Source organism: Aptenodytes patagonicus, chromosome 1, assembly GCF_965638725.1.
Source record: "Aptenodytes patagonicus chromosome 1, bAptPat1.pri.cur, whole genome shotgun sequence".
Taxonomy (NCBI): domain Eukaryota; kingdom Metazoa; phylum Chordata; class Aves; order Sphenisciformes; family Spheniscidae; genus Aptenodytes; species Aptenodytes patagonicus.
Genome location: NC_134949.1, coordinates 158,648,772 through 158,887,711, shown reverse-complemented (window position 1 = coordinate 158,887,711; position 238,940 = coordinate 158,648,772). Strand labels below are relative to the sequence as shown.

Sequence of the window (238,940 nt, the reverse complement as noted above, 5' to 3'; positions counted from 1 at the left end):
CACCTATGTTTGGGGGGGGAAAAAGTATCTATGGCAGACCGTGGTAGAGACCTCTGTATGGTTTCCATTATGTCTCTTACTTAATCGTTTCAAGGGCTAACTATTACAGCTGTGATGAGTAAACCTTTTGTCTGAATACATTGCTGTGGCTAGTTGTACCTCTCTGGAAAATTCCAGTTAGGAGAGTAGAAAATACTGATGGTTTGTGTCTGTTAAAAGAAAGAAAACATTTTCCTGATTTACCTTTTAAAGGAGTTGGGTGAAGAGTCCTTTCGGTACCATGTCCAAAAAGGAAAGCAAGTATCTAGATACCTTACTGGTTGCCTCATCTCTGTCACTTCTTTCCCAAATAATTTTTGATTAGTCATGAGTTGGCTAGGCTTTAGGGGAAAGAGAAATAGGAGCCTCATCTGAGTATCAATGTTCTGTGCCTCTTTGTTGACATAGACTTGGATTGCCTGATTGAATATTAGATGTAAGTTCAAATTACTAATCTTATTGGACATATGGTAAGTTTGTTTACAATCAGACGTTTGAGATTACCTCCAGATTTCTATGAGACATACTGACATACTGTAAAATGTTTCCTGAAATGCAAATAATGGCTCCATGCATAATTCCGTGTCAAAATGGGGTAGTCTCATGGTACAATCTTAGAATAGAAACAACAGACCTTATTCCTGAATGATCAGTGATGCCTGTATGGAAAATGTGGAGAATACTTCACAATTGGCCCACTTAGATATAATTGCAGCTTTTCAGGAACCTTATGCTTGTACTCTGGAATATTCTCTCTCTGTGTCAAGTAGATAAAATTAAAGCAGAGATCCGGAAGCCCTGAAAGGAAAATCGACTGGTTTGTTGAACAACAGGTGGTCTCTTCTGGAAATTTTTGTTTCAGCTTGTTGGACAGTGGTTCTATCTCATTCATTTATCTAATGATCAGCATCATTTGAATACAGAAAAGGTGATACAGGGCAGAAACTTCCTAAGTGACGAGAGGATATTTCTGTGGTGAAGCTGAGCTTAAGGGAGTGGAAAGGAAGGGTCTGCTCTGTGCTTGATTAGCAACTCATTCAGCATACCTGTTTTGGGGGGGGTGTTTGTTTTTTTGTTTGGGGTTTTTTTGGTTGGTTTGTTTCGGAGGTGGGTGTAACTGGCTGCTTGTTTTGTGTGGCTTTCTCTCTGAAAATTTGAGTTCCTGCACATTACCCCTTAATTGCTACCTTTGGTCATTGTTCCCTATGAGGGTGAAGGAACCAAAACAGTTTAAAAGCTGGTAGCGTGGGCTATGCTTATACTTCGTCAGTCATTTCCCCTGTCCCCAGGGTCAGATGGGTATATATGGACCCACAACCACCCTACTTATGGCTCATCCCATATAGAGCAGGCTGTTTCAGTTCCTTAGTAGGAACATACCTAGTGGGAGTGGTGAGGTAGCTTCTTGCAATTGTGACTGATGTGGGTCTAGGATGGCTCAAGGAATGCTGTCATGGTGGCCTACTCCATGGGGCTACATAGCTTTTTAAAAGCTGTAAGAATTCTTATTTCCTATAATCCTCAAAGACGAGGAGAAAGCAGCCTCACAATACCTTGTATTTTACTTGTTTAACAGTTGGATGTTCTCTGCTTTGCAGGCAGAGAGGCGTGTGGGGGTGCCTAGCATGACAGAATAGTGCTGTATGATGATGATGGAGGGTGTGGGAAACCTAGCGTGGTCTTGCTGCCTGCTGGAGCGAACCCAGGAACAATCTAACCACAAAAGCGCTCTTGGGGTTTGTCTAGGGAAGGAATCTGTAGTTCTGCTCTGTAAGCAATCCTGGCAGTGCTCCAGCACGTGGGCAGAGCCAAAGGTGGAGGAAACTGGACCCCTGAGTGACAGGAGGGAAGCCACGCTAACAGCGTTAACATCTTTGGGGACAGCAACAGCTTATAAGGAGCAGTAAGTACCAGACATCCACTATTAAGATGACCTGACAACGAGGGAGCTGACAAAACTAGTGAAGCGAGAAGGAAGAGCAGCAAGATGTCCTAAGGGCTGGGTGATGTGTGGCCCACCCCACCCTAAAGGAAACAAAAGGCAGAAGGGAAAGACATGCCTCTGCTTCGATTTAGTAGCCCAGGAGGTCTGCTGCTTTGGTTCTCCCACTGCCTCTTGTTGAGTAATTACCACTGCTGGGTGGAAAGAACTTACTGACAGTGAGGACAGTGGAGACTAGGAAAATCTCCTGATTGCTGGAGACAATGGTGTGACCGGAGTGGCTTAGGGACAACTGATCCTGCCTTGGGGGACAAAATCTAGATCAGGGAATGGCAACACTTTCAAGGTTACGGTACCAAGCTGTATTTTTTTTATTTCCTAAAATAGAGCAGAAATTTGAGAACTGGGAGATGCTACCTCCCAGCGAGGTAACAAGCTTGTCAGCTGGTATTAGGTCTTTATTTAAGCCAGGGGCTTGCACAGGTCATTCTCGTAAGACGGCACGGCTTCCAGTTCTGAAGCACGTAGGTCAAAATATGTCCACGTGCATGTCCTCTGGCATCCGTCGTAGGTTTCTGTCTATAGACTAGATGACCTCTTGAAACACAGTTTCCTTGTGTCTGTCACACAGTTCTGCCGCACTGATGCTGTTTCAAGTTGTGATCCGTTCTCCTTTTCAAGCACACTTAAAAGGGGGAGGCAGGCCACAGAAAACAGTTGTGAACTGGGATAGTCTTTCACCACCACAAACACAAACGAAGCCCCAAAGCTCCAAAATGCCTGAGAAAGGCGTGCTCAGGCATTAGAGAAATGCTGAAGGCTTTTCCACTGGTAGCAATACTTCAAATTAGTTGTGAACAACCCTCTGCTAAAGAAAAAAAGCCACCTGGGAGTGGGTATGCTTGGGCAGTTAGTGATGCGTCAAAATAAATGCTAGCAAACCAGGACACCCCTCTTGTTTGTGCTTGTTCAGTTGTCTCGCAAGCAGCTTGGGGCAAAGAGAGGCTTACCGGGAAGCATGAGCAGCACAGCAAGATTACATGACAACTGTAACTAGAAGAACTTGAGTAAGTAAAAAAGGTGGTCTTCAGTCACTGTTTCTTTACTGACTTAGGGTCAAGAAAGCGTCAATTCTGGTGTTTGCAGAGAAGCTGTGTGGTTTGCAAAAGCAGGTAGTGGCGTGAGGGTCATATTCTGTCCTTTGATTGCCACTGCTCCTCCGTTCTGAAAGCTAGTGTAATTATCTTAGTCCCTACAAATCACAGTTGCTAATGAATTATTTTCTACTTTTTTTATTCAGAAGTTTCTGTCAATTTTGCTTTGTACTAGAGAAGGTAGGTGGTTTCTCTTCAACCCGAGACTTTCAAAATGGCACTAGTCTCTTAGATAAGACTTAAAACAGCAGAGGGAATGCTTTGTAGCTTAGCGCAGTCATTTAATTCTACCTTTTTAAAAGCATGTTTGCTTTTTCTGTAGTCCCTTCTTCACCCTGGGACAGACATACCCTGTTGAGGGTGCGTCCTGGAGACTGCAGGAGCCCATGGTAGCTGGGATAGTGGAACAGGTTTTTTTCTACAAGAATTAATGTAAAAAGGGGTGTGGGGGGGTGTGGGCAGGGACTTGAGTTTAAATAGACAGTTTAAATCCACAGGCACAGTATATATGACCTGGGGGGTGGAGAGCAGCACCATCAACTGGAGGAGATGTCTTTTAGGAAGCATTTTTTCTGCAGCTGGCTTGGGGCGCTTCATGTTTTTTGTGTGTGAAAGTTCTTGCCCGTTTCTGAAAAGTTATAAACAGTTATATGTCCTGAATCATCATCTTCTTTCTTCAATGTCTGCTGCCATCAAGCTTAGCCAAGAAGAATGAAGAAATGGGGTAATAATGGTCGTTATCAGAGCAGGCTACTGCATGAGCAGCCAGGGAGCCCCAGAGCAGCAAGCGGGGGTTACTGTGAATGAAAAACTTCGCAGATTGCTATTTATCAAGAAAATGAAGGTAGCTAGTGTTTCCTCATTATCATAAAACACCACTCCCCAATGTCTTAAAAAAAAAAAAAAAAAATTGAATAAGGTATAAAAGTAACTAAACGTGAATCTAGTCAACTGATGAAATGCATCTTCTCCGGCTTCTGTGCTAGATTGTTCCGCTGTTTCTGTGTAGTGGCTTTGCTGGTCGGGTCTTCTATTCCCGACTACTCTTCTTTCCCAGGCATGATCAGGAAGCAGCATGGTTTTAGAGAAAGAACAAACCTTTTACTTCCAGCTCCCCTCTTGATGGTGTTATGAACAGCCTTGTACCACGCAGGCTTGGTATCACATGCAGGAGTGCGTGCAGCTTCCCCCCCTCTTCTCCCTCCCCCCCCCCCCCCCCCCCCATCGAATAGTCTTATCTCTACTCCTACAAGCAACGCGGCTTTCGAGCTTTTTGACTTTGCTCAGTTTCCACCTTTATAATTATGCCTTTATAGCCCCCACTACGCATGCTTCAAGTTTTTTGCCAAGAATTACATCATTCTCGTGTAATTACATCACACAGCCCTAGCTAACATGCACCGTTTCTATGGCTGTCGCTGCACACAGCTGGCATACGGGGCATGCAGAGGTTTGAGGGTCTGGAGGTGTCAGAAAGCACGAGTGCTGAATTTTTTGGCGTAGCTCTGGCCTAATTCAAGGTTGGGAGCAGCAGTCACCTAACGGAAAACTTTCACTTGGATCACTATAAAATCCTAATTTTAGCAATGATCGCTCTAAGCGAACTTGCTCAAGTAACGGCCGGGCAAAACGTGATGAGGAAGCACCGGCAGGATGTTGTGGCAACTAACCGCACCGCCCCACCGCGCCGGCTCCCGCTTCCCACTGCCAGCACCCGCGCCCCCAGAAACCCGCTCGGCAGCCAGGGCGGCCCGGGCTCGCTCCTCGGCCGTGACGCGGGCTGGCCGGCGGAGGCTGAGCGAGGCGGCCCGGCTCGGCCCTGCCCTCCCCGCGGCGGCGGGGCCAAGGCGCGGGCCGTGTCCCGCAGCGATAAGGACACGGAGGAGCCCGGCGCCTTCCCGCCCCCTCGCGGTGCGGCGCGGGAGGCGGCTCACGCGCGCGCGCGCCGGCGACCACGTGCTCGGCGGCGGCCGGGGCCGAAGAGCAGTCTCGCGCCGAAGCTTCCCGCGCGCTCGCTGCGAGCGCCGCAGGGCGGGGAGTCGGAAGGCGCGAAAATCCCGCGCATGCTCCCTCCGCCCATGGAGCGGCGGGCGGTTGGCTTAGCCGCTCCGCGTGTGCCCGTGCAAGGCACGCTACACCCCCGTGACGTCAGCGCGCAGCGTCACGCCGGTGGGACGCACAAAAGTGTAAGTTTCAATTTTTTTTTCCCTGCCAACGGGGGTGGGAAAAAAAAAAAAAAAAAAGAGAGGAAAGAGCGGCGGGGTCGCGCGCGCGGGGCCCGGGGAGGGGCCGCTGCGCTCGCGCCGGCCCCCCCCCCCCCCTCCCCCCGCGGGCAGCCCTTCGGCGGTCGGGGCGCGGGCCGGGGCAGCGCCGGCGGGCAGGTGTGCGGGGCCGCGGGCGAGGCGAGGCGAGGCGGGGCGGCCGGCGGGGGCGGCTGGCCGGGAACCCGGCGGGCTGGCGACCGGCGGGGGCAGAGGCGTGCTGGGAAGTGACAGCCCGCCGGGCGAGACCCCCCCCCCCCCCCGCCTCTTCCCCCCGCACCCCCCGCCCCGGAGCGCGGGGAGGGGGGCGGTCCCTTCCGGCCCCCTCCCCTCCCCGCCCGAGCTGCCGTTGGGGCCGTTGGTCTCCCGCCGCCTCCCCCCGCGCCGGCTCCCTCCTCCCCTGCCCCCTCCCGCCGGGCTCGCCAGGCCCGCGCGCGCCGCCGCACATGTGCAGTTGGGCGCCTCCGCAGCAGCGCGGCGGCGGGCGGGGGGTGCTCCCGCTCCGCGCTCCGGGTCCCTGTCTGGGGGCGGCGGCGGGGGATGGAGCCGGCTCTCTCTGCCTTCGGCCGCTCAGGTGCGGGCAGCCCGGGTCGGCCTGCGGCGGGAGGAGGATGGGGAGCGGCGGGGGAATGGGGGGGGGGGGCGCCGCGGGGTGCCGCCGCCGGCGGGGCGAGGAGGCTGTGGACAGGGTGCACCCACCCCCCCCGCCCGCCGCCCCCTCCCCCCGCCGCCGGCGGTGCCGCCTGGCGCGCGGGCGCGTCCCCCCTTCCTCGTGCCCCCGCCGCCTCTGAGGCGATTAGCGCGGCCCCTCGCTGCCGAGGGGAGGCGGCGCGGGGCTTAGGGCTTTGCCCGGGCGGTGAGGCCCTGGTCGGGGGGCGCGGTGGGGGAGGCGGGCGGGCGCTGGGTGCCCGGGGCGCGGTGGCGACTGCCAGCCTCTGCCTCTTGGTGCAGCCGCGGCCCGTCCGCCTGCGAGGAGGAGGAGGAGGAGGAGGAGAGGGGGGTTGCAAGGCCCCGGGGGGAGCTGGCCCCTGAGGCCTACTTGTGCCTGCTGCTGGAAATGGGGGTGGGGATGAGGAGGCCAAGGGAGTGATCTTTTCCCCCGCCGCTTCTGCCCGCGCCCTGCTCTGCGGTGTTGCAAGGGGCGCAGCTGGACAGGGGCCGGCCCGGCGTGGGCTGCCCGCTGCCCGGCTGGGATCGGGTACGTGCTGGGGGAAGGGCGCTCCTGCCAGGGGAGAGCTGTCGGAAAAGGAGTATTTCCCACACGTGAGCGTGGGGTGGGGGGGCCTTAGGGAATGAATTGGTGATGACAGAAAACTTTTTCGTCTTTAACAAATGGGTTTTTGAAAACTAAATTGTATTGGGTGGTAGTCAATAATTTCAATTGTGGAAACTTTCCCTCCTTTCATTTTTATAGCTGATGTTGTCTTTACTTGCTTTCTAGAAAATAGCATCATTGTCTCTGTGTCCTGCAGCCGTCAAGATTTTAAGAGGACTGATTTCTAGTCTTCGGTAACATGGCAAAAGATGTAAGTATATTTGTAGCACATCATATGTGGAAGCATAGCTCATAGAATATTTTTGGTTTTGTTAACAAAAGGAAACCAGGTCATGCTTTACAATAGCTGGCATTAATGAATATATAAAACTTACTTTATCTATGTTGTACATCAAGCCTAGGCTATGTTTTCCTGTAGATGGAACAGCATAAAACAGCTTCAGATCTGCAGCCATTTTTTCAGAGTAATTAATCTTAAGAATTCACTATGCTTATAAAAGCACTTGGGCTGTTGGCATGATGTGTATTCACACTGAACACTAAACAGCTTGGTTTTGAATTGGATTTAAAAAACCCAGCAAATACTGTTCAGATGAGGGGTTGTCGTTGACTACTGTTGTCAACTGGCATTGCCTGTCTTGTGTTCAAGGGGGCTTTGTGTATTCAAGGGAGTGAAGATGGTTCCGTCTCCATATGTGTTCATTGTTTTGTCTCTGGCTATCAAAAGATGCTAGTTGGTGTCCATAAAAACAGGCTTTGGGGACTTTCATCATAGGCTTCCATTACCATTGACGTTAAGGTTAGTGGCTTTCATTCTGTGGCCTACCTCTTTAACCATGTTTGCTCTTTACCTGTTCCGGTACTTTTAAAAAAAGAAAATTTAGACCAGTTCTGCATTTAAGATGTAATTCATTGTTAATACCTAATATAATTGGACTTTCATGTTCCTTTATTGAAAATAAGACAAGATACTACTCCGTATTCGAATTAGAATATATCTTCCCTTCAAAAAAAACCCCCAAAACCAGCAGCGTACAAGCTAAGGAAAAGCGATACAATTCAAATTCGTAAACAACAGGTTACAATCTAATGTGGACTGTTGTAGCTTTCAAATAGCGAGAATTTCCATGAAATAGTGATTGGTTTAACAAATTAATCTTGTAGAGAATTTTAGTAGTTCAGAAGCAACGGAAAAACATCTTGATGTGCAGAGAAGCAACCAGAAATACACAGCCACTCAAAGCTTGCCTGGAAGAGATAAGGGCGGCCAAGTACGTTACAGATAGCAGAGTTCAGGGAATGAAAGGCCGTATAAGCGGGAAGAAAATGTAAGAGGAATGTTAGACTAGGAGATTAAATTGAAACAGTTCAAAGTAATTGAGATACTAAAGTACATTTGTTTAATAGCTTTTGGGAGAGAGCTCAACTAAGTGAAGAAGTGCTAGCACCTGGAAATACAGCTGAATATCCTAGAAGGTCTAGGGGAGCAGAATGAGAATAAAACATTTAAGAAAGCACCTCATTTTTGAAAGATCTGGCTTACTCTAGAAAAGAGAGTAGTTAAGGGAGGAATAACATACATTATGATAAACTTCAGAAATGGAAGAAGGTGCTACAGACAGGAAAATAAATTGTTTTCAGTATCTTTATTACAAGAATTAGTAAGCTGAATTTGGAAAAATGAAAATCTAGGTCAGGTTTTAGGTAAAATTTTAAGTGTACTTGAGCACCGGAACAGGGTATGAAATCTTAATTGAAGGATTGTCTAACCTGTTCTTAAAAACCTCTACACATACTTAATCCTGCCTCAGGGAAGAAAGGTGAACTGCTTACCTTTTTGCAGACTATTACATACCCACCATTACATGATGTCTAAAATGTGTAGTGAATGCTGGGAAATTCTAAATTTCCAGGTTTGATTATGGGCCCTATTAGGTTTGATTTAATGCTAGAAAATAGAGATGCTAATTGGTATAACATTTTTTTGATTTTCAGAAGGGAAGAGAATGATTCCCTTATTTTTTGTCCAAAATCCAAGTTCTTTTCCTAGTGAAATAATGGAATTAATCATGATAGAGACAGTATCACTAAATTTCTGGGCACTGAATCTATGAAGACCTGCACCGCTGTAAACTTAAACGTTCTGACATGGAAATACTGCTGTGATTAATGGCCTGTGGTTCTGCCATGTCACCTATCAAGTGTGCTAACTGACTGTGAGATGTAGTGGTGAAGAAGATGGCATAGTTGATGAATGCTCCCACCCCTTCCTTCCCTTTTTCTCAGCAGAGCTGAGATGGCTAAACTGTGGTAAGGGCTGTGCTGCTACCGTGCCAAGCCTAGGCTTCAGGTGGCTTTTACGTGGCCAAGCATGCTTCAGTGTGCTGCAGCCTGGGAACGCAGGCTCGGTGTGCGTCCCACTCGTACTCTGTGCTGCTGGGGCCAGCGCTTGCTCTGGTGACGGTGAAGCAGGCAGCCCTGCAAGAAGAGGAAGGTGTGGAGCCAGGGCACCACAAGATAACATGCTCCTACTTAACCCCTCCTCCCACCTGCCACAGGGGAGCACTTTTTCTTTTGTTGCTCACTTTCAGGTCGTCTTCTGATACCTCTTTATAAAAAATATAATTTGAAAAGACCTGTTTGAGAAGTCAAATACTTGTAAAAGTTTGCAGACTGAGACTTTACTGGATAATTGAGCAAATGGGGAGCATGATGGAGAATACCGGCAAACCCAATTAAATGTTTTTATAGAGGATTAAATAACTACAAAAATACTGATCAGGTAAGCTGGCAAGATAATGCTTATGAACTATTTGACCCAAGCCTAAATTCTGTTAAATACTACTTTCAAATGTATCCCTCTAATGCTTTTCTGAGTGTACAATAAAGAGAAAATAAGCAACAAAGCATTAATTTTTTTTTTTTTTTTTTACAAAAGACTCATTTCCTCAGCAGTGGTCAAGAAGCTATGGGGGGAAGATACATTCATATGTAGCACCTTAATTAAGAGCCTGCAGGTGGAGTTCAAGAGCATAATCACAAGTAGTGTTAGAGCTGGCTAAGTTGAAAAATAATAATGGAAAAAGAGAAATAATAGCTTGTGCAGGTTGAAGTATCTGTGGGTATATCAATTTATTTTTTTGAAAATTTATATAAAGGGTATGTTGTCTGGAATGCAATAAATGTAACAGGGAAGAAAGGAACAAACTCATTTTCCAGTGTGATCTGGTAATAGTAATGAGCATAGCCATTTTTGGTTTTATGTAAGTGAGCATTGTGTGGAGCTGAGAAGCATTTCTAACAGAATCAGGCAGATTGACCATGGAATATCACATTCAATTCAGAAGATCTTAGTTACTAGAAAGACTTGACTTTTTGTGTAATTTAAAGAAACAATGAAAAAACCATGTGTGGACGAGAGAACACCAATTGCAGTATCTCAAGGACTTGGGTACCTTGGGAGTGGGATCATTCTGTTGCTTGTCTGAGGCCGAATGACAAAGTTGGGGTCAGTAGAGCTGGGTGCAGTTTGACATGTACGTTTGCACCATATGGGAAGTTTCTTGGTCTGAGACAGAGATAGTCATCGCATGCAGCGAATCTCCAGAAACTCCAGTTCAGACAGTATTCCTCTTTCTGGTTAATCAGTGTCATTCTCTAAGACTTTGCTGAGTCTGTTCTTCCACTCTTCCACTGCTTACAAATGTGGCACCTTCCAGGCAGGAGCTGGAGGAGCCAAACGTATGCACCAAGGTCCTCAGCTGACTTGTGCTGCTCACTGGATTCATGGGATTAATAGTTTGGTGGGGAGCACAGTCCCCTAAGTGAAATGGTGACCTGTCCATCCTTGGCATGCTTAATACTAGGTAGGATGCAGCATTGAAAGAGGAATTACTGTAGCAAGAAAGTAAATTTGGTAACTTAATTTTTGGTCTTCCAACTCCCAGTATAAGACTGAGCACTACTTGCTGTCCACTTTTATATTCAGTTATATATTAGAATAATCTGTAAATTAAGTCAATAAATATTTTTTAGTATCAATGGTTAACGTACCTTCCACCACTAACTTAACAGTTTCTGTAGTGTAGCTGAAGATCCAACTCGTGATATGACCCTAGGGGGTTCTCCTCTCAGTTACTTTTGTTGCAAATGAACTGCCGAGGCCTCTCAGGCAGCCATAAAGAAAGAGAAGCTTGTGGCTCTTTTCTTTAAGACCCACTGTTAAATAGAAGAGAAGAAGCAGGAGTCACTTGCAGGAACTGGGTCTATTAGAAGGGATAGTCCAATGCATGGTGTTACAGAGAGTACTGAGGAGAAGGGGGCTAGACAAAAGGAGTGAGTAAGATTCCTTCTGATCTCGAGAATTACATATATTGAAATATGTGAAATACTCTATATAGTAGCAGTTGCTTATGATTGTTTCAGTTGTTCACCATTATTGCATGGACTGTTTCCAGTCATTAAAAAAGTAATAATTGTTAATGAAGAACATGCAGTTGAAAACTAATTTGGTGTTTCACAAACTTTTTAAACTGACACACCACTGTTAGCCTTCAGAATTTCTCACAGACTAAAATACCTTTCTTGAGAGCTGTTTGTCTGGAAAGCTTACGCACTTTACTGTTTCATAGGTTGCTGACAGTGGCATTGGCTTTGGAACCACTGGTTTTAAAGTTAGATTTTTTTTTTTAATTATGTTTTATTCTCCTGTCATCTTTGCTTGAATTGCTTTGAGGGGTTTGTCTCTTGATCTGTAGTTTGCATAAAACTTACTGTATCTCTTAGAATTTCATGGTGCTTTTATAAATCTCATTGAGTAGTAGCTATGGCTCATGTATTTAACTTTGCAAAGGAAGCCTTGTGCACATGTGTAAGTCTGAGGACACCATGTAAGAAGTTCTGCCTACACAAAGTTCAATACCTGATCTAACATTACTGTTTAAGAGATCTGGAGATGTAGGGATTAAGGTTGATGGTTTATTTTAACTGAGTACTCAGAATACGTTCAGGTATGTAGTTTGATCCATTGAATTTATTTCACAGTATTACTTAATAAATACTTTGCTCAAAGGATATTTAAAAAAAAAAACACAGCAAACTAATTTCTTACAGCAGCTTTACTGGATAGGTCAATAGGTCTGCTAGACTTGGGGAAAGAAGTAGTAGATCTGTACTTCTGTATAGTAATTTTGCAGGAACACCACAAAAGTTGTACTTTTTGATAGCTTTCATGTGGTGCTTCTACATCAATCTTGAGCAAGTCTTTGTGGTCTGAAAAGGTTACGTTTGGGGTGGATTAAAAAGAAGAGCCTAATGGAAGTAGGAAAAAGGTATATTTTGGATCTTTTTTACATGATGCACTTCAATGTCTAGAACGCATTGACAATTCTTCAAAACAATTTTCAGATTTTTAAAAAAAAATCTGCATGTGTTTCTCCTTTTATGTTCATTTTTGGTTATGTACTGGGAATTTCAGTGAGGCAGACTAGAGCAGTTAAGTCTTTAGTGGATCTCAAGTGGTGCATGCACCTCTTCTGATATTTTAGTTCAGCGACTTCTCAGTAGCTTGATCTATTTCTGTTTGTGTTTAGTGAGTTCTAACATATTCAGAAGTTTGCAAACTGAAGATCAAATAATATTATGAAATTAAGTCTTCTAAAAAGACATCTCAGTTTGGGATTTCAAGTGTTAACATTTTTTTAAATATGCTTTTTAGAAGGCAGAAGGAAAATGATCTTTAAGCTCTCCTTTTTACATGGCAAATACACAATAAGAGTTTCCCTTCCCTCCCCCCCATGTTGGTTTGTATTTATAAGGCAGAAAATAGCAACTCAGAAATTGCCTGTCACCTTGCCAATTTATTTGTGTAAATAAAGCATTTTCCTGTAGCCTTCAAGTGTTTAACTTCTTTACTAATTGTATGTGTCTGTTAATGGTAATGGCTTTATATAGATATATCTTTGTAGTATTACTGAGTAAATACAGTGTGCTGACAACTTAACACGCTAAACAAAAATGCAGCTTTTAAAAGTTAAGTTACACTAGGGATCACTTATTTTAGTGTTTGTATTTGCTTGCCTGGATATCACTTAATGAAGATTTATTGTGGCTAATTAGAAGTGGGAGGAAAAATGGGCCAATCTTTGCTTAACATTCTCTGTGTTGAAATGGTTCTCAGGTAGTGGACAACTTATTTTAAAGGTTGACAGTGGTCCATATCCCCAAAAACGCTGCTGGCTACTTGTCTTGTGTTGTGTTACATGACATTGGCTAAGCATCCCACTATTGCATTAATGGTTACACAGACTTGCTTGAAAATTACATTGTGGGCTGCTGTAGCTTTACAGTACACTGATAAGGAGGTTGGTGAGGAAAATGGTTTTGGAATGAGTCCTGTTTAACATTACTTGTTGATTTCTGCTGTGGTTCAGATGCTGTTGAACAAGCTGCTCTAAAGATTTGGTTTGGCTGGAAAAACAAAAGTCTATTTAGGTCAAATCTAGAACGGCACTAGGAGCTAGTTGTAGAAGTGGCTGCTGCTGGTACCTCTCTGCATACGAGTATTTAGTCCAGGAGGACACAAATGATGATTTTATTTTCTGATTAGTTTATGTGGTAGAAGTGGCAAACCAGTGCTTCGGTCCTATTCACCCTAGGAATCTTGTATTCAATTTTGCTTCATTCTTACAGCTTTGCAGTTAGTTTTGGGGGTGTTAGCTTTAAATTTTGCAAGGATTGTATCACTTGGGCAATTGAATTATTGTAAGAAACAACCCGGTATAATGATTTTAAATCCTGTGGTATTGTTGATCTGTGTGGCTGCTTAGACAGGACCACTGTTTGACTCATCTTCAAAATTAATTCATCATCTCTGATTCTATGGTTTAATTTTTGCTGAATTCTAGATGTGTTGCTCTGTTTAGAAAAAACAGCCAAGAAAGCTAATGGTCTTGACATGTTCAGCAATAAGGAGACCTCAGGTGTCATTCTGTATATACTCAGTGTCCAATGTATGTGCAGTGGAGCCTATATTCAGACCAAAGACTGACAAAGCTTAACTGAGCTACTAACCTGTATGTAGTTTTTATCTTCACAATTCTTTGTGATCCAGATCTTTAATATCTAGTGCTTTGACTATGCCTTGCTAGTTAAGGTGCTAATAATTCAATTTACTTTTTGGAAAGCTCACTTCTATGGTATAGCTCATTGCTGAGTGGTTGACAAACACGTTAGTCTTGAAGATGCTGCCATGAACTGAGGATGTGGTATGATCACTGTTTCAGAAGGCGGCTACTGAGACGCGGTGAAATAACATCTGAGAATTTTGCAGGATCAGACTCCTATAGCCTGACTTTAAAAGATCTTTTATATTACTTTATACAGTAAGGAATAGTTCTCACTGACTTCATTTGCAAAATGAAATTCAAATGTTTTAAATTTAAGAACTTTCTCTCCTTTCCTGCAATCCTCTATTTCATATCTTAATTGCCTTTTAATTTTTGTGAAAAATGAATTGGCTGTCCCATAAAAATAGTCTCCTGCACTTACATGCTGATTCATTCCCAGAGCACGTTTGCTCTGGTCCCTGAATGAGATGAGGATCCAATGGGAAAAATAGTGTATTGTCATCGTTACGAATGACATTTGCATGGATAGGGTGAAAGAAGAATTAAGACTGTTTAAGCAGCATTATTTCTGATTACAGTCTTTTCTCCACTTTGTAGCTGTGCTAATTTTCTGTTGTATTTGTTTGTTGCTTTCTGATATTAAAATAAGGCAAACAAAAAAAGCCCTACATTTTCAGTGAAGTGGCACATAGTAAAATTGTATGGCCTACGGTCTTTACGTTTATTGCCTACTCTTAAGCATAAAATTACTAGGGATTGTCATTCGGTATGGATCAAGTTAGGTGCAGTTTGCACAAGATGCGTAGTTGTTTGCTAGTAGGCTTTGCTAATGCCTGTAGACAGCAGAGGCATCCTCCTGATGCTTTTGACAAGCTCTGGGAGGAAATGCACTCTAACAGGAATACTTTTCCTTCCCAATTTCTCCATTTTCTGGTTCTGTCTTTACTACTTCATTCCTGATTTATTTTGAACTTCTCAGTCTGAGTCCCAGCTTATTTACCCTTTCAGTCATAGTTTAGAATAGATTGTATTTGTCTTCTCAGTTCCCATGTTCTTCCCTTCTCCTCACAGGATCCGATCTCCTCCTTCTATTAAAGCTCTCTTTTAGGTTCTCATCAGTTCTGTTGCCTGTGCTTTTTCAGTGACTCCCAGTTTCTGTACCTCAGCTCTTAATCTGCCATCTTCCATCTGATTATCTAGCTCACTTTCTGTCTTTCCCAGCCAGTCTCAAAATTGCCTGGTTTTCTGTCTGTCTCATTCTGACTCCCATTCTTTAACCATTGTTACATATTTGGCACTCACATCTCTTGTTGTCAAACCCAGCCCTGTGCCTCAATCTAGTGGGCTTAATCTGCTGTTAGCAACTGAAAATTTCTGTTCTGAGAAACACCTTTCAGCAAATACCTCTTTCCATCTGTCTCTACCCTTTTTGCTCTTCTTTTAGCTCTTTTTCAGGGATTGTACTTAAAATGGGCTTGTTAGAAGCAAGATACAAGAGGTATTTCTGTGGCACAAAAGCACCCTTCTGTTCCCCATATTTACTTAATTCAGAGTAGTGAGGGGGACTTTCCTCTTCAGTTAAACCTGGTAGACATAGAACGTGTACTTGTTCAGTCTCATTTTAGTCAAACTTCTTGGTCATGCTTTTATAGGTTCCTTGTCCTTCAGTCCAAATTCAGCTTGACTCTTTTCTGTTTAAAGGTTTAGTGAATAATTTTATGCCAATTTTTATTAAGAAATTGAGTTGCAAGTCTGGAAAGCTGTGGAAGAAATGATACTTTTGTTGTAAGGGTGTTGAGTTTCTAGTGCATACCTTCAGAGACCACAAATATTAGCTTGTTAGTAAGATACTAAATTATTCTGTGATGGTCTGCACTAAGGGATTTTTTTAATAAGTGAAATTCTCTGCATTTTTAGCAAATTTTGTTTCAGATTAGCTTTAGCCCCAACAAAAAGATATTTCCCAATTTACTGACTTTCAGGCTGAGGGCGCTTCTAGTGCTTTTCAACTTTTACTTGTAAACAAAACAAAAATAGACTTCCCAGTCCTTATGACTGCTGATGATCTCATAGCAGGCCAAAGTTAACTTCAGTTGAATTTTTCATATGTTTAGCCCATCAGTTGATTTCTTTTCCTTAGGAGTTCTAAATGATGTGATGAGGCAAAGCCTAGGTGGTGGTTGGGGTCTCCACTCCAGCATAGCTTCCACAGTTAAAATTACCAGATTTATTAATTTGTCCAATGGTCTTTAACCCTCTTCCTCTGACCTGTGGAAAGGAGATTTTAAGTTATTACAGTTTAGATGCTATGTTGAGTGTCAAAAACTATTTTTTTAATCATTGTTGATGTTGTTGTAATGTGAAAACGATAAAGGGTGTGTCTGTATCTGTTGCCTGTTTAGGATGCTAGGAATTTCTTTATGTAGCCGGAGAAGTATACATAGCCAACATGTCTGTGAAGAGGAAAGCAATGCTAAATCGTGAAGTTGCACACGCTTACTAAGCTTTCAAGATCGAATATTAAGAGCATGATATTAATTTAAGCAGTCCTGGTGTTACCATCAAAGGAAGTAATGCATCCTGAAATTGAGAATCATGAAAAGAAGAAAATGTGGAATATGAAAAAAATTACATTATCAGGTGAAAAAAAATAAAAATACCTTGTTACAAGTAGCTTGATATGGCCTGAAAAAACTACGTGTATTTTTCCATCAGAAAATAGAATTTCATTGATGTGCAAACCCTCCTTGGCAGAAGGTTACTTTCTCATTGGGGAATATCAGATACTTCTCGCTGGTGTGGAGGGGGTTTTTTTGGTGTTATTTTTTTGGTTTTTTGGGGGTTTTTTTTGTTCGTTGTGAATCTGTGACTATGATACACCTAATGGGAGCTATGGTCACATTCTCCTCTATTTTCTTTGCTTTGGGCACTGCACTATGCTAGATAGGTTATGGAGGAGTGATCCTGGTCACTCCTCCAAAATAACCTGGCTTGAAAAATAGTGGGGATTTCTTCGAAATACACACTGAGAGATTTTTTTGCCTAGTATTTCCATTTTAGAACAAAGACAACAGAATTTTGTATGGGATGGAAGTTTTGCTTTTCAATTTTCTCTCGCCAGAAGCTTGTATTTGTGACTGAGGAGACTCAAAACTAGTGATAAATTTTGATAACCTTGGAATTAAATACTGTATCCAGAAGTGTGAAGAGCATACTGAGGCTGGAGTAACAGAATTTTCACTAGAAATCAGTTTTCATTCTGAATAATAGCAGCTGGGGGTGCTATTTGCTGTGGGATTTGGTAGTAGTCTTTCCAAATAGTTTTCTTGGAGTCTTTCCTAGGCATACTCTTACGAATGAGTTGAATATTTACCAGCCATTTTAACTGCTAGAGCTGAACCTTTAGTAAGACACTGGTGTGGAAAGGTGGTGGAACTGTAACTGCCGTACTCTTCATCAGTGTCGTGGTTCTTGAGGGGATTCTTCCAGTTGTTCAGTGATTGCTATTCTCTGATTTTTCTCAAATTGTATTCCCTTACTGATTAAATGCAGTGTTTTTCCCAAATGTTCTCCAGTTTTTCAGTGACTTGCGTAATTTCAGTCACACAAAAAAATGGTCCAGGGCATGTGGCACTAACCTGACCCTTTATAATGCTAGGTTAGATTGTGGTTTTTGGAGTTGCATATTGTTTTGGGTAATATTTTTCACTGTATATTTTAATTATGTAGAAGAAAACTTGAAGCTTATGAGATTATTTGATACTACGGTATGCTGGCTGGTTGAATACTTAAGGATAAAATGAATTAATAGAAATGGTTATATTGGAGTTTAAAAAAAGAAAAATAGGAAGGGACCAATAAGTAAGTGATTACTGAATTGCCTAATTTGCTAATTACTGAAATAATGATTTTCATTTAATACTTCAATTTGCTGAATATCACAGCTTAAATGTTTGGTTTTGGATTATCACTGTAACTGACATGAACTTGATGCAAGTTTGCTTTTGCATATTGAACTGATGAATGGATTTAATAATTCAGAATTATTAAATTTATGTGCTTCTAAAATGAAAGACATTACAGATTAAAACAGCCGTTTTCTTGGAGGTCCACTGATCATGAACTCAATGTATTAAATGTCTTTCCAGTCTCATTGATATCTTTGTGATTCTCATGGAAAAGAGAATTTGCAGGAATCCTTGAGTACAAGCCTCCTCTTTCTGCTGTTGAATAGAAACTGAAGTACTTCATTTAAAGAAATTACGACAATGAGACTGCACTTCCTGTGTGGTTTAACACTCTTGTGAAATTGAGGTAGAATGGGAGTATAATGTAACACCCAAAAATTCATCTTCATATGGCACATTGGGTTCCAGTGTTCTTGAATGTCATATTGCCATAGAGTGTAGCTCTAGTAACATCTTTGTAGCTCTGATAACATCTTTGTACTTGATACTTATTTCACGTTGATGAGTATACCTTCTTTCTTTGAAAGTGTCTGATAATAGCCTGTTGCCCTTCTGAATTATGTAGTAAGTGTGATGAAGAGTGAGGCTTATAAAAAGCTCTGGTGCCTCGGAATAGGGCAGTAGAACTGTCATTTGTTCAAGTGGACCTTTGAATCCCTACTGTGGGCAAGATGGAGAACAGGCAGTGGTTGTGTACTGGTAAATTGTTGCAGTCTCCTTAAAACAATGCTATTTCATTACTTTTGGGGGGGAAATTAGGAGAATGGAGGACAGAATCTTCATTCTACCCATCACTTCCACTGTTTCCTCGCTTACGTTTTCTTTGTGCCACCAGGTCCTCATCGCTGCCGTGCCATTACAGGCCACTGCTCTTTATGCTTCCCTTAGCAAAATTTCTCTTCGGCTCACTTCCCAGCCTGTCCCCAATGCTCGGTCATCTCCTTCCCCCCACCCCCCCCCCCTTTCACTGAGGAGAGAAAGTTTCCCGTTTTGTAAAGTTCCCTGTCTTAAGAAATCATTGCTGTTACACACCTGGATAACAGCAGCACCACAGCATCCTCTAGTGGCTCACTTGGTTTGCTGAACTTCTGGCAAATCGTAAGTAGGGCTCTTCAGGTAGACTTTTAAGGGAAAAGCTTTGCTGCTGACTGACAGCAAACCACTTAATTGTCTCTTGAAGATCGGCAGTAGCCTGCAAATACCAGCTATGCACAAAATGTGGCTAGGTTCTTTTCAGCCTCTGTAACACCACATGCTAAACTATGGTTAAGGACAAGTGTTGACTTTCTTGCTGTTCTTTCTAAATGGAAACAGTCTTTGTGTCCTGCCTTCATTATTTTTTCAGAACTGTTTTGTCTGGCGATACCAAGGAATTACTGCATCGAGTGTTTTCTATCAAAAAATTAATAAATTTTTTTAAAAATAACTTCTAATATGAGCTTTCTCAAAGGATGGTGATTACTTTATAAACTTGTATGTAATCCTATAGCTCTTCCACTTAAGAGCTTTATATTCTGATCTTTAAAAAAATAATAATTGAAAAGCTCAAGGTGTTTATTCTTAATGCCTTTTTTTTCTGATTAAAATGGCTTAAGGTGTTCTCTACCACCTCTACTGTTTTTGCTAGAATGTTGTTAACTTCTGTGGTAGGTAAATAGTATCTACACAGAGAAAGGTGTAGTCAAAGGTGTGAATGGTTCTAATTATAAGGGTGTTCAGCTGTCTGTTAAAACAGTGCATGTGCACTGTAAGAGCTTAGGACACAAAATAGCAAGGTAGGTGTAAACTGATTTTTCTGCTTGCATTTTAAGAAGATGTTATTTATAAAATCAAGATTTTAAAGTTTGGCAAATACTACGCCACAAACAGTGCCATTACATAGTGGCAGATTTGTGACAAAATGTGAGTGGTAGCAGCAGAGACTTGTGGTATGATTTCTTCCATCTTTAACAATAAAAGGCTGTCCGTGTTTGTAAATTTAATAAAAGGTACTTTCTTTAACAGGCTGGACTAATTGAAGCCAATGGAGAGCTTAAGGTGTTTATAGACCAAAACCTAAGTCCAGGAAAAGGTAAGAACACAATTTTTAGTAAGACTCTCCATTTCTTTGTTTTTAGTTGTTACGCTTATTACTGGCTTTAAACTGCTTTCTTAGCATATTTTTGTAAAGCTTTTCTTAAGTTGTATCTTACATAGTCAGCAAGCAAACTGTAGATTTTCTGTGGTTTATAATTGTCTCTAAACTGCATGTGAAGTTCAGTGGTGGTTTGTCATCCCATATGTGATCTTCTCGTTAGTGTAGCTAGTGTTTAAGTGTAAAGGCCAGGATGGTCTAAAACATCTTTTGGGGCACTGTGTTTTAGCAAATGGGGAAAAAAGCAGGAGTGTAGCAGTTTAAAATGGGTTATGACAGTTTTTATGATAGTGCATCCACACTAGTGCAAGCCTATCTGAAATAATATTTTGAACAGAACTGGTTTGGACTTGCAGATAATGGCTATGCATGTATGGTACTGTAATGTAATCAAGCAATTTAATAAAAATGCAGGCTATAAACTTGAATTCAATATGTAAGCTCAAAAACTAAGAGTATCTAAACATTTGGGGAGTTATGTGCTGCACTTCACAATTAGCATAGTTGGGGGGAAAAAACAGAAGCACAACTTACAGTTGCCATCACGGAAACATGGTGGGATGACTCATACAACTGGAGTGCTGCAGTGGATGGCTATAAACTCTTCAGAAGGGATAGGTAAGGAAGGAGAGGCGGTGGGGTAGCCCTGTATGTTAGGGAGTGTTTTGATTGTCTAGAGCTTAATGATGGTGACAATAGGGTTGAGTGTTTATGGGTAAGAATCAGGGGGAAGGCCAGCAAGGCAGATATCATAGTGGGAGTCTGTTATAGACCACCCAACCAGGATGAAGAGGCAGATGAAATATTCTATAAGCAGCTGGGAGAAGTCTCACAATCACTAGTCTTTGTTCTCATGGGGGACTTCAACTTACTAGATGTCTGCTGGAAGTACAATACAGCAGAGAGGAAACAGTCTAGGAGGTTCCTGGAGTGTGTGGAAGACAACTTCCTGACACAGCTGGTGAGTGAGCTGACTAGGGAAGGCACCCCGCTGGACCTGTTGTTTGCAAACAGAGAAGGACTTGTGGGTGATGTGACAGTTGGAGGCCGTCTTGGGCATAGCAATCATGAAATGATGCAGTTACTGATTCTTGGAGAAGGAGGGGCATCAGCAGAACTGCTACCTTGGGCTTCCGGAGGGCAGACTTTGGCCTGTTTAGGAGACAGGTTGACAGAGTCCCTTGGGAGGCAGTCCTGAAGGGCAAAGGAGTCCAGGAAGGCTGGATGTTCTTCAAGAAGGAGATCTTCAAGGTGCAGGAGCAGGCCATCCCCATGTGCTGAAAGACGAGCTGGCAGGGAAGAAGACCGGCCTGGCTGAACAGAGGGCTTTGACTGGAACTAAGGAAAAAAAGGAGAGTTTATGACCTTAGGAAGGAGGGGCAGGCAACTCAGGAAGACTACAAGGATGTTGTGAGGTTATGCAGGGAGAAAATTAAAAGGGCCAAAGCCCAACTAGAACTTAATTTGGCTACTGCTGTAAAAGACAATAAAAAATGTTTCTACAAATATATTAGCAACACCAGGAGGGCTAAGGAGAATCTCCATCCTTTATTGGATGCGAGGGGAAACATCGTGACAAAGGATGAGGAAAAGGCTGAGGTACTTAATGCCTTCTTTGCCTCAGTCTTTAATAGTAAGACCGGTTGTTCTCAGGGTACCCAGCCCCCTGAGCTGGAAAACAGGGACAGGGAGCAGAATGAAGCCCCCATAATCCAAGGGGAAATGGTTAGCGACCTGCTACACCACTTAGACGCACACAAGTCTATGGGGCCGGGTGGGATCTGCCCAAGGGTACTGAGGGAGCTGGCGGAAGTGCTCACCAAGCCACGTTCAATCAGTTCTCAGCAGTCCTGGCTAACCGGGGAAGTCCCAGTTGACTGGAGGTTAACAAATGTGACACCTATCTACAAGAAGGGCCAGAAGGAGGATCCAGGGAACTACAGGCCTGTCAGTCTGACCTCGGTGCCAGGGAAGGTTATGGAGCAGATCAGCTTGAGTGCTATCACGTGGCACGTACAGGACAACCAGGTGATCAGGCCCAGTCAGCATGGGTTTATGAAAGGCAGGTCCTGCTTGATTAACCTGATCTCCTCCTATGACAAGGTGACCCACTTAGTGGATGAGGGAAAGGCTGTGGATGTTGTCTACCTGGACTTTAGTAAAGCCTTTGACACCGTTTCCCACAGCATTTTCCTGGAGAAACTGGCTGCTCATGGCTTGGGCGGGCATGCTCTTTGCTGGGTAAAAAACTGGCTGGACAGCTGGGCCCAGAGAGTTGTGGTGAATGGAGTTCAATCCGGTTGGCGGCTGGTCACAAGTGGTGTTCCCCAGGGCCAGTTCTGTTTAATATCTTTATCAATGATCTGGATGAGGGATCAAGTGCACCCTCAGTAAGTTTGCCGATAGCACCAAGTTGGGCAGGAGTGTTGGTCTGCTTGAGGGTAGGAAGGCTCTACAGAGGAGTCTGGGCAGGCTGGATCGATGGGCCGAAGCCAGTTGTATGACATTCAACAAAGCTGTGTCAGGTCCTGCACTTGGGTCACAACAACCCCATGCAACACTACAGGCTTGGGGAAGAGTGGCTGGAAAGCTGCCCAGCAGAAAAGGACCTGGGGGTGTTGGTCGACAGCCGGCTGAATATGAGCCAGCAGTGTGCCCAGGCGGCCAAGAAGGCCAATGGCATCCTGGCCTGTATCAGAAATAGTGTGGCCAGCAGGACAAGGGAAGTGATTGTGCCCCTGTACTCGGCGCTGGTGAGGCCGCACCTCGAATACTGTGTTCAGTTTTGGGCCCCTCACTACAAGAAGGACATTGAGGTGCTGGAGTGTGTCCAAAGAAGGGCAATGAGGCTGGTGAGGGGTCTGGAGAACAAGCCTGATGAGGAGCGGCTGAGGGAACTGGGGTTGTTTAGCCTGGAGAAGAGGAGGCTGAGGGGAGACCTCATCGCTCTCTACAACTACCTGAAAGGAGGTTGTAGCGAGGTGGGTGTTGGTCTCTTCTCCCAAGTAACTAGTGATAGGACAAGAGGAGATGGCCTCAAGTTGTGCCAGGGGAGGTTTAGATTGGATATTAGGAAAGATTTCTTCAGCGAAAGGGTTGTCAGGCATTGGAAGAGGCTGCCCAGGGAAGTGGTTGAGTTGCCATCCCTGGAGGTATTTAAAAGATGTGTAGATGTGGTGCTTAGGGACATGGTTTAGTGGTGGACTTGGCAGTGCTAGGGTAACGGTTGGACTTGATGATCTTAAAGGTCTTTTCCAACCTAAACAATTCTAGGATTGTACGAGTTCCAGTCGCCTGCAGTTCTGGGCAGCTACGTCATGTAACCTCTTCTGTAAACCAATTATGCTATATGTGAAAATTGTATTTTTGTCCCCTGTATTCTTAGGGGAAGGCTGTTTCCATAGTGAGACTGTAGAACTGTTCTCTGACTTCCAGTTCAGTATATTCTTGCCAGTTTATGCATTTTGCTGGTGACTCTTATTTTTCAGCTTAAGTTTTCCCCAGTGTGTTTACCTACTCTTTATAGATAACAATTGTGTATCTTAACAGTCTTTATTTGACAGGCCAACTAGCCATTGTTTCCTAGATTCCTCATCAGATGAGCTCTTTGTCCTCTGGATTTTCCTTATTGTTATTCTTTGAGCCTGTTTCATTGCTTTCATCAACTTTCTTGAACGCAAGTGACCAAAATAGTATATACAACTCCAAGTGAAGCTTCAGTCATATTTGTATGGAGGTATCAGTAATTTTTCTGTGCAACATCATGTTTGGTTCACAGCCATCTCACAATAGATTTTGGTGAAATGGCCATTTTCCTTTGTTGTTGCTTCCAAATGATGATAGTCTGGTTTATTCTTGTGTGTGACAGGTGGTGTGCTTTGATAGGCTGTACTAAGTAGGGTGAAATTTATTAGGACAGAGTCGCCTACTTCTTGTCTGATGCTCTCATAAACTTCACTGTTGACAAATCTATTGACTTTATGCATTGTTGGATTGTGCTAGTACTCAGATTAACCTGTAGTCCAGTTCAGGTGAACTCCATTAGTGTTATTGCTCTAGTCTTTTATATACCATTTCAGGAAACCCCTTTAAGCATTTATTTTCACAACTTGCAGAACTTCTAATTTCTGTCACCACCAATTTAACTAACAGTTTTTCTAGGTACATCAAGTATTTTACTGAAATCTCAATAGGCTCTCACTTTGACATTCCCTTGTCTAAAATACACATTGCTTTACAAAAGGGGGCTGTCGGACTAATCTGCCATGATCTACTTTTGATGGAGAAGGCACTAAGGGTTGAATAACTGACACTTACTAACTGGTCCATGTGTATATTTGTAAACACAGTCACACACCCCTGAACAAAAAAAAGTGTGCAGGTAGATTACCTGATCCTTGACAGCTGTACCATTTCCCTACCTCCTATGGTCAGTAAAACTGATGTTTTTGTCAGGGCAGATACTTACAGGGACATTTTACACCAATGTAGGCATCTGTGTCTAGACCCTGTTACAGTCAGTGGAGAGCTAGTCAAAACAGACAGTGCAGCCTAGGCAGCAAAAATTGGAAATGTGAATCTTCCATTATTACGTAGCTCTTAAAGTAGAACCGGGTAAAATAGAGGCCATTTCGTTGCTTGTAGCATTTCCAAAATACATTCAAGAGATTAAATAGTTTATTATAGGCTTGCAGCTCTCCTGGTTTGAGAGTCGAGCTCTATTCTTAATGTATACCACCATCAATAATACAAGCAAACTAAGCTGTCCTAAGTTAATTTCTGCAGCTCATTGCTTTTAGGGGAGTTTTGTAAAGTTAATGGACAGCAACTAATTCTTAATATTGAGAAGAAACAACTGTTTCTTTTGGCTTGATTGTTTTATGTTTCTTGCCTCTAACTTGTCTGTGTTTTATATGCAGGCTCTGCAGTCTTAATCAGAGCTTAAAATAACAAATATTTTGTCACTAAAGTATTCAGATATGGATCAGAATTTATTAACTAAAGTACTACTTATTTTCTGTTGCTGCTTTTTTATAATTCTTAGGGGTTTTGTGTAGTCTTTAAATGTTGGAATTTTAAATGTAACTACTATACACAAAAGTACTATGTGCTTCTAAAAGTAGCTGTCTACATTACATGCCATTATATCAGGAAGTCCAGTCCTCTGCTGTCTTGCTAAGTTTGTTCAAAATTTCTCTTAATTTCACAGTGTAGAGGATTCAGTCCACAGCAATAGATAAAAAAAAACACAGAGTAAGCTTTCCACAGGGTAGGAGAAGTGTATCTGGTGTACTTCTTAAGATGAATTGAAGGAGGTCAGGAAAGAATCTTTCTATTCTTCTCTGGTGGTCATCATTAAGTGTGTGTGGTTTTTTCTTCCCCCCCCCCCCCCCCCCCCTTCCCTTTCGAATTTGTATTTCTTAAAAGGAAGGAGTCTTTTCTGGAAATTGCAAGTCAGTCACAAGGAGAGTTTGGGAATACGTTGCATTATTGATACAGGATCAGATCTCCCTACTGTGTCAGATGAGTGGTTTGCTTAGCCCAATCTGCTGCCCCCAACAACAGTAGTAGGGCAGGCTTTCAGGGAGAACACAAGAGCCTGGCTACTTTTTGAAGTTCATTCCCTTTACACTCTCACAGCACTCAGGGGCATTGTATTAGTAATATCAGAGGGTGCATTCCAGCATCTTTTTAGAAAAGTCCGACTTTGAGAGGCTAAGCAATTTAAAAATGCAACCTCAACAAGAAATTTATGATTTGCTTCAGTTTCCACATGTTGCCAGCTAGATGTGAAAGGAGGAGCTCAGCTGTCAGAGAAATAAAGGTTTTAGGGGGGTGATAGAGGACGAAAAATGACTGTCCACTGGGTCATAAGGACATGCTTGCAAAAACATGGTTTGGGAGAAAGAGAGCAGAATAGTTTTCTTGAAATGGTTCTGTAACACTTCATCAAAGGTCTAAAAGGTAAATACGGGGCTAAGTGGTAGGTATATGAATCAACTAGAAAGATAAGCAAAGGTTGACTTTTCTGGACAAAACATATTATTATGCAACAGTTCTTAACAGCCTGAACAGCTTCTGCTGCACAGAATAGCCTGTGAATGGACTTCTGTAAATTTTTAATCTGCACTGGCAGAAATTGGGGAACTGTGAATAGGTTATTTTTAGTCTGAGTTTTGTTAGGGTATGTAGCTGTTGTTTCTTAGATGAATGATAAAAAGGGGATATCACTCATCTTGCTATGCTGACCAGTTATGCTGCACAACCTCTTGCTCAAAAAGTCCTAAAGCTGTAGAATCTGGGAGAGAGAGAGAGGGCATGTTAGGGAATTCTCTCTGTAGGCAAGTCCTGTCCTTACATTCATTCCCTGATGATCCATTAATATCCACTGTCAGAAACAGGTTACCAACCTAGACAGACTTTTTACTTCAACTAGTGGGGACATGCTTCAGTCTAATTCGTTTTGGAGAGACTGATCTCAACCATGAACTTCAGAGTAGGATTTTTGTTTTTAAAGCAGAGACTGACTTTATTTAAGAGGAGAAAATAGTTTTTTAAAAAAAAAGTTTCATTTATAATGCATGTAATTTTGAGTAAATTGGCCATGGACATAAAATACTATTCTAGAAAATGCTCTAAAAAAGTCTTTTTTCAAAATCATCTTTAGTGTGGAATAAGAGGATATCAGTCTTTATATGTGGTAGAAATGAGCTGGAAGCTTGTGCTTCCTCCAGTGCTTGTGCAACTTCCAGAAAAGGTTGGGTGTAAATTCACCTGTGTTCTCTGATACTCCTGTGTATTTCCATTACTGGAGTGTAACACCCCATTTAGCCCTGAAAAGAACAGCGTTCCATCGAGCTGCTCAGGCAAGGTGCAAGTTTTCCCTTGTATTAAGATGACACCATTAGGTCTGCTCAGCAGCGGAAGATTTTCTCTGCCTACGCCTGTTCCTTCACCACTGAGGATTTAGTCTAGAAGGTTAATTCTTAAAGTTGAATCTTGGGAAAGTATCAGTGGAGCGATACACCAGTTATATCAATCCCTGTTTGACCTAAGGCCGTATTGATTCCCAGGTCTTGTAAATGTTTCAGAAAATGTACTATCTAATTAGTTTTTCTTCTTAATGGAAATACATATGTTTGGGATAAATTTTTTTACTATTTGAGTATTTGCCAGTCCTTGGATGAGGAAACTTGGGTAATCCAGGTTTTCGGTATGTTTGGCTCCAGGGTGGTGCTGTTGAAAAGCTCCATCTTCTCCTGGAAGGACATGAGGTATGACATTTACATCCTAGTGCAGCTTTCCTGTTAAGTGCAAGGTCTGCTGAGTTTGTAGTCTGGTAGGGTTTAAGTGGCACAAATCCCCAGATTTGGTCTAGAGTCTCTTGGTTTAGCACAAGTATGACTGTGAAAGGTTTGGTGTACTTGGTAACCAGGAAGATGGTTTTCTGGTATAACCCTGTTCAGGAGAGAAGCAGCAATGTAATAAGCAGAGAGGGTGCCTGAGAAGGGAGGTTTTTGTTTCAGGAAATCCTGAGCAATGCCAGGTGCTTTTAAAATGTAGCTTTGTTAGTGACTGCTAGTGAGTTAACATACACAGCAAAAGGTAGCTGTATATCCAGATGTCCTCTCACTGATGAACTCTAATAAAGCCACTTGGTTTTATATCTGTTTTATTTACTGTCAGCTTCAATTGTGACATTGTGGAGGAATGCTAAATCCCATTGCAAGCAGTTGCAAGTTTCCTTGGCTCATTACAAAATACCCAATTGCATTTTTTTCACTAAAGCCTCAATTGCTGAGAACATCATTACACAGGGCCCTTTCCTTTGCTTGTTACCCTATATTCAGGAATGGGTTTTGTAGAAATTGTGCCTAAATTAATGCCAGTAAACCCTCAAATTATAATCAGAAGCAATGTTTATAAAAATTTCAAAGGTCAAGTGATGAAAAGCTGTAAGGGCACCCAAAGTATGATTTATAGCTCTATCCCTTTTCTGGCAATAATAGAAAGGATCCTGGGGGCGCTGGTCGACAGCAGGCTCAATATGAGTCAGCAGTGTGCCCTGGCAGCCAAGAGGGCAAACTGCATCCTGGGGTGCATTAAACACAGCATAACCAGCCAGTCAAAAGAGGTGATTATCCCGCTGTATTCAGCATTGGTGTGGCCTCACCTGGAGTACTGTGTGCAGTTCTGGGCCCCACAATTTAAGAAGGATGTGAAGGTCCTTGAATGCATCCAGAGGAGGGCACCAAAGCTGTTGAAGGGGCTGGAAGGAATGTCCTCTGAGGAGCGGCTTAGGACTTTGGGCTTGTCTAGTTTGGAGAAAAGGAGGCTGAGGGGCGACCTCATTGCCCTCTACAGCTTCCTGAGGAGGGGAAGTGGAGAGGGAGGTGCTGATCTCTTCTCCCTGGTACCCAGTGATAGGACGCGTGGGAATGGCTCAAAGCTGCACCAGGGGAGGTTTAGACTGGACGTTAGGAAGCATTTCTTTACCGAGAGGGTGGTCAAACACTGGAACAGGCTTCCTAGAGAGGTGGTCGATGCCCCAAGCCTGTCAGTGTTTCAGAGGCATTTGGACGATGCCCTTAATAACATGCTTTAACTTTTGGTCAGCCCTGAAGTGGTGATGCAGTTGGACTAGATGATCGTTGTAGGTCCCTTCCAGCTGAAAATATTCTGTTCTATTCTATTCTAAATTGCTTTATCCAAGACAGAAAAAGAGAGCAGTTTAATTGTGGAGTAAAATTCCAAAGTAACTTGACTGTAATTGTTTGCTTCTTGCATACCTTAGTTACAAGGCAAGGATAATCTCACTTGGGTATTTTAATTGTTATTTTAGTTCGTTTCCATTCTGGGATTAAAAAAAAAAAAAATTTTTTGTTAATTCCTGGCTTTGTTTTGGAAATCCACCTGGCTAATTGCTTAAACATGAAATTGCTAAAATTCACCCTGTATATGGACTTTGAGTGATAATTATAATCAGAATTCATTTTGAGTGTTAGAAAATACATATGGGTTGGAAGGATGGAAAGAATTTTTAATAGGTGCTGAACCAGTAAAACTTCCTCACGAGTTTGTGTCTTCTAAAAGTTACTGGCAACAAATTTTAGAGACTTAGAAATTTTGCTGTTCCAGGAGGTTGCATTTTGAAGAAAACTGCTACATTCTGGTCCTTCCTATATTCAGATTAGTGTTGATATTTAAGTATTAAATAGAACAATTCTAGTCCTGCCCCTTGCTTGTGAAGAAATTTGGGTGAAGGAAATTACCTGCTTCAGATGAGTGCAGGGGAAAAGATAACCAATGGTATTTAAAGTTGTATTGAAATTAAAGCTCTTAAATTAATTTTAAAATTACTCTGAAAATTTGGATATTCTGTCATGCCAGTAGGTGGCATTATTGGTATGTAACCAGAAAATACTTACAAAAGATGGCTTTAGGTCCTTTCACCTCTTACACGTCAAAGTAAGGTTTCACATTTTATGAGCATAAAGAACTTTAGTTTTGTTTTCATTTCAGATTTGGTAATTGGAAAAAAAAATTGAAGTCAAATACGTAAATTTTTAAGGTGTATTTAGACTCTTGCATTTCAACGCTGTTTAACTGCCTATTTATATGACAAGAAAAAACTTTTGCAATGTAATGTTATTGTTAATTTTATTTGCAAGATCAAACCCTCCCTGATTTTTGGCAGTTGACTGGAATTCTTCCTCTGGAACAGAAGTAGAGATCTATTTCAGAGCCCGTGATTCATGCTTTAGCAAACAGATATATGCCTGAACATTGGTTATAAAATGCCTGTATATTATTGCAGCTGAGGTAAATCCAAACAATTATTATTACCTAAAGTCAAGCTCAGGAAATAAAACTGTTGCTGCAAATAGGAATGACATTTTGAAAAGTCTAGAAAGACTTTTTTAAAAAGTCTGAAGGTAGACCACACAGTTTATTTCAACACAGACTTGGAAAGACTGGTTTGTAATAGCTATGGTATTACTAGTCATATCTAAGGATGATGAGAATCACCTAAAAGTCTGAGTTGATGTAAGAAATTACTTAAGCACTTGGTAGTACTACACACCGGGGAAGCTGAAGTCTTTGTAAAAGTGCTCAGAATTGCTGTATAAGCACGTTGTCTTAACAGGATGGTGTGACTTGTTCAATAAGCAGAGGTATTTTTACTTGACTTGGCACACAGCTAGAGACAATCATCTGTGTGTTGTCAGAGCTTATGGTAGGTTGATACCCTCAAAGAGTTCAATGTTTTCTGAAAATCAGGCTATAACTAACTAATCATAAAATATCTATGGTGTTTGCAAGAGACACGTTAAAAACTGCAACTTCACAGGAGTGACATCTGAGGAGTTAGCTCCTAGGATATAATTGTCTTCTTTCTTTTTTCTTTTCTGTCTTCTTTCCCAGATCTTCTAAGTACACCTTTTATACATATTCTGTATGTATATGTAATCTAATAATCTAAAACTTGTCAAGTTGATGCTTCTGTGGTAAGGAATGATTTTCTTTGAAGGTGATGTGGACTGGATAAAAGGCACTTTAAATGGCACCTTTAAACTAATGTTTTTATCCTAGCTGTGTCTTCAAGACTCCTCTTGTACTTGGAAGAAAGCAACGGTTCAGGCTCAGTGATTTAGGGTAGATTTTGTAAAGCAAAATGCGTAGAAAATACTGTAAACAGTCCTTGAGGGAACTGCTTGGCATTTGATTTCCATTTCACCTGATCTAGTGTTGGGGTTGAATGAGATAGTTGTCAAGTATTGCATTGGTCACTGTATTGAGACAGGTTAATGGGTTTGTTTCCTGCTGTCATGATACTTTGAGGTGGAAGCCTGCCCCATTAATTCATATAGAAAACTTTTCTTGTTATGATGTTGATATGATACCTTGTTGTTCCAGGATGTTTCTTTTAGACACTTCTTTTGTTACCTCTTGTTCAGTGGTAGTTGTGTAGATAAGTTGAGGACTTCCCTCAACTTATTTGGTTGTGTCCTGACTACCTTACCAGTTTTCTGTAGCTTTGAAATTCTCACTTTCTGTGCATTGTTTCCCATCTTGGCTGTAGATGACATTGAGCTCTGCTTCACTGCCATCCAAAACAGGATTCATTCTCATCTCTATCTCGGCTTCAGAGATTGCGCACCTGTGTTTGAACTGTGTGAAGATTTGGAGCCTTCTAGAGACTCTTCCTCTCTCTAGTGAGCTTTTTCGATTTCATTACTTGGAGTCTTCAAAGGCACATCTTTACTCTTATTTCTATGTACTAGACTGTCATGTTGAGTAATGGACTTAAGTTTTTCCTGAGATCTGCCTTCCTTATCTTTCAGTCTCCATGATGAGCTTCCATAAGGTCTCCCATACCTTTAAAAAAAAAGGTTTGGTAAGTTTACCACTTGGTAAACTTGAGGCTTTTGTTAGATTTCTATTGTTTGGTAATGCCTTGAGGAAAAGAACCTGTAGCCTGGTCACTGGGCAATTTTCGTTGAAGCCCTGGAGTTGGAGTTAGCTGTGGAAGTTTCTGTGGTAGCAGAGCCAAGTGAAAGTGTGCAACTGAAACTTTCAAGTGCATGGGATAAATTACTCTAAGGCACGTTGCTGTCAGTTTTATTGACAGCAGCTCAAACAGCTGGATAGAATGGTACTTCTGATTAATGAAAGATATTTTAGAAGTAGCTCACCTTTTTGTAATTCTTGCATTTTTTTTCATATTGGAAATAAATGCATTGCCTTGAACAGAATCCAAAGAAAGCGTTAGAAAGCTGCTGTAAATCTGCAGTTCTGAATGATTTCACACTGTGGTTTTCCTTTCTGTTTGCAGGAGATGCAGATGCTTTGCTCTTAACTTTACTAGGGAGGAGGGTACTACTAAAATCATACTGAGCTGTCAACTGCATGGCTGAACTAGCCAAATGCAACTTTCTTGAGTAGGATAGCGGCAAATAAGAAATAGCTGAAGATGGTAGGAAGACAAGTAGAGGCCATGACTAAAGATCAGTGAGTCTAACGTAAGGTCTTCTAGAACACTATAGCAGTGTCTGTAATAAGGCCTGTGACTTGCAGAGACCCTGAGAGAAATCTGTAATCTGATAACCCAGAGCTTTTCAATTGAAAAAAGAACCTTTGCAAAAAATTAAGTGGACTTAAGCTGTAAGAGACCCTGCTCACTTTTCAATTCCAAACTTGGTAATTTTTCAGACAGTTTTTTACAGAGACCAATGTGGGGTTGGGTAGTGACACATTGGAAAGAGAGGGGCAGATTGTGCACTTAAGACTAGTTTGCTTTTTGTTATTTAGGGTTTTGTTTATTCTAAGCAAGGTTTGATGGATAGGTTTGGAGCTGGAATTAGCTTTGTATTTGCTTTACAAAATGGTTACAGTATGGAATTTCGTTAGTGATGTTGATATCAAATTCCCTCTCCTTCCCCTCCTATCTCTTTTGTTATCAAAAAGAAGAAAAAATCCACGTGCAGAAGGCTGCCAAAACTGAATCTACAACATTGTCCAGATAATTCTATAGTTTTCATGTAATCTTATATCAATCATTTGCATCTTAAGCAGTACAGGTACTCCAGCTTTATATAAAGTCTATTCCTATATTAACTTTTTAAAAAATTCCTGAAATAAGGAATGTAATGTTCCAGATGGCACTTGGCCTTCTCAGAAGTGACATTTGCAATGGAATCTAGTGTCCATGTCACTTCCTTAAATCTTCTTGTTCATGGAAAGTCTCACTGATCTTTTTTGGTCTCCCAAAAGAGACCCGTTGGGCTCTTCAACTGATATTCTCTCAGTTACGAGTTTTATCAGGTAATTGATAGTAATACTGTCTTTCTGAGAGCGTAAGTCATATTTGACTTGTATTGAGACTGGCTTAATAATACTGCTGTCTTCGAGTTGTGTAGCTGTTGTTAAGCTAGATTCCAACTGCTCTGTTAAAATCATCAATTTCAAAGCTTATGTAGTTAAGACAAAAGTTTGTAGAGTTCATAAGAGTGGTTATACTGTAAAATGCAATCTGCAGGTTAATTTTCTTTAGACTTTTCTTAAAATAACCCTTTAACCTTCAATCATGTGGAGTATTTACTTACAAAGTGGTCTGCTGGACAGAGTTTGGTTGAGACTGTTGCAGGAGGTGGTAGGAATTATGTTGCATTCTGACAAACTACTCTCTTCTCATTCTGCATGTTCTTTTTTTGGGATGTAGTAATTCCAAAATTGCTTGCACAATTACCTTCTTACCAAATCCATATCCACCATATACAATATTGCCTCTGTGCTAGAAAACAGACTGACAAGACTTAGTTTGTTAGAGACTGCATTATCAGGAAACTGATGTGTTTTTCTGTTGCCTTCTTTGTTGCATCACTCCCATTGCTCTCTTTCACAAGTAAAGAAAACATAAAGACAGATTACATCATAAAATGGTACAGCAGCTAGAATAAATGGGATTTTTGCTCCTGAGGCAAGGAGTACCTCAGCCCAACCTCTTTGATCTGAAACACCGAATTCAAAGGCACTACTGTTACATGAACTGGAGCAGTCAGCTTTTAGACAGATCTACTGCTTTGTCTGCAGAGAGCACTCCTTTCTCTAATTTTAGATGTACTGTGTCTTTTTCTGTGGCATGTCAAGTTACTTAAAATGTTCATAATTGCCTGTATCACCAGTCTGTTTCACTGCTAAAATTCTGCAAGGGATTCTTTGTTTTTGGTAAAATTCTTGGGTTTGTTTTCATATGCAAGCAAAGGTCCGGTTCAAGAGTTCTCCCCTAAATGCAGTCGGTAACCAAGAAGGCTATTTACCGCATACTGTGTAGGGAGAGAGCACTTACTTGGAACAGTTTGTAGACAAATAATAGATTTTGTTAAAGGGTGCTGCTGCTTTTGCTGTGCAAATTTTATGTAGCATTACTCCTTGATCCCATCAGTATCATTATCTTCTATTTGGAGGCATTCTGGAACTTCATATTGATGAAGTTTGCTTTCATTTAGGTTTAATGTTGCTTATAAGTTACTAAGAGTAGTCTTCCAAACTGGTGATGTTTGGGAGACTGAGAATTTAGGTAGTAGTTATGTCCTTCAGTATAATTTTTTTGTGTCCTTTACCTGGCCTTTTCCATGTATTTTGAAGTCTTCAGAAGGAGAAAAGAAAGAAAAAATGTCAGGAACTTGCAGTATTAATACGTGTTTGTTTTGAAAAGGAAGAGGAGTTGGTGCCAGGGAAGCTGTTTGCAAACTTGCGGTTTAATTTTTACATGCTGTTACGCACACCGTATGTTGGCCACAAAGTTCAGGATTATTTGGATTGCAGTGATTGCTGTAAGAGTAACAGTAATTAACAAATGATTAGTAAAATTCCTTTGAGAAACTGAGCTGTCAGTCACTTGCAAAGCTAAGTTAATGAAGTTACTTCTGCTTGTATACTTACAAAACAAACAAACCACACGCACAAAACCACTGTGAAACCAGAGCATTATGAGCCTTTGAAAATGCAGGTGGATGTGAGAAAAATGTTTGCGCATCAGGTAAATGAGAAAATAGGAGGATGCACTTGGGCAGAGACAAGTTGAAAATACCCTTAAAAAAACCCCCTCCTCTGTTTTTCCTTCCTCCCTCCCCGCCCCCGTTGTTGAACATTTACACTCTTTCCTATTTAGTGTATCTTTGACTTTGCTTCAAACTGAAGTGTGTGTTACTGTTCTTCCAGTTACACTTGCATTTCCTTGCCAATCAGTTCGTGCTGTATAGACAGACGTACCTTGCATTTTCTGTATACAGCCAGGTTGGTTCAGTTGCATGAATTAACTCTGGCACAGCACCACAGAAAATGTTAATGTAATTAAAAACTTTAAAGAAGCATAGTGTGTACTCTCCCCTTCATGCATATGTTTTAGTTGCAAGATAGCTATTTGTATTCATAGAATTAAACGACTAATATAAGGATGCTGGAGGCCATCTAATCTAACCTTACAATCAAACCAGGGCCAGCTTCAAAGCACAGAGCCTTCAGTAGTTGAATTTTTCTATGTATCTCCAGGGAACCTCCTAGGCAACCTGTTGCTGTGCTCTGCCTTTCTCACTGTGAATTTTTTTCCTCATGTCTGGTTGGAATTTGCTGTGCAGCAACTTGGGACTGTTGCCTCTTTTCCTTTTGTTGTGTCCTCTGTCATCTCTGTAACTCTTCATTTGATAATTGAAGGCAGTGATTAGATTCCCACAAACACACCCCTCGTCCCACCTTAATCTTGTCTTCCACAGGCTGAACGCGTCAAGCTCCCTCAGCTTCTCCTTGCACATCATATGGTCCAGTACCCTAGCCATATTAGTGTCTTTCTGCTGGACTCTCTCCTGTTTGTTAATGCCTCTCTTGCACTGTGGGCTCCAAAACTGAAGAGTAATGCAGGTACAGCTTAAAGAGTACTGGAGTAAAAGGGAATAATCACTTCTTTTGTACTTATTTCTGTACTCTTCCAAATGCAGGCCAGGATGTGGTTAAGTCTTCATTAGCATAGGGGTGTACTTCTGGGTCACATTCAGCTTGTTGTCCACCTGGACCCCCAGGTCCTTTTCTGCACATCTGCTTCCTAACCACTCGACCCCTGACCTCTGCTGTTGCGTGGAGTTACACTGTCACAAGTGCAAGATTTTTGCATTTGTCTTTTCTGACTGCATAAAAATTTTTAAGAAACCACATGATAGCATAAAGAATTACTTGATTTTTAAATGTAGCAGAACAACAGTGTCTCTTGAGTGCATCTGAAGAGTTGATAGATGATCAAGATGATTAGGGAGAGTCTCATGGCAATACTGTTCTTTATGAAGTTGTCCTACTAAAGTATTGCTAGAAGTTGTTGTCTTAGGAAAAAATGGATAACATGGATGGTTAGAAATCATCATGGCTAGAGAATATCTACCTGTGAATTCTTAAAGGACCTAGCAATGGTACTTCTCTCCTGCTAATTCAGTATATGTATAGTTCATATAGTACCAGAAGGATAGAAAGCGACATATCCTGCACTGATTTTTGAAGGGCTCAGATAACTGCAGATGAGTAAGTCAGACTTATGTTAGGCAAATCAGTTGAGCGCCTATCGGAGAAGTAGTAGACGTATGGATAAATGTGTGATAATGGGCAGGAGTTAACAGGGCTTTTCTAGAGGGAGAGGGAAGTTAGGAAGTTAGGTCTTTTCAAAGTCATGCTTTGAAAGAGTCAACAACCATGTAGATAAGGGTTATCTAATCAGTGCGATGTCCTTGGATTTCTTAAAAATAACAACAACAAAAAACCCTTGATTATCAAGGTCCTTAATCAGCCTGTTAAAGAAACTAAGGTGTCATAGAATGGGGCAGTACTCCCATGGGTTAATAATTGGTGAAAACCAAACTAGATACAATGAGGACCCCAAGTGAGCTATTAGCACTCAAGAAAGATCTTGAAGTCATTCTAGGTTATATTATGAAAATGTGGTATCAGTGTTTGGTGGGGAACAAGCAAATTGAATTTTGAGAATTATTTGGAAAGGAACAGGGAATAAAATAGAAAATGTGCTATGGAGTTATAACATATGGCATTCCTTTGTCAAAAATAATGTGTCCATCTCTGTCCTCTGCAAAAATAAATTTCATATGGTAAGAGAACTAGAAAGTGTATGGGCAACAAGAGCCATCAAAGGTAAGAAAAGACAATCAGATAGATGAGGCATCTTAACTTTGGAAAGCAGTTACAAATCTTATTTTATACTGGAAATATAATCTTCAGATTGCTTTGTTGTTTTTAAAGCAATGAGGAGAAGGTTAAAAAAAAGACATGTTGACCTCCAAGAAGCTGAGAAGAAGATACACAAGCACTAATAGCCAGGGTAGTTCATATCGCTTTACTGCATTCTGCAGAGAGGTAGAACACACACAAAAGAGGCGGTGAATAGTGATGGGTGTACTTGAAGGAACAGGAAGGCATAACAGACTTATGTTACAAACTAGATAGCTGCTGAGTTTCTGAAAGAGCACTGGAAAGTTGGTTAATAATGGAAGAATGACAGGCTACTGCATCCTATTCAAATTTGGGGGACTGAGAACAGGTTCTTGTGTGAAGCTATCAGGTTGACATGGTGTAGTAATAGCAGCTAGGAAACACAAGCCTTTTGGAAAGCAAGGGCTTAAACAAGATTTGAGTTGTCCCCAACTTTATGTAGACTACCTGAATGTGTAAGAGGGATGGTAGGCATCAAGGACTCATTAGGGCCCTTCCTGATACAGCCGTTGTAAAAATGCTTGCTTACTGCTTCTGTATTGGATAATGGAAAAAAGAAAGGAAGAGGAATGGGAATTGTCCTAAGTCTTTCTGGCACCATTAGCCCCTTTAAAAGTGATCTGAGGGAAAGAACTGCTAAACCTCTCACCTGACAACCAAATGACAGATGTTTCAGCAAAATAAATGTCTCCAGTATTTTAAGACATGTTTGTCCCATTATTCTTCTTCTGTACTCAGTCTTTGCTTCTTTTTTGTTCGGTTTGGTTTTTGTTTTGTGCTGGTTTTGTGGTGTTTTTTTTTTTAAACTGGCATGAAGCATCGAATTGCTAGAGGATACCTGGCTTGGTATTTTTGTAGCTGAATTTTTGTTTTACATGGCTTAAGACTCGCGTACCTATCAATGGTGATTATGGATGGCTTATGAACAGGAAGAGAGCAGGTTTCCCTGCAGGGTTGGTCTACTGTGTTGCACGTATTTTGCTCAAATACTGGATTCTTGAAGACTTTTGTTCTTTAATTCCCTGCCTTCAGCTGGCAGGGGGCACTTAGAGGAAAGTTGGGGATATTCTCTTCGAAAGGCCTGCGCTAACCAAATTTTATCTCCTGCAGACCAGCATGCCTCAGAAGGGTATGTCATATGCTGGGGCATTGGGCATGTTTTTCAGGTGGTGTGGGAAAAGATTTCAATAGCCACAAAGGATAGGGGTAGAAGAGGAGGAGATTATGCTTTCTGTTAGATGCCCATTACCTCTATTACTCTGCTTTGAGAGAAAAATTGGAATATTAGGAATTAAAACATGTTCATACTAGATCACTGACCTATAAGGTTACATAAGAGAGGGTTTGAGAGAACATATTGTGACTCAAAATTTCTTTTTTTGCTTCAAATGTGTAAATGCTACGTTTATATTGAGACTCAATGCAGTTCAGAGCTAGTTTCTATTAATACGCATTGGTAGTATAGATGAAACTGGAATTGCTAAAATAATACCATGTGGCTGACCTGAAGCTATCTACTTGTATTTGTTTTAGGGGTTGTTTCTCTATTGGCCGTTCATCCTTCTACAGTAAATACGCTTGGAAAACAGCTCCTGCCAAAAACATTTGGACAGTCTAATGTCAACATTGCACAACAAGTGGTAAGGAGACTGCGGGTTTTTTATTGCTTGTACTATTGCTTAAACATACTGTAAATCTGACTTGTAGCTTGATAGCCGGTATCACTTGTCATGGGCAGATAGTCTAAGCTTGTTTTTAATTTTAATAGACTTACGTTAAAACAAATGTTCTTTTGCATAAAGAAATGCAAAGATTACTCTCAAATCAACATGCAGATACCTGAATATTCGGGTGGCTTTATCTTTTGCTAGTTGTGCCACTTAAAATCAGTGGCTCTTTCAGATTCTGCTTTGAAATCTGGCATAGGGAAATGTAAATTAAGTTCATCAGCACATTTTTCTTGAGGTTGAAGTTAGGTGGAACAAAATTGAAAACAGAGCTACGTTTCTTAGTGCTTAATGTAGATATCCTTTTGCTTAAATACTTATTGTGAGCTTTATGTGAGGTACATGAAATTAGAGGTTTCAAAGAATCTGATAATGCAACAGATAACAGGTTATGAGAAGTCACTTTTATAGTGATCAAAATTAAAATTTGGTGATCTGAAGAGAGTTGGTCTCAGTTAATCTTCTGGAAAGCAACTGTAACGTGTAAACATCTGAAATGGAATGTCTTGTATTTGGGTTTCTTCTTGATAGGAAAGCAGTTTCCCATCTGCCTTTCCCAACTCTAAGCTCTAAGGAGTGTTCTGTAACTGAGGCTGCCTGAATCTCTAAACTGTACCACTTCAACTGTACAGATGTAGTGCAAATCATTCACTGTGCTGTATTTCTGGCAGTGGCGGTGAATTAACTACTTCAGCAGCCACTTGGAAGTTAAGAGTGTAGCGAAATGAATTTAACTGAATGAAATTGCTCCTTTAGTAGGAGGTGTTTTATCAGTAAATTTCCAAACAAGGAAATTCAGAGTAGTTAGGCATTCTTTTAATTTAAAATCAGTAACCAGCAGTAGGAGAATGTTTTAACTATAGAGTATAGGCCATAATGGCACAGAGGGGGTGTCCCTTTGGGCATTATTGTGAGACTGTGTACATACTTGAGTTTAATGTTGAAAAGGAAATCTTCTTTCAGGTAACTTACAAAATCTTTTCTTAAAGTACCAAAACCAGGGGATAATTATGAAATTACAAATAATCTGTTTTTTTAAAAACTTTCAACAATGAGTAAATTAGTGTTTACAACAATGTTTAATTACATACAAAATAAATTCTTGTGTCTTCCATTACAAGTTTAAATTGACAAATCCTCATCTGTATTAGCTATGATTAATTTTACACGGTAACATTATTAAAAAATACAATTCTGAAATAATAACAACTCTTAATGGTGGTTTTGTTAGTATGATTACTGTGGGAAATTTACATTTGCAGTCATAATTTTTTTCAGCACTTTAAGTCTTACTCTGAACATATTAGCACTAATTTTTTTGTGAAAGAAGGGGCCCATATCAGCATATTTGTATTGGCTGTTATCAGTACAAAATTAGATGCTTAGTTGTATGTCATTAAAGAAGAGATGGAGGTTTTGTTTTGTGTATATATAGAGAGAAATTTTAGGTAAATTTCTGTTGACTTTACAGTTCTGAAGGGAGGATAGCAAGAACTATAAAAAAAAATTACCTCTAGAACCCTGAAAATTAAGAGGAGATAAATTTTCTGTCAATGTGCAAAATGTTCTTGGGAAGCAGAGTTGAGGAGTTGGCTTGTGAGCCCGCTCAACTTTCTAACCTTTGTGTGGTAAAAACAGGGTTTTAATACTTAAGTACTTAATTTTCTGAGCTTGTGTTCTTTGTTCAGGTAGTCTGATTTCTTTTTCTTAATACTGTCCCCATATAAGTTTTTCTATTGAGTACAGTGAAGCAGAGTGTGTGGGCTGTCTTGCCGTTTTCCCCGTTGTCCTGAGCTAAACTATAATCTTGTTCTTTTGAAATCAGGAAGCTTAAAGCAGCAGGCACTTCTTTTTCTACCTTTGCTCCCCCTCCGCAGTCCCTCTATTTCCTCTAAAAACATCCTCTCTAATTCTATCTATAAGCTTTCATTTTAGGATGTTCCCGGTGACTTGATACTGCTTAACTCTTTTCAGTCATGCTCTTTTCATTCAAAGTCATGGTTGTTTATGAACTTGTGAGTAAAAGTTAGAGGCATTAACATTTCTATTAAGGAGCCAATAATACTAAGTAATTCCTTAGAAGATTCTGAAACTCTAGACTGTAGCATCTTCCTTAATAGTGATACATTAAAACATATAATTCTGGCTGGTTTGCAGACTTCTGTGAGTTAGAATGGGAATGCAGAGCAGGTTTTGAATGTACTAAGCAGACTTCACTTTTCCACTCTAGAAATGAGCCTGTGAATTTGTACACGCATTCCTTTATTCCTTTGTGCTGTTGAGTATTTCAAGACACTACTGAGTGCAGTAGATGTCCAGGGTTTGCTGCTGCCAAATGGTTTGTTTTTCTCCCAGCTATAATTCCACCCCTTCCCCTGTACTGGCTTGGCTCTCATCTTCCTGCACAGTCATACAAATTCTAGATGTGGCACCAGGGTGATGGTGGGGCTGCTTGTGGAATTAGGAAATTCGGGAATAGAGTGGGACCCTCTAATTCTAGCCTTTGCGAGCAAGATGTTGAATCATCTCTTCCAGTCTTCTGTAACTGCATCCTAGGGAATAAAAACTAGCTAACAGCTTTCCTCTGTTCTCTGTATTGTCTACATTACTGGAATAGCACGCGGGTGGTTTTCGCAGTCTTTTGAGACATTTGGTGAACCAGACCAGTCAATAGCAGAACTGATAGTGTGTTTTTTCATGAGGAGAAAGTGAGGTGGTTCACATGTCCTGTGCCTGTTTGGCATCCCCCGCCCTCGTTCTGTTTCCCACAATCAGAAGTTTTGGTTATGAAAAGTAGATTAGGACATTAGTTGACTTTCCATAAGAATTAGAAACATTTTAAGTATGGAACAAAGCTACTGGAAAGGGGAGGAGGACCTAAGATTTTCCAGCTGTCAGAAGTGGATGTAACAACCTTTGTATGTGAACTACTCAGAGAGGTGGCATAATATACAGTATTTGGGAAAAAATGCAGCTGTTTGTCCTTCCAGGCAGCTGAAATCACATCTAATAGTCACTAGACTACCTTTTGCATTCTGCATCTAAAGGTTATTCAAATTTTGGTTCATTTTAGCTTTCATGCATAAAATGTTTCATTTTGGGTTTTCAGTTTTTCTGTTTTACTCTTGTTGAGACTAAATTATTGAAGCTAGCCTGAGGAAGAAGCTTAAAATTTTGTTGGTGAGGCAGAATGTGGCTGCAGGAAAATACAGCAAGCTTGTGGGTGGTTATGAGTTTAGGTTCATTTGATGTTTGTTTCACTTACCTGATGTCAGGGATGCAACCTGCGGTTTCCACTGGGAAGTAAATGTACCCCCAAAAAGTAGGCGTGTCTTTCTACAAAATAGAAATATGTACAGTATCATTTTGTTTTCCTAAATACGTATGCTCTAGAAAGTTACACTTATAACATTTCAGAGTTAAAAAAACATCATCTGCAAAAGTGGGAGTTCTGCTTCAGGTAGTTTCACAGATAAGGAGAGCATGGCTCTGTGTGCGAATGTATGTATTACTCATGATCAAATTAGTACATCTTCAGGACTACTTACCTGTATGCTGGAAGACTGTGATCAGCTGAGTGTTCTCGTAACATGTTCGGAATGTAATGGTTCTGCCTAAATTGGTCTCGCTCACTGCAGTGATAAAGAAAGTTGGCCCTTACTCTTCCTTACCTCTAACAAACTTGCATTTTGGTTTTGACTCTGTAGTGTTAGAGACTGACTGCAGGAGAGAATTTGGCCTTTCTTGCAACAGCTTTGCATTTTCTCTCTGCTTTTACTGATTTTCAGATCTTGTTTCATATGTTCATATTTTAACTGTAACTGCAACTTCTTTATACATAGCCTGTAGGGTTGTGGTTTGGTGGGGTGTTTTTCCTCCTTTTTTCCCTTTTTCTTTTGGGGGAGAGAGAGCGTGTGTGTTTTGATTTTTGCCTTGGTGTTGAACAGTGTTGAGAAATCTAGGAAGCATGAAAAGCTCATTTAAGAAGGATGAAACATAAATGCTCATTACTTAGGGAGTGCTCTAACTATATAATCTGTAGCCTGAAGGTTTTTGTGCTAATGTGTATAAATTCAATGCATCTAATAGAAGAGGTAGAAAAAAGTATTAGTGTTGTTTGGATAATGGATCATTTGAATCGTGCAGCATATGAATACCTAGGAATACTTATGATCATTTTCCAAATTATTTTATCTTTACTGTAGGTTATTGGTACACCTCAGAGACCTTCAGCGCCAAATACTATCCTGGTAGGAAGTCCACATACACCTAACACACATTTTGTATCACAGAACCAGACTGCAGATTCTTCGCCGTGGTCTGCTGGGTGAGCAAAATAAAAGTTACAAAGGATTAATAAATTGTTTGGAACTTTTGTTCTAAATGTTCACTGTGATAGTGTATGTACTCTTCAGGCTAGCAGTGTGAGAGAGATGGTCTGTTTACCTTTCCATCAAGAGCACTTCAACATTAAAGTATATTGTATTAAAATCGGGAATAGCCACACAAAAATGAATACCCCCTCATTTGTCATAAAAGGAACTAGAATATTTTCTGTAAACTCTGACAGATATTCTCACATTACTTACATTTAGAGAATTTAGCTCCTAAAAAGACACAGGAATTCATCTGACTTGATTCAGTTTTTAATTTGGCATTTCTGTTTTGCTGGTGTACTTCCAAAAAAATACAGTACATTTCAGATTGAACAAGTGTGTCCCAAAGTATCATTTGAAATAAGAACGTAGTCCTTATTGGGAAAAAGTATGAGATACAATGAATGCATTCTTTTGGTGTCTTTTCTCATGCAAGCTTGTTTTTAAATGTCTCTTGTTAAATGTAGTTGCTTTAAGACTAAATTTGTCATCAGTGTCTTGTTACACATAAATAGTTTTCTACTTTGGAATTACACAGTGAAATGAGATGTGGAGAACTGAGAGGTTCCGTTGCTGATACTAATTTTATTTGTACTTATATTTTTCCTCAAGTTACAAGGAACTTTTTATTTAAAATATATGCAGAAAACTGTTATACTTCTTGTATCTTGTAACTTCAGAATTTTCATAGCAACTTCATGTACTGTATAACTTCAAATCTGTGGTTTAGTAATAGTGTAATGTTTAGAGAGTTCAACCAATATCAGACTTCATCTGTTCAGTATCGGACTTACGTCTGATATGCTCAAGCAATATAATTTTTTGTGGTCAAAGTAGATGGGCTATTTAAATTAAAAAAAAAAAAAAAAGACAAAAAAATAAGACCAAAAACAGTTACCTCCTGTAATTCACACTTCATATTTTAGCATTTATCCCCCTATCCCTTCTTTTCTTGAAGATTGGAAGGTTTTCTTTATTGACTTCTTCAAGGAATATCCCTATTTTTAACTTCTTATCTGCTACTGGAGCTAGCAGAGTTGCCAAAAGAATGAATTTGTACTGTGTTTCAGCATCAAGATATTAGAATTGTTAATTATTGTAAATCGTAGGGGAAAAAAATCACAGGAAAAGATGTTGGGAAGGGGTGAGAAGCAGAACAAAAGGGAAGGCTTGTTTTTTTACAGCAGTGTGCCTGTGTTTGAAAAAGAGACATTAAATATTCCAAAGTTCAAATCTTCTTAAAATATATATTATACGTATATTTAGGAAGCGGAACAAAAAAGGAGAGAAGAATGGCAAGGGTTTACGTCATTTCTCTATGAAGGTTTGTGAGAAGGTACAAAGAAAAGGAACCACCTCATACAATGAGGTGGCAGACGAGTTGGTTGCAGAATTCAGTACCACTGATAATCACATTTCACCAAATGAATCAGTAAGTATATGGGAGGTCAATTACACGTGAACTGAATGGGGGAAGAGAAATTTCTTTTGAGACTTTTGTATTTCTTTTCCTACTGCTAAATGAAACAGTTCAGACATTACCTGAGTTTACCCATTTACTGTAATATATTTATTTTCAAACATTTTTGTCACAGGTATGTTTTTGATTAATACACTATGTTTACAGCAGGCTTATGACCAGAAGAATATTAGACGACGTGTCTATGATGCCTTAAACGTCCTTATGGCCATGAACATTATCTCTAAGGAGAAGAAGGAAATCAAATGGATTGGTCTACCTACTAACTCGGCTCAGGAATGTCAGAATTTAGAGGTACATGTATTAGGAAGTTCACAATGGCTTTGTGTTTGAGTAAATGTTTACAGCTTTAATACGTTCTGATACAACATGTGCATGTGATCTTCTGAGATAGCAAGGTAGAATAGTATGGTCCCTTTTGACTCTCTTCTGAATTTTATTTTTATGTACAGAACACACATTTAAACTTCCAGATTGCTTTTTTTTTTTAATTCTTATGTGTCAGAAATACAGCTCTGTCACAGCTTTTACAGTATATATGAAATGCGTCTGAGTGGAAGTTAATCAAACTGAAAGATTAATGTGCATTTCCAACATTGCAATAGTGGTGCTCAAGAGTCAGGAAGATTGTTTTCTCCAGATGCCAGACAAATAATACATCTGTGATGATAGTTGTTGCATGTATATCAGCATTTATATGCATTGCTCTTTCTTTGTTGCTGCAGGTCTTAGGTATTTCTGACATTTGTCTTACATGAACATGTCAGACTTTTTTACTACATGTCTTGGGTAAGAAGTAAAATGTTTTATACTGAAAGGCATCATAAGTTCTGGAAGGACTTTTTTTTTTAATATCCTGACATTTGCAAGATAATAAAGTTACGGAGCTTTACTGAAGTCAATTCACTTTATCAGAATAGAATAAGACTTTGTATTTATTCTTAGTAAGTCTAAATTCCCTTCAGTAGGACTGAAAAATCAGTGTAGAAGCTGACAAATTGGAAAAAAAATTGGAATCTATCTACAAAGGGCTAATTCTGTGGAGATTTTTGTTTGATACTGAGAATTGATTTTTCAGTTAGTACTCTAATTGCTATCTAGATGAAGAAAATATAGGGTATTTCTCAAATACCCTATATAAAACTCAGATTGAGTTTTATTTAAGTATTTATCATCCCAAGTGAAAATTATTAGTTAAGGTAAGAGAGTGATAATTGGGGCATAAATAGTAGGATGAGTATGGAAGGTGAAGTGGTTTGAAGATGACAGTGCTGCGTGCTGAATAGGGAACCAGCTAGCTGGGGGGATTTTAAAAGTAGATCTCTTTGGATCTCACAAAGTATGGCATTGCCAGTAATGTTGGAGCAAAAGAAAAAGAAGTGTGGCTCATTCAGCTGGGTTTGATGTCATGATTGATAATGTCCTAAAGAAGAGTAGGATAATATTAGTATTGAAGTAAAAAAAGCAACTTAGAATGTAATAATGCACAGTGAAGGTTCATGTGTTTAAGATGGGAACAATGATAACTTCTGATACCAAAGTAAGAACTTGTTAATTGGATGTCACAAGAGGAGGAAGGAGTTAACCACTGAATAATTGAGCCACAAGTGTAATACAGTCTTGAAAATAGCAAAAATCCTAAGATGTGTTGAGCTTACTTGAGGAAATTGCAGGATTCCTCCCTTCCCCATTATTGCTTCATGAGTATTCTAGCTCCTATTTCTGCAAGCTCTGTTGACATTTAAATTATTAGTGACATTACCTGCGAAGTTTTGCAATAAGATTCTTTTTAATGAGTTTGTGGAGGCTAATGTTTAATTTGTGAAATTGTCAAGCCTGATAAACTTTTTTTACTAGTCCATCTGATATTGCTTAACTTCACCCTTAAACTGTTGAAAAATCAAGCCAAATAGTTTACAAGGGAACATAAGAGTTTGAGGGGTTCCCCATCAAGTATTTAGTCTTTTTAAAGCTGTATTTTGTGTGTAAATTAGAATATTAGATTTGGTAAAATACATCCTGATAATGCAAAAAGAGAGGGTGTGGGGCAATTAATAAGGTCTGCATCTTGAAGTAATATGGAAAGCAATGTAGTTTACATGTATGTCATAGGAAAATATCTCAGGTGAGTTGTGGTAAGTTTTTTGGGCGGAGGCGGTTATTTGACTTATTTTCTAATGCTGAATTATAAGACTTGGTCCTACCTTTTTTTTCCTTTTTTTTAAAATATAACATCATGCCTTTTTGCAGTTTTTTCAACTGTGTACACTTCTGGTTTTTATTCACCGAAAACAAACAGAAAACTGCATTCATGTGAATTTTTAACTCCAGTAATTTTCTTGTTAGTTGCATATTTTAAGGACCTAAGAATAACATTTGATGTCCAGGCCAGCGGTCTGTCTATCTAGTATCTTGCCTGACAGTAGCAGTTACCTAGGAAGGAGTATAAGATTACAGAAAGTATTTAGTGATGTTTTCTCCTGTAACTTGTGGTTCAGGCATAACCTGAGGCAGATGTAGTATCCTTCTATTTAATAGCCCTCAATTAATTTTTTTCTTCCACAGATTTTTACTTTGTACAAAGTTTACTTTTAATACTGAGTCATTTGTGGCAGTGAGTTTCAGGTGTGTTAGAAGCTTCTAATGAAATACCTTTTGTTTGGTTTTGAACATACTATATTTACTATGTTCCTTAGTGTATTTAGTTCAAATATCCTCTTTTTTTTTTTTCTCCTCATTGGAAGTGATGGTGACCTGGTCATTCCTTGTTCAGTTTCTCCATCCTATTCATGGTTTCATAGGTATTTCCCATGTTCTCCCCCATTATTTCATTCTCCTTTCTGTAGAGTCCTAGTTTATTCATTATTCCCTTGTATGAAATCTGTTCTGTACCATTGATTATCCTGATTGCTCTTTTGTATGGTCTTTTTGAAATAGAAACAACAGACCTACAGAATTGAAGATGTAAATGTTCTGGTTCATACACTGATGTAGTGATAATTTCTGTTTTGTTCTCTGTTCCTTGCCTAATTCAAATTTTTGGCTGCTGTGGTGTACTGAGCTGATGGTTTTTGTAGATACTGTAATTCAAGATCTCTACTGAATGTCATTTTATTTCTAAAATATGCATGGATAGGATTATGTTTTCTCACACATACCACATTACATTTACCAAATATAATTTTGATGATACAATCACTGAATGCTACAAGACACTTTGAGTGTGCTTTATGATGAGCTCTCTTTTTACTATGTCAGGTAACCCAGCATTGTCAGTAGATGCTGTCACCTTGCTCTTCATCCCCTTATTCTGATCCTCTATAATTTGAATAACGGTCTGTAAATTAAGTCCTTGTGGGAATCTGCTGGTGAGCTTCCTCCACTGAGAAAGCTGTTTGTTTCCTACCATTTTGTCTCCTATCTTTTATGTTATTATTTAGTATGTATTTAGTACTGTGAGGACTTAATCTTGAGCTCCATAGCAGCTTCATTTCTTTTAACCGTCTTTGATGGATCTTCTCCAGTACCTCCAATATCAGTAGACTACATCAAGTGGATCCTTCTGGTCCACATGCTCTTTGTCCCCTTGAGAGAATTTGGATAATTCTTTGAGGCATAACTTCTGTTTGCAAAGATGTTTTTACCCTCTCCCCGATATATTGTACTTTATTCCCTAGTGTTCTAATGCTGTTCTTTGTTACAGTTTCCATCAGTAGTACTGATGTGAGTCTTGATAGTTAGATCTCTAAATTATCTGCAGAACTTTAATGATTGACATCGTATGTCAACTACCTCCAGTTCTCTGGTATTGAAATGATTTTAAAGGGAGAAAATGTTGATATAAAATGCTACTTAAAACAAACTGATCAATCCTTTTTCTGTCTTAAGGTGGAGAAACAGAGAAGACTTGAAAGAATAAAGCAAAAACAGTCTCAACTACAAGAACTCATTCTACAGGTACAGTCAAGGTACTCTTGTCTATAGGGCAAGGTAACTTATATCTGTATTCCTGTTTTATCCCAGTAAGGGATGGGAAACTTCTAAGAAGACTAGAGGTGAATTTCAGGATAAGGCATATGCAGTTTTAATTTAGCACTGTAGTTTAGCTGGCACCATGCTGTTGGCCATTGCTATTGGGGAAGCCAGCAACCTTCCATGAGTCACGATGAATTCTTTTGCAGTTTCAAGTATGTTTAAACAAGATTTATGCTGACAGGAGCTGTAATTCATACTGTACCCTCTGAATTTTCCAATTCAGTTCTTGTATCTAGAATGTTTTTCTGTGTTAGAGTCCATAGGTAAAATTACGTGACTGTAGAGGTCGTCTCTCATAATGCTCTGTGTCTGGCCTTTCTGGGACGTTGCCGCCCCTGCTGTGTAAGTGGCTTAACTGCTGTGAAACAGTTGCTGAACTCCTTCCCAGATTTCCCCTAGTATCCTGGGGGAAGCAGTAGTCTATCCCCTAAGTCACTGTGCTGCTGGTTCACTGGAAGGTATCCCTTAGCAGTTGCATTACCTACGCAATAGGAATGAGAATCTCAGGGAGGGCACGCAGAAAGAAAGTACAGACAGCTGTGGGACAACAATCTCAACAGCTGTTTGATTTTTATCAGCCTCTGTGTTGGCTTTGGATTTTGTTGTTTAATTCCTGTTTATTTCATTTGATTCCGTGACCAGAAAAATACTTTTTCTTAGTTTGGTGGCTTACTGTAAGATTTATAACTTGAGTTTCAATAGTTAACTTGAGTTTTTAATTCTTACAATTGCTAATCTTGAAAATATGAACATTCCATTCTGAAAAGCAGTTTTGGTAAGGTGTGAGAGTAAAGTCACTAATCTTAGCTGAGTAATTCAGAAACCTAAAGTCAGACATTCAAATCCCAAACGTTAACTGTTTTTTAGCATATAATTTCAGCAACAATACAGTATTAATCATTCAACTGTTCTTGTGGAGTGCAGTAGCTAGCGGGCAATAGTAAACAGAGTGGAAGTAGGATGCTATATGAAAATTCCTTTTTCCACTCATTGTTATCTCTTCATTCTGTCAAGGATCTGTCCAGGGAACTGTCCTGACATAGTTATTAAAATGTGCTGCTTTTTTCTCAGTCAAGTTTTACTGTGTTGTATTTTTCAATACTATCATTTGTCTCTCTTGCATCTTAACATGCAGGAATATGGTGAACACTCTCTGTCCTTTTGTGCGTTTACTTGCTGCAACCATTGCTGGTATTCTCTGTCTGAGGGATTTTATTGTTAACAGGATCTTAAAGGTTTATCATATCACTATTGCTTTTTCTAGCAAATTGCCTTCAAGAACCTTGTTCAGCGAAACCGTCAAGCAGAACAACAGGCAAATCGACCGCCACCTTCCAATTCTGTCATCCATTTGCCATTTATCATTGTGAACACCAGCAAGAAGACAGTGATTGACTGCAGTATTTCAAATGACAAGTGAGTTAACAAGTTTTCTGTCTGGCTTTTGGTACAGCTGTGAGTTTTATGTGCATGCTAAAGTGTTCATCTAGATTTGTTAAAAATGAAATACAAATAAACTTACTTGGGCCTTTTGTAGATTGAGAACATGCATTTCAGACAGGTAACACTTAGTCATGTTGAATAGAAACGGTTTTGTAGATCTTTTTAATAAACAGAATAATTGCGTTCACAATAACTTATTTAAGACTTACTTTGCTTCTAACATCTCTAGATAGTAAGGCAGCTCTGCTGAAGTTTATTATACTTTACCAAGTAGTGTTTTCCTTTGGCTTTAACATGATGAAATGCAGCCAGCAGAATTGAAAATGGGTTTGCTTTCGGAACTGCTGTTCTCTGCTTTTGGTTCAAAAAGCTAGGTTTTTCATCTGCAGAATAAAAGCTGAATGTAGCAGTGGTTTCTACTTGCACTACTAGCTTACTAGAAAAGCTTAAAAACATGAAAAAAACCCCACAGTAGGCAGAGGAATGGGATTAAAGAAAGTTATCAAACATGAAAAATGTTTAATTAAAACTCTGTATCTGTTAAACCTGTTAATGATTTATATAGTGTGTATAATTACAGTTTTAGTTGCTTGCTGTCAAATACATAAATCTGGAAAATTTTGATTGCTTAATCCGATGTGTCACTGACACTGTGTGTTAAGCTTTTGAAATGCTGCAATTCCTGAAACTGGAAAGGTAGTTAAAGTAATTGAAGCTAATTGAGACATTTTTTCCTCTCCAGGTTTGAATATCTATTTAATTTTGACAATACTTTTGAAATTCATGATGATATAGAAGTACTAAAACGAATGGGAATGGCTTGTGGGCTAGAATCTGGAAGCTGTTCAGCAGAGGACCTAAAAATTGCGAGGAGTTTGGTTCCTAAAGCTCTGGAACCATATGTGACAGGTTAGTTATTCCAAGAAGAGTTGTTTTGTTTTCCTCCTTAATACGGGACTCAAGTAAAAAACATGAAAATACCTAAGATCAGTTAATTTCCACTGGTTTGTGGTGAAGGTTTCTAACAAGTTTTCAAATATATATGCTTTTTAGTGTACCTTAGGGAACAAGTAACATAGAGATTCATAGAGAATGGGCAGTTGCTCTTCGCAGAACCACATTTTGCATTATACCACACAAGTAGATCTTTGCAATGTGTAATTCTTTTAAGAGGACAGTATTTATAGTTGATTCGCCTGCAAAGGCAAAAGGTAATAAGTGCAAACATGGTCATGGCTTCATTTTATATTGCTTTATCATTTTCATTATATAAGAATACTGAAGACATCTGACTTTCTCATTTCAAAATAAAGCGTTTTTTTAATATATTTTGAAATTTTGCTGTTGCGCGAGCTTCTTTTTTTTTAATTATGCTGTTTTGTATATAGTACCTCAATATGTTTTGTTGTTTTGGTTGCAAGACTCCTTTTCTGGACTTGAAAAGGATTAAGTATTTCCACTGAATTAGATGAGTGTGTGTTATAGTATTCTTGAAATACATATTGTTCGTTTTACAGAAATGGCTCAGGGATCAATCAGCAGTGTATATGTCACATCTTCATCAGGTTCTGCATCAAATGGCACAAGATTTTCAGCCAGGTGAGATGAAATTATCAATTAGTTTTTAAAATCAGTGATCATCAAAGAAACTTAAAGAGATTAAATACTTCATGAAACAAGTTCTGTTTTGATTAAATGTGGTGTGGATATGTGTTTAAGTTTATTCTCAGACATCGCTTTTACTTGAGTAGTGGTGGTTCTTACCAGTGTCATTAAAGAAATCTTTTACTGTATAGTGGAAGAAAAATTGTTTAGACTGATGTTGATCTTGAATGTATTATTTTTTGTTTAGTTTGACGTTTGTGACAAGAAAACAGATGTTTCCCTAAAGATATAATATGGGCAAGATTATCCCTTGGTCATTAGTGCCTAACTTAAAAAAAGGTTTTGGTCTTTCGGTTTTAAACAGCATCAGAAGGTAGTAGAGTGATAAACTGTGACTTGTATTTAACTTTGTGTTGGACATACGTCATTTTTCAGCTTATATAGCAAGAGAAAAATAATAGTTATGTAGTCACTACTCGATAGTTTCTTGCTGTTGCATTAATCAAAAAGATGTCCTTCTGTGAGCTCTGCTAAGTTGTAAAATGAGTCAAATATTGAAATGTTTAACATTGTTAAAAAATATTTGAATTGAGCAAGCTGATTAGCTGAACAAATTATCTGCAACGGTGTTAATTTTCTACCAGTTGTTTCTGTTGTGTCCAGAAACTTAGCCTTATCTGAAAAGTTAGTTAAATTTCTGTTGTACGTGTAATGCCACTAATCCAATCTGGGCAATTTTAGAATTGCAGAATGATTTGGGTTGGAAGGAATCTTCAAAGATCATCTAGTCCACTCCCCCTGCCATGGGCAAGGACATCTTTCACTAGATCAGGTTGCTCAAAGCTTCGTCCAGCCTGGCCTTGAATCCTTCCAGGGATGGGGCATCCACAGCTTCTCTGGGCAACCTGTTCCGTTGTCTCACCACTCTCATCGTAAAAAATTTCTTCCTTATGTCCAGTCTAAACCTACCGTCTTTCTGTTTAAAACCGTTGCCCCTTGTCTGTCACTGCAGGCCCTGGTAAAACATCTTTCTCCGTATTTCTTACAAGTTCCCTTTAAGTACTGATAGGCTGCAATAAGGTCTCCCCGGAGCCTTCTCTTCACCAGGCTGAACCACCCCAACTCTTCTCAGCCTTTCTTCATGGGAGAGGTGTTCCAGCCCTCTGACCATTTTCATGGCCCTCTTCTGGACCTGCTCTACTAGGTCAACATCTGCCTTGTACTGGGGACCCTAGAGCTGGTCTCACAAGGGCGGAGTAGAGAGAGAATCACCTTCCTCAACCTGCTGGCCATGTTTCTTTTGATGCAACCCAGGATACAATTGGCTTTCTGGGCTGCAAGTGCACATTGCCAGCTCATGTCCAATTTTTCATCCACCAGTATTCCCAAGTCCTTCTCCACAGGGCTGCTCTCAATCCCTTCATCCCCCAGTCTGTACTGATACTAGGGATTGCCAGGACCCAGGTGCAGGACCTTGCACTTGGCCTTGTTGAACTTCATGCAGTTTGCATGGGCCCACTCCTCAAGCCTGTCATGGTCCCTCTGGATGGCATTCCTTCCCTCAAGACTGTCGGCCGCACCACTTGGCTTGGTGTCATCCACAAACTTGCTGAGGGTGCACTCAATCCCTGTTTGTTTGTCATTAATGAAGATACTAAATAGTACTGGTCCCAGTATGGACCCTTGAGGGACACCACTCGTTACTGGTTTCCATTTGGACATTGAGCTATTGACTGTAACTCTTTGGTCGTGGCCATCCAGCCAATTTCTTATCCATCAAATCTCTCTCCAATTTAGAGGTAAGAATATTGTGGGGGACTGTATCAAAGGCTTTCCAGAAGCCCAGGTAGGTTACTTCTGTAGCTCTTCCTTTGTTCATTGATGCATTAGAAGAATGCATCGTAGAATGCCACTAGGTTAGTCAGGCACAATTTGCCCTTGGTGAAGCCATGTTGGCTGTCCCTAATCGCCTCCCAGTCTTCCATATGCTTCAACATAACTTCCAGGAGGATCTGTTCCACGATTTTAGCAGACACTGAGGTGAGGCTGGAGAGGAGAGTGCAAGTTCTAGATGACTTTGGCTCTTTCCACAACAATGACTGTTCTATGTCAGAATCACTGGCAGGCTCTGCCTTGTAAGTTATTTGGGAAATTGCTATACTATTGAAATTCTTAAGGAAGTCCTAATTTTTAGGACATTTCTTAAGCCATTTGTGTTTAAAGGCAAAAATCCTGTATTGATGGGGTTTCTTTAGACAAGGAAATACAGCTTTATTCTTGTTCTCTGAAGACAGTCTTCTGGCAGCTTTTTCTCACCCATCTGCCTTCCCTCAGAGTTGGAAGGAGGTCCTTCTAAAGATAGTATCTAGCTTACTTTAGAAGGCTAATGCAATTACATATTTAAAGCATTTCTTTAAAACAAAAAACAAACAAAAAAAAAACCCCAAAACCACCAAACCTACCCACCCCACCCTCACCCCCCTTTTTGTAGATGGTAGGCTTACTTGAATGCAAAGCAAATAAATAAGGAAATAACTTGCAAGGGAAACAGTTAAGCTCAGGGATGTGCGGGACTAGCAGTGGTGAGGAGCGTGGTTTATGCTCCAGCCCGTTCCTGCTGCCCAAAAAAATGTAGGGAATTCTGCCTGTTTTGTGCTAGGGAACTGAAGCTTGAGTGAGAATACTGCTAAAATAGCTTTAGAGAAGCAGAACTTAAATGGTACATAAAATCTCCTGTTTTCACTAAGGTTCCTTCTGTGATAATGAGCACGGTGTTAGTGAAAAAGAGCCCATGTATTTTTAAGACACTGAAATTTGAATAGGCCACTACTAGCCAGAGGCCAACAGAAAACCAGAGGCTGACTGGTTCATTATCTTGGTGAGAAGCACAAGAACTCCTACCACTTCTGTTTCTTAGGAGGTTGGAAAAGGGGAGTGAGAAATTATGTTTAATTATAGTACATATATAAATACTCATGGCAGTAGGAAACTACAAGATGTTTAGCTTTTCTGGTACCAAAAATTGCTGCCAAGGCACATAAAGGCTGAAAATTAATTAGAAGCTCTCTAAAGAAAGTCGGCAGAAGACTGAAGATGCTGCTACCAATGCCTTCATCTCAGTTTCTTTGTCTTACTAGGATACTCAGTTTATGAAACCCAGTTCCATTTTTATCAAAAAGAGGGGAGACAGGTTTTTGGGTTTGTACTTCCAAAGTTCACAGGAACACAGGAATAATCTCCTTTTTTTTTTCCTTTGTTTTTGAAACTGCTTCTGCAGATAACTATGGAGAACCTGTTGTAAGTCATCTGACTACAGCTAGACAGATATCTTGGTATCTTCCTTTTGAATAAGTGTGCAGAACAGCAGAAACTCTTGAAAATGTTTTCCTTGTGAGCTTCTAGGGTGTGCCCCTGCAATTTCATTTTGTGTGAAGAGAGACCATTGAATTAGCTCCATACAACAGCAGTGTGCATGATTGATTATGTGCATTAGCTGGATTAAAAAATGACTAGCAAACATTTTTGAAAGCAATTTTTTAATGATTAATGTCTTTCAAGTTGGAGATACGATTTCTGTGATTTTTAGGAAAACATTTTGTCAAGAATTTGTGACCAAATTTAATAGTTTATCAAATTATTGATAAAGTAAACAATAAAAAAGATTGGCAAAATAGCAAGTAATGATGGAGTCAGGAATGTTCTGGCTCTTTTAAAATAAAATACTTCTGTATACAGTTAGTTCATCTAGGAACAAGACATTTCAGACCACATCTACAATATGTGTGTGCATTTTGGTGGAAAAAGAACAAGAAGTAAGAAAGTGGATACTCTCTAAATCTACTTGCTGGTCTGGGAGGTGGATTGTCAGTGTAGGGATACTCTCACGGAGGGGAAAATATGAGATGCTGAAGAGGTTTTTCAGTGGTTTTTTTGTTTGTTTTAGGTTGTTGTTTTTTTAAAACTAGAAAAGGAAAGCATAATGAGAAGAAAACAATTTCAAGTTAAAAATACAGCATATGTAGCAATGATAGTTTGCCATGTAATAACAAGGAATTAAGGAGAAGCTATTAGTTCCTCGATTTTCCAAGTCTTTGAATCAAGATTAGTGCTTCTGAGAGACATGATTCACTTGTGATGCAAGTGTCCAGTGCTACATAAAAATATTAAAGGGCTTAAATAGCTGTGTAGCCTTAACACTATAAATGTACTTTAGAAGAAACCTGGAAAGCATACTTCTAAAGCGCCTGTGAAAGGATTTAATCTTTATATTAAACCTAAAGGAAGAAACATAGTAAGAACCGTTTCAAAATTACTTCAATTGTTTCAGCTTTTGAGAAACAACTTAGACATATATTAAAGACAAGTTATAAAGTAGCACTGGCAGGTTCATTAAAGGAATGGAATAGATTTATGATTACATTTAAGAGCACAGTAAACTGAGAAAAATCATTAAGTGATGCCAACTGGCCTCTCTTTCTTTTTTGCAGTGACTTTTCCAATGGTGGAGATGGGATGTTGGCTACAAGTTCCAATGGATCTCAGTACAGTGGCTCCAGAGTTGAAACACCAGTTTCTTATGTTGGGGATGATGATGACGACGATGACGATTTTAATGAAAACGATGATGACGACTGATGCCCTTTGCTTGTAGACTATTTTTTGTTAAAATCCAGCAAGCTTCAGGAATAAATTGTTCTAGGGAGAAGTGTCTCAAATTACTTTGCCCCATCCCTCAAGGAGAATATTGGTAAGCAGTTCTGAGTTTAGAAATTGCACCTCTGATAAGCAAACAAGGATTGTTTTATGTAGGATATTTTAAAATGTGGTGTGGATGTGTGTTTTTGATACCAGTGTGTTAATGCAGAGCCTTTATTTACTCTTGTTTTAGGGGTTTTTGGTTTGTTGGTTGTTTTTTTGTTTTGGTTTTTTGGTTGTTTTTTTTTTTTTACTTGAAGGAAAATGGATTTTGCCCCAATGTTCTTGCGAAGTTTGCTAAAGAAAATGTAGACACATCATTGAGAAATAAAATGCTATCCTTCTGTGGAAAATGAATACACTGAATGGCAATTTATTTGGAGTGTATTTTGATTATGCCACTTTTTGAGGGATAGTGAGCTAATGTAGTAGTGTTTTTTGTTAATCACGCAGTGTCCAAAGAACCAAACAAGAAAGATACATCCTACTTTTTTTACATGTTAAATTCCAGAAATGTTGTTGTGAACTTATTTTCCCTTAAATTATATCTAACATTATGATTCCATCAAGTTTATATACTTTTCACTGTATGTTGGGACATATGAATTACAAAGTTTTTGGCAAATGTTTACTGCCAGTTGGTGCAGCTATATAAAATGTCTTGAAGGTTTGGAATGATTTATTGCTTATGGTAAAATTTGCCTGATTTCTTACAGGCAGACTTTGGAAACTTTTTATTATATAGTTGTTTACATACTTATAAGTCTGTCATATAAAGACATGTACTGAAACAAATGTTTGTATTTGTTTCATAAGCATCTTCCTGTAATCTATTATAAAGTTGAAATTAAATATAGAGAATGTTTTAAGTTTTTTAACTCAAAATTTGTCAATCATTTTTAATAGTTCATTTTTATAAAAGGAATTTCAGGGCAGGTGGTAGTCTTTTTAAATTTATTCACAAACAATTAACTGCACAAATACTGTCAGCTGCCTATTCTAAGACAGTAGTCTTTTTATTGAAACACAAATAAACTTTTCTGTAATATTTTATGGAATATAAAGAGACTATAATTGTTTTACTTGTTTAACCTTGGCACTGTTAGTTTTTATTAATAAAACGCGCATGGGCATTTTTAACAAGCTCTGTGGTTTTTCTAATTTTAGGGTTATTTTAGAACACTTCACTTCCTCTCGTCACAAGACCTAGAATTAACTGTCTCAGGATGCTGCATCTGCACTACAGAGGGCCCAGATTTTTTGCTTTGATTTAGTAAATTGCCCTTATAGCTCTTGGTAACTTACGATGCAAAAAGCAGTATCTTACCCTGTATACTCTCTTCTTTCATGTCTCCTGTTGTTCCTCAGAGTGTTAGGCCAATCTTAGTACTCCAATCCAGCTTCTCTATTTAAAATCCCACACTTACTGTCCTAACACTTCATCTCATATTCCTCAATCCTGGCTTTCCGTCATACATTCCCCTGTCCTCAAAACACGTCTTCATCTACTTTCCGTATACTTCCACCTTAAACCTTTTTGTTAGATCACATCCTCTGCTCTCACCTGAAAGCACAGGTTACTGAACTGGCTCAGCCACTCTGCAGGCTGCCATCAGAGTCAGGATTTGTTCCTTCCACAAACTCCAGGGAGTCGCTGCAAAGACAGCGGTCTAACAACTGCTCTGTCTGTGGCAAGGGCTCCTGGATGCACTTAAACCCTGTGGTAAATATGAAGTCTGTTACGCATATTTTCTCTGAGGGATTATGCCTTGACAAACCTTCTGTGGTAAGGGGATGTGGGTGCTTACTACCGAGCAGTTGATACGCAGTGAACGTTTTCTAATTGTATCAAACCTTGTTGTAGTGTGAGTGAACCAAGCAAATTATGTAATTTTATGGGCCTGGGAAAACCATTTGGGGGGGCGCTAATTAAATGCTTTGCTTCTCACTGAAGATGTCATTCTTTGGAGTGCTAATGCTAGAAGCAAGGTTCTTGTCACGGTTGAGTCAGCTGATTCAAATTATCTTTGCTGTTGAATGGCAGTTTTATCTGCAGAGCCCAACAATAGTTATCAAGGAACTTTTGACAGTCCAAGGGAGTTATTCCAGTTTTCCCTTACATTCTAGATCTCCAGTGTATGATCCAAGATTTACCTGCAAAGAGTGAGTACAGGGATGTTAGGTAAGGAAGGCTGAAAGCATCTGACAGTTTCCTTTTGGTTCTTATCAGTGGAATAGACCTCAGATGAGACAAGGTCAAAGTGGGAGTGGAAGTGTGGCAAAACATACGTTTCAAAAGGCATTACTTTGCTTGCTTTTGGTTGCTGGTGAATCTCTGAAATGGAATTTGAGAGTTTAAACAAGCAGCATTGGAGTGGTTTGGGGGAATGAATCTGAATAACCCTTTGTTTCAGGAGAGCTTTCTGGTGGTAAAGGCAACAATCGGTAACAGGAGAAAATCTATTGACTTTTTAATAACTTGCTAGAGTTCAGGCAGTTACCTGGTCATAGTGTTGAGGTGGAGGAGGAGGGAAAAAAGAGAAGAGACCAGTGGTGAGGGAGGAGGTGGAAATGAGGAAAGGAGTCTTGAAGTAGGAGGAGGAGGGAACCAGAAAAGAGAGAACCGATTGAAACTTAGGGTGTTTACAGAGGGGCATAAGAAGAGGTGGTGTAAGTTGGGAGGAAGTAATGAGAAAACAAGAGAAGACTAGTCGAAGACTACAAGGAAGACTAGTAGTAGAAACTTTATTTAAAAAAAAAAAGGAAAGACAGAGGAATGTGTAGAACAGATGTAATAATGTCAGGTCTGGCATGAAAGGACCTGGAAAGTGGGAGAGAACTTTAAACTATATAGTTCTGATCTCTGAAAAGGGTGGTACCACGCGCACAGATGGAAAAGGAAGATCAAAAGCAGGAACAGAATGTGAGGGGAAATCATGGACAGGAAATTGTTGAGGAAATCTGTGGAAGAAGAAAATACTGTAAAGAGACAGAAACTAGAATTCAGTTTAAGAAAGATTAAAAGATGGTAAAGGTAGTGAGAATGGTAGTAAGGGCTCAGTTTGGGGAAAAAACATGACAGGGAAGGGATGTGTTGTCACTCCTTTCATTTGTTGTCAGCACTTTTGTGATCTGAAGAAGAGGAAAAGTTGCAAAGTATGTGTGTATATGTATCTCTGAAATGGTCCTGCAGATAAATCCTGGGAACAGTGTGCACCTTTTACTGTTTTTTCTAAAGTAATACTGAGCTTTGAAAGACTGCCTCTCTACTTTGACATGGGTAACAAGTTAAGAAGGATCTCTTAAATTGTTTGTTTCAAAAGTAAATTGTTTTGTTTGTCCTGTAGGAATTTGCTTGTCTTAACTAAAGAAAAGCATTTATGACTTTGGGAGACTATTTTTTTTTTTAATCTTCCTTCAACGAAGGGCAACTGTTGCAGAGAAGAAAAAATAAATGGGGCTGATAGGGTACCAACCCTTGAACATGACCATTTAGTGAATTGTTCACAGGAGGAGGTGACCGTCACAAGATAAATCTCTTCATTTCTTTATCAGTGAATACACGGGTTGTGAAATCTTCGCATTAATGGGAAATCTGAAAATGGGATGCTGCTGTAATATAAAAAGGATGAAAGGGGAAAAAAAAGCAGCATTGATGTATTACTACTGGAATGATCATCAATAGAAAAGAGAGTGTATGCACTGTTTTTCACAGACAGTCCATTGTGTCCTGTAGGGATTTCCTTTCTCTCGTCTGCTTATGAGAAGAGTACTAGGCTATTTGTCTTGACTACTACATTGAGTTAACAACTTTCAGCCCTTCTCAGATCCGTCTGCTTCCAGAAAGATGCGAGTATTATCACACACGCTTTATTGTTAAAGCCTTGCTTTACCTTGTCATTCATTTATCAGGAAAAGCAAAGACAAGCCAGCACAATGAGAGCAGCAACTTTTAATGTCGTTATTTTCTAAATTTAAGATTTTTTCCAAGGTTTTTCTTGGTCTCTGATTCTTCCCTGAGCTTCCATGGATTCTGGAGGGTTACTGAGATGTTCAGGGGGCTGGAGCAGTTGCAGTATGAGGAGGGGCTGAGGGAGAGGGGCTTGTTCAGCCTGAAGAAGAGATGGCCTCAGAAGACCCAATGGCAGCCTTTCGGTACTACGAGAAGGTTATTGCAGAGATGGAGTCAGTCCACAGTGGTGCACGGTGGGAGGATGAGAGGCAACACACACAAGCTGAAACAGGAGCTTTTCCAGCTGGGTTTAAGGAAGAACCTAGGATGGTCAAGCTGTGGAACAGGTTGCCCAGAGAGGTTGTGCTGACTCCATCCTTTGGGTTTTCAAGACCAGACAGGATAAAAGCCCTGAGCAATGTAGTCTGACCTCACGGCTGACCATACTTTGAGCAGGAATTGGACTAGAGACGACCTGAGGTGCTTTCCAGCCTGAATGACTATATGGATCCCATAAGAGAGAGGAAAAGAAAACAAAAAACACGTTGGAAATCCCATATATCGGTATCATGAACAGACTTAACAACTGGGTCGTCTGGCTCAGCAGACAAAGAATGGAAGCTCAGCTCATCTTCAGTAGCTGTCAAAAATTACCAAACTCCTACGATGGAAAAGGTAGTTAGATGAGCAGGTAGAAGTGAAGACTGTCTTCCTTTAGGATGAGGTTTCTAAGAGGCAGAAATATAGGTGATGCTGAGAGCGGGGCATCTTCTTGACTGAAGAAGGGCAACAACCGACATGCACAGGCGTTTCCTACTTCCAACATTTGGTTACACTGGTAATTCTCATCTGGCATGATGATGGTTGTCACCCAGCTGCATCTGCCTTTCACTGAGTTGGCGAGCTGCTGTCCCCTGGGAGACATTCAAAGTACATCAGCACTAACAAGTGAAAGATTAACCAGAGAAAATCATGATTATCGATTCACAGCTTTGCTCTGGTAAGGGCAGAATGTCCTGATGTGGCAGAGAATAAAGAAGAGAGACTAGTGTTAATTGAAAATCACCAGTGTAATATCTTCACAAGTGCTTTTCTTTGTTCTGCTAACACCTCTTTTGTTTGTTAAATTTTTGGATGTTTTGAACAGGTTGAAATCCAAACTTAGGCTCAAAGATTTGATCTTCTTTTAAGGTGTCACTGTGTACACATCATGGTACATTTCTGTAAATACTGCAGTGATACCAGCCTTAACCTATCAGGAGGGCTGGTCAGAGCAGAGTGGAAAGTTTCTGCATTGTAGCACGTTAAAAGACAGCAAAGTTGCAGACTTTGGGCAAGGTTCGTGTTCTTCTATCATACACACTTGAGAGAATTCGTCAAAGCAGAACGCTAAGCACATACTTGAAGCTTAACTTTCTTAAAACAGGCAACCCAGGTACTTCATGCTAGGTAGAGAGTGGATCTCTACGTTTCCGATGCTGATTTTTAATGAACCTTGAAATAGTGAGTAAATTCTTACAGACTAAAATAATGCTAGAGTGCCAGTTTTCAAAGTGATGCGAGGAAGTCCTGTCCAAACGTGGTCTAGACAGCCTGAGATCAGCCCTGAACCTCATATTAGAAAAACCACTGAAGGAAACGGCTAGAAGAAAATTAAAAGCCTGGAAGGTTAATTATTGACGACAAAGTACAGAACAGGTCTTATCAAATGAATATGGGAGGAGATTGCAACTTCTTAGCTGATTAAGGATACGATGGATATGTTTCAACATCTTTAAGCCTTTTCTGTTTCATTGCATTCTGATTTTAAATACGTATTTTACACTATCAACAGATTGTATGTCAAAGGGTTATGAACAGTTTACTGCTGAATCAAAAATAGTTTTTGTGGCATTATCACTGACTGAATAGCTGCATCAAGTAAGATTGTACTTCTGTTTAATGTTTTCTTAAATAACCCAGAAGACAATTTAAAGGTATTTTTAAGTGATACTGGTTAGAAAAGTAAACAATGAAAAGGACAGGTTAATGTGGATTGCTTGGCAAGCAGGGCATGTCCAAAAAATGTTATGGTTAAACTACGCATCTTTTGAACAAAGAATTCAAGCTACGCTTAGAGGAGGTAAGACTTTACACTGAAAACGTAGGATCCTAAAAATGATCTGGGTGTCGAGGTGGATGAGAACTGCTATGTCTCCTACACGGTGTTTTAAGGAACTAGCTAATCTGATTTTGGATGTATAGGTAAAACTAATAATGGACCGGAAAGTGGTGTTACATCCAAGTACATACAGTGAGACCAATAGTGAGCAGCTACATACTTGTTAGCATCATCATTTAAAAAGGGTATTGGAAAAATTGGGAAAGGCTCAGAAAAAAGCCCTTCCCCCAGTTATTTGGTACCTGAGATCAAGATCTTCTAGTAATAGATTTAAGGAATTCTATTTTGGTTTATAAAAAAAAAAAAAAACCAAACTACTGGATTTATGTCAGGTCCCACAAAAAGATACCATTTTAACAGGGTCATCAATATCGGAGAGAAAAGTGACACAAGATTTAAGGACTGGAACTTGAAATCAGAATAATTAAAATTAGTTATCTAGTTGGTAAAGATGGTAATAAACCCCTGGAACGTATTTTGATTGGAATGATCGAATTCCCACATTGGTAACAGTAGGATTACACATAAATACAGGCATTAATGATGAAGGGCGTTAGCCCAAGTGTCTCTCCAGAATTCAATTCTTTCTCATTTTAGACCAAGTGAGAGAGATGTAGTGGGATCCTAAAAAGGGACTTCTCAGCCCGATTTCTGCTCTTAACATAATGAGGGGTGCCACGCGTCCATTGTTATCACTCTGGTATCAAGAAAAAGAAAGAGAAGAAAAGTGAACAGTCTTTGTCCCTAGCGAGAGAGAGTTTTTCAAATTAAATTGAGGAATAGGACACCTGTTCTTTCATGCACATTTCTATTTTATGTTAAACAAGATAATCTTGTTTGAGCTTTTGTATCTGAAAGAAATGAAGCTTGTGAAGGGAGTATATGTGCAAAGCATAAAATATTTTCTGCAAGCATTATTGATGCAGCTGTTACTCTACATCAATTACGGAAAGTAGCACATGGTTAGACAGCTTTATTTGCTGCAGAATCAATCCCTGCCTGACTTCTGTTACAGGTAAGAGATTAAAACCAGTTTTATGAAATGACGAGAGGCGTTCCGAAGTGCAATAGCAGTGACATCATGTGAGACCATTAAGCAAAGACTTAATTATGAATATATAGTACATAGCAATTCTGAAAGGTAGAGGGCAAGCTTTTTGAACTTGCTGTAGTCTTGTAGTCCTGGCACAAAAAAATCCTTTAAGCATCAAGGAGCTTGTATTCAGTGTTTTTCTGCACTCTGTTAATTTTTCTTCATTTTTAATAGTAGACGTTAGGACTTTACACTTCAATTATTGGCTTTACCCGTCATACGAATATTCATAAGAATAGATGGGGGTGTTGAGAGGAAGATACATCTCAAAGCAGCTGCCGTGTTTCTGTTCTCTCTGCACTGATCTTCGAGAGTTTTATTTAACACCTCTAAGGGATAAGTCTGGAAACTAAAATTTATTGGATATAAAAAATCATGGTGTCAGTGATACCAGTTTCATACTTTGCCTCCTCTCCCGGCTAACCTCTCTGTTGCACGGCTGATAGGAAAAAGGGCAGACAGTCTGGCACTGACAGCCACCCAGTCAAGTTTTAAACTTGAAAACAAAACCACTGAATTTGTTCCGTAACAACACACTTTTCTGCTAATGCTTAGTTCTTGCATATTATTAATCGTTATTGCTGTGTATATAAAACTGGTAGTCTGTAACACTTGTACACTGAATTAACTGTGACTATACGGTAGCATGGAGCTGCCGCTGTATAGCTGGCACTGATGGCCGAGGTCCTCGTTAGTCTCCAAGGTGAAGGCGATGAGGCTGGAGAGCTCTTCCACCAGAGGAAGAGTCTGTCTTCCTCTCTCCCCGCTCATTGTTGGTGTTTTATCCTTCTTGCCCCCCCCGCGCCCCACCTAAAGGGGGATTTGGCTGCTCCTTAACTTGGTTTTGCTTTTGCCAGTCATGCCTCTTGTGCCTTGGGCAGGATGCCCTGCCCGTTTTCCTTCCCCTGTGCTTGTTTTGGTCTTTATCTTGTAACTTCTGTCACTTGGACGTCTCCAAAGTGCAACTGTGCAAGCCTGTCTTCGCTGCTTTGATGGTTACATTGCTCACTACATGAAATGCTTGCACATAGTGTTGGGCTGTGCCATCGCAGTATTACGAAATATTTGCATGCTGGTTGTTCTGCTATTTGTGCTTAGATTTGGGTTCCAGGCAAGCTAATGTTAATTATTCCCAGATTAATACACTTAGAGCTCTCCCAGAGCTTTTCTACTTCAGCTACACTAGCGACAAACCTTGCTCTGTATCATTATTATTTGTGATTCCGGTAAAGAAAGAGAATAATCTCAGATGGCTACAGGTTCAAGAGAAATCTAAATTCAGGGTGACAATCTTTGTACTTAAAGAACCAGATCCGGTGGACCTGCGTACCCTTTTTTTTGACCTCAGAACGCATCATCCTTTGGTCAACACGGGGACACTTCAGTCTGTCCTTTCAATGTATTTATCCCATCAAAGGTCTGTGTGAAGTTGGTCTAGGCTGCCATTCTGAAGCTGTGGCTAATGCAGACGCCCAGCCCGTAGGAAATTTGTTTGGCGTCTTCCTGTGTTGTGCTGTAGTGCTAACTAAAATGTGAGCTTGCAACACTGCATCGCCCGATTCAAACGTGCAAATTGTAGACGCTAAATGAAATACAGTCAAGCAGAGAATCTGCCTGTGTTAGAGACACCAAGGGAAGAGTTCTGGGTTTTCTTGGTAATACTTAAATGTTCTGTTTATAGACAACCTTGAGCATGAATTACTATTTTGTTATCAAAAGTATTTTATTATTTTATTATTTTCCATGTTATTTTGGAAAGATGCACAGGGGGAGACCTGTGTCCCAACGAGGATATAAAATGGTTTTCATTCAGTCTCTTAGAAGAGAGGCAAAGTCCCACTGTAAAAATTGAAACATGAAAGGCTGGGGAAAAAAAAAATCTTATACAAGGATGCATTTTCTCGTTGTTTCTGAAATGCAGAATGCCCAATTTTTCTAAGAAAGGCTCGAATACCGTTTGTGGTTTTGAAGGGGAAATGTTCCCCTCCAGCTGGATTCTTTCTGCAAGCTGGCTATCTTGAGCGTCGCTGTGGTAAAGGAGGTTAACCTGTTAACTTCTTCCCACTTCCTAAAATGTCCAGGCAGTGAAGGTGTAAAATGATTTCTTCTCTTGAATATCTTTCTTCTGTGCAATGTTTGTTCTCTGGCTGAAGCATCCTGGACTTCATCTAGCATAAACATACTACGCAGACACAGCAATCTTGTGTCTTTGTCTCACGTGTGCTAGAGTTAGACTTAGCAAATTTTAGATTGGCTGAAAGATGGAGTGTTACTTCAGCGTCTTCCAGATTACTCCAAGTAACCCAAAACTCATCATTGCAAAAACCCATCATTGCAATACAGGGCTATTCTACTGGGGAAAAAAAACCCAAACAAATGACAACCTCTAATAGTTAAATGAACACAGTTCTCCTAGATGTAACTGGATGTTACAGTCTGACCGGTCATTTTTATTAAGTTATATACATACAGAAGTTGTAAGTGGTACAATAAAATCTGTAAGCTAGAGGACAGATTTCAAGTTCACTTCTTTTGCGGTCATTGATTTGTCAACTAAAAATAAATCTGGCTTGGCTGACTAGTACAAAAAACCAATGCATTGGGATACAGATAATTTTAATATACTTTTATAATTTATACATCCTATACGAGAGAGTGAGAATTCTATTACTTGCTAGTATTTCAAAGTATTGATTTCTTTTTCTAGCTATAATTATTTCTCAATATCCAAGATTTAGTATCATACATCAGTTATTTATTATGGTTTGAAAAGTGACAGAAAATGATGGTTTGATCCTATACTTACTTTCTTTGAAGGTACAGCTGCTCAGTTTAGAGGAAACTTGTTTTGTACAAATACTTGCATGAAGGCAGCAGCATACCGTAGCCATGGAATATTAAGCTATGTACATCGAGATAATCCTCGTCTCCTTCACGCACTGGGAGTGGTATCTTGATTTTTAGCTATATGGGTCATCTTTCAGTAGAAGATGTCTCTTTGCACTGTAATTTGCGTAAATTTATATGGAAATCAAAGAAAATAAATACGGATGAATGTGATAACAGGTAAGTTTTCTCTTCACACGTGTTTTTCGGAAGTGTCTCTGTTGCTGCTCAGTCTTCTATTTTCAATTTAAATTCCACTTTTCCTTCATACGGATCATGAACATTATCAAAGGTAATTCCAGCTCCAATGATTTTGCACACTATTTTAAGTTCTACGTTCCTCGTAATGTTGAGAAATTTCACAGCTACCAAAGGATTGCTGTAGCTGGGCTAGGAGGGGAAAAAAAGAAAAGTAATTTCACAACACCAATTTAAAAAAGAAGTCTTAAAATTAGCCTTCTCTCCAGGTCTCGTAAGATTGCAGAGATGCTCCATACATCTCACCGTATGCAAAGATAAAGAAGAAAAGCGATGCTGAAATACATGAGCACCCACCTGTGCCTTTTTTCCATAGTAGGGGAAGTAGTGCAGGTTGAAGGTACCATTCACGGGGTAGTAGTCCACCTCCAGCGGGCGGGACTCGTCACCCTGTTTGTAAAGCAAGAAAGCAGCTCTGTCGGCTGGGCAATCGTAAGCCAGCCCTGGGCAAGTGTTTTACCGCTGCTAAAAGCGGCGCCGCATGTATTAAAACTCAAGTTCAGCAGTCTGTGTAGCGCCGGTCTTATTTTTATGTTTCAAATAAAAGTGGAAGTCTCCCGCTGTTACTATTGCCAAGAAAACCGGGCAAGTGTCCTTTCACAGCAGTTGTGAATTCGGCGAATGGGGACCTGCTGAAACGTGCAGAGCGCCTGAAGGAGCTGCTCTGAGGTGTGAACTTCACTAATGGGAGCTGAAAGCAAAGAGCAAATGTTCTTTGCAGCACGGAAAAACAATTTTTCAGGTGGTTTAAAATAAAGGAAACATATTTTTTTGTTGTTCTTAGGATGTCTGCCGGTGCAAGAAATTGCACGGAACTGAGAATGTTCCCAGTATGTGGCCAGAATGGTCTGATTTCCAGAGCTGGAGGGTAATCTTTCTGGTCGCAACTTGCTGTCAGAGCTGCAGCGCTTGAAATTTTTGAGACTCGGACCTCATACACTTACCACATATGTGCAGTCCACTCTTGGTGCAGTACCGTTGCCAGGGAAAAATTTGATAATCTGAAATAGAAAGCACACATTTGGTCATCTTGGAAATTGTTTTGAGATAAAACCAAGCAAACAAACAACTGGGCTTCAGAGGCTGCTTAATGTGTTTCTGCGTAAGGCAAACGGATCACCTCATCTTATGTACCCGGGTGAAAAAAACATGTTGTGGCTGGATATTTAAGAAGCAGGACTCCGTGCCGCCCGGGATGGGCACTGCAGGCGGGCTCTTTCCTGGCCGCACCTCCTGGCAAGTCCCATCTCATTTGCCTGCCTGTACTGCTTGCTCTCTGCCGGGGGTCTCTTAAAGCAGCTGGTTGCGTGAAAATAAAGGAAAAGCTGAACCCCTGTGCTTTTCATCATATGCCTTACTAGGAAAACTTGGCTTGGGCAGAAACTCTTGGTCCCATTTGATCCTACAAAAATAGTGGGGTCGCACCCTGTAGCAGCAAAGGCGAATGGAGGTAAAGCCACCCCCCCCCCCCGGGCACTATCCGCCTGCCTTTCCCCTGCCAGGGCTGGCGTGCAGCCCTGCTGAAGGAGGCAAAGGCTTTTTGGGGAAAAGCCTGTGTTTCACCTGCCAAAATCAGGGGCGCAGCTCTCCTCTCACAGCTGGACCTTGCACAGATTCTTGAAAATATTCATTGCCCGAGTCTAGGATGCAAGCCCAACCGAAAATGAAGTGATTTTGTCTATCAGGAGCTGGTGGAGAATACAAATTTTTCACTTTGTACTGAGCTAGGAGACTCAGAATCTTACCTGAAAACAAAAATAAAATGCTTATGCCTTTGTCTATGTCCTAAAAAAATTAAAGGAGGCATGGAAGATTCCCTTTTTCCTTTTAAAAAAAAAAAAGTGTTTGTAGTTTTTACTGAAAAAAAAATCCACCAGATTTGAATTTTGTTTTTACAGGTTCTGCTAAAGATTTTCTTTGCAGCCTGGAGAAATAAGGTGTGCAAGTATCGCCTCTCTGAAATCACTTCAGTTACTGTTGCATCTTAACGCCTTAGCTGAAGGCACAGGATCACGGTATTGCAGAATGAAACTGTTTTACGTACTAGTTCGTTGGATGAGAGCACTACGGAGGTGCTAACAAAACTAAACAAACCCCAAAGCTTTAGAGAGTTCGTTTACGGATCACTTTTCCCTACGTTATTTTCCTAGGGGTGGTGACAAAGTCTCGCTATTTTTCTGGTCACTCCGGAGGTCTCTCGGGAAAAGCATGTGAATTTGTCTTCCCAGTACAAAGCAGAGATTTAGAGCCCGTGGCGGCAGACGATGTAGCAGCTCCCCAGCGGAGACCTGAGCTATCGGGTTTTTTTGGTGAATTCGTTCCTGCTCAGCACCTTGAGCTTGTACTTACCCTGTTCATTTTTATAATAAAACAGGGTTTTCCTTCTGGGAATCCAAAAGTAGGATCTGTGATGCCAGAGCAGTTTTGAAGCATATCTGAGGTAAATTTGCAGGATAGTTTTGTTTTATTCGGGCCATCAAAGGTGTCCTGAATGAAGTATGTGTCGCTGGTGCAGTTGATGTTCAGATGCTGAGCAGCTGGAGTATATGCTGGATGTGCGAAGGAAGAAAGAAAAATTCCCCTCTGAAGCTTTTCATATATAAATTATACATCCCAATATCGGGCTGGAGGTTATATCATGGGAAATTGTACTTCAAGTGAAGTTGGGATTAGATGGAATGAGGAAAGTTTAAATTGTTTGGGTTTGGGTTTTTTTTTTTAGAATACCCGGGCAAAGCAACGAAAGAGATCAAATTGAGTTAAGGCTGGCAAATTGTGTTGATAGCTCCATATAAATTCCATTTCAAGTATGTTTTTTCTCAATATGTGTATGAGAAACACAGAAACATGATATTAAGGCTCAGAAGGGATATAAACGTATTAAGATATGAACAGGCGAATGGAGCACCTAGCCTACTTTGACTATACTCTCCGATGGCACTATGCAATGGCTTCACAAGACTTATTATGGCACTTTGATATTTGTAGCCACGGACAATATTAGATTAATTTAGATGAGACTAGTTTTGAAGACCTTTTTTTACCCTCTTCCTTCAAATTTTCTATTAGCCTATTTTATTAAGGCTATTCAGGATTAAAAGAAGTAAAAGCTCTGAAGCAGCAACTAAAAGCTCTGCTTTAATAGACATATTTACATACGTTTGATTTATAGATTCATGAGGTGATCTGCTCATCCCTTTCAGAAGATGCATTTTCCACTCAAAATCTCTGATTTCAGAAGGACAAATAGAAAATGGGAACACTGACTTAAGGTCCTCAGACACCCAATAAGGGAGATGCGACAGCACGTTTCTTCAATATTAGGCAGGAAACCTCATTTTTACCTGTCAGAAAAGTCCGAAGAGTTGTCACTAAACCTTCCCAGGTTTTGTTGTCGGATACGTTGTAATAAATCTGTAGTCCTCTATCCCCATAAACATCGGGTCGTAACGTTACACCTTCACGGGGGAAGAAAAGGGAAGGCAAAGCGGAGGAGAGGTGCCAGGCACAGATTTGTTTGTTTAAATTGACAGTAGCGATTACGCTGCATCAAGACTCGTTATTGTAAGTGTACGAGATCCCCAGGCTTTGCTGGAGAGGATTTAACCACATACGGAAACCATCTCAGCTCTTGAGTTGTTCAACCGAAAACCTAAAGCCTCTGCTACTGCTAAACTCTTTTCATGTATACCCGTGCTGCTATCGGAACAGCTTGCAAAATCATTCCAGCAATCGCACCGGATTTCCCCAGGACTTGTAAAAATAACAGTTATAAAAGTCACGTCACGTTAAAGAAACAGACTGTACTGCAGTGTGAGAAACAGCTTTTGAAAAAGCCACGCTTAATATTTTACAGGAATTTCGCCAGCAAACATCAAGCTTACTGAATATTGGGAAAGGAAACTTCAAATTCAGCAACAGGCAGACAGAATAATTTTTAGGGCTAGAGCTTCAAAAAAGTCATTTTTTCCTTCCCATTGCTGGTAAAAACAAGCTATTGGGGGGGTGAAGTTTTAGCAGTAAGCACTGATGATCTCTCGCTGATACTGTCTTGTCCCTCCCCAGCCTCACTTCGTGTCCCACAAATCTTTATTTCTAATCCCATGTGTCTTTGCCTGTCTTATTTTTACTTGCTTGGCTGCTGGCACAGCACATCCCAGCAGGGAGGGATTCCTGCTCTCCCAGGGACTTTCCATGCTGCTGGCAAGCGTGGAAATACCCACCCCAGGCTGCTCGCCCCAGCACCCTTCCATCTTGCCGGGCACCCCAAAACCCTCTGGGGTGCTTGGGAGGCTGGAGCAGAAACCAGGGTTTCCCCAGCAGCTGACCCCTGCCCGTGGGGAGAGGAGGTATATGTTTTTATATATATATAAAATAAATATATAAAAATGAATAAATGATTTTTTTTTTTTAAACCCTGGAAGTGTTTTCAGGTGAAGGTTAAACTTTGCAGGGATTGTTTGGGGAGAATCAACCTAATTTATTCCACATTTGTCTCCCCTCGCGCCCGGGCTCTGCCGATGCCTCTCAGCCCAGCCCAGCCCCTCGCAGCCGCTGCGGGAGCCTGGGGGTTTAACTCCCCGCCGGGCAGCAGCCGGCCGGACCGTGGCAGTACCTGGGGATTTCAGCTGGTCTTGGTAATCTGGCTCGTACGGATTCACCGTCCTCATTAAAGAATAAATGGAGAGTGCGAACAGCCCCGACATCACCATGTAGAAAGCCAGGTAGTACAGGCTGATCCACACTGTGGAAAAAAATGAGGGCAAAATCTCATTTTTCGAGCAAGGTGGTGCAGTGATCCCTCCGCAGCCGGGACCGTCCCAGCATCAGCGGCCATCTCCTTTCTGCCCTTGGCCCCAGGGAGGTTTTCCCTGCAAAGGGACTGTTGTTCTGGATCTTCTTCTCTACACTCAAAAGAATATTCTTCTAGAAAAATTTGGGTGTAAATTTGTTCAGTTTTACGAGGATTTTTGAAGTAGTTGCTGCTTAGCCCAGATTATTTAAAGCTTAAAAGATTGTGTGGCTTCTGAAGTCACTTCACGTATTAAGACCATTTATCTGCTTATTAACATGGACTAAGCACCACAGCTGAGGTATTTCCTCGACAAAAACAAGTTGCTCCTTGTGTTATTTGGATGACAGATGTCAGTATTTCAGGTGTGTTGATTTTAGACCCATATCACTTCACTGCCTTTTACAGCTGAAATCACCTTCAGCAAAATGTGTCATCTTGCTATTTTATTCTGGTGTGAGATGTAGAATAATGTTGTGTTTCTGTCTGTATGTGCATAACGTGTCTTACAGGCAGCTGGTGCCCTACAAGCAGCCAGTGAGTATTTTGGGGGGGGCCGTCGGAAACCGCTCCCTGTAAATATCGGCGCCTCATAGCACTTTCTTCTCTCCAAAGTGGAAAGGCTCCCACTTCGGTTTGATTTTCTGTAAAATCATGGTTTTAAGAATGGCTAATAAGCTGCGCTCACGGGCTTCACGGCAGAAAAAAATTGTCTGGAAACTTGCAGCTACTCTTACGGTCTGTGGGAAGAGCAGGGACCTTCCTTACAACGGTCAGGGCTGCCCTTCCCAGAAGGTAGATCAGAAAACACATCGTCATCACAGACACAAGTGTGCATTAGCACGCGGTGATAAGAGAGAAGATCTGCTGAGCAGACAATAATTTGGAAAGGAATTTTGGAAAAGCAAAATGTGTTTCCAGAGAATTGGACAAAACCCACCGACTAAGCAAAATTCTCCATGTACCAGAACCCCCTATAGCCAGCAGTGTCAGAATCATACTGCAACCGCCCCCCTTAGCTATTAATAAGTTAATTGTTAATGTGTTAAGTTTTGTCCTTTTGAAATATTTGGTCCCAAATCAGTTTAAAGTCTTCTTATATTTGCAGGAACTACTTAGATCAATGTTTTGATCTGATTGACTCAGCCTATGGGGCCACCCTAAAAGTGGCTCAGAAGCATATATGTGAACTGAGGTCTTGAACAATTACAACACATCTACCACCCCATTATGTCCCATTCATTAGGATGATCCCCCACCCAAGATTTTTAAGTATATCAGAAGGAAGAGAAGACTCTTGTGTATGAAAACCTACCCCAGTTAATTAAGGTCCTTCCCATAAAAAGCTTTGTTTCTGGATTCCAGACAAAACGACGGAAATTTTCCATCCGCTCGCTGCAGGTCTTTTTTTCATTTAAAGTTGCCATTTTCTCACAAAATTTCCCCAAAACGCGTCCTCCTCAGAAATTAAGAAATTCAACCGGTGCTCAAACAGTCGCCCAAGAGAAACACTTTGGTTTTTATACCTTCTTCTCCGCTGAAGGTCAACGAGATTACTTCCTATACCAATGAAAGCCCCTGCTCACCATTATCAACCCGCAGCAGATACAATTCTTTATAAAGGGTGTTGATAATGCTCGGTGTTGAGGCTGGCAAAGAAAAGTTAGTTCCTATCAAATGCCCTTCTCCTTTCTCTTGACCACCTTAGCAGACCGGCAGAGTTACGCATTTTGCTGAGTGCCCGTAGGGCTTGCGATAGACTCGGTGCGATAGCTGTTATCAGAGCAGATAAAACGAAGGAGAACTTGTTTCTCTCTAGGTTTTCTTTTCTTTTTTTTTTGGTTCCAATTAACCTGCGAAGAGTGGATATAATTCTCCCACTACAACCTGTAGCCATCTGTTGGGACATAGGGGATCGCAGCGGGAGTGAGTGGGGAAAAAGCACCGTTTCCCAGAGTGTTTGCCATGTTGTGCAGCTGGGGAAATTAAGATCAATGTTTTTCTGTTTTCTGTGGGGAGTGTTTTCGGGTGATCTCTGACGATGCTAACTCAACTTTAGAGGGTATCCCCACCTTGCTTGCTGACTATCCCTGCCTCTCTCTCAGCATGCCACCAGAAAAGCCAGAAGAAAGATGGAGGAGAGAAAAAGAAAAAATCATAAAATATAATAATAAATAATATAATTTATAACATAATAACATAATAAAAGTTTTGCCTTACAGGTATACGACAAGGCAGAGCGGAGAACATACGGGTGTCATTAAACTGCCTTTTCTATCTGCTTTACAGCCAAAGGCTCTGGCACGCTCAGAGGCAGACGCCCAACCCTGAGCTCGCTCCGTGCACAGAGGAGCAGGACTGAAACGTGTCCCCAGCAGCTCCCTGCGGACGGAAAAGCAAAGGGCGCGTGGCAAATGGCTGAGCCGACGGGCTCTCTAAACGCCGCCGCTGCAAGGGGAGCTTGGGTTTTAGAGAGCCCTTCCAGGCACGCTGGTGTGCTTGCCGCTTGTCGAAGTTGTTCGCTAATGCTCTTACTCTCTTATTGGACCCCAGTGATGTCAAACCCCCAAATCACGCTGTGAATTCAGCAGGACCAGGGTTTCACCCCTTTTAACTAGGTATATTGGCGTGCCCTGCCTCTCACTCACTTCACAGGACACATGGTGGGGGCAAAATCTTTAAAATGGGCACATACGAGAAGGTTGACTGAGAGGCTTTGGATTATTTGGACATTGAGACAGCTGTAACTGAGCCTGTCAGCTGGAGTAATATGACAGGGTTATTCTGTCAGCTAAATAATGCTGAGTTTCTGGACGTAGAGAGATTTATTGTGCTTTTCTGCCTCAGATCAAGCAGCATGATAGTTTAGCGTAATAGCCACCAATTTGGGGTGATTTAACTTGTTTTCAGATGATGAAATAGGAGTCAGGCCAAGTAAAAGAAAAATAAAATTTACAGACGTTTGACCAATTTGTATTTCCCACAGAAAGGAGAGGAGGATGAACAGAAAGGTACTTTCAGTCAGTACACCATGAGCTGACCAATATTCAAGACGAATGTGGGTTGTTTTTTTTTAAGTTAAAATGTGACAAGGATATTGGGCAGTGGCCTGAAAATGATGAAAATGAAACAGCTACTCAGAGGTTAAAAGGCTTGCGGAGGCTCCCACGTAGCAGTTTCAGAAATGGGAACAGAGGCCTGAAGAGGTTAGGGGGAAAAGCAGGGAGGGAAGAAGTAGCAGGTCTTCAGCAGGATTTAACTTTTTTCCGTACTGAGCAGGAGCCCGTCTGGTGAATCGGATGGAGGGGAGCGACTGGACTCAGTTAGATGGGGAGTTAGAAGATTTATGAAGAAAGAGAAGGAAATGTAAATCTCGACCCGGCTTGCAGACAGGTGATAATTTAACACTACAGGACTTCAGTACGCAGCTAAATCTAAACAACAAGCAGATTATTTATTCATAACAAAATTAAATCCCGAATTATGTTCAAAAGGAAAACATTGCTGCTTCTGTTTCCACACGCTGAAGATGATGTAGAAATCAGCAGGCTTTCCACTGGAAGTAAAGGTGAGGAGGCACCGCTCAGGTCGGCACAGCTGAGGCTGAGCACAAGTGTCTGCACGGGCGGCGAAATGGAGCCTCTCGGAACTTAGGAGTTTGTACTCTAATGAAACCGAGGCCCAGGATTTCATGTGCTCTTCTCTCTGATATTATATCCCGTCTGTTCCCATCTATCGTTGGCTGGGGAACCTAAAACTCCGCTGCGTTCAGCGCCACTCGCCCAGGTGTGGCTGCCTAGCGTGAAGGAGAGCCTAAAACCAGGAGGGCAGAGCCACGTGCGGGAGGGCGCGTTCAACGGGACCGTGCGGGCAATGGGAGAGGATCACCGTCGGCTGCTTTCATCCCAACGGGCGCAAAGAAATTTGTCAGGATTTGCATATTACAGAACAGGCAGGAAAATGATGGTTGAAGGAAAGGAATGCCAGATTTCAAATGGAGGGGGAGGGCCTGGCTGCTTTTAATGCTGCCTGTAACCTGTACGTAATCTGCTAATCTAGATTCAACAGTTAGGCTACATTAGGCAAGAGTAAGGAAGCTAAATTATTTAAGTGGATGATTTAAATTGAATTTCCTTATTTCTAAACCAGGGTTAGTAAAGTTCAGTGAAAACTGAAAATGAAAACGCACCAAGTTAACAGCAGTATCTACAATAAAAGGTAAGAATAAAGCAGAACAATATTACGGATGGAAATCTGCTCTGACTAGAAGCTCCAAAAATACAAATTAGGTAAATGCATTAACCATGTTAATATAAAAGCTTAAATAGAATTAGTATAATTTTAGTATATCCTTATTGTATAATAAGCTATGTACATAATTTCAACTGATGCAGAAATTAAATACATAAATATATTAGAACCAATAAATTACAGAAATGCATTTACATAAAAACAGAAGTAAGAAAAATGAAAGCATATAACAGCAGTTGGTTATATTAAGATGTTTTCTCTTAGATTTCTCCTCCAGTATTGGAAATTGTTAATGAAAATGTCAGAGATTTCTCAGCAAAAATGAAAGATGTCAGTATTTGGAGAGTGATACATCAGTAGATATGAACTGAGAAACTTGCATTTTACTGAAGAAATCACCAGGAGTTTTGAGCCAGCACCGAACTTAAAGACAAGACTTGCTTGTGGAAGTGGTGCCGTGCGTGCCACCAGCCCACTGCCTGCGGCAGTCGCCCGGTGCTTGTGAACAGGCGCGTCCTATTTAACACTAGATGCATAACTGCAGAAACAATTTTCATTAAGAACTGCATTTCACTTGCACGATTTCTAAATATAATGAAAGAAATGGGATTGGTTAGAAAATAAGTAACCGCTCATTAAGTACGCAACTCCTCTTGGAAGCTATTTGCAGGCACACGAAAGACAAGAAGGTGGCTGGGATTTACCAAGGGTGCGCTGGGCTCACCAGCCTGGTTGTTTTCTCTTGTGAGACGAGTGGGCTAGTGGGCGAAGGCAGAGGCTTTCCAATTTGACGTCATCCAATCTGACGTCAGCAGAGCTTGTGACGTGGCAGCCAGGCGGGGAGCTGTACGTCGGCTCGGGGCGGACCAGGGCGGGGGGGATGGCAGCTGGGCAGCCGGGACCACAGCGCAGTGCTCAGTGGGTGGACGTTCAGCTGCAACCAGTATGGAGCGGTGTCCCTCAGGGGCCAGCACTGTTGCTGGCCCTGTTTAACATCCTCATTAACCGTAGACACCACGGCGTGGTGGTCGACATGCTGGAGGGCAGGGCTGCCACTCAGAGAGACGTCAGCCAGCTACAGAGAGGCCCTCCAGACGCTCCTGAGCTCAGCAAGGGCAAAGGCAGAGTCCTGCACCTGGGACAGGACAGCCCCACGGCACAGGACAGGTGGGGACTGACTGGCTGCGGGACAGTGCTGCAGGAGAGGACTTAGACGGGCCCTGCTGAACAACAAGTTGAATGTAAGTCAGTAGTGCACCCTTGCAGCAAGGAAAGCGAACCACGTACCAGGCAGCATGAAGGAGAGTGCAGCTGGGAGGCTGAGCAAAGGGGTTATTCCCCTTCATCCAGCACTCACCAGGTCACATCTGGAGCCCTGTGTCCGGGGCTTGCTCAGCGGCAGGGAAAGGCTGCAGGGACATCTACTGCTGTCTTCAGTGGCCTAAAGGGAGGTTGTAGGGTCAAGCTCTTCTCTGAGGAGCACAGCAAAAGGACAAGAGGCAACAAACACAGGTGGCAGTGAAGGAAACTGGGGTGAGCTAGAAGGAGAAAGCTTACCTCCATGAGGGTGGTCACACGCAGGAACAGCAGCTCCGAGAGGCAGTGCAGTCTCCATCCACGGAAACACTGAAAACCCAGCTGGGTGCAACTCTGCGCAACCTGCTGTACCCCTGGGGCTAGCCCGGCCTTGGGAGGTGGTCGAAGTAGGTGGCCACCAAAGGTCCCTTCCCACACAGACCGCCCTGTGCATCTACGATCCTAATCTATTTTTAATTAGCAGGATGCGAACCAGACAAGGCCACCTAACACTGAAAACCTGTGATAGGGTTGTTATATGGCAACACTTTGCATTTCTATACTCGTCACTTCCAGGTCTGTTGCTGGAATTCATGAAAACAGGTGTACACTGCGCCGTCTTCAGTGTCACGGGAACGACCTGATGTTGGAGGTCCTACAGCCCCGGATGGAAAGGACGGAGATCCCCTGCAACAGCCCCGAGCAGCTCTGCTCCTCTCTCCCTGAGAGCTCTCGTACCGCACTAACTCAGCGTAGCAGCAGCTGTCAAACCCTTGGTGGCCGCTCTGTGTCACGCCCATCGAATCTCAGCCATCACATACGCACCACTACCAAAACCCCTGCAGGCATCGTTCTCCTTTCCTTCCCGTGCAGAGCTACCGGCAGACCATGGAGAAGGACTGGTTTTCCACCTATGGTTTGTGGCTCCCGAGGTCTCTGTATGAACGTCTTCCAACCACTTTGGGAAAGGTAATTCAGAAAAACAGGGCCCACATGCATATGTTCTCTGCACAGGGATGAACTCTGCTGAAAAAGCTAAACCTTGTGGGTTTAGAAGGCAACACGAGGGGTACGGCGGATGTTATTGCAGTCCTATAAGCACCATACTTGTCAATCAGTAAGTGTTGACTTTGCTATTTCTTCATTTTCTTCTCCAGTTCTAATTGAGAGTACAAAAATACAGTATTTTATTCCAGGCTTCTTCACCCAAATGAGAAGATTTTTTTTTTTGGTTTGATGTCTAATCAGGACAAATCGCTTGCTTTTGGTTCAGGATAGATTAATTGGTACCTGCTTGCTCTGTGAGACCCCCTCAGGAGTAGTAATTCCCCCCCTTTCTGAGTCCCTCTGCTCGGCCCCTGGGAGCAGGGCTGTGCCGGGGCTCCTGCGACACAGCAGCGGGGTTGCACATGAGGACGGGGTTTTCCTTGGCAGACACCGCATTGCCCGGCCAGGGAGCCTGTCCCATTACCCTGGCCAGGGCACAGGAGGTGCTCAAGCTTAAACCCCCAGGGCGATGTGACAGCAGAGGCTAACCCAGCCTGACACTGAACTGACCCGAAATGGAACGTTTTAAAATTCCAGGAGTTTTTTATTCTTTGGATATGTTGACATTTCAACCTCTCCTCCTGTCAGGTCTGGTTTAAAGGCTGCAAACCGCCTCCCAGTCTCCCCGTTGCTGCTGCCACGGGAGCCGCGCTCCCCCTTTTGCCCTCCCTCTCCATCCTCTCCATCATCTTCTTGCCCCGCTCACAGCTCCTCCTGCCTCAGCAGGCACGTTCGCTCCTTCTGGGAGGTGAGCCCGTCAGGGTGACCGTACATGTGTCCCCTCGCTTGTGTACGTGCAGGCATGTGACAGTCATTTGCAATCACAGCTCTTCTTCCGTACCCACAGTGATTCACTGAATCAGGAGACTCCGGTGCAGACTTTGCATGAATTTAAATGTGTCTTGAAGCATTCTTCTGAAAAGTAGCACTGCCTTTGTAAAGCTTCTCTTACTGCTTGTGTTGTGGGTGAGGGCAAGACTCAAAACTATTTTCACGCAAGGGGTGCCTCAGTGGAAGGAAACCATACCTTCTTTCTGTGGCAGCTTGGCTTCGAAATTGAAAAGTATAAATTTTCCAGGTCTATGTTTATTAAATAGCTTACCTTAAAAAAACCCAACAGACAACAGTGCATGTAATCCACATAATAAAGGTAGAATCGGACAACAGGACTCCAGGAGTGCAACCACTGCTAAAGAAAAGCGGCAACAAGCCCGATCACCCACGCGACTCAGCCCCATCCCTGAGCATGCAACAGGTCTCCTCTGTTTCATGTCACAAAAAGCACCCCTGATGGGCTGCCTGCTGCACAGCCCTCCCCTTTTCCAAGACCTAGACCTGGAAAAGCATGCACAAATATTGTTTCTGTCTTTGGTGCGGCCAAAGAGGCACCATGAGGGGCTCAGAGGGGACCCAGGTCCATGTGCTGCATGCTATGGACGTGGGCAGCCTGCTCCCGAGCCAGGCACAGCCATGTTGTCTTCATGGGCTCGTCCCCTGTCCCTCCTGTGCTTAACAGCAGCAAAGACCATGACAAGAGAAGGGCCATCAAGAGCTGCACCTTCTTACGTGCATGAGTACTGAGTGTAGAAATTTCCCATTGGGAACCTGGGGATTTTCCACCTCCCTGCAAACAAACTGACTCAGAACTTGGTGTTTCCCCTGAAAGGCTGGAGGAAAAGTTTTGGATGAAGGGAGCAAAGATTTGTAATGACAGATTTTTTCCTTTGAGGGTTTTTCTGAACAATGAGTGAAATCTGGCTGCACGGAGCTGACAAAAGGCCTTGATACCTTTATTTACCCACTGAATTGCATGGGAGGCCAGGGCCACCTCCCTTTTCTCATCTCCTGCCACGTGAGGTGGACGAAATACTGGAGATGGAAAGCTGTGAGCAGAGGGCACTGACGCCTGCATGTGGGGATGCAGCAAATGCAGGGGCAAGTCAGGGTGAGAAGCCTGCTGGAAGAGCAGGAGGGGGAAGCATTAGTGCACCGAGCTGAAATCGGAGCTCCCGTGACACGCCTGCTGCGTGGCACAGCCGAGCCATGGGCATGACCCATGTGCAGCTGTGACAAATATGGGATTCTCATGGAAAGTTTGTGCGTGTGAGTGAAAGCGAGCATTGCCTGTCTGAAGAGGTTTATCAAGGTAGGACAGAGCGATGGCTACTCTAAGGGCTCTGCTGAAGGGCTCCTGGCCACTGCAGCAATTTGTCAGGACGCTTGTTACTGACCAGTGGACATCTCATGTCCCCACAGGAGGGCTGCTGGTCTAAGCACCCTCTTGCTGTATGGTCCATCAGGATTCAACCAGTGCCCGCTTTCCTCATCCGACCATGCAGGGCTGCCCATCAGCATCCAGCGCACTGCCATGATGCCCTGGTCTTGCGGCCATTGCAGCCAGCCCTGGTCCCTTTGCTGTGCCAACCCCTCGTCCCGGAGCCTTTTGTGTTTAATGTACCCAGAGCTGCTTGAAGGGGGACTGATGTTTGCTTTTCCCGGCTGGTATTTAATGCCCACATCGCTGACCTTGAGCTGGCCACTGAAGGGAAGGACGGCCAAGGGGGAAGGTCACGCAGGAGTGTGAGGGTGGCACAAGGCTGGAGGGGAGACCGTGGCCCGGCTTCCCCTCCCAGGGTGGGCAGCCGTGCTAGCACCAGTTTTGAGAGGAGCCCAGGGCACGCTCTCCCGCCCAGCCCAGGCATGGTGGTGGGCAGGCCTAGGCAGGCTCCATGCGTTTTTCCTCTCTTGCTGACCTAGGCGTGAGCAAAGCAAAGCCTGGCCTCAGGGAGGCCCAGACTCTCCAAAAAAGTAATGGAGAATGTATTTGGGAGAGCCGCACCACTGTGATCAGAGGTAGCTGAATTTGTATGTACAAAGAGGGAGGTGAAGCCCCTTCCTCTCCCATTGATTTGCACAATTAACAACCTTGAGCAATAAGCCTGAAGGCCTCTTCCGGAGCTCTATGCCTTAAAGGTTAGATCCAGCCTGAGAGTTATCCCTTGGGGATGTTGCCCTGAGCAGAACTGGATGCTGGCACGCCTCGGGCAGCGGTGGCTAAGCCCGCTTTACGCAGAGCTCCTCACACGCCATACCTGCTTGAGCTGCTTTAGGTTTTCCAGGCACCGAATGGGAGCTCGGTGTCAATGTTAATAAAACATTAACTTTGTTCACTCATGATAACGGCACCAATTCCTCCCTCCTGTGGAGGCTGTGCAGGAGGTGGTGGTGGTGGTGGGGCAAACACCAGGAGGGACAGGTTACTGCCTGCTGCCTTACTGGAGCACCGCCAGCACCATGCCAGGGGGGCCAGCCCTCAGGTTTCGGGCGGCTCCATGGTGCTGCCTCTCCAAGCGCCGTGATTTCAGGCCGGCTCCCCAAAAGAGGTGTGCATCGCGTGCCGCCTTGGTGCCTTCCTGGTGCATGGCACGGACCGCGCCAGCCAGGAGGAAAACCCACCCTGGTGTAGCAGGACATGGGGGGAGGCTCCCGTGGGCTCCCTCCCCGCTGCGCCTGGGGTTCACTGATGGGGTCATACATTAGGGCTGACATTTGAAGTGCATCTCCTGTGGGAGAAATGAGGTTTATGCCTTTCTCTTTGGCCCGTGGCTGTCTTCTGTATTAAAAGGTCAGCAGGTGATCAGACATGCCAGGCTTGCTCTGCCTTTCTCATGGGGATGGTAAAGAAAATTTTCTGAAAATTTCTGAAATCTAAAATTTAGAATGTAAGAGATCGCAGCAGAAATCATTGCCAGTGCCTCAGACGGTGGAACGTGGTGAAGGGATGCTTTTCATGTCCAGGGTTGTATTTTGTTTAGGAATTTGGGGGTTTTTGGATTTTTTTGGTTTTTAGCTGGATTATGTTTTTCACTAGCAATCCCTCTCATTTGCTTCTCTCCTGTGTTTTGCAGCTTGACAAGAGAAAACATGTTGGGATTTTTCAGACTTGGGGAACACAGTTATTCTGCGTTTGAGGATAAAGACATCAGATCTGCAGCGTAAGCAAGTCAAGGAAAGAAAACAGTGAAAACATCTTAGAGTTGAGCCGAACTGATGTTCCCACTGTTTCCAGCTTTGGGGCAAGTGATTAGAGGAAGCAGGGGGGTTGGCAGAAGTGCAGTGTTGGGCTTATAGTAGCACAGAATGATCAGGGCCGTGGAAAAGGCAAAGCAGACTCTCTTCAGGGCTGACCTACCACTCGCCCTGGTTCTCCAGAAGGAGCTTGGCTGGTTTCTGCTTTTCTGTCCTGCTCCTGTTTGTCCAAGGGCTGCTGACCCCACCATGAGCCGAGCTCCCTTCACACCCCCTCTGCCTCCTGAGAAACTAAAGGAAATTATTGCTATGAAAACCTGCTAAATTGAACGCAAAAATAAACCTAGTAAAACCCAGTTATGTTCCTTTCAGACATGGTTGAGTGCCAAAGCCTGCTGTTTTGGGGGCAACATACTACTGCTCGCGGTCTCTTTCGGATGATGGCGAGTAATGGGGTCCTTGGAAACATTAAACATCCCATGAAACATCTCCAGCAGTTCTGGCTTCATCAGCTTTCACTGAAGGGATTTGTCCATCTGCACAGACTATCACAGGCCATAGAGTTTCATGCGGCGTTGCAAGGAAATAAGCCACGTGCCCAGCCAAATGCCCGTCTGCAAAGCTGCACCCTGGCTCTCGTTACACTCAAAATCTTGTTCATGGACAAAAAGTATGCTCATCAAGTAAAGCCAAGGATTTATTGTTAGTGTAATTGAAATCTTAAGAGCCTAATCATTATTACTCCACATCTAGCTGTTGCAGGAAAGAATAATGATGCAGTTGAAACTGTACACACACTTTTTAGCCTCTACCCTTTTTCCTGATGTTATGTTACCCCTTCCCCTGCTCCTTGGGGTCCCGAGGTTGGTGGTGTCTTGCTGATGGGTCTGGTGGGGGCTATGGAGAGTCATGAGTATCTGAAGCCCTGCACCAGGAGCAAAGTGATGTCTCTGTTGATGGCTTCTTCGGCCTCACTCAAGGAACCACATGGAGTCATTTTTATGTTTGCAAACGCACTTTTGTACCTTATTCTTTCTTCACTGGTCTGCAGCTTCACATTGCATCCGAATTTGCTATGCATAGTGTGCACTGCCTATGTTGTTACCAGTTATTCTGCCTGTTAGGCCTGGTTTCTCTGCTCTCGTCCCGAGCCCTGAAGCCCCTTCTGCCCAGCTCCAGGCTGCATGTCCTCACCTGCCCCTCCATGAGCTGTTGACAGCTGGGGGGGTCTCTATGTATGAAACTATGGCTATATAATACAAAGATAAAAAACAAGTAAAGCAAACATGCCAAGGACACCTGGTCCACTAGAAAAGCTGCTGCTACAACTAAACCAAGTAACCCAGAGCTGCCGGCAGGTTGAGAGAAGCCCAGACTCAGCATGCCCAATGGACCTTGCTCCTGAGACTCACTGCCAAGCCTGTGGCCGGCCGATGGTGATGGCAGCCCTGTACCAGGGGCACCCCGTCACCTCTGGGCAGGCCAGGCACCCTTTGGGGACCGCAGCACATGGCTAGGGGAGCATTGTGAGTGGCAGGGACTCCTTAGCTGGAGGGAAATCCCATCATATTTAAGTTATGGTGGGCTCAATCTTCAAATCTGTCCAGGTGTGCCGGGCTGGGCTTCTCCCCAGCTCTGGCCTCACCATGGCTGTAGTGGCACCACCACTTTCCCCCCACCTTTCTCTCCTTCCTTTATGCCTGCCTGCTTCAAAGACTGTTGAGATATTGCTTAGCTATGCTATTAATAATTTAATAACTCTTCAATCTTACTTCCTAAGCTAGTTTTCCTACACTCTGTTACTGCCATTTTCCTTTGAACTTCTCCCAGCTTGTCAGCATCTTGGGGGGTAATAAGGTGCCCAAAATTGAATGGTGTTCAAGATGTGGCCTCACCAACCACAAACCCACTAAAATCAATGGCAACACGCCCATTGGCTTAAATTTACTTTGGGATCTGGCCCAAAGAGAAGAATACTGCTTTTCAGCTTGGTAACATGATGTCTCAGCATGAGCCACTCAAAATGACTTAGGGCTTTTTTTTTTTACACAGCCCTATCAAATTGCAAATTTGCGGGTACTTACTATCCAGCAAATTCTCCAAACCCCTCTGAGTGCTGCTTCTTCTCACAGTCCTTCCTCCCACTGAATTTTAGCCATTCACATACTTGTCCTCTGGCTTAGTATCTTGTACTTTGCCACACTGAAATCATGTTATTTTCTGCCCAAGTTTCTAATCCTGCCAGACCTCCCTGTGCTCTTGCTGCATTTTTGTTGCCGAAGTCCCCTGTGAACAGGCTGACCATCTCTCTTGCATCGGTAGGAGATGTGCGCCGATTCTGTTTTTAACTGAGATGAAAAAATAACAATGCAATAAATAACCCAACAAAGTTTGGGTCTTCATGTACGTTGCTTAGTCCTTGTCCAAACATGTCCAAAGAGCCTCATTTTTAAAGGACACCCAGCTCAATTCCTGCGCCTGGTTTTCAGAAATGAACTCTGCACCCAGCAGAGCAAAGGCAAGCCACTTCAACATTTGTTTACATGCTAAGGACAAGAGATTGGGAAAACTGTATGTAACAGCACTCAAGCAACACCTGCCATCAAGCTGATGCATCACTCCCTTTTTCTGGTGCAGCAGGTCTCTGTATTACAAATGATATCTTTCCAATTCATGACTGCACTTTTCACCCAGCCTCTGCTAGATAATTAATGACACTATTCAATAAATCCATCACTAACTCAGGTAGTGCATTACCAGTGATGTAATGGTAAGGAGGTAATGAAGTACCAGGTCCTCACTAAACCGACAGTATATTTTTAGGGAAAAAGATTCCTTCATTGAAGAATACCCTCCCAGTTTACAGGAAAGCATGGATAAGTACAGATAACTGTTGAAACTCCTCTTTGGGAACAGGTTTTCAAGTGCTTGTGAACTCACCTAATGGTTATTTCACCTAGATCCCATTATCAAAGTTTGCTTGGAGAAATGCTAAGTGAAACAATTTAAAACCTTACCTAAACCAAGATATGCCAAGTTTACCTGCCCTCCTAGGCAAAGCAAGAAATGAGACTGGTCTGGCATTTTCAGCATGACTTAAATCACCCTATGAACTTGTAGGTATTTATAAACTGATTGCGTAATCCTTTTTCCAGCCTCTTTGTCTGCATTGAAGTGGGACTGACTTATTTCCACAGGTCCTTCCTTTCTCTCTGTTTTTAAACAAAGGTGCTGTATTTACCTGTCTTTAGGCCCCTGGGAAGGAGGCTGGTCCTCAGCAAGATTTTCAGAGATTGCTTTGGCTCATTGCTGAATTGCTCTGCTCTTGGCCAGCTGGAAAACACGTGTTTATCTACACATTCTTTAACCTGGTCTTGTTTTTTCTGGCCTGCACCCAGTCTTGGCTTTGTCTGATACTGGGTTGCTGCTGCCTGCCGATTGCTCCATGAACTTCCCCCAGGTAATGGGTGAATCAAGGTACGGTCTCCCCCTCCCTCCCAGCCAAAACAGATGAAGGATGTAACCTGGTGTCAGCCAAAGCGGACACCCCCCGACCGTAGCGGGGCCCTGCCAGACCCAGGTGACAAGATGATTGTTTTCTTTATCACATCTTCAGAGCTGGGTCCTCAGCAGGCACTGAAGGCTCCTGCCCTGCCCAACACCACAGGCAGCCCAACCGAGGTAAGGATCGGCCAGCTGCAATTGCCTGGAGGCATCAGGGTTTTTCCGCACACAGTGGGTTTACGCAGCCTTTGGGTGTGCTGTTTTGGACGTTAACTCTGCGTCAGACTGGGCAGGGAAAGGTCAGCTTCAACCGGGTAAGAAATCAATACCGAGTGGAAAGTGGCATCTCAAGCTGTGGGTGTTAAAATACCATTGGGAAAATCTGCTTTTACAGATGCCCTTCATACTCATTGACAATCTCCCTCAAGTATGCATGGCTGATTCTTCCTTTGTTGTCAGTCTGAGTAATACCATATTTGTTAAGAGCTAAATCCCCATAGGCCTTATTTCCCCTACTGGTGCCAATGATATATATATAAATATATATATATATTAAAAAAAAAAATTCATATGTGTGTGTGTATTAAAAAAAAAAAATATATATATATATAAAGGCATTTTTTTCCAGGCTGATACAAGGAAATAAGGCCAGCTAGAAAGTGTGGAGTTATCTTCCAGTATAACCACAGTGGCTGTTCAGCAGTTAATGAGCTCACTTCAGCATGCAGACATCCTTTTACACTCCCCGTCTCTCTGGAGCTGCTCAGCCGTCCTCCTGGCCTTCTTATAACAGCAGACCAATGCTCTTTTAATTGATGTGGCTCCTGTCGCTGCATAGAGATACTTGTTTGTGTTGCATAAAGTATTCTGAGCTATCAAAAAGCATGATGTAATGGTGCTATGCTATAAGGGACCCCAAACTCAGCCCAGGTTGTTTCTAAAAGAGTCACCTCTCACCTCCTCTTGCGGCAGTAGGGGTGACGGTGGGGCTGCGTTGCTGCCGTCCTGCACCCATACATGCAGCAGCAGCAGGGTGCTGGCACGGGCAGCCACCGCAGCATCCCTCCAGGGCTGCCCAAGAGGATGCAGTGCAGGGTGAACAGCCCCCAGGGTCCTCCGTGGTGAGCTGCACATGATTGCACGGCTCTGGAAACCACTACAAATCTCCCTTTGCACATCTCCTGGACTGTGCATGCCGAGAGGCATTTTAAAACGGTGCCTAAATGATTGAGGAAATGGCAAAACTGATGCATTCATTCTTTATCTAGAGGCAGAAATATTTCTCTTGTTCCAGTAAATGTTGGTAACTGGGAAAAGACGATGAGATTTTTCCTGATAGTGGGGCTGTAAGTGCTAAGGAGGGATCCTCAAGAAAAGAGGAGAGAAATCTGAGGACAAGGGCCGAGCACAAGCAGGTTTTAGTATGAAATGATCTCTGTGTGCCTACTTGTGGAGCTATTAAACCACTGCTCTAAGCTACACCATCTTCTGTAACAATCTTATATTTAGCGACCTGACATTAAAAAAGTACATGGCTACGGATGAAACAGTTCCACGTTTGGCTATTTCGCTACAAGACTTAGAAAATTCTGTTTTCAGAGAGATGAGGTGAACAATTTTAATGGAGATGCCATTAATACAACTGCTGGCTGAATCAACATTTCAAGGGAAGGCCAGATTGAGAAAAAATATTTTAAAACTGAGTGTTTCACTAAAATGGGTTAGGAGCACTTACGGCACTTTTATGTTTAGCTGTCACCCTGCTGAGATGGGAACATTTCAGAATATGGCTATGCATCAGAATTTAAGTATCAGTGCGTCTTTATACTGATCTGAGTGCCTGGGATCAGCATCCATAATGGATAAGGAAGCTTGTGATCCCAAGGCGCCATTATGAAGTCCCGGTATTTGGAATTAACTACTGCTATAAGCAGAAGTTGTGGAGATACTTGTGAATACTTGGCCTGGCTCTCGAAATATATCCCAGTTGCTATAAAGAACTCGTTCTGTTCCTAAACTATAAGACTGGCACAAAGATGTATTTGCTGCATTTATCAGTTGCCTCGAACCTGTAGCTAGATTTATTCCTTCCTAGAAATAAGTACTAAGATTGGCAGACTTGGCAGGATCCATGGCAAAGATCGCTGGCCACCCCGCAAGACAGCAAGCCTGATTCTCACCTGACTCTTACAGCATCGCCAGAAAGCCCAACGTGTAAACCTGAACCATCAACTGAAGAGAGAGAAAGCAACAGATCTGATTTAGCCTTCAATTTACCCCAATGACTTGAAAGACCCTGTTTGAGATTCGTGATACAGATTTCAAGAAAAATTACCCCCCCTGGCTGGGTAGGGCTCTTCTTGCAGAGGGTATTCAGTGAAGTGAGCCACGGCGAGCCTGTGGCAAGTCCAGCTTCTCAGCTGCCGGAGTCACGTTTCAGTGAGTTTCTTTTACTGAAGGAACAACAAATCAAAACACCATTTGAATAAATAAAGAGCTTTTGATGCCATTTTTAATGCTATTCATAAGGAAATATGCAATAGATTCAGTAAGCCCCTTCAGAAACCAGCGCTGGGCGGTTCAGTATGTAGGAATATATCCACTGCCAGATCATTGGGGCAATGTTTGAGAAGCGTTCTTACCTCTACATTAACCAGTGAGAGATGCCTGAATAATGATAGTCCTCAGAAAACTCCTGCTATCAACGGAAAAAATTATAATGGAGAGATACAGGAGGGAAAGTAAGAGATCACAGAATTGTTGATTGGCATCTTTTAAATAAAGGAGATGATAAATTTATCTTTTTAAGTAGTTTATACAAATTGCCGATCAACCAGAGGCACATGATGACGTGGTCCATACCAGGGTCACATAGCATCTTTCTGCAAGCCTGGTGTGCTCTGTGCTGTGCGCTGCCGCTCCCCTGACGGGGCTCTCTCCAGCCGGGCATCGTGGGCTGCGCTCCCACCTGCGGCAACGCCCGGCAGGCGCCGGTGGCATGGCAGCACCCTACGGTGAGAAGCCTGCACCAGGGTCCACCTGCCAGGGTCCCCTGCAAATCAGGGATTTCGGTGGCCTGAGGAGGGCAGCCAGGGGGTCCGGTTTGCTTCCTACACAGGAACCCTTGCACGGCACCCACGGCTCGCTTTGCCAAAAGGGAGGATGTGTACGTGCTCAGGGGAGGGCGGCAGAGCTTGCATTTCACAAGCATTAGGTAAACTGTGCGCTTACGAGCGTTGGGTCACACCATGTCAGCCGGCTGCTTTTGGTCCCACGGCGAAGGCCCCCTTTGCCTTCATAAACCTGTGGAGCACGATTTGACCTCTTTGATTAATGAAGTTTCCTTAGTCCTAGTGCTCTGCGTACTCTTAACAAGTGACAGCACTGCTTCATACACAGCAACAGAGATCCACTTACCTGGGACCCTAAAGCATTCTCAAAAGGAGGGCCAGCACCCCTACGGTATGCTTACAGAGGGGGAGATGGGGGGCATTCATGAGACTTGCCAAAAACATATTTTGGACACAACCGTGCTTGATAATTCTAGACAGGCTTTTTCCAGCCCTGAAACACACGTGTCCAGAAATAGATTTTATCTAGTATTTTTATTTTCCTCCCTGGCCAGATTTTCAGCTGGGCATGAAAATGAATCATAAGTTTATCTTTCAAGTTTAGAATTATAATTTCAGGGCTTTCAATGAAATTGTAAGAGCTTATTTGTTTGCTCAGTGAGTGAGTCTTAGCAGGTAGTCATAACATTTTTTCAGGTTATTTAGTTTACATGGATATTTGTACTTTATATTCCAGCACACACCCAGGATGAAAAAAATATCTTGCAGATACAAAACTGCGATGGAGACCTCAGGCTGCAAGGTGGCAGTGAATCAGATGTTAAAGATGGGGTGATAACCTCTCACAGTCTGTACTGAATACTATTTCTGTTTGAAGAAAAGTGAGTAGGAAATGTCTTCTAAATAACTGATTTCAGCAGCGCTGTAGGTTGTTGTCCAGAGGTGTAATGGCACAGGGTCTTTGGCCTGATTGCCCCAAATCACTGGCATATCTACAGATGGTGCCCTTTTTTGGTGTTTTTGCTATTTGTGTTTAACAATTAATGGTTTTCCTCCTGCCCTTTAAGCTCCAGTTTGCAATCCATCGCTGTGAAATTGTTACAAGTGAAGTCTGACTTCGCACTTGAAATGCAGCTCAGTAATAATTGATCATTTGGAAAGTGTCTCATGTAATAGTGCTCAGCTAAAAACGGAGGGAGTGGAATGACGCACAGCAGAACCAGGGGGAAACAGGCGCAATAGGAGAGGACATAATGACTAACATTTACGACAGGCAATGAGATACTTTCCAATTAGAAAGCCAGGGAATTAGCCAAAGAGTTTCTTTCAGTTTAGAAAGACATTAAGGCTTGGCCTAAGGGTAACCATATATACACAGAAATCCAGTAAAACTTGTCTTTATTTCAATCGCTAAAGTGCAGAAACATCTTAATAAGGACATGGGGGGATGCTTTTTATAAACCTACTGTAGGGCAGCAGAGAGGATTACAAAAATTCTCCAAGTGCTCCACTGCAGACTGGTGGAGAGACAACTCAGGGAGGGCTCATGGGGAAGCCAGGCTGCTGAGTAGTAGTTAGTAGTCCTTTCTCTTCTCAGTTACCTGTGTTATAACCTTGGCTCTTCTTGCTCATGCAGTGGATAAACAGACCTTCAAATGGCCTAGCACAGACTGCTGTTATTTTGTCATGGTTTTTTTGTATCCTGCTCTTGCCCTCAGCTGTGAATAAACTCCACAATGCTTCAGTGAAACTTACGTGCTTAGATATCTTGGGGGATCCGGACCTTAGGCATGTAGGTGCTCATGCTTTGCTGAAATAGGATAAAATGTGGATGGCTGGGGGATGCGTTCGTGCTGCCTGCCTGCTGGCATGGGGATGGAGCACCTACATGACCAGTTGGGGCTCCCTGCAGAGTCAGCAGAGAAACAACACCCAATTTAGCTTATCTGAAGCTGAGTACGAATTACTTATTTGGGATCATTTCTGAATTCCCAAGGCTGGATGGAGGCCATCTCGGGTGAATTCTGGCCCTGCCGCTCTGCTCACGCAGGGTTTGCCAGGGCAGGAGGGGAGCTGTGTGTATACACACAGAGTGGCCCCGCAATGAATACCAATGTTATTGTGGTGCCTGGGCAGGCACACGAGGGGAGATCAGTAGCTTTATTCATAGGTTTCCTTAGTCAGATTTGGAAGTTTTCAAGCTCCCACACTGGGAAGAAAGCTCAGTCTCAAACCAGCTTGGATCAAGGTGGGATCCAGGTACACCTTCCTTTTGTCTGCCTGTTTTGCAAGAGCATGAAAAGAACCCTGCAGAGACTAGAGGAGGGAAGCAGTAGGCTGCAGCTGGACCCTGGAGAGGCCAGATCCCTCAGGCCCACAGCAGTGCATGCTTTTAACTAAGCAAAAGTGATCTGCAAAATTCAGATCTGGGATGCTGACATATCCCTTCAAGCTAACTTTAGACTTAGATGAAAATCCCTTAAAGCTTATGCCCATTCTTGGTGAAGCCCCATCATGACTTTGGTCTGAACTGCTGCCCTACTGCTGAACTCCCAAGATTTGTAGAACCCACAAGAAATCCCATTTCCCATTGCCAGGACTCTGTACTGCAGCTACATATGTGGGTCCCACCACTGTGGCATCTTACCACATTGCAATACTCCTGTGAGCATGGGGGGGACGGTTGTCATCACCGTTTTCAGGTTGGGAATGGAGGCAAAGACAGGCTCAGCGATGTGCCCAAGGTCACACAGGTAATCAGTGGCAGAGGAGGAACTGACAAGTCCCTGAATAACCCCTGCATTAATGGCTGCTCCAGTTGGTCATACGGGCAGTCATGACCTCAGTTATATGTGGAGCACCAAAATGTCCTAAAATCCAAGCCCAGTCCCCCTTCTTCAGTTGCAACAGCAATAGCATCTTTCAGTGCACAAAGGCAACAGAGCTGAGCGGGCTGTTCCTTCCCGCAGCCCCAGGACAGCAGCACCTTCTTAGGTGGTGATGTACAGGGCAGAAGGGCTCTCTGATGATCTTTGCTTTCTGCCTGCTTTGTGACTGTGCCCCTGTAAGCAGCTTCTTTTTCTTGACTCAGTAAAGTCACTTTAAATGCCAATATTGCAAAATGCTGTTATCGATAAATGAACTATTAGTAGGCGGCTCTGAGGATGGGTAACAGGATACGGAGACTTTCAGGGAGAGGTCACAAGGCCTGAGCTGAGGCCAGGGTGTTCTTGGGAACGCTTAACACTTTGTGGCCTGTGAGGACACCTGCTGGGCTCCAAAGCCGGGCGTGGGGTGCAGCTGGGTGGGTACGAAGGCTGTTGGCTACTCCTGGAAAGGACGGTTGGGGCCAGACACAGGCTGTGCTGAGCTGGGCTCCGGAGTTCCCCAATGTTTTGCTGCCCCCCTCCAGTCAGCCAGCACAACTGCACGTGAGACGGTTTCCAAGCCCTCTTACGTCCCAGTGACCCAGTTTACCTCAATGCCCTTAATTACCAGGTTTTTCTAACCTTGGTTCATTTCCATAGATGCGTTCCTGCTGGCGGATGGGGGGGAGGCAGTGTCTGGCCGTTGCTGAGTAGGTGGAGACCGTGCTCCCCCGACCTTTGGGGCAGCAACTTGGCCTGCAGCTCTGGCCGCAGCTTTGGGGGCAGTGGTGGGGGCTGCAGCTGCCCCGGAGCCCTGTGGGTTGACTCTGCCAGCATTTCCTCACATACCCTCATCTCTCCCACCTCGTCCTTCAGGTGCTGCAGAGCCACAGAACTTCCCCAGGGCCCCTTGCAGCAGGAGCTGCCCTGGGTACAACGAACACCTACACCTGCACGGCCAAAAAATTGGGGAAATATGGGTAACTTCCAATTCCACCACGTCCCATCACCAGAACACACATACCCTCAGGGACCCAGAGCTCTGGCAGCGAGACCTGGATGAAGCTGATGAACTTTGGGAGAGAAAGCTTTTGATGCACCTAGGATAGCAAAGAACACAGTTTTGGTCCTTGTTGAGGTTGCTCATGCTTTCTCCCTCCTTCTCTGTCTGCTGCTCTGTTTCTCTCCTGCATTTCACCTTCTTCTTCCTTGCCTCTCCCCTCTGCTTTTCCGGCTGCTCTGAGATCCTGCTGCTCCCCCAGTTTCCTCTCCCACCACATATCCCACTGCTGTTTGCCTCCTTCCAGCTTTGTCTGTCTTGGGATGCTTCTGGGGGGAGTCATCTGACCTTGTTCCTGGACATGGCAGCTGTCTTCATGTCACAGGTTGTACTAAAGTTGCTGGTTTTGGGGATTTCCATCTCAGTCATATTAACTGCTTGAGGGGCTGTCAGGGCCCAGACCACAAGGCAAAGTGCATTACCGGTGCTCAGTAGGCAGTATTCCCCATAAGCTGCCAGCCAAAAGCCCTGCAAAGAGGATGTGCTTGTGCTCAGTAAGTGAGCACATGCTTGCTGGCAATGCATACGCTGAAAAGTGTTTGCTGTCTACTAAGTGCCTGAAAAGTGTGGGCTTGCTAAAACTCTGTCTTATTTAGGAAGTAATCTAAAATAATTTTTGTAAATGTCCAGAGTGTTCCTAGTTAAATTCCTATTTACATCTCCACATTGCAGGACTCACTAACAGATACCAACATTCACCCAGAGCTCCCATGCCCCCCAGACATACTGGACAGAAAGGGGGTAGCTGTGTGTATAAATATACTCCCATCGCTGACTCGTATGTGGTCTCATTCCATCGAAACATGTAAAGTCTAGTTGTTTGGATCCTATGTTGCTGGGGGTATGGGAGGGGGAGTGTGGATATAGGCTGACAGCACTTCTCTGTTTACTTACGTCCATGAGGAACGCATGTGCATGTGTCTGGTCCTTCCTAAGCATTTCTGCAAATTTATATATTTATAAATTGATGTCATTTCAGCCAGAGAGTCAGGAAGATCAATAATCACTAGCTCTCAGTATACTATATAGCATTGATCCCCCTCCCTTACCTGCACAAAAAGGAGTAAAAGCTGAGTGTGTGTGGTAGCTGTTAGAAGTTGCCTTTCAAACTCTACATTTTAAGAATGCACACGTGCAATCGCACTGATCTGAAGGATTAAGGGCTAATTTGGTGAATATATACCTTCCTCCTAGACAGTGAGAATGGATGAGATGGCAGGTTGTAATCTACTGACCGCACGTGTTATCTGGTACTGTATTTCCAGAACAGCATCACGGGTGCAAAGGTTCAGTGTGAAGAGCAGCAGATGAAGAAACCTGTCAGGTCATTTTTTTGGAACGTGGGAGTAATAGCTGCTGCGGGAGGGCCCTCCAGCAAAATCAGACCTGCCTCTGAGGGTGAAGACCCGTCTGTACAGGTGTCCTCAGCACAGAGCAGGGAGCAGAAAGGCAGAGCTTTTTGGTACTGGCGTGTTTGACCATTCATTATTGGTCACCTTGCAGAAAGGGCATGATTAATAGAAAAAAATTCTATATTCTAAATGTAAAGTTCTTTTTCCATTGAAGCTGCTTTTGCTGTTACTTAGGGGACTTTACTGGCTGAAAGCTAGGGAAATTAAATTTCTCCGGAGCTAGGTGTGAAGTATTGACTATCAACATTTTATGTGCTTATGCCCTCCTTGGGAACTTCATCCACAGGTTTTCAGATCAGTTGTAAATAGCTTCTGAAACTGTAAGCTAGAGGATCACTGTAGCAAAGACTGGGTAGAATTTCATGGCATGTGTTGTATAGCGAGGAGTAGGAGCAATCAGGAGGGCTTTCTCTGGCCCCCAGCAGCAGTATGAAGCAGTGTGGAGAGGGTAAGGAAGAATCTTTCAGGGACAGTACTGAAAGCACAGCCTCTCAGCAAACAGGGCAAGCACTGCCAAACATTATCACCAGCAAGGATATGGACTGGACATCTTCTTAGGTCTCTGTTGTCTGTTATTTCTTAGGTTCCAAGAAATGCAAGTCATGCAGTGAATATGCAAAAGTAAAATGTTTTTACATTTTAGTTATTTAAAATGTATTTTTACATATAGAAATTAATAAATTTCCCTTGTTGTCTTCTTCTCTCGTTTTAATGGGTTTGCTGAGTTCAGATGGCTAAAGACAACCCCATTTCATTAACTCCATCGAGACCTCCCTACATGCAGCATCTATGCTGAGTTTGAGAAGAGTTTTACGCAAGGAAGAAAAGTGACCTTAGCTAATACATTATATTCAGGAAATTATGATTTGCTTTCCTACAATACGTTATTCTTATTTTCCTCCAGTAACAGTAACACAGCTGTTGGCTCTTACAACAGACGTCCAGAACCTCCGGGTCATGGATGCCGTCGGCTCCAGCAGGATGCCTTTCAGCTCTGCTTTTGCAGCGTCCCTCCCTTTCGGCTCTCAGGATTGATCTCGTACAGGCTTTTCGGTTGCCAAACCAAACCAATGGAATCATTAAATAATGTAAGTCTGACTATTTGAGGAGCAACCTGAGGACGGCATATAAGGTGTCACCAGTGCACGCCTGGGGTGCCGAACGAGCTGGACATGACCATGTGTGCTCAAGGCCCCAGGAGGGGGCTCAGAGGCTGGGATGAGGGGATGGTCTCCCCAGCACACAAGCTTTGCATTCAAATTACTCTTTGGGTTTTTTGTACAAATGGTTTGCAGGACATGGCAGAGCAGCTACGGTGTGGGGTTTTCCCCAGCTCAAGTGGCTGAGCCCTGTGGGGGCCCTTGGTCCAACACACACCAGAGAGGGAACTGCTCCATAGCCTGAGACCACTCTCCCAGCGAGACACAAGAGGGGCCCCCTCTGGCATCATCCAGCCCCACCATGTGCCGTGGATCAGGAAGCCCCGGAGCATCCCCGCGCTCAAGTGGCTACCGTGGGCTCGGCTGGGGGTGGGAGGCAGCTGTGGGGCTCCTGGCAGACTTTGTCCAGCTGCCTGCCATCATGTCTGGGCATAAGATGCAGACCCAAATGCCCCCGAGGGATAAGGGGACAGAGGGACACTTCTACCACCTGAACCAGCGGTGATTACTCTCTTTTCAGCAGGTCTGGGTGCTTTCTGAGCTCAGGTGACCTTTTAGCCTACAAAAGGCCTCTGGCAAGGCAGCCCACAGATTACCTGCATATTATGTACACAGGTATTTTTCTGTCCTTTAAAACTACTGCCTGACAGGCTCGCTTGCTTCCCTGTCCTTCTTGGATTAGAAGTGATAGCCGGCAACTGTCCCCCGCTGGCTTTCTTCCTGCCATTCATGGTGTTACTGATCTCCCTCATGCCACTCCCGCCCATCTCCTCTTCAAACAGAAGAGCCCTCCTTGATTTCTGGTTTCTGGTGCAGAGGCCACTTGGTACCTTTGATCATCCTCACTGCTGATGCACAAATGCATCCTGATGCATCTCTGCATCTTTTCCAATTCTGCTGTAGCTTTCTGGACGTGGGGAGAAGCACACAGTATTCAACTTAAGAAACGTCTCCTCCCCCTAAAATCAATATATCTGTCCACCGCAATATTCACGGTGCCTATCAGTCACTTACAGAGCAGAAAGCAGGATGCATCCAGGAGGGGCAGACCGCTATTCAATCCCATTAAAGCCCAATAAATAAATGATAGGTTGCCTGGTAGAGCAATCTGGGCTATCAGATGTCCTTTCATAATAAGGAAGTGTAAAGCCTTGTTTCTTGCCAGGAGAAGGTCCCCCTGCAAGCAGCACTAACCTGCCTGGGGAGGTATTACCAGCTGCTGCGTGTCACTTTCCTGGGTTTTGACGGAAAACTTTGCTTCCTCCTTCCTATACCTGCAGTCGACCATAATTCCCTTCAGTGGGCTTCACAATTTTTCCAGGACATTGATGAGATATTGCGACACAAATCAGCATATTTGCTTTGTATTCAGAAAACCACCAGGTACACCACCACTTGTGTTCAACATGATTATGCCATATTGTCCTGGTTTTGGCTGGGATAGAGTTAATTTCCTTCCTAGTAGCTGGTACAGTGCTGTGTTTTGGATTTAGTAGGAATAATGTTGATAACACACCGATGTTTTAGTTGTTGTTAAGTAGTGCTTACACTAGTCAAGGACTTCTCAGCTTCCCATGCTCTACCGACTGAGAGGGCTGGAGGTGCACAAGAAGCCGGGAGGGGGCACAGCCGGGACAGCTGACCCAAACTGGCCAGAGGGACATTCCACACCATGTGACATCATGCTCAGTACATAAACTGGGGGAAAGCTGGCCGGGGGGGCCACTGCTCGGGGGCTGGCTGGGCATCGGTCGGTGGGTGGCGAGCAATTGCATTGTGCATCACTTGCTTTGTATATTCTTCTTATTATTATTACTATTATTATTAGTAGTAGTATTTTATTTTATTTCAATTATTAAACTGTTTTTATCTCAACCCATGAGTTTTCTCACTTTCACTCTTCCGATTCTCTCCCCCATCCCACCAGGGGGAGAGTGAGCGAGTGGCTGTGTGGTGTTCAGTTGCCGACTGAGGTTAAACGATGACATATATGGACTGTGTGGAGAAGAAATGCTGTCCTCTTCTGTAAAATGGCATAGACTGTTTGAGAAGTACAATCCATAACAAGAGAGGAAGAAAGTTGACTTACTTTTTACTTTTTACTAGATATCCCTCTTCTGTAAGTCGTTGGCTATAAGCACTCAGCAATTGATTTTTGAAGGGAACAATGCCAGGGATGGCTCCTGAACACTGTCTATTAAAGTTGTTCTCAAAAGAAGAACAAATCTGATTCTGTGGATAAAACAAAACTGAGCTGGACTGAACTAGTCCGGCACACCTCATCTGTTTGTAGTTTATTGGGAGGCTGAAAGACAGAGAGGCAATTCATCTACATGCAGGCATGTACTTTATGTTGTCAGTGTGAATGATCCATCCAGGTTTTTGAAGCTAACGCTCCTCAGACAAGCCGCTCTGTGATGAGCAGAGTCGGCAGAGGCTGTTTCCCGTGTTTCTCTCCCCTGTGTAACTTCTCTGGTGTCTCTCCATGTGGTTGCTCTTTCCTCGAAACCCTTCTGCAGTGAATGCACTGACTTACTCCCTCTCCCTTCATTATCTGGTTGCCTCTTTGCCCAGCTGTTTTATCCTTGGCAGCCCTCTGCCAAGTGTGAATAAGTTTGGCTGCTGGGTTCAAATGTTATTACAGGGGATTGATAGGCAGCGCAATTGCACAAGTCTCAGCTCCAGGGAAACAAGGATAAAAATCCCCCAGAGAGAACAAAAAGAAGAGAAATAACCTGATTTAAGAAACCTCAAATTGCATTCATTGGCTAAAACGTGGGTTGAGCAGGTCTTCCCCAGTCAATGCTCTTCCTCTTAAACAAGTGGAAGAACATCCCTGCATGCAGACAGAGTTATCACACAAGGCTGGACCTACAGATGTTGTATGGACAGATATGTTATCTGCATATCAGCTAACAATAACCTGCAAAAGAAAAGGGCCTTACAATTATTCATAACATAGAGACTGTAAAAAACCATGAGTTTGGTGCCGCTGATGTCCATTTTGGAGTGCGAAAGAACGGTAGACATCTCACTTAACGGGGCCTCAATTTCAAATGGGCCAAACCTCTCCCAGGTTTTAACAGGCAAATCAGCTGCATGGAGGATTTTCATATGTAGCTGCACGTGCAAACCCCTGTACTTTATTTACCTCGTATAACCCAAGCTCACCGGTCCTTGAACACTGTGCATATGCGTGGGTATGCATGTGTAGATGTAGATGCACTGTATATTCCTACATCAGAGATGTACTTCTGCCAAGTACTAGCTCTTGTATCACAGGCCTCGTCAGGATGTGTGGATTTGCTTTCTCAGTTCAGTGAATGTGACTCTGGAACCAGAGTCCAAAACACCAGAGCATTTCCGTAGGCGAGCTCAACTTCTTGGTGACTGACTATTTGGGAGGTAGGTATCTCTGTTTTCACCCAGGTAAAAGGACAGAAGATCTCAGATTCCTCCTGATAAGGGATGACAACTCATTTTTTCCATGCAACTGATTCTTGCTTTGTGGCTTTATTGCCTCTTTCTGCAGTGATGCCCTTTGGAGCGTACAATGTATTAAACCAAGTCTTTCTAAAGGAATGAGATATCACCCCAGATATTCTTAGAATTCCTAACTGGCAACCTAAGCAACCCAGCATTATTTATAAATGAAAGCAAAGTAATCGATAGCAGCAATACAGACTCGGTATTCAGTTTCCCTGCCTGAAATTTCCGGCATTGCTGTACTCAGCACCACACCTCAGACCTGGCTGCTGCTGGGTATTTAGTGAACTAATAACCCAGCCAATATGAATTTTATTTTCATTCAGTATTTGCTATCCCTGTAGGATACTTGCAGTACTTAGGGATTTTGGGTCATTTTGCCCCTCCAGAGAAGTCTGGCTCCAGTCAAGCTCTTTCTTGCTTGTTTCCCAACTTCCAGACCAGCTTCTTACATGCCAGGTGCTTGCCAGTTTTTCCCCTTTCATGATCTGTAATATGAATAGATGGATTTATTATCTCTCTCATTTATTCCTTTCCTCTGCTCCAGCCTCCAAGTGATGGCCTAATCGCCTTCCTGGCAAGGAGGGCTGGCTGTCTCCTAGGATTTTAAAAAAGAAATGTATTTACTTCAATGACTTTGAGGCAATTCCTGTCTGGCTGTGTGGAGGGTTGGTGTGAGGATTTTTAGAAGGCAATGACTGCATATATGAAATATTTCTTATAAGTGCATTTTACAACTTGTGCCATGCACTGCTTACATCATGCCAGTGTCTCTGGACCATGATGCAAAATCATTGTTTCACCTAACAGCTGCAGGCTGGCAGCCACCACTACGTTTTATATTTGCCCTGTTGAAGACAAGCAGGGCAGTGTGGTACCAAAACTGATTCCCATTTTGTAGCTCACAGTACCTTCACTGTTGGGCCTGCCGAGCTATTTGAAGACTGCCACCACATGCAGGTCGTGCTGGTTCAAGGTCTTCATCCCCTGAGGTAGAGTTCGGACCACCAGCGCCTGTAGGAACTGCTCCTGTTCTTGGCCAATGTCAGAACCCAACAAGCCAGAGCTTCAGGCGAGAGATGAACAGCACTAAGACAAGTGGAACCGTCAAAATCCCCAAAACAATCTGTTGCACCTGAAGATGATAGGAAATAATTCAGGGCCTTGAGGCAGGCCTGTTGCAATTATAGAGAGGCAATGCAAAAGATGAAAAGCAGATGAGGGAAGAGATGGAGCATGATCAGAAGCAGTGGTTAATAATCAGATAGAAGGCACAATTAAGAGTGACTGTTCTGGGATGCCAAGTGGAGGAGGGGAGATAATCCAATTCCAGAAGCGCTGCCAGAGCACCACAGCACTCTGCCTGCCATTTATTTAGGCAGCAGGAGGGCACTACCAAATGCACATCATCATTATAGAAAAGAAGCGTTCATTTCTCTCTTGTTCACTGTACAATTAATTAAAAAGTTATCTTTTATTTGTAAAGTCACCATAAGGTTGGGGTCAATTTAAGTCTTGCTGAAAGCACAGTTGCTATTTGAAGAGTTGAAATGCTGCAGCATTTATTACCTGTCTCCCTCCTGGCTCTCCCTAAATTCTTCCTCTAGCATTCTCCTTCCGCTGCCGAGGTCTTGCCTTGGCCTCTTGGTCCCGTATGACCCTCTGTCCCTCACAACATGTCCCTCTGTGCCTGCCCCCGTGCTTATACACCCTAAACATCTCAGAGGGTGTCCAGCCACTTGTGTCGTGTGCTTTGAGCTGAAGTCCAGGGGTGCCCCTTTGGCCAGGGTTCAAAAGTTGTTAGTGAAACACCTCCCAAAAAACACTTGCAGGCAGCATGACTGCTTCAGCCACACAGAGGAGAAAATCAAAACAAAAGCCTCTTGAGTAAGCAGGACATGGCCAACCACCAACCCAGTTAAGATTTTCATGTCCCGTTTCCTTTCTCTCCAGTTGTGTTTCTCCTTAGGTTTAGGCTTTCTAAAGCAGGCACCGGTCCTTCTCTTATCCTCGAATGAGAAGCCAGGACATGTTGGGTGCTGCATGAACAGCACATACACAGCAGACTAACTGTACGCATTCTCCTAAAGGTATCCTTCATCAAAATGAAAAGGATAGAAGTTTCCACAAACAACTGTCATATAGAAATAGATGAGGAGGTAATATTAAGATTAAAGACCTGGCATCCTTGCTCGGTAGGGGAAATGTAGGATGCTGTATAGCAGGATATTTTTAACACAATAAGAAAATTGCAGCTTATAAATCAACAAGTAGCTTCTAGTTAAAAAACAAAAGTCTAAGTAAGAAGTAAAAAATGCAACGAGTGCTCTAGGAAGGAAATGCTTCGTGTTTGTTTATGGTGCACTACAGTTAAAAGGGCAAAAGAAATGGTAGGCATTTATGTCCAAAGCAGAGCTGAACACCCACATGCATGCATGTGAATTGTTCGCTGATAATTAAAAGTCTCTGAAGGCTGGGTTAGATTAAGCTTTGTTGTCAACAGGTGGCCATAATCTTCCAGACTGATGAAGACAGTTTTGTTCAACTGTATGGAAGTCCTCTAGATTTATGAGGGTTCTGTAGTAATTAAAATTATTAAATATTTGTGTTCAGAAAGAACAACATAAATACATTGGAAATTAGAGCTATATGTATTTTAATTTGACTTCTTTCAAAAGCTGCTTGCATTATAGCAGGAATCTTGGTCTCAGCTCTTGTTTTACTGCCATTGTTTATGCTGCTTTATTATCATTTTTCAAATTAAACATCCTTTTTTTTCCAGTGAGGTGGAAAGTGGCCTTGTGTTTATCACGGATAAAATCAATACTTCCCTTGTTTTGTTCTGAACTGTGTAAAGTTCTGGTTTCCAAAGATTGTGACTTCAGGCTTAGCTCATTTGACTTTGCTAACCTAAACTGTGCCAAATTCTGACATCATGTATAAAAGCTTCAGTACAGATGTAGGAGGGGCCAGACTCAAAATCTTAAATTATCCTAAGTGTACTGTCAGGGCAGAAAGCCCTTGTGTCTGATGCCACTTCCCTCACGCACGCCAGGCTTGCGTCACGCTTAGCAGGAATTTGGATGCAAAGGAAATGCAAAATCAAGGTCCATAAAAGCAGACTTGGTTTAGGACATAAATGCTCCCGAGTGACTAAAAAGTGACATTGGAAATGTGTATCTTTAATCTCTGCTCAGAAAGCCCTCCAGGGACAATAGCCAAGTGCATCAGTGAACTTACTTATTACTAAAGGAGTTATGTTGAGAGAAGAATGCCTTTACTTGAAAGAACCTAAGTCAAAATTTAACAGCCAAATGAGGCCCTTTTGAAAGTTTTATTAAAGGAGAAAGCAGTAAGTACCTGTAGCACTTGAAATAAGCTGCTATATGCTAGTAGCTGTGATCGCATCTACTGACTCATTTGGACCTTGGGGTAAGTATTATTTAAAATAAAAGACATACATAGCATGTGGAGAGCTGGTTATTCAAATGCAGAAAGCAGCTATTTTTAACTAGGTCCACTGCCTCCTTTCTGTCTTGTGTAGCCCAACGGATACAGGGAACCACAAAACTGCGCCCTTCCCCAAAGCCAGAGCTCTGTTTCGTGACTGTTGATGCAATTCAGGTTTACTGCAAAGTCCCGGTTTCAAGGTCTGTTGGTTTGTTTTTACTGGAATGAGCCCAGTACTAAACTAGATTCACAAACATTTCTTCTTTATAACTGCTAAATGCGTAACTTTTGTTACATGTTGTTCATAACCTTTGTGTGGGTGAGGTTTTTTGTTTGCATAGATGCTCAAGAAAAGGCTATTCCCTGTATAAACACATGTACTGATGAGCAAAGAATAGTATAGGGGGTAGGTCAAATTGTTATTCATCTTAAAAGGTTTCTTTTCCTAGGCAAGGTGCAGAGGCACTGGGATAGGAGTAGGTATGTTTGTACAATGAGGGCTGAAACCTTGGGTTTGGGAGCCATCAGGTCTCCCTCCAGCATGGCGAGGAAGTCTCATGTCTCCTTGCGTCTCAGCGGGCATAACGCGAGGCTGAGGGTATACAACAACACTGAGGGAGCATTCTGAGGGGAAATCCTCCTTTCCTTCCTTCTGGGGGAATCCCGTGCCATGACCATAGGAAAGCCTTGAAGGTAGATGACTGATCACACACAACAAAAAGAGAGAAACAATGAATAGATCAAGTGAATGGCTTATTTCTCATACTAAATTATGTCCTTAGGATTAATTATGGTAACAAATATATGTGTAGAGCTTAGGATCAATTCATGAAGAAAGAGTCAAAGTAAATTCAAAGACTTACAATTAGCTGCAAAAAAAATCCTACTGGCTCTGAGCACCACTAAGGACTTATGGTATGGCTCATGTTTTTATGAATCCAACAAAATGTTTTAATGGGACACATGAACATGTCTGTATACATATTTAAATAGAAATAGATATGCCTATATAAGGGAGCTATGGCAGTGTGACAGCTTTAGCTATGTGCAATTACATTTCATTCACCAGGCATTTTTTAAAGCCTCACCTGCACCTTGTCCCACTAATCTGTATCCTTTGGGCCCAGTTTGCACACTATAAATCCCTGATACTTTCAAACTGCTGCTGCCATGGAGAATGAACAAGTGATGCCCTCCCACTAGCATGAGCTCTCAGCAAACGTTCCCTTTCCGAAGATGGATCTTCCACCGACTCCATCTCCACAGTGCTTTTCTGCCTGTCCTCACGCCCTTCGCCATCCCTGCCAGTGACCCAGGCAGCGAGGCAATGTAGCATCCTTTCCTCAAACAGTCAGGCTTAAGACTTGAAATCTCAACATGCAAGAAAGCCAGGACTGAAGGCTTTGTGCAAATGGAAATGGAGATTCCCACCTTTATAGCTGATCTCCTGACAGATGGCCCAGCTCCTAAAACTGAGGTATTATTGCACATGAAAAGCAGTTTTAAATAACTGTCAGAGAATTCAGAAACTTACCAGTTAGCTTCTCACTCTCTTTTGAGGCTGGTACTTTTGTACTAAGGCAGATGGCTAGAGAGTCAAGTGAAAACTGTCGGCAGCATAGTTTCTTAAGTGTCTTTGCAAAGAAGTACCTACAGCAGTTTTTCTATCACTGCCTGGTATATATACTGTACCCTTTCTGTACTGCTTGGAGGTGGTATGTGTTAGGGATGGCCTTTCTAAAACCTTCAGGCCTTTACAATATACCAGTTGCTCGGGCATTTGCTCAGTCATGCTAAGAAATCTTTATTACTGCATCTCTATCAGTTCTTTCTCTATATAGTGGAAAAATACAAGCTTATAAGCTTAGAGGACCCAATCCTGCACTGACTTGTGTGCAAAGGGCATTTATATGTTTTAGAGACCCTCTGAAGTTCACGGGCCAGGCTGAAGTCAGAAGAATTTGCCTGTGGGTTTGCAGGATCTGCCTTCTTCGCAGCAGGACCACAGTAGAGGTGCTGGGGGTGTCCATGGAAGCCAAAGGGATGAATTGTGGGGTGGGTTGTTAAGCAGATGCCTACTAGGTTGTTGGATCAAGGTTTTCAGTATCTATTTCAATGGCTTCATTGGTAACAACAATCATTTAAAAACCAACACTTTCAGATGTCACCTGAAAAAAATATACAGGAAATCAAGATGCTACAGAACGGTGCTAATTCTCTGTTTTATCAACTTAAAGTTTCACAGAAGATGGGAAGATACAGCAAAACATGGTAATAAAGACATGCTATTGAGATTCTCTTTAATGGCATTTGTGACTTATTTATAATAACTGGATAATATCAAGGTTGGTTTTGGAAAGGGAAAGAGATGTGAATACTAGCATAAATAAATTTTCAATATTGTATTCTTGCTGGAAGTGGCCAGCATCTTTTTGTAAAAGTTTCTTGCATTAGTTGCACAACAGATTCACTGAAAAAAACCCACAGATGTTTGAAGATGATTTATGAAAAAATTAGGTTTATTACAGCTTCATTTATCTTATCAACATAAACAAAGCTCAATTTTCAGATAGCCAATCACACTCTTGTAGATCCTCAGGAAAAAGGGCCAGAAATCCGTGAATCATCTGTTGCTGATGCATTTATGCTGGAACTAAGCAGATGCTATGGCTAGGGGGAGCAACCTGAAAAAATGATGTCTTGATCAAAATCTGGGAAGGAACTGTAAGGGACCTTGGAGGCAAACCCATAACGGCTACTTACCACCTTACGTTTACATTTGTTCAAAGGAACAGTCATGTGAGTAGACAAAGTTAATGCAATATCAGATGTAAACCATCATTCACAGTCTGTGAGGCAAAAGGATGGCCTCATTTATCAAGGCATCTGTTTACTATGAACAGTCAGCTCATCTCCAAATATAACCTATTTTTTCCTTTAAAAGTCTATGAAATTAAGAATGATGCTGGGCACCATTTGCACATTTACCTCTGCAGGTGTTTCAGTGCATCCAGTCCACACAAGCTGATTGATTTCACCTCTCACCCTAGTTTTTCCCCACCCGTATTTCAGTGACCATTTTTTTACTGGCATTGAAAAAGTGCACGATAGGGAGACTGGTTTCCTGCTCTCGTTCTAGTTCTCTTACCTATCTGCCTTCACCTGTGCATAGGCAAAGAATATGTCTCTTGTTTTGCTAGCCAATGCCTGTAGCTTGTTTGCTGAGGAGGAATACAGCAGCTAATTAAAAGGTGGCCGTCTTCAGTGGCTGCACTCAGTGTTTGAAACTCCTCCTGAGCATTTTGTTACCTTTCGAACTGCTTCCCTGGGCTGTCACCCTTCAACTACCCTGCACCACTGCCAGCACCGGCAGGGCTTTCTTCCAGGGTAGCAGGCAGTTCTGCATGAAGGAGAGCAAGCAAGACAGAAGGGCTTTGATTTTGTCCTACTCCTTCAGGAGCACCCTCTTCACCTCTGTACGACCCCTTGCATTTGGCATCCTAAGGGCTCCGTCTGTGGGGGTCCACAGACAGGAAGGAAGGAGATTTATTAACAGGGATGCAGGCCTTGCCAATACCGGTCTGACTCACGGTCGTTCTAGTCCAGTCTCAACATTTATTCATAGCTTAAACCTTGTCAGCCTAGAGAGGTTTCTCTCGGGTTCTTGTGGGTGCTGTCCTGCATTGTGGAAAATACTGTTCTTGGGGTGTAACCACATAAGGCGCAGGGACTCTGCTGCTTAAGTGACAGCTTTGAGGTCAGGAGAAATGTCTATGGCTGACAACTGAAGGAAACAAAAATTAGGGATGGAAGAAACCTAGAAGTGATGTGTGCTTCCTAGACTGAGTTTATTGCTATAATTAGCATCAGAATATGATGCTAATTATAGCACATATAATGATGCACAGAACACTTTGTTTGGACAACGAGGTCGGAGGGAAAAAGAGGAAGGCATGCAACCTGATCCCCTTAACCACTCTGAATATGAGGGCCTCAAAGCTGAAAAAAAGAGAGGGTGAAAAGGAAAACACTTTTAAAAATCTCCAAATGTAGTTTTCTTCTACGCATTTTTTCCTTTGTGAAATGCTTTGGGCTGCAGTGGCTCCGCATCTTTTGTCCTCTACTTGGACGTCTAAACCTCCATGGCAGTAAGCCATAGTCCATCTCCTGGATGGTTAAACCTCCCCGGCAGCAAGTCATGGTCCACCAGCTACTTTTAACTCCTTTTCCCTTATTGACAATTTAGTATTTTACAAAACAAAGTGCCTGGAAGACTCTAAACTGCTGCTGAAAGTGTCTTGGCCCTGAGGGTAGAGAATGCATTTAAAACCTGTCACCTTTTTTTATTTCAACCCTACATCTCCTCTTTATCTCCACAAGCAGCCCATGTCACCACATGCACCATTAATTCTGGTACTTTCAAATCAAGCAGAAGAAATAAACCAGGCTGTAGCCCTTCCTTTGTGCTGCCATAATGAACCAAGCTAGGAATTTGGAAGACAAAGTGCTGACATTTTAACTTTTAATTGAAGAATTTCTTCCCCACAGAGGTATCAACAGGGAATGGAGCATCATCCTCCCTTTTAAAATTAAAGGCCAAGCTCCTCAGCTGTTTTTGAGCCAGCATGGGTACAGCCACAAGTGGGATGGTGTAAAGGCAGTCCCTCCCAGGGCTGAAAGGCGCAGCTGAGCTAAAGCAGTGGCCACTGTAAGTCACTGTGCTAGCTAGTGAGACTGGTGGAGAGCCACCTCGACTCTGACACCCAGAACTCACCTGCCGTTTGCGTACCCTGCACTGTCTCCAGCTAAATGTGATTCACCCCCTTCACTGCCTTATTGTGCCAAGTAGCCAGGAATCCTCATCTCTCCAACGTCACACAACGTCCTGCAGAAGGACCCAGCCTCTAAGTCAGGTTTTATGGCCTTCTTTCTGTTACACCTTCACATCTTTTAATAAATCCTAAACACAAGCTTTTAAGAATTGGCAAGCTGCTTCTCTCCTGTGCGAAATAAATGCTGCAGTTGTGATCTTTTCAATGGATGTGAGCACTGTAAAAACGCTGAGACACTGGACTACAATAAGACCCCACCATCTTATCCCCCTCTAAATACCTGGGTGGCTCCTAAGGACCCTTTGGGAGGGAGAAAGAGACTCACTCTACATTACCGGGATACCTCTCCACGGCTGTTGCATTTCCTTCTAGAGCTTCAAAGGCTGACCCGCTCGTCTCTGCTCACCCTCTCCCTCTGCTCTCTTCTTCCCAGTTGAGCCACACCACCACATTCTCCAAACTTCACTGTTCTCCTTACCAAGACATTTGTGATACAGTGAAAACTGCAGTGCATGTCAGAATATTACTCTAATTTCATATTTCATTGTCCAGAGTTTCTGAAGAGTACTGTGAGTTATTTAAGTTTACGAGTACATCAGTAAAACAATTAGGAGATCAGTTTGACAAACGTTGCAGTAGATTACAACTCTCAAGGGGGTTCTCAGTGTGGAACTTGGCTCTCGACTCTCCTCAGTTTCCATTAAACTGTTAAACAGCCTGTCAAGGGAAAGGAGGAGAACCTCATAACTGAGACTTTAGAACTGAACTGAGCAAAGCTGTTCAGAATATACTGAGGAAACAAACTTGCGTGGGAAGAGGGAGGTGCAAGGAGCTCTTTTCCCTCACTGAGACTGTATTATACATTGTCCTTGACTTTAACAGTGTCTACTACAGCAGACATGAAGGGCATGACTAAATTAGGCACCAACTGATATGAGGAAAGGTACAGGATGCCTCACTTACTTCTGGGCTTTAAAAAAAAATATAATTTGAATGGATAGTATAATTCACTGTGCTATTAAAGGAATTTTTGAAGATGCCTTGAGATGGGCAAAATAATTAATCAAACTTCATGTTTACTACTTAGAAGTGTAATTGAAATTCTGCCTGTTATAAAAATATCATTACCACATCGCTATTTCAGATTGATTTATTCTTTTGGTGATGGCATATTTTTGAAATTTAAGCTGCATTTTCCAGAGGAGTTTCCTCATGCATTTCAAAAATTGATGATCTGTTCCTGTTTGGACTGGTATAAATACCTCTGTATATACATTTTTACCTATGTACAAATTAATGTAACACTTCACAACACAAAGTAAGGGGTTTTTTTGTTAGACTTCTGATGTGTTATTGTTGGTGCATTTCAAACATACCTTTATTAATCATCTTGCAGAGGTACACATCCAGCTTATATAAACTTAGGCTCTATCAATATAAGAATATTTCAAAACCAGGTACTTCTCTGAAAACCTTTTTTTACTTTAGTTTTCAGAGATTTTTTCCATTAAAAAGGCTTTCTGTTGTGCAGTCTTCACTGCAACACTGGATTATTCCTACCAACAGGAATTTCCTGACAAAGGTCTGGTATGTTATTTCTGTACCTCTCAGTCGTTCACCTACAACTACCCACAGAAAGTCACTTTCATCTATCAGAGGAAGAGTTCAATTTTCAGAGATTTTATTTCTGTATTGAGTCAATCCTTCAGAAGGCACCTGAAAGAGAAGATACTCTTGTGTTTTACTAAAACCATGTTGACTGTTCCATGAAGTAAGATTAGGGTACAGTGACTTCATTTAGTTGTTACAGATTTACGCAAAGCCTTAACATGTTTCATTTTCGTAGTAGCACATTCATGCCATGGGTTGTATGTCTTCTGATATTTCATGTCTTCATAGTCTGTGTTAATGGGGACATATAATTATTAGGACTCTGAAATGTTATATTTGACATCTTTGCATTTTGTTACACCTGTCCGAAACCAGGACACTACTGCAAAAGACCTTAATCTCTGCCTTTTGGTTACCCTTTGCATTTTGTTTTGTCTTCCTTTCTTAAATCCTTTGAATGAGATTAATTCCCTTCTTTCACCGAACGGTAAGATTTTCCTGAAGGAAGCAGCGTTGTCATCAGCCCAGCTAAAAGACAGTTGTCAGTCTTCAGCAAAGTCAAGTCCATTTCTCACAATACCGTTGCCTTGATAAGGTTATGAGCTACACCACAAGAATGGTCTCCAGTGCATCATCCATATGACTTCTCATTATCTAGCTTTATCAAGAAATAAGTAACATAATGACTTTTGGTATCATGTAGCAATTGGCTTTTTGAAAGGGAAATGTACCTTTCCTCAGGTACATTCTCCTATGACTCTAAATATACCTGACATTTAGCTTGACTTTTATCTTGCTCTTTTCAGTTTGCTTCTTGCTCCCACTGCGATATTCCACTGCTTCACACAGCACACAGATATCCATGGAGCTCCTTGTCACAACATGTTGTGAATGCTAAAAGTTTATAGAGTTCAAAAACTGACTGCACAAATTAATGGGTGAAAAATCTACTGAAGGCACTTAAAGACTTTAAGCTTGCTTTTGACAAACATGCGCCCGTGTGTCATTCATTTATCTCAGATGCCTCTGAACAATGTTATGACTAGCTTATGAATAGCTATACCTTCTCAAGTCCTTTTTTAAGCTGGCAGACGGTCTTTTAAATCTTCTGCTAATAAAACCACACCACACCACACCTTGGAAACTGGCTGGCGCCAGGAAGCAGAATTTTTGAAGTGAATTGTCCAGCAATTGTCTTTTAATAGCCATTGACTATTTTAGTCAAATAGTCAGTGGCCATTAACCTCAACCTCATGGCTGCTTCTCTTGTTCCTTTCACTTCCTGCATGATTTCCTTAGACTGCCCAGCTGAACAAAGGCAATGTATTCCTAGAGGGATTGTACCAGTAACCATGCCAATAAATACTGTTTATAAATTATGAACAAAGGAAATCTGCTTACGTCGTTGTCATGACCCTCTGTGACTGGGCAAGCTGGCTTATTAAGAAGCCTGAGTTTAGCCTCAGCGATGACTGGCTTACCTTTCTGTTGGGGGTTCAAATAATGGGAGGAGGAGACAGGCCCCAAACTTTCTGAGGAATACAAAAGCAGTCCGAGTACTACGGTGAAGAGTTAAGAGCACTGGGGTCATTTAAGCTGCTTCACACTGGCACTCTCTGTGACTAGATCTCTGAGCCTGGGCCTGGGAAACAAACCCCTGCTGAGGGCAGGAGTCATGGAGGAGGGCTGGAAGGGCTGGGTTTTTGCTTTGAGTTTTACTAAAAACAACCAACCAACCTTCCCCCAAAGACACCACCACCACCAAAAGCCCACAATGGATTTCCAAAAGGGGTTATTGAGAAAATAACTCTTGCAAGAGAATGAAGCCGATATAACTGGACTTAGTACCAGACCAGACCCTCCTACAGAGAAACAGCGTAAATGACAATACTACAGAAGGGATGAAACAAGTAGCTGGAGAGTGACGCCTATCGATGGTCCTGGAAGACGGAAAGTGCTGAGGTGCTTCCATTGTCTGGTACTATTCAGTATTGTCACTGATGGCCTTGGGATATAAGGTATATTAAATTTGCAGAGGACATAAAGTCGGGAGAAACTGTTGAGTATCTTGGAGGAAGTATGCTGGTAGACAGACTTAGAATTAAAAATTATTTTGAATATTGCCCAGCTGTTGGGCATCACCCTTTAAGAAAGATGTGGTCCACTCAGAGTGTGATGACACGGAGACTAGAGGGAAGCAATGGGAATGTCCACTAGCCTAGAAAACATGACCTGTGAGGAAAGACGAAACAGATTGGTCTTGTTTAAAATAAAGAAGAAAGGACTTCAGGGACACACAGGATACAAATTTCACGTGTGACCAACCTCAGCTCCAAAGCATTCACCAGCATAATGATGACCTGTAGGACAAAAGACAAAAACCTTCAAAGCTGCAGTGTGCCACAGGAAAGGAGCAGGAGAGATCAAGGGCATCATGGAGGCCTTCAGGCCCAGTGCTGACAGGGTACTTTTTAGGTGCGAATGCAAAGATTATCCTGACAAATAGGCCATGTTCCATGCAACACACACATTAGAAGAACTCTTAACAGCCTTGCCAGCCTAACCTTGGAGTGTTGGGACTCCTTCTGGGGACAAATCTAGCATATGATTTAATTTTGACATATGAGCAAGGTACATGAGCCAGGCATCTGAGAAACAAAGACCTTAAAAACATTAATTAAGAAAATTCAAGTCCAAGCTACATATCAAAATAGTGAAAAAAATCCTTTTGGCTTTAGAGACAACCAGCAACATCAATATAAAATGAAGTTCCACCACACTTACAGTGCATTGAACTAATTAACGAGTATTAAATAATACATCCTAGAACACATCTGTTTAGCAGTCTTCGCACTGGCATTGTGCGAGCACTGTTGGCGATACACAGATCCCTCCTCAATTTCACTGAGCTGGGGAGACTCCAAAGTTACAATAAAAGCTCTCACTGTTAGTTTTTAAGTGTGTAAGCTCCACCTCAACCCATTTCTAATATGCTAGCATGCTCCTGCTCCCATAGTCCTCAGTAATAGCAATGTCTACCAACTTTGTGATGGTCACACATTTCATAACCACACGTACACTCCTTAAACCCAATACCACCAGTGATCTTGCCTCCAGACTGGTCCCTGAGGCGCACCTCAGACAGCCTCCCTCTTTCAGTATCTTGGCTTCCCTTCAGCAATCTCCATACCTGATGGTGACCCGTACTTGTAGCTGTCTGCTCCATGTTAAGTCATTGTCTCTGAAGGGCTCTATTAAACGTGTAGCATAATCCAGACAGATTTGCTTCACTGCATTGCTTTTGCCTCAGGAATCACTTACTTTATCAAAGATGTTGTTAGTCTGACATGATCTAGCTTTGATGAACCATACTGTAGTTGAACCCATTTTTCACTTACCCCCAAGACTTTCACCAGTCAAATTAACCGGGCATGGAGTTGCTGTTCCCCTCACTCCCTCTGCCTTTTTGCAAGAGAGGTTTCCTATTCTCCAGTAATAGTGCTTCACCTCCAACTTGGTTGATTCACTGAAAATGTTGCTCATGACTTGAAAAGATAGCTACCAATTCTTTCAACATTTGGGGTGCAATTTTCCTGGGCCAAGAAACAGCCTAAGTTATGCTTCCACTTCACATCTGCTAATATCATTTATGTTATCCTCACTTGCCTTAGGTTCTCTGCCAATAACCTCATATGAATAATTTTTTGATTGAAAACTGAGGCAATGTATTCATTCGAGATTTGGAGCAGCCTCAATCTTCATCCCATCCCTGGAATTTAGCGACCGTACATCTTCCTTCTTTGAATCATTTTTATTTATATAGTTGAAGAATTCTTTGTTATCTGTTATCCTTTTCTTTGCAACATCTGGCTCAGCTAGATTTTTATCCATTCTTTCTCTCTGGTTCTGCAGTTTCTAACCCTGCAAACTGTAGCTGTCCTATTTCCTTTCCTATAGGTTCACTCACTAATATCCTCTTTCAGGTAGTTACTTATCCACCAGGTCTACAGTTGTTCTTGACCTATTCCAACCTCTTTTAGGGGATGAAAGTGCTATACAGGATTTTTCATTTTGGATTTAAAGTAAGCCCATGATTCTTCTACATTCAAACGCTTGAGTTTTTAGGTCCAGGCAGCCTCACCAATCATTTTCCCATGGTTTCTTAGTGTTTGCCCTCTGATATCCAGGACTGTAGGACCAGATCTATTTTTGACTCTCCTGAAATTTGCAGTAAAAAACATGAGTCATTCATCAAAGGTTATTTTCTATAATCAAATTATTTTAAAAAGGATTAATAATATCCTTTTTGTTTACTGAAAAGAATTCTAAAGCAGCTTCTCTTTGGGCTGTTGTGTCTGGTCAGTGGCTGCTGGTAGAAAAAGTTTATTGCCAATCACACCGAAGAATACATGCTGCATATGGTATTTGATTTCCAAACTGTCCGGGGAATTAAAGTCTTCCCCAACCCTCCCTGTTATTTACTGTTGATGGAAATCTCTATCCATAGCCATCCCTGAACCTGAGGCTCTATACCAGATTTTGGGGCTTTTTTATCACTCTTATCCACGGTCACTTTCAAATAAATATTTTATTTGTACCATCACCTTTTCTGTCTTCTCAACTGATTACTTCATTAATTTCTATTAATAATTAGTAATTAATAGTTAGTACAAATACTACTTCTATCCTCATTTTTCTCTTTTCGTTAATGCCTCCAGGTTAGAGGACGCAAAGAGAAAAAAGGGGCTTTGTGGTTGGCCTTAGCTCCTGGCTTACTTGACTAGGGGTGGTACCTGAGAAAGTTGTCTCTTCCCATCTAACCATTTTCTGGGGAAATCAGCCAAAGGCTGAAGAAGTTAAATGCATATACACATATACATGTAGACGTTTGAGCAAAAGGAAAACAAGAGTGTTAAATAGAGTCATGTTTGTTGCAAGTAGGAGAACACACCTTAGTGTAAGCAAAGCGCTTGGCAGCCTATCAAAAACATTGTCCACAAAAAAATGTTCTTATGTTCTCTGCTATGCGGAAGTCCTGCAAAAGGAACAGCAGGCACCAAAACAGCTCACCGGCTGTTGGCTGTTTCTTCTCAGTTGTTCTCAGGCTCTTTCAGACAGAAGTCACACATCCCTGCAGTCGGTAGCACTAGAAGCAGCAGCTAGCAGTTCCTGGGTAGAAGCAGGACAAGCAGCAGGATCTGCTGTGGGAATGAAAACCGAGGCAGAAGGAGACAGCCAGTGAGGCTGAGAAATCGATAGGCACCACGTAAGAAAAAGAATAGCCCTACAGTATCTCTTGACCATTGACGTTGCCTCTCTTAGCCTATGCCTACCTTAACCTATGTCTCCGAGATGCCTGTTTTTGTTATTAATTTTATTAATATTTCTGGTTGCTGTGGCTTTTTATTTCTGATTTATATTGATTTTTTTAAAAAAGGGAAGAGGAAAGCTGAAAGGAAAGCTTGATAATTCTGATCTCCACCAGGTGACAAATTGGTCCCCTGCCATAGGCCAAGAACAAATCAAGAAGCAAAGCCAAGCCTGGGACACAGGTAGAACATATAATGAATTAAGCTATTGACCGCCACGCCAGGGGCACCTAGTCCGTGCCCCTCCCTCCCACACACATGCTCAAAGGTCAGCCTAGAAATGAGCTGCTCACGGCGTGCACGGGTAGTTGGGAGGAGAAGGGTGCTGAACCAAATACATGGAGAGCTGTACCTTGTAAAGGAGAAACCAGAAGGCAGTGAGGAAACAGACCTGCACCCGGAGCCGACTTTGTGCCACATCTAAGTTTTCAGCCAGGGTGGGTGGACCCGGGCAGAGGCAGAGCCCGGGGAAGGCGAGGCGTGTGGCGGCTGAGGGACCCTGGGCCGAGACACCCAGTGCGCCCGTCCTGCCCACAGGGGCCACAAGGGAGCTCGCCCTTTTTCGGGCCCTGGGTCAAGAGGTATAGGCCTGGCCCGCTCTGTTTTACACGGGCCATCGAACGGCCGTTGAACGTGACCCTGCAGCACCGGCTGAAGCGGTGCCCTCACGGCTGCGGCTGCCCCCGAGGGGCTGTGGGCGGGCGAGGGCGGCAGGGCGGAGGCACGGTGCCCGCCGGGCCCTCGCTGTGCCCGCGGGGCGGCAGCCGGGGCCGCCCCGTTCCCCCCGCAGGGCTGCGGGGACCGCTGCCGTTAGCCGCGGGGCAGTGGGCGGCAACGGCCGGTTCGGCGTTAGGAAACGACCGTCGCCACCGCCGGCGGCAGCGCCGCTCGCCCCGCCCCCGTCCCCCGCCGCGCTCCCCGGCGGGGCGGGCCCGCAGGGCCGCCCGCACCCCGCGGCCAGCACCGGCCGCAGCGCGGCGAGGCGCGGAGCGGAGGGGCCCGCGGAAGATGATGGCGCCGCCGCCCGCCCCCGCGGTGTCGGGTCCGCTGGCCGTGCTGGACCCCACAGGTGAGCCCCGGCACCTGCTCCGCCGCAACTTTCCTGCCCCGCCGAGTGCGTGAGCCCCGGGGACACAGCGGCGGGGGCGCGGAGCGGCGCCCACCCCGGCGGCTGAGCGGGAGAGCGGGAGCCGGCAGCCGGCTGCGGGGCCGGACGGCCGGGCGAGGCTGGAGGGGAGCTGGGGGCTTCCCCCGGGGAGGCGCAGCCGCCTCTGCCTCAGCTCTTTAGTTAACGGGCTGGAAAGGCGCAAGGGGGGGCTCTGCCCGGGCTGTGTCCCGCAGAGTGAGGGCACCGGGGGATTTCAGCCCGAGATTGCCAGTGTGGGTCATGCCGTTTCTCTCACTCCCGCTGACTGAGGTGTTTAAAAATACCAATTTTTCTTTCGAGCTTTCCGCCGCGCTCAGTGAATCGCTGTGCTGATGGCGTAACGCTAGAAGGAATAGCTTCATACGGGGCGCAAATAGGCAATTAATGTAAGAGGTATCCTCACCCGCTTGATGAAGACGGCCAGCTGCTGTGCTGGAGCAGGTGGAAGCGTCAGCAGGGCGCGGAGCCGGCTTGGGGCAGGCTGGCGGCCGCGGCGGGCTGCGCCGCGCCTGGCGGTGACACGCTTTTGCTTAGGTCGCATCCGACCCGGGTGGCAGCGGGTTTCCGTCCTCCTGTTTCTACCGATTTAGGGCTTCGCTGCTGGAGTGGTGTGCTGCTTGTATTTACAGCGTACGTCCTGGAAAATAAAGACATAGGCAAAAGAAAGGACAGATATTTCATTAATCCAGCGAAATTCATTAAAGTCGAGAAAAAATGGAACTTATTGCTAGGAATTACGCTGTGTAGTGCTTGAAAGGATAAACAGAGACTTTTGCTATGTACCCGAGGATCTTAACAGCCAGTTAAAAAATGTATTAGATCTTAATTTTTGCCTTAAACTTGGAAGAAAAATGGTATCGGTGTTGAAAAGGTAGCGGTGGAAGATGTGCTGTAACTTAAAAATGTTTTCAGGTAATCAGCGGAAAAAGAAGAATCTGTATGCTAGCTTTAAACTGGTGATTAGCTGCTTATTAAATTATTTATTAGTGAAACAATTGCTGTCAAAGCAATGAAGTCATAGTGATACTGCATGATATCACTTACTACAGCTATACTACATAGCGTCAAAGGGGGGTTTGTGGGGGGTTTTTTGTTTGTTTTTTTTTGTTGGGTTTTTTTTTGAATAGAATTGTAAAAGAGCACACGGTCTTGTGGTCTTGAATATATAACACACTCACGGATTCTTCCTCAACAAATTCATAATAAAGGTAAGAGACGGGCCTGAGAAAAGCTGCTGTCTTGTGGCTTGAAACGAATGTTGTTGCATCTGGTTTAATTAGTTCAGCACTCTGGACAAGTCAAGCATTTAATCAGAAACGGGAAAGTAATCGCCAATAGCAGGTGTGAATATCTCTTTTAAGCATCTCAGTCCATCACGTTTAATTTTGGGAGGCAATGTAGGATTAATTCAATTTCACTGGCATAAACCATTTTTGAAAATACACAATGAAAACAATAGCCAAGAGAGAGATGGCACTGAAGTGAGCACTGCAGTAATTAAAAATTATTAATTTAGCTCCAAAGATCTTCCCTTAAATATTTTCTCAATACCGGCAAAGCAGCAGATACCTTTGATACTATACTCCTCTGTCTATGGTGAATTTCTGCTTAAATTATCTTATTATATATGGTTAATGCCACTCTCTGAAACATGTCGCAATTTTTAGTAGTATTCATTAGGTAATAAAATGCACTGTTTTTCCAGCTATAAAACTTTCCTACTTATCTTTTCTCATATTAGGATGCTAACGTACATTGGGCTGGGGCTTTATTTGGAATAAGTGTTTCCATTTAGATCACCTTAACTGGATCAAAGAAGAAGGTATGAAATTGTGTGGTGGTGCTAATATTCAGCAAATGTGATTGTGTTCCCAGCAAATTGCTACATCCTGCAGTGATTCTTTCCTTGCCAAAAATCATTCCACACTTTTTAATAGACTTTATGAAGTCTGGAGCTGGATTTTAAAAAGGAGTGATGAAGTTAGCAAAGTATAGTTGCCTTGGTCTAAATGTGGACTTTTTTTGAGTTAAATTGCAGACCATATGCAAGTTTTCCAGAGTTGAGAGATGCTGTTTCATTCTATGATTTCTTTCCCTTGACCACTGGATGCATTCCGTACCATGGACACATTTCATCATAAATTTGTTTGTTCTCCTTTTAAATTCACCCTTTGCTTCATTCAAATCCAGACCCTACCATTCACCAATAGATCTACCACTTTGCATTCTGCTAGCAATCTGACCTATACGCTCCCCACAAAACCATTCATTTTCCATAGTCTTCCTACAAATTGAATTTATCCCCCGGCCATCGTGGACAGAGCATTGTAAATATAATTTTGTTTTCTGCAACTGATGAACGGACAAGATTTTGCTGAGTCCAGCAGAGCTTGGTCTTCAGCAGGCACTTTTTCTTTTTACTCTCTGGAGGATGATCTCAGTTTTTCTCCTCACGGGCCTTTCTCTGTCCCAGGGGGGCAGCAGCCTGGTGTCTCTCCTCCTTGTCCTGATGGCGTTCTCTTTCCTTCCACTGGGGTAGCAGGGCTGAGTGGCTCAAGCAGGTACTTTACCTGACAGACGTTTAGCAAGCAAAGCAGAGAGTGTTTCTGGGACCGTTCCTTTTCATGCACAATTTAAGTCTATGCCAGGCAGAGCACAAGCCATGATGTGGAAGCAGCATTACCTCTCTAACTTACCTCCCAGCTTTTATTGTAGTGCCCGTTGCTGCAGTATGAAAACTCAGTTAATACTTCGTTGGCCAAAACTGCTGAAGAATATTGTCAGTAGAAGGTAATAACGTGTTCACACCCTCTGCTGACCCTGGCCTCAAGCTAATGCTAATAAGGATATGATGAGAAGATTTCTTTCTACACGCTTGATTTTTGATGTGCTAGAGATACGAATTTGAACTATAACTAAATTGGAGTAAAGTCCAGACTAAGGGTTTGTATGTTTGTACTGAATCATTGTTAAAGATGTTAAAGGGGATAAATGTCAAAATTATTCTGAGAGTCACTTCAGTATTAAAAAATTGGAAAGTCAATAGCCTACATTAACTGTTTCCTGCACTATAGGAACGTCGGTGTTGGAAGAAAATTCAACCTAGAAATGCTGACGGCAACATTTCCTCTGCTCTTAATTTAACTGCTGTTCTTATATATGGTCAGCCTTCGGTCCAAGCCCTGCCACAGAGAGTGTCAGGGAAGAAGGCTGGGCCAGCCTCTCTGTCTGTGCTGTGGATAGGGCTCCTGAGGGAACAGGCTGGCATTGAGTTTTGGCTGGTAGGTACAGTAAAAGCAGATCCAAAAAACTGCATGGCAACTGCTACAAACACCAGTAAACAAGGACTCGAAAAATCTTGGGAGCCAACGTGACCGAAATAGCAAAAGGGAGCTAATAGTAGGAATCCTTTGCAGCTGTAGCCTTTTTCATCTAAAGATACTATGCTGCTTTACAAATATTACTTAGGCTTCACAATATGCTGGTGACTTATATACATGTAATTATACAGATTTTGGTAAGGATGCCAAAGTTTTTTATTGATGTGACTAAGGAAAGCCAGAGAGCCAGAGCAGAAACCAATTCAGACCTATTTCTACTCATCTCCTTTTAGCATGTGGCAATCTTTGAGAGCAAGGGCTTGCATGTGCCAGCCTCTGCTCCAGAAGGGGCCTTTCTGTGCCCCTGCCTGTAAGTCATCTCTCCTAAGGGTGGTGTTTATAGCTAACTACATGTAGTTATGAAAGTTTCCAAACTGGAGTGTGAAAAAGAAGTGATATGATTGGGTATTTGCCTCTGATTTGAGATGCAGCTGGTAAAAGATCAATGAATGTGAGGATTGAAGGGTATCACATATGTAAATGCTTTCTGGCACGTGTAAATTTCAAAGTCAAAATGTAGTTCCATCCAAAAAATGACCCTATAAATAATGACATCTTTTTCTGTTATATCTCACTAAATCCACATCCGATTTACTCCGATTACAAATAAAAGCATGCTTTTCCTAAGACATTTTCCAGCAAACTCAGTTTGGGCAATCAAACTCACGTCTTTATTTTTTGCACATCATTATTGATAACCAAAACTCTGGAGGGCAGGTTGGATCCTTAGTTTATCTCCATGCAATCTGATTAACCTTTGCCAGTACAGGTGTTACTTTGAGAAAAATGTGGAGGCTTGGCTCCTCAGGCACTTTGCATAAAAGCAGACTTTCAGTGGTTTCAGAAACACTTGGCTGAGAAGCATCACTGTCCCATTGACTTTCAGAAGGTTTGTGTTCCTACGTCCCTTTAGAGTATGTCTACATTGCAGCTGCAATTTCGTAACAGTGGATATGAGCACACATACCCAAGCCACCTTTAGTCTAGCTGTCTTGACTATCATAAAACCATAGAATCATAGAATAATTCAGGTGGGAAGGTACCTCAGGAAGTTGCTAGTCCAACCTCCTGCTCAAAGCAGGGTCAACTATGAGGTCAGACCAGATTGCTCAGGGCTTTTCCTGGTTGAATCTTGAAAACCTCCAAGGACGGAGACAGCACAACCTCTTTGGGCAACTTGTTCCAATGCTTGACTGTCCTAATGTTGAATTTTTTTCTCCTTATACCCAGTCTGAAACACTTCTTGTGTTTCAGTTTACGTCAACTGTCTTTTGTCGTCCTGCTGTGCACCACTGTGAAAAGCCTGAGTCTATCCTCTTGACAGCGACCTCACAGGCACTGGAAGACTGCTACTAGCTCTGCCAAAAGCCATCTCATCTCTAGGCTGAGCAAGCCCTGTTCCCTCAGCCTCTTCTCATACAGCGAGTGTGCCAGCCCCCTGACCTTCTCTGGGGTCCTCTGTTGAATTCATGGCAGTTAATTAATGTATTTATTTCCTGTACTGGGGGTCCGAAACTGGGTGTAATATTATATGTGGTCTAAAAAGTGCTGAATAGAGGGGCATAGTTACTCCTCTGATCTACTGATGATGCTCCTGTTAACACAGCCCAGGATGCTGTTGGCCGTCTTTGCTGCCAGGGCACACTGCTGGTTCATTGTCAGCTCATTGTCTACCAACACCCCCAGGTCCTTTGCAGCAGAGCTGCTCCCCATTGATGAATATATTAAATGGGACAGGTCCCAAGACAGACTCCCATGGTATTCCACTTGTTACTGGCCTCCAGGAAGAGTACAATCCATTAACCACTCTCTCTGAATCCTACAATCCAGCTAATTTTTTAACCATCTGCTTGTCCACCCGTTCAGACCGTGACATCCCAACTGGGTTATGAGAATGTTGTGGGATACCATGTTAAAAACCTTGCTAGATTTAAGGTAAAAGACATCCACTGCTCCACAAGTCTAGTCATTTTGTCATAGCAGGCAGCTGGGTTGGTCAGACATGATTTGGCTCTGGTAAATCAATGCTGACTGTTGCCAATCGCCTTTTCCTTATGTGCCCAGAAATGTCTTACAAGAGGATTTGCTCCATATTTTTGGTCCCAGCCTCCTGGGAACCAAAGTGAGGTTGATGGGCTTGTAATTCCACGAATCATCATTTTGGCCTTTTTTAAAGATGGTGGAGCATTTGCCTTTCTTCAATTACTGGGGATTCCCCGATCTCCATGACTTTTCAAAGATGATAGAGTGCGGCAAGGACATCAGATATTATTTAAAATCTGGTAGATATATTGAATGAATCATTTTAGTTTACGGGAAGGGCAATTCATTTGTGGACTTACAAGTCTGAAGTCTGCTTTCCCCTCTTGGCCATGTGAACTGGCTTCATTGAAATAACTGCCTTTAACCCCATACACTTGGTGAAGAACTGATTGATAATGAAGAACCTCTCCGTTTCCATGTCCCCAGTGACCCTCCATGGATTAACAGGGAATTGCCAGAGGCAGACAACCGGGGCACAGGCAGGAGGGGACATGTCTGGAGAGTCCTATGAATTATTTCTTGATCTTTAGCAGAAAGACTTTGTACATACAGGTGAAAGAGGCTCGTGTAAGCTCAATAGATTATATTTGTCTTCAGTAAAGTTGCTTGCATTTCATACTAAAAGACTGGACTCGTTTTGGCTGGTTGATCTACTGGAGAAATGTCAGCAAACATACAGATTTTTATTATAAATGCATTTATTTATTCATTGAAATTATTTGACTTGGTTTGCAAACATCACTAATCTAGCCTGGTTTTTGAACTGTTAACATTTAACTGAGTTACCTGACTTTAAATTGGCCACATAACTCAAGTGACTCATTGCGAATGGCTTCTGCTTGCTTTTTGACTTTCCTGCATTTCCCCTGCTTGTGCTTACAGCAGCACCATCACGCCTCACCCTCAGAGCCTGATCCACACACGGCTGCCTTCCCCTCTCACCTACCCCTCCCTGGCGAGGGCTGTTGCCTCCAGTATTCAGTGCAACACCACAGCCTCTGCCTCATCCTGAGACTGGGCGCGCAGGCAGCTTCGTGAGGCCGCGGAGGGGAGAGACATTGGCCCTGTGCTGTGGACAGGTTGTGCTCTCGCTGGAGCTCCGTGCTGCCCAGCTGCAGCCTAGGGAAGCACGGCATCGCATGGCCCAGTGCTCCAGGGGTGATCCTGCACGCTCTTGCCTTGCCTTTCAAAGCAAAAACACCAGAAAAGAGGACCACCGTTTGATTCATTTGGGTGCCTTTTGTTAGCTAGGGTCACGTATCGACTGCTGTTTTTAAATGTGTCTTACGTAAGTCTGTGCTATGGGCTGGGGCTCTGATGTTAGTAACCTGTGGTTGCGGCTCAGATACGCCACCACCGTAACAAGGTCAAGTGACTTGAAGCAGGTTGAAAGCAGTAGATGAGCCTGCCATTTTTCACTTTTGGGTATCTGAATCCAAATCCCAGTGAGACTGAATGTGTTTCACTGAGCTGCTACTGTTTAAAAAGGTAGGCCCATATATCATTACCCGATCAACTATATTACAGCTTTGCGTCAGAGATACCGATTGGTTTGCTTGCCCTACTAAATACGAAGAGTACATTCATTTTCATGATAGCATGCAGAGCTTCTGCTAATCTTGTTTAAAATATAAATTTTTATGTTCTGTCCAGGTAGAGTCAAACTGGCACTTCACATAGGTAAGCGTTTAAGGCCTGCAGGATCTGACTTACGGATGTGAGCAACACTTAATTATAAACGTTACTGAAGACAAGACATAATTATCATTGTCAATGACTTTCAGTTCAGCGTAATAAAAACTCATCTCACGCATGTACCCAATGTGTGTGCATTAAGCTATGCTGAGCTCTAGCTAACTCTGTGTTTTTTAATTCCCTCTGTTGTCTGTCAGGTCTTTTCCTTAGTGGGAGAACAACAATGGGTTAACAACAGAAAAGATTAACAAAAGAAAATCTTCTGTTATTTTGTATTTGTTCTGCCATGATTGCTATGAAAAGCGCTCTTTTTTTTTTTTTCTCCCCACTTCCTACAGGACAATTTGCAAAAAGGAAGAAGACTTCACTTTGGTTCACAGTCTCTCTGCTGGTAGTGTCTGTTTTCATACTGACCATAGGTCTGGCAGCTACCACAAGAACAGAGAATGTTACCGTGGGAGGCTACTACCCAGGCATCGTTGTGAGTAAAGAAACCTATTTTAGATTATTGGGTGCAACCATATAAATTATTATCAGCTGGATATGGGAAGCTCTGATCGATTTAAAAAAAAAAAAAAAAAAGAAAATTCAGTCCTGTTGCATTTCACAGGAGAGAGGTACTCCTTTGTTTTGATCTAGTTCTAGTGTGTGATAAGGTAGGGGGGTAAACTCTGTTTTTCTGAAGTGCCCCAAAGGGGAGGCTGTTAGGGGGCAGAAGGCGGTCAAGGTTGCACTGCACAGCAGTATGCTGGGCTCAGGGGCCTATGTGAGAACCTGTGCTTGACTTCCCACTGATCTCTGTTAAATGTGCGCATAATACTGACTGGACAGTAGGCATGGGGTAGATTTAAATGACCTCTTAGAGGCTTACTACGTTGATGGCAGAAAGAGCCACTCTGCTTTCGTGTCTGTGTGTCAGGAATTCTGCTGGGTCCGTCGAAGGGAAAGCCCTATGGATGGACATATGGAAGCTTCTCCCTGGAGCCTGCCTAACGTCTTCACGTGCAGTCTTGCTGTCAGGCCAGTTGCACAAGATCCCCTTCCGAAATCCTTAGTCTTGTTTTTGCCTTGGGAACAGACTGCTTAAACACGTTCCTACATTGGGCACAAAGTTCGAGTTGTGTCTGCTTCGCCCTGTGGTGCCTCTCTGACTTCTGGGGAGGGGTAGCCCTGCCAGGCCCTTGCCGGTTCAACCCCCATGGCCCTTTCTGATCCCAGAAGGAGATCAGTCATATCCAAAAGGGTGGAAACCCCTGGAGTCAAAAAGGTTTTTTGAGATATCTGGACTGAATTTTAAAAAAGAGGAGCATGGGCAGCAAATGGAGAAAGGCCCATCTGCCTCATTTGGTCTCCCCAAGCCAGCCAAGAGGAGGCAGAGGGTGCAAGGTGAAGAAAGAAACTCATGGAGTTAGGCACCTGCTTAGGTATGTGGCTCCACCACTACCAAAATGTGTTGTAAGGTACCGCTATTTCTTGTTCTCTATGGAATGAAATGCCCAGAGAAGAGGGATTTGTATCTTTTAATACTGTGCATACATTTTGCATTGCCATTAATAATTTGTGAGTTTGAACTGTTCCTCCTAAGCAAGTCCTCTTACATCTTAGTGTCATGCTGAGAACAGGTCTTTCAGAAAGATAATTTTGGGATAATGATCTATAAGGAGTGGTGTTTTAAAAATAGAACAAAAAGTAGTTCCAAGAATAAAACCTTAAAAGAATCAATTTTCCTTTCATTAAGCTAAAATAGATAGATTAATACTGATAAAGGTCTCTTCTTCTGTAATTTGAATTAAAATATTTTAGAAGACCATATTAGCTGCATTCATTCCCTTGAAAGACGCTTCATTTTTAAACTGTTGTCTTTAATAAGTGTAATAAGTAATAAACCCATGTGCACAAACCAGTTTATTTCAGCATTTAGTTTCTTTTAGAAATAACACAATGTCCATTCACTCAGCTGAAAAATATAATCTACTGAATAATAAATCTACTTTTTAAAAAATCTTGGAGTCATTAATAACCAGATAGAATAGCTAGAATTTATCAGAACACTTTGAAAACAAAACTTTTTATTAATAATATCCCCCCTCAAAAGATTGTTGGAGCTAAATAATTTTCATAAAATTCAGAATTCTTTTTGCGCACATGTGATGGATTATTGAAGTAATTGAGAGAGAGCAATGGGTAATTGTCAGTGTAAACTTCATTAATACACTAAATATCCCAACCATTTAGCAAGAGTTAAAGATGCTACACAAACCTTGCATGATATCTTGCCAGAAGCCTGGTCAGAGGTGTATGACAGCACTGCTGTGTTCCTGCCTCATTGCCAGAGGTTACTGACGCCAGTGCAGCTTTGACAGATGGACTATGGGCTGGTGTCTCCTCCGCCTCCGCGCAAAGTCAGCCACCTCTTTCAGAATGAGCTGCATAACCCTCAAAAGGTGCTTCTCTTCTCCGCTGACAGTAGAGGGAGCTTAGAAAACCAACATAGCACTGATCCCAAACTTCTGGATACCTAAAGCTAGGGGAGTGAATTTGACATTACATATTTAACTGTTGGGCTCAAAGAACAGAAAGATTATGAGGACAGACAGTGTTAATTACAATTAAAAATAAGGTCTAGTTCTTATAGAATTCAGTAGTAAAATATTAACTTCAGACCTGGTAGGTGAGATCTAAATCTCCACTGACCTTAGGTAAGGGATTTTGGTCTTAAAAACCATGCAGAATTAGTCCCTATCTTGCAAACACCTACAAATGTGAGTAAGACTATCCACTTGCATAGATTTACTTGCATCTAGAAGCATTTGCAGAGCAGGGCTTTAGGGCTAGATCCATAATACAATTTGGGCTTCTGCTTAGTTCCCATGGGCTTCAGGAAGAGATAGGTGCCTTAATTACTCTGCATATGTGGCCACTCATCATTTGTTTTGGAAAAAACTTTTTTCTAAATACATCTTTATAGTGGTAGGTATTATCTGCATTTATGCATCCGAAGTAATTTAACATAAAATATTTCTGTGTGTAGATGAGTTAGTATAATGCTCCACTTCGGATGGTGTCTGCATTTAGCAGATTACTGCTTGATCATCAGTTTGGGTTTAGGGCTGTCTGTGGAATGGGCTGCAAAGCCAGAGTTGGAGCTTCTTCAACCTCACTTACTTACAAATATTGTGTATACTTAAATATTTAATGTCACTTCTCTATGACTACTGCTTGTATTATTTTCATTTGTTGTTTTTATAATCTTTCAACCAGGAGTCTACAGGGTCCGATTGTCCCAGTCACCATACTGACCTGGACTCCCAGAGTTCCCAACCCAAATAGCCTATTGTCTAAACAGACAAAAAAAAGCAGCATGTGTGACCCTAAACCAATCTCAGCAATGCTGTGGCTTAAATCGTGATCTCTATCTATGGTTCCACTCCTTCTGATGTAATTGCTGTTGTTCCATATTTGCTCATTTTTTCTTCACATGGATAATATTACTCTGCTCTGTCCCCCCTGCATCAGCCTTAAATGGGGCTTTATGGATTGTTCCCGTTGGGATGAAAAATGGGGCTTGGAACCAGGTGTCATTCTGATGTAGTTATCTTAATTTACAAAGTTGCTGTCCCCCGAACAGAGTGTCCTTGCTCACAGTTCCAAGTCTCTTTCCTGTTCAGCTGTCAGCATGGATGCACTTGCACACTCTTTCCTTTTCAAAGTCTCTGCTTTTAGTCCTTGTGCCTCCCTTTCACATAAATCTTCCCAAAGCACTCAAGAGCAAATCTCCTTTGCCTACATTTGTTTTCTTGAGGGGGGAGTGACGGATTCCTGTTGTGATGCTGAGCGAGTAAAGTGCTTGCAGGAGATTTGCTTTCTGCTGTGAGCGGTTGTGCATAACAGCAAGGAGTTCACGGGCATTGCTCAAGCCCTTGGATGGGACGCATAGTCCTTAAAAACTTAACTTGTGCTTGGAGGAGGGGCTCTGGACCAGATTCAAAGACCTCATTCTGGAAAGGGGCTTAGGTTCCTTAGCAGAAATGTCATGCCCTGTCCATGGGGTGGGGTGGGTGGGAGCTGAGGGGGTGACTGGGGGTGTGTCTGGGCAGGGAGGAGTGTCAGCCCTAGTGAAAAGGGGAGCAAGGAGCGTGGAAGTGATGGGGGATTGAGACTGAGGTGACCGCAGGGCAGCGTGTGGCCAGGCAAGGCAAGGAGGGAGCTCTATGGAAAGAGCCTGTTGACACCTGCACTCCAGCTCTGGCTGCTTCTCAGTCTGTGGCCAGCTGCATCTCAGGTGTGTGGCACCAAGGAGACCCCTTTTCTCCAAGCCCACGTGAGCCCCATGGGAGTCCTGACTCCAGGAAGGCCTGATGAAAGGCTGGTCTCACCTGTTGCCTCTTTACCTCGTGTTAACCATGAATCCAAGGAGTTTCTACCTCTCCAAATGGTCATGGGCCCATCATAAGGAGAGGGCTTTTCTTGCCAGCCTGGTGTTGAAGCAGCACTGGTAGGAATAGTAAGGCCAGCTTACTCCAGTGTCCCTTCCTCCTCTCTCTCCTGTGGCTGTTGGTGCTGCAGCTGTACTATGTTGAAACTAACTGTACTGGTCCTTCTGGCATTTTAGCAAGGACTTTTTCTGGGATGTGTGATAGTGTTTAGTCATTAAAATCAAACAAACCCAAGCCTAAGGATTTGAACTTGGGTCTATTGCATGGCAGCAACACATCCATTTTTTGAGGAAAACTTTGCCTGCAGTTGCCTAAAGCTTTGCAACTTTCCAAAATAATGATGTATGGGCTAAATGTAAGTGTTCTTTTCTCCTATTTCGCTTCATTTTTGCTTTACGCTGTGTAAAACTATATGTGACTATGGTAACATTAGCCAGGTTATGGAAGTGTATGTCTATACAGGCTTCCATTTACTACATGACAAGTTTTGCTCTGAAATATCAAAGAGCTGCCGTTCTGGTCATTCCCCATTACATTATAAGATTTATGTCCAGCAGTAACTTCCACCCTTTCTCCTGACCTACCCCAATTAGCCCATCTGCATGATACATCAGCTCAGATATCACTGTAATGCTTTGATATGTTGACCAAATAAGCTGACCTCATGTGTTTCTGTTGGTTTTGTTCTTTGCCTTAGCTTGGCTTTGGATCTTTCCTAGGGATTGTTGGCATCCACCTGGTAGAGAACAGAAGACAAATGGTAAGCAACAGCCCTTTTCGTTTTCATTTTTTCATGTCAGAATGTCTTAAAAACACGAAAAGCAGGGATTTCCAGTTGACTTAAAACTACTGCGTCTGCCTCAAAATGTTAGTCATTTGTTTCACCATTTCTGAGAAGTTTCAGAGAAGCATGAATTGGCCAGTGACTACATCTGTACAGGGCAGGGGATGGTTTCACTTCTGACAGAAGCAGTCTGCTTTTTTTTACTGAATTACTTTCCTGCTGGTTTAGTGAGTTGAATCGACCCAGTGCGGGGTCAGATGAGTGCCAGAGCTTGGCCAGGACCATGTAGCTGGGAAAAGGATGGGGAGAGAGACAAAATGCACAGGTCGTGCCAGTTTGGGCAGCAACGAGCCACACGATCAGCTCAACCATAACAGGTGATCTCATCCTGCACAAGAAATTTAAGTCAGGAACACTTTTCCTGAAACTATATGTTTTTAAAAGAAGACAAACCCCAGAGCTCTTGCTATCAAGATTCCCTGGCTAGGTCAGACAGGATCTGATGACACCGTGTTGTTTGTTTTTTAGATTTAGATTGGCTTTACAACCCCCTTGCTTTTATTTATGTGAGGAAGTCACAAAAAGTCCTTAGGGCATCTGGGTAAAGGAAAGTGTGTAGGACTGGATTTGTGGAAAGCCTTATACCTTCCTTGCTCTCGGCAAAAAATAGCCATGTCTTGGTTGAATAACAGCATGTCCAATGTGCACTTTACAGTAGACTGATTATAGCCAAGCATCATGAAATATGATTAATTTCATAATGCAGAGCCTTCACTGGTATAAATCAAGAGTGGTGTTAAGTTCAGAGGAGGGAATTATGTGTTTACTTTGCTTTTTACTAACAAGTAACTATTTTACTTATAAGTAGTCTGTGATTTCCTGTTTTCTTCTTCGTAAACATGGTCTTGTCACCATTTGTAGGCAAACTTCTTTCATAATATCACTTTTTTTGCATTGCCTTTAAGTTTCAGTGATGTATTTGGAAGTATTCCCCTGCTTTTAACTTTTGTTTCTAGCTGGGTTTCCCAAAGGAATGAGATTTATAAAGCCATGATATTTGTCTGTGTCTTTCTCTGTTCCCCATTCCATTTTTGAACATGTTGACCAATTTCAGGCGAATTCAGCAGGGAGGTAGAGACTTCAAAGGTGTGCAATTCCTTCAAGTTTTATGAAAATTCCCAGGTGGATAGAGGAGAGAATTATTAATTAGTTCCCCCATGGTGGTAAAGGCTGCAATGTCAGCTCACCTCTTATTAAACACTAGAGAATCCAAATGGGACATGACCTGTGAGACACAAATCTGCAGCAGGCCAGGCCTCATTAATTTTGCTACTAACAAAACAGCTTATTTGGTTTTAAGAACTATTGCCCCTGATTTCTACATCAGAGACCAGGATGAACAGCAGGTTCCAAGTTGCAGACTCAATGGTGGGCAGATGAAAATAGCTTTGTCTTCCACAGCATTCATGCTACTTTACTAACAGGCATAATGTTTTAGGGTGGTTTTATCTTTCAGTTTTCCTGTAATCTGCCTCTTAGTTTTCTATTGCTTCTGTCCTTAGCAGAAAGTAAAATGGCTGAAAAACATGTAAGGTGGGTAAGCAGTGATTAAACCATGTAATACTCAACATGTTGTGTCATTTACACAAGGACTGTGGAGAAATAAGCATCCAGTATGTTTGGTATTAGTGCCTGTTTGCATTTCCCAGCATGGAACAAGGAAAACTGCTTTCTGCTAATAAGAGTGATGGTCTGGCTGTTGAAAGATTTGGTTTCTGGGGAACAGACCAATAAAATAACTAGAAAGTTTAATTATGCTTCTTGTCTTGAGTACCATCCACATTGGTGGATTAAGCCTTTTAACACTGTCTTTGCTAAGGCCGAACTGCTTGTTTTCAAACGTTACGGAAATGAGATTGAAAGGGTTTATGTCATACTACAACTGAGGGCAGTAATTATTCCCTGGGGTGTAACTGAGTATATTGGATTGAAAGGGTTTAAAGCAGCTTTAACAAATTTGCCACCATCAATAAGATTGTAAAGGCTTGTATAAGCACAGATATGTAACAGAAATGTCATATTCCTGTAACAAAAATTCTGTGCATTGCAGCAGGACAAAAGGGGGTGGGAAGGAAAAGAAGTTGTTTACTCAGTTGCATCAGTTTTAACTGGACTTCCTTTGAGCAGTTACTGCAGTACAATTTGAGTTCAACCCAGTGTAGCTCTGACAATCGTCTGGCCATTGTAATGACTCAATACTTCATTTTTGTTTTTTTAAATTGAAAATGAATGTAGATTCAATTACACTAGGAAAAAAAAATCTATTTTAAATTGACCTTTTCTCCGTAAATCTATTTCTCTTTTTGTCTTGAAGTTCTATTTCCTTGTGACCTATCCTCTGTAAGTCCAGATTTATTCACGGATGATGAAATGCTAAGTGCAGTATGAAATATGTAATGGTTAGCAGAACTAGTCCAGCAAATATCCAGCACTCAATAAATGCGAGCACGGGGTTTGAGAAGGAACGAAAGCACAGTTTGGCAGAATGGACAATGGTTTGTTCTTAAACCACAACATTAATAATGTTGCACCTCTTTGACCTCGTTCTTGGCATCCCAGGGCCCACAGCGGGAGTTCAATGTGCTGACCAAGGTATAACCCTTAATTCAAAGGAACTGCTGCTTGCAGAAGCAGGCTCTGCCTCATTGACTAGCATGATTTCACTTCAGGTCTTAGCATTCGTGCTTGGCTCTGCTATGTAGAACTTGGCACCAGTGGAACAAAATTTCCCTTTGAGTAAAGATTTGCACTGATTTGGGATGTTTCTAACTGGCAAACGGCAGAAATGGAAGAATAATGTGTTGCTGTCCCTTTTTGCCTCTCTTGCCCCCTGCAAAGGTCATGGATCGAAGAACAGAGTATAGCTGTAAGTTGTTTTGTTCCAAAGGCACACTGAGTCCAGCCGGATGGGTGGAAAATATGATACTGCTCAAATCAAATGGATTTGATTGTAAGACGTGAAGTGTCCTTGCTTGTTTGCTTGCTTGCCATCTCCTCACATTACAGTACAAAGTATTTCCAATTAGAAAACGAGATGCTGAGATTGCATACAGAGGTGGGGAAGGCTGGATGCGCGGGGGGTTCATGGCAGCAGAGCTGTGCTGAGAGCAGTAAGCAGTGCTGAGGGAGTGCTGTGAAACGTTTCTCCTCAGATAAATGTGGAGATGGCATGAGCTAGCACCCAGAAATGAAGCACTCTCTAAATGTGCAATGTCGATAAGACACCCTGCATGTTGTTTTAGCTAACCCGATGGATAAACCAAGCACTGGCTCACAGTTTCCACTCACACGTCTTCCCAATGCCAGTCTCATCAAGCCGTACTGTTCACAAGGCTGAAAATGAGCATGCTGAAACTGTGGTGCCTGCAAGAGCGATGGGAGATGCAAGGGCACCATAATAACTGTCAGGGTTTTGAACACTTGCAATATCACAGAGCTGCCTGCAAGAGCTCTTGGTAGGGTCGTGGGAGTCACCTCGGCAGCAGCGCAGCTACGGTAGAGAGCGGCAAAGGCAGGAGGGGTGTGGGAGGAGGTACAGGAGCGTAAAGGACACAGAGAGGACGGGGAGGGGTCAGAGAAGCAGGACTGACCGCTCAGGAGGTGTGAGTTAGTGCAAACCTTGGTACTACTTACGATGAAGACAGTTGTCTGCAGCAGGTTGGAGACCTGAATTAATCCATTGCTGAGTCTTGCTTGTTTTTTCTTCATGCTAACACACAGTTAATTTTCTTGCTGAAATGTCTAGGACATACGCAGATATAAATCTAATGCTCAGCTGGCTCAACCTGGTCCTTGACTTGTTCAGAGAGATGGCTGTAGTGATTTTAGCCGAGGAGACATTGCTTCTGACAAAAGTAGAATTTGAAAACATGAGGGAGGTTAAAACATGGAGCTCTGCACACAAACAGAAAAGGCAAAGCTATTTCTTCAGACTTCTCAAGGGATGCTAAGTTTAGGTGCCTTAATATGCTTGCTTCCCGATCTCTGTCAACAATAATTAGATTTCAAATTAAGTGCTGAAAAGCAACTATAGCACAAGTTGGAGAAACAAAGCAATAATTTTCTCTTCTGTTTTTAGTTGATAGACTTCCCTGACAGTGTATGCGTTCCTACCCTGTGTTGAGATGTATGTGAGCTAGTTTTTCGATATTATCTCTGATTATTTTCTTGCCACTAGAATTTGCATCTCTTTCAGAAGAAAAGCTTTTTTAAAGGAGTTACATGGGTAAGCCATTTTTCAGAATTATAAGAGCCAAACCTCTTTCGCTTTTCAAACCCAATATATCTTGTAAAGCAATTATGTCCATCAGCAAATGCCCACTGGACATTTTGTGTACAGGTGGTGGTTATTAATACATACACCAAAAAAAGATACTGATATGGATACCTACTCTGCTCTGTTCAAACATATTGTGCTTCATCTACTTTTTCATGCAAATCGAACATCCTGGAAGAAACTGGCTTTAGTGCAGATTTTGATCAAAGATGCTAATTGCTGATAGATTCCATATCACATATTAAGCTACTTAAAGCAGCTTGTTTACATAAAGAGAAAAACCATTACAATTCTGTAGATCTCCTGAGACTATCTTTGATGTTCCTGCACAAATAAATGGAAGATGTCTTTATTGTAGTGCAGGGGAAATGCAGATAATGTGAAGGCAATCGTTGTCATTACCAAGGTATTATTTCTCCGTTGAACTCAAGCTTCAGAGAAAGTCAACAGCACTTCTTTTTTTCAGTGATTATTTTTTGTGTGCTCATATTTCACATAGTTCAGGGAAAAACAATTAATGTTGATGTAAAAATGATAATAATGGAACAAATTAGCAATCATCCTTGTCTTGTTTAGCACCTTTAAAATGATTAAAACTGAAAAGACCTATTACTATCTTTTCAGTCATAAATGTGTGCTAGATTTTGTGGTGTCATCTAACTGCACATTTCAGAAACAGACAAGGAGATTTATATAAAGATACAGGTTGACACTGACATTTGTATGAGCTTGAGCATGGCTCTTCTTTAGGAATCTGCATTCCTTTCAAAATATAACAGCATCTTACTAGCTGGTAAGATCAAGCAGCTTATTCTTTGAGAGCATCTTCCTGCTGTCTTATGCCTAGTTCTTAGACCCCTGTAATGTGGTGCCCTTTGGAGGCGTCTCGTTCTCTCCTTAGGTTCTGGAAGGAGCCTTGAAGGGTGATTTAGACTAGACTATGGAGTTTTAGATAGCTGAAGTGTGGTAAGAAGAATCCCATGTTAAGTGGCAATTATATTTCTCCTGTAATATTGAGGAGATTACAAAAGACAGCATACTATAACTCTGCCCAGTTTTGAGTTTAGAGCAGAGCAGCCTATGTATAGACTGTCCAGTCTCTTTATGCTATAAACATGGTACAGTCTTGGGTATTGGCTGCCTTATTTGGCAGAAATCAGCTTTGTGACCCCTTTTTAATCCTTTTTGGGAAGGATTTTGAATGTGGTCTATCCATGGTAGGTCTGGGAAATCTGTGTTATTCCTTGTAATGCAGGAGAACAGTCAGCAAAGTCATGGGTAGAAGCAAGGCAAATAACTGGAGATGTTTTGAAGGCTTAGTTATTTCAGCTGAAGAGGAGGAGGACAGGTGTATATCTGTGGGTATGAAAGCACCATCCAAAGTGAAGGCAAGTGAAATTAAAAGAAGAAAATTTTATGGGCAATAAAAATGTAAATAGTTGAAAAGTTGTTTATAATTTATTTTAGTTAGTATAATATTGTGAGAGACTTTTTTCATTTATTAGTATGACATATTCCATGAATGAAGGACCAAGTAAAATATTTGGGATTTTTTAAAATGCAGTTCTTTGACCTTGTGCATTTAAAGTGAGGATTTCCAATTTATAATAAATATAAATATCCACTGACACAGAGAGGTCTCCCTTTCTCCTATTCCCTCCTCTCCTCCTTCCTCTATCTTGCCAACACCTTCTTCTCCTCTTCCTTGCCCCAGCCAAAGATAGTTTCCACTGGATTAGAGAGTTAAAAGGTTCATAGCCAAGTGAGCATCAGACATAGCAAAAGTAACCGGTGGGGCTGCATGGCTGAGAGTAGAGAGGAGTCTGTGGGAGGAGGGAACAGGACTTGTCCCTTCCGCTAGGAATAAAGTGTTGTATCAACTCACTATGCCGTGAAACCATCATCTAAGTGCTGTCAGTCAGTTAAATGCCTGAAGTTAAATAGTATAAATTTCCCCACAGTGTCTTGAGAACTTTGAAGTTCAGGGACTCAAAGACAAAAATAGTTCACACTCACTGTGTGAATTACCAAAGGAAGTGGGGGGGATGTTTCAGCTCTTCTCTGCCTAGTTCCTTATGGATCACCATTTCATGTCACGTATCTACGGGTCTATGCTTTCAGATTTTACCAGTGCAGATTCATCAACTAGTCATGCAAATATTTATTTATATGTAAATATTATAATACATCAATGTACTATGATATAATAACCATATAATATATAACGTAATAAATGTTCATATATATATATCTGTATTTACAGCTGACGTGCTGGCAAATACCTGGCATAATGACAAAAACGTCTATATCACTATGCCACTGACACTATGTCTTTGTTGTGCAAAGTGCTTTTTGCACTCTTTATAGATGTGTCTGTGTTGTGGTTTAACCTCAGCTGGCAACTAAGCACCACACAGCCGCTCGCTCACTCCCCCCCAGTGGGATGGGGGAGAGAATCGGAAGGATAAAAGTGAGAAAACTCGTGGGTTGAGATAAAGACAGTTTAACAGGTAAAGCAAAAGCTGCGCACACAAGCAAAGCAAAACCAGGAATTCATTCACTACTTCCCATCGGCAGGCAGGTGTTCAGCCATCTCCAGGACAGCAGGGCTCCATCACACCTAACGGTTACTTGGGAAGACAAACGCCATCACTCCAAACGTCCCCCCCTTCCTTCTTCTTCCCCCAGCTTTATATACTGAGCATGACATCACACGGTATGGAATGTCCCTTTGGCCAGTTTGGGTCAGCTGTCCTGGCTGTGCCCCCTCCCAGCCCTCCGTGCACCTCCAGCCTTCTCAGTCAGTAGAGCATGGGAAACTAAAAAGTCCTTGGTTAGTGTAAGCATTACCTAGCAACAACTAAAACATCGGTGCCTTATCAACTTTGTTCTCATCCTAAATCCAAAACACAGCACTGTACCAGCTACCAAGAAGGAAATCAACTCTATCCCTGCCGAAACCAGAACAGTCTGCCAGGATGGTTTAGCTAGTAAAGCTGTAATGGGAAGTACAGTCAGGTCTGTAGTAATCTTTCTGTTCCATCATCAGGGCTGCGTCTGTCTGACATACCTAGAGAGATGACACCAAGTATGTCTAGCTGCAGCCTAGCACAGTAGTTCTTTCCCTCTCATACAACCCTAGGCTGGTCTGTTGGTTCTACCAGTTCCAGGTCTTACCCACCCCAGGTTCCCCAGCTTGTGACCCAACACAACATTAGCTCTGTCTCAGATAAGAAACTACCATGTTTTCACTGTTATCATTGGTAGAAAGAAATGGAAAATTTATTACAAAGGGAAAAATTTAGGAAAGAGAGACTTTGGCTTCTATTTGGAGAGCTTTCTTGGCAACCAGAATCGCTTCAGTTTGCTTCTGGAAGCTTAAATTCTGTAAAAACAGAAGGGAGATACATACATACATATATATATATGTGTGTGTGAACATATGCATGCACCAGCACAGCTTATTTTCGACACTTCAATGTTTAAAGGCTGGCACTGTTCTTTTGAGTCAGAGACACAAGCCACCAATTCAGTTTAAATCCTCCCATCTGATTAAGTAGAAGTCTTTTGGGATGTGGTTCCTTTAAGATCTGCGCTTGGAAACAGCACACAGAATTAAGTGCATAATAGGACACTTTTTAACTGCCAGTTTGTTTTCTTGTGCTGTTTATGTAATGAAAGCATTACTGTCACACCGCTGAAAACAAAAGTAAACTTTATGACCCATGAAATGTGTCTGTGGAACAATAAAGGAATTGATTACTCTCCCTAGCAAGCAGGAGCAGGGGATAAAAAGTCTTGGTAAGGAATGTGGGAGAAGTGCTCACGTGTGCAAGGTGGAGAAAGTGAGGTGTGGTGTGCCCTATGAAAGGACAGGCGGTTTCTGATCCTCTTTTTGAAGAATGAGATCAAATTAAATGGATGAGTATCCCTGTTGGCCTGATGCAATCTTCCACACTCTGCAGGTAGAACTTCACTACATGAAAGCTCGTAATTTAATTGTGATGCATTTCTGATACAGAGTGTGTGTTTCTTGAGAAACCAATGCAGTCACTGTAACGTGAAAGAGGATTTGTAAAGACGCTAACAGACTTTGGTGTAAAAAAAGTTTCTGCTGCTAAAACAGTGTCAGCTGTAGTAGTCTTGATCTATGTCAATTCCACCGTTTGTTACCAGGAAACATAAACTTTTATGACACATGGTATGCTATTTATTTCTGGTTTATTGTTCTCATACTGCTCTGAACAGCTGCCTCTGTTTAAGTGATGAAATGAGCTTGTTCCATTTTAATCAATAAAAAGGCATCCATGAAAGGAAGTATGTGATGGATTCCTCTGATGTCAGCACTGCTGATCAGTGAATCTAAATTTATGTTTCGCTTTTGTCCCCTTTCCTTTTAATGCTCTATTTTGTTTTTGCTTCTTGACTGGATTTGTTATTCTTAAATCTGTAATCATTTTTAACCATTCTGAGATAAGTGCTTTTGTTGATGTTTGCAACGGGGAATTCTCACCAGTTTGAAGTGCTTACTGGGCTAAGGCTTGTTTAGGCTGGTTCCAAAACCATTAGCATTTCTCCAGCTGTGAAATCCAGCTGTTTTTTTTTTTTTCTTCTCTGTATAACATCACTCCATCTTCATCAAATCCCAGGCATCCTTCTCTCCTTCCACATTACTCCCCTCCCTCCCTTGCAAGTCCCAGGCAAGTGACTGAAGGAAAGTACTGAAGTGAAGAGAAAGCAAATATCAGAGCAGCCAACATCAAGGGAATGAAAGAAGTATTGACAAGATGTTGGTGTTGGCAGCACAGATACTTCCTCGTCTAGGCTCCCTCTATAGCCAGTGGAAAAAAAGACAGATACCATCAGAAAGTAATTCATCCCATTCTACAGTAGGTGTAGAAGGAATCTGGAAGTGTCTGGCTCTCCATTGACTACAGAGAGCACAGACAAGCACCGGAGACAAATACTTATATTTTAAGTAGCTGGCGTTATGTATGATGAAATCTACCCCTTAGGAGAATTTACTTAGCAGCTTCACCACATACAAAACACCACTTTTGGTACCACCCAGCAGCATGGGTAAGAACTACCGCTTCGCTTTGGATGGAGCACTGCAACATTCCCCTTTCAGAAATACATTTTGAGGCTTCACACCCTGTACTTGTACTGAGCAGAGCCTAGCTGATTCCCATCTGCTTTGTGAAGGCATGCTGTTCCCGTTTTTGGTGTCCCCCAGTCTATACTTATATCTGCACAAATGAATCAAGTCATGAGGATATAGTACCTAATGCTCCAATAATTTTGGTCTCAAAAGTCATCTGGAATCAGTTCATGTGATTTGCCATAGAATATGACAACACACCCCTATGAAATAAAAAGCTAAAACCCATACAGATGTAAGAAGATGAAAATGAATGAAAAAGTACATTGCCGAAAGACAGCTCTTGAAACAAAGTAATAATTTTGGGGGTGCCAATGCTGATTCTGAAAGTGACTTTGGAGTAGGGAGACAAGGACTCACAAAACCAGGAGAAGATGGCCAGAGAGCAGCGTTGCCTGTAAAAGCACACTACATCTGAACTGCCCAGGGAAGCCTCAGTGCCCCTCTACCTACCAGTAAGAAGCTGAAACAGGGGGAAGGGGTTTGATCATATAGGCAGCACCCTATTTAATGGGCTGAAAGAAAAGTAGAGCAGCTATTTAAACAAATCTCTTTAAAAGCGGCTAAAACATGGGTGGAGCAGAGCTTATGTGTTGTACCTGCTCAAACTAGAGAGGGTCAATCATTAGGGTGGTTGTATCAGCTCAGACTAGGGAGAAAATACATCAGTGCTGTTTGAATGAGCTGAGTGAGCTGAGATGTGATGCTGCTAGAAGGAAATCAGTAACTGTGTGGTAATGGTTACTGGGATATGAACAGGGGTCCTCAGATGCTGGGGGGGCTTAAAAGAGCACCGATAATAAAACTAACCCTGCCCCAGGAAATTAAAAAAAAAGGGGCTTTTTTGGGTTGCCTTCTGTTTCTTGTCTTGGAAAATGTGAACCAAGTACAGTTCAGTCTTTTTTCCAACAGTGTTTTAGTCATATCTGCTGGACTCCAGTAGCTGGAACTCTCCCAAACTCCCAGGGGACCTGACAGTGCATCATCAGTGGTGACAATTGTAACTGAGTCAAGACAAGCATTTACTCATCAGTGAATGAATAATCTTGGATTTAATATGTGTTCATTTACACATATATCAAATTCATTCTCTGATTGCAATGTAACAGTGACTCCAGTTTTGAAGTCTAATTGCAGAGAAGCTGCTTGTTACAGGTTATTTCATTCAGTAGGTTGGTCATTATAGTAAAGATTTGCTCATAAAACAATTTGAAATCATTTCCTGGCTGTTTTAGATCTGCTTTTGTAGCTAATATTAGATTATGAGAGAAGAAAGAATATATTAATCAGGTAACCCTTCTCAATAACTTTGTTTCATGTTTCATAATGGCTATTGATTTAATTCCCACCATTCTTTCATTGCTTGAAGATAAAAATACAGGAAAATTCATCTTTATTTCATATAGCATCTTTCAAAGAAACTGCATCTTCAAATGCTTTAGCAGGTTAGAAGGAAAGACAAGATAAATTACAGAAAGAGTAGTGCAAAGTGGATTGGTATAAATTAAGGATTAACGCTCAAGAGAGCATTTCTAGAGGGTGAAATCAATTGAGAGACCTAGACTACAGAACTGTCAGAGGTAACATACAAGGTTTTTATTTGGACAATACAATGTTAAGGCAAAATGTTTCCATGCCACTTTTCTAGATGACTGGAGCTGCAAAAGAGTGAAGCTGCTGTACTCAACACCTGTGAGAACGGCACAGCCGCTGCTAGCTGGCAGGGATTGGGGAAGGAGGATGGGAGAGATGCTCTATGCGTGGATGGCTGGGAAAGCCTTGTGAGGACCTTAACAACAAGGGTACTAAGGAGCAGTTTTGAACCGTGGGCTTTCATGTCCTAAAGAGCAATGGCAAGCAAAGATGGCTGCTTGGGAGTGGCTGATGCATATAGCGTGATATCATTATGTACCTATTGGACAAGGCAGTAGGTGAAGAGGACATAAAGGAGAGTTTCACAATTTTGAAATAAAAATGAGAATTTAGGACTAATAGAGGCAAGGAGACAGTAATGAACATGCTGATGGATGCAGAAGTAATAATAGATGGACGCTTCTGGAACAGGATGCTGGATTGTGAAAACTATTAAGAAAGCCAAAAGTGATGGAGGAAGAAGTTAGATGGGTTTTCCTGAGCTTCTCCTCAAGAAAATATTTGTTTTGAAAAGATGTAGCGAAATGAGACTGAACGAAAGCCAGTTAAACATTTAGTTAGTCAAAGCTTGCAGGGAAATTTGCTGGGGAGAAATGATCAAGCATGTACAGAGATACCCATAGTAGAGTACCTGCAGCAGAGAATCCAGTGCTAATACTAGAAACAGAGAGAAGAGCAGAGAGCATCAATACTGCCCATTGACTCAAGTAAGTGTATTTGTAAATATGTACAGATAATTATGTGATATTATGCATTTAGGGGACACCTGTTAATTTGCAGAGCTCCCTCAAGCCTCAGGTACTGAGAGGAACACGCAGCTTGCTGGTCACCATCTCATGCTTCCCACCATGCAGCGTGGCACTGCTGCCTCTCCCCTGCCCATGAGAGCCTGGGTGCTGGATATTGTGTGGTGTCGGGTTGCTGAGCTGTCCCCAGTGAGAGATGTCCCAGAGCTTGGAGAGACAATGGCCTGTGTGGCAGCCAGCACATGCTATATCATTATGTACCTTCCTCCACAGCAGCTTGGCTGTGAGCCACCTCCTGTCGTGGGACCCAGCACACCCATCGCGCAACCCTGGGCATGTGTCGATACAATCAGATGTTAATTTCCCCCATCTCTATAACTGTCGCAGCAAACGGTGCAAATAAAGTTCCCGATAACTCAAGAAGCCTGTTTACCTCACCAGTAAAGAAACGGTCCCTGTCCTAAAGATCTCTGTGTGTGCCTGGAGGAGCTGGAGTAAGCAGACTCGAGTGTCTGTGCTCCCTTTCTTGTCTTACTCAACTGTGCTGCATAAGCCCTCTTGGGCTGCGGGGGAGCTGGGACTGTTAAGTTGCCCTGTTGCGCATTTCCCGACCATAGGCACTTCTGTGGTCCCTTGCTCTTGTGAGTAGCCTAATTGATGAACTGTCTGCAAAAGTTGAGCATCGACACCACTGGAAGAGAAAAAGAGAAAGCAATATGCATTAACTATGCCTACATATGATATAAATTAACTGTGAGTATCTAAGGCATAAAAAAAGATACTGTGAATTCTGCCTTTCACCATTCTGCCCGTCAAGATATGGGTCAAGAAAAAAAGAGATATTTTCTGAATGAAAATGCTGCCTTTGTTTTGAAAGTGGATTTTGATTTTGTTTTTTCTCCTTGACATAATAATTGTTACCTCTCATATGGTTTCTGTATTCTTTCCCAACATTTGTTTATCTAATTAATTCTGCCTTTTTATGCATGTGAGGTTGCTTAAATTTCTCATGGGACCTCTCCCCTGCCTGTGTTACACCAACTGGCCTTTTCATGTTGCTATTTTTCTTAATTATCCCTGACACAATACTGAAAAATGGGAAACTTATTCGCAGGAAGTAAAACAAAAGTCTCCTTGACCACGAACAGCAAAATAACCCCAGTCCTTATCACTTATTCGTTACAGCTAAAGCCTAGCTTTTATTTTTATAATCCCTAGAATTGCAAATTACATGAAATAGGTGAGGCGACCTAATAGTTGCTGCCAGCACTTCTACCTCCTTCCCTTCTGTCTTGACCACGTGGTCCCACCCTCTCACTTCCACTGGGTCTAATGCTTGTCTCTCCTTACAGTTATCTGATTTAACTCATTTGGGGGAACAAATACTTTTCTGCCTAGTGAATGAATTGCCCTGGCTTGCTGTGTATTTGGGCAAGCACGGGAGCTGGTATGCAGGGACGCACCCCTTTGGGAGAGAGAGCAGGAGAGAGGGCTGGCCAGCAGGGAACCAAACTAAGGACAGGAGAGCAAGATGCCGTTTCAGACGGCAGTGAGCAGTCACATAGGCTCAGCTCTATGCCGTGAAGTGCTATTAACAACAGTGAGAGGGAAGAAAATCTGAATCAAAGCTCTGTGTTGTTGCTGATAATACTCAACAACGTATGACTGGACTTGCTGAATTCAACAGTGATGATACTGTGGAAAGGCTGTAGGTTTCTAACTTGGTGACTTGATCTAAACACAAGACTTGATCTAAACACCTGCCAACATCATGTGTGCAGCGTCTCTGTCTGAAGGCCTTCCTGGTAATATAGGTATCTGCTGTGGGCATTGGCTACGTTATTAGGTGTATTACATTCAGAAGCAAGTTATGTGTTTATACATGGAATCCTAGCCCCAGACCTTGTCTTCCTGAGCTGTACCAAAACTGGTGCTCTTAAAACCAAGAGACATTTAGTGTTTACTTTTTCTTCCCTCCTTCATCTGGAAGCCAGTTTAGGAAATAGTTCTTCAGGCTTAGTTTGGGCAGTCATAAAAGTCTTTCATCATTACGAATTCATGTCATTGTAACCAGTGCTATGATTGGAATTGGCATTAATGAATAACGAACATGACATAATCCTATCTCCTGTGGTGCGACAACCCTCCAGCAAAGCCTCAAGTGCAGCAGTGCTATTACTGAAGAACCAACCTTTGGAAAGAATAGGTTGGCAGGCCATAAACTGTGAAAAACATTACCTGGCGTAGTGAGAAACCTCCTAATTAGCCCAGCTGTGAAAACTGACATAGTAGGAGCCTTGCCTGAGCTTAATTTCCATCACAGCAGCAAAACTTCTGTCCCAAGGGCAGGGGAAAAAAGTGGCCACTGTGGGAGGGGAAGGGGCTACACAGGAGAGGACTTTCCAAATTAGAGAAAATGAACTCAAAAGTACTTTTATACTGTCCCGCCTCACAAGACAGGCAGCGTTTAGTTGATAGCAGCATCGGAAATGTGATGCAATGAGTTTAATTGTCTTAGTTTTGCGGGCTATTAATCTACAGCCCTGCTGGGGTGCCATGGTAACAGATGCAGCTCCCGGCTGAGATTGCACCAGGTGTGGGAAGTCATTCTCTGTTCTGGATTTGTGACACAGTTTTTGTAAACTTCTGCTCTTACATCTTCATCCTCAGCGTACTGAAAAAGTGCAGCGGATTTATTTAAGCCTGTATTACATTTGGACCTTGGAGAGAGAGGGAAATCAAACCAGTAAAAAGGCCCACAGAATTAAACTGTATTTTGGGGAATGTAATGTTAGGGGCAGCCTACAACAAACTGCCCCATGCATTTCTTTTCCAAATACATTTGCCTGAACCTGTGTGGGGATAAAAAGGGCTTTACAAACCTGTGGCATAACATTTACACAGCCTTTTGCAAAGCCTTCACTTTCCAGAGCAAAAGGTATTTGGTGACAGTGTTTCTCAATTTACATTGGTGAGGGTAATTGTGATTCTTCCTCTGTCTGGAAAAAAATCCCAGAGAGACTTGATGAACAGCACGATGCTTGGAGACATTGGAGGCTGTGCAATGCAAAAATCGCCATTTAGCATGAACAAAGTGAGTCTGTTAGATATAATGTAACTTATATCTGATACTGAGGTAATTTCGAAAACAAAAATCCAGCATTTTCCAAAGTCACAGATCTACTTAGTCTAAATCGAGAGAATGAGGCATCTCACACAGCATCTGTTGCTAGAAGTGACTGTCACTATCTGAGCAGTTGGGCTTTTTGACTGAGGGCAGGTAAGGGCTAAATTAGAGCCATGAAGAAACCAGGTACGTGCGGGAACGGAGACCTGGAGCCTAGCGAGCCTCACAGAGGTGTTTCACAGGAATGTTGGAAACAGCCAGCGAGGTACCAGCCTGTAGCAAGCGGGTGCTTATGCTGGGGAGCGATGTGATTTTCTGCGTGTCTGCTGGCAAACATTGGTTGCATGTCTCCACGTGTCACACAGCGGGGACATGGTGCCAGCAGCGTGTGATTCAGCACACAAAGTGCTTGGGGACCTGAGATGTGGTGGTTACATGAGAACGTGGCTGCAGCTAGGGTGGCCGCATCAACCTCCCCATTGGGTCTGGTCTGTGGCCAGAACCATGCCTGGGAATCGTTGTGGGAGACTGTTAGTTGCCAAGTACCCATGCCAGGTGCATTTCTGACAGCTGAACAGCATCCGTGATGAGCTTGCGTGGCCACGGGGTGTCCCCTGGCTCTGTTGCCTTCACTAGGCTCACTTGCACAGGAGAGTGACAGAGTGCAGCCAGTGTTGCTGTATGCCTGCTGAAGGACAAGAGGTTGTCTAAGGCAGGTGAATTCTTCTGAAAGAAGGCAGCATGCAGTCCAGCCTTTCACTAGTTTTGCATTTTTGAGTGTTTTCATATTTCTGTAACATGACTGAAGATAACAGCTCTTCAGTTAACACTATGTGCAAAAGTCCCTCATTCTAAGTGCTATTTTGCTCTCCCTTTTGCTAAAACACCTCTGATAAAAAACTGGCTTTTGGTTTTGATTGTTAGGACCACACAGTACAGTTTTCACTGTTTAATAGCTGGTTTCATGGTTCCCTTGTAAATAACCAAATTATTGTATTCTGTACCAGAACTAGGAGTAAACATGTTCTGATAATAATAGCTGTAGAGAAGCCTGGCTGCAGAGCAATGGAACAGCAAGAGCAAAACCGTTTATTGAATAACTGTTAAAATATGTTGTTATAAATAATCAATAGTTTTCCTGACAAAACATACTGCTATTAAAAACGGAGATGAGATGATGTGATGGATCAGTATTTATTTTTTTAGAAGTGCTATTTCTTTTACCTAACAAATTCTCTATGTTTAAATGAACTGCACTGCTTTTCTTTCTTCACAGTGCTAGGCTCGTGAACTCACAACTCCAGCAATCACCTACCACTCAGGAAAATTAGCTTTTGAATTTACAACAGCCCTTCATTTGGCTGTGTTGGCTGCAATTTTTAGAAGTAATTAGTTTTGTACTTTGTTGATGTGTTTCTCACATTCTCAATAAGCAATGGGAGGTTTGAGAGAGAATATAAATCTGTAATTTTATTTTAAGGATTTCTTTTTGTTGTTCTTGTATTATTACTTCTTTTATCATTCTAATACATGTAGAAGTCAATTTAAGTCATAAGAACCCCTGAGTGTCACATTCTGCCACTTCAGCATTGTAATAAATCTTACTTCAGTCAAGAAATGGTCCTCTTCATTTCAAAGGGACCACTTACTGAAGTAGTTGCTAGTAGGCATGGATAAGAACAGCAGACTCTGGCTGACAACCTTTGACTTGCACGCAACTCCTTGAATGGGTAGATGCCCACCAACATGACTGAGGAGTGCAAAGCCAACTCCATAGCTCCTGTCTATATTACAAATTACTGTGCACCTTTATATGTGGTCTCTTATAGCTATATGGTGAAACTGAAAGGCCAGCATACTCATTAGGTGATTTAAGCTGTCTCCATGAGTGGAAAATGTTGGTTTGGAGATTGTAGATCATCCATAAGTTGCTCATGTGTGAAATGAAAAGCCACCTTGAGGTCAGCTTCCAGTAAATTCATCCTGAGCTCAGGCGATTTGGAAACACCTGGCTAAGCCCACTAATTATTTGATTGACTGCTATGACTTGAAAAACAAGAAAGAGGTATCAGACAATAATGACTTAATCTGAACTTTTAAACACTGCGGCTTTTTCAAATAAAGAGATCAGGGTCTGTAGCAAATGCAGCTGCCACAGGGCAGCACAGCCCTCTTGTCTGCAGTGATAATAGCTCTCTACAAGGAGCCCACAGCCTTCTTGATCTGATGAGTTGCATGCCAAGAACTTTAGACAACCAGATTCATGAGACATGACCCGCCATACTGGGGAGCCGAAGGATAGTGGAGGTTGAAGGGTGATGCAGCCAACAATGCTTTCTTAGGGTTCCTGCCTCCTTACAGCAGGATGGAGCTGGCTGCAGGGGGGATGCAGCAGGTTCCCAAGATCAGGCAGTGCCATCAGCCTCTGCCACTTCTGTGTGCCCCTTTCCTCCCCACACTGAGGATTCAGATTACACAGCAATCCCTGTGGCAGTGCTGGCTCGCCTCCGATTACATGATCTAAGAGCCATGACCTAATGAGAAGTTAAAGGAGTGGATCAGAAAGCATTTGAAAGCTGTGATTCTTCTGCTTTTAAGTTGCACTTTTTGCTGATTCCCCAATAGCTCTTATTTCCAAATGTTTGATATTGCTTTGATCTTTGCGTCCAATGCTATGGGCTTACAAGGCTGTAATTTCTTACCTGCCCAATATGCATTTTTTTGAGGAAGTCACCAATGCTGTATCCCCTGTTGACACTATTGACATTGTGCTGTTCTAAGCCTAACATAAGCTAAAGAGTCCATTTGTCAAGTGGGTTTGTGATGCCTTACAAATTTTACACATGTGAAGATAGTATTTAGGTAATGCAGATTGAATTTTGTATAGGTAAAAGGGATATATGAACTGTATGCATGTAATTTTGGCAATCTATACCTGAGCATTTCTGAAATACATGTTGTGAAGGAGCAATTAATGACTGGTAAATAACAAAGAGGTTCCAAATTCTTAACTGAAACCCCAGTCCGTGTGCTCTATCAATTAAGGACACTGTTCTGTCGGTTTTCAAGGGAGTTTTTTAATCTGTTGCAGTTATTAACTATAACTTAATACTGTTGTGAATAAAAATTAAGCTATCATGTAGGATGTTTCTGAGGGTTCCTTTTGTGACTTCACGTCAGAAATGCCAGAGACCTGAGAGATGTACATTAAATTATATTAAAAACATAGCTAGAGAATGCACATTAGGTTCACCTTATATCCTGCAGATACCCACTCATCCAAACTCAAGGTACAGAATTCTCAAAGTCACAAAACCCTCTAATCTGAGTGAGGAAGGAGTGACAGCATCTCTCCCTCATCTGATGGTGTTGGGGCTAATGAGCCCAAGGGGAGCGCCTTGCCAGGCATACACAGGGTTTCTCTTTCAGGACTCACTTTACCTCACCTCGCTCACAGCACTGCATCCTTCAGACATGCCCTCAAAACAAGCCAGTGCTGTCTCAAGAGTGTGCGCTAACAGCACACTGACTGGTCTCTGATGGAGATGCATACCAGTGCTCATCCTTTCCAAGTCCTATTGCTCTCTTCAGAGTGAATTGGGCAGTAAGCTTGCCGTATCTGGGGTTGTGCTAGCCCTGCAGTTGCTGCTAGAGCTGCAGCTGTAGTCATCCTCGGACACAAAGTGAGCACGGCTAGCAGGGGGCTTAGCATGCCCAACCTGCACAGCCTTTTCCCCCCAAGCCCTGCCTACCACCACTGCTTGTGCTAGAGCAGTGCTCTAGCGTTACGCCATCTGCAGCCCCATTAATAAAGAATTAATAATGCTTAATGAATGAAGCAGCTTGGGAGGTAAAATGAGGTTCAGGAAGCTACGGCTGGTAGGCTATCAAAGACAGTGTACTGTCTGCGCTGCAGCTGGGACATGTACTGAGCTCTGCTGTGCTCTGCCGTGCCCACTCCGAGGCTGAGGGACAGGCTGAGAGCCCCAACAAGGGCAGGGGCCAAGGCAGCACACTCCAGCCCTTCCAGAGGTACCAGTCCTATGAGTCTCTGATTTTGTTGTGGCATAAGGTATCATAAGCTATTTGGGATGATAAAAGTTTTCTGAGCGTTCACAGGCTAGTTATTAACTTACTACAATGTCTTTATCTGTATGTGTGAACTACTACCACTGTAGTAAAGCTCTAGAGATTGATGTGAGCCAACAGGAACATGGCTTTTTGCCATGCTCCCTATGGACACCACTGCTGTTTTAGTAAATAAGTTGATTTAGAAGAAATCACCATGGAATTTAATAACTCTTACAGCTAACCTAATTTTCTCTAGAAAGGATTTAAGCTTTTCTAGTAGACTTGATGGTATGTCAACCCAGCATCAAGAATTTCTGCCTTTTTCCTACTGCGTGACTGGCATCCTGCCACACTGATCTGAAGTGAATTACAGTAGGGGAAAACGTCGTTTAAGAATACTAGAAAAATTAGTGTAATTGTTTTACTTAAAGAATTATATTGAAAACATTACTCAATCTGTTTTTCTTTTCTCAGTTAGTAGCCTCCATCGTGTTTATCAGCTTTGGCGTGGTAGCTGCGTTCTGTTGTGCAATAGTTGATGGAGTGTTTGCAGCACGACACATAGTAAGTACAGTGATTTTCTGTCATCTTTCACTTTTGATTACTTATGCCATTTCTAGCAGGAAAGCATTTTCTTTTGGTTTATGTTTAGCAGCACATTAGTTTTTTTGATAGTTCTCCTTGTTGGAGAAATGTCTTTTGGCAAAAAATCATCAGGAAAGCCCATCATGCCAATACCCAGAGACGGTGCCAACTGCTTATTCATCTCTCAGGGAGTTCCAAATACAGAGGTGATGTAAAATGATGTAATGACAGGCATGCTAAAATGTATACCTGCTTAGGAAAGGGAGGACACTTCAGCCACCACCAGCATTTGTTCCTTTCGCACAAAGGCTTTGTGGGCACGGTAAGGATTTGGAATGCACCAGATGGTGATGAGCACCAGAAGTCCCCGTGGGATCTTTAGAGGAAAGTGGATTGCAGCAGCACAAAGGGAACATTTTGTTGGAGCAAAGACAGCAGAGGAAGTGGCAGGCTTTGGTTAGAGGTAGTGTGAAGGGGGAACCTACTGAGTGACAAAAACCCCCAAATTCACCATCTGCCTGCCATCAAAGGGTGGGTGGGTTGTTTAACCACAGCCACTAGTATTTCCAGCGTGTCTTCAAAACCCAGTCCTCTTTCTTCCCCCAAACCTATTGCCATCTCTGCTTCAAAAGGACATTTATAGGCATTCACAGTACTGCAGCAGCAGTAGTATTACTAGTAGTTTACTAGTAGTATTACTATCTATGAGTGCCTAGGAGTCTTTCTCACGACCTTCTCGTGTAAGCGCTAGACAAACTTAGAACAGAGGGGGTTTTTATTTTGGCTCACAGAGTTCAAATTAAAATATGAGACAAAAAGGACCAATAGAAGAACAAGACAGACTGGGCTGTGGGATCATTTGAATTTGCCAGTTTACATGTTAGGTATGTGTTGTTTGCTGTTCTGTCTTTTGTGACAGAATGCCTAAAAATCAACCTAAACCCAACTTTTTAACTGAGCTTTGATTTCCAAAAGCATCAGGAAATAATTAGTTACATATTTTGATAGACACTAGAACTCAGATGTAGTGTGCTGCATAATACAGCAAGTATGATGGTATATGACCCCCTTGCTGCCATGAAATATCATGGGCCTGTTCATCTTTCTGTTTATGTTCATTGAGGGGCAGCATAACATCACTGGCATCAGTAGAACTATGCTTAATCTTCTGTTAGCAAATGCATCAGAATAATTAGGCTTTGGATCACTTGGAGCATAAAGTTGTAAACCAATTTCTTCTTTACTGTTATTGAAGAGGACTTTAAACCAAATGTGGCCTTCAGAACCTCAACGTGCATTGCACAAAGAAGGAGACATTTATTGGTATAAACAACCGAGTTGTGCAATGTGAGCATGAATAAACACTCTGGATTGTAATCATGTTTTGTGCTAAACAGACCCTGCCAGATGCTGAAGTGGCCTGCTTTTACTCGGATTCGCCCTGCTGTTGCTCGGGATGACACTTGGTATAACTTTGCCTCTGATTAGTGTGAGCCCAGGGAGCCTTTCCATGGGAGCTACTTAAAAGAGGAGGGGAGCAGATTCCTATTTAGGTTTCTTGCTCCTGAAAATTCAGTGGTTGTGCCCCAGGAAACCATAGCCACTTATGCAAATATTGGACCTGTCTCCTAATTTCCCAGGAACCAGACTTATTTTTGTCCTGCTTCGATGTGATCATTAGGAAGTGTTCAGATGGCACTTGTACAGTCTTACACCTTATAACTGCAATGCAGCCGTGCAGCCACAGCGCCCCACTGCTGAGGTTAGACACGACCTCGCCTTCTCTGAGGCGAGTTACTGTGTCAGAGGGCAGTGTGTGTGCCCAATCTCAAACACAGAGACAGGCATCGTCCCTGTCATCTTTCTAGGTTTTCCTTTGTCAGTTTGCACTCTTTTGGCTTTAAGTTCCTTTCACATACATTACTTAGCTATTCTAGAAACGACACTGCTTCCTATCTGAATCAAACAACAATATCGTATTTGAATATTATTGTACCTTTATATCTGAAGAAACAGCATCTCATACGTAATACCTAGAGTTTATATTTGCCTCCTCTTTATTGTAGCATAAATAGCTGCGTGGCATTGCTTGCTGTCATGGCACGCCCTTGATGTGTCGTTACAGTCTAGAAGTGATTCAGTTCATTGCAGTGCTCTCTGGGCAGAAAGTGCACCAGCGAGTTGTCGTAGGAAAGCACCAAGGCACAAAGTCATTGCACTCACCCAAGAAGAAAGCATCTTACAATCTTGGGTGCAGTTCTGTATCTGGTTAAGTCAGTGACTGGGTATGACTGCATCATCTGTGCAGAGCTGGAGACTGGAAGGGGCTGGTCGCCATCCAGCCATCCCTCAGAGTGCTGGAGATGTACAACTCAATGACATGAACCTGCTCCAGTCACAGCATGACATGTTTCATGGAAATCCGTTTCCAGCAGCTTACGTTTGGGCCGAACTTTGTTTATCATCACATCTGTCTCTTCTGGTCTCCTTCATATATTACAGACCAAAGAAATACTTAGTACTACCATTTGTTGGAAAACTAATTTGCGTGTCAACATGGTCACACTCACTTCATCTCATTCTCCTCCTCCTAAGGAGGAGCTTAATAGGATCAGGTGAAATAAAGGTGTACATCACCTAATTTCGCTAACACACCTGGGGAAATCTGTAGGGGTGGTAGTGTAAGTACCCTCCCAATATGATTTAAAGGAACGGTGGGGCCTTATCAAAAGAAGGTGTGTCATGCAGACTACGGTGTCATTGCCACTGTGTTACGTCCCCTTTGCGTCACAGCTAATTTCCTTCAGGGAGAGCAGTAACACCACGTTCAGTCCATTCCCCACAGGCCAGTACCAGCCATTTTCAGACCTGTGTTGTGCTGTTGCTACATAACTTTGGGGCATAACTGCTGGAGAATGGGACTAAACTGTCTTCCATTCAGGGAAAGGACAAACTCCTGGCCTGTCAGAGCAGGTGCCCAGTCTACACTAAAGCCATAAAGTTTTCATGAGGAGGAGTTGGGCAGCATTCACTTTTCTGTCTCCAGTATCAGGGTGCTGATATCAAGGCTCCAGGTCCCTTTTCTCCTGGAGGGAGAAGTACTAGCTGAAGCCAGGCAGGCTTCAGACCGACAACAAATACAACATCCTCCTTCACATCAATTTGGAATAAGAAATGTCTCCCGTTTTTCTTTTTTTTTTTTTAACTTCATTCGAGTTGGGAGGGATGTGAAGAAGGCAAATTACGTTGTTATTATAGATTTTTCTTAGTGTGTGCCTGCTGTCGAATGGAGAATATTACTGTTGCACATTTTTTCCTGCTCTTGTAAGACTGTTGATAGAATAATAAAATACTTTCTCTGTTTTATTTTCTTCCCAAGAAGGCATAAAATTGACAAAAATTCTTCCAGGAAAGGATGTATTTCAGAAAAGAGATATTTAAATTATTTAAGACTCATTTTAAAACACTTTGCTTAATAGAAAGTTCTGGAGCACAGCACTTATATAATTAAGAACACTGAAGGAAAAGGAGCTTGATTTAAAATAGCAGTAGCTTATTTAAAACATAATGCAGATGTAATTTACTGTGCAAAGTTAATTTCGCCATTGGTCCCTTCAGCTACACTTTTCACCTTCAAAAAAAGAAGCCAGAATCAAATGAAACAAATCAAAGCTGGCATTAATGTGCAGTGACGTTATTTCAGAAAAATATGGTGATCACAGGAATCCATTATCTGAATTTGTGTTTGCTTGAGATGTTTTGTTATTTAGCAGATGAGAATAGCCCAGTTGCGCAACAGCTAATGGAGATCATTCAACAGCCTCCTCTCACCACACAGGGAGACCCCCTGTCCCACTTCACATACGCATTCTCTGCAATACCTACTACCCTCCTATCCATGACTGCAAGCCTTGGCCACATGATCCTTAGCTTTGCAGGTATCCCCCAGGCAGAACCCCAAATAGCCAGCAGCAAGAAATCCAGTTATGAAGTGAGGAAATTGCCTGCAAGAGCTTCCTGAGAAGGTTAGGAAGATGACAGGTAGCAAAAGCATGGGCAGATACTTTAAGCTGTGGAGACAAATGCTTTGTATCATCTTTTCACATGCTCAGCTGGGAATCATGGAACATCGGTACTGGCACATGGCCAGTCGCATTTTCCTGAAGTATGGGATAAAAAGAGACTCTGATGTGCCTGAAAGCTCTGGGAGAAACCAAGGGCTCAGGCAGGGGAAGTTCTCTCTGCTTGACTATAACAACTGCTTTTTGATCTTGTTGAGTGGAATTCACAGACCACATCTGGAGAGATTTATTAGAGGGGGTCCACTAAAAAGAAAAAGCAGAGCTGAAGAGCTTGGGATAGTACCAATGAGAACACCAGAAGATACAGCAGTGAAATTGCAACTTGGGACGGTTGCCATTATCCTTTCTCTATGCACCTCTTTGACTTTGTCTTCTCTGTAACAATTCTTCAGGTAGTTCAATACAGCAACAAAAATACCCCTAAGCCTTCCTTTCTCCTCATTGAACAAGCCCAGTTCCTTCAACCCATCCTGGTACATCCTGTCCTTCAGTCTTCTGATCATTTAGCAGCCCTCCACTGGTCATACTGTAATTTGTCAAGGTCTTTCTTATATTGGAGAGGGATTAAAATTGGACGCCATACTGAGAAGTGGCCTCATGAGCGTTCAGCAAAAAGGAATAATCACTTCTTCCAGCCTTCTGGTGGTGGTTTGCTAATGCAGCACAATACGCAGTTGGCCATCACTTTTGCAAAAGCACCCTGCTAACGTTATGTCCAACTTGTCCACAAACACATCTGTTTTTTTCTTTGCCAAGCTGCTACCTAGTCAGCTTGGACTGTTGCCTGGGGTTATTCCAGCTCAGATGCAGGATTTTACATTGATGCTGTAGAAAAACTAACAGGATATAGTCAAAGAATTTAGATTCAGGTTCAACTATTTTTAAAGATGCACTAGATTTCTAAATTTCTGTAACCAACAGAAAAGAATAAAAAAGTTTGGATGCTCTATTAATTGCCATTTCATTACCATTTTTGGCTTTCTTTTAAGCATGAACTGGGCTGAATTTTCTGTGTTTATAAAGCCTAAGACTTTGATAATGACCCTTATGTACCTTATCATTAATTACTGCTACATACTCTTAGCTGAAGTTCTGTTTTAATGCAGTTTATGGACAGGTGTGAACTTGCTTTAAAAGGAAGTGATTTTTAGGAGAGTCTGATTTTATATGGTGCAATGAAGGGACAGCATAAATCTATGGATCAGAACTGCTGTCCTGTCCCCTTGTGCTTGGAGCTGGGTTCCTCTGCCACAGAGAGCTGTAAGGCCCCGTGAAAAGCTCGGCCAAGGGCTGTGTAGCTAAAGTGTCTTAGAAGTGCTTCCAGGATGTTCCTCTGAAATAGTCATTATTTCAGGGGCTTCCTAAAAGCAGCCTCCATGTTTTTTATCTGGGTGGGTTGAATGGACACATCTTTGAATGAATGCTTGCATAGTGTAATGGATGGTGACCCTTTGAAAGATTGTAAGCTGCTTACAACTTCCGATTCTGAATGGTGAAGTGACAAATGGGCAGAATAATCAGATGCACTTCAGGTTAGCTTTTACAGGTAGCCCACAACATGGCTTACTTCATTACTTTATTACTAGCAATTTGAGAATACGCTATGGTAAGGTACTGTATTAGGAACTGAAACCTGAAATGGACTGTCCTAAGGGAAGTCATGTTATAAGAGCCTGAGGAGAAGAGCATCTTGCTCTGTTGTTTTGCAATTTCAGACCTCTATTTTTATACAGATAGATCCCAATCCATTCAAGAATTTTCTTAAGTGTCCACAAATAAGAAACTGATAAAGTGGTGGAATGTGAAATGTTGGGAAAACTGGCCCAGAGAAAGAAAAAAATCCATTTATCCATAAGATTATCCTGCCCAAGATCAGTGGGGGTTTGCTCATCTTCACTAGAAAGCACGAACACAAATGGTTGCTTTGTTTATGGAGATCTGGGGACTTTTTTATTCTTGCTGCAGACTGCCTTGGATCATAGTAGTGAAACGGTGGAGGAATAAGAGATCATCTGTAGGTTTTTCATGATGTAGGATAATTCTGTAAACAGTAGTTGTTCTGAAGGAGACTGTATCCCAACTGTAGCACCTCTGGGATAAAAATGTGTTGCAGTGGCTTTGAAATCGTATATTGTATATACACATGATAAGTGATCTTGTCTAGCTGCAGCATTTTAATGTGACTGCATATATATAGAGGAGAGGTTTCTTGGTGCCTTAGGCATGACATCACTCACTTCAAGCAAAGGTTCAGATCCCATCCTGCCTAAAAGCAGAGACAGCACGCTAGATTCTGATTTACAATAGCAGATTCTCACAAGCTCTTCTCAACACTTCACATGTGCAAGAATTGGAACAGAAAAAGAGTCAGGCTCCAATCCTGGGCTCCCATTTTGCACTCTTTCTGACTTTATGTCTATGTGCCACCTTTACGTTGATGACTGAAGTTATCAAAACTCATGCAGATGTTAGAGGGATATGTGTATAAGGAAAAGGAGGGTGCTGTGGAAAGGCAGAGTTGCTTGTCCGTCATGAGATCTAAAATGCACATCAAACCAGGCAGTGTTAAGCTGTATCTTGGATTCCTCTCCTCTTCTGCAAAGCCACTTCTGTGTGACATTGATTTAATTTCATTTTCAGCTGATCTAGTTTCTTCCTTTTGATAGCAGTGGCTTAAGGAATTAATTAAAATAGAACATATCATCAGGCACTAAGCCCTGAAATGAACCTGTAGCTGAACCGGAGGACACTAAACCACTTATCCCTAGCATGGGATCTTCACCCACATGGTTTAAATGCAGCTTGTGGACTGCTGAAGCGTATCGGCTGGGTAATTACCTATAGATTTGGGAGTTTAGAAATGAAACTTGAGATATTTGTCTTTTCTTTATGTATGTTAACTCAAAATACTGTTTAATAAGAGTGGCATTATGTAAACTCACCTTCTGGGAAGCATAGAGGGGAAAATGAAGTCTTTCATCTGGGGGAGGCTGATGCAAATTGGGCTCTGGTTGGTAGAGCTCAAAAGCTGCTGTACTAAGTAATATCAAGATGGCAGCCCCTGTCCAGTGAACAAATAACTACATTATAAAACTGCAGTCCCAGCCAAGCCAAGCAAAAAATAACGTGAGTTGGTGTGGGTTTTGGTTCTTTCAGCTTGTCCAAAGGATTTATATCAGGGCTGTTTTGCATTGTACCTTTCTGTGCTACAGAAACCAGATCAGGGAGTTGAGCGCTGCTTTTTTCTCACAGAAAGCATGTGCAAAGTACTCTTAGTTATGTGGTATTTTATGCCTTTAGACCAAGAAGCTGCAAAATCACCATGGCCACTTGGTGCTCCAGCTTCCCTCCCAAGGAGAGAAGCTCCTGAGGAGAACAGGGAAGCTGCATTAGCACTCTGAGGTTTATCAGCCTCAGTAATCATCAGCGCTTTCAGTGTTTTACGGGTTACAGAGTACAGGTCAGCTGTCCACGGTAAAATATTTGTGGGATTTTAAATAAGGATGGCTGTCAAAAAGTGGCACCCTCCTTCCCCTGGTTTCACGTTTCTGCCTCACCTCTTGTGCTGAGGCGCAGGAGCCTGCGTAGGGCAGACTGAAGGGAAAACTCACCCCCTGTGCTTTCCCCCTGCTAGGCTGGCTGCCAGCAGGATTGCCCCATCCAGTTTATCTCGGGCAGACGGACACACAACTGTCGGTGCCAGCCCAAGGCGAGCAGTGGGGAGGTGTAGCTGGGAGCTGGAGGGAAGGCAGGACCAGTTCTTGGGGCTGCAGCATTCACTTGGCTCAGCTTAAAGCCCGCGTTGAGCCAAGTTAGAAGCGGTGGATCCAATGATGACTGAAACAATCAAACATTATGAGACCTCAGCTCGGGACATTAGTTGGTCAGAGAAGTACAGTCTGAAATGCCATGAATGTTTGATGATTTCCGCTGTAAGCGCAGGACCCCAGGCAGGGACGCCCACCCAGCAGCCAGCTGCAGGTTCCCTGCTGCTTCCCCAGGCCTTGGACAGAAGAGGCAGGTGCTGCATGTGAGTGCTCAGGAATTGATGGCATCATCTGGTGGTTGCACATGCAAGGGCCGAGAATGACGATCCTCTTCCCATCTTTGAAGCTTCTTGTGCAGATTACAGACACTCAGTCAAGAATTGCAGCAGGGGTGCCCAGCAGCTTCGCTGACGACCACTGCATTTTACTACAGGGTGACTTCATAAGGCTATGGCCTGTAACACGGCTTACAGTCACGCCCCAAAGCCTTGCACACTTCAAGCCAGATCTCCTAAAAAGCCATTTGAAGATGTTCTGAGCAAGCCTGTTGGCCTTTCCTTTGAAGAAAAAACACAAATAGTTGTATTCCATGTCTAACGAACGAAGTTGTTACCTTGACGACTGGTGGTAGCAAATGCAACTCAACGAACAAGTAATTTCTCATTGCAGTTAAGTTAGCTAGCTTCTCTGCAGAAGAACACTAAATGCATTTTACTTTCTCCATGCTGCTACATAAGACAAAATTACAGCTAATTAATTTTAATTCCATTTCCATCCTGTATGACTCATTAATATAATAGCATGGCATAGCGTATACCATAAAGGGTTTTGTTGGGTTGTTTTTTTAGCAGAGTGAGCACTAAACTTTTATAACTGAAAACTAGCACTAGTTCAGTAGTGAATTTTATATTGATGGTCCATCAAGGTGAAAAATGTTTTTTTTATAAACTTCTTAAGTACAAAGTGCTTAAGTTTGCAAGCCATGCATTTTGAAGCCAGTGGGCAACTATCCCACAGTATTAAATACTAGTATTAGACCTTGCATCTGACGCTGAGATGGGAAGCACAGACTGCATTCCTACAATACCACTTAGTTACAAGGGGGGATTAATTCTTTTTTATGGACTTAATTTAAGCGTTGGAGCAAAGGAGGACTCTTGCAACCAGCTTAAGCCAGTCTGCTAAGATTTCTCTTTTGTACTGCAAGATGACCACATTCACGTAACAGTTATGTTCATGCATCCAAATCCCATCGAGTATACTTTAAATCAAAGGACGAATACTCTTCTTTGAACATCACAATCCAGATGGTAGAAGAGCTCCTCATGCTGGATAGGTCTCCAGCCTAATTGAGAGCCCTGGAATGAGCTCCAGGTATCTACAGATGTCTGGTGCTTCCTGCCACATTAGAGCCTGGAAGCTCTGCTTTGCTGTCTGCTCTGGCAAAATCACCTACTTTCAGGTGAAGATCTCCCCCACAGTAACTGCAGTTATATTGGTGCTGTTGTAGGTTATTGTGTTTTTGCCAGAAGAACCTTCCTGGGCCAAAGGAGTGGTTTTTGGATGCCTTTTTGCCATGCTAGTATTTTCAGCTGATGCACAAGGAGCAGAGTAGAGAAAAAGGACATCCTAGCTCTAGGATGGAGCCACTGTGTTTTGGAAAGCAGCAAGTCTAAGGAGGGATGAAACATCAATGTGGTAAAAAATCTGAATGTAAAGTAATCTTCCAAGGAGATACTGTAGTTAATTGAGCTAACATAACCCATGACTTAGTGGACAGTACTGTCTACTAGCAAGAGGAAGCTGAGTTACCTATAATGACAGGTGTTTTGTAAGGTGTTAGTGGCCATGTCTACTCTGCTGCTATGAAGAAAACTCAAGCATCAGACCTCTGTCTAATGGTTAGCTGCCACTTCAGCTCAGTTTCAGACCACCCCCACAAACTCCCTTGAAAACAAATCTGAACTAGAGGGATAATGCTAAGCTGTGTGGGTGTGAGCAGTGTGGATAGGACCATGTGGCCTCAGGACTGGAGATTGGTCTCTGGCTTTTATTTGGCAATATAGGTATAGCCTGTGGGACCATTGCTAGATTACTGACTCCAGCTCTGGTGTGTGTTTGTGCTTTGCAAAGGACATTATCAACTTGGAAGGAGTTCAGAGAAGGAAAATCTGAAATTTGGAGTGGCACCTTTTAGCAACGGTACTCGGAAGTTTGATTTATTTTGTTTATCAAAGAGAAGGTTGAGAGGTGAATTGATCATGGCCTCTCTAAGGTATCTATGTAATCTAGGGTTATCTGATAACAGAGGGCTTTTAGTCTCTCACACAAAAGCACAAATAAGTGCGGTGGGTTGAAGTCAATGCTAAACAGATTCAAGCCATGAAGCAGACACAGTTTTGACAATAATGAATTACAGGAACAGCTTTGTCAAGGGTGTGGATGGTTCTCCATCACTGAAATATTTAAATCCCAAGCTTCTTTTTACATGATCTTATGAAGCTTATCCCGAAGTTATGAACTTGACACAGATGTCTTGGGGTGAAATTATTTAGCCTGTGTTATTCAAAAGGTCATTATAGAGCAGGGTCTTCAAAGAAGGGTTCTGTGAACTATTTTTATGGTCAGGTGGAAACTCTATTGCCTCTCGTCAGCAGGTCTCTCTGTGTGGTGCCAGGACCTGTTCCGTGCTGGAAAACATTTAGAGGTTCATAGATTAAAAACAGTTGAAAACCATTTATCAAGATTTCTGATCCAGGTTTGCCGGTCTTCAAATCTGCAAAGGAAATGCAATCCTTAACATGAACATGAACTGAAATAATATCTCTACTAAAAACGCTATGCCTCAGATATTGGATAACACACAAGACAACCCAATGATGAATATATTGGATGCATCCAAGGGCTTGAGAACAAAACTGTCATTTTGCTAATGTTTTCTGGGCTAGAACACAGAGAACTTACAGTATATAAGGGTCAGGGGAGGCCCTCAGGGTATTTGTCTCCAAGAATCTGCAGTCTGATACTCCTCTGTTTCCAGACAGGTACATACTCTGCATACAGCCTGAATATATTAACATTACAGAAGACCTGGTAGGATGCTTTAATTTGGCTGCCAGATACTTTCCGGTAAGAAAAATAATAGCAACCCTATTAGCAAAAGATTCCCCCCTCCAGTTTGCAGAGCCTCTCACATCGGCAGGGACTAAGTCCCTTGGTTATACAGCTCCTCTTTCTTTTTTTTCACTGAAATTCCTTTCAGGTTTAGCCAAGTTGCAAATTCTTTAAAAATCCCTTTTTTCTTCCCTGCTGTGACTTGTTTTCCTCGGGGAAAAGGGAAACTATTAGGCAGCACACACATTGTATTTAGATGCCAAAGAGCAATTTGCTTGTCGATGGGAAGGAAAAAGAGAGATTCCTAGTTCCTTCCCCAGCAGCATCTCTCTAGATCTATCACATGGTCTCCTCATGCTGTTCTGCAGCCCCAGGACAGGGGCAGAGAGAAGGCTGTTTCAAGCCCTTCCGGCTCTTCATCTGCACCACTGTGTAGGACAAAAGCCTTCACTGTTGGCAAAACCAAAGATTCCCCTAGCTTCCTCTAGCCCTGGGACACAAACATTGGTCCGTTGGCTTCCCTCGTTGAGATGTAACAGCCCACATTGAGATTCCTCGTTAATGTTATTAGTTTGGTCATTCAAGCTGCAGTAATGCAGCTTTGAGGTAAAAACTCTTTAAAGATGCAGTAAAGGGCATCTTACTACAACTGTGTGCAATAGGGTGGGAGGAAGACTGCTCTTTTATTTTAAATTAGGAGTTTTGAACTCTGAGAAGACATTAAGGGAATGACCCACACATTTGAGTATATGAAAGCTAATGGTTAAATGCCACTGCCATTTAATTAAATGATCCTGTCTCACAGAGAGCACAATGTCAATGCACAACAGGGTAGAATTTTCAGTGCATTGGGGTAATAGCAAATCTGGCACTTCCAATTTCTTTGGCTCCGAAAATTAAATAATTTTCTTTTAGCTTTGCTTCCAGTGTAATTAGATAGGTGTGAACTCCACTGAGTATACTGTAAATCAACTCCAGAGATATGGAGGGAAATTGTACACGTTTTACTCACCTTAATAATCATATTATTAGTGCAAGAAATAATATGAGAGGTGAGAAAGTGAGCAGGATTTGATCCATGTTTAAAATGACACTGGTATTCTAGTTTCCATAGATTATAGTCTTCTGCATTTGTACATAGATTATAGTCTTCTATAATCTGCATCTGTTTCCATAGATTATAGTCTTCTGCATCTGTGTGGCTCCTATACATCCAAAAATCAGCTCTGGGGGGCGGAATTTATTTAGCAATGTAGAATAGCAGCTTGGATCAAGGGAGATTAACTGCCTACTTCCATCTTTAACCTTCCTTTACAAAGGACTAGCCATGATGGAATTTATGCAAAGCATACGAAGCAAGTTAATTACAGTTTAATCCTAAGAAAGGTGGGTGACTGGGGCAAAGGGCTTTCAGTCTGCTCTGAAAAGCATAATCTACTTCCCTCTGACGTGCTGCCAGCAGAAGATAATTTCCTTCATCAGTTCCTATTCTCAGAAATGTTTCTAGACTATCAACAGATGTTTCTGTTCTATGAAAAAAATTCAAAGCTGCTACACAGATACATGGAGGGGAGAGGGAGTAGCCACCTGTAGACTTCAGACTACAGCAAAAATACTTGGCATTTTTTCCATTGTTTGTCAAAGGAAAAACAGCGCTTTGAGTTGCCCTGTGCAGAAACTAGTGGAGTAAGCAAAAGGAAAAGGTGCTGTTCATTCACATGGATCTAAATCAGCAAAGCACGTAAAAGTCCTTAAATTCTACTAGAGTAAAAATTTAGGGTATTTAAATATGCTGCATTTTGCCCTAGCAAAAGGTTTCAAAAAGCCAGAGGTTGTATTTGTTTCATCTTTCAGAAGAAACCATGATTAGTATGAATAATAATATCATGTAGCAGGAATTTCTCTCTCTGTGGGTGGATGATTATTCAGTTGCAAATAGTGTCCATGAAAAGTATGTTCCCAGGTATTCAATAAAGTTTTGATTGATGATTATTTATGGCTCTATTAAGAGCTCATTGAAATGTGTTGCACCAGCATTGATAGATTATGAAAGTTCACACTTGTAATATATTTATTTAGTCTTTGATGAGAAATTCCAAGTTTTAAAACGTATGTTTTTAAGATATCATAGTTAATTTTTTTTTTACTGAACCTGCCTAGAATTTCCTTGTCTGTATGCCTCAGTGCAGTTCTCTCCACGCTCCCAGCCAGCAGTATATCCAGTGGCTTTTTTGCCTCTGGAGCACTGAACACCATGTATTTGAACAGCTCTGATCTTCTGAAATGCATGTGAGCTTCAAAATGACAGGCAGGTGGAGATGGAGAAAAGCTTATTGTACCTGAGCAATCAGGGTATGCATGAATCATTTCACTAATTGATTAGACCATCTTAATTTTATAACTAACTCATGTATTTCCATTCCTCCTGGGGCTTCTCTCATGGACTTTTTACTCTCTTATATTTTGGGGCCTAGTCCTGCAGTCCCTTCCATTTGGATGAGCCCTGTCAGCCTGGCCTCTAGTGTGCTGTGATGTGTGTCAGTGAGGGTCTTTCCTTTACAGGGATGATAGGGAGCTTTGATGACAAATTGCTGGGCATAAACAGCTACTTTCTGTGTATTTTCTGCTCAATACCTAACATAAAAATTTCATACATAAAGTTGTTATTACATTGCTTGGATTATAATGTAGATATTTAAAGGTCCCCGTCAGTGGTGTGCCGTGCCCTGAGAATTAAAATCAACACTGTGACATTAATTAAGCCTCCAGCATTTTATTTTTATGTGTAGATATTCAATATATATATTGCTCAACTAGATGCATTTAATGCAGCCTCTTTTCCTTCTCTTTAATGTAAAATAAATCCAAAAGAGCATTATAAATATAAACCCCCTACATTTCAGCCAGCAGGATATTCAGTATTTCAGATGTGTAAAGGTTAGTGTGTGGCAAAATGACATTTCCTGCAGTAGTATGCTTAGAGATTTATATATTTCTTACATATTCTGGTAGCACTAAGGCAAAAGGGAAGAGACGGGTTGTATTTCATGTATTTGAGTTACATGACCAGAAACAGAATAAACAGTTCTTGCATTTTTGTGGAAAAGTTAATTACTCACATGGCACAATATCATTATAATCAAGACAGAGCAATCAGTTCATATAACAAACCCTATAATCAAGGTAATGTAAACCAAGTAAGTAATCAACTATAATAAGCAATTAAATATCTAACTGCATCAAGCAATAACTAAAATTACAGCCTTGAATAATATCAGCTAATTACATCATTAGAAACTTGTGTAAAAGCCAATGGTAAATCTAAGTTTTTAGCTATGCAAAATAGCTGTTGCAGGTATCATGGGAAGATCTACAGCCTCATCCTGAGAGACATGAGCTAGCAAAATTTGACTAAAGAAAAGCAGTCATATTCCAGGGCCAGGCTTGGATTTGCCAGAGGTCTGGGGTATTAAGGCAGGAGTAGACTTCCTCGCTGGAGCCTTGTGTGGCCCCAACTCCCCAGTATAGCCAGAGCAACTGCCTCTGATGACATACTGGTTTGCAGCACAGCAGCCCCAGAGCAGATGGGCACGGTGTCGCTCAGCAGCTGTGCACACACCTCTTTTCTTCCTGCCACCACCTACACCTGCATCAGCTAAAGGCACTGAGGCTGCTGAACTTCCATGGGGATGTGCAGGGGAGTCAGCTCCCGTTTCTTCTGCTCGTCCCACTGCACTGCATATGCTGGTGAGGGCTGATGGGCCTCTCCTCCCGCCTTCATGCCAGGGAGAGTGTGGCCAAAAGTCATTGAAAGAAAAAAACTTCTTTGAAGAGGATTTAACCTCTCCTAATAGAACTATATCCATCTGAGAACAGACCTGTCTGTCCACATCACGAATAGTCTTGTCTGTGCACATCATCTAGCAATGGGGCAGCTGCAGCATCTGGAGGCTTTTCATTTGACTGTAGCAGTGCTACCAGCCCAGAAATCTCTCCCAAATAAATGAGAGACTGAGGCTACCGCTACAAAACATTTTAAAGAGAAGAAAAATCAATGAGAAACTACAAAGAGAGACAGATCCATGTGTGTGCGTTTTTCAGCCATGACCATATACAGGTAATCTGAGCACTTGCTGGTTTGAAAGAGCTCAAATGAATATCTACTGCTCACAAGCATTAAGAGGATTCTGTAGGATCTAGTCTTTCAAATTAAATGGAAATCCTAAAAAGAGCCCCTGGAAAGCATAGTGTGAAGTAAATCTGGTTTGTGAGAGTGAAGTGTTTAAGCCACACCAGCTGCTTTTCCAATTTTCAGCACTGGAGTTGGGTTATTTCAGCATAGCAGACTAGACAGGCAGGGTCCCTAGGCTGGAGCCCAGCATTTCTGGAAGAAGATTAGCTCTGAAGTTAAGTTCATGCAGGGCAGACAGAGAAGCACGAGGAAGGGTAAGTGGTGACTGCAGTCTAGAGCGAAACTCGCAGCACTGCTCTTATGGCATGACCTCACCCAAAGTACACAAACAAATACTGTCCTGACTGCCTCCTAAGTATTTAAACAAAACTGGGAATGTGTAATTTGCACCAGGGGATCACTGATGTCTTGTAGTTACAGTAGGAGTATGGCATGGACAGAAGCATCCCGTCTCTCTGTCTCACTCTACATCACTTTGAAGGGTTTGTGGAACTGTACATTTGGGAACCCTTGACTTTGAAGGCAGGGGCAATACATGTAGAAGCTGAATCAACACACACTAGCCAAGTCTGCAGCTTAGGTCAAAAGAACATACGAAAATCTAATTCTAGGGCTTATAGTTTCTTAATATAGTTTGCTAATTATTGGCTGAATTTTGAAAAAATGGCAAAAAATTTGAAAACATTCTGTTCCTGATGGTCCAGTCCATTGTAGCCCTTGGCAGTAGCATAACCTCAGGGCTAGGCTGGTGCTCAGAAGGAGGACTGTGGGAATCCAGAAATGGCTTACTCTTTTTTTTTTTTAAGCACTCACCCTTCCAAATCCCAGCCAGCATGCACTGTGCACTCCCTGACAGCCTGGGACTTTCTATGTTGTTAATCAAGGTGATGCTCTCAAGAGGACAAAACACAGAAAGAAAAGTGGGAAAAAACACTGGTATCACAGGGGAGGAAAACTGCTGAAATGCAGAAATGGCAAGACTTGGAGGCCCACTTGATGAAGTAAAACTGAACTGACATTTGGATTCAAAAGCTGATGATCAGCTTGGTGGCAATGAGATAAAAGCTGTTAATAACTCTAGAAATGGCTCTCTTGGTGCATGGTCAAAATGTGAAGCAGGTAGGAATTATCATAGAATCATAGAATCATTTAGGTTGGAAAAGATCTTTAAGATCATCGAGTCCAACCGTAAACTTAACACTGCCAAGTCCACCAGTACAGTTTCTTCCCATAACTGTACTTTCGCTATTTCCTTAATTTTGAATAAAATTCAGATTTTTTTTTTACAATTCCTGTCTTTCAGGCATCTCTCCATAGTGTTCAGGACTTTATTTTCTAGCACCTGGACTTCTTTCAGGGTCATAGTTTTTTAAAATCTGGGGTTTGGTAGCAACCACAGCATTCTAGATTGCTGTCAGCCAAATGCTTACAGCCAATTTATTATGTGTTTTGAGTTTCTTAGTGAATGAGAGAGACGGAGATGCAGTGGCTGGTTCAAGCACCAGCCCCTTTAGCATCCCTGGCACTGACTGAAAGAGCACTGCTGCTCAACCCAGTGCAGCAAAGGGCAGGAGCTGATGCCTGGCACTCCCATAAGAGCAGTCCCTGATGTTGAAAGGAGAGGAGAGAAGCCCACTGAGCCCCATGGTGGTGGTGGGCAGCCCCAGGGCACTGGCCTGTCCAAGGAGGCACCTTTTCCCGTGGGAGCACATGCTCCATCCTGCCCAGAGGCCTCTGCAGTTGGGCAGTGACCTCTCTCTTCCCAGCTGCTCTCTGAAATGCAAAGGTTATGAAAATAATGCCATTACTTACAGAAATAAATTTCAATGAGGCATATGAGGAATCGTATTTTAATAACTATTTGTAAACTATATGTACAAAAAGCTAACATCTCGTGAATTATGTGTAAGGCGTTCTGTTGGTCCACCAGAAGGTTAAAGATTCTTTATCAAGCACAAGAGAAGATATAGGTCTGTAAGAAACGAGCCAGTTTAAAATGGTTATTGTAATTAGTTTATTTTCTTTTCCATCAGTTGATGTGGGTTCAATATTTGGAAATCTGGAATTGGAGAGCTTGAGGGGGGTATTATTTCTGCTCTTTTCTTAAAATAGTGAAATTATGCAAGATAAATTGTTTTCTGAAAGCCTCTTCTGCTCCAGAAACTGCAAACTGCAAACTGAATTGCATGTTTAGCTGCCAATGAGTAAAAGCCCAAAACAATTGTCAAAAACACCCACCCTTGTTTCTGATTCCAGAAGGTATAATCATGTGCTTTATGTGGGAGTTGCAAGGCTGGGGAGCAAACAGAAGTATAAGATGCTTTGTTTCTTAAAGCTGATACCCTCTCACTGAAGTATTGAGGATACTGACCTGTACCTTAGGCTCAGATGTTCCTTAATACCCATCTTGTCACAGCCAATATGGAAGCTGTTCATAACATTTTAAAAATGCAGAATTTTTTTTTGTTTATGAGTGTAAGCACAAAAGGTGTTTGTATAATCACTTCTATGAATCCCTGGGATCTCCTAGCAGTGGTCTTCCATAGGAGACACCCATCTCATTGAGAATGTTGTTGAAAAAGACTGAGAAACAGCTCTTGGTCAGAGAGAGACAGGAACGACAAAAGATTTGTAGCATTTCCTCTCGTTATTTGTACAGGGTGGGATCCAATCAGCTTTAGCTCAGGTCCCCAGACAGTGATCCAGTCTGCCTGCTTTGCCAGACTCATAATATGTTGGCAGCTTCTTTCATGAGATTCTTCTGTCTTTGGTCTGAAAGCTCTCGGGTCTGTATGCTCCCATGTGCCACGTGCTCTCAGATAGTGTGAGGCAGACACAGATACCTATGCTCCATCTAGCACTCCAGAAAAGCATAAAAGCTAGTTGCTAATAACACCTATTTGTTCATATTTGCATGCCTGCTTTCAGAAAGTTAGCAGAGGGCCTGATCTTGAAGGGAGTGATAATCTCCAGAACACCCAGCTGCTGGCACAGGGCTGAGCTGGCACTGAAGGGTTATGTTTCCGTTTGCTTTTAGGATTAAACTTGAAAAACCTTGGCAGCTCCCTCTCCTATTCATTGCTAGCTATGCTGTAGATGAAAAGGACCTACAAAAACATTGTAGGAAGAAAAGAGAAAATGAGAAACTTCGAGTTACTGCGCCACTAGAAACATTGGTCTGGTTTTGAACTCCTCAATTTTATCTATATTTGTCTTTTACATGTGCCGAGGACCATTCTGTGGTCCCCAGGCCAACTGGCATGGTGAAGCCCATGTCCTTACTATTAAAGTCTCTCAGAGTCACAGGAGGCATGGCAATGTTCAAATTACTTACTGGGAATGGTTCTTGGTCCATGCTAATTTCCAAAACATGCCCAGAAATGATTTTGGAAGAGTGATAGTTTGCCCAGGCCAAAGCCATCGCAGGCACAGTTCTAACAATTTAATGAGCTAGGTGATTGAGTTTCAGGCTTGGGAACATTCCCTGGCACTGATTAATCTACACTTTTATTGATGCAGCTATGGAAGCTAAGACTAAATAAATACTGTAATTGGAAAAAAATAACCCTCACTATATAATTATTTCAATAAATTATTAGCCATGTTTTGTGTATGGCATAAATTTCAGTCAATACAGTTTGTGCTATATCTCAGTCTACAGAAAGTGGACTTACACATAAGGGAGGTGGAATTTTCCCTATGTTATCCAAAATAGATGTATTCTCCAAGGAAACAAAAGCTGGAATAGAAAAATCTACTTTCCCTACCTCAGTTAAGAGCCATACAACCTCCTTCCCACAGACGTTGTATCAAATCCACCAAAGATACTGTTCAAAGAATACTTTCCTTACACAAATAACGTATTGCAATGCTCCCACCATCAAAGAGAATGTGGGTTTTTTATTGTATGCTCTTAAAAGAAAGCAACCAACCAAACCAAAACCCTCTATATTTGGACCAGATTTTCTCTTTCTTGGCATAAAGCCTTCCTTCTTAGCCGTCTGTTCATTACTTCCAGGTTCTAATACGCATGCAAGCAAAATACGGAAATAAAACCCATGCAAGATCAGGGAGAGCTACAGTTTGCTCTGTAGGGTTCAAGGCTGAGCAATTCTGATTTGCCTGAAATTAAGGGGAATTACTGGGTGTCCAGATTTTTGTTGACACCTCTGAAAATTTCAACCCAGATTCTAGTATGACTAGTGTTAGGCCTCGTAGGAGCCATGAGTGTCAAATCTCAGAGGCTCATGGGTGTTCTTCAGTAGCCTGATCTTAATCTGTTTCTGCTGAATTCAGCAGCAAGCCTTCTTTTGACTTCAGCCCATCAAGTTTTCATACTGAGTGCCACAAGTTCAAAAGTATTTCCCAGCACAGCATATTACATGACCAGATTTTACCAGGAACTTCCTCAACCACTGTTATTGGAACAGAGCTATGCAATATCTCCCACTAATGTGTAGTATTAATATATTAATATATAATAAATAATGTGTTCCCCTTCTCTGCTTCGAGTAACTCTCTTTAACTGGAAATGGGCAGGTGGGAAAGATCTGTTGGTTGGAGCTCTGCTCATATACACAGAGGACAAACACCAGTAGGCTGGCAAAAAGGGAAGAATTCTGTACAAAAATGTCGTTGCATCCTTAGGTTTACTTACTGATGTAAAGGAAAAATGGCTGGGTTTCATTCAGGCCTTCTGAGCACTGTAAAAGATGATTTCTTAGCTAATTGTGCTTGGTTTTGTTGCGGTTATTTGTTACCTGAATTACCACAGAGCTTAAGAGTGGTAGTCATCTTCTCTGCTCTGTGTCCGCATATTCAGGTCTTTTTCATTATATGCTGATGCCATTTTTACTTTATGTATGAGTGTGTTTGTGTATAATGGGCAGATACAGTCAGATTGCCGTCAGTCTAAGTTTAGAAAATGTTTTTTAATATAAACTTACTTATTCCTATACAGTGATAAGTGGGGATATAACAGAATATTGTTGCTATGTACTTTAAAGCCACTGTTAATAGGTGAAAAATATATATACTTACATATATAATATGTAGAAGTAGCTCTGTCTCTACCAGTATTGCTATAAGTAGTACTAATGTTATCTAATCTTTGTTATTTCTATATACTCAATCATCACTCATTTATTTTGATTTGGGGTCGCCAGACTGATTGCACATACAAATGCATTTAGAAGAACAGACTGAATGCAGAAAGCTGGCTTTACTAGTGCAGCAGGCTTGCTTTTCAAAGTTAGGTGCTTGAAGGAAAGTACTCGTTTGCCATGATTGTGCATGCAAATGTATTAACTGCATTCACAGTGTTCACTTTTTTGCTGCACAGCAGTATGAAGCAATAATAGTGGGTACGGATTAATCAATCACCTCTCTCCTCAAGCAACAGTGCTGCTTCCAGTCACAAGCATACTTGTGCTAAAAGACCAAACCAATAAAGGGACCAGTTTCTTTTTTAAGAGGAAGGAGCCGTAAAGGGTAGGAAAGCTGTGTGAGCCTCGAGATCAGGGCCAAGGTGAGGGTCTTCCTGTACTTGATGGAGGCAGATTAGACAGCTCTCTCACTGCCTTTAACAAAATATAGAGTTGTCTGAGGGGAGAATTAGCATTCAGGGCCAGACACAGCCTCCTGGTGTGATGTGGTGGTGTCACTCATCAGCAACCTGTAGTAATGGCATGCATGCCCAGAAGGTAAGGTCAGGGAGCATCTGTCTGTAGGTGCTATTTGCTAAGTTCACATCCTATGGTGCTTTGAGAGAACTTGTTAGTGTGCTCATTTCCTGAGGTAGGCTCTGACCCTCTTCACAAAATCAGAGTCGCTGAGGCTGGGCAGCACCTCTGGAGATTCTCTAATCCAATCCCCTCTGCTCAGAGCAGTTCCAACTAGAGCAGGTTGCTCAGAACTGTGGCCAGTTGGGCTTCGGGTGTCGCCAAGGATGGAGACTCCACAACCACTCTGGGAAACCTGTTCCAGTGTTTAATCACCCATAGAGTAAAAAAGTTTCTTCTTACGTTTGAACGGAATTTCTTGTATTTCAGTTTGTGCCTATTGCCTCTTGTCCTTTTCCTTGGCACCACTGAGAAGAGTGTGGCTCCATCTTCTTTACTTCCCCCATCAGGTATTGATAAACGTTGATAAGTTACACCTGAGCCTTCTATTCTCTAGGCTGAACAGCCCCAGCTCTCTCAGCTTCTTCTCTTACAACAGATGCTCCAGTCTGGTAATTGTCTTCATGGTCCTTTTCTGCACTCACTCTAGTATGTCCATGTCTCTCTCATACTGGCGAGCCCAGCGCTGGACCCAGCACTCCAGATATGTATCACCAGTGCTGAGTAGAGGAAGGATCACCTCCCTGGACCTGCTGGTGATGCAGACAAGGATATTGCTGGCCTTTTTTGTCACAAGGGCGCATTGCTGGCTCATGTTTAACCTGCTGCCCACCAAGACCCCCAGGTCCTTCTCTGTAAAGCTGCTTTCCAGCCAGTCAGCCCCCAAGCCTTTTCTGGTGCATGGGATTATTCCTCCGCAGGTGCAGGATTTGGCATTTCCCTGTGCTGAACTTCTTGAGGTTTCTGTGGGCCATTTCTCCAGCCCAGGTCCCTCTGAACGATAGCACAGACCTCTGGTGTTTTAGCCACTCCTCCCAGTTTTGTATCATCTACAAGCTTGCAGAGGGTGCACTCTACCCATCATTCAGTTCAGTAATTAAGGTGTTACACAATATTGTCCCCAGTATTGACCCCTGGGGTAGACCACTATTGAGTGGCCTCCAACTGGACTTCATGTCACTGATCACAACACCATGACCCCAGCAGTTCTGCCAGCTTTCAATTCACCTCACTGTCCATTTATTTAGCCTGTACTTCATCAGCTTGTCTGTGAGAATATTATGAGAGACTGCCAAAGGCCTTACTGAAGTGAAGATAAACAACATCCAGAAGCAGATGAGTGAGAAGCTCCACTCATCCACCAAGCCAGTCACATCCTTGTAGAAGGCTAACAGGTTTGTCAGACATGATTCTCCCTTTGTAAATCCATGTTGACTATTCCCAAGCACGTTCCTGTCCTTGAGATGTTTGGAAATGGTTTCCAAGATTGTTTGCTCCATCACTTTCCCACCAGTGTGTAGTTCCCTGGATTCTCTTTCTTGCCATTCTTGAAGATAGGAGTGACATTTGCTTTCAAGTCCTCAGAAATCTTCCCTGAACACCATGACCTTTCAAAGATAACTGAGAGCAGCTTTGCATTGACATCATTGAGCCTCCTCAGTACTCATGGGTGCATCCCATCAGGTCCCATGGACTTGTGTATCTCCGGTCTGTTTAAACGTTCCCTAACCTGATCCTCCTCCAGCAACGGTAAGTCTTTCTTGCCCCAGATTTTCCCCCTGGTCTCCATTGAAGACCAAGGCAAAGAAGGCATTGAGTACTTTGGCCATGTATTTTGCCACCACTACTGCCTCATTCAGTAGTGTGCCCATATTTTTCCTAATCTCTCTTTTGCTGCTGATACACCCATAGAAGCCCTTCTTGTTGCCCTTCGCAGCCCTTGCTGAATTGAACTCCAGGTGGGCTTTGGCTTTCCCTGCATGCTCATATAATTTCTCTATTTTCCTCCCTGGTGACTTGCCCCTGATTGCACTTCTTGTACAATTCCTTTTTATGTCTGAGTTATATCAGGAACTCCGTGTTCATCCATGCAGGCCTCCTGCTGCCTTTGCTTGATTTCCTGCTCGTTGGGATGAACGGTTCTTAAGTTTGGAGGAGGTGATCCTTGAAGATCAACCAGCTCTCCTGGACCCCAGAGCTTTCCAGGACTGTATCCCATGGGATTCTTCCAAGCAAATCGCTGAATAGGACAAAGTCTCCTTTCCTGAAGTCTGGGGTTGGGATCCTGCTTTTTTCCCTGCTCTCTCCTCTCCAGATCCTGAACTCCACTGTCTCATTATCAGGGACAAGGATGTCCCTGACCTTCACATCCCTGACCAATCCTTCCTTGTTTGTAAGTATGAGGTCCAGCAGAGCTCTTCTCCTTGTCAGCTCCTTAATCACCCGTGTTAGGAAGTTGTTGTTAATGCACTGCAGAACCCTCCTGGATTACTTGTGCCCTGCTGTGTTGTCCCTCCAGCAGACACATTGTGCCTCCCCCGGATATTGGGGTAAAGTCCTTTACTTCAAAGTAGTAAAGTACTCCATGAGCATCCGGGCCTGTGAGTGCGAGACTTCTACCAGTTGTCTGAAGAAGCCTCATCTACTTTTTCCTGATCAGGCAGTCAGGAAACCTCAGCAGACACCCACCACAACATTGCCCATCTTGGTCTAGCCTCTAATACTGACATACAAACTCTCAGCTGGCTCCTCATCTTTCCCTAGGCAGAGCTCCATGCATTCTTGCTGCTTTCTCTCATAAAAAGCAACTCCCCTTTCTGCCATCTTACATGTCCTTCCTAAAAAGCCTGTATCCATCCACGGCAGCACTCCGTCCTTTGAGCTACCTTAGAACTTCTCTGTGATCCCAATGAGATCATTGCCCTGTGACTGCACACAAACCTCAAACTGTTTGTTCTCCATGCTGTGTTTGTTAGTGTACAGACACTTCAAAGATTTCTAAGCTTCCCAGAAAAGGGATGAGAGCTTTCCTTGTGCTGTCCTATGGGTACTTCCTTACTCATGTGCATACACTTGAAGTGGGCCTCATTTAGCCCTCTTATGTTGATTATGAGATTTCTCTTGTCCACATCACCCTGTTCACTTCACTTGTCTCATCAGTCCACTACTTCCTCACTTGATTGTTGGTCCTCAACTTGCTCCCCTGTTGCTCCTAATTTAAAGCTGTCATCACCAGTTGACTAGACTGTAGGCAAAAATGCTTTTGCCCTGATTAGTCAGGTGGATCCCATCTCTTCCAAGAAGTCCTTGATCATGAAAGATGCTCTCATGGTCATAAAAGCCAAATTCCTGTTATCGACACCAGATGCACAGCCAGTTGTTGACCTGCTGGATCCATCCAGCCCTCTTCAAGCGATTTCTCCTCACCATCAGGATTGAGAACACCACTTGGGCTCCATGCCCTTGACCATCACCCCCTTCCAGGATCTTCCAGGATTAAACTGAAACTTGTTATTATTGTGAATATGATGGACGGCAGTTTTTAATGGATTTGCTCCTCATCATGGAAAAAGCCATTTCTACTGCTGACTACTCTTCTCTCTCGCTTATCCCCATGCAACAGATGAAATCAGGGTTAGAGTATGATACTCTATGAAAGAAGGGCAGCACAGCCTTTGGCTGATCTTATGCTTGCTATGCTAGCAGGGAAACTATAGTCCTGTTAGTCCTTCCAACCAGATCTGTCCCTGGAAGTCACGACTAAAGGCTAATGCTTTCCCAGGCCTATGGAAGAACGTTGTCCTAGTTCAAGACATGGCATGCTGTTTGTGTGGTATTTGCTTTTCCTCTAGAGAAAAAGAGTTACTGAAGCATTTTTTCTTACACTTGTGTGATATAAATAAATATTTTTGAATGCAGGAAGTTAACCTTTCCCTAACCTTTGGGAGCTGGTGTCCAAACTTCCTTGGGTTTGCCAGGGTAATCAGAAAGGCAAACAAGCTGATGGATGAGCTTTATTCATTGACCTGTCTGCATTCCTGCCTAGCCCTGCATTTTTACTGATAATGTATTTTGAGTCAGCAGATTTATACAGTTCACACTTCATTATCCAACAAGCATAGAATACTCAGAAGTGATCTTAAGTAGTGCAGATCTTTCTGCAATTTCTGGGTTATTCCTGGATGGGTCATAAAGCTTTAAAATGCAGTGAAAGTTAATCAGCATAGATTTCTGCTAACAACTTAAGTAGTCCTTTGCTTATAAGCTAGCATGCAAAGAGGGGATGGCACATAGTGGGTTTCGACCTTCTCTCTTGGAAGTGGTCTGACTGACATACTGGAGAGCACCTGCATGCTTTTGAAGGCACAGATCATGACCTAGGACTAGATAAGTGACAGAAAATGGAAAAATACTTTTTTTGCCAACATAAGTCATTCCCACACTTTGCTTTGGGATAGACATCTGATCACAGAGGTCTCTTCTGTCATCAAATCCTCCCTAGCCAGATACGGTCTAGTCCTGAAACTGGCTGAGGTGTGCACCCTCTAGCCTTAAAGTGGCCATTCGCCAACTTCGGAAACAAACATCTTCCATCTGGCCAAGGATATTTCATTGTGTTCTTTCTTTATATCAACTTGTGAGAACTGTTACAAGCAAAATATGAAATATGAGCAGTGAAAGCATCTTTTGCAATAAGCCTAAATGGAAAATAAGGCAAAAACAAACTCAGTGCAAATCACTTCCCCTTTATGCCTTCATTTCTTCATTATTCTTTGTTTTGCTTTTGGGGTTTGAAGTGTGTGTAGTAAGTGGAATGCTTAAAGTATGAGCTATTTTACTTTGCTTTCACTATGGACGTTGTTGAAATCCTTTAAAAAGAAAGTCCCATATCTTGGAAGACAAATAGCAAAGTAATTCTTTCTGCTAGGTAAGAAACTGTACCAGGAAAAAAAGTGACTGGGCCATTCTCATAGAGCAGTACTATTTCACATCAGAGAAGGAAGTGGTTAATGCCAGGGGTGATGTCTTCTTAAAAGAGGTGACTGGTACAGAGAAAAATAAATGATACTCACGTAGCTTAGTGGCAGAGCGAGGAAGGAAAATGTAACCCCGAGGAGAGCCATTCTGGAAAGAAAGTCACCAGTGGGGGTACGTCAGCTGCTTACCCAAGTGTCTGCATTGGCTTCAGCTCCACAGAGCTGTAAGCATTTGGCATGGGGACATGGGACGCGGTGCCTTCACACTTCCTCCAGACTGAGTACTTTTTTGGCTATTTTTCTCTTTACAGGAACCCAGACCTTTGCATAACAAAAGGTGCCAGTTTTATTCAAGTGGCATAGGATTCCTATATGATGCCTACCAGACAGAGGTAAACAAACTCACCTCATCACATGTTTGTTTCTGCTCTGCTTTGAGGGGCTGGGGAGGAGGGAGGCAGGTGTTTGAGAGCATGTCTGTGCATGTAGGTCATGGGTTGATAGAAATCCTACTGTTTTTTTCTCCCACAAGTGACTCCCTGCTTGACCAAGCCTCTGATGATTGATTGCAAATCATTACAACCAGTGAGGTTTTGAGTCATCATCAGTGTTTCTATCCAGTACATTACTCTGGGACTGGAATGATTCCTAGTCCATCTATACTGTATAATAGCTGTCTGGAATGTATTTGTCACATTGGCATCTTTCTCTAAGGAGGTTTTTGTAGACTTCAAGTGGAATAGGAAATATCTAAATGAATCTATTTGCATTGTCCAGAAGACTTAAAATCTTCTCTGTATTTATCCAGCACAGGCCAAGAATGTCAGCAGTTTGAATGCAGCTTTTTTATTATCTCAGTGACATTAACATGGTCGGAAAAGTGCCCATACCCAAGTGGCTAGCCTCCTGAGAAGTCCAGATTTAGTTTCTTTTCCTATTTTTCATTTTATTATTGTGGTAAATTGGTGAGAGTGAAAAGGAAATCAAGCAGAGCAGGATTGAAAACAGCTAAACAGTGGTATAACTTACAAGAAGCCAGATGTCCTTCATCACCATTCCTCCCATGGCTAAGAAAAAGTGTATGGGGAATGTTACCGTTAATAATTCTAGACAGCTTAGCAAAGTATATTACCAGGTTAAGCAGCTAATACTGCTTAAATCTTGCTGCTAGGGCACCCCTTTGTTGATTCCAGAAAATGTATGACAAAAATATTTCATTGACCTCCTCATGTAAAGAACTACCCAGACAAACTTACGATCTGTGACAACACCCTTTCCTCCAAGTTTTACTCCATCCTCTTCTAAAGTGGGCGTGCACACTCAGACACAGAGATGGCCCGAGAAATGCTTCTGATTCCTGTAATAAGTGTGTAGCTGGCGTCACACTGACCACAACTCCCTGCAGGTGACCCCAGCCTCGGGCTTCTGGCCAGACAGGTTTCCCCAGCTCTGCAGATTCTGGGAATGTCTAAAATTGGGCCACCCAGAGCTCCTTGCTCTATTCTGGCAAAACCTCCGTATCTTTTAAAAGTGTAGTTAGTTTGTAATAACATTCTTCTCTGGTTGTCCACTGATCTAGAGTCAGCGTGTGCGAATTCAGAGTTAATGATCCATGGCATCTGAACTTGGCTTTTGCTTTTCCAAAGTTAGCCGGCTAGTGAGCAGGGGACATACTCTGCATGCCAGGCAAACACCTAACTAGGAAAGCAGATTGTTTACTAAGTGCAAATCTCCTTTTGATTGCCATCTCTAGCCTGTGAGTGGTCTCCAGCTCATGTAGTTTGCCTGTTTCAGTTCTTCTCTTTGCTCAAAGCAGAAAGAATTTGATTTTCTTGCAATTACCATGAGGTGAGAACATATCTTCAATTGGTGCTGAGGGGATAGACAGGCACAAACAGCCAGAACATGAAAAAGCTAAATGTCTGGTCACTGAAATGAAATAATAGGTCTTGACATGCAGAATGCCCACAAATGGCCTGTTTTCACCACCCTTGCTCACACCACACAGTAATTTGTTTATTTTGGTTTATTCACTGTTCTCCTAAAAAGGAGTGTCTTGCTCTTTGCATGTTTTAAAAATGCAGTGATAAAAATAGACAACTACAGTAACTCCCTTGGCCAACAATATAATATGTCTTGTAGCCTAGAAGCAACTAAAAACATGTTTAAGATGTTGCCGATCTCCCTCTTTTGTACTTCTAGCCTTCTACAGTAAAAAGGGACAAACTGGCCTTACTGATGCTTGGAGAGGGGAAATCTACTTTTATTTCCTATCAATCAGAAGTGGTCCCCAAAGCTATGCATCAGAATAAACTACCTTTTTAGCAGCCCACTCCATCTTACGAAGCCCTCTGATCCCAATCATGCATGTGTAATGGGAAAAGGGTCTTTTAACTATGCAGGTCCTAGGCCATTTTGACTGCATACAGGGGGTCAAACCCAAAGTCTTAAGTTCCACTCAGTGCAAAAGCACTAGGGCGTCCCAACAAAATGGCTGCGGTAGTGGATGCATTGGCACACTCTGCTCCAGGATTAGTTTTCAAACTGCTTTGAGAAGTAGCCAGGTGTGGTGTTTCAGTCACTTCTGACCTGGTCTTGATTAAGCCGACACAGACATTGATGGTGGCACGCTCCTCTTCTGCAGTAAATTGCAGCTCAGGCTGAGGACAGCTGCAGCTGAATGTGACTTCAGGCCAACAAAGCCCTTATGTGAAATTCCAGTAAGTTCAGACACAACAGAACAAGGGTCATGAAACGAGGTCCTATCTTTTTCGTATAACATATAACATCACTAACATATTCTTGTGACAAGTGTGATGTGTCTGTATCAAGCTGTGAGCTCCATTTCCAGATTGCAACCTAGACTGAGACCGTCCTTTTATAACCTAACTTCCATTTTGGGTTAGAAGAGCTGATTTGTATGAGAGACTAACCACAGGTACAGCCTTGTCCTGCGCAGCAAAGCAATCCCAAGGCATCATTTTAACTTCCTTTTAACTTTAGCTTTGTCACCCAACTTCCACTGCTCAAGCAAATCCTGCTAAGGACAAGTGTGGCAAGTCTGAGACGAGCTGCAAGATGAACTTTCTCTGGTGCTGAGTGTGTGTGTTTAAGGCTTTCCTTTTTGCTGGGAACAAACACGTGAGGAGTACAGACTCATCAACAGTGGCAGTTTCCACACTAAAAAGGATGCACACATCCAGAACTCAGGAGCTGAGAAACATCTGGTTTAACATCTCCTGTGGAGACTGTCCCACAGACTAACACATTCATGGCTAAGCAGAACTGTCTGACAGAAGCTTTTCAAAAGCAGGCATGTGTTCCTAAGCATGCTTCTACTTTTTCATTATGAGGAATTTTCCATTCAATAATGCATTTTATTTGCATTTTGTGAACAAAATACTTCTCAGTGGTTACAGTACATTTTTTCTATCAAAATAAAAACTATAGAAAGAATGTGTTTTCTGACTTGCTAGCTTTTAAAACCTGACAGTTCTCCAGGATTTCAAAGTCAATAAGCTAAAAATCTCAGGAAAAAATAGCCTTACATATAAAATATTTCAACTGGTCTGTAGTGCCAAATAGAAGTGATTAATGCTTACCACACTTAGGGAGTCATTAAAAAGATTTCTTGTCTGGATGGAGAGTGGTTTACGTGCCTACCTTTATTGTACTAACGTGTCCATCCCTGCAATTCCTGCTTACACAAATAAACCTTTTCAGTTTTCTCTTCAAGAGCCTGCAGTAAATGGTACTTATTTGCTGGAGTGCTTGGATCTTTTCTGAGCTTTTTTTTTGTGGGTTTGGAGATTGTTCTTCTTGTTGTTGTTCCTAATTATTTCCTTCTTCAGGAGGGTGTTACTGAAAGGAGAGAGCTCGTATTGATTGGATGCTGTTCAGACAAATTGGCTTCTTTGCCCATTTCCCCACTGCAATGGAGTGGTATTCTTATCCACTTTAGTGGCTTGCTGTGGTGTATCTCTCAGGACCCATGGTCCCTGCGTCACAGCCATAGGGATTCGCATCTCGCTGCTGCAGACTCTGGGTCTCGGCAAAATAGCACCAGGCAGTGCAGCAAAGTGCTTGAAAACTCTGGCAGCCCTGGCTGCAGGTCAGTGCTGGGGGCTCCGGGCTCCATAGTGCAAATGCCCTGAGACTCAGGAGCTGATGTCCCGCATGAAACTCCTGGGAGCTCAGGGATGTCCTTCTGCCCTGCAGCCATGGATTTTGGAATGTCAGGATCTTTCTGCACAACAGGTAATAAAACCTGACACTGCAGTAGCTGCTTCTTTGTGGTCAGTAGGATGATTCACACAAGACTGAAACACTGAGAATAAAAGTCAGTATCTTCTTTTTTGGCAGGTGACTTGTTATACCTTAAACAGCAAGTGCCAGCTGAAAGTAAAGAGTAACACGTGTTATTGCTGCGACCTGTACAACTGTGAGAAGTAAGTACCTGTGTGCAGTCAATGGCCTCTGAGAAATCCTTGGTTGTTTGTCCCTCCTCTTAAATGATGGGGGCGGGGGTGCCCTTAGGCCTGGAGAAGCAACACAAGGGGCTTGTATGCTGAGCAATCCAGTTCCTCTGCAACTGAAGTTCTGATGCCAGCAGAGAAAAGGTCAGGGGTTGCGTATTAGTGTTGGCATTATTTCAGTTTCTTTTTCTTTAAACATGTCCATAAGCTCTTTGCTGTGTGATCAAAATCGACCACTCAGTCAAAGCCCTGTCAAAATTTACTGTTGATCTTGCAATGCAATTTTCCCATTAGATTTAGTGAATCCTTTTTTCTTCTACCAAACTGGGGGAAACAAAATGAATAGGAACATAGGTGTCTATGAGCAGAGATCATGTTGTAGGCATATGCAGAGCTCTTTTTTGTTAGCAACAGCCTCTGTAGGCATGGGATTTTGCTAAATTGTCATAGGATAGATACAGAGGGTCTTGTGAGTGTTTTCTTAAGCTGCCATTTGACTTTGTCATTACCAAAGCATGAGATGTCAGAAGATAAGAAAGGAAATGTCTGGATATGCTTATGAAGATCAGTTGAAGGTTAGCACAGGGTTGCCATGCAGCGATTTAACAGGAGTAAAAAAGGTGGTTAGGAAAACTACAGCACAGCAAAGACCAAGGGTATATAATGTGGAAGACAGATGAAATGAACTCGCACAACTGACTGGCCACCTGGCACATAGAGATTCCAACTGCAAGCAGCATCATGTCTTGCCACACACAAGAAACTGGGGAGATTTCCTAGAGCAGATCTTCTGCCTGACTCATCCTCTGCACACCTCACTATCATCTTACCATGCACTCTCATGCAACGTCTGCAACCCTCTACAGTTCACCCACAGTCACTCTTCTTTCTTTCCCTCTATGTATTTCTCATCTTCCTTCCTTCCTGCATCTCCTGTTTTATTTTGGGTTTGCCTCCTTTTCACATGCTAGCAGCCCTGAATAACCCCAGTCCTCTGTAAGCCTTGGCTAGCGTGCTGCCAGACATGAACTTTGTATGTGTAGAGGAATGAGGCTGGCACAATGAGGCTTCTACACAAGGCTTCTGCATAAAAGAGTAGCTCTTGCCCAGATCCTCACTCAACTAGAGAAGCAAAATTAAATTTGGGACTAGAGGGAAGTCATCTATGCATACATATTTCTCATGCACACAAGAGACACAAAGTGAGTGCAGGTCTATGGAATGGGTTAAAATCCCCTATGAAGGTTAGAGTCTTTTGCTTGTGTAAGAAGTGTTAAATCTGGACATGATGGAAGTATGCAAAACAAGTGACATGGGAAAGGTAGAGTATGCACAAATTTGGTACCTTTTCTATGATAGACAAATGATGGAACATCATAGTTGCAATGCAGTATGTTTACACGGAGAATACTTTCTTCCATGGTGCACAACTGACTGCTGCACGTTAACACTGAGTCGAATAGTCCAACCCAATACAGAAAAGAACAGGGGTCTTAAAGGGGTGAAAGCATTCAGAGTTATCAAATAAAGTGACTGAAGCTTAAAGCACAAGGTAACAACAAGGAGAGATCAGGAATACTCCCCCTCCATATGGAGATCCTCAGTGCCATTTTTCTAAAAGACATTGGTTTTGTCTGGAACACCTGGGACTGATCACTGCTGTGACAGTATTCAATGATATAATTAAACATGTGTGTTCTGCCATTGTCAGCAATCCACAGTGGACAGCAAGATCTTAGGGCACTGGCATGGACAAATCCAGAGTAAAGAAGCAGTCTTGCTGCTCTACAGACTTGGCAATTCCAGTTCATAGGATGGCTAGAGAGAAGTAGGAGGAGACACAGGACACGAAGTGACTTGGTGTCAGCCATGCAATAGACCGGTATGCAGGCAGGATTGCAAGTCAGATTTCCTCAGCTCCATGGCAGCTGAAGCTATAGGTTTATTTAGTTAAGCAGCGTCTGGGCTCATGATAGGGCCCAAGCAAACTCAACAGAGGCGGATCCGCAGTGCCAGAACCATGCCCCACAACAAATGATTGGACATTTCCAGGAATTACTGTGCTTGGCTTCGTTCTTCCCAGAGATGTTGTGGGTTTCTCCACACTGCTACCTTCCTCTGCAGAGCTTTCCCTAGCCACCATCTCCACTGCTGCCCCATGCGCTGAGGATGGAGGAACACAAGAGTGAGCACAAACTGCTCACTTCTGGTTTCCACCATAATCTGATGGTAATTTCCTAACAGTGCAAAAACAGACTTGGCATTTAAAAAATCTTTCCAACACAAATAGCTGCTCTAGGAGCTCATTAGTGGGCTAGCATTAAGGCAGGTACTGGAAAGAACTGCAGGAAACTGTGGTTTCAAATTGTGCAGTAGGATATTTCTGACTTCCGGCAAGACAATGAGGATTAACTTCACAATGCCTGATTTACAATAACCAGCGCAGTGTAGAAATGTGAACAAACAAAGATTTCTGGATAGTACAATCCATAGTGTAAAGGCTCATCTTCATACTGTACTGTGTTGCATCTGTTAATTTGGAACCACAGACACCATAAGCAAATGTAGCCAGCTGGCAAAATCTCCCTTCCTGTGGTTGAATTAATGCTTAAGCAACTTGCCTTCCCCAGTTTCAGAGATGCCAGCAGATTTCCAGGTGAGCTGGGAAAAAAAGCAATGCTAAGCATGCCTTAGCTGGTAGCTAAAAAACAAGGGCAGCATCCATGTGCCAGAACTATGCCTGTGTTCAGAGACCCTGAGCAAAAAAAAAAAGAGTCCCTGCTGGTGCACAACACCAATCAGCCAAACTAGGGTTGGTATTAGTTGGACTACACGTTTAATGCTGGCATTAGCAAGCCAATTTTTGTCTACAGTAGAGCTTTCTCCAATTCATCTGAGCAGTGTTTGGTGGGAGCATGGATGAAGTACTTTACCAAAGAGGAAAGTAAGCAGGAGGGATTCAGATCCTCTGGTGCTCTGTATTATGTACAAAACCATTCCCACTGCAGTGACATTGTCTGCATTCCCTTTCAGTTCAGAGCAGTCCTCCAGCTACTATGAATTTCTCGGCGTGAGCAGCTGTCAGGACGTGGTTCACCTGTATAAGCTGCTGTGGTCCTCCACAGTCCTCAACATCATTGGGTTGTTTCTGGGGATTATTACGGCAGCCATTCTCGGGGCATTTAAAGACATGGTAAGGCTCACAGTCTTTTGCCTTATGTGAGGATTTCTGTGCTTGTTGACGTTATCAAATGGGTTAAAACCAAGGAAGCATAAGTGTATGAAGGAGGCACTTTAAACATTTTTCCTGTGTGATCTGGGAGTCTGGAGTCATATCTTTAGGCTAAGCTGTTGCCAGCTGCTCACAGCTAAGTAGGTCAAGCCTGGTCAAATACATGAATGGAAGGGAAAAAACAGGCGTCTGTGGGAACAGATGCTGGCGATTCACTTAGTGGCATCTTTTTTTTTTTCTTCTAATTCAGCACTGAACATGTGGGCCAGCACAGAGTTCAAGGATGCTAGTTTGTAGATAACATGTAAAACTCAAGTCCTACATGTGACTATTTAACCTTATGTAGTTCTTTTCCCAACAATGGGGATTAACTCTGAAGTACCAGTCAAGTTTTTATTTAAACAGTTGTATTCGGGTCACATTAACCTCCTCGTGTTTCACTAAGGAATGCCACCCTCTAACTGCTCCCTGTGCCACACCACCATGTTGTGCTGATGTGCACCACTGCATTCAGAAGAGGCTGTGTGCTACGAGGGATTCTGTAATAATACAGTGCCTCAACTGCCTAGATTTTCTGATATGTTAAAAGGGTGAAGTAGCTGTTCCTGGGATTATCACTGTCAGTGGTCATGTTTGCTAAAGCAGTGCCTAAAGACCTACCAAGTGGCTCATGATTTACTAGGCACTCAGAAGAGTAGATGGTCCCAGCCCAAAAAGCTTCCAAACTAAATGGGCAGAGGCATGGGGATGGAGGTGAAATGCAGGAGCTGAAGGGAGGTGTGATAGCAGCAGAGGTCATCTTAGATGTTTCTGGTGACTATTCCAGAGGAGAAAACTAAATAGAAAGACAGGTGAAAGGAAAGAAGAGAGGGATGGAGCAGGGAAGAGAAAGCAAGAGAGACGGGTGAGATGTACGCCGGGGGGGGCAGACTAGAGGGAAGGGGCTGGTCAGAGCTGGCAGCCAGTGAGCCAAGGACCCAGTCAGACTGGAGGCCATCCAGGCCCTGCTCTGACCACCCAGCGTCCCTTAGCAAGCATGTCCAGGCTATCTACAACGTGTTGGGTGCTTAAAACCATGTGACAGAGCAGGGCCATATGAATTATTTGAAATTCACCTTTGTTAAGAGTTGCAAAATGTTTGCTGGAAATATTCCTCTCTCTAGCTTAAGGCAAACGAGCACCTTGAGCTTTCGTATGTAAGAAATGTGCAGCTGAGCTGTCCTTTATGTGAGGGGGCTCTTGCAAGGAGTTGATAACAAATGGACTAGATGGCCTTTAAAGGTCCCTTCCAACCCAAACTATTCTATGATTCTATGATTCTATGAAATTGCAGCTGGCAAGTGAAGAGTTGCGGCTGCCTGACGGGAGGGAGTAGAAGCAGCTTTCCCAGCTTAATTCATCCCCTCCCTGTGAGAGGAGCAATGGCAGAAGGGGAGCAGAAACAACCACAGTGGGAAACGAGGGGAAAAGCAGCTACATGAGGAGGGGAAGGCAGGCGTCATCTACAGCAAGTCCTTGGTAGAGCACTGCAGCTTTCCAGTGCTGCTAAGTATTTTCCTCTGCCTAGCAGATGGGTGCTAGTGCCTCCACCAAGGGCAGCTGTGGGAGTTGCTAGTGCTCCCCTGAGATGGGGGTGCAGAGAGCCTGCCTGAGTCCACCTAATCTGTCTCGCACAAACCAAGGCTTACGTAGGATTTGGGCTGATGCTTCGTAGCAGGACGAGCTCCAGCCCAGGCAGACCTCTGCGCTGCGCAGGGGCCATCGCTGCATTGCTCGCAAGGGGCGCCAAGCCGAGGAGACATTCCTGGGAGAACTGGGGTCTCCATGACCTGGCACGTTCCCTTGCTGGGAGGCAGAGCCTGGGTCAAGGTCTGGGTCCTCTGACTGGGCGGCATAAAGCCGTGCAAGGAAATCGCAGCAGCTGTGGACGTGCAGCTTCCCCCCAGGCTCAGCTGGAGTGAGTCTGTCAGGGCTCCAGCTGAAAACCTGATCTGAATAAGCTGTTTAATGCCTCCTCTGCAGCGGGAACGGAAAAGAAACCCTCACTAGCTTAAGGGAAAGATGAGTTTGTGTCAGTTACCTCAGCACAGAAGCCATGCTATGCTTGTGAAGTGTTACTAAAGCAGCAATCCAAAATGCAATGACCGCTCCTTGCTCCTGCCTGTGCTTTTTCAGGGTCCTTTTGAGTGACGTACCAGAGCTGGTTTGCTAATCTGCTGCTCGCTTTCGTTACGAAAGGAGTAACTCTTGGGGGAAGACGGGGGCCAAGAAAACATCAAGCAGAAGAAGGAGAGAAAGGGGCATGGGACTGAAATAAGAAAAAAACCCTTCAAAATGTGTGGGAGAACAATTTTCTTTCTTTCAGGATGTCACCTTCCCACAGAAATGCTCACTGGCATTTTGCAGGGAGAGCTGCAAAGCCCACTGAAATGCCTCAGGGCATTGCTCCGAGATTGACTTCCAGAAAACACAGGGCCAGGCTGACTAGTCAAACAAAATCATCATGTTTATCTCTGGGGAACGCTGGAAGCCAAAACATGTTACAAAGGGCAGTGTTTGCAAAACAGTGCCGTTGCCTCTAAACCCATCGCATTTCCTGGACAGAAAAAAAAGAAGTGTTGTTTTGGTTGTTGCAGGTTTTCTTTCTTGTGACAAATTCCTTGCAGACCCTGGCACGCTCCCCGTGGTTTTCCTGCCTGCCAGAGGGCTGTGCTGGCTCAGTGGGAAACATTTCGTCCTCTCCCGACCCCCAAGGTGTCAGCTCTCAGTGGCCCCTGTGTCACCCGTGAGGCCGTCCGCTGTGATCTGCTGGGTGCTGGGGGAGCTGCAGTGGTTACAATGGTACCCTCCTTTTCAGATCTACAGTGTGCTTGGATATAGGACGCCGGCTAGGCAGTTACCTTAAAGTCACCTTTAACAAAAAGCAGATTAAGATACAATGTAAATAGAAGTATGTACTTGGAGTATCAAAAATGGTAAAACACAGTGATTATTTCTCACAGAAGAGAGAGGTAAAGAAATGCATGGAAAACTTCACTTGCTGTAACTAAGAGTTAATCTAGAAACTCCTTTCCCTGCCCCAGTATTTGTCTGATGACTTGTAGATGTTTTCCTGACACACCTTGCCAAGGAATCTGCCTGCCCTGAGTTTAGGGTTGCATTAATCAGAACTGATGGTCCTGGGGGTCTTGCTGGCTTTTTTTTTTTTTTCAGTTAGTCTCCTTCTTGGAGTCCTTATGGAAATCTGAACAGTTTAAATATCATTCCCTTATCCCCTCTCCTCTTCCCTCATCCTTCTCTAAAAAGGAAAACAAAATGAACCCCTAATTACTGAGCTACTTGCCATGCGTTCATGTCTTAGCACTCATGCAACTAAAGGTGCAGTCTGACGTTAAAAGTAGTCGTAGCTCAGAAAGAAACGCTTTGGCAGGTCTGTGTCAGACCAGTGAGCTGACCTGCCTTGCTCTGCAGCCACACAGCCCAGCACGCAGCGAAGCAGCGGCTTGCGTGGCCAGGTGGGGGGCAGCCAGACAGCCCCTCTGGCCGCAGCCTGGTTTCCCCACGCTCCCTGACCTGAGGTGCCCGCATGGCACTGGCAGCGCTCCATGGCCAGTTCACAGCTCCTTATCTCTTTGACTTGGGTGGTGTTTCAGTTTAAAATGTCTCCACCTACCCTTGTATTTTATGTGACTAATTTAACATAGCGTCATTACTGGAGTACTTGATAAAAGCATCTAACCAGCTTCAATACCTGCAAATTGTTGCTGGCTCCAGGCTGAGACCAGATAGCCTGATAATAAGGTGCTTTGATCAGTGGATTTGGGGTGGATGACTCCCGAAAACTGTGTTCTAGGACTGTTGTGATGTTCATTCTTAGCAATTGGGGAGAATTGCTGCTACGGATGGAGAGAACGTTAAGAGGACTGAGAGGGGTTCCTGGAAGGACAGCAGCCCTCAAAGGGACCCACACCAGAAAGTTGGTGACAGATGCAGAGCAGGCATCTGTGTTTCACATTGGGCAAAACAAGCGTTTCTTGCCACATTTACGTCCATAGCCAGAAGGATCTGATTGCGCCAGACCTTCCCTCCTCCGAGGAAGGGCATGCTCCGGGCGCGGGCCCAGCCCTGGCCGGGGGGGGCCATGTCGCTGGCCCCAAACCTTTGGGTCTGAGGCAAGCTCGTTAGCTGCTTCTCGCTACTCCTGTCTGAAAGGCAGTGTCTCTCCGTTTCTCCCCACCATATCCACCCAGCAGGGTGGGTAGAAAGGAGGTGATTTGAGGAGGGTACCTTGAAGATGAGAGACTTGTCTTCTCCCTTGAAATAAGCTCTCTGCTTTCAACCCCAGACTTTCTCTGTGCCAGCTCCTGGGGTGCTAAGCTTCTCCAGAGAGCTAAGGCCTAGGTTGTCAGGTAACCTCATGTGGGACATCAGTGACCTAGATGATGTTTTCCATGTACAAACACAATTAATATACCTCTTTCTCAATCACAAAAAGATCTCGCACTATCTCCAGAGGATGCAGTGGTTTATGTCTCTCACTGATAAATCTGAAAGGAAATGCCAAAAAAAAAAAAAAAAAAAAAAATCCTGGCTGCTGCTTTCAGCATTTGTCTGGCAACCACCGTATTTTATTATTTCAGTAAAAAGAAAATTCCATGCTCTCATGTAGAGGAATCTGCTGATAAAAACAAAGGAGAGAAAAGAAACCACTGGATTTGTCTCGCTTTGCAAAGTAGAGGGACATGAAAATCTTTCACAGAGCTCTACTGCCCTTCACAAATGGTTATATAGCACAGGGGTTTAGGGTTTAACACAAGCCCCCTTTCACAATTAGCTTTTGCTCTCTTTTTTTCTCCCCCAGTTGTACTAGCTGGTTTAATATGAGCTATTACTTCCTGCAAACCTCATCTCACATTGCAGTTAAGGGACATGCCAATAAAGCCACAGGATATGATGAAGGATTTTATGCAGTAGGAATGAGATATGCACATACTGGCCACCCAGCAGCAAACTCCATTTCACAAGTGAGAGGGAGCTGTGAAGGAAGAGCAAGTGGTCTGGAAAGGGAGATCTTTGTAGATCTGTGTAGGAAAGCAGAGAGAAAAGACGTGAGGGCATCAGGTAGTTGCTATTGGAAAGAGCCTGCAGCAAATTGTGAAGGACTGGGTGTTTGGTGCTGGAGTGGATAAGAAGAGGCAGTCAAAGCTGTAGGCTGTGCTCTTCAGGATGTCAAGGGTCTGGAGTCCTGCCAATGCTTCTGTAACTGGTGCTAGGGAAGCACCAGCAGTCTTTTTCCAAGGGAAGAAGATTAAAATAGCTGTGTATTTCTGGTCAGAAGATTCACTCCAAATACACCCTCCTCTCATTCAGTCTGCTCCTTCTTTTTTTTGTAGTACCGGTATTGGTGTTGGAAAATAGAAAGTTGTTAAATTGCCTAGTTGCTTGTGTTGGGACCAGTTCCTGCTCCAGCCCGCTCTGCGCTGTGCTGATACATTGTTGTCTTCTGTGCTCAACAGGTACCTCTGTCCCAAATTGCTTTCAGTGCTGCACCTCCTCCTCAGATCCTGTACAATCCTGCCCAGCAGATCCTGACATACACTGGGTTCTGTCCTTCTGCAGCAACTATTTCTACATATCCATCCTACCCGTTACCTCTTCAGGTACAGTACAAAATGGCACCCTTCTTACTCCATCAGAAAAGCATAAGCTGCTACTCAGTACAAACTCTGCAGCGGTATATCTTGGCTCCTGGGGGTTTGAAACCAGGCAAAGAAGTTGGATCCCAACTCACAGACTCGTCTCTGGGACGACTTAGTCTGGGCCTAGTTGTTGGGTCTGTTCTCAGATCTCAGCCTTTCTCTGGTTATCCTTTGGACTCTGTCTGCTGACCAGGAATCCCAGTGTGGGATTAGAGCTGCGCTACAGTAATCATGAAGGTGAACACAGCCCCCATGTTGGGCAAGATAAAGCAGCAACAGAGGCATTGGGGAAGCCAAAGGAAGCATCTGATACACACAGGATTTTGCAGGAAAATTTACACACCTTACCCCACCTTACTCTTAATATGGAGATAAGTAGATTAGGACTCTTCAGATGGAAAGGAGACAAGAAAGGGGAGGAAATAAGAGGGCTGTGAAACTGAATGATATGGAAAGGATTGTGGATGGATATTAGTGATAACTTCTTATCACACAAAGTTTTGGTTGCCCCAGTAAAGCTATTAGGTGGCAAGATAAGCCAGAAATAGGAAGTGTTTTTACACACCAGAGAAGATTCAAATGCCACAGGATGTTGTGGAAGAGTATAAATGAGGGGTTAGGAACATCAGCTGCTGTTAAATACAGGGATTCAGGTGTCACTTGCAGCCCAGCAAGTCCCCAAATGGCTGCCTGCCACAAGAACCAACGGGGGCTCATCAGAAGATGGACCCCTTTTTCTTTTAGCTTCCTATAAGCATCTATTACAGGCCACCACTGGGAGACAGGTACAGAGCTGCTATGGCAGTTGGTGGAGGTCGGTGAGCCTTACTGACCAGAGGCAGCTGGCCTGAAGGCAGGAGAGAAAACTGTCGGAGGTGCAGCTTTCTCCCCTTGCAGGAGGGCATACAACATGAGCTGAGTCAACACTGCTTCGCCTCCTTCAGAAGGATGAGGTGCAAGTCGTGCTCCAAGCCTGTGCTGCGTCCAGCCAGAGCTGGCCTGGAAAATGCAGGGAGTGGTGCTGAGAATGGTGTTTGCTTTTTTTTTCCCCCCAGAGTGAGGTGAAGAACATAGGGTGAGCTGGTAAATAACTGAATGTACTGAGACCCTGGAGCAATCATAGGAGTTTTTAGATTTTTTTAAAGCACAGTAAGACTGTTTTGTTCCATCCAATGGCTTGTTATACTTTGGCTGTGTAGTGCTAGGCCAGTGGGTACCACAAGTTTTGCAATACTTCTTAATCGAAAACACTGCATGTTTAGCATGAACTAGCTGTGGACCAGCTCCCCACAGCCTCCTGGGCCAATAAGCTACCAGGCACAAGTACTGGGACATGATGACCATCCACAGCAATGAATTTTTAGCGTGCTCCTGGTATGGGTTTGGCCCAGGCCACCTAACAGTCTCCCAGCAACACTCAGGAAGGGGTCAGAAGATGGCAAGGGCAATGGACCATTCCCGGTAGGTAGTGTGCATACAGTCACACTGGTTTGGTGGTAAGAGTTCAGCTGCAGAGATGTGATATGTGGTGTGCCAGTTGGCTTCACAGCCAGAGAACAGTCCTTGGCACGTCTTACTTATTAACATAAATGGGGCCAGGCACTTTTGGAGACCACGGGTTGAGAGGAAAAAAAGAACATCTCTTTTTGTTTGCTTTTAGCTGAAAAGCTGTGCTGTTCTGCAGAGTTCAGTTAGCATGTAGCCAAGAGTAGAGAGAGAAGGGGATAAAACCAGATGAAAGAAAGCGATTAAGCTGAAAAGATGCATGTAAGTAGTCATGAGGATCAATTGTAACTGTTCAGTCCTGTGTCCACTGAGAAACAGAAATACATCATATTTTCCCCAAATTCTTAACTGCATTCCAAAATAAACACAGTTCCTTTCCTAGATTTCTGCTTTTTCTAAGAAGTGTGTTCATTTGTCTTCTCTCCCCTTCGTAACATTCAGAGGCAGATGCCACCAGCTGTCCCCAAGCCAGGAGAGGTTAGCGAGAAGCTCCAAAAGGGAAAGCGCTTAATCCTTTTCCTGGGCCTGGGAGGGGAAGCAAGCCACCTTCCTGCCTGTATGAGCTCATTATCTTGTAGTTTGGAGAGAAGTAATTTCTGCATCAGTATATGAGTTAAAAAATCATAATAAACTTACTCAAAGCTACAAATGGTGAATGTTAGAAGCAGGCCCGATTAGGAACAGCCAGAAGCTTAACCGTCATCCGCTTCCGTTACTTGAGAGCTGTGGGCTAAATCCATGGGGCTGGAGGTCTTCATGACTCATCTAAGTGCTCCAAGCAGTGCCCAGCTGCTGGATTCAGGCCTTCACAAGCCCTGCTCAGCTGGTCCTAGTCCTTAAGGCATCTACAGGCCCTGGGGCTGGGATTCATCTGGCTAAATGCAGGGGCTTGTTGGCACGTAGGGATCTAGTGCTGCCTGACAATGAGATCAGGTAGCCACCTAGCCCCTGCTGCCACTGCGGGAGGGTCCAGGTCCTGTAGTCCCTGCATTACGTCTGTGTGGATGTCTGGGATATCCCATGGCATCCCAAAAGGGCTGGACACTTACATGTGGGCAACTGAATTGAGCTCTAGCTGTCCATAGTGTAGGAGACCCTGCCTCAGCTGGTCTACCCTTTAGAGTCCACAGAGGGAGCCACATGTGGATTATCTCAAGCTAAAGATGTATGATGCGAGTGCTACGAATGCACCCTAAAGGCCTTTCCACTGACTAGGGGTGGGATTCAGTTGCTACATGTCACTGCTGTGCGCTTAGATATCTATGTTCTGAAGCCTTCAACTGAGACATCAAAATCTGAGGCTGAACCCTGTATCCTAGGGGTGCAGTTCAGTTGCCTAAAGATATGGCATCTGAGGTGGCCTAATGTTCGCAAGACATCCATACAGGGCTGCTGATGTGGGCCAAGGTCTACATGAGACACATGTATTTCTGGAGCAGCTGGCAGAGGGTGCCCTTGGGCATCTCAAAAGGCATAATGTTTTGCTTCCACATAGACCAAGATCCACCTAAGGGCCCCAGGACGCACTTCTCTTCTCAGCGTTCCCCTTGGCTCGCCGAAGCTTTGGCTAAACGCTGTTCCTAAGCTCCTGCATTTCACACTGCCCTGCACCTGCCCCCAGTTGGGGCAGGGTCACACACGTGATGGTTCAGTACAACAAAAGGAGCAAAACCTTCTTCAGCTAAGTGTTAGGGGAAAAAAAAAGTGAATTGATGCCAGTTAATGAAGTAGAGCAGTTAGCAATCAATTACCAACTAGTAACTCTAGTTTGAACCCTCACCTCAACCAGAGGAAATCCACAGCCATAGTTCCTCCTCCTGGGAACATATCCCACTTTGGGTTAGTCTGGCACGCAACATGCCTAGCCTAAGAGCTGCCCCCACTTGCATGGACTGAAGCTCCATTAGCTCAAAGGCTATGAACCTGAGTTCACCTGTGGCTCCCACCATTGAGCAGATTAATTCCTAGTCCTCTGCTGAATCCAGTATCTCACTGAATAAATGCTTGCTGGAGAGGCAAAAAGTCTTTAAAAAAATCACAACCTGAGCTGGTGGGAAACGCTCCGCAGTTCATCTCGTGCTTCCTTGTCCACAAACAGAAATCAGCCAAATGCAAAAAAGAAAGGGTGATAACAGGAATGCATTTTGACAAATATGTAACCAGCATTTCTTTCGTTTACTGTGGCATGTGCTAACAAAATCATTCATCCCTTACTGGTACAGTTCAGTCACAACTAGTCTGGTAACAGGCCTGCCAGCTGGTCAGGTAAATGATTAGCTGTGCAGGGACTGGTGGTGATGACAGCAGTAAAGGTTGTGCCAGTCATTCCTGCCAGAGGAGAACTCATTACAGGAGCAATTCCAGGCAGACAGATGGAAACAGTGGCTACAGTTTGAGGGGGAAGGGAAGCAACAACTCCAAAATAAATAAAAAAACCCAAACCACCCAAAACCCCAACAACTATGTTTGGAGCTGCTCTAGCTAGCAGGTCTGTCAGTATACCTGCACTGCCTCCTGGAGAGTTACAGGGCATAATCAACCTTCCTGTCAGGACATCCCCATTCTCACTCACTAAGTCACCCTGTGGTACAAATGCAGGACAACATTCTCCTCGCCATGGAGTTTGACCCAGGGCAGCAGCCCCTGCCGACCCGGAGCCCCACGGAGAAGCCAGGCACCGTGGCATGGGGTCTGCCAGCCCTGGGCAGCTCTGAGATGCCATTGTCCCAGTGCCAGCCCTGGTACTGGCCTTCTAGGTGGCGACTATGAAATTTTTTAGCAGCAGGGAGCAGCATTTACTTGCCCGGATTTTTCATTTCCCTTGAAAAAGATTCATGATTACTATTTTTTGTTTTGTTTTTTAAATTCCAGGCACTTTAGGCCTGAACCTGAGGGGAGCTGAGCACAACTCTTCTGATGAAGCCCATGGACTGGCATGTGTTGGCTATGAGGGGAGGAGTGAAATCCTGACCCTCTTGAAATCAATGGCAAAACTTGGTTTAAAGTAGTGGTAGGATTTTGTCCAGAACATTAGTCCCTACATGCATTCTTTTGTTTTAACAAACTCTGCTTGTTCCTGAACGTGGGCTGCTTCCTAAGCTCTATCTATTTTTTGTGCATCTTTCAGCCAAAGGCCCATTATAGCTGAGACAGCCAAAGTGAAAGACCTACAGGGAGACACATGCCTACCTGTAAAATTTTCTCTTAAGAGGAATCTGTATTTGGCATAAGACCCTGCATTTATGCAAGTATTATAACTGAGATTAATTACAGCTGAGATAATTTAAATTTCACAGCGATGCCTGGAAACGAGCAGCTACACGTAACCTAATCAGCCAGTCAGGTGCAGTGCCTCACCCAGGAAGCCAGAGCATCTTTTCCTGCAGAAATTCCTGTTCTGCTCTATTGCCCAGCTGTATGCGCAATGACTATTAAAAATGACTTGGGTTACAGATGGAATCTGTCTTGTTTCACTAGAAACCATCATTGCTATACTTAAGCAGGTGCTTTAAAACTGAGTGTTGTGCTGCAATGCATGAGAAATTTAATCACGGGGCTTATTATATAACAAATATAATGGCAAACACTTAACGCAGAGCTACAAACGGGGTTGTAATCCTTTACTGAAGAAGGTATTTTTCTTTGTCTATATACAGCCTGCCAGCAATTTTCCAGGAACATCATCTACTGACATTTCTTTATCAGAAGAAACTCAACCTCCATCTCAGTCCAGCTCCAGCTATGGTCTTCCCCCCAATGCTCCAGCCCTCTATACACCGACTTACTTTGTGCCTGGAGAAAAGCCTCCACCATATGCACCATAGAACAAAGAATTTATTTCAGGTAGCTGGTAGGCTTTTATTTTGTTCTTAAGAAACCTCTGGAAAACTGTGCTGTGCAGGCACTAGACTTCCCAAGGAACCCACCGCAGAGCGTGTTATGGCCACTCTGCTTTTACCTGCATCTCACTGTGAGCAGAACAGAACCCTGGAAACGTAAGGGCAGGCACATCACCAGTGGGGTGACCAGTCACCACCAGTTTGCCTGCGGTCAAATGCAGTGCTGCTTTCTGGCTACCATAAGCATGAGTTTTTTCCTTCTTCAGCTTCTGGAGAATGATTTTTCTTCAAGAGGAGAAATGAGGAAAGCATCCCAGATACATATTCTGCTCTCATAAACCGATATAGAGGGGTTTTAGCCTGTGTTGTCTGAGTGGGTAGTCTGAAGCTCTCCGAGTCAATAATTTTGGGTAGGAAGAGACCAAGTGTTTGTTTGCTTGTAGTATTTATTTAATAACCCTTTTTGGTGGAAGTGTTGTACCAATAAAAAAAGTGTGGCAATTATTTTACAATAAAATTCACTGTGTATATTTATACTGTACCTAAGGCTGTGTGTATTTGTAAGGACAGGAAAACAAAAGAACAGAGGAAAAAGTACCCTACCGAATAGCTCTCTCTTTCAAGTTTCAAACAGAAAGGTTAATTTTATTGGGACTATTTTATCCAAACTTTGTGCCAGTCTAGTCTGCATAGTAAAATGTCATGTCAGTGTGCTAAAGATGCAATTTCCAGACTGGTATTTAAGCTGCACTTTAGTGTTCAAATTAATTCCTTCTAGTCAAAAGAGGACCACAACCAAAACCACTCTATGTTAAACCCCAGTTATTTTTTTTTAAACTGATCAAGACCTGATCCAAGCATTTTACGACGACTGAAACAGAACGGATGAAGGTAGCAGTGCCATCAACAGGAACAAAGTCTTGTCCCTGTCGTGTGCACCCTGCCCCCTTGCTGCGCATCACATGAGCTGGGATCCCTCTTAGCCCATGGCTGCCATATTTTGGGGCAGGAGTGGCTATACCAGCATGAAAACCCATCAGACTGCTCCATCCCTTCACTGCATTTTGCTCCTGCAGGAAGGGTGGTGCTGCTGCTTGCTCGCTCTATAGATCTTAACAGTCTAGACAGCAGTGAAGCTATAGAAATTTCCTGAAAGGCCAAAAAGCAAAGCAGGGAAAGGAAGGTATTTCTCATTAACTTTTTAAGCAGCTGCTTCATATTATGAAAATATAAAAAAACCCTATATAAACAAAACCAGGCTGCTTGACAGTTTCCTTTGAAAGGAAGTGACACCATCAGACCAGCTGAAAACAGAACAAAGAATGATCAGCTTTTTACATAGTGTTTTCCACCTTTCAAGAAATTTGTTAATTTACGTGTTGTACCTCTATGTGTAAAAAGCAGATTCAGTACTAATACACATAAGATCAGAGGTTAATTTATATGGACAGCAAAAACCATGTTTTGTTCAATTAAGAAGGATTTTCTGAGATGCAGAGTTCTAGACCAGCGATGTTAACATCAGTGACAAGTTGCCTTACATGTATTGTTGACAAGGTGAGTTATATGAACCTGGTTAAGAGAAACAGAAGTCAGAGAGGAGACGATTATTTTTCCTTTAAGCATTAATTTAACACATCCAAAATGCTTAGTTCTTGTGCAAATGCATGCTGTGAAGAGCACAATCACCCTGATCAAGAAATGAGCGGAACTACAAATTTGCTTTTTTGCTCACTATGAATACTTTTTTACTCACTATGAATACTACCAGGGGGACCACCAGGGTTCATTTTGGGGATTCAAAGCCCAGAACAGACTTGCTCCCTTTGAGTTGAGCACCTAGACTGCTAATAGAACAAAAAATAAATCAATATTTCTCTTGGGTCGAAGCACAGTGACTGAGGAGGAATGAAGGAATGCTTATCACTTTTTTCCTCTTTTCAATGGCATATAGAAGCAGCTGCCTCTTCCTCCAGCGTGGTAGTGCTGTAGGGTATTAAAAACAATCCAGCTTGACACAAAAGACCCCCACTTTCTCTAATTCCCCAGACTTACAAACTCTGGCTTTCTCTTCTAAACCACATTTTGGGTTTGGGGGCATTGTGGTCTATGCAAAATATCTTTGCATACATGCACACATATGCAAAGTCTGGGAGAAATTTTTGCTCTGAATTAGACTGGTTTAGAAAATGGAATTACAGTCTTTTTTTTCACATAATATGAAGTCTGAAACTGCAGCGTACCACACTGTACCACAGGATTCACGTTTCCAGGATCCAAAATAATTCTGGCCTCATAAATAGTACCGCTTACATTAACACAAAGGTCAGACGTGTTTGTGATTCATTTATGCCACATGGAAGTTTTTTGGGAACTACCACAGAAATTATACGAAAATGCCAGACATAAGACTATTTTGCTAACGTGCTTCCTTTGAAAAGAACAAAGTAAAACAGGGTTTGTTTCATCTACTTGGTTTAAAGAATAGTAGGTGTCTTCCAAGTTTGTACTGTTTTCATTAGAGCTACTCCAAGTTAAAAAGATGGGAGATGTATTTTGGTAAAGGACTAAAACAACCATGAAAAACACACAGAAAACAAAACGCTGCAGTGTGGAAGTGCTATTAACCACAGTATCTTCAGGATCCCTGGCTCTCACTGGAGATACTAAACTAATGTTTCTTGGGTTCTCCATCATATCACAAGTTGATCCAGAGTCATCAACTCTAACAGAAAGCACTCTCAGGAATAACATGGTTTCCCTTGCTCAATAAAAAAAAGCAAAAACATAGAACTACTGGGTTTTCCTAGCCATGCACACTCTGCCAATAAATTATTACTGTCTAGTGAGTGTAAACAGTCTTTTGACAGGTCCTCCTGTAAGTGTAAATGAGTAGGTTGGTTGAAAGCGGTAAAGCTCTGGTCTTTTCTGCCCTACTGCATTACTGCTGCCTAATTTGGTCATGATACGGAGCTATGATGTCATGCTGTCTAATGGCTAAGAGAGTACCCTCCTCTTCTCTGCTAAATAAAACAGGGATCCTTACCAGCAAGTATGTTTGGGATAGTCTTCTCCCTCTTCCATCCTTTCCTCTGGGACAGTTATATCTCCACAGCTTGGTCACAGATGTTGTTACAGGTGTGGATTATTAGGCTAATCTGTCATCTCCGTATTTGACTAGGCAAAGCATGACGTAGAATGACCAGGAACAATTTATAAAAGATTAGGATTAGACATTTTCCATGTTAACCCTCTGAAGCATAGGGTAACCTTAGGCACCCAGTATTTGGATTTCCACCACAGCAGATACCTGTCCTTCTCAGTTCATTAATCTGATGCAAGACAAGGACGAAATAAAACAAGATTTAAGTGCCTCAAAGCAGGCTAGGCAAAGCCCACCCCAGCTTCACAAGGATAGTTTAAAAGCTGAATGCACTTTATGGCTTTACAGCCTCTCCCGAGTAAACCCACACGCATATTCTCACCACACTGCAATTCGGCCTGGCTAACTCTCACAGTCTCAAGCCTCTCTGCTCCCACTAGGCTCACAGTGAATGAGGCAACCTAAAAATTAAGCAGCAAAAATATGTCATTGCCAGATAATATTCCCCAATTCTTGACACCTCATCATTTGCTTCAGCGGTTATTGACACAAAAGCCATATGGCTTTCAACTTATTGAGTCTTTTCTTCTAATTGTTTCCTGCTGACCCAATTTTGCTTCCCATTTTCTGTTGACCAAGAGCTTTTCTAAAGGTCACAATTGAGTCTTCTATCTGTGGTACCAGAAAGAGAAACTCTAGCAATAAGAATAGCAGCATCCATTTGCTCTCCAGCCCAGAAGATATATAATACTGACATAAGCACTTAAAACCCCCCACCTCCAAACAAAAAAACCCAACCCCCCCCGACTAGTGTAATCTCCACATCAGGCATAGCCTGCGTCATTACCTCCAAACAACAGAATACAGAATAATTTCAGTACAGATAAATTAAAAACTTGTATGTAAATATTTTATTCTCTCATATTTTGCAAATCATATAGCAGTGTTTGGTAATAAAAAATAATACAGAATTATTATTTTTCTTCCAGTCCACACTCATATATTACCAGATTTTCCGCATTACAGATAAAACTGTCTCTTACAGTCTAAAGATAACATTCACTTTAGGTATATTCTGTACTTTTGGCTTATTTAATATTAGTCTTCTGAACTATTTACAAATATATTACAACCTTTAAACCTCAAAGCAAAGGAGTATTTCAATAATCAATCTGACATAAGGATCAGTAGCTCCTACATAACTTCAGTGTTTAAGAGAAACTATACACGCAGTGCGGTAGGTCTGAATAATTTATATCTTTAAAAAAAAAAAGAAAAGCATTGAAAGTTTCTGACTATAAAACTTTCGCATTGCAGTGGTACCTACTGACCCGCCTCAACCGGAGGACAGGAATGTGAGGTGATGTCACTGTGCTTGTAGAGAGCCTCGTCTAAGTCCAGTGCCTTGTTGCTCAGCCTGACGGTCATGCAGCCGTGGTAGGACGCGGTGACCGGAGTGGAAGTCACAGGAACGTCTGTGTGAAAGGGGAGACAAACATCTCTGATGCCTGGTTTTGAATACAGACCTGTCCTACCCATGCTCAGATGAGCATCACTTCAATGAATTCAAACTCTCCTCTTCCCCACTCTGTGATTTCTACCTACCCCCCGGCCCTCTCAGCAGAAGGCAGGAGTACAATCCCAGACATGGGGAAAACGCCATCTGCTCTCGTGCACAAAAGCCCTTCTCCCAGGCTGAACCCTTCCTCAGCTGCTCTGTGTCTCTGCAAGGCCTCCAGTCCTGATGAAACTATGTGCTGCACAGCAGCAAGGCTTCACTCCAGTTGCACGCTGTGTTCACGCTGCTTTCCGTCTCGACATGTCCCCCCCCTCCATCTCTGAACCCTCCACTTCGTCTTTAGTGGAGTTGTTATACCTTCCTCTAATGCTCTCCCTCTCTCTCTTCAAAATATCTGCCAAGAGGTTACAGAACTTCATGACGGGAAGGCTCCTCCTGTACGCAGCCTCTACCACTTGCTGCACTCATCTTTACTGTTCTCTGATCATGCACAAGGAGGCTGCTGGCATTCATCAGAAAGGTGCTGGAATACATCAGTTGAGTTGTAAGACTAATGAGACTAATTTTTTCTACAGAGATCCACTGGTGACGTACTTTTGATCAGTTTACCAGAGGCAGAAAACAAATAGCAAGGAAGAAGACACTAAGTACAGTCCAACAGACTAGAGAAAATTAGTCAATATCTTATTACTAACTTCTGTAACATCATATACAATTTGACCATAAATAAACAAGAAAACCCGCACGTAATAAAGTAATAACACGAAAATTTACATGAACTGTGTCCTCTAACCTTCCCCAAAGGTTATTAGTTTATTTACAACCCAAAGCCGACCCAGTCAAGCTGGTTGTGCAATGGAAAGCAATGAATGTCTCAAAGATTATTTAACCTCACAGTGATATAGGTAGCTAAGTAAACCCCTTATCTTTACACTGAAACAAGGACAACCTGAACAATAGGTTGTCCTGTTGACCTGAGATCATATGCAATTCAAACGATTCTGCCTGGAGACACGCAGGGCCAAATTTGAAGCTGATGTGATCAAACACAGCTCAGACTGAGGACAGACTCTGGGACTGAGTCTGAGAGAAAGAATATTTGTGTGGGATCTGTAAGCCACAAAGAGATACTATAAATTTTTCAGCTTCCTTGCTGAAAAGTACCATTGTTTGGTAGTTGCTTAAACTAATCATTTTAGCTATTTCCTATTCCTCCCCATTTACCAAATTTTATCTGTGAAATTTGCTTAAGAGAAGGGGGCATCTGTGTTGTAGTACCTCACATGAATGTAAACTAAATTTTGACTCGGAAGAAGTTGACAGTGTTGGCTTAACGGCTTGAACACTCGTCTAAGGACTCATGCAGATTGCTGCTACGTGTGCCACAGGGCTGACTGAAGGACAGTGTGGGCTTTGAGATGAATTTGTAAGATACTATCAAAACTTAGTTAAAAAAAAAAATTTGTGTTATAATTGCAAATCAGGTCAAATATTTAATTTTCTGTTTTGACTAGAAATGTATCCGTCTGAAATGTGGTCCTGTAAAGACTCAGAAGTCTTGTTTAAAGGCTCCTTCATCTGGTGGTATACACATTGCCTGGAAAAATACCTATGCATCATATAAATTACATAATTTAGGATTTACCAGAACCGAAAATACCATAGAAAAGGTAGTAAATGCCTATATGTTCCCCCTTATCTCTTGAAACTCTAAATAATATTTCTTCCACATCTGCAATATTAGCTGTACTTAGGATGGGACATACTACATATTTTGACCCAGAATTCTTTCTTTAATTGTGGCAAATGGAATAAAGACATTAAGCGTGACCACTATACTTCGTTTTTTCCACAGGGTATGGAAGCAGGGAAAAACCAAAACCAACATAATGTTTTCAATATTTGCGTGAGCAAAACTCAGATCTGACCATTTGGTATAGTTATTTAACCCAGAGTGATGAATCCAACTAAAGTTCTGAAATGTTTATTCTTTTGGCAAATGACAAGGTTTCTCGATGCAAGTGCTGGGTTCCTCTCAATGGCAAAAGCAGACCACAGGCAGAAATTCCCATTGCTGAGCAGAACAGGTCAAAGGGGGAAAGTAGCTAAACCTACAGAAGCCAGCTGGGTCTAAACAGCCATAGCTATGATATCTCACACTTAGTTCTGGCTAATTAAAATCTGTGCTTCACCCAGCACGGTTAGTCTAAGCGAACCACAGGGAACTCGGGACAGCAACAGAATGGGATTGTCTTCTGAGCTGTGAAAGTCTCTGCTGTGCATTTGAGAGCTACTTGAAGGAAAGCAGGTGACCTGTCTTCCTTGTGCAATGGCCAGCTCGGACAATTCAATCTGGGGATTCAGCGTTGTCCCTGCCAGTGTGTGAACATCCCAGAGTGTGTGGCCTCCCCCTTTTAGGTGTGACTAGGAGCCATTTACATCATCGGCATAAATACTCCGTAAACTCTTGTTCACGGTGGGAACAGTCACGCCATGTGTCCTGGCACACATGGCACCTCGGCCACCCTGTTCCAGCCTGACTGCTTCAGCACCTACTAAGAGGCCAACACTGCTGCTCCTCCCTTGCTTGGGCAAGTAAGGGCAAGATTTTGCTTAGCTGCTGGCAACAAAATAGGATGTACTGCTGTGCATCAGAGACATAAGTGTTTCCTTAACTGCATTCCTCAGCAGTAGGGACTGATAAACCAGTTCAGCCAGAACAAGAAACAAACCCCCAAACTTGGCCAAAAATTCATGATTCATGATCTTCCAGGTTCAGAACAGAGGAGCAAACTGACCTCCAACAAGAAGCCCTGTTGTTTCTGAAAAGCCAGCAAAGCCATAAATTGTGGTAGCCCCTGGGTTGTGCCCTAAGTACGCTCTGCTGGGAGGAAATCTGTTAATTGTGTAGTGCTGTGGTCAGTTCAAAGAGAACATCAGCCAGGGAGAATCACCACACTGGGCTTCCCAAGCATCAGGCAAAACAATGTGAGGTGACTGGAACTCCCCACAAGGAGTGCTCACACACTCTCACCTAATGAGCATTAATGAAGCACTGCAGGAGCCTGTGGTACAGCTCCTATGGATTTTACCAGGTTTAAGATAATGACCCTGCTTACAGCTATCCTTCAGATAAATCATTCCTATTGCTGACCAAGCAAAACGTCCTCTTTCTGTTTTTTCCTCCAGCTGTCCTCAGGACACAATCATTCCACAAAAAAAAAAAATAATTGTCAAGCACAACCTCACATCTGTTAAAACCACATGCATTGCAGACAAAGCCTGCTCAAGCAGAAACAGAGAAGGAGGCTCCCGGCTTGGATGAACAGAGACAGTTTTCCTGACTGCCAGTTCAGCGAGGTGAGTTGGGAGTCTGTAGTCCATGCTACAAAACTGGATGCTCACCTGGCAATCCTCCCACGTATGTCTTCACCGTTGACTGCAAAGAGCTCTCCAAGATGGACAGGCTGTCCTCTAACTCAGAGATGCTTAGTTCACTCTCTCCCGCTATCCCATCTACCCTCAGGGATAAGTGATCCTTCTTGAGGAGGATGTCCACGGAGTGTTCCTTCTTATCACAGAGATTTATTGCCAGTCTGGACACAACTGTGTTCTCCAAGGCTATGATGATAAACTAGACAGCAGGGGAAAGAAGAAAAAAAAGGCAGTGAGCGGAAGTATACCTAGCCACGCTTATTCAGGGCCAGGATGACCCCACTGTGGTCTTGTTCACAAAGATATTGCAGAGCCACCAGAGAATTAGCCTTATTACTATTGCTGATCATGTTCTGATCTCACTTGCATAGATGAAAAAACAATGAACCAGTGGGACTAATTGTTAGTCGTAACCACTGGCTTCTCAAGGAGAATTCTTAGTGCTTCTTAAAGAGGTTGCTATATTGCACTGGAACCAAATAGACTGAGCTGTTGTTGGACTAGATGATCGTTGTAGGTCCCTTCCAACTGAAATAGTCTACTATAAATGAAAAGTTGGCTCATGGGTTTTAGTGAAATCATTCCTGATTTACACTTACGTAATGCCAGAATCTAGCCTTTTATTATGAATACTATTAAATCAGTAGCTTCCATCACAACTGGCCTTCCACAGCACCTGGAGTGACACCTAAGCCTGTCTCTTGACTACTTTGGGACTGTTACTGATGAGCTCCTTGCTTATGGCATTAAACAGCTTCTGTGCCAGAAAAACATAACAACATATGCCTGCATTCAAGAGACCAGTTCCATCTTTTACCTAGACCACATTTGCAAAGAGCTCCCTAGCAGTGTCTGACACACACCCGCAGGAGGCAGAACTTCGGTGTCAGCCAAGCACCTCAGTCTCAGACCATGTTCTGAACTGGTGGGGGCAAATAAGCAGGCAGGCAGCAAACCTGATGACTGTTTTTTGAAAATGACTTTCAGTTGCCAGGAAATAGCAAGGAACCTCCTCTAGAAAAATGCTTAAGTCTGTACCTGTTGTTTCAGTTTCTTTGTGGAGTGATAATCAATCAGAGATAGTGATAAAGGGACAGACGCTTCTTCTGTAACTAGAGCGAACAGCACACCAGTATCTGTTGCTGGTTGAATTGCAGCATTTACTTCTATTTCCCAACTTGTCTTGGTGTCATTTCCAGAAGAAGGTTGCACTGCAGAAGAAGAAATGCGTAGCATGACAAACATAGGACTAACAGGTCAAATGGGTAGGCTGTGCAATTTCTGCCTGGAGAAGAGGACAGATAGATGAGCATGTGGAGGGACTGCCACATTTCTTTTACTCAAAAAAAAAATTCCAAAGCACCCGAACATAAATCAGAGAAGAAAATGGCATCAGTTTCCTCTTGTTACCGTCTGCATTCTGCTGCCTTTCAGAACGTCAAAGGACAAGGTTAAGCTTTTTTATCACAAAGAGAGATTCAGATTCCCATGGCTGTCAGTCCAACGCATTCAAAGAGCTGCTGCAAGTTAGGGCACCCAATTTTTGCATCGCTCTTGACTGTCCAAAGATCATTGAGGAATCTAAGTCTAAATCTGACACACAGGAAACATTTCTATGAAAGCCTGTATTAAACTGAAAAAGGATATAAGCATACTATATTGATCACCTACCTAACTGCTTCCTGATCACCAACCTCTCAGAAGCATGGGATGTTTTATCTCACCTGCTGAACTCTGAATTAAACTCTGGCATCTTTCTTTCTTACTGACCCAGTGCCCTTGTAATTTAAAAGGTGATGCTGGCTACAAAGAAACATTTCAATACTGTTTCTGCAACCACCCTACACAGTAGTATTAGCTATGCTGATTCACCACATCTGGAAATACAATAAAGAAGTTCTTTATAAAGCTTACCGTTACAAAGCCAAAAGAAAAGGATTATCATTTGTAGAAAAAAGAATACAAAAATGCAGGTGCTGAGGACTCATCTCTGCTGAGCGTTGTCATCTGCAGTTCAGATGCTGCATTGTCTCTACTTTGCAGCTTTTGAACCCATGTGGTAAATGAGACGACAGACACCTGATACTCCCTAATTTGCAATGGCACAGCAGAAAAATCCACATAATGATGCACAGAAGGCTTCTGCAGAGGAGGACTTGCACACAAAACTAAAATAGATGGTTGGCATTTGTGTTTTTAAAAATACTGACAGTTGATCGCACAGATAAACAAACAGAATAATCCAGAATAAAGAAAAGGTGCCTTTCTGAGTGCTAAATTAGTATGGCCAGGTGTAGTTTGAAACTTGTTATTACTGTATCTAGGCCAATTTCATTCAGCTTGTATCAGAGATACGCTTAGTGTGTTTGTCCCAAGTGTAACGAATACCACCCAAGGATTAAAAGTGAATCTGATATTGGACATTTTGCTACAGACAATATGGATTTTCTGTCCATCATAAGCTCAGGATACAGCCCTATGGCTTGCAGCTCTTCCCATTTAGGAGAAAACAGCAGATAGGGCTGGAACCCAGCTACACAGCTGACAGAGGGATGTGAAGCCCCTAATGCTGAAGATGAGCTGGAGCCAGCCTGGATGTAAAATGCATTACTGGAGCTACACAGAGAGACCCTAATCCGTGCTGGGCATCATACATAGGCCTTCCTTTGCTATGAACCACAAGTTTAGCTATTCCCTCTCCACCCACGGCTGCCAGTCTTTTCTGCATCGATCAGCACTGAGCCTGGCATGTACATGCAAGCTTTAAACTGTTTATTAACCAAGTATGATTAATGGCAGGACAACAGGTCAGAAATAAAAAATAAAGTACTTACTGTAAGTACGATTAAACACAGCAAAACCTCGACCAGGATAGAAAGACCCTCGTCCTGCTACAGAAAAGCACTGCATCTTTTCATTCATCTTTATGGTCTCTTGGATAGTGGTGTCCTCCCCATTCAGCCAGTTCCATGCCCGCATGCAACCATCCAGCCGAGGGTTTATCTAGGAAGATAAAGCAGTATCTCACGCCTCAAACTACTGTTCAGTAAAGAATAACTGATTTTGGGTGCAGAGGAATCCTGAGTTATATTATGATATCAAATAGGGGAGATCATTTTGACATGTTATGCACATGCAAACCAATTGGCGGCAACCCCAATTCCACAACACAAAGCAAATAAGTAGTCAGTATTCCCCAGGAAACTCCCCTGAGCTCAGCTTGTCTCCACAGGACAGAAGGGCACTAGCTAACGCAGGTGCTGATTTGGTTGTATTGATTCTGTTAGCTGCTTCTACATGCTGCACATCATTAGTGCAATTTACTTCTAAAGCTCTGTAGCCAAAGCTGTGTAACTCCTGTAATTCTGCATTGCAAGTGCTGGAGGCTAACTTGAAGTTAAAAAAAATATCCTGTGTGTTATTGCAAACAGCCTTCATGACACACAAGATGTTGGACCTGATCATGGTACGTTGTTGGGTTCTGGCTTAAGGGAGGGGTGCCTGAGCCACAAGATGGGCACCCCGCTCTGTACACACCTTGCTCCTTCCAGCTTCTAGTTATGTTGTCCCGTACCAAATGTCAGCATTAAAACGTGAGACAGTATGTAAAGAGAAGGCTCCTTGCAAAGCGTCTAAACCAGCACCATTACGCCCAATTAACTGAAGCAGAGAGAGAATTAAGTGTCTGAGCCAGGATAAAAACCTCAGCAGTTTTTGGCTCTCAATCCTGTATTCAGACCACACCCCGATATTAATGTTTCAGACAAGCAGTGGCCCTGAATGGCTTCTTGTGAGGAACAGGAGCCTTCCTCAGCTGCTGCACTCCCAGTCACAGAGCCGCAAGCTTGTCACCTCATTTAGAAATAGAGAGATGCCAATTTGGGTTTCAAGGTGCCAACTCTGTGTGTGGTGGACATTCAAAACAGCCCAAGCAGCAGCTATTTCAGAAACACAGCAATCATCCAATCTCACCCAAAGGGTGCCTTAACTTTTATTCATATGCCCTATCTACTTGAATTAGGAGGAAATAAATTAAAATAAGCTTCTGTTTCCCCTTGGGTCTTACTAAACTGAAACAGCAAACACAAGCAGCAAAACTGTGATACAATACACAAGAAGCACAAACTTCGGTCACAACACAAAAAGTGTCCCCAATGTTGTTTGCAGACCTAGTGGGCACAACGGTACCCTCACACAGCGGTGTGCCCACTGGCCCACCAGGGCCACTCATGGCCTCCAAGCCAGCACAACCACCATTAATTCTCAAGGCTTTGTCATGTGCACCAGTTTTGCCGTGTCCTAATTCTGCAGGCCAAGGGTGGGATACATCTCACCCAAACTCACCAATCAAAAAATCAGGAGTCTCACCTTTGCTACTGGCTTAGGCTCCCTCTATAGTCAATGGAGAGAAAGCTGTATCCAGAAGGTGATAATTCCACCTTTCATGGCAGGCTGAACTGCTCTCAGGAAGGACCTACATTACCCCAAGAGAAGATGAAATCAAGCCCTTCAGGCATGTAAAACAACATGAGCGATCGTGCTTTCTTACCGGTAGAATAAGGTCCTTTGTTTTGAAAGGAATGCCTCCTACTGTCAAATTCAGCTGATACAGTCCTTTGTCTAGAGTAAACAGATCCCCTGAGACAGCTATTTTCATAACTGCATCCCTGTTGACCTTTATAACCAAACTTCTTTCGAGTTCTTCAACAGAGATCTGAAAAAGTAAAATTGCAAATAGAATAATTCAGTATAAAAAGAACTTAGTATCTGCAGCCTCAACTAAGGACAGACACCACTAGTGAAATCCCCAAGATGGAGAAATGTTTTCTGTCCCCGAGCCTCTTTGTCTACTTTTTAAGTTACATTCCACCTTGATATGTAAATCTTTACTCTAGACGGCAACCTGGGGTTGCCCTAATGGCGAGACAGCCCAGCTACTTCAAAATACGAGTGGATTAACTACATGACATTTGTAATAACGAGTTATTAATGAGAAACTTTCTATTGCAACTGCATGTAAAAGGAAAGCTGGAAAGACAGATAAGAAGATGTCTTTTTTTAGGCCCGTGAAACATAAAGGAGAAGCCTTCCAGCCACGTTAAGTCTAGTCTTTGAATACTGGCCCCTGAAAAAAGAACAGAAGAAGATGTCATATTTGAGAGGGTAATAAAAATGTGTAATAGGCAATATTTTTTCTCTCAGAAGGTATCTGCAAGTTTTACCTCCATGTCTCCAAAGAGCTACTTCTAGGAAGATTCTATCACTACTGAAATTTCAAAAAAATTTCATAATTTTCATTATGACCAGGTTGCACAGAGAAGCACTATAAAGCAGCCAGCTCGGGGCAGGGAGAGGAGGAGGCAAAGCACAAAGCTGACACACAGCAGGCTGCTGAACAGCAGCACGGATTCTGCGCCTTGGGTCCTGGGTCCTGCTACCAACGGGGCGTTCTGTGGCCGTAGTGGAAGATAACCCCTTTTTTCCTGCAGAGAAGAAGAAACGAGCGGACCTCCTCTATTTCATTATCTTCAACACAGCACTCCTTCTTCCCACTCCATGACAGATACCCCACTCTTCATCCATATAGCTCTGCTCCCCGGGACACCCAGATGCTGCCTCCATCAGTGAGCCGCTGTATAGAACCAAATATCTATTTCAGCGGCTGTTCAGACTTGTTCTTCCCTCTCCCTGCTAGTAGGCCAGGTCATGAGCATCCTTCTCTTTGCATTTCGGGAGTAGCTGCCCCAAAATTGTTTCCATCAGCCACGCTGAGCTGTCTCTCTGTGGCTGTAACGTAAAGGATGACAGGGTTGAGCAGGTTTATTCCTGGACACTCCCTTTGGATTGCAGTCTTCAGTAATGAAGATTAAGTGAATTTGATAGTTGAAAAGATTATTCACAGAATATAAAACTTTTTTCTTCTCCCGTGGATTCCAGTACAGTCTGGTTTATATTGCTAAAACACTGTTTACAGCTGGTGTGTTGCTCCATGCCGTATCCTACAGGACATGAATTTACTTGTCTGAAGCTTGCTTGTTTAAAGTGGCATCTACACCTCCCCACTGCGTTCCATGGAGACACACAAGCCAGTCTCAAACAGGCTTTTTTGGGCATTGGCAGGCTGTGAAGTCCACTCAGTGGGTGGGAACGTAAGCACACAGGTCCTGGCAGCCACAGCCAAACTGGCTTAGCTACACTGGCTATCTGGCTAAAAGCTCACTCGGACGCCTCTGCTCGGTGTGGCGGTCACCGCTGCCCTAACGCACTGGGGTACAGAGCGCCGCAAGGAGCTGGCACAGACCGTCTCCCTGCTCCTAGCATGGATCGCGGGCAGCCACGGAGCAAATGGGAACGGGGAAAAGCCGGCTGCAGCAATGCCCCTACTGTTCTTCCTCAGTGAAGAAATTCTGCAACTTGCAGGGCCACCAAAATTCAGGGCCTTCTAAAATTTTATTAGATTGTATAGTAAGTAATAACATAGAAATTTTAAAAAATTAGTCTGAGTTCTTAGCTGCTTCTGATCATTAATATAAACAAACCCAAATCAGTGGAAACTTCCATAGGAGAAGGGGTTAATCCCCATGCAAGCTCTTAACAAATTCCAGTTTAGGAAATTACATTCTGCCTACTTCACGCTGCCCTCTGGCAGCTTCAGCTCGGGTTCCTTATATTCAAAGCTTAATTGCTGGTGCACCACCACCACCGACAAACCAAAAGGGGAAGCATTTCGGTAGTGAGCAGACTGCTGTAATTCTCTCCTTGCAACTAGCTGCCGCCTGCCATAGCGTGCTCGCGGGTGATCGGGCAGGCAGTTCTCACAGCTAAGGGTTCCCATATGGTTAGCCATAAGGGCAGTCAGCTTTGTGTTTTGGACTCATGCCCTGGATAACTCATAGCGCACAGCCAGCCTGTCTGCTCTTTGCTGAAAAGCAAGTGGACAGCACTGAAAAGGGATGGGACTACAGGCAGCCGCAGGGTTAAAGCCAAATACGAATCTGCTTGTGATTGTTTAACCTTCAGTTCTGACATTTAACAGTGCAGGTAGGTTGTTATTTTTGCCAACCATATTGTCCTCATGCCAGTACTAAACTAAACATTGAAAATAAGACAAAATTATGACTTCTTTTGGAAATGCAAAACAAACAGAAGGCGAGTGCGTTCTCTACTATCATCAGTTCACACATGCCACTTCATCCAGCTGGACTGCACACAACTAACTACATTAGAAGTTCTTCCTGAGGCTTGCTTGTTTGTGTTTTCAATGCTGGGAATGATCATTTAAAAATAGATTAGGAGGGATCAACACCAGAGAAAATACCTAGGTAGAAATATTGGCCTGAAGTTTTGAAAATGCCTTCATATTTCCATAAAAGTATGCAACTTTTGCTCAAGAGACCAAAAGACACACACCGCTGGTGCTTTTTCTCATGTTTTGCTTTTAAATAACCATTCTTTTTTCATCTGCTGAAAGTTAAATAGTAAAATTACTATTTTCTCACAACCCCTATAAAGTTCCCACCAGTATCCAAACTCCACTGTTCTAGGTCTAACCAAAACTACGGGCTTGATCTTGTGCACACTGAAGTCCAGAGTAAAGCTCCCAAACTGCATTTGAGTCTGGATTGTGACCTCTGAAGGCTGTTGGGGTTGTGCTTCACAGAAGGTGAGGTTGAAAAGTACACACAAGTCCATACTTAAAATGAAATGTGTGGCTACATGTTTTATAAAAGGAGACAGATAAAAAAGAATAACCCCTTCTCAACAGGATTTCCCAAATTAAAAACCATGCTGGGCAGAGGAAAAAGGAGAAATGAGGGAGAGGATAAAATGGAGGAACAGATTTATAGTTTTATCGCTCAGCCATATAGATTAAATGGCATTTAGAGACCGGGGTGACACTGGATGTTAAGCAGAAGAGAACAAAGTACCTGTAGGGTGGAGGCAAGGGATAAGAAAACAGAGCAGAGAAAGGAGAAACCAACAGCACCCCAGCAACACAAGCAGCATCCCAACTCTCAGATGTGAGTTAACCATGAAGTCAAGAGACTAAAGGCTCCTTCCTCCTGCTGCCATTTGCCTGTGGGTAAATCCTTCTGCCTTTGGCCAGTATCAGGCACAGCATTAACAGTTTCACTTTGGGAGACGGGCACCAGAGCTATGGCCATTGACCTGCTCCAGGCAAGCACTCCTGTGCCAGCACTGCACGACGCTCTCTCCTCCGCTCATGCCTTACTAAATCTCTGGCAGCTGCCAGGCCCTGCTCAGCCCACGTGCAGGGCAGCACTGCTGGCTGCAGGGACACCTCTGCCCCCCCTTTGGCGTGGATCCTGTCCACCTGCACCGCACAGCACCCACAGCTCAGTCTGCACTGTCCCAAAAGTCTTGGGGAAGGGTTTCTAGGGGATTTATACAGTCCCTCAGAAAATGTGCAAATCGCGTGTTGCTGCAGCAACTCAGCCAGGCAATTTCTTGGTTATGATGGTACCTGGGGATAAGAGCCCTGACACTGACGGCTGGCAGGAGACCAATAATTCTTGCCTAAAAATGATACTTACTTTTATCATACTGCCTTCTTTCCCTGCCGAAAGCAAGCACAGCCTTTGTTTACCTCGTAACTCCTATGTGTTTGAGCATTTTTGTATTACTTGAAGAAAGAAAATACATTTCAGCTGTCTCCCCCAAAACTAACATGGGAAAGTTTGTAATTACTTCATAATGAGGTCTGGCATTTATCAAGTATGTTACACTCCTGTGTTGAATGGTTTAGCTTGGTAACGACTACTTTTTGTGACTCCCAAGTCACCCCAGTGGCATCAACTCTGCATTTCACATCTTCCATCACCATCCTCCCTGTGCGGGCAATTACAATTGCCATATTTCAAATTAGCAGAACAAATCTTACAACAAATTTAGTAAGAACTGGCTTGAGGCTATACGTACCTGTAAAGATACAGCATGTCATACATTTTATCTACAGCTTTGCTGAACCTCTACAGCTCTCCATTTGGAATCTAAAATTGTTTCACTGACAGTAAAGGAACTGAATTAAACATCACCTCATCTGCTGGAAACATTACCAAATGTCAGTAGTTGACAGTGAATGCACTCAAGGACTTCTTTATTTATGCATTAGAAACAAAATTTTTCCCACCTTGCTTTTTTCTTTAATGTATAATTCTGAAATTTTTTATACTAAAAAATTTAAAACAGAAAATTATTCACAGTTACCAGTGTCTGTATTTGTCTCATATGTGAGTTAGCTGAGAACTTCCCACCCACTCCCTGAGAGACACATGAACTTAAAAGTCAAACAATCTAATTAAGTAAGAAAAAATGAAAGGAGAGGAAAAAGCAGAAGTAAGAAGGCATATATAAATTGCTGATCTACTGTAGATCATACTACAGGATGCTTTTCATGATCCTGTCACAAATGGTAACACCCATGATGCTTCCAGAATCACCAGGAGATGTTCTGCGAGAGTGTCAAGAACATGAATCCTTACAAGCTCCAAGACGCAGTGTGCCGTCTTGCAAGATTGCTGGGATTATGTTATTAGTAAACAGAGAGGTTCTAATAGACCCCAATATCTTTCAAGGGAAATGGTCTATTTTGTATATAAACAAGCCTGAAGACTTTAAAAAAAGGATACTGTAGCATAAGAGATTTGTCAAGGGCTCAGACAATCTGAGCCCTGTGACTAAACAAACAAACAAACAGATGAATAAACAAAAGCAACCACACACCAAACACCCTTGGAAACTTCCTTAAAAGAACAGCTAGAGTTCCTTCCCTCTTACTCCCTTCCAACCCTCACCCAGAGGGCATCTTCTCAAATTGAGATGAAGCCAGCTTAGCACTGCTGCATCTCAAAGGCACTGTGTCTGCTCTAGTTGTGCAAATTAGTGATGCAGTCTAGTTTACAATGGATATAAAGTATAATTCAATTTGTTAGGAAAAATATCCCCTTCTCACCTTAGAATGTAAAATGTCCTGGCATGCACTGAATGGATAGGTAGGTTGGAAAAGCATCTCCTCAAGAATACACAAAGACTAGCTGCACTTGACAGAGCCCATTGGGAACAAGCCAAGAAAGGGTAAGGTCTCAGCAGTGGTCTGGACTCACCGTTTGCCACATGCCATGATTGATAAGCGGTCCACTGCTGGTCACGCGGCCTATTCCGTTGTATTTCAGCTGCAGCTCTAGCCGTCCTTTGCGCAAAGCCAAGACTACCCATGTGCTGTCTTGATGGCCTCCAGCAAAGAAAAGGATACCTTCAGGATCAAAGGTTCTAAAGTCGAACTCAGCCACAAGTCTGACCGCACAGGTGCCAAGAAATAAATTAGTTATGCAGAGTTCAAAAACCACAGAGTACTTTCCATACAGATAGCATCAATTCTAACAATTATAAAGCTCTGTTAAAACATACTAGCTTTCAATGCACTCCTAAAAGACTTAAGCTGTGAAGACAGATTTTAAAATAGCGTCAAGAATAAAGAATACATTACTGTACTTCAGTAATTATCCTAGGGGCTCTGCGGTCAAGGCTGCCTTTCTCAATTACTGGTTTGGATAATGTTTCGCCTTACAGGACTCCATAATCCAAACAAATAAGGATGATCATAAGAATAATTGTTATTGTAACGACTTAACTCCATTGCAAGCATTAAAGCCGGACAGCGCATTCGACTGTCATTCTAAATTGTCCTCACCTCGTCGGTTGTTTCCTTTTAAAGCGCAGCCTGATAACAGGAGTGCCGCTGAACATCCTCCCCAGGTACAAGGATTTAATACTTTTTCCAACAGCAAAAGGCACACACGGTATTATGTTCTATAATCAAAACACATTTTTGAGTGCTCGTTCTCCTCACACAGCAGAAAGAGAATCAGAGAGTATGTCTCCTCTTCTTTTCTCATGTAGTTGCTATACGTATAGCAGGCTAGGGCACTTTAACGTTTATACTCTCAAAATACAGTTGTTTTGGTACTGTGAACATTTCCTCTTTCCTTCCCTCCTCCCTCCTATCCGCCTCGGAGGAATGTTTTCCTGTTGCAAAATGAAATCATACTCATAAGGTACAGCACAAGGTTTTTCTACTGCAACGTCGTGCCTGCAACAAAAGATGTGCTAACAACTTGCTGTTGGTTGGTTTCCGCAGAGGCAGCCTGTGCCACTGAAGCCCATCCACCTCAAATGCCTGGAGGACAAAAGTGTCAAGTGCAAGTGCTGGTCTGTAACTTACACCATATGCCCTGAGACCTTTGCACCATCCTATTGGGTCTAATTCAGAAAAGCTTGTGCAGCCAGAGGTAACTCATAGCCAAACAAAGGGCTGGCAGGGCTACCACTGGCATGCTCTTTTCGGAATGGCGACAAGAGGAGCATGCGAAGAGAGACTGAATGAACTTCCTCCCAAAAAGGCTAATGAGACCCTTCTTTTCAGGACAGCTGCTGTCCCCAGCTCACATGGCCTTGCCGATATGATTCCCTCCTGCTGGTCACTCAGGTCAAATGGCTGTGGTCCAGAGCTTCACCAGTTATTCTTAATTGCAATGTAAAATAAAGGTCTGTTCTGCAGTTACAGCAATGAAGACTAACATACCTCACATGTATTCATGTCCCGGGAAAGTTTTACTCCCCCTCTGCCATCGCAATGACAGGTATAACTTCCTGGCGAGTTGACACAGGTCTGTTCACAGAGCTTTTCTTCACATTCATTTATATCTACGCAAAATCAGCAGAGAGGAGAAAACAGCAATTGAGTTTGTTTAAACATGAATCATCTGGAGGAAAAACCATTATCAGTGCTGTTTTGCAGCACCTTTCATGTGAGCGTGCCCAAGTGCTCCGTAGCCAGTACTTACCCTATGCCACACCTTTACAGGAGAGAAGAGTTAGAATTAGCATCTGCACAAATCTGTTTTCCCAGACAGATTCCAGCTGCCCAAAAATACACAGCAAATCAGTAGGAAGGCTGGAAGCAGATCTCAACTCCTTGTCTGCTGGTTCAGAGCCCTGGGCTTTAACTCCTAGACAAGATTTCCTCCCTTCAGCCCCCTTCTGCTATGCCTGTGCTGACTGGCTCCTGCTCCTTCAACTCAGGTTCAACTCAGGGACTACTTGCTTCATTGCTACTCAGCAGCTGGATCCTCAACAGACAAGTAAAAGCTGAGTTTCTCATTCATTGTTTTCTTTTTTTTCCTTCGGCTTGTTTTTATCCGCTTCTCAAACAAATGCAGGAAAACAAATTGTGATGGCCCACGGGGATCTCTTCAGGCACAGATAAACACTTAGAGCCCAGTAGGGCTGGCTGCTGTGTGATTCAAGTCATTACCTTAGCTTAGACAAAAGGCAGGGAACAATGCTAGTTTTGGAATACTTTCAAAACTTACTCTGTTGAGAAAGCTTGCAGGCAGTGTAGCCAGCAGAACTGTGCATGGTTCCAATGCGTATTAAGCTCCTAGTTCAGAGTAATACCACAAGACAGGTTTTGAAAGAACAGCTACTGCTCTGTAACTTTTCTTGTCCTACAAAGAGAGACAGCAACATGCACAGATGCTTCTGAGCTTCCACCAGATCTTGTACTTGTCACAAATTAAAGAAATCTCACTACTCTGGTTCGTACAGCTTGATTCAAGTCATCAAAGATGACTGCAAACTCGATGAACTCAAAGATGACCACAAACTGCAAACTCACTCACAACTAGGGAAAGGGAACAGAAGTCCAGTGTGTAAGAAAGATTAAAAAGACAGCTTTTACTGAAGCCTGAAATTAAATTTCTTTTTTTTTTATAGCTTTATATCATGTAATAAATGCTAACGTGATGTTATTTCATGAGCTTACCCTGACAAGTCTTTCTCATGTCATCGTACTTGTAGCCTGCGTCACAAAGACATTCGTATGAGCTTATTAAATTTTTACAATGAGCTTCTCCACAGATGTCTCCTGATGCTTTGCATTCATCTATGTCTGCAAAACAAGCAATTAAAAAACACGACTTCAGATGAGCATAATCACTTCACTGTTCGCACACTGGAGTGGGCTCAGGGTCAAGAGATCCCTCTATTACTTTGGTAACTGAAAAAACAGTATCTTTAAGAATCTACCTTTAGGGTTAGCTAGCTGTAAGAAGTTACTTCAGGCTTTCAAAACCAGTTGTTGTTTCTTTCTTTAAGCCATTAACCGCTATTGGAAAAAACAATGCAAAATGAGCCAGGAGAAAAACTGTAAAACAAAACAATTCCCACAAAACCAAAAAGCCCCACTCCATTCAGGGGGCTGAAACTGCGGGTTAAAAAGCAGCAAGCAGGAACTGAGGAACAGCAGTATGAATTTTACCAAAACACAGAAGGAACACGCAGCCTGTGGAGCAGCACAGGTTTCTGTTCTCCTTCCGCAGACAGGCAAACGATAATTTTTCACGCATTCACAAAACTATGATCTAAATCTGCCGATCTGTAGTGGTAGATGGGAATTGAGGCAGCCCAATTTGTCACAAAGAACAAGTCATGTCTGAGAGATGTTGTGGGGTTTCACCACAAAGGCAGGCAATGGGCTGGAACTGGAGGTCCGTAAAAACAAACAAGTGTTTTTCTAACATGTTAACTAATACCCAGCAAAATCCTGGTGTTGACAAAACATTTGCAGTATACTGAGAGTTTAATATTTACTTTTGCTTTTTAGCATATGTTAAAAGCACAACTACATGTTACACTTTGAGATTTTCCCACATAGGAGTGAACTGGCCTGTGCTTAATAGGCTACGTTGACAGTGCTCTGACAGACAGTACTAGGGTATTATACAAATATACGCACATCCGAAAACAAATGTAATTGTGAGCACACTTGCCGTCCACCTGTCCATGCCAACTGGCACCAGAAGACAATTCAACAGGGAAGTTGGCTCTTCTAAGCGGCTGCTCCCATTAGAAAGGGATACCATGTAATCTGTACAGTCATCACTTTAAACAGGGAAAGTGACACAGAAATACGATCCTGCTCTTTGTCTTTTTGCTGGTAGCATTAATATGTTGTTCAGATCAGGTATGCAAACTGTTTAGAAATATGTTGTCACATCCATCTGTAAGAGGTATATACACAGACTTGCCTGTTTTTTTCGTGAGATACACATAACTTTAACAGCCACCTGTGATCATTAATGAGTCTGTGTCTCAGCATGCAGTTTCTTAACACTTTTAAAATCTCAGTTGCTTAAGTTCTGGTTATGTAAATTCATTCCACAGTTTCAATCAGATACTTCAGATCCTCACTTTCTGGTCTCAGCTACTGTGTAAAAACAGTTGCCAACCTTCACTAGGGCCTTTCTACAGCTATTAATATTCAGTTGCAGTGAATTTATCCATCTGTGTCTATCTGAACTCATTAGCTGCTGCACACACCCAAATTTAGAAAAATAAATTAAAATAAGAAACACACGAGAGAGAAACAAATGGCTTATATTCTACGACAGCGTGAGACTGGAAAGAATCACAACAATGCATCTGGCCAGCCGTTCCTCCTCTCAATGTCAGGCTATGAGGACTGATCAGCTAAACCAATTTAGCACAATCCAAGCCACAAATCCTCTGTGAATCACGCCTGTGTTATGATATTGGAGTAGCACGGTGCGACCGCTGACAAGCCCAGGCATGCAGTGCTGGCTGGTGCACCCAGTACAAGCCCAGCGGAGTGCAGCTAACAGGAGCTACCAGCAAGTCTCTGCTGGGCTAGGGAGTAGACCAGGGCTGCTCAGTGGAACCCAGCGCCCTGAAATACAGTCACAAGTCACTAAGCATCCGCTGAAGCGAACTGAGAGGCCCACCAAAGCTTACCTTCACATGTTTTGCTGTCTTTAAGAGCGTAACCACTGTAGCATGAGCAACGGTAGCTGCCTAGCTTGTTGAGACAGAGCTGGTTACAGCCGCCGTTCTGCGCTCTGCATTCATCAATATCTACATCAAAAGAAAGTGTTACAGTCAGCTTTTCACCTCCGTAAATAATCTGGAGGGTGAGAGTGGGATACACGTTAGGAAGGAGAAAGACCAAACAAGAAACACTATTACAGCTGCAATACAAGGATTACAAAAAGCACAGAGTTCACTCAAACACTTCAAGTACATTAGCTCAAGTTCATTTAATAAAAAAAAAGACAGAGAAGGAACTGTAACTGAGTATCTCCTTCACAGCTCTGAGAACGCAGAAGAGCATCTTTAGTCACTGTGGAGGTGAAGAAGTTTGTTTGCAGAAGCGAACTAATTATAACTAACGTATTTTATATCATAACTAACTTTTAAAATTATAAGTTCAGGGTGAAAGCTTTAAATAAAACAAGAACAATATATCCTTACTACTATAGAACTCATGAGAACACAAAAAAGTTTTAAGTTCACAGCTATTGAGCACCGTGAGCTAAACGGTGCTGCACTGAGGTTGGCAGCAAAAGCCTATTAAATTCAGTAGAGCCTGGATTTCACTCTCGATGTGCCCTACCTGCTCATTATGTCCTGCTTGTCTATGGGTCTCTAGAGTTAGCCAATGGGTAGAACAGCACATTTCATGGCATTTTATAAGAAAAAGAGAGGATATGCTTCACACTGATCAGTTGCTGAGCTCTCAAAGCTGATTGTATACTGATCAGACAACTGTCTCAAATGCTTAAATAAGCTGCTTGTGAGTGAGCCTATAATCTCCCCACAATATTCACATCAGAAGGAGAGGCTTTGGATCTCCTGCTGTCTTGGTTGCCACAACTCTGGACTGGCTGAATGTGATTTCTGGCAATTACTTAATATCGGCAGGCAGAAAAGCAGTGATCCTGACAGGAAGCCTTGCAGGCAGAAAAAGAAGAAACCAGAAAACAAGGAGGGAAGATGACTTCAGTGTTTCATAAAGGAATACAGAAAGCCCTCTTGGGGCCTGGAACTTCTTGCACAAGTAATTTCTGCCCGAATATTGTCTTTGGAGTTGGTGGAAATACACAGTGGGATGTAAGTGGACGTGGAATAAGGTCCTACTTGCGAGGAGGCTTTAACAGACAAATTTCATCAGCTTGTGCATCATCAGAGTCAGACCCCAACTGCCTGCTGAAAGTCACTGTTCCCATTGCAGGGGTGCTAGAAAGGAAGATGGGGCAAATTCTCAGGCTGTGCAGTCTGTGACCTGTTACATCGGGGTTAACAGCAATGGTCGAGGCAGTTCTGCTTGAAAAGCCACTACAACTCTATTTCTGTTGCCCCCTTCAGAGGGGTGGGACAGAAAGTTGGAGCACAACTTCTTAGATTACCTCGCCAAGACCAAGCTGAGATCCATTAAAGGCATATAAAAAATGCTGACGTGACAGAGTTATATGATTCCCAGAAGGGTAAAAACACGAGCGGTTTGTAATCCAGGTTCAGTTCTGTGACTTCTGAATTGTGCAGCACAGTATCGGTGACCCTTTGAGAATACAGCAAAACCCAATACATCTTTGTTACAGGTATAAAAGATAACGAAACTCAATTACCTTTTTCACATGTTTTTCCCTGCCAGCCACGCTTGCATTCACAATAGAAGTCCCCCTTGAGATCTTCACATTTGACGGTCCCCTCTTTATGACAAGGATCGGGAGAACACTGGTTTGGCAAATCTGATTTATATAAGGAATAAAAAAACCAAAACAAAACAGGACAATACATTGAAGTCACTGACAACCAAGTGTTTCACTCTCATTAAAAGTCAAGAAGCTTAAACAGTAATGGGGAATCACGGCAAAACTGGAAGCTAATTCTCTAGTGAGCACATGCAGTGGAATTCATTTCATCGCAAAAGGGAGTGAGCTACCATCCCTGTATCTGAAGGGCACGTCCTGAAAGAAACAGCTTGAAGTAGCTCATTTTTAAGAAAGTTAATTCTACTCTCCCTAGTTTTGGATATAACAGAAAGCAGTCAGCAACTAAGCGTTCCAGGAAGGATGGGTACTCTTTTCAATTACTTTTGGTAGTTCAACTGAGGATCTCACCAGGGTTGATAGACCTGTTGCTAGCAAAGGTTTGTACCTGAAATTTAAGTCTGTCCAACTTAGGCTTTTCTATTATGTAGAATGAGAATAAAAAAGAAATACCAATGTGTTAACAGTGTAAGAATCACAAACCACTAATCCAGTGTACAGACAGCACAACGCTCCTATGGGGCCAACACAGAGTGAAGTCTGCCACTGATTTTTAAGCCAAGTTCCAATAGTTGACAACGGACATTCTCCATAGGATCGTAGCAAGAGAGTAGTCACCATACTTTGGGGAGGATTGGGAGGACAAATATCAAACTATCATGTAACTGCTCAATGAACTGAAGTCACCTGTCCAAACTCACCTACCCACCTCTCTGCAAAACACTCAGGGACAGTGTTTGCAGAGATAGCTAAAGGGAGGATCAGAGAATACCCTTGTCCCCCCCCAAAATGAACTGGTAGTTATCATGTAGTAGTAACCTATAACACAGGTGTTCTAGATCAGTGATCTTCAAAAAACATAAATGTATTAACCGTTTCCACAACCTTAACCGGAAGGAGCAGTGCAGAAGCTCATTCTGCAGGCTGCAAAGCTCACCTAGTCAGAGGGCCTGTTTACATATCCCCTCCCAGCAGTGGGGTTCAGGAGAGACAGGGCACTTCTGCGGACCTTCTACACTTGGGTGAACTTTAGTCACAGTCCAGTCTGCCAGGGATGCCACCTACTACAGAGAACATTTGAACCTGACCAGAGCCCTGGCAAACCTGAATGAATGCATATTCACAATGGGATTGACCTACACTGCAGCCGTTAAGCGGTCAGTCCCACTGTCCTCTGTGCTCACCAGCACATGGAATGCATTGGAAAAGGAAGTCCTATGACATGAAAGGCATGATGTCCAGGCTTCTCTTCTGATGAACATATCCGGCAGTTTCTTGTGCCTGACCAGCTACGCCAGAGCAGGGGTAGCAAAGCTACAAAGCAATGATGCTACCCAATCCTTTTGGTGCATGATACAGAACTGTTGGCAGCTGCTGCAGCTAGCAGTCTTTAAAGGAAAACTGCTATCATTAGCAACGCCTTCTGCAATCCTACAACCTTGGCAACACATCCTTACTACTCAGCAGAAACCCAGTTCAGTCCAGACAAAAGGCAGAGTTTACAAAAAGTGGACCAGACAGGTGCATTTAGAGCACCTGATTAGCAACAGCCCTCTGAAGACCAAGTTTGGTCTGTGATACTAGATTTGCAGTGCAAAAAGTGCTCAGTGGGTACACATTAAGCGAGCAACAGCAGCAAAGACCCCTTTTCATACACTGGTTCTGCTGAGACCAACGTTCAGTAGACCAACATCCAGTTCGGACTCTTCACGATATTCTGTAACATGACTTGTGAACTGATGGGCATATGGGGTGGCAGGGAGGCATGTAGGGAGAGGAACTGTTTGTAGCCCCATCAGGCTTCTCAAATTGAGAGAAGTTAAGACTTGGATTAACTCCTACTTTTGTCAGGATTATAATGCTTCTACATTTGTCTTCTTAACTTCCTCTGTGTGACCCTGAAAGTCACCTTCATGACAGGCTGCTTTGAAAAAACTTTTAACATTTCTGTGAGTGCAGGCAGAAGCAACTCCCTTTGATGTCTTACAAAGCACTGAACAGCATTTTTGTTTGGACTGACTGCCTTAGATTTGAATCTCAGTAATCACAGACTGGTTGAGGTTGGCAGGCACCTCTGGAGGTCATCCGGTCCAATACCCCAGCTCAAGCAGGGCCACCTAGAGCCAGTTGCCCAGGACCACGTCCAGACAGCTTCTGAATATCTCCAAGGGTGGAGACTCCACAACCTCCCCGGGGCAACCTGTGCCAGTGCTGGGTCACCCTCACAGTGAAAAAGTGTTTCCTGATGTTCAGGCGGAACCTCCTGTGTTTCAGGTTGTGCCCGTTGCCTTTTGGACTTCCAGTTTGCCTTTCGGACAGCCATTAAGATTGGTGCCATGTTAGGCATAAAAATAAGGCAAGAGAATATACTCCGATGTTGGGTAGCATTTGTGTTATAGTCATCAAGAAAAAAGAGTCAGATTCTTGGGCTGCATTGCACACTGAATAACCTGAAGACTGAAATTAGCTGCACACAGTGCTGCAGTTTATCCAGATTACCATGGAGTACTAATTTCATATTTGCTTTACATTTGTCACATTGTAGAATATAAAAGTTTTCACCACTCCTTTCTCTGTAGGGTATTTAATTGAGCTTTGGACATAAGGACTGTCTAGTGCAAGTTCAACAACTATGACAAATGTACCTGTACACTATGCATATGTTTATAACGAAGACTCCAGCATTCTTCTGAAGAGGACTGACAGATGCCAGAAATCAGCAGATGACTGGCAATGGCTGTCATTAAATATAGTGGGCTGAATCAAGTGGGACAAAATAGATGAAGCAAAGGAAGGAGCTCTATAAAAGGTCATAAAGGATCACAAATCTCCACAACTGAAAGAATTTGCATTTCAAGTTGTGATTTCATCCCTCTCTACCAAAACACAACCAAAACACAGTGGTTCCATCCACTCTCTCACTTCAGGTTCTCCTCTGTAACCAGCACAGCTTCAACCTCTAGCTAGGGCTATGCCATTGAAAAGGTAAGCATTTATCCTGAGCCTCAGCAAGGCGTTCCATCATGGACAAGGGAGGAGGGAGCCAGAGGGCTGACCAGGAACAGAGTATGACTTGGCCAAAGAAATGCTGACTTTCAGTATTTCATCTTGATGCTCAGAAGCTAGTGCCTGGGAAAACTCTACAGGAAAAGCTGGAGTAGACAATCCTAAGAGCCTCACAGAAATAACCATCCGCTCACTGCAAACAAGGCCTAATTATCTTTCTTCCTCACCACTCCAGCTGGGCAGAGCTGGGGCAAAGCCACAGCCAAGGTAGGGGCCAGGCCACACAAAAGAAAACACAGCTACACAGGCTGTCTGCCACATCCACCCGCCAGAATACCTCCCGATAAATCACTGCCCAGTCGACACACCGCTGGGGGCGGAGGAGTCGGGAAAGGAGAGGCCAAGTTAAGGCGGAGATGAGCCATGACAGAGCAGCTCTAATCAGCGTCTTTCTTTTCCTAGGCAGACCAGAATTTGTATACAGTAAACGGAATGGTTTAGGTATAGTAAGCCAAGTCTGGTTTTTTGAAGCAGCACAAACTAAGCCTCCCAGACATGGCAGTATTTTCAAAGTCACTTGATAAGCAAAACAAGACAACAGGGTTATGCGTGACTTATCTGGTGTAACCTCAAGCTTCTGATTCTCTCTCTCAAACTGGATTCTGATGTGTCTTGCAGATCCAGATGGAAATAACACTGCCCAGCAGCATACCACCCTATCGCAACCCATGGTAAATGGCAGGAACAACCACGGACATTTCTATCGCATCAACACTGTGCCGATAGTTTGCTCCTCTTATCATCAGAGTTTGAGAACTTAAGACACAGTCTTATACTCTCCTGGTGGCTTCACAGCTGTGTAATTCTGCCAACTTCGTGGAAGGTGCTCCCGATTTAAACCATTGCAAGAGAAAATGGAGCTTTTGTTTACATTCATTTACATGACAGATTTTAGTAAAGCTTTTAAAAGTAACAAAGACCATGACCTCTTTGTGTGCTTTGAGCTATGTCTGATAGCACATATATAGCTCATAAATGCAGACAGAGAATAGAACTACCAGTTCCATTTTTTAAGTCCGTATGGAAACAAAACTTTACCTAAGTACACTGACTGCTGCTTCCAGTTCATTACTCTGTACTGTGAATTTATTTTTTGATATTCACAAAACGGTGCAAATTAAAACTTCATTGGGAAAATGCTAGGTTGCGAAGATTATGACGCTCGCTATTAAAAGGAGACACACACGACCTAACAAAAATCCCATTGTGTTTTTTAAGGCCATATGCAGCTTCATTTCCAAAAAATCCTGTAGAGTTTTCCAAACTCTTGCAGAACCAAATCCCTAATTCCTAGCTGACCTACAGGATCTCTTTTAGAAAAAGATCCAGATCTGCAGACCACAGTACAGGTATCTATGTGTAAGGCAAGCATTTATCTGCAAAGCAATTGTCTTAAATTCTCATTGCAGTCAGTGGAGATCTAGTCAGTACAATAAACAGAGTCCATAGAGCGATTCAGCTCTCCCCACAGCAGAGGAAGTTTGGTCAGTGGAATCCCGCTAGAACCACTGACTGCTGATCAACTCTCCACTGTGATGGGAATACTGCTCATGTAGGCACCTATGCTGGAAACACCTGCATCTACCTCTCTGAAGCCAGAGCTGAACCCTACCTGTAACCCTGATCTAAAGGTCTTCTGAAACTGAGAATCCTCAAATGCCCCCCTAAGCTGTCTAATCACTGTCACAGTTAAAATTTGTACCTTATTTCCAGTATAAACTAGTCCAGTTAATCACCCTCCCAGTCCTTGGGTTGTGCAATGTCTTTGTATGCCAGATTAAAAGAGCCTTCCACTACCTTGTTTTGAGAGGAGAAAGAGTGTTAAGAAACAAAATTAAATGTGTTTTGCAGGCACAGCCCCACAGAGCTACATAGCCTTTTGGCAGCATCTGTGAAAAATTAAGAGGCACACTGGAATTGGCCAAGCACAAAGCCTGTCGTTCTTCCAAGCGCATTTCAGGCTCCTTCTCTGTTACTTCTCCTGTGAATTAACAATGGCCAGCCAAAACTCAGCCATTTAAAAATATTTTAATATTTTAATGGGGGAAAATATTATCATTTTCTTTCCAAACCACGGCATCTGCAATGGGCAAAAATCCCTAAAAACAATTATTCAGCTTTTATTTTTTCAGATTTTTTCATCACTACCCTTTAGACTTGCATGTCTAAAACACTATTAGCTGTTTGGAACAAGTGTTCCCAGTTGATACCACCATTTTCAGCAGGAACGCCTGCCTCTTTGCCGTGCCACACACGTAAGCAAAAGGAAGCATTCAGCCTCACGTCCCACTTTGAACTAGCTGGCATACCGCAGCCAACACGGGTGCCGCAGGTCCGAGAAGTCCCAGTTCAGAGGACTCTAACATCCGTAAGTGATACTGCTGCATTATATCAGGGCAGGTCTTGACATACCACTTCTTAACCTTGGAATTCACTCTTCAAAAAAGGTTGCTGTAATGCAGTTTATAAACATGAAAGCTGGACTAAATCCTGATCCTCCTTTGGTAGCACTGGTATGAACACATGACTAATCAAACTTGATCACAGTAAGAGACTGAACCACAGGAGTAAAAATGAAAATAAATATACATGCACGTGATTTTCTCCCCATTTGAACTGATCTGCTCCCAGAACATATTTAGAATATTTATGCAGCTTTATACCTTTAGCACTGCTAAGCTTCAAGAGGGAACTGGGAAGGTATTAGAAGAGTTAATTAAATTCTGATCTCTAGCATTAGTGATGAACAAATACCCCTTCCCCTTCTACACAGACATCGGGTTGACTTCCAAATTGATTTGAATTTTTAAAGGTTGCAATATTTAAAGCACAATCACACGATGTGCGAAACTGATCTTCTTAATGTAAAGAAGTCTGACACAAGCCTGGGTTTGACTACAAGCTTTTTTTAAGGTTCCTTAACAGGGGCAAGCCAAAGTTAGCATTCAAGAAAAAAGAAAATGAAAGGCCAAGCATGTTGTACAACCTTCTGGTAAATCCTATTTCTCGTCCCTGTTGCTTCTCAGATTATTCAGACCTTGGGAAACTGGTGTGAAAGAAACGTCTTGCATCATAAAATACCAAAGCACTGAAAGATGACAGCGAGATGGCAATAGGTTATAAAAGGGAAAAGGCCTTGTTTTGTTGCTCAGATAGGGCAAGTGATACAGAGTCTCAAGCCTAGAGAATAGGAAGGCCAGTACTAAAATACTATAAAAAATGGAGATGGCTGAGCTGGTTCCACTCCTTCAGGTAACATGAGAGAACATTTAACTACAATATGCAAAACAGAAATGCTTACTATGAACGCATGTAAGGAAATCTGGACTTCTTGTATACGGCGACCCATATTTCTGAATACAAGCTGAAGAACAGAAAATGAAATTGTTATTATTATAACGATGACATGGCAGATGTTCAAAGCATGTAAAATCATACCTGGCCTGCTGATTCATTAAGCAAGGATCTGAAGGGTGGATGCAAAATCTGTGCAATATTATAATCTCCCAGATGCCTTAAAATTCTTAAGTTCATCAAAATTTTTTAGCTCTGATGTACAGTAGAGTTATAAGCCATCTGATGAGGGTGATCACTTTACCATATGCTACTATGATTCTAAAAGCATGTTAGTAGCTACTCAAATTTGACCTACTAAATCTCTTTTAAAAAAATCTAAGAAGCACATGGAGTTTTCTAAAACCGTTGGCATTTGTGATCTTAAGTACTACATACTAAACACAAATAGAAAACAGTATGATGCCATGACTATGATACAGTCAATAGAATAAGCCAGTGGATCAATCAATAAAGGCACTTTTATTTTTTTAATAAGGAAATTAGTTAATAGCTAAATTAATTAAGAAGGGGAAAAGTTAGAAGACTTCAAATTATTTCCTAACGCTGCAAGCTACAGCTATAAATGCAACACCAACATTTTAACATGCAGAAAACATAATGTATGTAAATCTATACATAAGTAAAAAACAAAATCACATAAGGAACATACAGTCTATCTTAAAAGTTAGAAATGCATGTTTACTGCAATCAGATTTCCATCACTCTCCTTAGCAGAGACTTCAGCTGTGACACGCTCCAGTGTTAGGCACCACGTACCAGCACTGCCACAAAGTGAAAGTAAAAGCTGCAACTCACCCAAGTATTTCGGGTAAAAATATTCCTGTAGGAGGGAGAAAAAAAAAAAAGCAAAGATTTATTGAATAATATTTGCTTCTATTGTCATTCTATTTAAGAGCTGCTGTTAAGTTTGGTGGTCTTGCACGACAGTTGTTTAACAAGGTCCAAACACAAACATCCTCATTTCTTTTTATTCAGAGCCAGAAGCGGCACAGTATCATACATGCATTTTGTCTTTTGAAAAGGAACGAAACATTAGCTCCAGTCTCAAGGTATTTTTTGACAACAGCTGACCTGGTAAGTGGCAGTGACTGAGCGTGAAGCCACTTACGCACTATCCAAGAGGTAACGGTGCTGATGGTGGCATGAAGTAGGGGAAGGAAGAGGAATCTAGGGACAAAACCCCAGAGGGAAAGTGCAGAAACATTTAGTCACCCAGTGCCTCCTCGGAGGCCCTCTGCTGATGCAGAACACGGGCAGCACCCGAACACCACAGCCGCTAAAATAAAAGGGTAGCTTTTGCTCTTAGAACAACGAGCACCCTACACCTCTAACAGCACCCATTGCCATACCGCCGACTCCATCACATCGTGGAGACTGTCCACTCAAAGAAGGGAATGCTGCGAGTTTGCAAGGGAGGGCAACACTGACTTTCATTGACCTAAAACTGGACTGCAAAAGGCATTCCCACTCCTCTCGTGGTACGTGGCCACGCGTTACTGCTCCCTACCTTGTGTCAACAAAGTGTAGCCAGACAGTGAGAGCAGCAGTCTGCTGATGTGATGTGGATCTAACCTTGCATGTTAGAAAAAATTCAGTCTGGTGAGACCTTGCCAGTCGCGTGATTGCTTGCGCTAACAGAGAAACAGCAGGAAAATGTAGCTGTGCTGCATGGAAGGGTGGGAGATTGGCCTAAACTGATCATTAAACCACATTCTTAAAAAACAAAAATTCATGGCCAGGAAAAAGGATTTCTTTCCAACTTTACTTCATACTGGATTTCGTAATGTATATGTCACTAGTTCAAGTGCTACTAAAATTGTAATTGGGGCGTGTAATGAGGGAAAACTTGTGGATTGTATCAGCGCTTTTTTGTTAAAATAAACCATTTCTCAGCTAATTACGAAAGCATATGCATAGTATAATTCTCTTTCATACAACCTGAGGAATTTTCATATAACGCTGCATCTGCAGTGAGATAGGGACTGTAAATATCCTGCATTCTACAAAATTAATTTGGTCTATACAATCCGCAAGATTATAAACTATTTTATTTTCTCCTCTTATTACAGATGTTTGGATAAGCTCATGCATATATACAGGCATGTACATACAACACAGACAGGCACACACCATGATCCAATTTGACCTGGACTGTCTAATGCAATCGATTGGTTGACAAGGTCATATAAACTAAAAATTTTGCATTGCTGTCATTCACCAGAAAAATCAATCGCTTCTGGCAAGTATGCTCCAGTTACTGAAATGCACCCTGTAAATATTCAGCCTAAATCATGAGACCATCAATAAAGAAGTAGAAGAAGTAGCTTACACTTATTCTAATTTTCAATTCTGACATGAGGGTAAGAGGCTTGGCATCTTTTGGGGTTGAGCTTTGTAATATCTCTTTGGGTTAACAAACTGAGTGAGGAGCTCAGAACTCACTACGGTCCCCTCTCCCTCTTTTTTTTTTAAGGTTTAGTTTTGGAAAAGACATGTCAAACAAATATGGTCAAAATAAACGTAAAGTAAAGACGAGTGCCCAGCTGTGCTATAACCATAAACTGAACTTCAGCCAGCACTCAAAGAGAAAAAGATAGCGGCATGTGATGAAATATTCCAACCATTTTTTTCATTATTTCCCCTTTATTCAATATACGTCACAAGAATGTGCATCTGTATTTAACCACCAATAGGATAATCCAGACACTGGCAAGAACATTTTCTGCATTCAGAGGACAAGAAATAGCAGCTTTCATATTCATGGCCACCAGCCTAATTGCTCCAAGTCAGTGATGGCAAAGGCATAGAATCATAGAATCATAGAATCATTGAAGTTGGAAAAGACCTCTAAAACTTCATTTTCTCCTTGACCGCTGATGAATGAGTTTTAGTGCTAGAAAAGTTGTATAGAGGTTACCTTTGAATGAAAGATTAAGGTAACTAGTGATTTTCATTGCACAAATAACCTTCCAAATGAAAACTGACTGTGTATTGATTCAATGCCAATTGAACAGCAGAAGAGTGAAACTCCAAGACACTGTACCACCACAAGCTTCATTTTACGAGGTATATAACAGAGGTAATTGATTTAAACAGGAGGCTATTAATAGAAATTTAACCCTTCTTTCCCTATCTTCCTCATTGGCTTATGTTATACAAAACCACTTGCTGATCAGTAGCACTTCTCCAGGTCTACAGGATCTGCTGATAAAAGCATTCTAAAATAAAGCAATGTGATTGCAGGTTCTAACATTACTCGTTCTTGTATGATTAACTTTTCATTTCTCTCCGTAATCAATTTTCCTTACAACAGGCCTCTGGAAATACAATGACAACATATTTCCATTCAGCCAAAAGATGAATCAAGAATGAAGGACGAATGATCTTCCACCTTGAGAAAAGGAACTTGGTTAAACTGAAAGCAGCAGTCCCTTTTCAAAAAACACCGATGAGAAGTATTCCCAGCTAAAAATTCAAGTTGTGTCTATCCTGCACAGAAAGACAGTCAGACATGAATTATTTCTAGTCTGAGCGCTCAACTCCACAATACCTTTTCAGTCTTCTGCACTGTACTAAGTCTTAATGACCCACAGATGTCAGGGAAGATGAAAGCCCTATACAGGGTCAGGTCCCTGTTAAAAGTCTGAGACTCATCTTCCCTCCACCAGAAGTCTTCAACTGTATTTTCAGGATGTCTCTTGACAAAAATGCCAAGAGAAATGCTTTGAGGCTTGCTAACAAGGAGTTAGCAAAGATTCTCTGTTACTACTTTGCTGATTTCTCAGCCAGTCACCTTAAATTTCAGGCTCACCAAACATCTCACCATCCAGAAAGCCACCGAGTATTCATTGATTGAGGATCAAAAAGCATGGGGGTTATTTAACTGTGACCACTGTGGTAGCAAAAGTCACCACAGAATTATAGTAAGTAAGTGTTGAATTTTCAGCCTGGACTCTGGTAAAAGAAGTTAACATTTAAATGTTGTCAGCACTTCCCCTTTGGATTTGCTTTCTTAATTACTGCTGAAAACAAAAGCAGGAGCAATGGGCTTTTTTAAATAAAAAGCTATAAACAAATACATATTGGACATAAACATCCTCTGGATAGGCTGCTGTACAGACACTGACCTCACCAAGCTTTCTAACCAATCTGTCCAGTAGTGATGTCCCCGTGCATGCAAGAGGAAGACAATACCTTGCAGAAGCACCAGCCTCCACGGGAGACCAACCTTCACGAACCTGGTTTCAACAATTCCAACTTCTGTGTCTGCTCCTACCAAGAAAACCTTAATGTATTTCCACCCCTCCTTCTTGTGACCCAACACACTTTCTGTCTGTCTGGTTCCCACGTACCAACCAGTACGACCGGGATGCCAGAAGCTTCAATAGTCAAGGGCCTGGCACCAGGACACCCGCAGCCTGCAGACCGGCATGTAGTATGAGTTACGCACCACGCATCATGTGCCACTGAGAAGTACAGCTCAGCAGAGATCTCAGGTAAAGAGGGAGAAATAGGAGAGACTGGGAAGTGCCTCTCATCTACAAGTCTCCACCCTTTCAGTGAAGTGGAAAGTACGGCATGAGGCCAGTCCCTCCAGGCAGGTCCTGGCTTGCTTATTTCAGATTAGTTCAAGAGACCTTTTTCTTGCTGTCCAGGAGACAGAGCTGTGCTTTAACAGAAAAGTTTTAAGCTCTACAGCCCTCACCCCTTCCACAAGAACATATGTACGTGCTAGAAGCAAGTCTTTTGATGCATTAAACACAATTATTGGTTTCCACAACAGTAGTGCAAGACCTAAGAGTGCACGCTTTTTTCCCAGGGTAGAGTGACACCAAACATTTTTTCATGGGGTTAAGAAGTTCCTCTCCCACCTCCACCCAGAGTTTATTCCTACCCTTATAACACAGCCACTACAACACTTAGTGTGGATATCTAAAATGAAAAGAGAGCGTAAGTTTAAAAGTGTCCTCAAAAACACCCAACCCAAACACCCCCCCCCAAACTCCAGGCTGTTAATTTTTATATTTGTTTTTTCTTCCAAATGTTAATGGTTGCAGTGGAATAGTTAAGAATAGCTTCTATGGAGCCACCTCCACAATACCCTGCATTGGAATAACTGAGGAGAACAGCAACATGAAGGTAAGAATTCGTAGCAGGGCTGTGGAGTCAAAGGGGCAGAAATACCTATGTCAGCTTCCCTGCCAAAGGAAACCTACAGTGTGACTGGGGTCACCATCTATTTTCAGCTCTATGGCCAAACTCTCCCTTAGTGGTAAAATCCAGAAGTCAGTGAAATTATACTGGGAATGCGTTAGTCCCACTGCATTTTTAGAGAAGATGGAAGAACACCAAATCAGAACAGGAGTTAATATGAGTCACTGTATAAAAATAGCCCTTCTGAAAACACAACAATGACCCTGTCTACACCAGGAAAATGTTCTCACTGTTGCTTAAAGTAATTGGCAACACTGGAAACCTCAGCCAAAAGGGCCTGCTAATGGCTTCTGTTTGTTTTGCTTGAGTACTAGGTCAGGTAAGCCTGATCAGCACTGAATCTAATCAAAATCATGTCTGAGCTGTAGTGGCAGCACATAAAAGATGTAGTCTACAGAAGGACTGTTCGTGTTCCTGGGCAACCGGCTCTTGGTGGCCCTGCCTGAGCAGGGGGGTTGGACCAGATGACCTCCAGAGGTGCCTGCCAACCTCAACCACCCTGTGATTCTGCGATTCTGTGACTGGAACACTGCTAATGCTGAAGGATCTCACAGACTTGTATTAGCAATGGTAATTTCTAAAAAGCACTTTCTTAGTTACCTAGTTACCTCTTAGAGAGCAGTGACAACTCCCACATTATGCCCTTTTCTCATTTCCATATAATGACTCTCCCTTTTCCTCTTTCCTTCAGGACTGAATGTTTGTCTTGGGCATGGCCTGACCTCCTCGTTTATAAATGTACTTCACGTTTCCACACCGCAGGCATGCACTTATCCTTGCAAAGAAATGGCCACTACCAACCATGATTGGCTATAATTTAGTGTTTGACTTGGGTTTGCTTTTATACCAACAGCTGTTTAACTGTTATAACCTGAGAATGCAAACCTCATTAATGCTCAAGAGCTCTCCGCATTTTTTTAAACTCAGCCCTAGGCTTTTGATGCATAGCAAATCTCATGCTGAACGATTAGGCCTTCCTCCGGTACAATGTAATTAAACAGTCCTACAATTTAGAATTTTAACTATCTAGAACCTTTAGTTGTAGATTTACACTCAAATCAATGCCACGTTGCTTGCACAAGCTTTCCTTCTCTTTGTGAGGAACCCTACACTCAGCCAGGTTAGCTTGCTTCCTATTTTGCTTTGGGACAATGTGCATTCTCCATGCAAGGAGCAAAGGGAACTTCTCTCCACAATTTGGCAAGTGAGGCTTTAGAGAAGCAAAGCAGGTCATGCTACAATCCAAAAGCAGCCTCGAAGTCTCATCTCCTACCACCAGAGTTACTGTTGTTTAGTGTAGCTTTTAGATTTTGTCTCCATTTGCAGAGTATCCATTTCACTGCCCAGCTATTCTGCTGCACAAAGACTATGACTGCCCCTTCCACCAAGTTGTTCATCTTTCCAAACAAGAAGCATTCCAGACCACCTTCTCTAGCATCACCTGTTTCATAGAAACTAGGCATCTCTGCAGAACCCTGAAGACTGGAAACAAAAAACAGCTATTGTCATAGCTTCCCTCACCCTCTTCTGAGAGGCAGGACTATTTCCCAACAGCATACTGAGGTGCCAAGTCAGCAAAAGATGTTGCTCTGCTATGAGGAAAAACCCACCAATGATTGGAATGCACAATTACAGGAAAAAAAAGTAATGAAAGGAAAGAAAAGAAGAAACAAAAAGTTCCTGTATGTCACAGCCAAGCAAAACACTGATACTTTGCATTCGTGAAGATGTAGGGGGCACAGAGACATGATTTCTGTATGCAGCCTGAGGCAGGGTTTGATTGGACAGTGACGGTGTGAAATGGATGCAACTGGTGCCAAGGGCCAAATATTCCAACAAAAATAATTTGTAGAGTGATTCCAATGAGTTGGTTGCACGTGCTTTTAAGTTATTCTTAATGCAATCCAATCATGAATGCCTTGAGGCACTCAGGATGCCTCCACTGCTTCAGGATTGAAAGGCTACTTTCCCTCCAGCTGTATTAATGTGCAATTTGAAAAGAGGATCCCAATTCAGATCTTCACTTGGTGTTGCTTGTTTGAATCCTTACTTGTTGCAATAGTTACAATATTTGTACATGTGGTTAAACTAACACTCACTTAGAAACTTAAGTCAAATTAAGCAAATGAGGATCTGACAAAACACCTAGCATAAGTAAAAGGCTGTCTCCCTTCAACATCCTATATTGTGTCATTACTCTGTAATTATTTAAGCCGTATTTAAAATAGAACAGATTATAAATCCCATCCAACATGATTTAAATGTTTGTGATCTCTCTTATAGGCTCTGTAACATTTTATCCGCTGAAGTGAAGAAATACTGTGTTTTTCCCCTTCCTGTAATCTAATAATACTGTTTCTTAGGATTTTGCTTGCCTGCAGAGGTTGCAACTCACAGTAACAGCCACTTTAAGGCACCGCTGGATTTGGCCTCAGAGGGGACAGGCAAGCGAGGAATAGGGAAGTGACAGCTGAGACAACACTAGGCCCTTGCGAGAGAATCTGATCTCATACTTCCTTGTTCACTATTTTAATAACTAAGTAACTTTTGCTTTTCTGATCCTGTCCTAAGTGTTTTCTGGAATTGAACTAGGACTCCCCGTTCCAGGAGTCAGCCAAATGCGGTAGGTCTCCAGATGCACATGATTTTGTACAGTGCAAGCATGACCCATTCTCCTTTTACCTCTTCATTTATGTACCCTTCTGTCCTGGCAGGTGTGCAGGGTGAAGACAACACCAGCACTTCCCCCCCCACACTTCCTGGGTATCCTCCTTACTTTCCAGCTTTGCTCCTCCTCTGGGTCCCACTGCTGATGCTCAAAGGATCAGGAAGAAAACCCAAAACAATAAATAAGGAAACTTCCCCACAGACATGTGCATATGTGGAGAGCCTCTAGAACAGCAGGTCGTAACAAAACAGTGATGAAGGTACAGATATGGAAGGGAGACCTGCTGAAAAACTTTAGTCAGATTCTCCAAGGCTTGGTTATTCATGCCCTTCTTCGACACCGTGAGCTGTGACGACCCTTTCTGCTTCTCCCCTTGCACCCGGCCTTCCATCCTAAACCTATGCTGTCATTTGCAATGTGTTGGTGCAACCCTTTGTGAAGCGGCATGGTGAACTGGACCGGGGAACTGATCCAGCTGCAAAATGATCATTTTTCTCTCCGGACTACTTTTCTTTAGATCAGTTCCTTAGATTGGTCCATGCAGTTGCACAAATTGCTGTGCAGGCAGGGGGACAGAACAGAACAGGCAAGGGGGTTGCTTACACCAACTAGATCAGCTGAGCTCCCAAATGTGAAACCAAAGCCTGAAAAGATTATAATGTTGAGTGGAGGCGAAGTAAACCTCCCTGGTATGTTCCTTCTCAGTTTCTTCTAAATCTCTGATGATGGTTCCATCCTTGTTCTTCATACTCATTGGAAAGTAATTGCTTGTAATTCATTAAGTTCACTTAGAGTTTGGAGCACACATGAACCACAATTGCCAATTTATACAGATTCAATGTTTCTCTTACCTGATTCTCATGCAGCTGTACTAACAAACTGTATTAATTCCCAGTAGGCTGCTCCTCTTTTTTTTTTAATTTAAAAAGAAAATGAATGAGCCCATAGCCACAAAACTGTTTTCCTATTTTTTAATTGGCTTTTTCCCCTCTCACATATTTATTAAAACCTATTGTATTCCTCTAAAAACCTAACTTACCCTAACTTCATCTGCTTTTTCCATTATCTTCCGTCTTGACCCAAACCTGTATAATCCCCCTGCTTCAATTTACCATTCTTAGCATCTTTTTCCATCCTATCTTCAAACAGCCCCTCAAGTGTAATATTTGCCACTTCTGTTTTCTCTTGTTCCTTCCCTCCTGCTGCACAGGAGGTTTAGCATGTAGTACTTTCGTGATGTGGTGTTTCAGTATTCCCAGGTCTATTCTGAACTTCTGGGCTAAACTCACACGAGTGGAAACAGATAAAGATCAGATAGACATGAGTCCAGTGGATCTGTGTCTGCTTCCACCAACAGCAAACTCTGCTCACCCTTCTCAATAACTTTTGATAAAGCAGCATTTAGCTAATAAATGTATGACCTGCCTTCTAAGGCAGGCAGGAGTATTTTTGTCGCCGTCCTGCTACTGAACTCCACCACCACAAAGAAATGCTGTGTCTGCACCGCCAAGTAGACAGATGCATCCTGCTCCACAGTCCCAATCTGTTTGCCTCCCAAATCAGTTAGACCCACTGGATTTTGGTACAATGCTCTCCCATCCTGTGTTTCCTTTATAAGAAAATAGAGGGAGAAGGAAGAAAGGGAAGGGAGAACAACTGGTGCTCACCCAGATCCCATCCCAGCAGAGAGCTGGAATGCTAGTGTGGCATGTATCATAGAATCATAGAATCATAGAATCATTTAGGTTGGAAAAGACCTTTAAGATCATCGAGTCCAACCATTAACCTAACACTGCCAAGTCTATACCACTAAACCATGTCCCCAGGCACCACATCTACACGTCTTTTAAATACCTCCAGGGATGGTGACTCAACCACTTCCCTGGGCAGCCTCTTCCAATGTTTAACCACTCTTTCAGTAAAGAAATTTTTCCTTACATCCAATCTAAACCTCCCCTGGCGCAACTTGAGGCCGTTTCCTCTTGTCCTATCGCTAGTTACTTGGGAGAAGAGACCGACCCCCACCTCGCTACAACCTCCTTTCAGGTAGTTGTAGAGAGCGATGAGGTGGTACTCAAACTTTTCTACTTCCTTCTTCTCTCCTTCAAGCCATTCCTGGACAAAAGTCTAAATCTCCTGTATTTCCTTTCTTGAAATCTATTAAGCAGGTACCACTGTGCCTGGGAATCCAATTCTTCCATATACTGAGTCCAAGCAGGTTAAATCATCAGCATGGAGTTCTCCTGCAACTCTTTCCCTCTCTCAGATGAATTCTGCACCAACAAGAAGAGATACAGAAATTTATACCAGCTATAAATCTAGCCCTTGCTCCACACTCTGCCAAAATGCCATAACAAATTGGTATATCGAGAGGAATTTTCACAGCAAGTAAATCTATATTTTTGCCTGGATCTAGAAAGGAATATTCTATAAATGGATGATGACATCTGTATTTAAAGATGATACCAGTATTTTTAATGTCTAGACTACACAACATTCACTAAATTACTCAAAGAAATTTTATACTGCTTAACTCTCCCAGTAACTCCTCTTCTCCCCCTACATGTCTTCATAATTTTCTGATTAGTATTTACAGATGTGCATCTATCTTGCTATTCTTAGAAATAAGACCTAAATATTGTCTGCCAAGCACCCCTCCTAAAAGATCAGAGTAAAGTTTGGATGACTCTAGTCCATGCATGCAGCTCATCTTTGTTATCATGACCATGTCACATAATGGAAGAAATAAAGAAATAAAACCAATGATTCAGTAACATTATGAAACACAACCAAACTGACCATTATCACACCCTATATATTGCTTCATCTGCATTTCAGCTTCTCGATAAACCCAGCTTAGCAGAAAGAATGCTGACGTTGCTGGATGTTTTGTTAGGGTCAGTAATCTTCAAGACATGACTGAAAAAAGCCCCAAAAAGCCTGGTCTGGTCTTCTTGCTGCCCTTGCTATGAGTGGACGAGAGACCTCCTGAGTCCCTCTCAGCCTGAGTTACCCTGTGATTCTCTGCCAGTGTTTTGTGTATCTGACAAGCCATAGATTTTAATAGGAGTTTGGATGCAAGTCCCTCAAAAAGCAACAGAACTTTTCACGTCCGTGCCTGTGAATCAGATGTTCGTTCTGCACACATATGAAAACCAGCTGGCTTTCCATGGTACTCTGTTGAGGGACAAATCCATAAACTGTAAACACAGGTGGCCAGGCTGACCTACGTCAGCATTTCTGGTGGGCCTAACACCTTTCAAAGTATTCAGTGTGGCAATTTCAATGGTGACCTGCTGGAAGACCAGTAATTCTTCAACAGTAACAAGAGCAAGCAAGATGTGCAGCGACAGATGCTGTACTGATAAACTATGGTACCAAACGATAAGAGGCGGCATTCAAACACCTTCCCTATGCTGAGCCTTTCAAAACAGAGAAACTCCTTGCACAAGGACACGTTTTTGCTGTATTTATTCTTTAGTGAAATCCAACGTTTCCAAGAACACCAGCAACTACGCTCCCTTCTGCCCTTTGTTTTACATGCTTGGATGACCACATTTTTAGAACAGGTCAACCAAATTCCAGAGCAGTTTATCAGTCAGTTAACAAGCTGTAATACCTTGACTGCATACCAAGGTCAAATATTTCTGCAGTACTGCTTTTCATAAGGCCTCATCAAGATTTTAAATAAGATAACATTCTTATCTCTATATCCAAGATATTTTGCAACTTCATCCCATCTATCACACCTAGCATATCTTTTTAATAGATCACATTTAGAAACAGTCCTCATACGTCCCATGAACATGTTTTCCACCCTTATTTTTCTCCCACCATACTATCTTTTCATTTTTCTGTTTGGTACCTCTAGCATAAATGAAATTATAAAACAGGAACCATCCCAGAATTCTGCAGTAATATCTAAGGACATTATAATCAGCTTCATGAAAAAGATAGGCTGCAAGACTCATTAACCTAGGCTCACACTTGTTTTTACCATGTATAGTCATACAAATAACACAGACTGAGTTTTGTTCTGCCTCCTAAAAAAAACAATCTAAAAATGTTTCAATTGATCTTCCTTCCTCCAGTCTGGGCGAGCCGATATTTATATTTTCCGTAACATAAAAGACAAAAGCTGCACTGGCCTGCAAATGAATGACTACTTAGCCCCGCCTAATACACTATTCTTAGCAGTTGATATAAGTAATCACCCATGTGGCAACACCCACATTCAGGTTTCAGAGAACGTGTATCTTCAGCTGACAGCTTGCAGATGTTGCTTTGGAAAGCTGATCACTGAAGCAATGGAAGGCACGGAAAAAGGGTATAGACCAGTAAAGAGGAATGAAATGTCGTTTACCTATACCAGAGCACCCTTTTTCTGTGCCTTCCATTGCTTCAGTAGATATCTTTCCGTAAAATGTTATTCTTGGCTAGATGTTAAAATTGGCTGCATCACGCTATGCTTTTACCTGGGAAGCACCATGTAAGCTACACTGCAGCCTTGTTTCATCTTACCTGAACTTCTGGAGCCGTCCGATTGAACCGTTTAATGTAATTTCATATCACAGCTTTAAGTCATAGGTCTTGAAATTAGGCCTTGAAATTCTCTTCACACAACCAAAGGAGAATTAAGAACGGCAAGGTTTGCAAGGAAGACTCATGCATTTCATTAGATCATCTGGGGGGGGGGGGGGGCAGGGAAGAGAGATAACGCTTTTGTGCTCACATTGCAAGCCTTTCTTGAGGTCGAACAGAGAAGCAGCAAGCTATTAACTAACCTCAGACTAACCTTCAGTTGTCAAGGCTGCAAGACCATTGCTCCCATGGGACAGTAAACGGCCAAATGCTTACATTCGTGCTCATCTGGTGCTTTAAAGCATGAAACCCAGAAGATGTGGACAGACCTGAAAGCCCAGATCAGAAGCACACCGATGCGTTCCTCGTGGCTTGCCGACTACAAGGTTAGTCATAGGGCTCAGCGCAGGGCAAAAAGCGCTGTACCCGTTTCTTTCTGCTATGACCTAAGTAGTTAATCGCTGTGACCAGGTTCAGCAGGCAGAGACAAAAATGTCAGCCTTCCTAAACTACGAGGTAACATCAGCTGTCAACAGTAATCCATACACTTCCCTGGTCAATAAAAAGCCCTCACTTTACCAGCGTGGACCAGCTGCAGCCTGACAATACGCTGAAGCGTGACTGCAGTTACTGTAACTCCTCAAACTGCTAGGCAGTTTTTATCAACAGTTTTCATCGTTCCTGAGTCAAGTCTGTCTCAGCTAGCTTCCTTCTTCTGTCAGTCAGCAGGACAGGACATACGAGGCAGCATCAGTGAAATGACAGCATGGTAACTTCCTAGCGTTGAAGAAACGCTTCCGTTACCTCAGGTGCGTATTAAGGAGATGTGAAAAGATCAAGTCAGACGAAAATGCAGATGAGGAAAATACTCTGCCCATCAAATCCACAGATACTGCCGGATAAGTAGTCACCTACACCTTACAAAGCACGGAAGGCTTCCAATGTGTAGAGTAATAACAGCCCGCATACATGACCTCTGCCACCATGCATTAGAAAACTGCTACTGAACAGCAGCTGCTGCCTTCACGTCACACACTGATTGCAAAGTGGATAGGAAGGGCCATAAATCCCCCTGATAGGCGGTGGCACACTTGCTTCCCAGTCAAATTGAAGCAAAGTTAACAGCAAGGAGCAGGACATACTGCACGTAACAAGCAAGTTCACAGCTCTTGGGAGTTTTGTGTCTCAGAAAAGTTAGGATCTTATGTCACTGCAGACCTAAAAGTATTATAAAATACAGTACTTTGGTGTAGAAGCGCGTGTTAAATAAGCAAGGGGGCACAGACACTAGAAGCTTATCTAGCCTTAGTGATATTTCTTCAGGGGTTTTCAGAGCTAGAGAGAGACCTAGCAGCAGTAACAAAGGAAATGCACAAAAAAACCCAAAATCATTTGCAATGACAGAAAGTTTGCATTGTCCTGCAAAACACGCTTAAATGGCATGACTGGATCTTACAGAATTTATATTACACATGAAAAGATTTTAAACCAAAATGATCTCACTATTTTCATTACAGTAGGAGAACTGCATATTTTTTTCAATATACAAAATAAGTACCGAATATTGTTAAAAACTCCTGACACATTTACACAGTCTACCACACTCCAAACTGATCTATCAATGCATCGCCTTCGGCTGCTTTCTTGGCCAGAAGCCAGTTAGCCAAACTGGTGACCTCAGATCACCTTTTTTCCAGAATGCTACAAATCCCATTTGGGATATTTTTCCTGCATTCACTGCTATATAGTGAATATTTATACCGGGCTTAAAGCTATGTTATTCAATGTGAATATGGAAATAGTTGTGCCAGCCACTCTCACCACTTTACAATTATCCATATTCCGTATTAGCTCAGTTTTACAGAACAGAAGCAAACACTGCTGTAAGCAGATGTGACTACACATACGTGTAAGAGGTGCACCGCTAAACACTGCCTGGGCGAGCGCTCCATATTAAGCCCTAAATTAAAGATTGTCAAAAAGAAAAGCCAGCATCACAGTGTTTTTGCCATACTTACTACTGCCTTGTGACAACAAGCTACCACGCTGTATATCCAGTGCTGAGCCTGCTAATGAAGCACACATGTCAAGACTTGTCTGACTGAAACATAAAACATCTCCTCAGATGAGTCCCTCCCTTGCCTGTGGTGTGTGTGTCTCTGTGCACCCTCGCTCTCTCGCTCTCTGTCCCATCTTCTCCCTAGAGCATCATACCATTAACAGGCACACGCTGTGCAGTATCAAGCTTCAGTTTGAACACCGAGAAAATCCACTTCCCACTGCTAAATCAACACCAGATAACCTCTGCAATGAGAACAGCCTATCCAAAACAGCGTAGAGAGGAGGTGTAAAGTAAGGAAGAGTAAGCCAAGTTTAGTAAAGCAACACAACTGCATCCACACGCTGTCCAAAGTGAGAAGACTGAAGCGAAAGTCAGCCTTGAGAAGACTGGAAAAGTCAGCTCCGCATGCGGTGTGCAGGCTGTAACTCTGTGAATCTACGCTTAGTGTTAGAAGTGCAGCAGTACCACGTTCCCGTACACATGCTCTCCTGCTGTCGTAGTGACGGGTCCTGAACCTACTGATTCCGAAACGCTAACCAAGCTGAACATGGCCCAAAAGGATAAAGTGTGTTTATGACACACTTCTCCTGAGAAACCCCTATTCTGACATATGCCACAACATTAAGGGGATTTTAAATACAGCTGGGTTGGGAGGGTGAAGGAAAGAGGGACAGTAGGGTCTCCAGGCAGAGAAGCCGTAGCATTATGGCGCACTGGTCTTGCTTTGTGGATTTACGCCACGGGTGAACAGGGCCCTTCCACTCTCCGGAGACAGCAGTCATGCCAGCGGGCGCCAGGCTGGGCCGCTCACCCAGACCATCCTCACTGAGGTATTTCTAACTGGACAGCACTGACACAGCCCTCGCGCAGGCTGTGCTAGTTACGCCGTGTGGCTTCGAGTCATTCACCTAATGTTTCTGGTTCCTCCTCCTCCTCCCAGCGGCTTCCCCAGCTGTGCAGGCAGCTGGCAGCCAGCCGCAGATGGATGGAGGGAGGGTGGGAGGGCAGAGCCGGACAACGCACCGAAATCTCCGGCGGCTCTGCGCCCTTACCGTCTCGGGGTCGTTCTCGAACACCTCCCGGGCCTCCTCCTTGCTGCAGTGCTCCTCCACGCACTCCCTCTCCAGGTGCCCTTGCTTGGTCTCCTCGAAGATCTGGTAGGCTCGCCGCTGCCTCTGCCGCAGGAACTGGGCAGCCTCCGGGGCGCGCAGCAGCACGGCTGGGCCGCCGATCGCCGGGCCGGCGAGGGGGGCCGCGGAGGAGGAGAGGAGCAGGAGGAAGGGGAGGCAGCGGTGAACAGCTGAGCCCGCCTGGCCGCTCTGTAACCCCCCCACCCCGCACACCAAACCGCCCCGCCGGGGGGCACCGACCGCCCAGCCGGGTGACACCAAGCGCCCTCCCTGCCCGGCGCCCCGCCCGTGGGTCGCCGCGGCCTCGGCGCGGCCCCTCACAGCGGCGACCCCGCGGCCGCCGCCGCCGCACCGGCATCCCCCGCCGCAACCGCCGCCGCCTTCCCCCCCGCAGCCTGGCCGCGAAGCTGCGCGTCCCGCCCCCCCCCCCCCCCCCCCAGCCCCAGCAGCTCCCCCACACCGCGCTCACACACACGCACACACGGGGCGGTGGGGGGGATGCTCGGCGGCGTGTGCGGGAGGGACGGCCCCCCCCCCCCAGCAGTACTCACTCTGCGAGGAGTCCGCCGCCAGCAGGACGAGCAGCAGGGCGGCCCCGAGGGGCGCCGCGGGATGCGGCATGATGCGGCGGCGGCGGCTGGGGCCGGGCCGGGCCGGGCCGGGCGCTGGCGGAGCGGAGCGGAGCGGAGCGGGGCGGGCGGGCGGCGGCGCGGGCGGGGAGCGCGCTGCTACTGCGGGAGCGCGGCGCCGGGGAGCCCAGCAGGGGAGCCGGGGAGCCGCTCGCCCGTCCTACCCAATCGCTCGCCAAGTCACCGCCGAGCCGCGGCACAGGGACACACCTCGCGGCGGGGCAGCGGCCCGGGCCCGCGTACCTGC

At 42.8% G+C, this 238,940-nt stretch overlaps 4 protein-coding genes across 12 annotated transcripts; 2 read left to right on the top strand and 2 right to left on the bottom strand.

The window, feature by feature from the left end:
- The first annotated feature begins 5,218 nt into the window (after positions 1 to 5,218).
- On the top strand, positions 5,219 to 57,172 carry TFDP1 (transcription factor Dp-1). 6 transcript variants are annotated; one of them, XM_076360483.1, is made up of 12 exons: positions 5,219 to 5,321; positions 6,869 to 6,922; positions 19,772 to 19,838; positions 38,202 to 38,308; positions 42,601 to 42,722; positions 44,038 to 44,203; positions 44,399 to 44,545; positions 48,140 to 48,208; positions 49,551 to 49,702; positions 50,472 to 50,638; positions 51,247 to 51,328; positions 55,822 to 57,172. In XM_076360483.1, the coding sequence occupies exons 2-12, from the start codon at positions 6,911 to 6,913 to the stop codon at positions 55,967 to 55,969; spliced, it is 1,239 nt and encodes a 412-aa protein (XP_076216598.1). In that variant the 5' UTR covers positions 5,219 to 5,321; positions 6,869 to 6,910; the 3' UTR covers positions 55,970 to 57,172. The 6 variants fall into 6 exon arrangements, with proteins under 6 accessions (XP_076216598.1, XP_076216570.1, XP_076216579.1 ...); XM_076360455.1 differs by having other exon boundaries at positions 6,838 to 6,922; XM_076360464.1 differs by lacking the exon at positions 5,219 to 5,321 and adding an exon at positions 5,499 to 5,516 and having other exon boundaries at positions 6,838 to 6,922.
- Positions 57,173 to 66,349: 9,177 nt separating this feature from the next.
- Positions 66,350 to 72,598, bottom strand: ATP4B (ATPase H+/K+ transporting subunit beta). Of its 2 annotated transcripts, none has more exons than XM_076328920.1 (7): positions 72,487 to 72,598; positions 70,995 to 71,123; positions 69,724 to 69,837; positions 68,729 to 68,928; positions 67,324 to 67,380; positions 66,677 to 66,769; positions 66,350 to 66,511 (listed from the first exon to the last, which is right to left on the bottom strand). In XM_076328920.1, the coding sequence occupies exons 1-7, from the start codon at positions 72,596 to 72,598 to the stop codon at positions 66,350 to 66,352; spliced, it is 867 nt and encodes a 288-aa protein (XP_076185035.1). The 2 variants fall into 2 exon arrangements, with proteins under 2 accessions (XP_076185035.1, XP_076185036.1); XM_076328921.1 differs by having other exon boundaries at positions 67,327 to 67,380.
- Positions 72,599 to 114,601: 42,003 nt separating this feature from the next.
- Positions 114,602 to 195,742, top strand: TMEM255B (transmembrane protein 255B). Of its 3 annotated transcripts, XM_076360425.1 has the most exons (10): positions 114,602 to 114,685; positions 122,220 to 122,362; positions 127,015 to 127,077; positions 146,670 to 146,759; positions 172,844 to 172,924; positions 176,895 to 176,980; positions 180,041 to 180,200; positions 185,756 to 185,899; positions 191,101 to 191,287; positions 195,704 to 195,742. In XM_076360425.1, the coding sequence occupies exons 1-9, from the start codon at positions 114,625 to 114,627 to the stop codon at positions 191,266 to 191,268; spliced, it is 996 nt and encodes a 331-aa protein (XP_076216540.1). In that variant the 5' UTR covers positions 114,602 to 114,624; the 3' UTR covers positions 191,269 to 191,287; positions 195,704 to 195,742. The 3 variants fall into 3 exon arrangements, with proteins under 3 accessions (XP_076216540.1, XP_076216532.1, XP_076216548.1); XM_076360417.1 differs by lacking the exon at positions 195,704 to 195,742 and having other exon boundaries at positions 191,101 to 191,824; XM_076360433.1 differs by lacking the exons at positions 191,101 to 191,287; positions 195,704 to 195,742 and adding an exon at positions 190,316 to 190,381.
- GAS6 (growth arrest specific 6) lies at positions 195,275 to 238,685 on the bottom strand. Its single transcript, XM_076360407.1, has 15 exons — positions 238,616 to 238,685; positions 237,987 to 238,153; positions 223,205 to 223,229; positions 222,354 to 222,416; positions 215,843 to 215,965; positions 214,173 to 214,292; positions 212,185 to 212,310; positions 210,943 to 211,064; positions 210,052 to 210,170; positions 209,465 to 209,654; positions 203,890 to 204,054; positions 202,175 to 202,343; positions 200,379 to 200,551; positions 199,311 to 199,539; positions 195,275 to 195,861 (listed from the first exon to the last, which is right to left on the bottom strand). Exons 1-15 carry the CDS (start codon positions 238,683 to 238,685, stop codon positions 195,710 to 195,712), a joined length of 2,013 nt encoding a protein of 670 aa, XP_076216522.1. The 3' UTR covers positions 195,275 to 195,709.
- Between the last annotated feature and the right edge of the window lie 255 nt (positions 238,686 to 238,940).

Bases quoted from the DNA above. Each gene is read 5' to 3' on its own strand.
- TFDP1 (XM_076360483.1), top strand. The intron at 48,209-49,550 runs GTACAGTCAAGG...TGCTTTTTCTAG, and splicing joins TACAAGAACTCATTCTACAG to CAAATTGCCTTCAAGAACCT. The intron at 51,329-55,821 runs GTGAGATGAAAT...TCTTTTTTGCAG, and splicing joins GGCACAAGATTTTCAGCCAG to TGACTTTTCCAATGGTGGAG.
- ATP4B (XM_076328920.1), bottom strand. From the start codon at position 72,598: ATGGCAACTTTAAATGAAAAAAAGACCTGCAGCGAGCGGATGGAAAAT. The intron at 66,770-67,323 runs GTAAGTGTATGA...CTTTACAAACAG, and splicing joins GAGTGGACTGCACATATGTG to GGTGACGAGTCCCGCCCGCT. The intron at 66,512-66,676 runs GTGGGTGCTCAT...TTCCCCTCCTAG, and splicing joins ACTATGGAAAAAAGGCACAG to CCCAGCTACAGCAATCCTTT.
- TMEM255B (XM_076360425.1), top strand. From the start codon at position 114,625: ATGATGGCGCCGCCGCCCGCCCCCGCGGTGTCGGGTCCGCTGGCCGTG. The intron at 114,686-122,219 runs GTGAGCCCCGGC...CACTTCCTACAG, and splicing joins GGCCGTGCTGGACCCCACAG to GACAATTTGCAAAAAGGAAG. The intron at 172,925-176,894 runs GTAAACAAACTC...CTTTTTTGGCAG, and splicing joins ATGATGCCTACCAGACAGAG to GTGACTTGTTATACCTTAAA.
- GAS6 (XM_076360407.1), bottom strand. From the start codon at position 238,685: ATGCCGCATCCCGCGGCGCCCCTCGGGGCCGCCCTGCTGCTCGTCCTG. The intron at 222,417-223,204 runs GTGAGTTGCAGC...TCTGTTCTTCAG, and splicing joins TTTTTACCCGAAATACTTGG to CTTGTATTCAGAAATATGGG. The intron at 199,540-200,378 runs GTACAGACTTAA...CCTGCTGTCTAG, and splicing joins CAAAGAAACTGAAACAACAG to TTTATCATCATAGCCTTGGA.